Here is a 242652-nt window from a genome sequence, read left to right as displayed (position 1 = left end):
GTCTGAGTTCAGGCCAGAAGAAGGAAATTATGGACATAGGAGAAACTTTGTTGTGAAACCTCTCTGGTAGGTAATGCCAATGGATGTGACACAGGCTTTCCTGTGACAGAACTGAGCCAAAATCCCCCCATGTGTCAGAACCACTCTGACTCACCCCAGAGCCCTGGGTGATTAAGGCCCCTCTCCAACAAGATCAACAAGAGCTTCAAAAATTGGGGAGGGGTGTAAACTCCAAGTCTTAAAGGCTCTTGTTGATAGGTATGGGTCAGGCATCCTCTGAGAGTATTTCTGTATTGGACCAAGCAGGAAAAAGGGGCAGAGGACTGCTCTTTCTGAGAAATCTCACTGAACTCGGGTCTGAGCCATGCCACTTACCTGCTCTGGCATCATGGGATTCAGCTGGCCCCACACAGAACCAGCACAGTGAGGGGCTGGGGAATCTTTGCCAGCACAAATTAAAATATCAAGGCAGAAATGACTGTACTTAATATAACATAAAAAAATAGCAATGCCAGTGACTCATCAAAAAAAAAAATATTGGCTCTCATGGGAAAACCCCTCTTTTTTAATGATAAAAATAGCTGCCATTTGTGGAAGATGAGAATTATATGTAAGTAATAATATTATTCTGCCATAAATTATGTGGTTGGAAGTCTTTTGATTGGAGTTGAAATTTTATGAAAGCAGCCTCTAAGAATGTTGGCTGACGGCAAAATGCATTGGAAACACCTGTTCTTAATCCTCCAGGCAGAAATAATAGCCTCTATAATGTCCAGTACTACTATGCCTGAGAGAATGACTGGTAAAAATTACTTGAGCTTAAAACTGAGGTGTTTTTTTTTTGTTGTTTTTTTTGTTTTTTTAAATAAATACTCATCAGGTCTTTGATTAATAATTTCTACTAACAAAGGGTGATTACTAAAGCATTTGTAGAACACAAACAAAAAGAAATAGTTGAGACCACCATAAAATAATGTACTTGTTTCAAATACCTTCATCTTTTTCAGAGAGTCACTTATTAGGACAACATGAGCCTGATATTTTTGTACTTTTTAGAAAGGCCTTTGAAAAAAATAGAAAAACAATATAGAACAGATTGATAAACAAGCAATAGCTTGTAAAATAAGGCTATTCTTTGGTAGCATAAGATTCTAATCCTATTTCTTACTCTGATTTACTGTATCTGCCTGCAAGAGCCTCTAGCTTTTATTTTACATGGGAAATAATAAAAAAAGTTCTTACCTGATACTTTTAGGCTAGCAGCACCATCCCTCATTGTTAGAGTAGCACATCTACTAGTTCATGGCACACAGCAGTTAGTTAGTTCTGGCAATAACCCCCTTTAGCTTAGGTGACTAGCAGAGCTCTTCCAAGGCTGTAGAGAACCATCACCTGCTTTCAGGCTTTATGATAAGAAAAGGTGTAGTCTAGGCTGGTGTAGAACAGATATTTGCGTTCCTCTTCCTTTAGAATATAACTTTAATTAATTTGTATTGGAAAATAGAAAAAAAAAACTACCATATACACAGTTGCATGAGAGCCATAGACAAACATGCAAAGAAGCTGCCAACACAGTAATAAGCCTGATATGATCAAAGAAATTTCTCATTCTGATGCACAGTTTCTTATTTACCTACTGCATACCAGCTGACAATCATATACTTCATTCCCCCACATTACTACAGCTCTTGCAAAAAAAAAAAAAAAAAAAAGGCGCTCTTACTCCTCCTCAGATAATTTCCCAGATTCTCAGCTCATACCAATAGCTTTAGGATTTCACTAACTTAGTGCTAGAACTTTGTCTTAGTATTTCCTTGGCATGTCACCTTTCCAATTAACTACAGGTGATCACTCAAAGCTGTGGCCCTTTCGCAAGGCAGCAGAGCTTTTCTTCTGCTGAACATGGACTCAGTGCCTGAGGAATATTTCAACATTTCCTTCCACATTCTTTATGGAAATTAGTTTAAAAAAAAAAAAAAAAAAAAAAAAAAGCATGACCACCACCAACCCAGCAAATCCTTCTCTGTTTCTAAAGGAGAAACTTTCGAATCTGGTTAGGCACTGATTTGAGCCTGTCCATAAACACTTGCGAGTCTCAGAGCCTATTCTTAAGCCTCTGGTTGCAGAAAGTAACTCAGAGAAAGAGCTGGCCATGGGAATTTTGACCTCATAAATGGTCTTCCCCAAACACACCTGGTCATGCTATGATTTGGCTGATAAAGCATAACTATTGAATTTCTCCCAGAAAGTTCATTTCCAGTGTTCCTCCTCAGCTGCACATAATGCACCTATTTTGGATATTGGTTATTTTTTTATGATTGTAACACAGCTTTACCCTAGTCACCAAATTAGTATAGCTTGTTATGGATAACATACCCATTTTGACCAAGACAGAAACAATAATTTGTTTAATTAATCTTTAGTCTTTAAAAAAAAATCTTTAATCTTTAAAAATGATGTCAACTTCTTGTCACCTTAAAAAGCACAGGAAAAAAGTTAGATCTGGCAGGCAATTATTTTTAAATTGAATATGCCTCTTTTCTGGTAAGTGCTAGTAATGGGGCACTTCCTGAACAAAGCTTAACTACAGAAATGTATGAAATAATAGTTTTATTACTATGTAGTTGCTTTATGTTGTTACTTTAACATCTGGTTACTTTAAAATGTTATCTCATGTCCTAGATTATACATTATTATGCTCTTAAAGACAATCCATAGAAACATAATTTAAAGCATTAGAAAAGATATTTTGGAGGAGGTTTTTGGATTTGGGAAGGGAGAGAGGAACTTACCGTGTTTCTGCCTCTTTACTGGGAGAAGGGAACACATCATTCACCCTACATTGTGGGATTGTTGTTCCAGGCTAAAGAAAGTGTGTTAGAGCAAACACCTGGTAGTCTCCTGTTCTTTGTCCTGTCACAGCTTCAGTCCAGAGGACATCTTTCTGCAGCATTGATTGCAATCCACATCATCATTGTTTCTTCCCCATGAGAGCATCACTCTGCTTGTGACCTCTCCTTCCAAGATGGCCCTTGGTTGTCCTCTTTTCTTTTGTTCTCTTTTGTTTGTCCTTCTTTTTGTCCTCTTTTTTCTAAGCAAAACTATGCTTGGCCAAAACTTCTCTCTTTATTACTGCCCGAGGAGGTTCATGAGATAGATAAACCGCAATGGCCTGTTTTCAGTGTATGGTTAGCCATGGACACCTCTGGATTAAGGGGCTTAAATGTGTTTTTTTAATTGCTGATTTTCAGATCCAGGTTCACATTCATTGAGAATACAGTTATTCAAAGAAGTTCACTTTTGGATACGCTGGAGATGCATTCCAGTTATGGTGGGTTTTTGTGCATGTTGCTATCACAACTCACATTTCAGCTTTACTATCTTTGTTTCAGGTACTCCAACATACCTGAAAAAGTCTACTTATGCTTCCTATCAGTTCAGTAGCATCTGCAAGGCAAAGATCATAGCTCTTACCTCCACTAGCAGTGTCCTTTCAAGGGTTTCAGCCACTCCTTTCAGAAAGTGGCTGAATTGCTATGGCAGCAGCAAATGCTTTTGGCTTAATCTGATTTTGGTGTAGAACCAGACAGCATGTTCCTTAGAGGACAGAGGTTCCTATATTACAAAACTGGCTCCTATAGTTGTCACAACTCTTATGTCAATGTTACATTTCTTTGTCATAGGAGCAAGATTGCTCCCTACCATACATGGAAAAATATTTTACAGATGTTGCTAGAACTGTAATAAAGTTTGTCTTGTTAGAACTGGTTGTTTTTGTATCAGATCTTTCACTCAGTTGACTAAGGCCAAAGCGCAGTTCTGTGATGCTTTGATAAACATGACCTTGCATGGTTTTCTGCACTAACACTCTTAACCAAGCTTGTAGAGGATGGACAGTAAAACCTCAGCTGAGGAACTAATTCTGCAATGGAAACATGTGATTGTGTATCATACTTCAACACTGAGAACACAATACATCATAATGGCTATGAATTATTACTGCTTAGAGGAACCTTAAACCAGAGCTGATAGCAAAGATGATTTCTTACCTCCAACAGCAAGGAAATAAAAAACATGAAAGAAATTAACACATGCGGGATGGCGAGAAAATTTACTTTTGTAGGATCTGGTTCAAAGTAGTGTTCCCTGATACCTTAGTACTTTTTCAGACCTTCTCTCAAAGAATGAGCACGTGCTCTAGGTGACCCTGCTTGAGCAGGGGGGGTTGGACTAGATGATCTCCAGAGGTCCCTTCCAATCTCAACCATTCTGTGATTCTGTGATGAGGAAACATATAATGCTAATAGCACAATAGGTAAATCAGCAATCAGTCTTTCTGAGTTTTTTCCTATGTTACGTAAAAGTATGAAGCATCAGAGTTGCATCCATCTGCTCAGATCCTTCCTCAACACTGCCACTGGCTCTGCTACAGTATGTTCTGTTTCTCATCTTTGACTTTTATTTCTGCTTAAATGTCTGCTTGACATTTATTTCTGCTTTTCCTTTTGCAATTGTTTTACTTTCTATCTTCCCGAAGGTCTTATTCTTTTTATAAATACAGCCTCTCTCAGTGAGACCAACTGCCTTGCAAGTATTAACGCTTCAGTGTAGTCTTCATTTCTGTCCAAAATTACAAATTTTATCTTCTGTAGATTATGAGTTACCTTTACATCTATTTCATATATATATTCACAGAAGTACTTTCCTACAATATACTTACCTGTTTGTGATGTTTTTCTCTTCAGATATTTTACTGTAGCTTCAGCTATTACATTAATTAACCCATCAATGTCGATGTTATGGGTTTTATCCAGTGAGTAATTTATTTCCTAAACACATCCCACAAATAAATTCTCTTAATCATTATTTTAAAACTTCTTGCAGATTTCTATTTCTATATGCAGAAGTTTGCTGAAGGCAACGTCTGTGCAGCAGGTTCTGCTGCCTCACAAATCCTAATGGCTTTTCATAAGCCTCAGGTAGTTTATTCTAAAAGTTTTTTACCCAGTTTTAGAACTGGTAATCCTCTCTAGAATCTGTCTAAAATTCCAAAAGTCTTCCAATGCTGCTTCGTTAAATAAACTGAATCAAATCCAATATTAAAGTTTCAAAAACTTTTCTCTTTCTAATTTCTCTTGCGGATCTTACTCTCTTCAGGCATGCCATTTCTCAGTGTGCAATACTCTTCTCATATCTTTAACGCAATCTGATAACAGCTTTGCTCAACCCTAGGCAGCTGCTGGAGATGAACAAAACCTAGAAGCCCTTACCCAGCAGTAATAAGAAAAATAATACTTTTTGTTCATACCCCATTTTTAGACTCTCTGCTTGCCTTCATACAGAAGAACTTCTCTACTTGTTTGCTATGCTCTGCAGACTTTGACTGTGTGGTGCTTTTAGCTGCTGTCCCACAATATTTTCTTTCTTACACTTCTGTGTTGCTTGATGTGTTCTTCTACTTCAATGTAGTACTCCAGGTGCCCTACATAATCCTTTTGGAATTAAGAGCTTAATTAGAGCTGAGTATTTATTAAAGCTACAAGGAAGCTAACAAACAGGTGAGGAAGGAGTTTGAGAAGGAGAGGCAATGAGATTTGAACTCATACACCCAGAGACAACAGAGTAACCACTGAACTAGAACGGAGCACCAAAATTTGAGAGAGAGGAAAAGATTTTTGTGGACAGAGTGTGGAAGAGGTGCATCTTAGGCTGTTCCAGCCTTTTAAAAGAGCAAAAGATTCAGCCCAAACCTAAACCTGTTTTCACAGTCACTTGGAAACTAAGGTGCATACGTCCAAAACTGTGATTCAAAAACTCTCTTGTTCAGGGAGGACTTAAATCCTTGATTCCTTGTTTGCCTCCCTTTAAGCACACAGAACTGCTCAATACAAAAAGCTCATGGATACAGCAGGCAGGTTGCAATCATATTTGACACACACACTCAGAGTTGGCTTCCTCAGGAAATACAGCAGGAGCAACAGCATTCTTTTTTTTTTTCTTTTCTTTTTTTTTCACAATATTAATATTACTTGCTTATATTTTAACAGTTATATTATTTATGTATCATATGTATAGCATATATGTATTTAAATTTATTATATTTAATTTACATTAATATAGAAAGTAATATTAATCTTGCCCAGTTAAGCCACTGGGCAAGTTAAATGATTTGCCCAGTAAACTATATCACTGAGACCACTTCTGTATTCAGTCACGTCTCCTACTGCTCAAAATAAATTAAGAGAAGCTGTCAGGCAGGAAAAAAAAAAAGGTCTTATTCTTAGAGAAGGCATAACTAAACTCCATTCAAAATATAGTGTAAAGGTCAAAGATTATTAAAACTAGTCAATAGCAAAACAATAGGCTCTGCAATATTTGAATCCCAATTTTTTGTTCATTGTGTTTGCAGAAGAACACACTTTTTCATCTCTGGGAATATTTATCACAACCTCCAAGGCCCACTGAGCATATTTGAGAGATCTGCTGCATTTTTTCATGCGTCAGTAAGAACAGATTCTTTTGAAGTTTTAAGTTGAAAGAAATCTAACAATAAAATACACTGTAAAAAGCTGTTTCTGTTAGGAGCCACTGCAGGAGAAAAGAAACCCAATATGGATTCTGCTGTCTAGCTGTATAAAATCTAAGCCCTGAAGGAGAAAAATCAGTGTTAAAAAAGCCCCAAACCCTACTGACCAAAGTTGCTGCTTTTCATACTTGGCTGATATTTTGTACTCAGAGAGATATTAAAAACGACAGGGTCTCCCACTGACATGGCCCCTCGCGCTAGGGAAGCTCTGCATGTTCCCAAACCTATAATCAGCTATGTAATTGCATACAGAGTCAAGGCTGATATTTTATATCTGTAGTTCAGTGACACAGAGATAAAATCATTGCAATGATGATACACATACCTTAAGAATCAACATTACAAATATAGATTATTTGGCTAAAATAAAATTATAAAAAAATCCAAATACACCTTTCTATACACTTCAAGATAAACTACCCAACCATCGTTAACCCCTCTGTGTATTGTCAACATACAATAAATACCAAATTATGAGTGGTGAATAACAGAATTTTAATTTCAACCTGAGATTTTACTGACTAGTTTTTATGGAGATGAAGTTGCAAAGAGAGAGACTTGAAAAGAAAAAAATATGTCCCTGATAATTAAACACTCTTCTTCAGCAACCTCACAAAACATTTATACTCATCATGGATTACGATATTCTGCTGATAAAAATCAGAGATTACAAATAACTTTCAAACGTGCATCTATACTCTAAATGTTCTTTATGCCCTTTGATAGATGTCCTACAGAGGTATGATCACAGCCACCTTTGCATGAATTTGTTTGAGCTTGCCGTTACACCTCAGATTATTAATATTATCCACCAGCTCTCAGGGATCCCACATGATATGGTTACTCATGAGTTGCATATTAATAGAAATCATTTCGTGCTAGTAAAAAAGAAATCACAGAGTTCCTGCTGGGGTCTGGAAAGCTTACGTCCGTATGAACTTGTCAACATCCCTGTTCACAGCCCATATACAAACATGCATACAGACATCCTGGACACTTGCAAAGTTTCCTTGAATACTTACCCTTTTAGAAGGATGAAACAAGCATAAATTCTTGCCTTCCTTTCTACAATGCAACTTTATGTCTGGTCCGGCAATTGTGTTCTATTAGAGACAATTTAAACTGACACTTGGAACTGAGGATCATGTTTTATTCGGTTTGGAATAAAAATCCTGATTCTCTGGAGTTTCGAACAACTCTAGTCAGGTAGCTTGACTAGGATTGCTGGTGATTACTCCACACAAATTGACACTGATCTTGTGAAAATTATCACAAAAAGGATATTATTCAAAATACTTTTATACTCCTATGTTTAAAATACTTCAGGTGAACACATCACAAATGAATTGTTTAAAATAGCAACAAAATAAAAAAAGGTTAAATACTTCTATTTTCACGTTCCTGGAAATTAACTGATATGGGACACACTGGAAGGAATTCTACAAAAAGGAAACCACTGACATAGCAAGAAGCATGTATTTAATTAAATGCTTTGCAAAGATACATGAATAAAGCTATGTGCATGACTTTCTTTAGGGATGGCCCCAGCTGTTTATTTTTTTTAAAGAAACAAACAAAAATGTGGAGAGCACAAATGCAGTAAAGAAACAAAAAACTAAGCAAGTTTGTACCTACATGCTTTACAAAGTAAAGCATGCTGGTGGTACAAAACATTCTATATACTGTATGACCAACAGATAAATGCACTGTAACATTGTTCTTTCACACACCATAAGCCTAACAGCTAAACTCTGAAAATGACATTGACAGTAGGCATCTTTATTTTATCAGCCTTCTATAGAGTCATTTAGCACCATCACTTTTTTTTTATTGTTATTATTTTTGCCCTGCCTATCTCCATTCTTGAAATAATAACAGAAGCATAGCACCTTTTAATATCTAAAATAAAAACAAGAATATTAAATGCATCCCAATTTCTAGAGATGAGGTAGCTCATGCTAAGAAATGATGGAACTTTCTTGCCTTGACAACTCAAGGCCATTAAGTCAAAAATTACTGGCGATGCATGTCTGGATGTCAGCTAAAAACAATGAATTTCTAAACTCTCTTTCTCTTTATTAGCAAATGGTCTGGTATACATGTGAATGACTTGCAACATACATAAATTGGCACCATATATAAGATACCTGTATAATTTGATATGTAAGGGCTTATTAGATGGACAAGTATTGGAAAATCAACAAGCATTGGGTTTAAGATGTATTTTGAAGATAAATGATAATTTAATGGAATTACATGGGTATATTGTGAGAAGTAAGAAGTCAGGCCTTAAAATTTATATGGGACAGTTCTACTGAAAACTCATATTTACCCCAGTAGTATTTTTACTTCATAAATTAATCATGGCTGTGGAATCCTCTTCTGAGCAGACTATTACATAGGAAAGTGCAGGAAAGGCAATGCCAAATTAAGATGGTCTTATTTGAAGAGATTTTATTCTATACAAGACAGATTTCTGTGAATGGCTATCCTACTGGCAACCACAGGAAGACATTCTGGGGTAGAGGGAGTAGACCTGATTCAAATACAACCAACAGTTCGCACAAGTGCTCTACTCTTCTGTTACTCAGTATGCATCCAAGCAAAAGAAATAATCCTTAGAGCTTTACATAGTTCCACATTAAAACTATCTATTTTGAATACATGTAAATTTTCAAATAATCTGAAGCAAAAGCAAGGAAAGATTCAGATTATTTTTAAAAGGTGATCATCGGTCCTCTTAAAATTGTACTGTTGTACTACAAAAGTTAATTTCAATCATTTAAAACAGAAGGTTTGTAAGTAAAATAAATATTCAAAAGGAGGCTGGGCATTTAAGAAGAACTGTATATACAATGCTGATCCAATATCAGCCATTACTTCAAGAGTCTCAGGATTAACTTCAGTCTAAGTTCATGTGTTTAATTGCTGCTGTTGCTGGGTAATGTGTAAATTTCCCCCCTTTCTCTTACACAAAGCAAACTGGCCCAATTTCAATTCCAAATTCCTGGTCGGTGCTGCCAATGTCCACCGGCGCAATATCTATGACAGGTAAGCGCGCCACATTCTGCGTTCTGTACTCAAAGACAGTCTTGCCCACATTCCCATTACGTTTCTGAAAAACAAAGAAAGGAAGCGTTAGGCCCGAGCTTGTGCGAGAAGCAGGCTGAATGCCAGCAGGTGAGCCAGGTGAGGTATTTCAGAAGGATCTCACTGTATCTCCACTGAACGACGCACCATCTTGTGCACTGCACCTTGATCATTTTAAAATGTATAATACTGCTTTTACAGTGATGAGCAGATCCTTTAGATTGACACATTAAGGCCTTCTCAAACTGGATTGATTTTTCTTCTTCTTATGAAGTTCTTCCCTGTGTGTTAATATGCTCCTGCACATGTATTCTTGGGCTACACTCCATTAATGCACACTCTAATTTATTTAAAGTCCAAAGCTAACTTTAAAAATATTTTGCCAATATCTTGATCTTGGCTGAGAATGTTATTGAACATGAAAAAAACTTATGCTACTTCTACCTGATCGTTTTGATTCCCACTGGGAATTTTTTTGTGGGACCATTCCTCCTTTCCAGCTAGGTCAGCCACAGCACCAACAAATTTGTTTTAGTGTATTGCTATTCATCTGGCAGACAAGTGCTTGAAGTTATTTGGTTTCTTTGTGGGATCCCCCACAGAGGTAAACAAGTATTGGGAGATGCAAGATGGTAAGATATATATCTCAGTATGCTCACTAATAACTAGTAATTTATAAATATCCTCTAAATAGTGCAGACTTCCATTAAGTGAACCCAGAACTGTATTAAAATATCAGTTTGACCTGTTACTTCTATAATTCATGTTGAAATTCTGCAGCATTTTAATTATCTTGTTCTATGAATTCTTGCTAAATTGAGGAAGAACTGACAATATTAGAAAAGTCCTTTTTCTCCATACCGAATGATAAAAAGACAGAACTTACAGAACAGCTGTCATGAAGAACAGTATATCTGAATCGGCTGTTTCCCTCTGCTTTGATCTCCAGGTCATTGGCGCCTTTCAGAATTACAGCTTTTTTCAGGTTCTTAGTCTGATCATCCATGTACCCAACACTGTTCTTACAATGGTAAGTGATATTCTGGGAAGCTTCCTTTGATAAAAGGCGCAGGAATGTCATTTGAGTGACAGCGGTATCCCCATACACAAACTGTGAAGATACGAAATAGATTAACATATATTACATGAAAATTCAAATAAAGTGTGTGAATTTTATACATATCTGCCATTCTCATAATCCTTTCCAGACATGACTAGCACAAGACCTATGACAGAAAATACAAGAATGATTTCATTTGTGATTTGCTGCAAGTTGAGGACCAAGAAATACAGACATCCTGTAGCAGGGATCATTTTGGAAAATTTTGATCGTAATGCAGAAACTTTGAAAGTGAACAACTGACCCTATTCTGGAAGGCAGTTGGGTGTCCACAGACATTTCAAGTTTTTGAATGAATACTGAATTCTTTCAAAAAATGGATTCAGTAAGAGCTAAACATTATGTATGAAATAGTAATTTATAGCAACCTCAAACTAGATAACAAACATCAATCACAGAAAACCCTTTTATATTCTACCTACTATATCACAACTTTAGGAGCTTGTTTTCTATAGAGTTTACATTTTATTTAGAAGCATCATCAACAGCAAAAGTTTGACTAAATAAAAATACCTATACATTTACATATGGACATTATAAAATTAACTTAGGCAGAAGTTTGAAAAATGCTTTTATATTTTTTCACTGTTTCTATAAGAAACTCCATCAATTTTTCTGTAAATAACAAAAATTCTAAAATAACTGAGATTTTTGCCATACCTGTGCAGTTTTCATTTTATTCATGCTTTGTGAATGATTGCAACATAGAAAACCACAGTTAGGAATGACTAAAAATGTGCACATTCCACTACACTTTGCCAAAAAAGAGAAAATCTTATTTATTGCTACTGTCATTATATACAAAATGTGTTATCTATGTTTATTGATATCAGAAATACATTTATTATTTAGAATATTTGAAGTGTTCATGCGACTATTACACAGATCATACTGGTAGTTATCAAGTCTGACAATGTTGTCAAAAATTATATGTTCTTTTATAGTTTTCCTTAAGATAATTTCTTCTGCCAAAGAGTATCTGACTTACAAAAACCCATTTTGTAGCTCTGCAGGCTGTTATATGTCAACTGTGACATTCTGGGTGATGGCAAGTTCTTCTGAATTTAGTAGGACGTAAAAGCACTGAGCATCTCAAAAATGCAACCAGTATCATATCTGCTCCCAATTGTTAAAGTTCTGAACTGTTATCAGGAATCTAGCTGATAATGGCACAGTTATTTTCACCCACCAAATACTCATTTTAAAGATGTTTAATTACTCCCTATGAAATAAAAACTGCAAATGCTTTCTATGTTTTTGATTCAATAAACTAGGAACAAAAAGGTACAAGCTGATGGAATAATTATATACTTTGCATATCATAAACTTATGTTATTTGGCAGCACCATTAAGCCTACTTTTAGCAGTTATCACAGAGGGAAAACCCCATGGAAAGCTAAGAGAGGGATTTTTGTCTGTCTAGACACTGATGTATTGGGTCCTGACACACATAATACAACAATCATGCTTTCTTTAAAACCAGCTTAGTTGAGAGAATTTATAAAGGAGGTTTTATATTTTTTAGGAGTAAAGAGTATTCTGAAAGAAAGAGTGGATTGCAATTAAAACAAAAGTTATTTAAATTATGCATTAGGATTTAAAGAAAAAGAAAACACTTTTTAAGGACAACAATAGAGAGTTACTAAAACAGATTGCTGGAAAAGTTGAAGTTTTTAGGATTAAGAAAAATAAACATCCACCAGCAGTGGTCTAGTCATAGCTGATCCTGCCTGAAATATACTTGCATAGTTTCTCCCAGACTCCCTTCCTATAACTGCTGTATGATAATAACAACAGATTGAATATCCACCAGTCAAACAATATTTATAAGGTTCTGACCACAGCAGACTCTGCTCAGTGCAGCAGATAAAATCCAAACCAGAAGGAACTAGAATAGAAGAGAATTCTTGAAATTAAACGTGTTTAGTTACCTGTGATCCCCTGTTCATATCAAGGCCATACCAAATAGGCTTCAGATCAGATGACCTGCTGGTCCACCATGTTTTGCGTGGTATAGTAGATGGGTTTGCAGAAATGCAGGTCTCTCCAGTTTCCATGTTGCAGTATACTTTTATAGCATCTTCAACACATCCCTGATTAGGATCAATCCAATATTCACCTACAAAGAAATGTGAACTCCACTGTATTATTAAGATTCCTGAAATAACTGGGGAGACAATACAAAAAGAAGAAAAACAGACATACACTTCATGTAACAATTTGGTTTGTATTTAAATGTGTGCTTTAGATATACATTATAATGTCGCTTTAAGATACAAGCTGATCAATATTTCAAATACTTCAAAATCAAGGAATTCAGACTTGGAAGTTGTTTAAGGTTATTAAGGTTGTTTAAATCCATTGCAAAGCTCCTAGAAACTCTCAGAACATAAAGACAACACAACAGTTAAAAGATGATTTTCCCTCCATATGAGAATCCGATGGCAGCTTCTCCAATTGTTGATGTTGGAGGCAAAGTTTCAGGACATGGGGAAAAGCTGGAAAGGCCTCCCATGGATCCTCTCTGCCTTCCAGTCTGTTCTCATTTATCACTGCTAACCAGTATACATTAGGCAAACTCCTAACTGGCATGTTAGCATATTACTACCTACGAATTGCCAATATGGAGAAGCAGCAGAAAATTCTGGATGGAAAGCACTCGCAGATTGTCAGCAATGGAATGCACTGGGCACCCACAGGCAACACTTCGAGCTGACAACAGTTAAGCAAATATTAACAAGTGAGGTACATGATTGCAGAGATAGGTTGGTAAGTGCTCTATGGTGATAACACTTCAAGAAGTAGCACTCCATGAAAGTATAAAATATTTCAGATGTAAAAATACATCTGAATAAATATTGAATAAACATGGGATACATCAGAAGATACACTTCATAGGTAAGAAGAAATAATACATTTGTGAGAAGTTTATGAGCTCCTAGTGTGAATGTCAGTTTAGACCATCAAAATCTGCATTATGTATTTTTTCAGTGACCCAAATATATTCTGGAATAAGTCAGAACAATATGGCACATACAGAAGATGGTGTGTTTATACGCACCACTCTTCTTGGAAGGGTGGCAAAGCTTCAGGTCATCACAAGTGCGTGCCGGGTGCTTCTTTGAACCATCAGGACTGCGCATAGTCTCGATCTGGCTGCTCAGTGACTTCAGTGTGGCATGGACTCCTGGATCTGTTTTATTGTGATCATCTGGGGCTGCTTCATCTTCAGTAAACTCTGGTAGTGGATCTGCCATAGCATCATCATAGTGTCCCATAATGTCACCAATGGCAGCAGTAAGGTGTCCTGGAGGGCCTGGGGGGCCTGGAGGGCCTGGATCACCTGGTGGACCCTAAAGTAAAAACAAACAAAAACAAAAAAGGCAATACAGGGACAGCTGAGTCAACTAGGCAAAATGATAGCGAAGGGAAGCCGGTCACTAATAAAGCAAAACTTCAGGGCCAGTCACCCTAGGATGCAGGCAACATTCAGATATGGATAACAAAATCACAGTCCCAGGAACAGAGGTAAGAGACTAGAACTGCATGTGAGGCATTCTCTCTGCTTCATGTCCTCACTGCCTGTCTTACTACCTTGCTCAATTTCTACTTATTCCCAGCTGTCGGACTAAACAGCTGGAAAAAGTCAGCAAGGAACGGCCTCTTGATTCCATTTTTTTAAGCCATTCCTCCCTCCTCCTTCAAATCCCTGCCTAATGAATTTATTTCTTAAAACTCCCAACAGCTGTAAGTGATTTTTTAGAACAAACTAAAATTCTTGTTTCTACTGAGTTGTCTTAGGCACACTTTGAATTAGTAAAGTCTGCAGGGAAAACTGGGCACCAGAAATATCTTTACATTTATTGTGCATAGTGCTGAGCTTTTTGGCCACAGGTCTCCAAACACGTGATACAGAATCCATTTCATCCTTGTTTGGCAGAATAGGTGTTTCCCTGAGTAAGGCTATTTTCCTGAACGAGGGGTTTTGAGGTCCTTCTGTCAACCTGGACTGTGATACTTGGGGAGGTAACTGAGTCTTGAGACAGAAAAGGTCTGTTGGTACACACTGTATCTCCACCTGCAGACTCTGCCAGCTCTTCCTTGGCAGCAGAAAGTCTGTAATATATCTTCATTGCAAGTTTGATACTCTGGTGCAACAGATGGTATATCTGGATGCAGCTTTTCCTTGGACATTAATTACCTCAGAATTTGCAATTAGTGCTCCAAATGTTTAATACAGAACACACACCCAAACTAACACATTCTGTGTCTGGCAAATGCAGCACTTTTATTTTATTTATAGACTATTCATTCAAGTTTTGGTGCCTCAGCAGAAGCAGAGATAATGAAAATTGGCAGAAAATTAAATGAAATAGGGTAAATATTAGCACATGATAAACACAGGAAACAACATGAATATTTGTGTTATGAGACAAAAGAACAGCAGAAACTGTTTCTCTCTGTGACTCATTATTTTAGGTACCCTTATTCCACATTTCCCATATCCACTCCAAAATAAGCAATGCAAATCTTTTAACTCTTCACACGATCGTTCATATCAGGCTGTTCTCAAATCCCTCTAATTTTTTATCTATACCCCTTGGGATGCTACAAATTATGTTTTATGACTTAGGAGAACACAGATTGGTAAATGTGGAATGTGTGGAGGGCATTTGGCCAAGTTTAGGACTTTTTTGAAAATGGTCAGACCACTTTTTCTTTGTTGCAAATTAGCTCATGGTGATGCCTGTAAACTTCAGATTAGGCTGAAGGTGAGCTGAGGTCAGTGTTAGATTTTGGGCTAGTAGTTTGGACTTAAGGATTTCCTTAATGCAAGGCATGATGGAGTATGCTGCTGGCAATCAGGGTCACCTGGCTGTTCCTAAGTCAGCATCACCTTTGTGGGACTGGAATTAATTTAATGGTAGGGCCAACATGAAAGCTGACTTTGCACTACTGCAGGCTCCAGAGGCACCCATTGAACCGTGCTTAGGCCTGAGGCTTTAGGGCACAAATTGCCAAATAGCCATGTTGAGCTGCAGATTCAGCACGGTCCAGCCAGCTAATTACAGAAGTAGCTTCAGGTTGGCCTAAGGATATCATAGGTGGATGAGACTAGGATACTCACAGGTCTGGAAGAAGTTAGTAAGAAAGTCCTTTTTAAACACAGTTACCCTAGCTATCTGTTGGAGAAACTATATCTAATCTTATGATTTGCTTTGGGCTCATGGATGTTTGAGAAATTGCTGCAATAGAGTGTAAAAAATTGCATTATTTGAAGGTAATCTCTTCCCTCTATGTTCCCATCAACTTACTTCAGGTCCAGCTTCTCCCACACTTCCTCTAACACCCGGAGGCCCAATTGGCCCAAGTGGTCCAGGACTTCCATCCTTGCCTGAAGGACCAACTGGACCTGGAGGGCCCTGGACAAAATGAGAGAAAGAAGGAATGTGTTTTAGCATTTAATAACAAAGTTATCGAAAACAGCCTTTTACAAGCATTATCTCTTCAGGAGGCAATACAATTACTTTTGTCCATTACCTGATTTTTAAAAATCACCCTTTTTCTTCTTCTCTAAAATTAAGAAGGTGGCAGTTTTAATGCTATTTTCTGAAGTCAATTGCCTGAGACAATACACCTTGGATCAGCTGTGTTTTTCCCAAACCATACAGGTGGGTTCAATTCTGAGTGCTACCCAAACTTTGGAGTAGCTGCTTTATGCCCACCTGTATATAGACCCAGAGATATCCTGTCACTTGGGAACACCCTAGGGAGCCATATCTTTCCGCTGCTTTTGGGTCAATGACATACATAGGGGGTATGAAAGGCAGAGCTGCAGTAAGCAGAGCTGCCACATGCATGGCTTCTTTGCATCAGCTGTAGCAAAAGTCTGTATAAAAAGACAGGAGCACCGTAGTGACTCAGAACTGGCCTTTTTATCTGGTTATAAGCTAGGCTTATGTTAAAGTTTTGTTATATCAAACAAGGTAACATCCCTCAGCAAAAGATAATACGGTTAATCACCACATGACACTGAAGTTGATAAATACCAGTAAACTAAAAATGAAACCCAAATAGAAATGTGAGAGTGGGGAAAATACCAAAACCTGAAACATGATACTCACCCGAGGACCAAAAGGGCCTGGAATGCCAGGACTTCCCTGTTCACCAATAGGACCCTAAATGGAAGAAATTATGGTATCATTGAGATATCTAAAGCATATTCCTTTAGCTTAAAAAAAACCCAGTGTGTGATATCTGCAAATATGCAGGCATAGGGTTATAATATGCATGAACAATGGGCAGTACATTTCGCTCTTATGATTAATTTTCATCCTATTGTTCTCTTCTGTCACAAAGACACAGTAACAACAGCCATCAAAATTTAGAAGAATAGAATTTTCTGGTGCTTGGCTATGTATAAAGTTGTTCCTGCAGAACAGCCTTGCTTTCATGACATTCAGAATCAGACTGGGTTACAAAAGAGTAACTGTCAGCACTATTCTGAAGTGGAAAGATGCTTTGCGGTTCTTTTTATTGACTCTCTTCCTGGATGTTGAAACTTTCAGCCCTTGCACAGGTCAGTGAACAAATGACAAAAATCAAGTTTTTCATGGCATTGCTAACCAATTGCCACTGCAATCAGGAAGTACTTGCAAATATTTTAGAGACATACTGTCACACTGGCAAAACGTCTTGTAAACTCTAATGTGCTGCTTTGAAACTATCAACTTTTGTAATCATCCTGTGCTGCCAAGTCATAGATTCTCAGTGACTGGCCCCTTTGGATTGGCACAAATGAAACGAGCAGAACGCAAATCTTGCAAAGCACAAGTGCAGACAGTCAGGCCACTGGCAAGCACCTATTGGGAAAAAATAGCTCTTGTATTTATTTATGTATTTTAAATAACTATGGTCCCAATATATGGTTCAACTAAAAAGAAAATAAAATTACAGTAAAACCAGAACAACTTACAGGAGGACCAGGAAGACCTTGAAGCCCAGTGAAACCCCTGTGTCCTTTCTGGCCCCTATCACCTCGATCTCCATTGTCACCTTTGTCACCACGAGGCCCTTGGGGACCCTGTAAGCATCAGTGATGAAATGTAAGATTCTGGACTGGAAAAAAATTCATTTTGCTTTAGACACTGCTCTCCGACCTCCTTCACTACTAAAGCTAGAAAGGTGGTGGTGCTGGGACAGCTCCAGGAATCTTAATTTTTACCAAAAAAAAGTAAAAATTACATAAGACAGTGTTGTGCTTAATTACATTTGCAGTAAATTTAGTCTGTTTAGCTCTATCATACAGTCAAAAAAACTGTGATAAAAATATTTAATAAGTTACATAGCAGAATTACTAATGTTGAGAAATATCTTTGTCATAGTACATATGGCAAATAATTGTTACAGACAAGATTAAAATATTATGAATCTTTACCGTAGGAATCATAAAAGCTACTTTCAGTATGACGTCCCCCATATTGCACCTTTACTTTTCACAGTTCCTTCATTATGATTAAAATGCAACTGAAGTTCCATTCCCTAACTACAGATAACAGTGTTCAGGTTCTCCAGAACAAATGGCTTGGTTCTATTAATGTTATAATTTCATTCTGGTATTTCTGACAGTTTCAAACTTCTCATATTGATTTAAAAAAAATCATTGGAAAAAACAGTTTCTGCTTTCAAATCTGTATTTGTCAGCCCAAATTTCAAGTTAAATCTCTCAATGCAAAATTCCAAATAGTTTATCAATGACATCATTATTGCTAACTATTTAATAAACTTTTCCTTTTTCTCCTATGACTTTTGCTTAGGGATAGGACAGCATTCTTTTGAATTTCCCAAGTTTGAGATTAAGTTTTTGTTCCAAGCTTGGATTGTAAATGAGTTATATAACAGAAAAAGATGAGTTTTGTTTGTTTTTCCATTTGGATTGAAGTCAGAATCTCGTGAGTTGAATAAGGCAGTTTCATGGAAACAGGTGATTTTGTTACATTTCTGCCATTTTGATCTAAAAATCTGTCTTTCTGTTCAGTATTCATTTCTTTCTTCTCCCAAAATTTGATTTGTCAAACACAGACTCTAGCCATTTTCAAGCTCAGGTCATACCCATCATCTGGACAGCATTGCCCTCCAAATAGAGACTTCAAAAGCATTTGTTATTTCTCTGAAACTATTTTTAAAGAAAGCATAGGAATACTAGTATATTAAAAAAGATCTGCGCAGCTTTACAGCTTGGAAGACATTCTACATTCATTTGCAGGCAGAACACTAGAAGTTCAATCGCAATTCAGCATTCTAAATTGGGCTCAATTTCCCTTACACTCCCTTGTAAAAAGTATCTCAGATTATCCACAGTGACTACGGAGAACTTACAGGCAAGCCTCTTTTTCCTGCACGACCTGGGGGACCCATCGGACCTCGAGAACCCTACAAAGATTGCATAGAGATGACATGTGAGGGAATACACAAAAGCATATACAATATATTTTTGATAGACAAAAATAAAATGCCTCACTTACAGTTTCACCTCTTTGACCTGCATCTCCTGGAGGGCCAACAGGACCTGGAGTTCCTGGACCCCCTGGGGAACCTGGTAAGCCTGCAGGTCCAGGTTCACCACGATCACCCTGAGAAACATAATTTCAACATTATTCATCTAAATAATACTTTAGCATTCCTATTCCATTTTCTAGCAGTTATGATTTACGAAGATATCCTTGCTGTAAGAACTCAAGTCTGAGTTTCTGGAGGCAAGTGTTCTTAGCCAGGTTTCCTCAGCTTTGACAGGTACTTCTTATTCAAAGCTGTAATATGTTTTTTTAGAAAAAGTCCTCCATTCAGGGAAACTGAATGAAGAGAAATAGCCTGCAGTAAATAAATAATAAAATGGAGATTTATAAAAGTGACTTAATAAAACAATATATTCTTACACGTTCTCCAACAGCTCCATCTCGTCCAGGAGTACCATCATTACCAGCAGGTCCCTAGAGTTAGAGAACCAAAAATAGGACTATTGATTTGCTCTGTAATCTTGCACTTGTATAAGAACAAAGAACTAGAAAGGTGTTCTCCATCTCTAACTTCAACTCTAGGAGAATAACTGCTAGACTAGTGCCTTTTTTTTCCATGGTATTACACTCCAATACTTACTTCTGGACCAGCTTCACCTACAGGTCCAGTGGCACCTGACTGGCCTATAGGTCCTGGAGGACCTTTATCACCTGGTGGCCCTGTGGGACCTTGTTTTCCTGGTGTACCCTAAAAAAGATGAGAAATATCACATCATAATTTAAATCATAAAATAAAGAAGACACAAGAAAATTGCTGCCTGTAAAACACTACTTATGAATCCATAATCCATAATCTGAAATACCATCAACATTTGTAACTTCCAAAAATTGAGAATTAATGAAAGCGTTTGTATAGATTTTTGATATATATTTGATATACTATGTATTTTTAAACAGTTTCATTGTGTTAGCTGCTTTTTATTAACAGCTGTTTGAATAGGCCTTTGACTAGGAGTTGCACTTCTAGTTAGTCTTTCTAGTAGTAACTCTAAGCACACACTCCCTTGATATGTCAATACGTCTGGTGGCATTATCCATGATGGACAAGAGCTTGCTAACTCTGGGAGACTAATCAGACTCTGGAAAAATGTAATGCAGCTTGAAATAACTAACATAATTTTTTTGTGTGTCTCAACACAAACACAGCTTCTGAGCCTGCAATAATCTCTGGTTCACTTTAGCTATAAATTGACTTTATGAATTCGGTGGTGTACAGTTGTCCTCTGCCCTTTTACTAATACTCTATTTAATGACTTGCTCTCCTGGATCATTAGGCTTTCTGAGAAATATCTGTAAATCCCATGTGAAAGCAAAGAAAGCCCAAATGGCAATTTTGAAGACTGCAGTTCACAATGACATTTATGAAATATTTACTCCCATTCAGGTGGCCTTTGGGTACCTAAATGAAGTGTGAGGTTGGTTTTTATTTTTTAAATACCTAATTTCCAGTCAAATTCTAACATGTTAACTAGAAGCCTTAACACTATTACCCATTTACTTTTAATTCAGGTTCAGATCCTGCATTATGGCAAAAATAAAATCTTCTACCTTATGCATTTGCATGAGGTTTAGTTATTCATTACTCTCTCTCTATTAAATCCTGTAATGGGGGTTTTCCAACTTTCTCCTCACTCACTGGACACTACACTCTCAGATCCACAAAGCTGATGAAGATGCTTAAGACTGGTATATTGACTAGGTTGTTACTTACTGCAGGACCTGGCAGCCCAGGCATGCCTCTTTCCCCTCGCTGTCCTGGCATACCAACAATACCTCTTTGACCAGTAGTTCCTGCTGGACCAGGGGGGCCGTCCGGGCCCTGAAATCCGCAAAGGATGAAACATTACTATCACTTCACTATCAATAACATAGGTAACAAGATCAAGCCTAGAGTTAGCTTAGAGAGAATTAATACCATCAACGAGAACGTACCGGCTGCCCGTCTTCCCCTGCGTCGCCCTTGTCTCCAGGACCTCCCGGGGGCCCAGCTGGCCCTCGATCTCCCACACGGCCATGAGAACCAGGATCACCGCGAAGACCTGGGGGACCTTCTTTTCCTGGCTCACCAATAGGCCCAGCAGGCCCTGGAGCTCCCTAATAAGATTAAAAGACCTTGTCACACTAGACTTTGCTCTTATCACGGCAATTAAACTCTAAGGACTGTGTTTTGATTAACTAATAAATACACATATGCTAAGAAAGGACCAATGCGTGATGACCCCAAGCTAGTACCACCTCATTTACAGTGGTGTTGGACTCCCAGGATTTTCAAATGATGTACAAGCTCTATCCCTCTTCCCCCCTTTCCCCCTGCCCCATTGCAATTCCAAACTTCCTCCTTTAAAGGACTTTTTTTTTTTTTTTTTTTAAATCTCAGACATGCAATTATGGCCAGAAAACTCACCCTCATTCATTCTTTCCAATATCATCAAGCTAAAAGTTCATATTTAAGCTTTCCATTCCCTTTGTCCCAATTAGTGTTTTCTTGTACCTTTGACCATTTACCAAAATTCTTTTGAAAGACTTCACATTTATATTATGTTTTAATACAGCTGCTTTAACTTCTCTTCACCTTTTGATAAACTCACAATGACTGTGAGTCATTTTTTTCATGAAAACATAAAAAGACACATGAAGACAGTGACACACAGAGAAATGGAGCTGAATTTTTACTTGTTGAGCCACAGCTATTTTTTTTATTTTTATTTCAGTGTTTCTGCAAATGTTTAGATGTAAGTGTTCTTTTGGTGCTATTTTTTTTTTTTAGTAGATTATATTAATAACTTCACAGGTGGGATAGCCTGGCAGGGGCCTGTTCCTTTTACAAAAACTCTCCTAACTTCAGATATCACTGAAGAAAAAACAGTAAGAAAAAAAAAAAAAAGGACAAGATGATACAAGATGTGGTTTCATTTCTGCAAGCAATTAATTCACCCAAGCAGTTTGAACAGCTCAAAGCCTAACCAAAGCCTACTTCACCCAGTGGAAAGTCTTGCACTAACTTGGACACACTGGATAAAGTCCAAGATTAACAAGCTTTATTTAATAAAGTAGGATGCAAACCTGCAGTCACAGAAGTCTGTGCTAACAAGCTGCTATAGCATCAGGCCACAAACACTGCTTCATCTTTCCTGTTTCAATTAGTCTTCAGGTTTTCGACTATCATTTTATAAAATGCACCTATTAGGAATATGTGAATTAACTTACAGTAGGTCCTGGAGGCCCAACTCTTCCAGCAGATCCTGGGAATCCAGTAGCACCCTAAAAAGCATGTTAATAACAACTTTACAGAAAGAATACAGCATTTTTTACCTGAAATGATCTTAGCTCAATTAATGAGCAACTGTTATAATTACAGTGTGTGAAATGCAAGCCGAGATGAAGAAAGATATGTGCATTTTTTCCTTTACACACATTTTATGTAAAATTGTATTATTAGATTATTTATAGACAAGTTGCAGAAAATAAAATCTACTTACAGGTGGACCCTGAGTTCCTCGACCACCTTTCAAACCGGGAACACCTGGAGGACCCTAAGAAGAAAGAGAGGTGTGATAGTGAAAACTCAGGACATTTTAAATAAGCAAGATCAGCCTATGCCACTGGTTCTCTGATAACGTTCTTTATACTTACTGGTGGACCAGGAGATCCAGCAAGGCCCTGTGGTCCTGGCGATCCAGCATCTCCTTTCTGTCCAGGTTCCCCAGGTTCACCTTTCACACCTGGCTGACCATCAGGGCCCTAAAAGAAATAATAAAGAGAAGAGAGATCAGGTCAGAAAATAGCAAATCCTTCCAGTCCGAGAAAGTCAATCTGTAGGGTATTTCTGGAAGGCAAAAAAATCCAGGAGAACAAATCAGCCCAGAAGACAGTAGTAGTGCATTTGCTCAATGAGACAGTTCAAGAGAATTGTAACTTTTCACCACAGTCTTTAGATGATCACAGGTAGGATTTTCTGAAAATTTTGTGAAGTCAATATTTGCATTAAAAATATTGTCAGATCTAGTTCATATTTTTCTTTTCTTTAGACCCCTTAGTATCTATATATTTCCTATTTTCCTTGGCAGCTATTACATATCTAAAAGTAAAAGGGATTCAGCAAACATTCTCTTTTCTAGATTTTTCCACCCCAAGAGAAGTAGATGCCTAACTATTTGTGAAAGGTCTGAAATGCACTATTGCCTGTGGGAAAGTTTGGGGTATTCACTGAAACACACAGACTTTCTACTTGTTCCTTTTATTCATTCTAACCTCAACTTCTCACGGGGTAAATCTTTGCTATGTTTCAGCAGATGACAATTTACAACTTTCCTCATTTTAATCTCAAAGGAAACAGCATATTCAGGAAGATGTGAAATCTGGTGAACAATTACATAATCTTATCAACAAAAACACTTTTCAACTGTCCAGAGTATTTATTGGCCCTTTTCTTTACATGATATAATAATGGGAAAAAGAAACAGCTCTTTTTGTAAAAAAAATGTGACTCATGTTCCAGAATTATACTCCAGAATTATTCATAATGTAAGAAATGAAACGTGTCAAAGCATGAGTAAAGGATTAGTGTTATACAACACGTACCGGAGGACCAGCAAAACCAACAGCACCAGTTGGGCCATTTTCACCTCGGGAACCCTGGTCAAAAAATGAAGAATTGTTTTTCACATAAAATTCTTTCTATATACAGTATAATTTGCAAGTAAGAAGAAAAGATATAAACTATTTACTATCATAAGTGTAATTATATTCTTGCTCTAGTTATCAGAATTAAATGATCACTTAATCACACAATAGTCACATTTAATGTGTCAATCTCACATTTAATCACACAATAAACACAGTGTTAACTATGATGTTAAGATCTAGCACAAGTTCAAGACTATATATAAACTTTCAAGAACTTTCAGAATTTAGAGAAGGAAAACATGTGCAAGGACTAAAACCACAATAGGAGAAACTCTGTTCACAACCACTTTCAGTCAGAGCAGGATTAGCTGAGAGCACACACTCTATGTAAACCTACCATTCCAATCAAACACACAGGGCAAAAAAAACAGTAGTTCAAACATCTACTTTACTGTGAGGTCAGAATGGGCTGTGAGCTGCTTCAGTTGAGCTTACCACAGAATGTTTCTTTGGAAAAGAAGCAGATGATTGCTACCAAGGCCCAGCACTCCCCAGAGGGGTGGAAGCTGTTCCAATTTATACTGGAAATAAGGTTGTTCTGATTTACGACAGAGTTAATCAATTCCAAGCAGTATCAAGGATCTAGAAGGGCTGAGCCCATAATTCCCTAATCATCAAAGTCAACCTTTAAAATCCTTAAAATCACAAATAGGCAGAAGATGACAAGTTAACATAATTAGATCAAGAGAGATGTATCTCTGTCCATTGTCCTTCTAAGTATTTATATGTGTAGAGTAGTATCTGGTATAGGCATGCTTTTAGAAAGATTGAAATAACTAAAAGTGGTGACACGCTTTCAGGAGTGAGGGTAAATAAGGGTAACTCTATGCAGAAATTGCCCTAACACCAGTACAGAACAAAATCTGACAATAGTTTTACAAGTGCACAGCACTGAGTCAGGCACTATAAATTTTGGCTAAAAAGGAAAGAGAAGAAAAAGAGGAAAACCTATCAACAAGTGAGAGAAATGCCTAGAGTTTGGATCAGTGTTAAATATTAGTCCCTTAGCAATATTTGTCAACTCATGCCAGGCAAAAACCAAACATGTTTACTCACAGGGTTTCCACGGGAGCCAGGAGGACCAACTAGACCGCGAGGACCTGGTTCACCCTTAAAATAAAATTAAAGGTTATTTCCCAAGTAACTTGGAGCAGTGAAATTGTTAATAAAGTGTGCTGCTATTAAGAAACTTCAGTAGGGAATGGCACAAAAATCTGGTTACCTTTTCACCAGTGGGACCTGCTGGACCCGTTGGGCCTACTGGACCAGGGAGACCCTGTTGAACAAATTAAGATAAAAGGAAGTTAGAAAAGAGAAGCTTCAAAACCATTCAGTTAAAACTTCTCTTATTTACCATTTTCATGTGCATTTTAGCTCCTTTAAATTCTTCTCCTTTACCTCTGCAAGTTTGTTGGGTCTTCTTTATCTAAAATTTACTCGCATTTTCTCTCCCAGAGACTGAAAACCTGTATCTCAAAAGCCCTGCTTTCCCTCATTCTCTCATTCTTCACTAACTTCGTCTTTTCCTTTTTGCAGTGTTTATGAAGACGACCAATGATCAAAAAGCTCTGGCTTTATTTTGCTCTCTCAGGAGGAAATGAGGTCCTTTTCTCTAACTTGCACAGAAGCTCTCTAGATCTTTTCTGCTAGTACTTCACTGTTTAAAATAACAAAAAAGGGTCTATCATTACCTTTGAAGGCTCATTTATTTATATCATGCAAACTCCTGAAAAGTGTCCTTTTTGTCCTCCTTGTGGCATTTAGGCATACCAGTTCCAATCTCTCCATCCAATCAACTGCACATAATGATCCTGCAGCACTAACCATATTACTTTCTTGAATACTTAGATACCCCAATTATAATTTGCTTTCACTAGAAGCAGAATATCACAGACTTTGTGCATCACATTTGTATTGAACAAAATTTCCCTCCCACAAAAAGGTGCCCTGGAAGCTGCTTCAAACTGTAGAGAAATACAAAAAAGAATGTGTTAACAAAAGGTACTGCATCGCTGTCATTGCTCTAGTGACAAGGAGCAGAAATATCTGCAGATACCTGATTTTAGAAGAGGGATCTACATTCAGCTGACCATGTACTTAATTTACTTATTCGTTACTGTAAACTATGAACTTGTCTTTTAACAACTAAGAACTGTTCTATATCTATGGAAACTATCTGACCTATATAACTAATTCCAGCTAACAGCTGATAATTCTGAGTTAAGGCTTCTGTATGCTACAATTTCTCCAAAACCCTTCTCTCCTCTAACTAGAAATTTAGTCCAGGTGGTACTTGAGAATCTTTCATATTTATCTCAGATTTCCAGATGTTTAGCAGCTAGTACTCCAACTGGTTTGCAAAGTTGAAGAATCTCAAATATATGGAATATATGTACAGAGTAATGCCAACACTTCTGGAAAGCAAAAAAGGTCAGTGCATACACAGCAAACCTAATGCACTTGGGGTTCTTGGACAGCTGGTCTTCACAGAAGAGTGAATGCAACATGTCTTGAACATATTAGGTTTACTGCATATGGGCCCATCTGCATTACTTACGCACAGGAGATTCAATGCTTTGCAGAAGTGTCAGTAACTCACTGCCCTTGTGCTGTACAGTACATTTACAGGCATTTTTGCCTGCAAAATTCAGGGCAGAGAGAGGGCAAATCAATTCAAATGAAAAGGAGGTATCCAACTTAGCTCAACAGTCAGAGCCAGTGGGTCTGCTTTTTGGCTACTGAACTCTGCCTGTCCCTTTTTCACCTTTTCACTCTTGTTCAGCTTAGGTAAATCCCAAATCAACATTTTGCTTCTGAGAATCTTTTCCACTGACACCTTAGCTCCCATTATCTATCACACAAAACATGGGCTTGAACACAAACATCCCAAAACACTGTGCATAGCAATCTTGAAAAAAATTTAGAGACCAAATTTGGAGGGTAAGTGGGATGAGATGATTGTCAACCCATGATATCTTCAAGTTGAAAATTGTTTATGAGCTGAGTACCGCTAACACAGTAAGCAATCTGCTATGTGGAGAGTGGGTCTAAAAAGAGTGATAGATTTACTTACCCTTGCCCCATCATTGCCAGCTGTACCTTCAGCACCTTTCTCACCTACACCGCCCTATGGAAAATACCAGAAAGTCAAAGTTGTGGCACCAAATCCTGAATAGTTCATATCCTGGAACAATTACAGTATTAAGAGACAGTTAATTCTATTCAGCAGAACAGAGATAAACAGACTTACCCTATCACCCTTGGGGCCAGGAGTTCCAGCAATCCCTCTTTCTCCAGGCATACCTTGAAGACCTGGTGGGCCTGGATCCCCAGGCGTCCCACTAGGGCCTGGACTTCCCTGAAATGAATAAAAAGTGAGTTTTTGTCCATGCATTTGAGAAGTATCTGTGTCTCTAGGCTGTGCCTGAGTTGCAGTCTCAGGGGTACAGTTGTAAGTCATAATTTTCTCTTAAATTTGGACCTAATTCATATCCAAATACTTTTCTTTTCCCATTGTATTACTCAGGAAGTCCAGCTGTAATACCGTAGTCTTTCCAAAATACATCAGTATGTACTCAATGCATCCTGGGGTGAGGACTGGCTAAAAGAAACTCTAGCCTCTTTCTACCTTGACAAAGCTTGGGATGCAAGATAGGTCCATTACACCAGATAGCAACAGGTAGAAATTGCCAGGAGCAGAGATGCTTTATTTATGCTTTGCTTCTTACAGTTATGTCCTTTCTGTATATTACAGATCCCATAGTACCACAGGAACTCACTTTTTGGGGTGATCTTTCCAGACCCAACTAAACCAAATGTAGGTGAAAGTAAGGGCTTGCAGTTTGGCTTGCAGTTTTCTGATTTTCTTTTAAACACTCAACTGTGCTTTGTCTCTTCATGTAAAGTGACATGGTTCTTAAAACAGGGCCAATGCTAATTAGTTTTCTGCAGTTTAGAAATGGCTTTGCTCTGTTCTACTGAGAAACACAAAAAATATTTTAAAATTTAGATCTATATAAATGAAAACAAAATGTGATTTCTCAACATTTTACTACCTTGCATTGCATTCATACTGTTATACTGGAATAACACATTCAATACTGCATGAAAACTCTCCTCCTAGAACCCTCATCTAAATAAGATAGCTTTCATAAAAAGATAACCATTTTACAATAACAAAGACCCCTCTTTCATGTTCTTCCAAACAAGCAGAATTATACACGACATCACTGCAGCAACATAAATCTCCATTCAGCTTACCTTTGGACCATCTGGACCATGACCTCCAGCCATACCCTTTTCACCCTGAAGTCCTGATGCACCTGGCTCTCCCCTTTCTCCTGGATTGCCACGTTCTCCCTACAGAACAGATAATTATAACATTTAGTAGGCAGGAAACAATTCTGGTAGGAAAAACGATAAATACACCCTTCATACAGTACTGCTATTTGAAGAAAGAGCCCAGGAGAACTTAACAAAAAAAAAAAAAGATTTATGCTTTTATCCTTAGAGTTGCATAATACAGTTTGTCACTCAACAAACTGATAACAGTGCCATTTTCACAGGCTGTAAACCAAATAATTTTGCAGTCTGTGTATCATCTGAAGAGCTCAAACTACTTAACACTATTAATACAGCTTCATGAGCTATGAAAAAATCATTGGTTTATATAACTAACACACCATCTTAAAATGTATGCATGTTTATAATCATTTTATTGGTGAAATAAAGACAAAATATTGACTGGAGGTGTTCAAGTCTGTATAGTATATCAACCTTCAACCTCAGAGCACTGTTATGAATGTTTAGTTCTGAAAAAAGATACGTACCCTAGGGCCCAAAGGACCAACAGCCCCAGGATCTCCGGGAACACCCTATGCAGAGGAGAAGTCACTATTAGAATGAAAGTATTATAGTTACGGAAATTAGAGATAAACTTTTTCATAGTTTTTATAGTACTGTGAATGTAGATGGCTAGTTAGGAAAAGTATCTGTTCATGACAAGAGGATGTCCAGTGTCTGAGAGCATGTCCAATCAAATCAAAGCAGATGGCTCAATTCTAGTAATTATTTTACCCCAAAGCAGTCTTCATAGACAGTTTGCAGACTGCAGACTACATCAGTACACACTTTGAAACACAGTGGGAAATTAAATTACAAAGAGAAGAAAAGGTAAAACTCCCTTATGAAGTGAATTCTCATTAAATTTTACAGAAATTACCTGATCACCTGGCTTTCCTCCCTCACCAGGAGGACCTGGTGGCCCAGGCAAGCCCTGTAAAAAAGTAAATAAAATGCTCGCTAATGTGATGAAATGTTATGTAAATTCAGATTTAATTAAGACACCAAGAATATGAGTTGTAGTATTATACACAGTAAATAAGATTATGCCCTCAATGATCCCCAAGCAAAACAGTTACATGAATATAGCATCTGTTTTCCTCTTCTCTAAAAAGAAATGACAGTCCTTATGTATTTTTAGTCTTGATATGCATATGTCTACAAGTGTTGAAGTCCTCTATAAACAGAGATTAATTTTATTACTGCTACTACTAGTTGTCTTCACTACTACTTCCTTATCAAAACAATTCATTTGCTCCATTTTTGGAGCAAATAAATTTGGAAAATCTCCAATTCAAAATTAAAAAACAACATAGGTTTTCTCAAGGGATATAGATTGGTACTTAAGACTTATGCCAGTTCAGTTGAACACACAGCTGGTGTTAGAACTAAGTATCACTAATTATTCTGAGCATCGTTGCCTTAATTCTGAAGTTTTCATTTTGTTAAGCATTACTTTGTTGAATTTCTCTAAGTTGATAAAGACATGACTGCTTATTTTTTCCTCTTAAAAAAAATGAGTACACATACCTGAAACCCTGTAGGACCCGGAGGACCTTGTTCTCCTCTTTCTCCTGCCAGTCCCTACACAAAAGAAAGTTAATAAGTGTACAGTAGAGAAATATAGGCAGGCTCCACATTCTTCTTCTGTCTGAATAGTGTAGGTATTTTCAATTATGTATTTGTTTATTATACATTTGTACTTATCTCAGGTCAACATATACCCTATCTAAAAGATATAGTAAGATATAGCAAGATATAGCTTATCTCCTTATTTCTTTAAGATCACAGAATAAATTTTGTGCTGATGGGAAAACATTCCATTCCACTGAAATCAAATAAGTCAAGGAAATGGACTATAAGAAAATTTTGCACCTTGCACTATTTTTTGTAAAGGTCAGTAAAAGAAATTGGAATATCAATATATACATGTTTCAGCACAAAGCTCACCATTTTTCTAGGAAAACTGTTTATTTAAATGTTTTTTTTCTTTGGTTTGGAATCAACAGCTGGCATGAAGACAGATAAAAACAGAGGCTGAAAAATTAATGAATGGATGGAAATACAAGCAGGCAGGCATGCAGTGTTGAAAAAGTTGACTTACTGGTGGGCCAACAGGACCGGAAGGACCAACTTCACCATCTTTACCAGGGGCTCCCTAAATTAAAATGACATAGGAAGAAGTCTTATATAGTGAGCATATACAACAGAAATGCATCATTTTCTATAATCACTGAAAACAGTAACAGTCACACTCACTCGCTGTCCTGGAACACCCGCATTGCCTGCTTCTCCAGGTTTTCCAGGATCACCCTAATTTCAAGAAATAAAAATAACCATTTTTAGCTACTATTTTCATCCATTAAAATATGTGTAAATGCTGAAAGTTAAGCAGATGCTGGGTACTAGGTGCCATACTCACACTGCTGCCCTTTGGTCCAGGAAGGCCCATGCTGCCTGGCTGACCTCTGATTCCTATTGAACCTGCCGGACCCGGACGTCCGTCTTCTCCTGGGGCACCCTATAGAGGTACAGCATTTTCCACACCAAATTAAAAACACTGTTTACTTGTATGAGCCTATTTACCCCTGGAACATGACTTCCAGTGATACTAGAGCCTAACCAGCATTATTGGAACTTGAGAACAGCCCTGAAGTAAATAGATACTTGTATTATTTCAGCAAAATAGATGCCTTTAAATAGCATTAATATATTGAATACATGTCTCAGAGCATAGTAATTGAACCCACACTGTTTCTCAGTAGTCTCAGATGAAAAAAGGTCAGCATGGAAGATAAATGGCTTTCCAACATAAAACAAACTTGCCTAATTCTTGTAATTAATTAACTTGTAATTAAAATAGGCATTTAAAGCTACAATTTTTCACTTTCAAGTTGGTGAATCTAGTAAATGCTAGTTAAAGCACTCATATTATTATATATGTATTGCATTAGTCTGGTTTTGGTGTTGTATTTATCAGTAAAAAATGTCTTTAAAGCAGACAGTGCTTTATGGAGTTATAGGCAGACTGCTACAGCTAACCAAATATTATGCAATTATTATCATGGAACCATTATGTACAAATAGTCTATTGTTTCCAAAAAGAGATAGTTAGGAAAGATATTCAGTTTGCAAAGATTTAAAAATCTTGCAGCAGCTGCTAAACAAGTGACAGATACAGATAAAACCAAAGGAACATTATTTGCACTAATTTAGAAGCTGGGAACCTAAAGTTAACACTTAGAGGAAAAGGTGAACCTCTAAAAATGAAGAAAACTCAGTTTAATAAAAATTTCAGTCAGTTGGGACTTTTGAATTGTTGTGGCATTAACTGAAAGGACTAATTGTTACGTCACTTACCAAGGGGCCAAGTTTTCCTTCAGGGCCTTGAACACCTGGATTTCCTGTCAAACCCTAAAAATGGGAATAACATTAGTGTAAAGTTGTGCACAGAATTCTAGAACAAGAGAAAAATGTAAATAACCCCCCAAAGATATGCTCAGTAATTAATATCATAAAAACGCTAAGATATTCTTTACGCAACATTTTCTTCGTTGCAGCTAAGGTCCTCATCCTCACTGTTAAATTACTTCACAGCTTCACGCCTCATTGTCTTTGATCTTCTCTTTTCCTATGTCCACTTTTATTGCTGTAACACATCTCTTCAGTGTCCCACAGGATCATCATCTTTACTTCTGCCACTGTTGCCCAGTGATCTATATTACATCTTTTTCTTGCTATACCCTTTCTCTCCTTTTGTGATGTTTCAAATTCTCCTCAAATATTTTTCCCGAAAAAATTTTCCACAACATGCATCACTCAACTATATAGGTTATCAATCACCAATTTAATGAAGGTTTGACTTTCAGTTAATGTTTTCTGTGATAACTATGTGCTTTACAAGCATACATCCTTCAGCTGCCAGTCTAATCAGGGCTATTTTTCCTTCTTTTGAAGATAAATGGGATCTTGCTTTTGACATCATGGGAAAAGAGTCAGATATTTTGACCTTTACTCTTTAAGTGGTCCCACTGAACAAAGTTACAAATAACATTTCACTTCAAAAGACAAAGGCAATTCAAAGGAATGAGGGAAGAAGTTTGTTCTTATACAACAGCTTTTTAATTCCGTGAAGTTCATTGTTGCCTTTTGAAAATGGAAAATGTCATGATTTATAGTGTTTTGATATTAGTTCCTTACCCTTGCACCTGGGAGGCCAGGTTCGCCAGGACGCCCAGGATCCCCCTGACCTCCTTTAGGACCAAAAGAACCTGCTGGACCACGCTCTCCTTGAGCACCCTAGAAAGATAACAAAGGGCTATTAGGTAATAGGTAGAACATCCACAGTTAGAAGAATTAAATAAAATAATATCTTGTATTAAGGCCATATTTTTGCAAACAGAGTTCCAAAGTATTTGAATCTTTATTATTACTTAAATGTGGTCCCTTCCATAAAACAAATTTATATTAGGAATTTAGAATCATTGTATTCTTATGAAGAGTTAAGAATCAGCAGAAAAGCTAGCCAAATGCATCTGTGAGTCACTGCCCTGGAAGTGCTATAGCAGTCAGGAAAGCCAAAGACAGATGAGCCCATCTGTTCCAAGGATAAGCCTAGAAAAACTATACCACACGCTATAGAGCAATGTATTCAGCAATACAGTAATAGAGACAGGTCAATGTCTTCCACCTATTCACATCTGAATATGAGAGAGCATTAAGTCGGGGACATACAAAGACAGCTGAACATCACAGGATTTAAAGTGTTTTTTCTCCATAACATTTTGGTTTCAAAACTTTCAGACACCTTTCTGGCATTTGTCAGTTCCTTTGACCCTACTCCTAGGGATTCTGAGGATCTACCTATTTGCCCAGAAACATATGCTTTTAATGGAATATGTTCTTTCCATATATCTGCATGTATGAGAACTTCAAAAATGTCCTGATGAAAGAGTGGACACTAATTTTATTTACCTTTGGTCCAGGCAAGCCATCAGAACCTGGAAAACCACGATTACCGGGAGCACCCTGTCAGAAGTGATGCAAACAAGATTATCATCTTAATTTTTACATAACTTATTGCAAACAAAGTAAAAGACTTGTGGTTTGGGAGTTCAGTTTATTTTTTTACAAATTCCTTACTTCAGTGCTTTAAACTTGTTTCTTTGGAGCGGTAAAAATATCTAAGTGTTTTATTCATGCATGCTGAACAGCTCTTTCTATGTGAACAGGCTCACTGAAAAGACGACTACCATTTGTACAAGGGTTAAGCAAAAAATATATTGATTCACTCATCAGACCTCCAGTGTTTCTGTTACTATGCTATCTGTGCACTGAATACGCTAACGAAAATTTTCAGTGTAAAAATGATGCACAGTATCACAGAACTCTTTTTCCCCCAAAACAGTAATCAGACGTAAGAACTATTTAGGATGCAAAAAGCATCAGGCTACATTTTTATATACTGATCATCACAGTATCATTTTCAAAAAATATATATTGTATCACAGGAGTACAGCATCCGAAAATTACTAATCTAATACATAAAATTTAGAGATATAAATTAACTACTATTAGGAAAACAAAGTTTGACTCCACCTGCAACCAAGCTGTAAGAAAATTCATGTTTAGGTCAAGATGAGAGGCTTTTCAGTCTGGCAGTCCGTGTCTAACAAGATATACTGTCCTTCTGGATTGCTTACCCTCTCTCCAATCGGACCTGGTGGACCTACTGACCCTGGATCGCCTCGAGGACCTCTTTTGCCTTCTTCACCTACAGGGCCAATGGGACCCTGGGGACCTTGTGGGCCCTATAGAAAATAAAAATTGTTTAAAAATTCTTTGATAAGCTCACTGTTTCTCAGGCGTATTGAAACAGATTACCTTCTAAACATCATCAACATTTTCCCAAATAAAGGAGAAAAATATTTTATAGTTATGTTTTGAATCAGTTACAAAATGCAGCTATCCAGGGTCAGCTTTTCCCTTTTTCAGTATTTATAAGCTGATTTTTCAGTAAGAAGTGCCATGGGAATAAACTGCAGTTCTACAGTTCAGCTCTGCTGCGTTTCTTGTAATCATCTATTTGCTCAGACAGAGTAATTTGTAATTACATTTATTCCAGTTGAACAGGAAACAAAGGACTCAAAATTCAATAACATTCTTGTAGAAATTCTCAAAGAAATGAGATCCAGTCAGTGGTAAAGAAACCATTACTTCATGTGTATAGTTTTATCAGCTATTATGTGATGACTAAACTAGTAAGAAGAAAAAAAAAAAAGTTGAACTGACTCCAACTCTGCAGAACCTTTTTTATTCTAAAATTCATATGTTACAGCATGGAATTAACAATGTCGCCAAATAATTTCTCACAGACATGAGCAATGGGCTAAACAGGTATTAACACCATCTAATATTTTTTGAAAAATAAAAAACATATTATACCTGTATAATTAAACATATTTTCTATATTAATATACATTATCCCTATATTTATAAATATTCACACTATTTTAGCATTTAAGCAAAAATATAATGAATATATATACATGCATAAGTATAAAATGTATTAAACATATTTTATTTAAAAAGAAAGGTTTTTTTTCCATTATGATCAGCATGCACCTGTTTGCTCTTAAATGTCCAGAAATACATGGTATCCATTTCTCAAGAGATGAAATTAGAATAAAGTCATTCTACAAGTGCTACAGAAATCTCAATAGATATATTAACCGGTTTCTCTGTCTTCCAGCCCTTTGAGGCCTATAAGGCCTAAACTGGCTAGGTGATTACATCCAAGGACCTACTTTACCATCCATTCTTAGTACTATCTAGGCAAGGTGACTGTGGTTTGTCTTCCACAATAATTACTTGATAAACACAAGTAATCATGAGAAGTAGCATTAAATATGTCTTGAAAACTGAAACAGCCTATTCAAAACATTCATACATGGCTTTGTGATTCCTTTTCATTTTACAAGCATGTAGAGACTTACAGGTTCACCTTTGGGTCCTGCTTCTCCCTTGAAACCTGGAACACCAGGGTCTCCCTGAAAACAAACACATGAGTAACACCCATAAAGGTAAAAATCTGCATAAAACATTCAAACGGTTTGGATTATTCTTGGTAATAAAAAAATGTTCCCTAGTTTAGGAACTAGATGTAGGTAATATAATCAGATGTTTACAGTGGTCTGTCTTTCCCCTAAGCATTATGTCATCATCAAGACAAAAACCCAAGTGAGACCTAATTTCAGAAGATAACCGTTAGTTTTTGTCCAATGTACACAGAGACTCACTGCTAATCATTGTTTTATTTTATTGAGTGACACATTTGAAAAATATCACTGAGAAAAAGACATTATTACCATCTGGCCTCGAATACCAGGTGGACCAGTACTGCCTTGTGGTCCTGGGGAACCCGGTGGACCTGATAAGCCAGGGGGGCCTCCAGTGCCTGGAGATCCCTACAAACAGAAATATCAGCACATCAAGGAGAAAAACAATTTAAAAAAGGAAATAGAATAAATTCACTTACAAAATTTCTTCAACAGATGATTTGATTACTTACTGTTGGGCCCTTAGCACCTGGGGAACCATCTGTCCCTTCAGTTCCCTAAAAATAACGTACCAATCACTAAAATGAATTTTTATGAGTTGGGTATCAACAGAATGAGACAATCATGTGATCTGCTTTACAAAAGCAGACAATAAAGGCTATTCAATAATATAGCAATATAAGATCTACCTGTGCAAATGCAGATATGAATAACAAAGTATGTAAGTTTACGTGACTTTTAATACGCTTAAGCTTTAAAGTACTTGTTGGATTCAGACTACATCAGGCTGTGTAATGTTTGGTTTTCCAAGATGTCTTAATTAAATAATGGAAAGTTATTTGCAACAAAATAAGTAGAAAAAATATGAATGATATCTTTCTGGGGAAAAAAAGCCATTTGGGCAAAATTCACTGTCTATCAAGTGGGGTATGAACAGACAATACACAAGGTGAGCACTGAGGAACCAAAGTTTAACGTACTTACAGGAAGCCCTTGTGATCCAGCTGGGCCTTGTGGCCCTGTTTCACCTCTTTGTCCTTGAGGACCTTCAGGACCACGAGGACCCGTTGGACCTGCTTCACCCTAAGATTTCACAGGAGAAAACAACTGGGGATTACTTTGCTCTAAAAAGCTGCATTCCAAAGTAACTAAGGAGGAATAATGAGTTTATAAGAGAAAGATAATTCAGGCTTTGAAATAGTTTATGATCCTTAAAATAGATTTTTACTTACCTAATTCTGCCTCCACTGCTTCTATATGAATGTAAAACTTTAAAACTACAGATAGAATTTTTTCTCAGTTTATATACAGTCATGGGAACTTTCTACAGAGAAGCAGCATTATATCTAGGGCAAGTGGCCCAAATCACACCATGATGTTACTTTGATCCTACTGTTACTTCTGTAAGATAAGACACCTCTATATAAAATCCCAGTATGTATTGGTAATTTGACAGCATTTTTTTCAGCTTCATTAGCAGCTGAGTCTTGAAATTTAGAAATAGTAAGACATTTGGAGATTTTTTGCACAGTATGGATCAACTCAATGTTGCAGCACTGTATTAAAGATTGCAAAAAAAGAAAAATAATTTGACACAGTAATCTGATTGTCACAAGTTGTGCTGGTCATAAGCAAGAAGGGCCAAACAGATGATCATTTCCAGAAAAGCCCAGTATGATTGGATTGGATGTTCCAATAAAACAATTCCTCATGGTATCTCCTTTGCATTTTACCTTTATATAGGCAAATCAGCTTTTGGAATTGATAATTAATGTTGTGTCTTCAGAACTTAAGCCCACATCTTCCACATGTAATCTGCTTAGCTTTTATGAGTTCAAAATAGCTATTTCAATTACATCATCTGATGATGAAACTTGAAGGTAGCTTCTCCTTTTCAAAAAACCTTTCTTGATTCTTCCCTTGACAACGTCTCCAAATATTTATTTAGATATTTAGCACTGTTTAGGCATACCAAAACATTTTATGACATGCATTAAAAGGATTATCATCTAACTGTATAAACTGTGTTAATACTCTTATCGAGGCTTGTTTCCAGAAAATTGTTTTGTAAATGTTGCCAGCTTCACAATAAAACAAAACATCTGCTGAACTTCACTACCTGGAATGGAAAAATAGTTTCTTCTTGTATAATTTTTTCCTATCATTTTTAGGAACATAAAGCAACAAAGAGGAACAAATGGGTGACGGGGGGAAAGAAGTATAAGGAAATTGCATGAGTCTTCTTTTCAGTCTTATTTGCAGACATATTCTCAAGGCTAGAAAAAAAATATGGAGTTGTTTTGTGAAAGCCAACAAAGGAAAGTCAAACATCGACCACACTGCAGCTAGTTTAAGTTTTTTCTTTTCAGCCCAATCACAGAGCCACAAAACATTTTAATCATCATTTGCAATGTTGTGATGAGTAGTGGTGCAAGCTCTGTTGTGGTTCAGGCATTCTTCTTATCAGTCTAGGTCATCACAGAAAGTGTATTAGGCTGAAAATGGTCACTGGAAGATGCTGCTTCTGTAGATTCCTGCATTATCAAGTCTTGGACTCAGCAACTCAACTTGCAGAATGTAATTCTTGTAATTCTTTTAATATACTGGACAATTTTTTTGGAGCACAGCATGATAGTTATCCTAAAACCATCCCTTTGCACAGGGAAAAGCAAAAAAAGTATCCTGGTTATGGTCAACTTTTATTACTTCATTTGGCTTCTGATTTATGGCTTCTGTCTCAAGGTCTTAAGTAAGATTGATATCAGCAGCTCTCAGGAATCTGTATACATGTCAGTCTGAACTTTGTGCAGTCTAGGATGTACTTTTTAATTCTGTGTTGTTAGACATACTAAAAAGGGTTTGTTTGTTTGTTTGTTCTTTTACCTTTACACCAGGAGCACCCGGAAAACCAGGAGAACCAGTTATGCCAAGCGGGCCCTACAAAATACAAAAGCAGAAAGCTATAATTCTACAGTTTGGATCACAGATTAGAATCTAATCACTGGGTAAACATCATTCTGTGTCTAAATATAATCTTACTCACAAAACATTTTTTCATAACAAAAAAACAAAGTAATTCTAAAACTATCATTTTTCTAAATGATACACATACACTTTATAGAATTGTGGTGTGGTGTTTTAATAGCGTATTTACTGACTGGCAAAGTTACAGCTCTTGATTAATCTATTAATGCCCAAATTGCAATGCATACAGTTTATAACTATTATAGTAATTGTTTTTCAATTTTAGTTTTTAATAAATAGCTTATTTCCTCTTATGTTTATGTTAGCATGGTAAGGTAATGAAAAGATATTTCTTGAACAATCGCTACTTGTCCTATAGAATGTAGCAGAGAAGGGGGTTGGTTCTTTTAAATTTAGAATACTAACCTACAAAAAAGAGAAATTGTAGCTAATTCTGCATTGAAACAAGTTACTAGACAAGATTTTTGAGGTGAACAATATGACAAGTGAAAATATGAATAAAGACTATAGAACTGCCCCTGCTTCCCACTCCTCTACCCTACTGAGATTCTCAAATTCACTGCCAAACTCATTTTCAAGCTTTTAAATGCAGATTTTGTTTCACCTTTTCAAGGTGGTACAGACAAAGTTATGTACAGCAGGGTTTCCTGCTTGGATGCTTGTTTGGAGATATGCAGACACCTCTGGAAAAGGAAGTGGGGGACAGGCTAGGCTATGGCGCACCACGCAACCAAATGATCTGCAGAGGCAACGTCTGGCTCCCAGCAGCAGCATTGTTCTTTCAGAAGAGCATTGTATCCAAGATAGTTAATGCTGTATCTGAGAAGGGCTGATAGCTTGAGCACAGCATAGTACTGATGTGACTGTACTGTTTACGGTTCTAGAGCCAAATTCTTGGTGCACTGCATAGCAGAGCATAGACCACACATTATGTGGCTGAAAGGACACTAAGTTTGGGCATAGATGCAATCAGCTGGAGTTACATTATATGGCTGACCGTCTAAGGTTGCTGGGAAGCAATCTTCGGGTGTACACACTTTAACATGCCTGTCTGGTTTGACCCTGTTTTGTTAAGCAGGAAGACCTCCAATTATGGGCCTTGGAGTAAAGTTTTAAGTTATTTTAAAATGTTTACATAATGCCCCCTGTGCTGAACAAAACATTCCATAGACCTTTTCTGCTGTACTATAAACTCTCTAGAAGGCGGCACACAGTGGTTGCAAGTATTCACTACAACTCCATGTTCCCAGATGATTTCTCTTTATCTTTTCCTGATTTTCTCCTTTTTTGTAAAATATGATGCATACTGTGAAAGAATGTTTTATGTAATGAAGTTCTGCTGACAAACCTAATAAGAACAATCTGTCCCAGTGAGTATTAATTAGAGACAACATTTCTGCCATGACCTTGCAATGGATTTCTACAGCACTGATGTAACAGCTCACTAAACATATTCTTGAAAAATCTATGTACCAGTTTATTGGATCACAAATATATATCTGCCAAATCTCTCTCTTTTTGCAAGGAGAATTCCAGAATTAGGATATACCACTCTGTACTAAGCCAAATAATCATGCATTTGAATAACAGTTCCTCCAATGAGAAAAATGTGCATTAAGTATCAGTATCTCCCTTGTGACACTACATGCCAAAAATGTTAGCCAACCAACCATCACGTCCAGTGAAGCTGAGCTCATGTTTTATGCCAAATAAAAATTTCAAACTTCATGTAGAATAACATCACTAGAGCTTTTTGTTCTGCTTTAGATTCTGTTTTCAATGCTGAAAAATCTTTTCACTGTTTCGGTTTCTTGTAATAGCTGTAGTTACCCTTCTTTTCATGACACACCAAATAATTGAGATTTGCAGCTTTTACACACTGACACTCATGTCTTGACTATCTGTTATAGTTAACTGTTTCTTAATGAAGTTTGCAATAAAACAGTCCGTTCATCAAGACGACATGGGAAAATGAATGTTTCTCAGGGCTAATATAACTATTAAACAAAGGGCATGCACAAAATGAAATTTTAGTTATGGGCAGGTCCATGGTTTTTTTTTTTCTTTAAGCTGAACATCACAAAGTGACAACGGTTCATGTTGCCTGCATCAACATGCAAAAACTTTGTCAACTGCATCCCAGAAGTAATGCCTTCAGAAAAAGCAAACAAACAGAATAACATGTTTTTAAGGTGAACGCTTGCTTCGTATGAATAGTATGAAATCATCATAAGCTTTGACTTGCCAAAAGCAACATATGCTTAGTACATACAACTTCCTAATACATTTGCTCATGTGACTTGATTCAAAGACATCTTGCAAATGCACACTGGGATTGAACAGTAGGATTGAGCACATCACCTTTTGTTACACTAACATCCGTGGTTTAATCTGCCACAATCACCTTCAGTTCTCCTGCAGCTGTGTGAGAACTTTTAGTCATGCATACCTGGCTTCCTCAGTGAGGCAATTATTAACTGGAAAGACATTTATGCATAGGCTTCTGGTTCGTTAGCTCACTCTGTGACTGTCTATAATTAAAACACTATCTTTTACACATTTTGTAATTGATCAATTTCAGGTAGCAAGTTCTGATACTGGTGATCAGCATTTCTTCTCACTGAGAATGGGTATAACTTCATTTGTCAACTTTGTATGTGAAGGAAGATAATAGGGAAGTATACATTGTTTTCTATTACAATGTATATCTTTAAGACACTTATCTCCCTACAACATGGATCCCACTGCATAAAAGCAGCAAAGCATTATCTCTCCAAGGAGGATCTTCAAGCCTACTCCCCTGCAAATTAAAACCTTCAGATGAAGCAAACTACAGACAGTATCAATTCTCAGAGGACAGCATTGAACTTACAGTGAGTAACTCAATGCCAGAACCAGGAATCATTCACGTATTCTAGGCACACTACTGTTACCAGCAACCGGCAACAGCTGTTTGTGCTTCTTTTGACAATGTCTAAAGGCAAGTGGCAAATACAAGGTGAAAAAAACAGATGATTAAGAAACTTACCATTGGCCCTGGCTTCCCAGGCATACCATGCTGGCCACGTCCACCCTAGATTTGAAAAGGGACAAGATGGAATGTTTATAAGAACACTTACTAAATTTTGTGTTTATTGTTAGCATTTGTGATGACAGTCACACAGACTAAAGCATTCAAAGAAATGCTGGCTTGAAGATCCCTTGGGACACCAGCACAGAAAACTTTTGGAAGAAATCATGGCACACCTTCAAGTAAATGGATATTTTGACAGTGTCATTGTATGGAGAGGTAAGGAATGCATACATAAACGTCATAAGGAGAAATGCCAGAAAAAACAACAATCTGAAAGTGGATGTAAGGCCACAGAAAGAAATTTCTACTCAAATATGATCTCATGTCAAGGCTGATCCCTCTTTTTGCTGAAAAGCAAGATAATTTTAACAAGCTTTTTTTTATTATCTTGAATTAAATTATAAGACTTTAAATTAAAAGATTAAATTTTCATTTTAAACTCTTTTTCCAGACAAAAAAATATATATTATTTTCAAATTGGCAATTTTGGGTTAAAATAGTCTTTCAAGAGTAATTTCAGAGAAAGAAAAACAAAGATGACAACCTTTTTGGATTACAGAACAAAATGCTGTGAGGATACTTGGCCTTGTGGGCAGCTCTAAGAAATTACTATGCTGCTAGCATTTTCCTTTTGCTTGGGATTTTTTAAATTTAGAGTAAAGATTTCATCCCACAAAACTCTGTTACGGCCTTAACTTTCTTAAGCTATAGCAGAACACACACAGAAGTGACTAACAGTCATGTGAATAAACATTTTCAGGCTCAAGGCTTTAAATTTAAGTAAAGCAAGGGAAGAATTACAAGGAGACAGAAGCAAGGCCCTACGTACAGGGGCACCTTGCGGTCCAATTCGACCTCTTTCTCCTGGCATTCCTCTAGGTCCCTTGAAGAGAAAACAGAAAAGCGCATTACTCAGGAGCTCATAATTGCAAAATAATGAAAAGTGGAAAATATAGTTCACTTGATTTCCCCCCTCCCCATAGTAGATGGACCCCTCTTTATTTTTCTTTTTACTTTTTTCTTTTTCTTCAAACATCCTTGACTTTTCCTTTGCTTCAAATAAGTTTTGTACTGCATTTCTGCTCAGTAATTAAGTCCTCTCTATTGGCTTTTAATCAGAGTTTGATTAGGTTCACTGAGACTATAAATATGATAAGGACAGCTCATGTGAATAGTTACAGAACCAAGCTAATTCTTTTTTTCCCCTCAGGTGTATTTTAGCCTGCTCCATAGCAGGAATAAAGCAGCAGTTTACCTAAGTCCTTGCAACCTCACAGGCTTGCCTAGTGGAAATTAAATAACTGTAATTTCTCTTCTCCTGTTCCAATAGTATTTCCAGCTGCAAACACGGCAGAATAAACTCTGAATATACTCACCAGGGTCAATAACTCAGTCTCATTTACTATGGCGCACTCACAGCTAGGCTGCACTTCAGGGATATTACATTCTGCATGACACAAGACAGCGTCTTGCAGAGAGATGTCATCTGCTATCACAAAAGTATTGCACTTACATCATCACTGCTGAAAGTGGATTTTGGGAATGTTATAATGCTCACTATTATACAGTTGTCCAAAACCATACCTGAATGAAAAATCCTCTGTGAAAACTCTTCTCTGTTTCATTTTCATGTCATGCATGCTTATCCTCAGCATTACCTCCAAAACCCTCTGTCCATGGTTTTCCATCTAATGTGTTTCTGACCTAAATTATTTCAGTTCTATCTCAAAGCAAGCTAATCTGATTTTTGTCATATGGAAATCACTCCATATGAGGCATCAGGATGTTAAAAAAGAGCATTTAATCACCCTAAATTTCCATGAGTCAGTAACCAATCACAAAACCTACATTCAAATATCTGTTAAGCTTTCTGATTTATTACAGTTTTTTTTATAGTGGTGACGAACTGCAAGGAATAACAGCTTACACTGGACAGTTTACTGTAATAGAAAACAAAACTTTAACTGCACTAGGAAAAAGTTTAACTTCAAGACAATGTCTCAAAAACATAAAATTCCTACGTGTACTATATTAGCAATAATGTGTGCAATATTACAGCCACTTCTGTAAGGTAAATGCAATGCATGTGACACTCACTAGAGGACCAGTTGCACCCATGGCACCTGTTGGGCCAGATTCTCCCTAGAAACACAAAAGAAACAATACGGTTAGAGGAAAAAGGTTAGAGGAAAACAGAGTTGCATTTTTCATCCCCTTTCTCTCAGCTTATGCTAAAGAGGCAGATTTGCATAGCAACATATGTGCATCACACATACTCAAGAGAAGGGTATCATTCTGCCTGCTAATGGGAAGGGCCACATTTATATGATCTCAATGAAGCAGAAATAACTCTTTTGGAGGAGATATCATGCATCATTCACAAATCTCTACATGTGATTGGGAGATACCTCCTTCATCTTCCCTCCCAGGATTTTCATGTCAGATTCACCAGTTAACCACAACGATGCTATTTTAGTACTGAGTATTGCCAGCACACTTATCTGAAAGACAATCTGACCAGCTTCTCATTGACTGGGTAGGAGGAAAGCAACAAAACAAGGGAGAACCAGTAGGATTTACAGGCAAGAAATGGACATATTCTCCTTCTGCTTGCTCTAGCTGACAGCACATGCTGCCTACTGCAGTGTTTCTACCTACTCTGATGCTTCTGCCGTTGCTGCCTCCACTGAAATCGATGGAAAATCCTAGCAAAGAAATCTTATCTTAGACAAACTGTCCTGGACTATTGATTTAACAATCGAAAAATCAATATTTAACATTTAAATTTAGATTTTGGAAAATTCACTTAGTTTACTACATTTTTAATCCCAAGGAAGAGTACTGTTTCACCTGTGATTACTGCCCTCAGCTGGCCAAAAAAGCTTCAGCAACAGCACTGAACAATGTAGAAAAGCCCAGAAAAGTTGTCCTATGCACTTTCAAAAAAAAGTTTTAATCTAATTTGAAAGTATTGACTGCAGCTGGCTATTCTGTATTTAAAGTGCTTTGAGTTAAAGCAATAAGGGTACGGCAGTACCAATAAGGGACAAAAGTTCTAAGAGAATGAAATTGTTAGGAGAGAAATAGTCTCATAAAATATATTCTCTCTCCCTACCAAGGCTGCTTCTTTCAAACTGATCTTGTTTAAAATTAATATGGTAACCTGAAAGAGGAAAGTCAGTTTATAGCTGAGCATTTTATGTTATTTTATAAAGAAAATGTTAGGAAAGCCTTTTGGTTTTCTCTCTGTTTTGAGATTTCAGTTTGGCTGCCCCAAGTTACAAGCCTGATCGGTGGGTTTCCAAGAGAATACTTAAAGCAGCAACACAATGGACTCCGTGTTGGTCAAACAAAACCAACAAGAACAGCAAAGTGGCCAAATGGCAAATTACAAGATGGGAACGGGCTCTATCTTAACACAATTTACTGCCTTCAGTAGGTGACACAAGCAGACACTAGTCAATTCATGCAGCGATTTATTATAGGCCTAAAACTGAGCCCCAGCTGTAATTGTGATTTGCACTGCTGAACTCAAATGCTTTTCCTGTACAAAAAGATTGCAGTTTTTAGCAGCTGATGTGGATTGAACGCACAGTAAAAATGGATAAGTGCATGTAGCCTCTTCCAGAAAATGTAATCATCACGCAACTAGCACTAACAGAGAGATACAGAGCTTTGTTCTAAAGATATACTATCTTTCACTATTTGGCATTACAGAAAGCATGCTTCAGCATTTAGTTCTTTGGGCCATGAAAATACCTTGGCTCCAGCTGCTCCAATTTCACCTTTTGGACCGTCAAGTCCTTTCAATCCCTGTAAGAGTTATAAAAATACAGAGAGATTATATTTATACATGTGTATGTATAAATGTGTATATACACATACAGAGAATTTCTACTGTTAAAGTAACCTGATACTAAAATGTTAAGAACAGATCTGAGAAAAAAACAAAAAAACAAAAAACCCCCACCCCAAAACCCAGATGGAAAACAGTTTTTAAACATTTCCTAAATGGAAAACATTTGTACAAGGTACATTTCCTTGGATTTGGGTTTTTTTGTTGAAAAAAAAAAATCCTAAAAGCAACAAGAAGGAGGCTCTGAGCCATAGGAAACCTATTTATTCCTCCCTGAAGTAAAGTTCTGGCCAGAAAACTTGGTAATTTGTAATCACTCTGTCTTGCAAACACATCCAGCTCCAGAGTTCCCCACCCTAATGCCAGACTTGCCAACAAAGTGAGAGAACTGTCAGGTTTATTCCTCCTGAAGTTTGGCAGTGCTCGTGCAAGCTCTTTCCAGATTCCCAGACCATTTGAAACTAGAGTGAAGAAAGCACTAAAGAATATAATACAGAGGTCAGCTGCACTTAAAGGGGACTAGCCTAGATTTTCTGCTAGCTCCTCTTCTTCTCTAATGCCAGCAATTCTGCTGTAACCAGCAGGACTAAGCGTATAGTAAAATTCACTACAAATATCAAAGAGGTTGAGCATCTTTGTATGGAAACTGTCTTGAAACATTATATATAAGGAGAGGAAAAACCTTATTTCTTACCCTGTGACCCTTGAGACCTGGAAGACCTGGAGCACCAGGAAAGCCTCGAGGCCCCTATGCAGGAATAAAAAAAAGCAAAAAACAAAAAACAAAACCCCACTGATTTCTATAGCGATACACTTAGTGATAATGCTGCTAACAAGGAAGAGGTTAGTGGCATTACTGCTAAAACTCCTAACACTCCTCCTTGGTGACATAATATAGCATGGCCTGATGTTTAGTGGGTGGTCACAGATGATGAACTTCACCTGATAAAGTTAAATAGTCTCAGCATTAAATAAGTTTTTGCTGATATTAAAAGCTTTATGGCTTAAACAGGTATATGATCAAACCTCAAATTTCAACAGAAGCCATGAAATAAGAACCAATGGTAGATCCAGTTTTGAAGCTTAAATGGAGAAACCCCAGTTAAGCAGGGATCAAAAACTAGAGCTATCATTTAACATAAAACAGAAACTGAGATCAAACTGTGAACTGTTATCTCAGAAAACATCAGTCAAATGGCATGATAAATAACTGCTATTAAAACACCTTTAGCAATTATGCCAAAACTGCCTTACACTTAGTTTTCTACCGATTTTAGCAGATTTCTTTTTCAGGAAAGGCTAAATAATGAAAGGGAGCTACATGCCCTGTGTTATAATATCGATTACATTAATTTATAATCAAAATCACATTAGCACCTTCGTACTCTTTGGCAACAGTTCAGCAAACTATTAAAACATACTCTTTCTTCCTCTACAGCACAAGGAATGGTTCACTTTAAGATCAGGTGGGCATTTCCACCTCAACAGTTCTCTGCTACTGGAAGGACCTACAACTCATCCCTCACTCATGTAGCAGTCCATAGGGCTTGCCTTGAGCCAAGACAATGTGCACTTCTCTAACAAGGCACTGTGTCATCAGCGCTGTTCTCTACAAAGCTATGCAATTGCAGCAAAATCTTAAAGGCATAAGAATTGCAATACTTCTTTTATTCATTGGTTTTAATGGGAACACACATTCCTATTTTTTACCAGTTTGTCATGCCATGTCTCAGAAAGCACTTGCTTTCTGAAAACATGCTCTCAGAAAGCACCTGTTAAATTGGATTTCTTACAAGCAAAGGGAGAAACATTTTCTGAAGCTACTGGCTAAAAATTCCTAGTCTATTAGTGTCCCCAGTCCATCAGGGCACTTCTTACCATATCGTGCCCTCCACAGTTTCCTAAAATCCTTTAGTCACACTTGCATATTGAAAATACATGAAAATAAATTTTATATACTTCTGTGATACAATCCCTGCTTCTCCTGCCCCTCATACTGACTATTTTAAATCTGAACAATACCACCCTAGCCTGCCACTACTTTACACTCTGAGCACTTATTGCAAATGACTGTAAATAACCATGTGACATACTGGGAAATGGCTTCATGAATCTTTATCTTTCATGTAAGTGTATTCACTTGTAGGATTCTTTAAACCACACATCAGCAAAGAAAAACGTTATTAACCAACCAATATAATAACAGTGTCCATTTCTATTAAATAAGCTTACTGGTGCAGTTATTTTATATTTAATATTTTTAGATTTTGGTATGCATTATCCAATCTGATGACCACGTACAAGATGATGTCTAAGTGGATGACACACAGAAATCCAACTTGTATATACTGTCATCTGTTTTATACATATTTCATCTTTGAAATAGCTGGAACATGCACCTGTGAAATGACTCTCAAGACTAACTCAAGGACATTTGAATCACCTGCTTGGTGCTTAGCTATCACCGTGCTTTAGATCATCAGAGTAAGCTGATACAAATACTTCAGAAACTGCATGGCAGAGCTTTGCAACTATTATTAAACCAGATATTGATGACATAATTATGCTTATTTTCATAAAATCTAAATAATCATGCTCTTACTGGAGATCCTGGAAATCCAGGCTCACCGGCTTGTCCTGGTCTACCAGGTTCACCCTAAAGAAAGAAAAAAAAGGAACACATGAAAACTAAGTTCTCTTATCACTCTTCCATGCAAACAAATGAGTGACATTCCAATGTCTGCATTCAGCATATCAGTTTTATAAATATTCTCTTTGCTGAAATGCTTCCAGTAATATAAATTAACCGCACACAGGACTAGCAATGTGTATTAGATTGCAATGATTCCATTAACTTAAACATTTCTTTTTAACAAAGAATTGTGGAAACTTTGATTGAGTCTAAACTGCATCTCAACATCACAAGATGGTGATGCAATGTAGTTTTGCTGTGAATTAATAATGAGGCAACCTTTTGTCATTGTTACATTGACAATCAAGTTATTTTAATTTTCCACAGGAATATTTTAATTTTCCATCTAAAACTGTTTGGGCTATAACTTGTTATTTCTCCTTCTGTTCAGATGTTTTAAAACTTGTATAATTTAATTCTCAATCAGTGAATATTTTCTGTGTGTTTTGATAGCAGAAAAAATGCAGTATGAACTAAATAAGCATATTTTAAAGATTATTCAAAGTCCTCCATAGTCACAACCAAGCATTCTTTTATGCATGAATTAGTTCAAATACATCCAGAACTCTTGACTGGCAGACTATGAAAGGCTTCAGAGAAATAGTTTCTGAATAGAGAAAAGATAAAACTCTTCATAAATGCAATTAAAGAAACTCTTTCAAGTACTGGAAATGGAGCAAGTTGTTTGAGTAATATCTTGACTTGGTTTCACTGCATTGAGGGTTAACCATTTCCTAAGATACTTACGACTGTAACTCTTTGTACAGTTTATTGGCAAAGCAACCATTGCATAAGTTATCGTAAATTTCATCCTAAAATATCTGGCATCTTCAGCTTTTAAGTAATTTCTCAGTTATAAATTACAATTCAGATGGATTTTGCATGCTTTGCAAACAAAGAATATATGTGTATTAGAAAATCCTTAAGCTAAGTGACTTCATAACTTCTGTTGTGCAGTTATGTGTATGAATATATGTTTAATAGATAAATACAATATGTAAGCATATGTATATGTACATACTCATGGGTATAGTCATAAATTCAGTTATGGGTATAATCAGTTACTACAAAACCAAAAATTTTTAACTAGCAAAGCTTTATTGTTCAAATACAGGTGTATATTATCATTACAATTCCCTTTCTCATCATGCACTCCCAAAGCTTTTGTTAGAGGAGATGCCTCCAATTGTCCCATCATAACTGTAGTACGTTATTATGTCTGGTTTCAAGAAAGACATCTCAATTGAAGGGCTAGCTGAAGCAAGAAATAATAAAGAGATGATGCTTTAACCTTAGGTATCATGGTGACATGCAAGGAAAAGAAAGGAGGGTTCTGAAAGAGAACACATCTTTTGCTAAGGATTATAGTTATCATACTGGACTTAATTAGAAGTATGGTTACAAAGAAAAGGAAACATAAAAGTTGTTAGAACACGCACATCTGCTGGTTAGTCACTGTGCCAGAGAAGCCAATATTTGTTTTATTAAAAATAAAACAAAATATGAAGAATAACAAACTTACATCTTCACCAGGTTTGCCTGGAGGTCCTTCTGGTCCACGAGAACCAACTGGACCCTAAGAAATAAATACATTTGTTGAGAATTCAGCCATCACTAACATCTGTGTGTTTCATTTGATAATCTTTGTTTATAAGAACAGATGTAGAAAAAAGTTGATTTTATGTCTAAGCATATCTTCCTACTTAATTTTGTAGTGCTCTTTCTAACCATCCTGCCTCTAAGAAACATGCATTAAGTTATATAAAAATATAGGAGAGATTCTTTAACAGGAAAAAAAAAAAAATAAGTTGCTGTTGTTCTAAAGTCATAGCAAGGACTGCAAAGAGGCACCTTTCAATGCTGTTTCAGCAATGTCCAGGGAGAGAGGGCTATCGTCTCATCAGGGTATAGCTAACAGTGGTGACAGCACTGTAGACTCAAAAGAACCTGGTCTATGCTCTTGTTTTTACCTTCTAGTCATTATATCACCTCCAGAAAACAAATATTCTTATCTTTCTTTGTCTGAGTTACCTGAGCATGTATGGGGTTACTAGTGCTCAGTTCTGTGGTGTAAAAGTAACAATGATTGTTTAGTACTATAATCACTATCATTCACATTCAAAACAATTAAAATTCACTGATCCAAGACAACATGGTTTGAACATCATAACTCTTGACTGAAATATTAGTTACTTAATAGCTTTTGTCAAAGCAACATAAAAAAAAATCTGTTGTAAAGTAAGGAAGTACAATAAATTGTATTCAGTTTTATTGTAGAAAGGTTTGTATTTATTTGGTCTTACCATAGGTCCTGGATCTCCAGGTTCACCGGGTGGGCCTGTGGGGCCAGCACCACCCTAAAATTAAGAAAAGATGAATACAGTTACAACTTCCAAAAAGTAAAAATATATGGATATAAATTAAAAACCATGATCAGGAAAATCACAGTCCATGAGACAGTCTAGATTCTGATTCAGCACCAGCTCACTTTGCAAAATGAGTGAAAGTCAGATACTAAAATCCCTCAAACTTTAGAGAAGTCCTGAGCCATACACAAATCCTACTGGAAGCTAACATCATACCAATACTGAAACTAGAACTGAACAGTCAGCATTTTCATTGGTGTTTCCTCATTAAAAATGTGTGTTAGGTTAAAGCCTTTTTACAGTTCTAATAAATTTTTCTCTTTGAGGTAACATGACTGTCTTTAGAAATCTGCCAGAAGCACCACTGCAATTTTAGGACACCGTAATTTCTAGCTTGCAGCAAACAACTCCAAAGAAAAATACTCTGCCACAAATCAAAAACTGAAAGAGACAGCCAGGAATCAATGGCACAGATCACTGCTGGACTGAAGTATTATACAGTGGAGATAAGAGTGATAAAATCTCGCCTATTTTGTTTTAAAAGCAAATAGGCTATACTAAACCCCTTTTCAAATGGAATTGCTGTATATAGAGTGCATGGGGAGCACCCTTGAAAGCAGCATATTTAGATTCACCTCTAGATGAGGATGGATTCAGCCATGCATGAGGATGGACATGTCTCTGAGTTAAGTTCTAGCTACGTACACCAGTTACTATGGACTTTGCCTTCTTTTTTGTCCATTTATCTTAGGTCCCATGAGACAAAGCACTTACTTGTTTTCCTTGGAGACCTTGAGGACCTCTTGGACCCACTGGACCCTATTAAAAACATAACGTATTACACCCTGAAAAATACACTTACTCAAATAACATTCATTCTGCAGAGACAGCTGAATGGCCTGATAGTGACCTCCAAGATAATATTTCCATAGTCAAAGCCTCTGAAAGGTTTTTTACTCGGGAGACAGATGTCATGAAATACAAACAAAATACGTAGAACTGAAATCTTCAAACTCAAAAAAACCCAAAGGGGCATAATTCATTAGCAGCTGAAAATACTGGCTTGCTTTCTTTCTAGAAGGTCACAGTCTCTGATATCAGTAATAAGAACCTGGATGCCTGCATAACTCCACTGCAAAAATGTAAGAATCGGTTGTGAAGAATGGACACACCTTGAATCGAATCTCATTACTTAGATTAATATAATAATAAAATCAATGACAAAATAAATTCATCCAGCTATTCTCAGCCATGAGCAGGAAGATGTACAGATGGAAGGAAGTATTTTCATGAATCATATAAAACATTACAACAGTTTCAAAATGGTTGAGTTTTGCTACAGGAAATTCAAAATTTCCCTTAAAATGTTTCAAGAGATTTTTTAGGAAAAATCTCATGCTTAATTGTAATTTGTACTATGAAGTAAAAATAATGTTCACTGACAATAATTCTTTTGCTTTGAGTAATACAAAGAAAAATACATCAGACATAACTTGTATTTTGACAGAGGCTCACAATTTCTCTCTTCAACACAAAATCCATTGATTTTTTTCCAATTTTTATATTGCATTTAATTTACTTTAATCCTTTTTGCAAAGCCAATGTAAAAGAGTTAGTAATAAGCCAGTTAAAAATTCTAATCAACAGTAAAAACAAAACAAAATCCAGTGGTTCAACTGAGTGATGGTCAGATATTGAGTCTACAAAGAAAGGAAAAACAGATATCCCAGAACATGATGAATCAATACAAAATGTATTAATGTCAGTAACTGAGTTCCAGTAGACTTTAGCAGACTTTGTGTAAGGCTGTAGAGAACCCTAGATTTTGAAAAATAAAGACCTTTAAAGACATATTAAAATGAATCATATTTGGGAATGGCAAAAGAAGAAGGGGCAGTACAAGAGGTGTGATGTCCAAGACACTGAGTGAAAGGAACAAGCAGAATTATGGTGGGCAGCAAAATAAGTAGGACAGACTTGTTATCATTATATGTAAGCAGAGCAAATTTGTAGACAAGAGACATTCATAAAAAAGAAAAGTTCTTTAAAGAAATCAATCTAAAAGTTAATCCTATGGGAGAACATCAGATTATCTTTAGAACCTTTTCTTCTAAATTGCATTGAAACTGAGTTCAAAGGTTACTGGTGGAGACTTAGAAGGAAAATGTTCAGACAGGCAAACGCACAGACAGTGCAATCACTTCCTTAAGGAAGCATGCTATAAATAACAACAAACAGGCTAACAATATCTACAAGCTATTACAATATGATAAACACGTGTAGTGAAAAAAGACAGCAATCAAAAATGACCCTAAGACTTCTAGCAGATACAGCTTAGGGTGGTGAAACAGGTTTTATAGATTGTAAAAAATGTCAGCATTACCACTAAGTCCCCAGTGTACTAGAAGTAAAGGGCATATCTAAACAGGGAGAGATGCTAATGATGAAACTGGAGCCACTGAAGAAATAGAACGTCTCTTTCAAATAATACCAATTACAAAGCTCAGCTTTCAGTTCACAGATGGTTTCAGAAACGTTTTAAAATGCTACTAAAAATAATCTTTGATGTCACAATGTGAAAAAGAAACTTTCAAAGTTACATAATTGTCTGTTCTGCAGTGCTTACTCTGCAGTGACTCAAGAAATGAGAAAAGCAGAAGTTGCTTTTTTTCTGTACCTTACTGATAATAGCTGCTGTATTTCACAAGGGGGGAAGAAGGACAGCAGGAGGGCTAGGGAGAGTGGAAAAAAAGCTTTCATTTTAACAGAAGAATATTTTTTCATTGTTTTCAAACACTGTGTAAAACTGCACTAAAACATTCTGCATATTCATGTTCAATAAGCATATGAAATTGAAGAGGATCCATTCCCCTTTTGGTTTTTGTGCAACATTCCACTTCACACCTGCTTTACAATACAAAGGTAATCTGGTCTTACCACTGCACCAGGCATCAGTCCCATCTGACTACCAAGTCCAGATTTCTCATCCAGTCCTGCCATCTGAGCTGAAAATGGCTGAAAAAAATAATATGTGTGATTTTAGCTGGCAGTCATGTTGATGATTCACAAGGCAAAAACGTATGCAACAGATTCTTCATTCCCTACATTGGCTTTGCAGTACTAACAACTAATTTCTTGTTTTGATCATTAAAATAGAACTGTTCTTTCCTACAAATTTAAGTTGGATGAAGGCTTCAAAGACCAGTTTAATGCATCATCCTATCTGCTTACTATTTTGACTCTACTCTCCTTTATCACTGAACAATGGGAAGAGGACATAAAAAGAGGAAGGCCTCCCATAAATTAATTAGATTTCTTTCACTGCCTTCAAATTTAAATCAGTCCTTAACTTCAAATGCAATATTTTTTCACGTCTTCTAAGACTTTGTTTTGTTTTCACTTACTGTGCTTCAAGTTCAGAAATATCTGAAGATAAATGGAAATGTAGCTGATTTTATCACTGTAAATTAGAATTTTGAGCTTGTTACCTTTAGTCAGCAAAGTTGAAAGGCCACTACTGATCATGTCAATCCACACAGACAAATGAGTTAGAGCAATGAATTGTCAGTGCCTTTCTCTTCTGCCTTTGTGCTTCTTGACATAGCTGAAGTCAACAGTTTTATTTTGCTTCTTTCAGGGCCAGATCTTCACACATGGCAGCTCAGAGCTTAGAATGGCTGAGAAGGACTAACAGCACGAATGTGTATTCAGCCTTTCTATAATTTAGGTCTTGTTTTGCATCAAATTGGTCCCCAAACACACTTTCAAAAAAGCTAGAGACTTCAGAGACAAGAATACAAACCAAAAATCACTTAAAGCTCTGACTACACCTATTCTTCTATATTTCCTAGGTAAATCTATGAAGAATGGGGGTCTAGCACCCATCCTGGTTCTTCTGTAATTCTAAAGGATTCCTCTGTGCTGGAGAAATTCCCTTGGGCTGTTTCTGCTGGATTTAGGACCATTTGGAAAGGTGTTTAAGTCCAGAAACACTGCCCAAAATTGCAGGCTGTTGGCCTGACTTCAGTATTTCAGCTTTTTGTAAATATAACTCCCTGGTTGTTTCAGGAACAATGGAGTGAAAAATCAAGACAGATATCCTCAAAACAGTAACAAACGTGTAACTGAATATACTTGAAAACCTCAAACACGTATTTCATTATCAACCATAATTAATCTTCCACATAATTTGTGAAAAAGATGTCTTGCAGAACACCTCATTTGTATCTAGGCTGGCTAGCATTGCTTTTCACAGATCATTATTGACTTAGTCATCTAACATTTGGCCTGAATAATTCCAGCAAGAAGTAATCCACCTTTTTGTTAAGAACTAGACCAAACCACATTTTAATTGCTTTTGCTGGTTATTAAAATCCCTCTGAAATTTTTCTTTTCTGTGTTCCTAATTTGGTCTTCTACTTTCTCTGTACTACTGCCCTGATCCCTTGGGTCTAAGTCAAGTGGAATTAACAGAACCCCACTGAGGGTTTTAGATTGGGCACCTTGGCTTTTCTAGATGCTAAAATACACTGTGAAAGGTGTGTCTTTTCAGAGTTTTCTCAAGTTCACCTTGTCCAAGTCATTAATCATCTCTGTTGGCAGAATCTGCACTGCTGCTAGCTGCATTCCATAATGACTGAAGGACAAGAACTGCTGGCACAACATTGCAAACCAAATGGCTATGGCCTAGGCCATGGAAGAGGTTATATGCTGTGCATCTGCAAAAGGCTGATTCTGTGAGATGCTGCATATTCACTGAAGCAAACAGAAGTTACTTTGTGTGTCATGTAGATCTGGTCCACCATTCACCTGACTTTCTACTAAACCAAGTGTAAAACTTACCCTGCTCAGTCCATCTGGTCCTTGGTGGGTAGGATGTCCTGGAGGACCAGGATCACCAGGCTGGCCAGGGATACCAGGTTCCCCATCAATTCCTTGAGGACCACGTGGACCCTAGAAAGAAAATAAGAAATGCAAACATTGCATGAAGGTTTTTATTAAAAGCATCAAGCCGAACAGTTGTCTGCCAGTTATGTGACAAACCTGTATTTCCACAAAAAGATCTTCAACCAAACAACATCCCTCAACACCTGTTCTCAGCTTCGGATCAGAAGCACTGGCTAAAAATCAGTCACACATCCAACACACAAGTAAATTGCAGTAATTTCTCTCGAGGCTCTTTTAGATGCCCAGGCTCCCTATCATTCCATCTTAGAGTATATTACTCCTGAAAAAAAATATTTGGCTTTGCACACAGTATAAGAATATCAAGAATTTATTTATAAAATACAGATAGCTCAGATGAGTATATGTACATATACATACATAGGAAATTCCAGTAAGGCTGGATGTTTGTAGCCTCCTGACATCATGAATGGTTTAGACAGCTCACACCATTGCTGAATTGTCAACACAGCTACACTACTGAAAATGCAGACTAGCTGCCCCAGTGCCAGTTTTACCTGTAACTAGCATTTGCAGAATAAGCTGGGAAGCCATCCCATTGCTCCCATTTTGATCACTCAGTTTTGATTTCTAATCTGCATCCTTCTTATCTTGTATCAGAACCAAAATTAAATATAGAAGCAGCTGGCAAAACATTGGTGATACAAAATCTATAGCAATAAGGCCAATACAGATAAACTTCAAAAATAAATAAGGACTTTAAAGTGCTTATTATTGTTGCCTCCTTCACGAGGAGAGAATGCTGGAGTAAAGTGAGCAAAAAGTTTATACTGTATAATAAGCTCATTTACTTTAAGGATCCTTAAACACAAAACTTCAGAAGCCTAGCTCAGTGAGCCGTCATTAAAAACACAACTACAATCAGATAGACTGTTTTTATTTCTAAGTGATGAGGGCTGTGTTTCCTTGCAGTCTGTGACACATTTCAGCGGAGTTTAGGGACTGAACTAGTATAGTTTGCATGTTAATGAAAAGGCATTCCCTTGGGAAAGGCTACAAAGACATTGGGATATTGACCACAGGATTCCCAGAAACTTCCAGTGAATGAGTTAATTTTTTCCTCTTAATTCTCAATGAATCTGCATGGTCTGAAAGTCTTATGAGCCTGGCAATCAGGGGAAAATCTTTTTTCTTGTCAGATGAGCATGCATACACACACACACACACACACACACGTACTCTGATACAGAATCTCTGTATTGAATAGATTGCAGAGAGAGTATTGAAACAGATAAGCAGATTCTTGCATGTTGGACAGAAACAGAAGGTTCTATCAAAAAACTTTATTATTTACCATTTTTTATAAACAGAAGCACACACTGCCAAACCTTAAAGTCCATGCTGTCTAAAGAGGAACAGTATAAGGTATTAACTTGAAATCTTTGTTTTTGAAAACAAAAAAAAGCAAAGCTAAGCATTAGGGAAAAACATGTTTGCCAATAAACAATTAAGCAAGCTTCTATAAAATGGCTACTGACTGTCAATATCTAGACCAAAGCACCTTAACAAAACCTGATTCAGAAAAAAGGGCAAAACCTCATCTCCCAGACAAATCAGTCTTGTTGTAAAATATCTCAAGCTAAGAATGCCAAAACTGAAACACCAAATAAGCAACTGTGTCTTTAAATGATGGCCATGATACGTATCTTTTCTCTCCAGATATTTTAACTATCCTACAGTCCCTAACTCCTTCTCAGTAAATAGAACTTAAGTCAAACAAAGTCCAAGCCTTATGCCAAAGGCACAAATACACTGCGGTGAAGGAAGACATAAGACTAAGTGTATTTTTTTTTTAATTACCAAAAATCAAACTGTTTCAAGCAACACAGTAAACTTTCTTCCCCAGAACCCCCTAAAACCCAGGAAAAAATGTTTGTATTTGTAGATGGTAACTATCCAGTGCTATATTGCCAATATTTACTGCTTTATTTTTATAGAATCTTGCTTATATGTATAATATAATGCTTATATGTATGCTTAAAAGTATAAAACATTTTCCTTCACCAGCTCAAGGTCAATGAAAAGGTTTTAAAAAAATCCCACGTGGGCCACAAGGGGGCATCCTTTAAACATGCACACAGTTGAGTGAAACTAATTATTCTGGACCATCACTGCAGCTACTCAGGAAACGCTATTACAGATTTTGCCTATGAGGGAATAATGAGAGGAAATGCAGTTTCCAGGAGAGCGCTTTCAGATGGCTCTATCTTACAGCTACTGCAACCACTATCTAGTGTAAAACCATACTGAAACAAAACATGTTGATGGTTCTCAGCATGCTTAATCTTACTTTCTGTCTTCCAAAAATCATTCGTAATCACATGAAATTGTGTCATGCTCCAAAACTCCCCTTCCCAAGATGCATTTTGTAAATCCATGTATGTTATTCCCTGGGTATTTATCTCTCATTGTAACACTAACAAAGAATTTGATGGCCACATTAGAAGTGAAAAACATGTATATATTCCTGATTTTACTTTTAAGTCCGAATGTCCTGCTTTGGTAAAATACAGAGAGATTCATAGCACAGGTGAGTGCCTACTGCTCACCAGTTAATAGGACCCAGTTAAAAGAAACAAAAAAGCACAAACAAACAAAAGGCTTCAAAACATGCTTAGAGGTTCTGTAGTATCACCAGTCAGGAATGCATTGGCTGAAATGAATTTTATAAAGGCATACCTGCTCAATGAGCTATTTAAAAAGACTTGCAAACAATTTGTGGAGAGCTTTTCATATTATAAATGGCAGGTGTGACTTAACAGTTTTTTTTTTTCCCCCTCAAGTGAAAAATGGATACCCAGCACTAGTAGGCATTCCACATCTAAAACACTGCTCTGTGCTCTCTGATCTGCACTCTGAGATTTAATTGTCTGACATACACATACAGCTCACCAAAACCTCTGACAGAACATTTTCAAAGGAGCTGACTGGTTCCTAACTCCCCTGAAAGCAGTATTAGTAATCTGTTTCAAAGGAACTCAAACTTGTCACAGGCTTCTGAAATCCTAAATGTTTCTAGCCACCACTCTAGAAAGAAATGCGAAATGTACGTATGGGACAGAGTTAGAAATTATTTAGTGTCTCATTGACAACATGGCACATTGACAAAGCACTTTAGATGTCTCTGTAAACTCACTCAAGATTCCTCTACACACTGCAAGATTTCACAATTACTCCACCAATTCTTTTATGCATCTTCATAGTTATTCATCATACAAACATCTTATGGTGATCTAGACAGCAGCAGTGGCTTGGCATCTTTCTCAAAGAGGCTACACACTCATTCCACTTCTTTACAAGTAGTGTCATGACCATCTATGGACAACAGTGATTCACTGGGGAAACAGTGGAAAGGAGTTAATTTAAGGCCTATGGCCTAAAACTCATGTCTGTTATTCAGGCAAAATATGTTAAGTATTGGCTTACACTCTACGCAGGGACAGGAAAATATCCAGATAGAAATTAAAATGATATAACTCCTTAAAACCTGTTAAAAGCGGCTTCTGCATTTTTACCTAGCTTTTTTAATAGGAACACGTCGTCTTCGGTATATTCAGCACTCCCTTTCGGCCTTTCTGTGGTTCTCCACATGCAGACGCTGAAATTCCCTTATGAAGTCTTTATTTCCACTGAGCAATCTTGATTATATTATTCATCAGCATACCAACATATGTGATCACATACTAACTCCTACTAACTTCCTGAGCTCTGTCTTCTATTCTGAAATACTCTGAGCCTTAGAGTTAATATTACTTCTGATACACAGTAGTCACCAGTAAAAAGTTAGCAAGTACTTAAACAGAGGAACGTGATGTTCCAGAGTTTTGCCCTTCTTTTTTTTCTAAATCCTGGAGAAAGTTGTACTCTCACACACTACTTTGGGTAACTGCTGAAAAATCAAGGATTTAGTGGAAATACTTCTAAGCCTAGGTCAGTTTTCTCCAAATATTCAGGTTTCAAGCTAATCAGAGAACAGTGAGATATAAACATTTTTATGTTTGTTCGCTGATTCTTGGGAGATACAAGGAAAGTACTTGGAACTCTAGAAGACAAGGAAACAGTTTAAAGCAATTTAACCTTTTGAGGTTAGTCCAGTACTTAATTTCTGAAAATATTTAATAACTTACAGGTCTTCCCTTAGGTCCTCGTTCTCCTCGGGGTCCTTGTGAACCTGGAGGTCCCTAGAAGAAAGATTAGAAATATTAATTACCTTTTTACCTAGCTAGTGATTTACAAAGCTCTGAAAATATAAAGTGCAATTCTTATCTGAAAATTTATTTGTGGCTCTTTTTTTCCACATGATCATAAATAAAAGGGTTACAGTCACGGAGTACTCACGATTTCTTCTCAATTGTATATTGCCTGAAGGGAGTAGAACCAGGATGCAAAGACCTACAAAATGATTTCATGTCTCGTGCTCTAGACCTCAATTTAGCAAAGGCTTTCTGAATGCTGGGGGATCCTAACATTGAGATGCACAATTTTGAGGCACCCTCTCTGCTAGTCCAGATCTGCTCTCCGCTTATCTGCACCCAGGCAGCATACTGCATCTCCTTTTACTAAAAGGATCCCTGCTAGAGAAACTCTCCTCAGCAACAGCCTTGCACTACAGGTCCTCAGACATGTATGTGCTACAAAACATACATCCATTCACTTATGGCATGGGGCTAACCTGGCACTAGTACAGAATCCTGTAATCTTGTTACCTCCTCAAGTCCAGCAGCTTTGCACACAGTACCCTCTAAAGTCATGAAACATTCCTCCTGCACATCATATTCGTGATACAAAACAGAAATGGCAGAAACTGGGAAATACTATCATCAGAGAAACAAGTTCAGAAATTACTCACGGCCGGTCCTGGGCGGCCTCGTATTCCTGAAACCTAAAGAAGGCAATATAAATGAAAATTACTGCATAGCATTAGGGATATATTTCTCATGACTATCCTGCATGAAACTAGTTACTGAAAAATAAATAGTGGCAGGGAAAATTAAGATACCTAGCAAGCTGTAAGGCTTTTTGAAAAAAAGAAATTTTTTTCTTGGTTCTCTCTTCTCAGTTTTGGAGCTTTTCTATAAGCAGCATGAGCAAAATCTTGGAAGTACCATAGTTATTTTGTATAAAAATGAAAATAACTAAAACTAAAGATTCTATAAACCCTTAGAAAAAAAGTTTAAATGAATAAGTGAATGACAATGATTTAGTCTCCATTTCTCTATTTTTTATTTATATCTTTCCATGATAGAAAGTGATAAAAATAAAGGTGGAAAGTGAGAATTTATTTACCAGTTTTCCCTAATATTTCTGCACTGTCCAAATACTAATTTACCATTACATCTCCACAAAATTCTAACTACAAAAAATAAATATTATGAGAGATTTAACTAACATTTTTTTCCTGAAATTCAATTGACAGGAATTTCCAATGTCACACATGTGAAACAGAGCAATTCATTTCATTGCTTTAATACCCCATACATTTTTATTTTCTTTTGTTAATTACTGCAATTCTGCTGTAAAGCACTGAAAATTTATGCTTTCAGAGAGTGCTGATAAGTGAAGAAAAATGGACTTACAGGTGGTACTATTCCAGGTTCTCCTTTTTGCCCCTGTAGAAAGATACAAAAACATATCGGATGGCATATAATTGATGACATATATTTAACAGTAATGGTTACAGCAATATGGTCACTGCCACGTGACAAATGGTGAGGCTCTTCTACTGTTATACAACTGAGACTAAACTGAAATACCTGCAATAGCTAATCCATATTTTTAATGAGTATGGACACTGTGTGGTTAAATGAAGGTTATAAACTAACAGAGTTTCTGCAACTGCATAACATACTGGCTGAAAGAAGAGTCAAACTAAAAAATTACCATGATTTTCTTAATTACTAAAAAGCATGTTGTAGTTCTGTTATTGCCCAATTTGATTCATAGGCAATGCGGAGCACACAGAACAAATCAAAAGCATTCAGATACCATTTCTTCAAGGTATTAAACTAGAACGCATCACATCATCAAAACCTATGGACATAAAAAACCTGCATGTCTGTCTGCACTGTAAGGACAGAACAGAATACATACTGTATAGCATAGCTATAGCTAACAGTGCCCAGACTAAACTTCCACGTGTGGCACTTTGACTCAGGCAGACCCACCTCCTGTACAGCCTTCTGTGGTAAGCGACACTCACACGGCCTTGGGCAAGAGTTGCCAATGTTTTACTTAGCATTGACTTAGCAAAGCCATGATGGTATGCAACCTGCACTGCCTGGCCTGAATTATTACCATAGTGAAATTAAAAAAGGTGCTGAAAAGATGTTTTGAGCATGATTTTATACACATAAATAGGGCTAAGGAGCATCTTTATGGTACTGTGTAATATTCCAGTGATTTATACCAAAATTCCATTTATTCATTGCCAAGTATATAAAATAATGAAATACAACAGCAAATGCAAGAAAAATTTCTTATTAAAAACATTATTTAGATCAAACAGCAGTGTAAAACTAGTACAAAAACTTGAATTACTAAGTTTAACTTTGTGCTGCAGTTCATCATATCAGTGCTTTGGGATACCAGCTAGAAGGTGGAACAGTTTCTGGGTATGTTTGCCAAGCAGTCAAAGGTGTCCTTTAAGCTCCTGTAAACACACCTGATCTCAGGTACCGATAAGCAGAGGGGCTGCAAAACCTGCCTACCGGTTGTGCATGATACCTAAGTGGTGACAATGGCCTGTGTGCAGTGTTACCACAACTGTGCTGTTACTGATACATGAATTAGGGAGTTTAAAGCTAACCTAAGGAAGCCTTGACAAGCTGCAGTAACAGCATGGACCACAGTACAGATGTACTGGCTGCGCAAAGTTTTAACAAATAGAGCAGGAATGTTTAAAGAAGGATTGCATTAGCTACTGCACATTAGGCAGCTAAGTCTCATCAAAAACCAAGTTGAAAGTCCTAACAGTCTGGATCCTAATGACCTAGTGGTCCCTTTCCTCATTCTGTGGTACTGCTAGAGATCAAACAACCAAACTACTTAAACTGGGATTTCTTTAAAGTAGACTGTAGGGATTTTCAGCCAAGGTATTCTCTATATTAAGACCTTTTTTTTTGCCTGAGTCCCGAGTCCCCAGATTTTTTTCCATTTGGGCTCCTATCTCCTAACCACTGAGGAAGGACAAGAGAAAAGACCACATGGATTTCATTAATAACCTGGTGTATTGTTTTCTGATATTTAATTGTGCGTATTAACATATATTAAGTGTTTTTACAAGAGCATATATATAATTTCTGTGAAGTGCTTCAAGGAGATGTGAAAGACTTTAATATTTGTAATACATTTTTTCAAAAATTTAAAACGAAATCTTACCTTTCTTCCTCTACCTACTAAAATGAACAAAAGAAAAAAAGAGAGGTAATTAATGTTTATACTCTGAGAGACAGAACATGAAAAGAATTGTATCAAGGTGTTACAACTAGAACCATCCACCATCTTGGATGCACAGAAGATGGAGCAGGAATAAGTTCACAGGAGTGCATACAGTCCCTGTTCAAGGGTGAGCAAGGTTTTGAATGTTGTTCCCTGATCCTCAGCCTTTTTCAGTGTTGCACAGAGTAAGACAAAGCACTTTAGGAAAGCAGAATATCTTGTGGGGAACTTTTAGAATCTTTTACCACTAGCCTAATGCTTGGCAATGAAGATGAAAGGAGTTTTATTACTGACTTGAACACAAGAAATGTCTAACAGGAACCTACAACATGACAGTAAGGAATCCTGGAATGTATCTATAATGCTCGTGTATCTGTTGGGTCTATTAGCATTGGCCTAATGCCTCCCAAAACACAGCAGGTTGCACCATCTGTTTATTAATGCTTGCCACATCTTGTTCCACTGCTCAATTATGCAAGTCCCTACTATGGTCTCTTTATCACTACTTCATTCTATATTAAGCTAATCAACAGCAATTATATCCCTTGTAAAAATTGCTTTAATTATTATATGTTGAATGTAGTTCAAATAATGTAATGCAATTAAAACTCATTAATATTGTGTAAGTTCAGAGATTTTTCGCTTAGGAAAATTTGGGGGTGACTGCCCGATCCAAGTATGTCCATGAATAAAAAATTGACTGGAAAAAACAAAATCTTTAAGGTATATTACAGAAAGTATACAAACAGGGTGTTCAGAATACTTCCTACAATTTTTGTTCTTATGTCTCAGAAGTGGTTTGCATTAACCTTGGCTAAATGTTAAAATGGCTTCAAGAATTGGGTATCCGTACTTCCACTTTGGGGAAACCTTACACTGAAACAATGTTTACATTTATTCATCTATAAAGTATGGAGGGGCCAGGAATTGAGCATTTTGCCAAACCATGCACTTATTTTCTTATATATCTTTAATATATTCATTTTTTTAGTTCCAGACGAACCAGAAGAGGAACACAGAATTCAACCTCCTTGAAATATCAAGATGGAATTCAGATCAACCTTTTAATTATAAAGCCTTTGGACTTGTATCAGATTGCTAGTCAGAAGAGAACATTCTCCAGAGCCAGCTCAGGTGCAACCTTAGATGAAAAATAACCGCCAAGTATTGATTTTCTGCAGATTTAAACCTTTACTATGGAAATACTATTAGAGTATCCCAAGGTTCCTACTTCTTTGGGTTGATTTTAGAGAACTTTACCTTCAGCACTAATCTTGCTGCATATTCAGACTTCAAACTGGGAGCAGATGTAGATTTAAACACCTTCTCCTTGACCCATTTTGAATCACAGCAGCAGAGCAAACATCTTTCAGAAGGCCAGCCTGGCTAGCTCTCCTTTCCAAAAAGCAAACTGAAAGCAATCTTACCAACGGTCGTGTCAAAATTATGCGTTGTATGGGGACACACAGGGCAGCACTCTCCTGAGGGCACCTGCGGGTTCTCACATTCTAGGACATCTTGACACTGGATTTCATCACACAGTATAGCTCCATTGTCACAGACACAGATCTGGCATGGTGAGGGCTTCCAAATATCCCTGTTCAGGTACATCTGGCCATTCTGAGTGCAGGCTATTTCTTCAACATCTTCTCCTAGGAAAGGACAGAGAATACAGAATGGATTTTCCAACTGTGAAACCAGAGGAGGAGTAGGTCTGGACAAGCAAAGAGCATGTTTAGAATTCAAAAGCAGCATCATATACATGAAAAGAAAAACCACCATCATTTCTGAGGTCACTGTTAGGGTCTTTAAAACATCGTTCATCTTAAATTTCTTTCCTATCTTACCACCATATTTCTTGATCAGGAAAAAAAAAAGTCATCTTAGAGTGCACAAAACCACCACAGTATATGGTCTCAAATGAATATTGTCTTATGAGTCTTTGAATGTCATTCTGCTCAGTGGGGTACTAACTTTGTGTTGAGGAATTCCTGCCATGTGCCAGCTCTTTGTAACTCTTGTGCACAGCATTAGAGAAGGCTGACGAGGAAAAAGAGCCTGTGATACTTTTTTAAGAAACTGCAAACATCAGCTACTTGCTGCAGCAGGTACTTTACACAGCCAGACTCATGGTAGTGTTGCACAGACACTCGTGGCACAGGGTTCATTAAAAAGTAAGAACTCATTTATTGGGATCTTGGCAGAGGGTAATATTGACATGGTGAATAGAGTCTCCCAAACATGTCAATTGCTGTCCACTTGCAATGGCAATCTCCATCGTAAGGGTCCTTGCAGTGGCACCCTTCAGCTGGATGAGGAGAGGCTCCTCGAACCACTGATTTTGCTCAGTTCCTGTAATCCAGCAGGTTGTGGTCCTACACAATCATCCCAGCACATACATAATTCAATACTATTAATATATCTCAACTATGTATGAATTATTTCTTAAATATCTCAACTATATATCAAAGACTGTCCTACACGACAATTTCTGCAGGAACAGCTTTTACTGACTATTCACAAATGTCCTACCTACGTACATATTTTCACATTTCTATAGAGGTCATCATATTTTATTAAAGTTACACATCTTTAAGAGACTTTTCTAGGTTGAATTTCTTTTTCTATCTCTTCTTTTTAATGTTCTGACAGAACTTAGAAATTTCAAAAACTTCCCATTTCACTGAGGGCAGGATACTAGTGGACACAACAGTCCCTGTACATACTGTTACATTCATAGCTAAGTCCATGCCTTTGTTTTCTTCCTCTTGTGTAGTCAAATACACCAAATACATGGATTTTTTTTTAACCACGAGGTGAGCATCTGTCAATATCCTCCCCTCCCCCCAAAATATGGTATGCCTGATAAAGAATTAAAAAATCAAGTAAAGTGAAAACTTTTCTTTGGGTGTCCAACATTTTAAAGAATGTCCTATTAGCAGAAAAGACATAGTTTTGCTTTGGCCCAATGAATATTTCATTCTCTGTACAAAGAAAACAAACTCCAACAAAAGGAATCAACTATCTCCAGACTGTCCCTAAGCATGGGTCACAAACCTGCAAACCAAGAACCTCAGTGGAAGATTCTCCCCGCCCATGTCATACACAGTAAAGCTTTCAAGCAGAGTCTCCTGCACCCCAAATGATTGTCCTAACCCCTAGGATACTGTGGAGAGGTTTAATCTTACCCTGGATGGAAATTCCATCTAACCACAGAAACCTTCTCATCAACAATGTCTTTGAAACTGGTACAATTCAGTTAAATCATTATCTGGTAAATTCCAACCGACTCTTAATTTCTAACTGAACTAAGCCTGGAAATAGGAGCAATTATACATACATAAATGAAACACATCCAAGTAGTCAAAGATCATAACCATTATTTTAGAAAAACTGTTACTAAGGTAAAAATTAACAGCCTTTAAGCACAATGTCAGTTTCACTCTTCTCTACATTATTGTCATAATTTAAACCAGATGTAAACAGAAAATCATGAAGTAATAAATATGAACAGATTTGGTATTGCAGCTTCATGACTTAAGTACAGTTATTCTGTCAATCTCAAAGCTAGGAGAAATGGAACAGATGTGGCATTAACTGTTGCCTGCCGTCATTAGTTTCTGAAGCTTTCAGACAGAAACTGAAAACCAAATATATGCCCAGTCAACTCCTCTCCTCAATTGGTTTATCACACAAACTGACAAAATGACTCTAAGGGGTGCTGCAGAAGCTCAGGAGGAAATGTTTTCAGTGTGAAGTAAAGACATCAACCAAGTTTGCTGTACAGTCCATTTATGACACTGTGGAATCATTTTCCAAACTACAGAATGTATTCTGGAAAGCATTCTTCTCACTTCTCCCTTGTGTGCATGACATAACACATTGTCTGACATATTTAGCCTTTTTCCCCAGATGTCTGGCATATGGTCTATGTCTTCCTTCACATATCACCAGTAGAATTCATTGTGCTGTTCAGAAGAGCAGCAGTTTGCATAAATGAAATTTTTAAGTTACTGAGTCCAAAGTCAGCATTCTGTCATAACTTCAAATAAACCACATAGCAACTGCTTTGGCAAACGAGAGTTGAGCCAGATGGTGACTAGCTTCTGCCTGAGTCCTGCTCAGTGACTCACTGAGAGAAGGAGAGAGACAGACGGAGAGAAAAAAGAGCACATACTAACTTCTGGAAATATATATAGTCTGTTTTCCTGTCAGATTGCAGGTATGCTGATAATAAAGAAGTTGCAATACTTCCAGAAAGTACATTTTTAATCCTACTATCCTTTGATCATGTTCCAGCTTCTAGTCTTCCTTTATTCTATGACTGCAATGTGCTGACAGAGTAACCTGGAAAAAGCAGCTGTTGCAATTCCAGCTCAACCCACAAGCACACTTTGACATTTTACTCTCAGGTCTAAACTATAGTCATGTTGCCAGTTATACCCAGAGTGGGAAAGGCAGCAAAGGAAATTGTTCTACTCTGTTTCTTCCCTAGTTTGGAAATCAACAAGGTTAAGTATAGTGAGTGTCATGCATTCTTCATGTTGCAAGTTCCTTTGACCTCAGGAGTCATAACACAAGATGCTGAATGACTTTAGAAGCAGATTTGGAAATTCTTTATGTGGCAAAATGATATACTAGCCAGTTAACCAATTCCTTTCTTCCCAACAAAGAAGTGCAGCTATAATTGATACTGGACTTGACCAGAGAATCTACAGGGTCATGAATCTATTTAGGTCAGTGAAAATGAGGCTCAAAACATTTTGCAAATGTAACAGGCGAGGTACAAAAAATATCATATGACATGTTTAAGGATTCATTCATGTGTTTGTAGGTAGGACCTTTGTGAAAGAGAATTTCTATGAAAAGCACGGTCAATACAAAGTGATTTTTTTTTTTTTTTTTTGCTATACACTGGCCTGTTGGAAAATCATTTTTGTGTTAAAGAACTATCCGACCAAAAGTCAAACAGTTGGCTATAGCTTATATAATAAAGCAACATATTCAGAGACTATGTATCAATGGTTTGGAAGCAAAGTCACATCATGCACTGACATACCCAGGTCCAATTTTGTGAAGTTTCTGAAACTGTACTAAGAATTACCAAAAAAAAAAAAAAAATCCCAGCCACTAGATGGCTGTCAAAGTCCATCACTCATCACAAGCAATAGCAGTAAAGAAATCTATGCACAGTGAAGGAGTTGCTTTTCCTTTCAAGTAAATTTCTCTCATGGTTCAGTTCCCCTTCTCAACAACTCAGCAATAGGACAAACATTTGAAAAGAGAGCATATGAAACCATTTAATTGTGGCACTACCAGTCATGCATTGTTGTGAAAGCAGCACCTGGAAATTCACTGCTGCTTACTCACTTCCATCACACATATATGGTGGGTTAGAAAAGCCTGAACACCAGGCTGCTTTTCTAATGGCTAAGGCAGGGGAAAGAAATGATGAGAGAGTAAAGTGGGAGAAAATATGCCCTGGTTTGCTGCTCAAATTTATTTCACATTATTGCAATCTTATTGCTTTCACTAACTTATGGCTCACATCTTACATGAGAAAAAGGAAAATAAGGCATGGAGCCAGAAAGGACAAAAGGAAAGAAAGAAGGAAAATGACACCTTAACAAGAGAAGGTGAAGAAAAAAAAGGTAGGAAAAAAAGTGTCTTGAGCAAAAATATTTTAAAAGAAAAGGGTAAAAGGAGGGAACAAAAAGATCACTCCACACATGTGGACGGGGAGACTTGCTGGTGTTGATGTTTGATTCCGAATTCCTTCCAGAAAAGTCCTCAAAGCCCCAAACTGTACTCTCCTCTTACTTTCCTGTTACTGGTCTCCTGTAAGGCTTATACCTCATGACCTAACTTGCAAGTCTTCAATCCCCACTAGCTCAGCAGAAGAGATGGCAAGTACACGATGGAGCGGATCGCTTCTCTGAATGTCATACTTTGGGCAGAGAAAGGCTTGAACAAGCCTGGCACTTATCTAGGTTGTCTGCAGACATTAACAGCTTTGATTCATAGCTGGTAAGGGAAAGAAAAGAGTTTGACAATAAAGCATCCATTTCCTTACATTCATAGCTGTCCTGCCAGTGCAAGAATTAAAGGAGCCTAAAGGCTGATAAACCCTACAACAGTAGCAAACACAGTCTAACAAAGCTAGAAAAGATGGTGACTGGTGCTTGAAGCACAGTCTGCCAGTTTTATGCTTTCTTCTAGCAACAGGGACTTCTTGATAGCATACTGTAACCAAAATCCAATGCTTTTAACACAAAAACGCATTTAACAAAGAGACTGAAACAGAAATGATACAATTATTTAATTTAAAAGGGTTAGAATTGAAACAGCTTCTGCAGGTAACTTTTCATTTTCTCTGTCATCCTGATGCTAGTTTATGAAAAGAAAATATAAAAATCATTAGAGTAAAATAAATACAATTTTTGTAAATTAAAAAAAAAATCATTACCCTTCAAGAAAACTCCAGAATCTGAAAGATTCAAGTTGTGAACTGCAAAAATTTAATCCTGCTGACTCACAAAGCATAGGTGCGGAAGGAAATCAAAGTGAAAGGTGATACGTGCTTACAACCATTTTGCGGATGAACTGTGCGTGCATCTGTACAGACTGCCAAGAGATGCACAAGAGGTGCTCAGTGTTAACAATATTTGATTGTCAGTCTGTCGCAACATCAGTGTAGGGCTTGATCCAGTTCTTATTAAAATCAACAGAAAAAACTCTCATTTACTCCAATAAGAATTAGATTACATGTTGAGCTTTTGCTTACTTAAGTTTTTCTGGCTGGTAAAAAACTAAGCATTATCCAAATCACTGTACCATGTAAACTCTCATATAAATACAGATTCTTTTGAAAATCAGATACTTTTCAGGAGTGCTGATAAGTATAAAGCCTATTTTGTATCTATTGCACACAAACGATTCATATTAATGACTAACACATACAGTTGAAAGAAGAAGTAATTTACAGGTACATCCAGAAGGATGAACCTGGAGTCTGTCACCAGTAAAAGTTGAATTGATTCAGAATTCACTTTATATGAAATATTTGATTGTCAAATCAAATTTGAACTCAGACATTTCCATTCAGCATACATTCTGTATCTCAGTGAAGTTCAGATAACATTTACAGTATGACTATGCACTTAAATCCAAGTAACTCAGCATTGTCTTGGAAACACTCATCACTAACAAGGTCTTTAACACATTGTTATTTATTAAGTGTTACAGAAGATGAATATTCTTTTGGTGACTTGAAATTCAGTTTCAGCTCCCCTCCATATTCAAGAGAATAAGTAAGGAATGGCACAGATTTATCAAGAGTATCACCAAGAGGATTTATTCATTACAGGAATGCCTACAAAAGGAATAAAAAATAATAACTAGCACAGTCATCCACTGATCTAAAATAAAATGACTTTCTCAAAGTTTGTGGCTCTGTGTTGCTTTAAGCCAGCTGAAGGTCTGGACGAACATTTCATTTGCATTTTCCCCAAGGTATCCTAAGGCAATTAGGCTTATGTGATCCTACTAGCTACACTGCGACATCAGTTTCCCCAAGCCCATTTGATTCCAGTGGTTAATTTCAGTCAAGTTTGACAGAGACCTTGCGAGAGATCAGGTCTCCAAGACACCGTGCCCCTGCAAGCTTCGTGAAAGTACACAGCTGGGAAGAGAAGGGAGTTCCAAAGCGGTGCAAAGCAGAGGTTATGTTTTTTAACCTATTCTGCAAAATTCCTGCTTAGAAACTCTACAGGATAATTTGTAAAGCTCACAAGATATACATAATATTTTAAAAAAATTTCATTGGATTAAGAATTTCAATGGTCTTAAATAATTCCAAATGACTTTTCAATATGATTGGTTGGTCAATCATCTAGATATGGAGCTGAAACCCATGTGCCTTGTTTCACAAGGATAAAAGTCCCCGGGTGTTCTCCTAAATGGTGTAGGTAATTTTAAAACATTCATTTTAGGACTGAGAAATTACAGAGATTCAACTGTTTTTCCCGCTGCACACTACCATAGCATTAAGTATCAATAAATACAGCTAAGTATCAAGATACAAGTAAGCTCCCAAGGAGCAAGGGGAGACTTAATTAACTGCAGAAATCACCATAGTAGTTAATCAAAGCTTTATTGAACAGATACACTTTGCAGCTGGCCAGCTGTTTCTGGCTGGTACTCTGGGTAGGGAGTTTGCTCTATGAAGTTTATCAACCAAGAAAATACAACCTCCAAGTTCTAAATGACGACAGTCCGGAAGCAGAAAGCAACAACAAAACAATATACCCTAACACAGGAGAAAAGGTAATCTTCCAGGTAAAGAGCTCTTAAAATGCGATCTAGGAGCTGCTTTTGTCTCTTCAAGAAAATTGTGCGAAAATAAATAATTCTGTTTTCTGCTCAGCAATGTAAGCGATTCCAGATTTGGCCAAATAGGGGATACTGAAAAGGAAAAACTATACTTAGGATACCATTAGATTCCTCTGAATGAATTTCTGTTTCACATCTTAAGTAGATAACTGAGTCTCCACTGTTTCCTTAACTGGAAGGAAAAGTTACTACCCAACATTTGGGCTGTCAATCAATATTTCTCCTAACTCACACATTGATGTGTCTATGTTTCAGTCACTGGAGAATAGGCATTTTGCTTGCCTTTTTAAGGATAATAATTTCCTACACAGAACAATAAAGAACAATATTTTTGCTATTAGATCAACACATGCCAGATACGATGGCAGAATATACTGGGATCTCTTCCAGTAGAAAGGATTTCTCTTGATGGTCCTACAGTATCATCCAGTGTTTATTATACTGACTGTTCAATTCACTAAGAGTATCTGATGATGTCATATATCAAGATTAACTTCATTATTCCTGAGCTAATGAGCAAGACTCAAACCTTCTAAACACCCCATCTCATGCTATGGACAAGGTAGTGAACTGTGCAGCAATGACACTGCTGAAAGATTTGTCAAGCTAGTCCTTTTCTATTGGTTACTCCAAAGTTTTGAATCAGTGTACTTTGAAAGACTTAATTTAACTATCCCACTAGAGTTATCCCATAAATAAGGATGGATGTGAACAAAGCTCTTGAATCTTAGTTTGGTTCACAAAACAAAATGGCTAGCAAGTTGCTTGGTGCCTGTATTAGAACAGAGGGAAGAAGTCAATATCAAGAGGCTGATCTGCCAGCAGTGCTTATATAAATGGTCTTGGATGACAGCAATCAAGCCTCAAGCATACAGTGGGAAATGAAATTATTTCCAAATGTCTAAGGCTAAACACAGATTGTAAGGGAAAGGCATGCAGGGCATTTCTTCAAAAACACTGTAGCAGATTTCAGCAGTCAGAGCAAATTGGTCAAAAGCTCACATCTGTATTGGGGAGGCTGGTCTCTGCTGGAGTCCACAATGCCAGAAATCCACTGCTTTGACTTTGTCACTCATGGTAGCTACAGGAAAGTCAGTTTAGCTATATCCACCTATATCACAGTTTACTTCCTCACTGCAGGGCAGACAAAGCCTGAAAGTGTGTTTATCATGAGGATTTTTATATTTTATTATTTCAGAATAGGCTTGAGGCAAAAGAGATCATCTGATTTTCTAAGCAAAGTGTTTGACCACATTCTTGAATCTGGTATAACTTTTTTAGTGGAATCACTTTCATTTGTATGAGGACATGCTGGTCCCACAGAAAGAGCAGATTCTTTTTGATGGTTAACTTACAAAGAGAGAGCAGAGGACATGCTGAAATAGTTTCATTCAGTGGAAGAAGAATGGGGCCAGGGCTGAGTATCCACAAGTTCTGAAATACAGAAATTGTCTTTAACATTAAAACAGAATTAAAAACTGCAATTAAAACTTTTCTTAAGATCTAAGAGGCTGAATCCTTCAGCTTCATTCTGGAAGCAAACACTCCCTGACATTGGGAATTTTGCCTGAGCTGATGTTGTTATAAGTTAAAGCAAATCTTATCAGGACATAAGGAACTCTGCCTAATATATTTTAACCTAAGTCTAAAATAGCAACAGTTTACAATGAAAATATAATATTCTTCTCCTGTCTACTTTGGCATACCATTCTGGAATCTGTGAATGTTTGATTTTGGTCTTTCCAAAGTCCAGTCTTAGACTACTATGCATCAGTAAAAAATGATGAATTTTGGCTGTGAAGAAAATTCTCTCAGCTGCTTCCTGTGCCAGTATCAGTCAGACAGTTTCTACTCACAGTCCATTTGGCTTCCTGTAGTAAATCTATCAGCAATTCACAAGTAGGTTGTCCAGTCAGCCAGAATCAGATTCCCCAAGCAACATGCTGTGAAACCGCATTGTGCCGTTCAGGTTCTGAAATTTTCAATTTTTATAACATCAAGGGAACTACATGTTACAGAGTTGTACAGATGGTTCAGGCTGCTTTATATTTTTATCTTATGAGACATGATAAAAAAATGCATTTTGATCTCTCAGTGTAGGCCACCCCTTCTACGAGTATATCCTTTTCTAAAACACTCCTAAGTAAAGAATCAGCCCCTCTACAGATTGGACTCACAGAAAAATGTAGGAGGGAAGAGACCTTCTCCCTGCTCAGAAGACAGGGCCCTGTCCAGTCAAGTTCCGACTGTCTCCAGGATTGGAGACTCCAGAACCCCTATGTCCAACTTGTCCCAGTGCTGAACCACTCTCACTGTGAAGACTTTTTTTCCCATATATCTGGTTGGAATTGCCTTTCTGCACCTAAAAACATTGTCTCTGGTACTTTCACTGCACATCTTTCAGAAGAATCTGGCTCCATCTTCTCTTTATTCCATCCCCCTGCCATTTAGGTGGTCAAAGACAGCAATTCGATTCTCCCTCTCAGCCCTCCCTCCTGCAGGAGGAACAAATCCAGATCTCTCAGCCTCTTTTCATATGTGCCCCAGCCCCCTAACTTCTTGGTGACCCTCCAATAGATTCATTCTAGTTTGTCAATATCTTTCTTGTTCTGAATGGCCCAAAACTGGACACAATGCTTCAGATACTCTCCAAAAGAGCTGAATAGTGGGGAATAATCACTTCTCTCAACCTACTGACTACACTCTCATTAATGCAGCTGCTGAAAGCATACACTGCTGAATCACATTCAGCTTGTTGTCTGTCAGGACCCTAGGTCCTTTTCTACAAAGGTACTCCCAGTCAGTCAGTCCCCAACCCACCCTGCTGCACTGGGTTATTCTGTTCCAGATTCAGGAGTTCACATTTGACTTTGTTGAGCTTGATGAGGTTTCTGTCAGCCCATTTCTGTCTAGATCGCTAAATGGCAGCACTGCCATCCAGCATATCAGCCACTCTTCCCAATCTGGTGTCATCTGCAAATTATTTAAGGGTGTGTTCTGAAAACAATAAATACTGTCAGCCCCAGTATTGACCCTTGAGGAACGTCATTACTAACTAGCCTCCAACTGGGCTTTGAACTGTCGATCACTACTCTTTGAGCTCAATAGTCCCACCAGTTTTTCACTCACCTTGTTGTTGACCCACCCAGTCCATGCTTTCTCAGTTTGGCTACGGGAGACTGCATCAAAAGTCTTGCTAAACTCAAGGTAAACAATATCCACTGTTCTCCCTTCATTCATCAAGCCAGTTATCTCATTGTAGAAGGCAATCAGATTTAACCAACTCAACAGCAAGGGGAAAATTTATGCAATAGCTAGCACCTAACTGCAGTCTGATCTTCTCTTCTCTGTACCCTTTCTATCTAAACTCTTACAAGTTTGAACTAATGACATTGAATGTCAATAAGCATCTCCAGAATCCTTCATTCCCTACAGAAGTGTAACACCCAGATGGAGAAGTTGACAATAAAGGTAAAATTCCAATCATTAAGTTGCATCAAACCACAGAGTTTGCAAAGGGGGAGAAGAATGTAGAGAAAAGAAAGAGATGATTTGCAGAATTTTCATCTGATTTGCTGGCTTATAATTGCAGCTGCCTGTGGCTGCTAATGGCTGTATTCATTGAACACTTCCGTTAATAAAAACTTGCCCTATATATAGACTTGTCCTTGTTATTTTCTTTTCCAATAATAATACGCCTAGTGTTAATTATCCAGCAACCTTCATGTAACAGAAAGTACGTGCTTCAGTGGATATGAAAAGTCTATAGCAAATTAACTGTCACAGCACGGTAAGTATATGTTAAATTAGTAAAGTAATGCTTATCAGTATCTATAAAGTACTTGCAGATAAAGCATTAAAAATGCACACAGTGTATAATAATATCAAATGAAAGAAATTAGGGCCTGCTATTCTGTACAATAGGTCATTCATCTCAGGATCTTAAATGGCTGAATTACTCAAAATGAATGCAACTTTTACCACTAGCTGAGACTATCAGGGATATAATTTAGATTTATAAAGTGACTGAAAGTATGTCTCTACCATCAGAAGAAGAGTGTTATGGATTTAGACTGACCACCCTCCATGCATATAAAGCACAACTATTTATATGCTATAACTAAAGTAAATTCTCCAAAAGGACAACAAAACTATTTTTACAGAACATCAGCTGGAGTAAATTGGATGTTGTTTCAGTGATTTCAAAATCTCTAAGCCAATTTATCAAACTAGTCAAAGATCCACTGTTCTGGTTTCATGTATTTAAGAAATATTCTTAAAAGTCTGACATAAAAATAACCACTTTGCACTGTAAAAGAACTGGTCTGCTTTTCTTATTTTATAGGATTTCACTGCTTTGAAGTCAGAGAATATTGGTATTTTTAAATCTAAGAGAAACACACTTGCTGCTGCCCAAGCATCCTCATTCTTTGCAGCTGCACACATCAAAGTACAATAGAAACCTATCATTAGATGCTGCCTTTTCCAGAAAGCTTTTCTACATCGTGGTTTGCAAAGTGGACACATGTAATCCCCTAAATGCACCCTCTGCTGACTCTTTTTAACTAAAAATAAAGATTTGTAATTAGTAAGAAAATTCAATTCCATAATTAAAAAACCTTACATACCAAGATGTTCAGCATTTCAAACTGAAGATAAAACCACCCAATGTTTGAGTGGAGTAGGAAGGTATTGCTGGAAAGCTATACTCATAATATGCTCTTTTTACAGCAAAGCTATTCATTTGCTGAAACCCTGGGCTTCTGAGAAATTAAAAAAGAATGCTAAACAAGAAAGTCTGCAAAAATTCCAGCAACAAAGCCTCTGCTTCTTTTCTATTACCATTACCTTTATCACACTTCAGATAGCTCAGTCAGTAACTTCTGGTTTCAAGGTGACATGGAACAGGCTTTGGCAGCCCTCAGGGTATCCTAGCTGTTTTCTGCACAGCATCAGGTATGAAGGTTATAAAGGAGCAGCATGTTTTTTAAAGTAGTCTACAGTCAATCATGCGAGTGCGCGCGCGCGTGTGTGTGTGATTTAGATGGATCTCACAACCAACAGGTTTTTCTATTACTTGAAGATATGTGGGAGGAATTTCAAGTTCTTTCTATAATTCTAAATGCCCTTGAAATAAAAATCAGAATAACAAACTTCAAAATGCATTAGGACCTTGATCCTGTAGAGACAGGATAGCCGTAATATGTTGCATATGAAGTGAAACAGGAACAAGTGGGTATTGCTTTCTTTTATTTTCAGTAATAACACTTCTGCTTGAGTGCCATGTTATTCCTCGCTAACAGCAAGGGTAAAAGGCCGTGAACCTAAGCTTTTGGTGGTCTGTGAACTGTCCAGTTGAACTGTTCAACACACAAGAAGATACTTAGACATTCTCAGAATCAGGCCCCAAAAAATAACACCGGTAACTCTCTCTCAGCATTAACAATTAGCAAACCAGTTTCTGCTATGACACAGGGGCATTTACAAGCATTTACCACTTCAAGGACTCTTACATTCTGCAGAAGTGAAACCTGTAATTCATTACTTACAGATATAGGAACCATAAGCAGTTTTCGTCTTTCAATGTCTAAGAATATTCAGAATTATAAGTAACAGAGAGCAGAGCCCAAATATTTTCAATAACATTTAGGACTGTGAAAACTTTGAGACTGAATGTAAGAGTGAGAGAACGAGCACTGGTCAGGAATTTTCCTACAAGATTTCTTGTTGGAAAGAGTTGAACTACTGAAATACCAAGGAAGGTGGTTTTATCAGACATATCTATTTGAAAACTTTTTCTTTTATTTTCAAGATTGTTGAAATTACCTATTTTAATCAAGAAAACATTTCTTTTGCATACTAAGACCTTTATATCAGAAAAGCCTTATAAAAAAAAGACATCTAAATCAAGTTGCGGAAAAATGTTTTCATTGACCTGACCTGATTCTATCTTTTCACCATTACTGATTCAAGAAAATTCTCAAGGTTCCCTTAATTCATCCAGACTGGATGGTGAAAACTTTCAGATTTACAAAGTGCTCTCTAGCACAGGCTGGCGTTTGCATACTGGAACTCCTAGGATATCTTCAAATAGAGTCTCACACTGGCAGACCAACGTAATTTAATTTAATTCCTAGAAGAACAATAACAAAACTAGGTCAGAGGAAGAATATCCTTACTCCACTTTCAGAGTGTTGTATAAGTTCATTAAACTTTAGGATGAAGTTTAAACAAATCTTATTTCGTCTTCATGCAACAGCTGGAAATGTAACATTAAATTACTCTTGTTTAAGTTTGCAAGTAGGCATTAGGAAAAATCTACTGTGAAAGCATAATTAGAGACATCTCTGTATATCTGGAGGCCTTCTGTGACTGTGTTCTGCATTTGAAAAAAGTCACATTTTTTTAATTTAAATTTCATTTTTAACTTGCGTCTGGTATTGTCCCAATGCTTGGTCCATGCAAACTAAAAAAGTACGATGAGCATACAAGAAAGATATTGACAGGGCAGATTGAATAATAAAAAGTCAGCAAAGAAGAAATTCTTTTAGATACATATGGCTGATAAAGGTTCTTTAAACAAAAAAACAAAAAAACCCATACCAGCCATTACTTTGCTCTCCTGCAGGATTATGATTTCTGGGACAGAGGAAATGAAAGACTTTTCTGCAGGCTATCTTGCTCTTATTCATTGAATATGCTTTCATACTTTAGGGATGAAGCATTATGAACTTTTGTCAGGCAAATAGTCCATACTAAAAAGATTTTGAATGAATTAAAATTCAAGTAAGGATGTATGGTTTAAAACAAACCAGCTGTCATCACCTCCAGCTACTGTCTGTTTTGAACTTCTATTTTCTATTTCCCTTAGTTTTTCCTTTAAAAACTACTTTATAATTTTCCTATCTTTTTAATTTTGCATAAAGTTGCATTGATTTGAGCCTTTAAAAGCCCAAGAAAGCAGTAAAGTCACAAGCCAAGCTCTACAAATACTGACACGTTTTTGCAGGAGTTAACTCTCTCAGTGGAGTTAAGCTGCAATCAGGTGCCTATAATGCATAAAACATACAAACACTTTATTTTTCCTTTTGTAAGAGAATGAAAATCTATGTGTGGTTGAGAGAAGCATTTAAGCTGAAGTGATATAACTTAGATATTTGGCTGCAAGTCTATGCTCCACATATATTTGAGATAACTTCTAAGGAACAAATCAAAGTATGTAGCTACTCTATAATTAGAGTATGATTATACCCCACTGCTAGTTTTAATACCTAGTCTTTCATTACACTCAGAAACCTGCAAGAACTATATAGGGAACTCTGGCGTACAGCGAGACCTGGTTTGTTCTTTGAAGTGGAAGTCATCAGCTGGAACCCAGGAATCCTGCACATTACCTTAGACTCATTTTAACAGTGAAAAGCTGTGTCTTGATTTACCTGCTTCCAAAATCAAATGATAGCAGCACATACCTGGCTAAAAAAAAAAGCAGTGTTTTTTTTGTTTGTTTGTTTTTAATTGCTTAGTCTTAGTCTATTAAGTGAAAGGCCTTTGGGGACTAAGCCACTAAAATCACTCAGGACACCCATTAATGTCAGTGGGCTTTAATCTCATGCAAAGCATTATCATGTTACATTTAGAGGCACTGAAATTTCATGATGAATCTGATTACTTCAGCTCCTTATAAACAACTTTCAGCACAAGTTTATCTCTTGGAATCTAATACAGTAGACTGTAAGAAGTGTCTATTAGCGGTGCATCAAATGTGTCACCAACCACATCTGTGACAGTATTTAGGACTGCAATATAAGCAACAAATAAGAACAGTCTAACCACTTTTTCCAACCTTACAGTTTAGGACTTTCCATAACGTTAGGGCTCTCCTCTGTTTGAAAAAGCTTCTGGGAATATAAACATGACATAAGTCAGTTCACTAGCTCTCTTTGCTAGTTTCAGATGACTCCCAGGAGAACCTCAAAGCATATTCTGCTTGGTTTACATGAACTCCAGCTTATCACAAGCTCACCTGAGCCTTTCCAAGGTCTTATATTTCTCAAAGAGCATCTCTACTTCCTATCCTTTTATGTATTTATGTCATTTCATTTTCTGAACCTCAAAACCCTTCCAGTTCACTGTCCTCCTCCAAAACCAACATTTCTCCTCTGAAACTTTTTTGTCTTTCCCTAAGAAAAGCTGTTTCTCTCCTTCACTTCAGGACCTTACATGCCTTTGAGTTACCATCAAGAGGATGCCTTAATTTTACTATTTCCCATTTGAGAACTTCTCAATAAAATTTTGCAATCACCAGTAACTCACTAGGCAAGAAACAACCCAAAATGCTTCAGCTTATTCTTAGCTTAGATAAAAGCATTAGCACACATCAATTTAGGACAACCATTTGCCATTTTTAACTATCAGTTTAGAAACAGACATTCATCTCAGCAAGGTACTAGATATGCTGGAACATGCTCTTCGTAACAATAGTGATGTCTGATGCTTGTTATGATCAAGGTGACAGAAGTTAAATCATTATCATGGTTCTTCAAAGCCTTTAAGATTTTTATGTTCAATTTCTTCAAGATGTGGCTTTACTGCTTGAGTCACTACTGCCATTACCATGCAAAATAAGACTGCGACTTCCACATGCAAATTAACTTATTTTGTTTTATCAGCCTACTGAAATCCTACTATCAGCCTACTAAAAGTTAAACAATTTGGCATGTTATACATCAATTTTACCATAGCTTTAGAACAACACTTATGTTTTACTAATGTTTTATCTCTTTCAGAATATTACGATCATCAAGAGCATCCCCAGTACTCATGTTTCTTATGCACTTGCAGAAAAAGGTTAGAAATTAAGGGCTGTATTCTTAGCTGATCCAGCGATTTACAGCTCTGAAGTCAGTAGCTGTCAGTAAATTGAATCTTCTCCAGTTTATACAAGTTGAAGATTTTGACTTTTACTCTCTCAATCAGCATCTGTTTTATATATATGTATCTATCAATCTGTTCTAAGAATGTTCCCAAAGGATTAGAAATAGCTGGCATCTATCCACAAAGCACACTAGAGGTTTGTGATAATTTCCAGAACACAGTGTCCTATTGCTAAATTTATTCACAGTAGTCAAGAAATTTAACATTGCCAGTGTCCTTCCTCATGAGCTCCTCCTTCTTCTCCACCAGTGGTCTGCGCTGTAATCCAAGCCTCATGCAGCTACTCCCAATATAATCTTCTGTGCAAATAAGGCCATATTGTCATAATATAATTAATCCTACAAGGTTAGCTGGCTCATACGTGGAATAAAATTCTTTAGTATAGTTAAAATGAATGAATTTTTCTAAAACAAAATGCACTATAGAAAATAAGGAGTGATTACTTCAGAAATTACAGATGCATACCAGTGCTGATTTAAGACATAGACAGCCCTCAAGAATCACTGTGCAATAGTGGAGCTGCACTGCATCATCCACACTGCTCATCTGCATACACACAGAGGCCTTGGCAATATATTAGCCATGAGCCAGACTCTGCATCATATGTGCAGGCTCTGTATCTCATGCTTCTGTATGTTACAGATATTGAAAGAGAGAGCAAAATATTTTCAGAGTGATAAGTTTGACAAGAAAAGATAATAACCACCTTATAGAAAACAGATGGTTTGCACTGCTCTGCTATAGATAAAGTTGTGTCAGCATTTCCATAAAAGGCCTCCCTGTTTCCAGCAGTTTTCAAGCTGGCAGACAAAATTCCTGTGTCAACTAAGAAGTTATAATCCTGGGAGTTATTTGGAAAAACTGGGGAAAAAACCATTCTTGAGCTAATATTGAAAAAGAGAGAAGGTAGGTTTTTGTAGACAAATTGCCAGAGGAAGTGATAGTATCCTAGCAGTACACTGACTTTTACCAGATGATTGTTCAGGTGGCAAGATCATATCTGATTCTGCTTCTGTTGATGTTCATGACATAACTGCCAGTGAATTCACTGATGCGGAATCAAAATGCGTATATAATCATATCCTATCTGTCTATATATGTACACATAAGCATATACAATATGTATTTTTAAGAATACTTGTAAACCAAGGATAAGACCAGTCAGAAAGTGAAAACAACACTGTTCAAACAGCTATTTGTGATAGAGCAAAAAGTTTAGGTCCTGAAAAAAAACCCTTTGTCTAATAAATGACATCACAGATTTCATTACAGCTGAAACAACCCCCAAATTAACATAAACAACATTCAGATACATTTCAGAGAACACAAGTTCAGCTTTGTCCTTGTCAAAAGCATTTAATCCTGAATACTGTTCTAAATATAGAAGTTAGGCTCAGTGTCTGCCCCTAGATACATAAGGGTATTTGTGCAAATATACCTTAGGGGGAATTTGATCTGGAATCTAAGATTATCTAAAATAATTTAACAGGTTTATACTAATCTATTGAAATAAACTGATTTTTCAAGATGTATAAATCAAGAGCAAAAATGACTCTGCTTCTCTTTCCATTCAGTTCTGTGAAGTTCAGCTCTGGATCCAACACAGAATTTCACATCACAGTTTAGGCCCCTCTGATTTAAGAGTTAGGAAAATATGTCCTCAAAATATTTTCCACTTCTGTGTCTTTACTTATGTTCAGTTTTATTTATGAACTTCATTAGAATTTGGTGTGGGCTCTTTGTACACTGATTCGATTAGCTTTGCATTGACTAGCACACTGTTCCTCTTGTGCTTTAAGCTTTTGGGTATTTGAATTTCCTGCTTTATGTGGACCACAAATAGTTTCTGGCAAGTAATTTCCTCACTGCTTAACAGGGGCTTTTTCTATTGCTGTTTTTTTTTTTTTTTTGGGGGGGGGGGTTGACTGTTGTAGATGGCACTGAAAATGACTAATAAATGAAACACTGCCGATGTGACAGGTGAAATCTGCATCAGATGCTCTGTGCTAAAATTTATCACAGTTATTCTCATATAAAACACAGGAATGTACAAAGTGCAACAAAGGATATACCTGCCCAAAGCCAGGTAATAGTGAGAAGATATTTTTATATAATTACATCAGTTAAGTGCCTGGGAAAACCCCCAGAGAGGCAGTTTTCAGAAACCTGAAGACTGTTGCTTTATTTTTGAATGAATGACTAACCAAGCTTAGCATTGAACTTGGTGGCATTTTGGCAGGGGTAAAACCTCCCATACAATTCTATACAAGAAAGTATGGATGCAAGAATCTCTGATATAAATTGTGTTTGCTTTCGGGCACAATGTAAACCTTCCCTATAGTTACACTGTAGGAGAAATGGGCAGAAGTCTACTTCCAAGATAAGATGCACCCCACTGTGCTCAGCTGATAGAAACTGCCAAATTTGCTATAATTTGATTTTAGTACAATACCAATTAATTTAGAAATCTATCAACTACTGTGGAAAATATTTTGCAGTATTTCTCTATGATTTAGTTTTATTCATACAATTAGCAAATGTACCAGGTAAAAATATGCTTTTCTTCAACATCAGGAATAAGACTGACTTTTTCTTTTGTACCCCACATATTTTCTGAAAGAAAAGTAATTTAGGTCCTAGGTGCTGCAACTCATTTGAGCAAGGTATCCACATACACAACAGGACTTACTGCTTCTGGGATCAGAGAGTTTTCTTGCGCCCTGTCATTCAGATATATCAGCTGCATTACAGGTTATGAGCGCGACCTACAACAGATATGCTCAGACAGTTCTGAAACACTTTCCCCTTCCAGTCACACTCATTTTCATTAGCAAAAAGGTATGTAAAAGGAGAGGGAGCAGGATGAGGTGAACCGTACTGCAGGATATTTAAGGACTGTTAAATATTCTGCAATAAAATTCAACTGGAGACAAGGGTGTTAGTTTTTTGACTGCTAGGAAAACCAGACGAAGCTAGCTAGATTGGATTATAGTATTGCTGTCACTTATCTACCACATAATATCATTCATTATAGTCTTCTCTTAGACTATTAACAAAAGAGAAGTCTGTTGGATAAAACTACATATATCCACATAAAAAGGAGAAAAAAACGAAAAGAAAGTTTAAATCTGACCTGCTCTTGCCAAGCTCTTCTGTAAGGCTAGACTACAAACCAGTACTTCTTTCAGTTTGCTTACTACTGTCCAATATTCATAGTCTGTTCACATACTCATATCTCTTAATATGTGATTTTATTGTTTTTGTCATGGCCATGTTCAAAAGCCAATGCCGTGTTTCTGCAACTAAGAAAAAAAACCGAATGTATGGAGCATATATTTCTTGTTACCTTCATGCAGTAAATGGTGCTAAACTATATTATGCCAAATTAGATACTATTCCTAGGCCGCTACAAAGAATAGCTTCATTTTATTAATTATCTAGCCGTACTTGGGAAGATAGTGATTCAATAAATGGGGATTTTGGGGATGCAAAATATTCTTTCAATATATTAAGAGAATAATTTAACTTATGTAGTACCAGGCCATCCACTGACCCACATAGCACTGTTCTGTGTCTTTGGCACCCTTTTGACAAACAGAAAGTTATAAATAAATGGTGTTCAGAAGCAAACCTCACTTTCAGGCATTCCATGGATGTCAACACTTGAAGAATATAAACAACCTGGTTGTTTCAGGGTCCCTTACACTCCTGATATTATGCAGAACTGTGTAGTTTACACTCAGTACTGCCTGTAATTCAAATATAACAAAAGGACATACCTCAGAGATCACTTTTTGTACCTTACAACATCTTTCCAATTAATAAGAAAGCCAGCTGCTGAGTGACATACAGCTACAGCATTAATAAAGGAGTAATAAAAAATAAGTAAGAGAAGGACCCTTATCTCATGCACTTGCAGAGTATCTGACCAAGAGAACTAGTTAAACCTTAATGTTTGGAAGTTATCTCTGTGTACGTGCAATTAGAGAGAAGAAACAAGTTACAAAATGATAGAAGGCAGGAGCAGAGGAATATTATTGGCAGTAGATTTCTTGTGCTAGAGACCTGCACATTTGTACCTTATCACAGTTTCGCAGCAGTTTCAGGACTCTTACACAGGCAGAGAAAGGTGTTTAGAACATAGCTGGTCTGTGTGCATGAAAGCAAAGAAAACCTAAAAATCAAGTCTGACCACCAGCATAGACACAGCCCCTTCCCCAGACCTGGCTAAATCTCAGTGAAGGACATCCACTGAATCTCAGTGAAATCAACTGGGATTCCTTCATCCTCTATAAAAGACATTGTGACCTTTTAAGTGCTCTGACCAATATTTTGTAATAACCAAAATATAGTCAGCCTTCAAGAAAACACTAAGCATTTCTACTACATGTGAATACTGGTATAATGAAACAATCTACAAATTCTGGGTAACAGAAATCACTATTTTGTTTTAATGCTTTTACTGAGGCACAACAGAACAGTAAAGATTGTCATAGTAGAAATGGAACCGTGGATAACAGACAGATGATAAAAATTTGTTTTGTTTTGTTTTTTTTAAAATCCCGAGGTTCCGTGACTTCCAACAACGTGCAGATGAACAAGACCCCACTGACATTATCAGGAAGCATAAATGACAGCCAAATATCCACATGAATCTCACTTGTGACCAGAGTTCATTTTCTAATTAGACAAATGAGGAAATATGGTTTGGTCAAACACATTACTGGGCTCAAGGGTAAAGTGGTGAAAATGAATGAAATGTGACATACAGAAGGCCAGAGACTAGCTGGTCTAACAGTTCTTTTCACCTTAGTCATATATACACACACACACACACACACTTGGATATCATGATATTCTTTTTATTAGATTTTATTTCATACTACAGAATTTTATAGGGACTTGCATCACTGCTATGGAATTTGAGTTATTCACTTAAAATGCTTTAGAAGAGTTATTCTTTAAATACTACAGAAAACTCCTAGGATGAAATTTAGCCCTTGTAGATGAACAATATATTGGTTTATTCACAGCGGTGAATTCTCTCTAAGACTGGCTGTTTAGGTTTAAAAGAGGTAAACACACAAGGACTCTTCCAACTGTTTGCGAGGAGATAGATTCCATTCAGTGTGTATGCCCTATATATTTATTGTCCTTTATAAAACAGGCCAAGATTTCCATGTTTGTCCTCTGATTTCACACTTGTTTCATCCTGGACTCAATGAATATAGCACGATCTTTGATATTAAGCAGTCATTCAAAGAGCAAGGGACTCACCCTTAAGATATCTATGTTACAATGTTACCTTTCAGTGGGAACTTTCCAGTCTACACCAAGGGGGAAATTAGTTTAATCCAGCTCCAGAGATTCCACCTCAGGTAATAACAGAAAAAAAATAACTTCATTAAATCACAATATATTATGAGAACACATCATCCAAGACTTGAAATCCAGGTAAGGTTTGGGGACATTACAGACTGCTATATGATTGAAGAAGAGCCATCAATTGTACTACTATGCATTTTGAAAAATTTTGATTTCTATGAATTTCTTAACATGAAGGGCACTATGGGAGACCTAACTTGAATCTAACGTTAAGATGGCTAGCAAAGCAGTCCTAAACTAAATATTTGCATTCCCTAATTAGTCAATGGAGAGTGGTAGATAAGGGTCTTTAAAAGCTTGCAGATGCAGGCTCTGCCTGTCTAGGCAGATGGCGTTTCTTTACGGGTATCTTTAAACACACCTTCACTACACGTCAGGAGTCCCTGAGCCAGAGGGCAGTTCAAGTGTGGGCCCTGTGAGAGGACCAGAACAGCACAGCTCATTCCTGGGTGAACCCGCTCTGGCCACCAGGAGCTGTTGCAGCCAGAAATCACTCTGGGACCTGGCTGGTTGCCTGCACCAGTGGAGCAGTTTGAAGAGTCAACTCACTAAGCTTGGTAAAGCAGCTAGTATTTAATGCCCAAATTAGACAGGCCGATTACATATATTTTTCCTGCTACAGATGCTTACTGCCACGTCAGTATGTAAAAGCTTCCTTATACATGAACCAGTTATTTTCAAGTAAAGCTGCACTTATTAGACTATAAGTCACCATATGCTTTCCAGGATATTTCTTCTCAAAAGAGTTAGTTAATCGAAACTCTGAATATCACAGAAATCTACTTAAAAAAAAACAAAAATCAAGAACTAACAAGAACTATTGCTAAGACCCATTAAAAACTTCAGATCTCATGAAGCAGTCTACAAAAAATTGACAGGAATAAGATACAGAAGACAAATATGACTCTTTCAATATAAAACAAAACCATATATTGTCCTCTAAGTTGCTCTACCATTGCTCAGCTGAAAAATTCACAGACAAGTCCACATTTCTAAACCAAACCCTATAATCTGGCTTAATTGTTCCCTTAATGATTCTCTCACACTTCAGGAAGATCTGTTTTCAAAGCTTTAAAAGCAAAAACAAAACTGAAAGCCTCTAATCAAGCATTTCTGAGAAATAACCAAGCTTACTTTAAAAAAAGCATAATTGTTTGTTATAAAGTAAGACTAGTTCAGTTTATCGTATGATTAGACTTTTGTTCAATTATTACAGATGTGTTTTGGCTCCAGAATCTCCCCTGCTTCAAAAGTCACTGTAGAGCTATTTTTTCATTCTTCCTTCAGTGAATGACTGTTAAAACTCTAATCAATACCTCCAATAAGCACTTTTGCATGACTTTCCATCCTTGCAGAAAGCCTTGCCAATCTCAAGAAACAAAAGAGCTTTTGTGTCACGTTTCATATCTATTTTTATATCATAGGAGCTCATTTTTCTAGGATATAAGTGGCAGCTTCCTGCCACATCTACCCTATCACATTGCAGCTTCTCATAGTGAACTCTTCAAAACACCAGAGTAGAAATTACAGTTTATTTTAACAAAGATCAAAGCTCTCAACCTATGAAAACTATTGATCTAACTTTTGTAATCTGAAGTTCTAGTACTCAGTGCATTTTCTTCAACATGAAGCTGTTCACATCAACATACATGAATATAGGCGTCTACAGATCATTACTGCTGCTCAGTCTTGCATTTTCTACATTCATGGTAATGGGCCCTCATACCTTCTTCAAGCGTTAAGTGTTTGAGCCGTATTGGAAAAAAATTTGAGAACTACTTATAATGGCATATGGTCAGGAGCTGCTGGTTAAGAAACAGAACTATTAACACTTTTATCCTCCATTTTACTTGCCCTGCCGATAGGTTTAGATTGCTTCAGTTGCCTCCTCACTAGGTATAATAAATACATCTAGTAAAATTCTCTCCAGTTACCAAAAGATTTGGAGAGAGTTAAGCTTAAGAATAGACTATACTAAGCAACACTCATCCATTTTGTATGAAAGAGGTTGAAAAACTCTGAAAAATTGATTTCTAAATGAAAAAAAAATCATGTCCAAAAAAAACCTGCGTAAAATTTGTAACAAAACTGTGGAAAAACTCAGGATTTGCTTCTTTTTGAGGTTTATACATCAGGGCACAAATTGTGTTTGCTTGCAAAATTACCCTCATCCTTTTCACCATCTTGCACATCCTTTTGTCTGATGGAATAGAATATGATGGAGATTTTCCATGCGGAAGGATTTTAGGATGTTGTTCAAAACAATGACTTGCAAGCTTTCCTCTTCCACAAATGGAAAAAATGCACAGAAATATTACAGACCAGATGAAGATTAAAGGACCTGAGGAAAAGTAGGTGTCATAGCTACTTCTCATTGCTTCTCCTACTTCAGATCACCCTACTTGTTTGGCTCTGATTCCAGACTAGCACCAAAAGTGATTGCACAACTGCTTGGAAACAAATACATAAACTAGCTTTTATAAGAAGCTTTCTTAAAAGATAAGGGAACATAGTGAAAAGTTGATCACAAACTTCCAGTGCTTAATAATTTATTTACAGTTTGTCCTATTGTTTCCCAGCATTCTTGCCTGTCATGTAATGTCATCCACCCTTCAGGAGTGACCAGAGTTCTGGGGTTGCATCACACCAACACAGATTCCTAGTCAAAAGAAACTTTGGATTGAACAAAAATTAGACTCCATAAACCCTTAACCTGATCCATAAGCAACTTTTATGTTAGGGAACCATTCCTCAAAATAACTCAGGAACTAGGTTCAGAAAGGAAGTTGCGTCCATCAACTTTTTTGTACCGCAAACAGGTGATCAGTTCTTAAAATTTATAGGTGTTCCTCAGAAATTTCCACCGACTACAGCACATAGTGTATTTTTGAAGGGTTTATTTCAATTTATTTGCAATCTTTACATGTCTTTTGGAAAGTATAGCAAATACATGCTGAGATGTCTAGAAACAACAAACCAAATCATCACTTGCCAGAACAACTTCAACGTGTTCACAGGCATAGCAAAAATTGAAACAATTCTGCAGACAGGTATCTTTCAGGCTTTTTTATTTACAACTTACTAGCAGCACTGTCTTTTAAGTGTTACCTCTTATATGGTAAGCAGAAATACCTCCTGCTGCTATTTACTGTCTTCTGGCACTGGCTGCTAATCACAGCCAGACCACAAGTTCTGTGATTTCACTTCCAGTCCTCAGGTCAGCCCCATGGGGAAGCTGACAAGCCCACCTCAGGCAACTGGAGACTGCAACCTCTAGCACTTCCTCTCCCTTATTGAAGGGCTCTGAAATTCTATGCAGCTGTGCAAGTCACACACTTATACTTAACAAGCACATTGTTCAAGGCATACTATCAGTTAGGGAGTTTTATTTTTCTCCTCTTTCTACTGCTTTTTAAAGACATTTTAATATTTTAGATATCTATCTTAAATGGCAAACAGCATAAAGTAATGCAAATTTTATTTTTTCTCTTCTTATTTTAAACTAAACTAAGTCAGTCTCCTCTCACAATTGTGAAGAAAATTCTGAAAATACCAATCTGAGCATTAATACCTTTTACAGTCAGACCTGCTGCACATACTTTGTCTCATCAGGAACAATAAAAAAAATCATTTTCCATTTTAGAAGAATCTTAAATTTGCTATGAAAACAAAAGATTTTGAAAGTCTTGAGAAAACGCCTGAATTTTTAAAGAACCTTGCCAAAACAGAAATAATATATGGCTGCGCATGGTAAGATTATCTTTCAGTTTATACCAGATGTCATGAAAGAGCATGCTATTCCTTTGTTCATCACTTACGAAAAAGCCACACTAGCATCTGCATTTATTATTTAATGGGCAAACAGATAGATATGAAATATTCATGAAATCCAGTTAGATAGCTCAACCAGACAAAGACAAGCATGTGCATCTGTAATACTGGCACCTTAAACAATATATATTTTGGTTTATGCCATGCTCCAGGAATCAGGTGTCCTAATCTTCCAGACCAGGATCCTGACCAGAGCACATCCAGCTCTCTTCTAAGCCATGCTCCAACATTTCTTTCTGATGAAAACCAAAGCACAGAAGAGAAATGGGGAATGAAGGACTGTGGGCATCTCACTCCAAATGAAGCTGGCATGTAGTTAGAATATGTACCTTGACCCCTTGGTTAAAAGGGAAAACAGACATGTCATTAATAGATTTAAATTGCTCTACAATGCTCTGCACTCCCCAAATTTTTAAGGGTCCACATATTAAGAAGGCTGAAAACCATTATTCCAGAGATCAGCTGTCTGAGGCAAACCTGTCTTATTTTCCTTTCCTGTAGTCATTTCACCCCTGCAGTAACCACATATTTTGTATCCTCCCCAATATCAATAAGAACTAGATATATATAATGAGAGGAGATCCAGAAGGTAAGGGTCCTTCCAGTGATAGTTACTAACCCAAGCATGGAGGAAAAATCTACGTTTCATGTGTCTTTATAATTGATTACATCCCACCTTAGTACTGAAGAACAAGAGCACATTTTCCAATATTTTAATACATATGGGAATCTGAGACATAGCCAAGAAGGCTATTTCATATGGAAATAGCTTCAGCCTTCCAGAGTTCAGAAAACTATTCCATTTCTTTATAAATGTCTCTCTAATCCCAAAGCAGAATAAATCCAAAAAATGTGGAATAAAAATCAGTCTGAAGGCCCAACTTAGCACAAAGCCTGATGAGATCAGCTTTCAAACCTCAGGCAGAGTTTATTTTCCTTCCCCTTTACACTCAACAAATCATTGCTTCTGCATTTTCTTTCTTTCTATTTCATGTTATTACTCTGCTTTTCAAATGGACCAGATCTTTCCGAAGAGCATTTTGCTGTACAAACAATTCTTTCTAGCGGAGAGGAAACAGCACAACCAAAAATCATAGCAGTTCCCTCCTCTTCTTGTTTCAGCTTATAACAATTAAAAATATTATATTTGGAACTAGAAACAAACAGTTTATAATTTACACCTTGTTTGCACTAACTCACAAAGCAATATATTTGTAAAAGTTATAAAAAGCAGATGAATTCACACAGTGTAAATATTACTGTGTCCTTACGCTCTTTTAGAGAATATTACTAAGATTTTACTGTGAAGACACATGAACAAACAGTAACAGAGTGCCTAAGAACCCCAGCACTACGACCTACAGCATGCAGACCATCACCTGGGTAAATTATCAGTCTTTTGGGGCAAATCAGTATTAATCTCCTATTCACATACGGGCTTAGTTTATACAGAGAGTATGGTCTGTTTTGCAAAATATTCTCAGAAATCACCATTCCAACGCTGCCTGTTCTATCCCTTCCTATTTACAGTAGAAGTACAAGAAAAGGTTATCTCATATTCTGCATCTCTATATAGTCTACTACATTTCCAAGCCCTGATGGCAGTTCTCAGAAATTACTACATTACCAAAAAGGAAAAGGCAGGCAAATTGTTTTAGCTATTATGGTCTGAGGGCATAAGCAAGAAATGGCTTGTAGGCAAAGATCTTTTATCTGATCTATGAGTATAGTCAGAAAGAGCAGACAAGCTGAAGCCTTAAATAGAAGCAGCATACCTTTTTCATACCTTGTTTCAGAGAAGGTTTCATACCAATTATTACCTATACCAGTTATTTAAAGCTCTTGAGCAATATTTCTTAGCTGCCATTTACCTGTGAAACCAGTCAATACCACATTTTCTTAAAGAAATAGTCTAACTGAATAGATTTTGAAATTTCTAAGTGCAATGGTGCAAAAACCTATTTAGAAAATGTATTACACCATTTTTTATTCAGTTTTAGTCTGACTGGCTGGGACTCTCAAGGAATATCAGGTATACATACTAGATGCTCTGTGTAATATCGATAGGACATCATCACAGTTCTCACAGATCTTTATGTTTAAATAACAGCTTACAGTGCACTAAACCCTTCTTGTTTTGAGTAAACATGTATCTTGTTCAATTCAAAACATCCAATAAAGTGCGTATACCCATCCAATATTGTGTGCATAATAATAATGAAGAGAAAAAATGCTCTTCAGTATAATAATAATATAATACAAAAGTTTTAAAAGCAGTATATAAAATCCAGTTGCACTTTGAACTAAAGTTTAATTTATATGGAGTTAATGAATGACTATATATTGACTAGTCTAACATTGCTGCTTTTCTCATGACCTAGGAAATTATCTATTTCTCATACTCCTCATGAGTAAAATACATTTATATCTGTAATCATAAAACTTCTTTCAAAGAATATTATTAAGCATCATTATTTTTCCATTATTAAATGGAAAATTAATATAAAGCATAACATGTCCTACTGCTATCTCAGATAGGATCCAAATATATCTGCATCTTTCAGTACCTTCACCAAGAATTAATGAGTAGAGAATGGATTACCCTATATATTCTCATGATTTCATGGTGAGTCTGAAGATATATGATATTTTTCTTAAAAGTATAGATTATGAATCGTATTATTTGTGAGGATTTAAGCCGTCATTAAAAAGAAGATACTTTTAATTCCCATGCTTGCAGAGGAAAGCTTTAAAATTTGAACTCCAAGTGTTAACAAAAATAAAAATAAAACCTAAAAACGTAAACAAACCCAGAAGGCAAATAAAAAACTAAGCTCGTGATTTTTTTAGTATAACTCATGATTTTGGAAGATTTTGGATTGGCAATACTGATATATCTCTGTTCCAGTAACTCCTTTATAAGTCTGTATAGACTGCATACCCTTTCTTATCAAATATCAGCAGCTTCTTCCATCTCTTGAATTTCAGTCCCATTCATCCCCTAAAATATTCCTTCATCATCCTCTAGAAATTCTTGATTGTCCTTTCAAAAAGAAAAGGATCGCCTCAAGCCCTGCCACTCTCTCCCTCTCTAACTAGACTACTAAGATTCAAACTAATCCTACCCTGTTCATGTTTTTTACCTAGTATGTTATAATTGCAGTTGGGGAGGCAATGAATATAAATTAAGACACAATTCTTACCACAAAACTCACAAATCTGGTTCATTTGATAGAAAAAGCTCTCTCTCTTTTTTTTTTTCAGTGGAAAAACTAACATTAGTTAACTCACTGTAAAATCCCAATGGATCAATCATCAGTGAGGTATATGGATCTCAAACACCTACCTTACATTAACATCCAGGAGGCTTTGTCTCCACTAGCATGTTACACAAAACACCTATTAATTATCTAGTGGTGAAAACACATCTCCTTGGCACTGAGGACAAAACCATCATTTTGTTCACTTTGGCACAAAAAGAAAATCAGTTTCCAAAATGATTTAATCTCATATTACTGAACCATTTTATAGGCTCATTTAGAATATGCAAACTATCATTTGATGGTTGACAATTTGAAAACACATTTGTGGTGTTAGTTTATTATTTAATTGTAAAACAGTTTAAAACTTCCTATATTGATCCACTGCCAACCACTAAAACATTACAGTTTTAAGCAATTGAAACTAATAGGCAAATGACACCTATAAAAATAGCCTCAATACACTTATACACAGGTTTATTCATGAATTTGCTGTTGTAGAACTTCATTTTACGCCAAAGACTAAATCAGAGATGAATATCAATCTAAAAATCAAGAAATTAAGGAAAGATAAAAGTGCAGTTGTAGACAAGCATACTCTTCTATCATAATTTCAATGGTGTCCCCCCAAATCTTAAGTCTACAAAAAGGTCAGCTCAATTGTAAAACTTTTAGGCTACACTTTACAGAAATGTCCTGCAAATTTCAAAATACTCTGCCAAGGAGTTCCTGAATTATATGCTGTTCTTTTCTAGAGGTGTGTCCTCAACTGTGTATTTCCTAGGTTTCTAACATTTGGGAAGATTCTTCTAATTTATCTTCTAGAACTGAAAAAAAATAGGACTTTCTTGGGCCTGATCCCAGCACTGTGCTTGCACTGGCATCATACAAATATTTTTGCTCTATTGATAAAATCATACAGTTGGAAAAGAATTCAAGGGATCTTCCCATCCCTCCGTTATTCCTGAAAGGTGCTCTTCTGGCCGGTCCTTAGACACCATCCATGACAGAATCTCCCCAGATATCCTCCCCAGGTTAACCTATTGCGCAGTGCATCAGTATCTTCCCTATGTGAAAGGATTTTTATCGTATCTACCTTGAATTTTCCTTGCTTCATTTTAAGCACTTTTACAGCTTTTAAGGCAGCAGTCACTGGATCACACCTTCCAACAAGATCTGAGCTGTGCTGAGAGTATGAAACCTACATCTGAAAAAGGCAAAATTTGGTCATCCTGTCTCAGCTGATCCAGTCTCCCTCCATAATTCACAGGGGAGGAGAAGCCAGATCACCAAGACTCCACTGATCTCCCATTGAGTTTTACTCACTAAAGGCATGATAAATTTGCAGTAATGCCATTGTATTTGTGAGTTTAGTGGGTACAGGATGACTCTTGACTTCTCTGGGAGGCCAGGTCTCACCTCCTTGAGTGACAGAGTTTGTTTGTCCCAGAAATTAGTAGGTACCACCATAGAGTAGCCATTCCCCTGCAGTGTGCCATCACTCAGCAGTAGCATCTTGCTGTAACTCCTGGGCCTGGCTGGACTACTTGAAAAGTCTGCAGGACTTTAGTGGAAATGATGGCTGTCACAAACTTCCTACAAGCATTCCTAAGAGAGTACCCAGTAAATCTTAAATGCCCTCTAAACCTTAAAAAGAAAAACAATAAAAAACAAATAGAAGTATGGCATCCTATTATACCTCCCTACTCCAGCCATGACAGGTATAGCAAAATCCACACAGGCAGGGTGCTGTACCATTTTCAGCATGCTGGAGAATACCAGTTAATCAAGTCTGCATATGTAAACAAGGCCTTGCAGAAATTTTTTTAGGATGGGCTTGTATATTTTCCCCCCGTAAAGTTGTACACACACCCATTTGTGCATGCTGACTCACTTGTCCACACAAACAGGACCAAATTTGTATAAACTCATGGAGCTGAGGAAAGGTCTCAGTTATATGCCCAAATACAGGTTTCACACACACAAGTGAGTGCTCAGTGCAACAACTGCCAGTTCATATAAGCTGCTCATCTTCCCTGCATATTAATACACGTAAACAGAAAACATCTCCTCCGTTTTGGCTGGATTTAATCTACTATTTCTAAGAGTTTACAGTCTTCTACAGATAAAACATGGACTTAATAATGGACATCTTTTGGCAACAAGTTTCCTATCCAGATCATGCTTTAGATTCGTAAAAGCTAACGTTGCATAAAAGTAAATGAGATCTTCATCAGCAACACAGCATTAACTGTATTTCAGTTCCATGACATCAGCCAAATCTACTGTTATCAACATCAGATTGTTCCTTCTTTATGTTTAGTTCTAGCTTTCCAATTCAAAATGTTCTCTTATTGGTAATCCAGCTTTAATTAATTGCATATGTATTTCCACAGTTACCAAGAAAAGACTAACAACATCAGCATTATATGTATCAGCAGCATGTAAACATTTTCCAAAACCTGTCTTTGCTCTGTCATCTTCCTCCCACGAAACATCTACATATGCACGCACATAAAAGCACCCCACAGCTAATAAATTCATATCCACTCAGCTTTAAGAGTACTCAGTATTCCTCATATTCATTGATGCAAAAACATCAAAGTGGACACTCCTTTTTTGTGTTAGCAAGCCATTTGAACTCATTTTACTTTCATAGATTGTAGAACATAACTCAATCATAAACAAAATGGAGTTCAAGTATTGTTGAAAAATTCATTCTAGGTCATGAGAACAGAAACATCTCAGTGATAAGGATTATGTCCTGGTCTGTAGCTGGTCACATGTTTACTGGCAGGCCTGCACTAGCCACAGCCAATTTTCCCCAAATTAAAAGCCTGATGTCTCAGATTGGGCCCAGCTATTTATATAAGAGAAGTCTACTTATTGGTTATACTTTCTACTTAATAGACCCCCTGGTACAGCCGGACTAAGGATTCCCGAGTCCTAGTTCCTGCTCCCTCTTCCTCGTTCCTATCTCAGCTTCTTGCTCTCCTGCTCTAGATGTCTGCTTGTGAGTCGGCCTCCGCCAAGTCTTGACATTGGCTGGCCATGACCACGTACGTGCCTCCTAGGCCCTTTGGACTGATACATTCTTGCTTCAATAACTGACCTTCACTAACAGAAACCACGGTACCTAACTCTGGCCTGCATTTCTAATGATAAATTATACAACCTTCCACATGTCTCTGAATATTGATTTAGTCCATGCAAGTATTAATGTGTCTGTTGTTTTTATTCTGTAGCTGAACCATTGTTATTAGTTTCTAATTTTCTAACTAACTGTTTCTAAACCCAAAATTTCAGGTGAAACACATGCTTCAGTCAAGAAATTTCTTGGCATTATAGGATTTGAAATATTGCACTAATTTCATTAGTAACTTAAGTGAGTCTGTAAATTGCCCTTCAAAAACGAATTAGAGGGCTGCACATGACAAAAACATAGCCTGAATATTACTGCAAGTGCAAGACAGCCACAAAAACAGTTATGAATAGTGCAGAATAGGAAATTACAATGGGCATGCATTTATCAAAAAATTGGTCTTGATTCAGTTGCCTAAATAAAGGCGGTCTTTAGATGCCATAGGGTATCCAAGACCTCTACATAAGACTGGCAGATACAACACAGGATATATGGGAGACCGATGTTCTTCTGGACCAGCAGCTGAAGGCTAGGCAGAATATACTAAGGCTTCTCAAATGGCACTAGATGCCTTTATTTAGGCAACTGTTATGTCCCAGATCCAGCATAACCCTTAAGTTAAGTATATACTTGAATATTTTGCTGGATGGAGTAAAAATAAGTAACTTGTGCTTACTAGGCAACCCCATTCAGAGCTCCTATGAGTTAGTCACTGGGAGTTATCCCTCCATGCAGGAACTTATGCCAGCATACATATTCCCAGCATGTCTAAAGTGCATAAAGACTTCATTTTATTTTACATACTTGTATTATTTATTTGCCCCAGTTTGACAGCTTATATTTGTTTTCTGCATCCACAAAATAATAAGCTGGTGACAATGAGACTTATTTGCCATTTATTATAAATCTATTGAATGGTTATAAAAGTCAAAAGAATTAAAATCAGGTAAAACCAATATAAGTGGATAACCATATTCTGTTTGCATAACCACTTTGACTGAGGTAAGAGAAACTGGAATTTACTTGAGGCTGTATTTAATTGACCCTGAATTTATTTGAGATATTTAGTGTTCTGTCTTGACTTACAGTAAATGTCTTTTCCAAAGGAGTGCAAATGCATGTCTAAATCAAACAAGGTGTCACGTGGTATCATTAACAGGTTCTGTCATGCTCTTGTATTCAGGATCACTGTTGGCACTAACTTGCAAACTACACATTACTTCTGAATAACCTACACATAGCATTTTTTTTTTTTTTAATAACCATAGGATAACTTGTGTTTTGGTTTGACTCAACTCTAGTTTCAGCTTGCACATGCCTGGCTTTGCAAAAAACCTGATGTCTGAATTCAAATAATTCAAATTAGGTATTCTTCTAGTAGCAAAACTATTCAGAGCCTTGAGTCACGCTTTGTCTTCTTTTACTCTATTACAAACATGAAAATAATTTACCAGGTGTTTAGTTTACATAAACAGTGTAAACCGTTTGCTAAAAACCTAATAAATTTGGAAATATTTTGCAGATATGTAGTGCCTTCAGGAGAAAGGGCTGAGGTTGCTAGCTGTTTCTAAGACACTTAAAACCTCTGATGAAGCATCACACATAATAGAATCAGCAACAAAATTTTATAACACCCTACCTAAAAAATACTAATGCTAATAATACTCAGATAATTCTTTTGAATTATCTTTTTTTTGCTATGGATTATTTTCTGTTCATTGAGTGACCTCAGAGAAGATGGATCGTGTACTAAATTTTCTATGCAATTTCTCCTAATGAGATTAGGATGCTTACCTTTGCTTTATATAAATTATAGTTATACATACATTATGTATAGATGCTAAAGTATTTCAAATGTGTAAATATAGTCTGACCAGGCTATGTTTTTAGGGTTATGATTAATATTCTGCAAGAAAGTTATTTGTGAAATTTGTAATTTAAGGAGATCTTTTTCCATTGTACTATGAAACAGTAATATTTTAAGATGGCATTACCTTTAGGGAAAATATTTTGAAGACATAATTAATTCCATCAAGGGATGTTAAGTGCTTTGAAGATTTTTAAAAAAACACAGGTTATATAATATTATTTTGTTCCTATTTTACAGTTGAGAAATGTGGAATATTTGAAAGTTGTCCCTTGTTTCTGGTGGCTCAGCTGGAAAGATTTCTTTTATTGTTGTTTTTTTAATGAAATGATGTACAACTACCACTCAACCTGAAGTAAAAAGAACATACAAATTGTTTCTCTCATATTCAGGCCCCAAATCTCTCAAGACAGAACACTGAAATCTTTACCCTTTTGAAATACTAGGCCTGCTCATCTTGCGATTTGAGCTTCTTTGAGGATAACTACTCAGCAAGCACATTCCCTCCCCCCCCCCTTTTTTTTTAGACACTTAAACATCCAGGTAGAGGTCACTTTTCAGAAACTTGACCTTAGTCTGCACTAAGTTAACAAAGATAAAATCCTCTCTAAATCTTTTTGGCTTCTCTAGCCAGATTCTGTTTAACACTTACATTTTGTAAATTAATACCTTTATAAAATTGGAGAGCATTTTTCATTATCAGTCTGAAATCTATTGTTTTGCTCAATTTCCTAACTTCATGATAGCAAAACTGTTTTTGGTGTTAATGATTATTTCAACATTTCTTGCCTAATCCCATGTTGTGAGAAGACACTCAGTTCTGCTCCATGTAAACAAATTTGTTCCCAAAATTTGCCACAGGCAATCTTGTATTTCATCAGTCTTCCTGTCTATGCCTTAAAAACCCTTATGAGAGAAGAAAAGCAAAAGGAAATGAGCACGTGCTTCTATTTTCTCATCTATCAACATCAGTGTTAACTTTATATTAACACTGCTACATGTAGTAGTTTTTACTTTTCCAAAATTCATTAGCATATTCATCCTAATGTGGATTCTCAATTTATTTACATTGCATAAACTGACTGGGAAAAGTGTGTGTTTTTGCAAACAGCATGTTTGCCAGTTGTTAGTGCTTCTCATCCTCCAGAAAGGGCATTGAGTAACCTAGAGAACTGTTTTTTTCAAACAATTTGAATTTTTATTCTTAAATTATACTCTCTACTTTGAATGCTGACGTTATTCACACCTCTATACACATATCAGGTATCATTTGGGAACAACTGTGGCACTGTAGGACAACAGCTATGGTTGAACACATATGGCAACAGTTAAGGGACAATCTCTTCCTATTTTTTCCCTTCTTGCTCTGTAATGCAGTCCTTCTTATTCGTACACAGGGTTGACTTTCCACTGATTTCAAAGTGAAATGTGTCTAAATGAAATAGCAAGCTGAACAGAGTCCACTTCTATGTCTCAGGAAAGCCTTCCCTACTCCATTGAAGAGGCAGGAAGCAAAGCAAAGGCACTGCAAATCTTACTAGAGGACCAAGCTTACTTTTTTAGGTTTCATAAAATTTGTAACTACAGAATCTGGCCATTTTATAATCTCCCATTTTAGTTCCAATTTAGGTCTCATAAATCTTGTGTCATATCACTGTTACTTAATAATTTATCTAATATATAAATAAGAAAATAATTTTTAAAATAGATTAATTGCCTATTAAAAAAATATTTACACTGCAGTGATAAACAACAGCAAGTTAGATTTTCTGAGTAAATTTTACCACCCACTTTTTAAAGTGTTTTAGAGATTTTTAAGTGAGATGTCTATCTATTAACTACAAATACAACTACATCACCAATAACATTAACATCATCAGTACTTTAAGAACTCAACACCAGCCACTTACCCTTTCACCCTCTAGAAAAAAAATCCACCAATTCTTATCCAAAATACTCCACATATATCTTTTTATTCCAGTGTTGTTAGAAAGAAAACAATACATGCTCTTTCCAGCCAAAAGTCTTTGTGACACACTGCATGTCATAGTTTGTCACGCTCAACAAATTAAAGCCTGAGATTGCCAGAAGACAGCTGCTAAGCAAATGCACTAGTTATTCTGATTTCTTCTCATGCCATTAGGTCCAAATAAAGATGCTAGGTACAAGTGTCTTGTACTTTGCCTTTCCTGAAAGTGGTTCTTCTATGGGGATACTTCATCCTCTGCCATGTTTGTTTCAGTTAACAAATAGCTTCTGACTGTCTCAAAGCTGCTTAGTTTTAGTCTTGGCTGAAACCACTGTTTTCATACTTGCACACATATATTCTGAACCTGGTTTTGTGTCTTAATATGCAAACTTTATGAACAGATTTTACTCTTAAATAATACATAGTAAGTTTTGTTTCTTTCTTCTACTCTATAAACCTTTGTCTGATCATCATTAGCCTCCCCCCACCAATAACCATAAGAAAAATGTGAATTCTCAATATTCAAGTTTTGTCAGCATAATCATGAAAAGTGAATCAACTGCTGCAAATACAGTTATTTACACTGCCTTGATCATAACCAGAAATGATCACTTATGATGGGAAAGCACTTTTATTTAGTTTTATTTTTGAAATTAAACATTTATCTTGACGGTCTGGCAATACAAGCCAGAACCTGTGGTCTTTTTACTAGTCATGAACAGGCCTAAATTCAGAAATGTTTGCAAATGGAGAGCTACGCTCTCTACATTCATTTTTAGAATTCTCCATTCTAAATTCTCAAAATTCTAGCACCTGAGTTCAAGGATGTCCTTCCAATTAGCACTAACAATAAATAAGTAGATAAACAAAAGCAACCACCCTCTTTCCCAACTTTTTACTTTGAATTCATTAAAAAGGATGCAGGAAGTGAAAGTCAACTTTTTTTTTTTTTTTTTTTTTTAAAGAAAATTGCCACTACATCCATGATAGAGAAATACTATCTTATTTAACACATTGGTGTAACTTCTTATCTCCTCAGTTAACTGATAGTGTGATAATATCTGGTTCCCTGGAAAAGAAAAAGCAGGGGCATAATATACAAAAAGGCAACAAAATACTGAACTTGGACGAAGTAATTCCATCTTTAGATTACTCATTTAACTTCTTCAGGATTGACATTTTTTAGAATGAATGTTGTACATCTTTCCTATCTCATGCAATTTTAAATGTAAATCATCATTCACATTTCACCTTAAAAATAATACATGCTACAAAATAAACCTTAATTACAATTAAGAAACATAGTCCATATTGATATCATTGAAACTGATGTGATACCAAGATATTAAGTATTATCAAATAGATGTCTTCCCAGCTTCAACATATCAGCCGTATGAGACTCTGCTTTAATCCATAATTATAAAAATAAACATCATAGATTAACACTGTTTCCTGCCTCTCCATACTGCCTACAAATTATTTGGATTACACTTATTTCCAAATCTAATGCAACCATACGAAATGCTTGTCCGAACTGAATTTTAGAAAGCTTATTTCAGTGTCCTACTTCTATCTTGCCAAACTACTCTAGCAACTACTCAATGCAGACTAAATACTACTGTTAAACTTGTCAATTGGGGAAAAAGAGAATGCTAAATGCACAATAAGATCTTGAAGTTTAGATGGACAATAAAATGAAATATATTCTAACAGTCTAAATCATGTACATTCATGAAGTAACTGAAGAGGGTTACTTAGAGACAAAATCATATCTCATCTCACTATGACAATCCGTTAACTGCAAAAGTAGGTCAGGCCATTAATAAACTGTATACATTTGTTTGGGTATTTTTTGTTTTGGAACACAAGATACATTATTAACTAATAACTAATACTAAACAACATTACTTAGCTTTGAGTAAACATTAAATCCCACAGAAAGTGAAAGTACTAAAACAAAATAAAAAACAATAAGCTTTTTTAGAAATGTGTGCTGATTATACAGCAAGGCTGAAGGAAGGGTATACTTCTGGGGGTTTTTTTGTTTTGTTTTGTTTTCTTTCCATTTCAGTGCTGGCCTATAATACTGCAAGGCAAAGAAAGAGTAGAACAGCAAATGCCTCCTCCCAACATGGGACTTACTTAACTCTTCCCTTGCTCCAGTTTCACTTGTGAATTCCTTGGCCCTGTGTCCCTTTTCTCCCATCTACATTAATTTTCAAATCAAGTCAACAGCACTGGAAACATCCATGCTAGTGCTCTAGTAAGGACGCTAATCTGCCTGGCTTTATGGGACAGCAGTTACAGAGTTTGTGGCAGGGTGGGTGGGTGCTTTTTTTATTGCTTTGAGAAATACTTTGACACGGAAATCGGTTAAGAATTTTCCCAGTGGTAAAAAGCCTGATGCCTAAATGCATTTTTGCTAGTAAATAAAGCTTGTTGAAATGACAAATTTTGTTTTTCAAAACAAATGAAGTTATTTTTATACCATCTTCTGCTTCTTGTTTGGAAATATAGCAATTTGACCACAACACAAAGAATTCTTTAAGCATAAATTATTCCTAAATGTTCCAATAAAAGCTAGGAAAGAAAAGAAATATCAACATCTCACTATTCCAACATTCACAAGTGTCCTGCATTTTTTTTTGAATTATACACCCTAATACTAATTCATCAACATAATAAGCCTTTCTTACTTTTGTCCCACATATGCATACACAAATTCCTTCATACATTCTTCACAGTTTCAGTGTTTCACCCACCCTATTCTGTTCAAACTCAGTATTTTTAAACCAACTACATACTGAAATTAAAAGGGTTTGGACAACATTTAAAGCAAATCTTCATTTTCTAAACAAGGATTACCCTTTAATTCTTTTCATGAATAAGCTTTAAAAGACAGAGGGAAATAGAATTAAAGAGGACAAAAAGACTGACAAAGTGCAGGAAAGAACTGTGTGGTTTTTTGCAGACATAGATCACTTGCTTAATTTTACCCATTTTACTAGAACATCAACTTGATGGCATCCCAATGCTTTATGTAAATAATAAAACCTTTAAAAATATTTCAGTCAGGAGGACACACACCAGCCTTCTAAAGATACTTTCAAATAGAAATTACCCTGTTGGTATTATTCTTGAATCTATTTTACAGCAACAGCTTGAGCCCCAGTGAGGACCTAACCCCTGAATGATCAAGCAAAAAGATCTGGTCCATTCTCAAAGAGTTTACAGTAGCATCAGTGGAAACAGTATGCAATCTGATACAAATTAGGCATTAGCACGGCGAGACCTGCTTGTTTCATTGCTCATAGTCTTTACCTCTGATGCAAACTTCATAACACTCTAAACCCAGCCGTTTTCATGTGTAACATTAAACATGAAGTCTGAAAGAGCATCAACTGAACACTGGCACAGGGTCAAAGCTGGGCCCAGTTTCTCACCCTAGAGAGAAAAACCAGTCTCGTTCATACTCAACAACTGGAACAGGAAGAACTGTGAAACTTGTCAATACCAACATCCCAACAACCGAGTGAGGCCCTAATCCAGGCTTTAATTCACATACTTCAGGGCTATGCTGGATCAGGGCTGAATAAGTAGCAGACAATGAATCGTTACACTTTTATTTGCTGTTTTTCCTGTTTAAAAGTGTGCATGTTGCGTGAGTTTCATGTACCACCAAATTACAGCCTGAAGGTTAGGGAATAAATCCAAATTTACTGGTGTACTTTGCACACAAGGTCAGCATTAGCAAGGATAATACACTGCATAATGGCTGAATATGATTAGCTTTAAAAATGCATACCAAAATGAACGGACCAGCACTACACTAGAAACCCTCCAGACTGTTTATACATACATTAAGATTTTACGGACAACAGGAAAAAAATCATGTGGCACACCTGATCTCTGGATAATGTTGCAGATCTTTGGCTATTGCAAGTTATTCCGCTGAAGTAATGGAACCACTGTAATTTACACCAGCTGAAGAGCTGTTCCAAGATCTGCTTCTTCCAAACAGAAATGTCATGAAATAATTCAAATTATCTGACTTAATAGAGAATTTTTTTCATATATCAGGTACCTGACTATGACATTGTAATCACAGGGAAAAAATACTGCAAAAATATTCAGTGTTGGCAAATAACCCCAAAACTCCACTATAAAAGTGATCGGTTTAATTACTGCTCAACCAAACTTTTCAGAAATGGGTTGGATGAAAGTTAGGCCTCAAACACAGCATCTTGAAAATCAGCAAACTCAGGCTTTCTTTTATTTATTTATTTATTTTTTAAAAGGCAATAAGCTCAGCAGACAGCTTTTCTCCACTGGAAGCATTTTGTTCTATTCTCCGTGATTAACATATGCAGAGTCCTGTTTTTATATTTCCATCAACCCTACCACACTAATAGCCACCAATCCCTGGGTTAATTTGCCAACAATAATGTTATGGTACTTTCTCTTAGCAAGGTCAAAAGAACAACACACTAGAAAGAACCAAGGATCCAGAACCAGGACTGGAAGTAGATAACACCACATTCTCCCTCCCAAATTAATAATCTATCATTCTTCCCAAATATAGCATCAATTTATATTATCACATTTAAAGTATGGCCTTTGGCAGAAATTTCATTACTTTTAAATTTCTATCATGGGAGAAAGGCAGAGGATGGAAGTTATAATTAAACATTTGTAAATAAACTGAGATAATTCTAAATTGCCAGTTCAATTCTGATCTCAAAAAGTTAAACGCAACCTATTCCCTTGTCCTTTGCATAGATAAATGAAAGCAGACCACACCATTTATTGAATTTTTAATGCTAGCTATGCTGAGAGAGGGGTTTTGTGCATGAGTCTCAGAGTGCATAGGGAAATGTTTGTAGCCTGCATTGATGATCTTTTGCAACTGAGTTCTGGTTTAGAAACAGAACTTTTCAAATGTTTCAGCGTGTTCAGTTCTGGGAGGTTGGTTCAGATCCAAAACTCATGGTTTGTTTAATAGTAAGATTGCGGGCAGTCCACAGCTGACCCTGGCTACTCACACTGAAGTTTCAACTTGCTGACGTGGAGGAGGAATACTGCCCTGGGGACTGAGTAGGACCAGATGCTTCTTCTCTCTTTAGAAAGGAAATTATAATCTATAGAAGAAGAGCTTGGCACAGCCAACTTTCTAAACTAGGAAATTTCATGAACTGTTGGAACATATTAATATGTACATTTTTAACTCCAGCAGACACACAGCCTGTTTCTGGAACAAATGTTTGATAGGGTCTAAGTTGCAGGGCCTAAGGGACTGTGAGGGGCTGGATGATTTCATTTTCCCTAAGCTAAGCAGCTGGCAAACGTGGGTATGGCTTGCTGCTTTTTTGCTTTTATCATTACGAATTGTGTGGATAATTGATGGCAGGTTGCCTAGAGCCTGGGATAGGCCTCTTTTTATGAAAGCTGAAGTAAATAAACGGTGAATTGCCGTTATTTCCCTGGTTTGGTGCTGAATTCAGAAAAAACAAAGACGCACTTGGCATTTAAAGGTACCAGCCTAAAAGAGCGGCACAAGCTAGTTACATACAGCAACTGCCTTGATGTAGCCTTTGGAAGAGAAACTGCTCCTGCATCTCAGCGCTGACTGCAGAAACAATCTCTTCAGGTGAAAGGGACTTCAATTTCCAAGCAATTTTCTCTAACACTATTCCCAAGCTCTGAACTTACATTATACACTGCAGACCACAGGAAAAATAAGTAAAATATGTGAGCCTCCTGAGAGTTGCATTAAGAAATAAGCATGTTTCAGTCCTCATTTTCACAGCCAAAATTTTTCTTGTGTAAACAAACCTGTTAATATTGCATTCAAATAAAATGCTTACCATCTCAGTTAAATAGTTAACTACAGCATCTGCACAAGTGTCTCTATCTCAAACTATTTCAGTCTCTACTACATGAAAAATATTTCCGCTATAGGTGAAGTATTTAAGTTTGGTAGGGCAGTGCCAAGTTGTACAAGAATCCTAGTTAAGTTTCCATTTCACAGTCAGCTTAGTTGTGAAAATAAAATCCCGCTGTTTGAAATATTCATTTGAAAATAACCACTTTGTTTCCGTTATGCTAATCTACTGAGGATGACAAGAAAAATTGAGATATTTTCTGAACTTTTCAAATGCAGAAATAAACTCAATCATAATAAGGGCTGTCAATAAATAATTGGTTTTCTAATTGTTTGTTCCACAAATGGTAATTGGTAAATATTAAATAAACCAGCTTTCCCTTTTTTCCCCTCAAAATAAGGAGAATGCCTAAAATAAAAAGAACTTTGGCATAAGTGAGAAATTAGGAACTTGGGAATTCCTAGTTTGGACCAGCGCCAGGAGGTGAGACCTAGAGACAGAGCTGAACACATGCTAGGCATGAGAAAGCAACCAGAACAGAGTGCTGGCTGGTTGCGTTGCTTTGAACATGGAAAATGGGCATATGGAATGAAGGAGGAAATCTAATATTCTTAGTTAAATAAAAGTGAAATCTCTGCCCAAAATGTGCTTCATGCCCTAAGAAAAAAGCAAATCTGCAGTGGAGATATCCAGTCAGAAGTGAATCCTGCTGCACTGTCCTAAATGTCAGCTTTCCAGAGTGAAGCTCCCTCCATCATCTCCTGCCCATACACTGCAGAGAAACTATCCCTTCTGAATCCACCTGCCCTTAATGGAGGCCTGAGTAATAGATTCAGATCTGAGTCTGGAGCTGGAGATTTTTTATAAATACAGAGCCATATGAATAGATGAATGTCTTGACTGGCTGAACTAAAAATATCAAAGAATAAATTTGTGCTAAAATTCCTGTTTGGGAAATGAACATTATTGTAAAGGTATCTAATTAGCAACATGAAGCCATTATTATTATCCAATAATATTGCAAATAATAAAATATTCAAATGGCCAACCTCACAGAAGTGCTCATTCAGATGATATGTCTCTCTCATGGCACAAAACTAGAGGAAGGCACAGCACAGGGTATAACAATTCCCACAAATAACTATGTAATTTCAATTTAACTGCAGTGCAAGCTTGTAAAATCCCTCTGTGAAGTAAATTTTCTATATGCACCTCATTGCTATGGTTGGCTGAATTTAAGTAATTATGTACTATTTATAGTCAATATGGAAAACAGGCCTAATTCATTACTGGCAGCTCTCTCCAAAAAGAATACTCCCTAGGGAAACATGTGATGAGGTACCAAGGCAGGCGAGCCAGCCAGTAAGGTACAAACAGTGCTATCACTTCATTCAGAACATAATTTTTCTTCAGAATATCTTAAGGGCAATAACTTAAATCCCAAATGCACATCTGGTAACAAACAATGAAAGCAAATAGCAAAATAGCATCCATCTTAATCATATCTGTTAACAAAAGCACCTTCTTCCAAGTAGGACAGCATACGAAGATCAATGCAATAGTCTTTTTCCAAGCAAGACATTCTTTAGCAACTGAGCTATACAATAAAAAATTCCTGGTGTAAAACAGGTGTCTAGGGCTCACTGTGAAACATCCTTATTCAAAAAGTGATTGTGTGAATAAACCTGTGAATGCAAGGCCTAGATAGCCAAGTGTTTGAGGTGAACATTCAGAATTAGCATACATTTGGAAATACATATCTAATCACCCTATGCTTCCATTTCCCTACCTATTAGCAGTGTAACATTCTTAAATGCACTAAACAACTCAGGTTTAACCCATTAGTGTACATAGACTGCTTTGGAAAGGGGATGATATTTTACTATGATGAGAAAGTTCAAAAGGATTATGACTCAGAATGAATACTCCTCAAGCAAAAAAACAAAGTATACTTTCTGTCGGCTTGTACTCCAGTCAGCCCACTTTGGCAGGGGAATCCTGGCATAGCAAACATCGTGCTGTAACATTTACAGAACATAGAGACACAAACACTTTTTTCAGCTCAGGAGTTCTCTTTGAACATATCTTGCCACCAGCCTCTTAAAATGTTGGCATTGTTCTATACAGATTCTTTGTAATTTCGAGCCAATTTGGATCAAAGGGAATTGTAATCTGTGTAGGTTTTTTTCTAAACTCTGTTCCGTCCTTCTTAATATTCTGATATAGCCCAAGTAATATACATACCAGCCTGTTTAAGATTTCACCAAATCTTTTCTTTTGACTAGATAACAAAAGGCAGGTGTTCATGTCCAGACCAAACAGTACATGTTAGCAACACTTCTTTCTGCAGACAGTTTCTCTGATTAAGAAGCGACTAAAGCACTGGCACAACACACAATTTCAGCTTTAATCGCACATGACACACCAGAAATTTCAAAGACTAAGAAAACCTGAATTTTGCAAGCATGTCAGGCTCTTCATAATACAACAGTGAACATATTACCACAGGTGCTGGAAAACTCATTACATATTTAGTTGGGTTGAAAGAAAAACATTGCCTTCAGGCACTTTGTGTGAAGACAATTCCATATTCAAAATCAGAGCTGTCTGGTAGCAGGCTTCTACACGTTTCCCACAGAAAGAAGAGGGAAAAAAAGAAAAACTAAGAAAATCATTGTAAGCTAGAACAGACGGAGGAAGCATTTTCAGGAAACATTTCATGTCCTTCAGACTATAGTACATGAATAGGTAAGGCTAAAGGCCATATCTGCAATTTCTCCCAGCTCCAAATCTATTACTGGGCTACAAAAATGTATAGAAGAGCTACAGATGAAGAATGGCAAACACCCCTACATCATCCTTAGAAAAACAGGATATATTTAGTTCATTAAGACTTGGGGGAAACCTTTCAGATGCCTGAAGAGATTGTGTCATATCACACAAAAAATATTAATGTAATTATTGTAATTGTGTATCACCTGCAATAACCCAAAGGTTACACAGCTGTTGCCTTTTTCCCTCCAACATCTCTACGTTTTCCTGAAAATTTGACTGCTATTCCTAATCAAACTGACAATACTAGCTCAGTTTTTTGGTTTAACAGAGGATACCAGCCTCATAAACAATTTCTTTTATTAAACTTACTTTAACTGTAGTTGTGTTATACTATTTGTTGTTGTCTTCTCAGATCAAGGTGAGAATCTTAGGCTAGGCTCATCGGTATTAGAGGCCTTGCCTTTATGGACACGTGAAGCGGCAAGACCAGCTTATCTTGCATTAGCTCAAAAATCTTTTGCCAAATCCCCATCATATTTATAGTAGATGACTGAGGAAAAAGAACCCCTTTACCTATTGAAAAAGAGTCCAAGAGAACCAGGCCTAAGCATGTTCTAAACTGCACAATCTGCTAGATATCAGAATGGCTTGGGATTATTAGCTATTTGCGTTGCCCGACTGTTGACATATGTCCTAAAGCTAGCTCTGCCATTTGGATAAACAGTTACAAGTCAATGCTATCCATGTACTTAGGAGCATCAGAGTCCCGGTATTTACATTACATTGTGAGCTGCATTAAACTGAATAAACAAATGACTTAGAAAATTATAAATCTTCCAAACTTCAAGAAGGAATTCCAGTCCTTAAGCCTCCACAAGCAAAAACATGAAAGAAAAGCAAGATCAAGATGAAGAATTAATTTAGCTGTCTTAAAAAGAAATGAAATCAAAATCAAGAAAAATCATTCTGATTTTTATTTTCTTTGTGACCAGAAGTATAAGCTGGTAGTTCTGACAAACAATCACTGGAAACTAGTTTTAGAAAAAAATGTACCATTTGGCTAAGACCCTCAAAAAACCCTAAAAACCCTCAGCTCCCAGCCCTATGGCTTCACAGTAAACAAAGAAGTGAAAGTCAGAACATGAACCACTCTGTTAACCCTAACCATTAGATTTAATTTTATCTTCTTATGGTAGAAGATAATAAGGATACAGTAAATCCATTCCTTTTTTCTTCTGCGAGGGTAGAAAGAAAAGAACAAACTGGAGAACAGACTTTACACACAGGCCCCAAATAGCCTGTATGTATATTGTAATTCATTGTAATAACTGTTGCACAGTGTTTCACAATTCTCTCAAAGAACAACGTTCTTAAGTTACCATTTGATGAGCCTATAAACTCCTGGAATTTAAGAGTTTGCTGGCTAATCTGAATATCAGCAAATGGTTAGTAAACCCGAATAACATACCATACAACAGCACGTGCTTTCACTGCAGCTCATCATCTTTCAGCCCACAGATACATTTTATCTCACAAATACACATAACCTTTTCAGACCAATAGTCTTCAGAAGTTTAAAATTTAACCTGTGGGATAAGCAGGCTTCAAATTAAAAAACAAACAAACAAACAAAAAAAACCTTTAGCCAAACAAAGAAGAAGCTTTTACTTCTTTACTGAACAGTACCTTACTTGCCAAGTGATTGTAATGAAGTAACTGAGGGTTTTAAAGCAGGGAAGTTTGATGCAGGCATGAATAAGAGCAGCAGAATCTTGCGCTCGTGTGGCTTTTACAGATTGTGCATCATAAATTGCTCAGTTGTGATTCCTGCCCCAATATGAGAGAGGCAGGGAACGATCACATCAGAAAGTTTTCTTCTCATTGGACTGAGGCAACGCTCTCTGACATTTATGGGACTTGGATTAAGTCACAGCTGTGGTCTGTGAGAAAGCAGGGCTGTGGGTAGCCTCCCCCTTCCAAGAGTAGTCAAGTTTTCTCCTAATATCATCACCCCAGTGTAGGTCTCCTGAAGCACATTCTTCCAGGCAGAGCTACGGATTATGATGTTACACACATCAAATATCAAATTACTATCCAGTTTAGGCATGCTTAATCCTACCTCAAACTTAAATCTTCACTGAACATTATGTGGCTTCACAAAAAATGTACCAGGAGTTTATCTATAATACTAAGTAAATAGCAGGTCTTTAGAAGCCTGAAAACCTTAATTTGCTTTTAGTTCTTAGGCACTGAGATTCTGTGATGACCTTTTTTGTAAGATTTGAGTAAAGAAACTCAGATCAAAGCCACAGAGATTCTCATGGTTTCTGCTGAAACCAGAAACTGGGCTGTGTTTGTTAATGGCTGTGTGTGTGAGCTGATGTTTACTCAGGACTGGTATCACCTTTAGTCAAAACCATGTGAATTTGGGCAGAAAGTACAAATAGCAAAATTCAGCGTTGCTTAATTTCAGTGTTGATTATGAAAAGTTTGCATAACTTTAATATTCCAGTGATACTACATTCAAACAACACTCCTTATGTGACAACAATCTCTATGTGCACTTAAAATTATTTCAATATAATTGATATAAGCTTTCTAAGACAATGAACTCTACTGTTTCATCACAACTTACCTACCGCTGCATCATTTTTCCTAATTAATTCTTAGGCCAAATGAATAGATCCTGATGTTTCTTGCCATCTTCCAAATGAAAAAAAAAATAAAAATATAGTCTTTATTCATTAAGGTAGTTAGGTAAACATAACTAGGTGCAAGTTATCTCATTACAAGAAATAAGGCCATTCATGTGGTTAAATTTAGGCTCACAAGTACTCTGCTGAACTGGAGTTTTAAATCGCCAAATATTTACATGTTCTGTTCATTACATTCAAACACATACAAAATAAATCGCCTATCTTGCACAGTGCGTGTAAAATAGAAAAAAAAAAAATCCATACCACAGGGGTTTCCTAGGAAACCAGGGCAGGCTCAAAGAAACTGAGAACAGCTGGGGCAGGGGGAAGAAGTGCTCCATATCCTCAGTTTTAAAGCCATTAGAAAGACACCACTAATAAAAATCAGAGCAATACAGTTCACAGTGGATAGCCCTGGCATTCTTCATGACAGCAAATGAGTAGCCTGAAGAGACCAAGCTACTGGCATTGCACCCTACTTTTCCTGCTGCCCACCCCCTCCCCACCAAATATCCCTAATACACAAGATTCACCTTGCTCAAGCTGTTCAGCATGAAAACCCATGCAATTTGACAAATATATTATTAGCATTATGTCTCGGTATGTATATTATAGTAGCACCCTAAAGTTTCATCTGAGATCAAGGATGCTTTGTGCTTGGCACTGAACAAACTCAAAGGAAGGTCCAGCCTTTAAAAATAACATAAAATCAAATCATGCCAAAACTACTCAATCTCAGTATCCAGGTTCAGATAAAATTTTTTAGCCCTACAGCAAAAGTTTCAACTGGAAAAATGAAAAACAGATAATGGACAATTTGTCAAACCTCTCACTCCCAATTTCGGAAGTAGACTCCTGGCACTCTGCCAGTCATTAATATAATTTTAATGTCCAGTGCTATCAGAGCAGCCATACTGCTTTGCTGGCTTTTCCTTCCCCACATGGCTTCATTTTCCATGTTCTGCTTTGCCTGTCGCCGAGCTTGATGTCTCTTACATCAGGTTCTTTACTTCCTTTCTTTCTTTGTTGCCAATGCATGTTCCAGTATTTTGCTATTCTTGCCAAAATAAGCATTTAAACATCTGGAAATCATCCTCCATCACCTTCACCAGTGAGATGCATTTGTCCTGCAATGGAGTTCCCATACAGTGGGAATGTCTGATGTCTTGAGACACCACACTAACTTTTATTAAAAAAAAAAAAAAAAAAAAAAAAAGGCAGCAGCTTTCCAAATATCCAAATACTCCCTGGCTATGTAATATTTAAGTCTTCTGACTGAGAGTTCAGGGGCTTCCCTCCAAATTAAAAGCATATTTCATTCCACTAATCTAAAATTTAACATGCAACAAGGTACAAACACTACTGAATTTCTATTAAAAAATTAATCATTTATACTGGTAGCTTGAGAGCCCAATATAAAGGGCATTCCCAATTTGAATGAGTACTAAATTAAAGATATTTAAAATAAATATGGAGCATTACATTCAGACTTTTTTTTTTCTAGTACATGTAATTTGAAATTAAAATACATTAGCTATTTATTACACTAAGATTTCTTGAAAACAAAGCCTTTAGTGGTCAAAATCACATTTCAGATGCAAAACTGGGAGTCTATGATCTGCCAATAACAATCACATAAAAGTACTATGATTCGAATACCTAGTCTACAAAAGTCTCAACCACATCTCCAGAAGTCGTTCCCATGTACATCCCCCTTCACTACTCAGATAATTCAAGCTGTGTTTTTAAAGGATCATTTTATAAAACACAAGATAGCTAACAAATCAGATGCCATGTGTCATGAGATGCACATAATGCTCCAATTCCAACTTGTAAGCCTCACCTCAAAAACATTATTTTAATATCTCACATTCCTAAAGAAACACTGCCAAGACTGATATGTAGCATGTGAAAAGCTAGCTATATCAGTTTGATCTGGCTGCTCTTCTATGTTCATTTTGAGTAAGAGTTAAAGAAAAAATATACTTTCAACTTTTGGAGTTCTTTAACTGCATCATCAAGTTAAGAGGCTGCTTAGAGCCTTCTCTTTAGGAATCCAATAGATTTTCAATGTATGTATTAATTTTGTTTTTTAATATCAGAAGTCTCCCCTTCAATGGAAAATGAATAAAGAGAAAAAAAGATACTACTTGTTGCCTGTGCCAGTGAAGGAGTGGAAAATGCAAACTATTTCCACTCCTTTTTGCAGAACCTGATAGCACAATAGGGCAATACTGTCTCAGTCACAGAGAGCCAAGGTCTCCTCAAAAGGTATCAGCTCCACCTCATACCCAAAACATCTCTGGGAAGTGCTTGTCTGTCTTGCTTCCTTTCAATTTTCTTTCTTGGATCTTTGGACACACTGAGGGTTATTTAGTCTGGCAGGTGTACACATGGCAAAAACCTTGAATAAAAAAATACAGTCATCTGAATATCTCCCCTATTCCAGCTGGCTGTGTCCCCTAAATTACCATGTATCATTTGGGCTGACAGGCTCTTAATCATTCAAGGATGAACAAAAGCCTCTTTTCCTATTCCACATCCTTTCCTCCTAATTTGGGTCACAAAAAATACATTTTTCTCTACTCGATCCTACTATGCGATAAAGAGACTAGCACTCTTAGTTTTACTCTCCTCTGATCGCACAGCATAATACAATCTCACATTTTCCTTGTTTTTACCCTCAAAGGCTATCTCTTCCTACACCTTTCATATACTTAACACTTAGGGTGGCAGGGCTACTGAATGACTCTAGATAACTTTTTTAAGATAACTCTCTTCTTTGTATTTCTTCCCCATATTTTTTGCACAAAGGGCAAATATTTCATTCCTCAATATCTTCTATAAATTTCATTAACATCCTGTTTCTTTCCTGTTCTAGATGATTATAGAAGACCACCTGTGAAACCATGAGATATCATGCACAATAGAGATATATTACTGATAATCATGTACCTTTAAGTAATTTCCCTCCCCCTCACTCACAACAGTAACATTCAATCCAACACTAACTTTGAGTCTAAGATTTCATGAGACAGTGGACCAAATGCTTTCCTAGCAGTCAAATACTTTTACATCAACACAGCATAAAGCCATCAAGCAACAGTCTTTTAAAACTATCTGAGAAAAGCAAGAAAATCTTTAATGTCTTTCCTCCACAACAACAGCAGTGTAAATTATGATTCTATAGTACACACCATGAATGAGGCTAAAGTCCTCCCTTAGGGGGCATAGAGGGTCTATAGTACAGTCTATGAATTTGACCTCTAAAATACCTTGGAAAGATCTGTTCACATCTCCAAAGACTTTAAATCTAACAGATTTTCAAATATGCTGATGAATAAATGAAGAATTTTCCAAAACTATAAGAAATTACCTTTGCTAGTACAGACTAAATGGGAAAGCCCAAGAAAAGAGAAAGTCTATATTCTATTAAAAAAGGCATACCCTTGCCAATTCCATTACTTGTTAATAATTCATAATTCAGGGTAGCCTCATTCTCTTAAAATAGCACTGACTCTTAAGATAGCTAAATTGTATTTATGCCTAATAATCTTAATCATATACCCCTGTCCACAAAAAGTTCCTCTAGCCTGTAAGATTTCAAATAATTATCTCAGCAATGTGCCACAGGATACTGTTACCCAGCCACTGAACATGTGACCTGCAGCATGTGGGAAACTTAAGGCACTGTAGCTGAAGGAAAGAACTACTTTAAGATAGGCAGAAAATTATACCAAAATAATTATCATAGGATAGTGATCATTATGTCATTACATTGCGTTTTCTTTACGTCAAAAGATTTGGTAGAAACCTGTAAATAAAGTGTTTGTGAAAAGCTGAATGGAAATGGGCAACCAAGTAAGAACAGCTTCTGTCTATTTCTTCTGCTTTAATTTTTACTCATCTATTTTTTCTTGGCCTGTTGGGATATTTAATAAGACAGGAGACATGAGAACTCAGATTGGAAAGTGAATTAAAAAAAAAAAATCAATCAAGGTATTCTATGATCTCTTGGTAGAGAGAGGATTTTTTTAAGCAAAACTCTCAAAATAAGCCTCTGAAGTTACCTGCAACACTATGACTACCCAGGGAAATGTGATAGAAGTTCTTCTAAAATAAGGAACAGTTTCTTCATGTCTTTTTTAGCCTGTATTTTCATTATCATTTTAGACTGCAATTTTAATCTTGGAGCAACTGGGCCAGGACACAGACTCATGATGATACTTTTGATCTCCCTTAGTCTCTTCCTACATTACATCATTATGCCTTTATTCTTTCACTTCAGATCTTCAGCCTGCTGAAGGCTCTGGCAAGCATTTTATGACCCAAGAGTATATGGAGAAGACATGGTACGGACTTTTTAAATCAGACATCTACTGCACAGCAGGGAACAGGTCTCAGAGACAGTTTACTCTTCTGTTCCTACTCTAAATGAATTTATGTCCAAAACTCTGAATTCCAGCCAGCAGTACCAGAGTCACTGCTTTTGCTTCTATTCAGCCACATTATCCAGAGAACAGAGGCCCAGAGATTAAAATGAATTCTTTAGCCCCCACATGCTACTGTTACTAGTCCAAAGCTATAAATGAAAACCAATGAAGACACAAAACACTGTGGAAGTCTTTCAGTATAAGAACACCTCTGTTAGATCAGTTTCCTACCTGTATTATTTTACCTGAAGCTGCAGAATAATACACATTCTCCAAAATATCTCCAATAAAGCTTCAATTGGCAGCAGCACGGCCAAAGAACAAGCTTAGAGAAGCTCTCCAAAGACAAGACCTATCTTCACCAGCTAATAAAAACAAAATCAAAAGATCTGCATAAAGAGAGGGTTCCTGCACGAGGGATCATCACACCACTGGCCCCCTGACAATCACTCTGAGTCTCCATGCTTATATAGCACATGACCTTTCAGCAGTAAGAGCAGGTGGGATAATGGAATAATGAACTTAACTCTTACTACAAGAATAAAAGACAGCGTAGCAGGCTATGGAAATTTTATATTGCTTAGTAAGAAAAGATAATTATATGCAAGAGTTTGGATATTTTATCTTAATTACCACAGTAACAATGGTTTATTGGCATCCAAAGCTTCTTGTACTTTATTATTTTCATAACCATAAATCAACCTACTATTGAAACAAGTATATGAAACAAGTATTCCTTATTAACAAATTCAATGACAGCCAAGCTCTCCCCACATCTGACACTGCATGTCAGAGTTTTCACTGAGGCTGAGTGCGCTACGTGGACCTTCCAGCGGAAGGGAATCTCACACAGAATGAAGTCTGAGGCGCCTTTCAGGATTTTAGAGGAAGTTCACATGCCTGGACTCACACTTAATCAAATTATAAAAGCTGAAAATAGAATTCAGTGGTAGGTCATAATGGATGAATATATAATTAATATGAGATCTTTAAGTGCACAAAATTACTATCATTTTTTCTAGGAACAAAAGAATAACAACTCCAGTTCCCAATCAGTGATACTAGAGCATTAAAGAAAGCCACAGTTAGAATATTCTGTATTAATATTTTCCAGTTAGAATAAGCCCCTAATATAGACACAGAATAAATTCAGAATCATCAACAGTTTTCTTGGTCTATTGTAAGGGTTTTCTATGTCATCGTGACATCAAAATTCCATATCACTGCACAAACTTAGGGGGAATTGTATTTCCCATTGTAAGTAACTATTTTCCCTCCTATCACATATACTAAAACTTTAAATATTCACTTGAAAATTATTCAAAATTAAAATATGCAATTTCATCATGAAAATAGTTTGGAAACAAGAGAGTCTAAGTGCCCTTGCTTACAAACCATAATAATGAAGTCCAAACATTTTGGCTTTTTAAATTGTTAACTTGGAAAACATCCAAAACCTACTGAACTGTCGATGAAAATGTTACAGCCTTGTCAGTTACACAACACACCAGGTATACAATATGCTTCCTCTTGCCAGCTCCAACAAATTTCTTACCTGAAATGGTATAAATGCAACATATGTGTTGCAGTAGGCAATTTCAAGTAATATTGGGCAACTTAGAAACAAAATTGCCTGTCACTTTCTCTTTGAAATTAATCTGCTAAGCCAGTCCAGCCTGATTCGTGCCCGTGTGGCTCACCTGCCGATGAGGGTCTACCAGGCACAGTCTGGCCCAGCATCCGCATTGTGGACACCCAAACACGCATTCCAATACCCCATTCTGCAGAGTTCCTGCGACTCCTGCAGGGTGAAGATGACACCCTCATATTGTGCCTTAGCACAACACCCCATGTTCTGCACAACCCATTAAGGCACACTTTAACTCAGTTCATAAGCCCATCCCAACTCAGACTCTTTTTAAGCAATACGAATGCTTTCAACATAAACCACAGCTGCAGAGCCTGCAACATGGACAGAAAATACATGGGTCACAACATCTACTGTGGTTTTTTTTAGTGTTCCCGAGGCCACACTTCAACAAGATGTCTATGGCCATAGCTACTGGAACTTTGCTGCAACCTTTAATCCTTCAAAAGTAGTCAGGAGACTCTCATTGGCTTAAAATTGCTTAACACTACAACTCAGTTAAGAAGTGGATAATAACAAATGACATGGACTGATAAGGCAGAGCCATGATCAGAAAACAGAGGAATTCATGATTTGGTGAAATTATTTAATGAATTAAGGAAAGTATTTCCTTTGCTGGATTAATTATGGCAAAAAAAGGTAGGTTTACAGCTAAAGTCGTCATCAAGAAGGTGTCCTTGAATCACCTCTGATTATAGTCAAGGTTGTGTTACTTCCTATAGATGGTATCACTGTTTTATCCTTTTTGGTAGCACAGCAACAGAACTAACTCTTTTAATTTCTCTCTGAATTTAAATCTGGGGTGACCCTCTCAAGTATAAGAGATTATAAAATTGTATCCATGTCTTTAAAACATAATATATGATAAAAATTGTGGAAACAAGATGTGATTTGTATACACATAATGTACTTACTACACCAAACGTAGTCAGTAAGCATGTCATCTCTAAAGTACCTCTCATCCTCAAAATGTTATGTGACATATATGCAATTTTACTGCAACTTGAAAGCACCTGATTTCTTAAATAACTGAAGAATAAATAAGGTATGATATTACTAAAAAAAAAACCAGTTTTCCTCATACCCTTCTTATTATATATTGAATTAATGCATCACACATTCCAAACAAGTTACACCTGACCTTCTGCACAAGACATTCTAGTCAGGGCTTTAAGACCTGCAGTTTAACAACGTGGTTCTGTTGCCATTTGAGGTATCACTCAGAGTGCAACAATCTTTCCTAGTGTTCTGAAGTTTCAAACTCCAAGAAGCCTTTGTTAAAAACTGAAATTCCAAGTTAATTTGATTAATTTATTCATTTTACACTGAAAAATACTTATTTTTACCTCATGCATTAGATTAAGAATAGGGTCTTTTGTCTATAGAATAAGGTATTAAAGTGCAAATACATTCTCTCTTCCCTGATCTAACTGAGCATCTATTCAATCAGCACTATCTGATTTATTCTTTCTAATCAATTGTTTCTCAGAAGTTCTTCTATCATCAGGACCTTACACACAAAAATGAGCAAGGCTACAAAGACATACAAGGGGGAAACAATCAGTGTACATATAAGGATAGATCACATGTCTCCAGCTGGAATTTCCACTATTTTTTGTTATTACTTTATTATATTTTGGCACTGAGATCATTGCCTTTCACTGTATACTGAAAAATAGTTGCACACAGGCCATGAACATCTGCTCAGTTCTTTTAAAGGATCATAATGTTGGATGAAGATCTGCCCTCAAAGTCACTGGTTCCCTACACATACACAAAAGAATCCTGCATTTCTTTTCTCACAAAACTGATTAGTCTGGTGAGTTGATCAGTTATAATTCTAATCACAGACAAATCATATAACTTCCTGTGACTCACTTAACCCAGACAGGAATCTGGTTAGACAGCAGATGATGTTTCTAAGCAGGGTTTTCACAGGTAAATTTACAATAAACTCAGAGGTTTGGCAGAGATTTATTTTTTTCTGAACAATTCTAAAAAGTTAACAAAGTTAAAAAAGTTAACATAAATTGAAAAAGGCTTAGTTTTATGTTAATAAACATTATTATTAAACAGGACTGATCTTGTAGTGTTTTACACAAACAAATCCTCCCCAAAAGAATAAAATATTAACATATTGAAATAAATCACAAAGTTAGATTTCACCAAGAAATGGACTGGGAGAATGCCAAAATATGAATGAGAGTGAGACTGAGAGGAGATTAAGAGGATGAAACGATCATTTAGTTTCTATGGCAATAATCTATACTTGTAAACATTGTGGCAAAAATTCCTGCACTAACAACCAAAGCACACAATTATTCTTCAAGCACAAAGTATCTACTAAAAAAAAAAAAAAAATCAAGTCGATGTGTACAGCTTCTGTGAACCTCAATTATGGACTCCATAGTTTTCAGCTAGAGCCTGCTCAGAGTAGAAAGAAATCTTCTTGAGGACTCTTCTTGTGGAAATTTCTGTGTAGAATCTCCTTCCCACATTTTTACAAGCTGGGGAGCCAACCACAAATATTTAAAAATCATGAGTCAGTCCCCAAAGAACGGCAACATTTTTTTTAAATGAGGGATTCTCATTTTCTGATTTTTTTAGAGCCATGGTCGCTTCGATTTTCAAGTCCTTTGGAATGATTAAACCCACAAGCATAAATACCTATACACACACACACACACACATTCAACTCTAAGCAAGCAGAGGTACGCATGTAAGCAAATGATCTTGGGATCTGGAACTTTGGGGGAAAACAAAAATTAATATTATGAGATCCTTGCTAAAATTGTGAGAGCTGGAAATGCTGAGGTTTTTTTCCCTGTCACATCAATCTCCTCAGAAGCTTTAAAGACTCTCTATAAGATTGGAAGAAAGGGAAAAAAAAAAAAAGAGAAAAACTAAAGGAGCATCTGGTGTGAATGCTCAAGAATTATCCTTCTTCCTCATAGCTACACCAAACTTTTCCTTGCCATTGTGTTCCCAGCACCTATCATGGAGAGGAGACTCTGCAGCTATCAACCTTTTTCCTCCCTAATGTCCCTAGTATCAATGAGGGGATAATGGACATATTTACTAGCCACAATCTCTACCAGCTCAGTTGTTTCTGTCTCCATTAAGGCCAGACCGTTTTCCTCTCTCCTTTGTATGTTTTCCAGACAAAGTGGAAGACCTCCAGAACTCAAAGAAAAGGACAGAGATGATCATGAATTCAGATGGTGTGACCCTTATTTATTATTGCTTAGTCACCCAGTGGAACAAGGGAAATTAGTCCAGCTATTTTTAAACCAACACCAGGTCTCTCATTGGTCTCAGCTGAAGTAGGGCTAATATTAAAAGAGTGGGATGGAGATGCATAAATTACTATGAAATATGCTGACAAGAGCATGTTGCAAAAACTGATGAGAGCCTAATGGCAAATATAGGATTGCAGTGAGAAACGTAGGAAATCATGGCAATAGATCATCACTGCCACACTTGGATGGAGTTCTCAGCAGACAAATCCTCCACAGGGAGACAATTCCCACAGCTCTGATCCAAGTGGATCAAGGGAGAGATCTTTCACTGAGTTCCTCAGAAGGTGTTCGAGTTTTTTTTAAAATAACTTTTTGAAGAAAGCAATCACATTTACATGGATGGGAAAGCAACTGCCTAGAAGCATGCACCAGTTCTGCTAGTAACTTCCTCTATACTGATTCCTAAGGGAAGAGGAAAGATGATACTGTGAGTGGAAACTCCTACACCAAGTGTTCAGGGCCTCCAAGTACTCAGTGCTTATGCAGCGCATGACTGCAGCTATCCTGTGGGCATCTTTTGGCCCTATTGCTCTTCTGAACCAGTTGGACCTCTACGAAGAACTGAATGTAAAACTAGGATCTTTCATTCTTTCTAGGCATTTGAAGTGCTCACTTTATTCCTAAATGACATTTAAAGGGACACACTTAAAACATGTAGGTTCAAAATGACCTACAGTTATTTTGCTGTGCTGTGTTTGAAAGCATCTACTTTTCACATTTTTGTGTGCATTTTAAGCATGTGTACTATACAGAACTACCGGCCAAGCATTCTTGAGAAAAACAGATCAATCTGCAATGGTTCCAAGAGAAAAAAATGAATATAGAAAATAGCAATAGTTAAAAGGGACTCAACACAGTAATGATAAGTGCCAAAAACAATTGTTAAGGAGTATGTTTGGTTTGAAGAAGCATTGGAGTTCTTGTATTAAACATTTCTGAAAATCATTTTACCTGCTTAATTATTTTCAATTTACCTATCAATACACAACCTGGCATAGATCTCATACTCATTGTGGTGATAAATTCTATAAGACACATTTGCAAAAGCTATTTCTTTCTTTCACTGTGGTTTCTGAGAACTAATATTTACTTCTCACTTTTTCAGTGTTGGCATGAAAAATGATGGGTAAAAGTGTTTTACATATTTTCTGAAAATCTGATGATCTTTCTAATTTAAGCTTTCTAAAGTGCCTTCCTTCCTTCTCCAGAGATCTCTGAAATTTGTTTACTATGGCATCTACACTCAAATAGCATATCTGACCAACTAAAGGGAAAAAAGTGCAAAAGCTGCAAAGTGTATAAAATTACCCACAGTACAGTACAACATACACTAATCTTAGACCTCTGCACAAGTTAGTACTAAACTCAAGGCAAAACTAAGGGGAAAAAAAAAAACCCAAAATACAACAAAAAAACATTCTGCAACCTTTGTGGGCCTGAATCAGGAACTAAATCAGAACTGAAAGAACCTTGTTTATACAGTTAAACCCGGTCTATGTGCAAGATATATTCCCTTCATCCTCATTGTGCACCTTCCCTCGCAACACTCCAATAGTTTTGGGGTTTGTTTTTTTTGTTTTGGGGTTGTTGTTTTTTTTTTAAATATGGAACATGGGAAAAGCAGCTCCCATGTATGGTAGACAAAAGCTACTACATTCTCAAACAGAAAAATCAATAAATGAAATAAGTGCAAACATATATCATTAATTTCTTACAGCATATTTTACTCTCTGGCAGATCATGTACCTCTCACAGTTTCCCCAGCCATCAGTGTATGGGAAGTACATCCCAGAAGGTGGTGTTACTGGCTCATCCCATAATTTCCATAATAGCAACAAACTAATAAATGACACGTAATAACTTAACCCCACAGAAATCTGTTTTTTTTAACAGCAAGAAAGCCATCTTCTTTTACTAAATGGATACTGAAAAAGGAAGTCAATACTTTCACAAGTGTTTTCTTTGATTGTATACATATCTGAAAAATATGTCTCTTCTATGGAAAGAGAGGGAGTTACACTTCCAAGATTATATCAAGTGGCCCCTCTGTGGGACTTCTTAAACAGCTGTGCACAGTCAGGATAATCTCATTTTTATTTGTATCTGTATTATCAGAACTATTGCACCACCTTATTCATCAGGATTTCAATCCTCCTCAGTTGTGCAATGCAGCATATTACAAGAGAAGTTCAGTTATAAGAAAAATAAAACTCCTGAAAATATACAATAAAATAATTGCAAACTGTATTATATCTTAATTTACTAGTCCCTTTGGCTTCTTTTCCAAATAATGTCTAACAATGTTTCACGAGAAGCCCCCAAAAATATGTTTAGGAGTGCAATAGCTACAGAATATCCTACAACCAGTCTTTTCACATTTCAGGAAACCAAAATATAGCAGGACATATAGATTGAAGAAAGAGTACAGCCACTACCAAATTCCCTTGACTATCAATCTCTCTTACAGGGATTGAAATGCTATTAAATAAAAAGGGATATAAAATGCCTAAGAAAGTTCGTGTTACACAAGTCAGGTACTCAGCTGGCCAGTCTTCCTGCCTTCAGACAGCTTGCTAAATCACTACTCAGAAGTGGTTTAGAAGAAGTCAGAAGGGTGGGAAAGTACCAAGCAAGAGAGCCTGTATTCCATCAAACTCTGTCCCTGGAGATTAAACAGCAAGAGCGAGAGAGTGGGAAGGAGAGGGAGAAGGAAAGAAAGGAGGAGGAAAAGGAAAACAAAAGAAAATGAAAAAGGAAAATAACATTTTTGTATTTCTCTAAAACAAAGAATGTAATAAACCAGATGTAGTTCAGTGCAAAAAGACTCCACCCTGCAAGGCTTCTGTGTTTACTTCTCTCAGCTCAGATTGTTCAGGCTCGTCTCCAACCCCAGAGCCTGCATTTAGTCTCATCTGAAGCGTTTTCTTTTGTTGCAAACTTTTCTGTCTCCACAGCCCCACATGTTGTTAATGCCAGGCAGCAGGGTTTATTCCTAAGAGCCCCACAGCAGCATTTTGCATTTAACTGTTCTTCCCCTGTTCTGTGTTCGCAGAACAGTGCACAGAGACACTTGGGAGCCCTGCAAAACTCCAGCTTTAAAAACCTCCCTGTGACTTCTGATTATATCCCCAAAGTGCGAACCTTGCAGCCCCCTTCTCAACATACAAAACCAAAAATCTTGTAACTCTTATATCTCAAAGGTTTTCCATTCCACTTATTATCCAAATCACGCAATAAGCACACTGCATACCAAGAGAAAGAAAAGAGAAACTCACCACCATCGTATTCTTCCTCTTCTTGTGCTTTTATGGTTACAAATAGCCCTAATAAAGCAGCAAGGATGAAAAAAGTTCTCGTTTGTACCAAGACTGCCATCATGCCTAGATATTAGACATGTATCCTCCCAGGCAGTGAAAAGTGCAAAAACATAAGGTTATTTTAGCAGCATGAAGCCAGCTGGGGAATCTTTTTGCCTTTCAGCATCAGTTCCAGGACAAAGTCTGCAAGCCCTTTTTTTCAGCACCAGCTCCAGCACAGTCTGCAAACTCTCTTTTCAGGGGATGCAGCTTTAAATAGGAAGAATGCTGCCTCCACTTCTCTTCCTGCCCCTTTTCAGCTTGTTCAGGCTCATAATCATCCACTCCCTGCCAAGCAACAGTCTGATTGATGGTAAACAACCGAATCAGAGCTAGCTTCACTCTTCCTCGAACTTTTCTCTTTACAAATACACTTTCAGGATATTTTGCTGCTGCTGAGCAGTACATATGCTGTGTCAGAACAAGTTATTAGGAGAACAAAACATAATTCAGTAAGAAGCCATCTGGAGGAGAAAGTTCTGCTTTTAAACCCCCTCTCCCCCCCCCTTCCCCCCAAACACACACACACTTCCTGGGAACGAGGATATAGCCCCATTTGGAGCTGATTCACTCTTTAGGAACTTGATCCCTTCCAGCTTGCTGAGAGGAGGATTTCCTCTTCTCTCTTGATAACTGCCCCCTGCCCTGCTGTAACTGTTTTATCAAACATGACTCTAATCCCTTGAGAGGGGCAACAGAGGTACCAGTGCAGCTTGCTGTCAGGATCTGGTACATCACCTCCTCCTTCCCCCCAAAAGGAGTCTGCATCATCTTTCCCCAAATGTTATTGTGATATACATTTACGGTCCTACCCACTAGGATGACTGGCAAATCTCTGGAAGATGATCTATATTTTTTACATCATAATGACAGTCCGAAATATCCAGTTATCTTCTTTTCTCCTAGTTTGCCTCTGTTCCCTAACAATTGGCAATCTACCTAACCCCCAAACTAGTATTTAGCCCTTAGCAATATACTTTAATTAACATTCTAGCCTAGCCACTAGTTAAGACTCTCTTCCGTGTACCACTTGCACCTGGGAGTAGAATGATACTTTTTTTTCTTCCTGGAGTTTTTATGGTCTATGAAAAATAAGCTCAGTCAGTAATCGCCTCACTTCCTAAGAATGGGATCACCTATACCTGCTGCATGGAAACACAGATCCAGCTAATATCATCTGCTGGAAGCTTTTCTGTCCCTAACAGCCATTTCAGAATCCTGAAGCCTGTGAAGTTTTCTTCTACCTTGGCAGAAGAACAGCATGCCAGAAGAGGAAAAGTAAGCCCAGGAAAAGACATGGTGTAGCACTGCAATTCTACATACAAACCTCCTCTACTATAAAGACCAGGGATTAACCTAAGAATGCAGCTGAAAACAAAATCAAAAAGACAAATTCTGTTCCCTGCTCTCCTGCATCAAGCAGTCTTGCCACAGCAGTCTTGAAACCCTTATGGAGTTTCACTGCAGAAACAGGATCCTTCAGTCCCTATGGATGAAGAAAAGTAACCATAAGAAAGGATGGAAAATTATTATTACAGATGTGCAAGCCATTGTAATTTTATTTTGAAATGCAGCCATAAGTATTGGCGAGTACTAGCTGAAAAACTCTGAAATGGGGGAAAAAAAGTTACCATTTGTTAATGTTTAGTCATAGGTAAAATGTTTTTGACCTGTTTTGACAGGTTCATGAGCACTTGCACTTGTTTGCTGATCTCAAGAGTGATATATCTTAGATGTCATACTTCAGCAGAACCCAAAAAATCTCCCTTGAAAAGTTGATGTTACGTGATGCTGGCTAGAAACATCAGCTGCTTTAGATATATCTAGTTTAGAATGAGATCTGAACTTTGTCATTTACATTGTTCAATACATGCATTACTAAGAGACAGCAGCCAAAAAGAAAATTTACAGTCATAATCCAGTACGTTGCCATTGCTAAATCATCACATGAAAATTACACAATGCAAAATCATCACATATATTACCAAAGGAATATATCACATTTTTAAAATCATACTATACAAAATTTCCCACAGATGGATGGTCAGTCCCATTGCAGGTAACCTGCCACCCATATGATTAAGAACAAGAATATTAATGTTATTAACACTAGGCTGAATATACGGCTAGGCTTTTGAATAACCCCTGTGCTCATGAATGAAAAAAACATTATGTCAGTAGCAATAGTTCAGAAACACTTACCTGTCTAACTGTAGAAGGTTTATGTAAAAATTCTTGTAATAATGCTGGCAACTGCTCAAAGAACTCACTGCTGAAAACCCTGGACACAACCTGAGGAAAGCTATGATAAAAACACAGGGAATTTGGACTGTACCGCAGAATCATAGAAAATGGCTACACAGAGGTAAAACCTTTGGTAATTTTGTCTTTGAAATTAGATAAAGAGCGCTCACACTTGTTTCCCCAAGTATTAAATCTGCAATGGAACAGGATGGAATTACAGTGATATTTCCTCCCCAACAGTTCATTGAGGAAAAAAATCAGAATGACACCTTTTGCCATTTTCAGTGGAACTTTCTTCTGAGGAGTCAGAGAGATTTTCAAAGGCGCCTTCAGCCATTTCAAGTCTAACCTTTACTTTGAAGATATTTCTACAGCAATATCTGGAAGTTGCCCTTCAAGTCTATTTGTGCCTTGAGCTCACTGCCAAGTTACACCACATAACTCAGAAAGATGAACCACAGAGAAAAGGATGCAAATTGCTTAGCAAAACAATCCCTTTAAGCCTCCTTATAAGCAGTTGCTTTCACCTTGGATGTACATTTAAATAGGTTTTCAATGTTATTACAAACATTGCAACTCTAGTCATTAAGTCTATTACTTTTCATTTAAACAAATTAAATTCTAGGCCTAAGCTATTTGATGGCATCACATTGGAGAGACATTCTTTAATCAGTATGATTGTAAACAGACTCAGACTAAGCAATTAAGAGTGGGCAGATAAATAATTCCAAGTATGTTCAGTGTCACCTCCTGCCATTCCTGCCTTCTTCTCTCAATAGGAGAGAAACTGACCTGCCATAAAATAACACTGTATATTTACGTAGCAACTTCTCTTCAACTATTTTTTACTTTTTCCATAGTTTTTAGGATTTTGTAAGAACAGAGGAATGTGGAATTTAGCAAACTAGCCTAAGGTCATACATTCAGTAAAGTAAAGCCAGATACAAACTTTTCGGAGCTCATTTCTCTTCTGTGCCAAGGAAAACTTGATACAAGGGCCCTGATTCTTGGAGCCTGTTCCATTCCTATACACCCTAAATCTATCCATTGTAACACATTAAGCTTAAAGTATTTAACAAACCCAAATTTAGTAGACAGCCATGGCAGGAGTGGTAGCACTGAGTACTTTCATCCTTCTCTTCCATCTCTGCAGAGCAATAGAGGTAAATATGCAAGACGCAAAACCAATTTCTTTCACCAGCAGGAGATTCTTTCTAATAGAGACAGTGTCTGCCAGCATACTGTGGCCAATTTCTGACCCCAAAGGACATGAAAAAGAGATACAGAATTGTTAAAGATCACTTTCTAATGCTTCATGCTTCACACAAGAGCAACCACATACTTTCAAATTCTAATGACTTTTATAGTAAATGAAGGGAAACAGCGAAAGAAAAAAAAGAGCAAAACTTCCACAAGAAAGCAGTGCACGCCTCCCTTTTTACATGCTGTAAAAAGTCTTCATGGACTGACAGTTGTGTCTGTAGCTAAGACACTCCTCAAAATTTAAAGATACGGTAATCTGAAAAAAGATATAACTAAATATTCCCTAATATCCAGGCTGTTGATTTCCACTCCTATGTTTTGGTCAATAAGCAGGAACACACTGTTATCTGAGCTAAAATCTTATGTTCTAAAAACCTTATGTAAAATTCAAGGGATTGGGAGGAATATAACAGATGAACATGACACTACTTTTAACTCAGATCTTTAAAGGGACTAGATTCCAAACTGATAGTTTCACCTCAAAATCTCAACCTTCATGCTCAAAAATTGAGCAATAAAACTTGTAACTAGTATCAGCTACACATTTAAACAATGCTATATTGGTAACTTTATTGCTCACTTATGGAAGAATTTTCCCAACAACTTTTAGACAGGAAAGTATAGGAAATGAGTTAAACTCCTTATGAAGGAGGGGAAGGAAAAGTTTCTTACTTGGTTACATTTAAACCTTGTAAAGCTGTTTCACAGTTTGAATTTGGAAAAGCAGGATGATACTTTGCTTTTAAATTGCTAGTGTGGGGTCTTGGATTATGTCAGTCATTGTAAATCTATTTTTGCTACAGGCTAGTCCAAATCTAATAAGCTCAGTAAAGTTATTAGTGCTGGCAGCCTGCCTTTCAGAATGCCTCAATTAAATTAAACTCAACATTACAAAAATATCAAGAATAATTAGGGGAAATCTTGCATGAAATCCTTCTGAAAATTATACTTATTCTTATCTATTACAGGAAAGGCAGCATCATTATTTCATTGTTTATTACAAATTCATTGTCAAGATAGTTTTCTTCTGCCTGAGAACTTAAACTGATTAAGTGAAAACATAAAAGGGTCACAGCAAGCAGCATACTTAAATGGCAAAGTCAAATGCTAATCTGTAATTCAAATATACCTCCCCTTCCTCCACTTGTTTTTTTTAAACATCATTTACCTTGGGATCCTTAACTAGTTCACTTTGTACTTTTACGTTGACTGAAGATCTGTGCAAACGTAGAGTTAAAGTCTCATCCAACAAGGAGATTCACATCTCCAATCATTTTTTCTTATCCGGGGACTCAGTGAACACAATGGGACTGTAAACAGGGGATTTGGCTGAAGGTTCATCTTTCAGTGCTCTTTTTCAGGAACAGGCTTGTTGTGAGCTGTGTTTGCACTCAGGGGTCCTTTCATAAGGGCACTTACCACAATCTCAACACTTGATCCATCATTTTAAAAGAATAGTACAGTATTTGTTTTATACTCATTTCACTGCCATTCCTTTGTTTACAACTCTGTATATAAGACTGTGCAGAACTATTTGGTATAGCCACAACTGATATCAAACAACTGAAATATGTTTTAAAATGTTTTGTGCTGCCCCAAACACAAAACTAGCACTTTCATAATTTATCTTCATTTCCTAGTATAGCAGATCATGTCTTTAAGAAACAAAATACTGTATCTGCTATTTAGAATATAAATTATTTTAACTAAAGAAATTATTTAAATTGTATTATTTATTTTATCCATTGTTGTTGTTGCAGATTTTTTTTATCTGTTTGCTGTTATTTAAATGGATACAATCACTGCTGGTTTCACATATTTAAAAATATTACAGCATTTATTCTCACAACACTTCAGGAGCATTAATGACTCCACTGAAAAGATAGGAAGATGATGTGCAGACTGATTAACCCCCCTCACAGCCAATGCCATTATCAAAAGCTGCAAGCAAGGGAAGCCCTACATTCATTAGAATTTCTTCACAAACTAACAACCTAAAAGTATTCTCCTCAGGTAACAGAAGCAAAATAGCCATATTATCACAACATGCTGCCTAGACCTATGCTCACCTAGCCTGGCGATTTCAGTTCTTTCAGTCTGGGTAGAGAAATAGTATGTGGTTACTAATTCTGGTCTCATGGATTAACATAAGATCAGATGCAAATATGACTGCATAATGTTTGACCAAAGCATTGTAAAATAAACTGGCCAATCATTTTCTTTTTACGATCATTACACCTTCTTTTTTAAGCCTTGATCTTCAGCCTTATAGTTAATTCTGTGGAATACCTACAGCTGACAGTCATTCACTTGATACTTAGGTCTGAGGATTAAAGCATTTGAGTCCACTGCGAAATTCTTACTGACCTTAACAAGAAGCAGCAGCTCAGGATGCAGTCTTACATACCATATCACTCCCAAGTTACATCTTACATCCTAGCAAAAAAAAAAAAAAAAAAAAAAAAAAAAAAAAAGCTGAAAAAGACTGTACACATTATGTGCCAATTAACAGTCTTGGCCTACAGACTTGAATTAAGAATGGTCAGAGATATAACAGTAATCCAGGAGGGATTTTAGAATTACCATATTACTCACAGTAAATGTATGTAAAAAATAATCTTAAAGGGAAAAATACATATAATGTTCCAAGGAAAGCTAGTTACTGATCAAGTTCTATGGATTATGTTGCCAAACAAGATAAAGCCCAAGGTAAGCAAATGTACTGAAATTTGTCTTTTAGCTTAAACATGATAATTTTTCTTCAGTTGTTCTCCAACTCCAGCCTGCTGGCTACCAGGGAGCTGTGGTGGAGCCATTCCGGGTGGTCTGGAGCATGAAGCATCTTGAGCAGACGGGGCACTGTGATGCCAGAAATGGAGATGGATCTGAGAAGAATTTCCCTTCTCAGAAAGGCAACACTGAGACAAAGGGCCACAGAACTCCTAAGAATTTTTATATATTAGATCTCTTGCAAAACCGTATTTATTACTGCTTAGAAACTATATACCTCCATGTGAAACAAAGTGCTTGTGACTTTACACACACTATAAAGTAGGACTGAAAGGATCCATTTACACAGGATATTGTTTCCCATGCAAAAACGCTTAGCAGATGTCTAATGAATGTTTTATATAGTATGTCATAATTAAATTTACATTTGCCAGAATATCTCCATTATTAGTCATATTTTTTTGGTTTTGATAGTCAAAGAGCATTTGCCTTTACTTACCCTGTAAAATTAGGAAAGGCCTCAGCTGCATTGACAATAGCAATTCAGCTTGCTCAGGGTACCTTACTAGAATTGTTCAGCTTTTTGTAAGATAAGGTTGTCAGTTGAGAAAGAAACAGCTAATAAATTGGGGGCAGGTATCCTCAAGATATATTAAAGCAAACAATAGAGCAGTGGACACCATGGTGAAACCCTGGTCCGGTTAAAATTAACAGTAGTTCTGCTACTGAATTCATATTTTCCTCTGGGATGCATGTTTCTAGTCCTCCTTAGCCATCTTATCACACCATCTGATTAACAAGGAGTTAATACATAATGGAGCATCCTTGGAGTTTTGAGCATAACACCCTTAATGCTAGTGGCAGAAGCAGAAGTCACATTCAATCTGTTTTTTCTAAAATAAACAAGCTATGGTTCAAACCTCAGCACAAGCACACATTCATACTACACTGGCTTTAAGAAAATAAACAGTGTTCCTGGTCATCTTTTATAGTACCTCTCCCTCACTCTTGAGCACTCAAGAGAATGAGAATCACTTAACTTTTTTGAGGCAATCAAGGAAAACAGACCAACAAACAAAAGAAACACATTAACCATACACACTACATACACCTCATCAGTGTATCAGCAGTCCTAGCAAACCAAGCCATGACTACTTCAGCTACTTCTAGGCTCTCCTCTTTCATATGCATCCCAATTTATTTTCTGTGAACAGTGTGGTCTTTCTGTCCATATGCAGACTCTGGAGCACTTCCCTTGAAACACCGGACCTGCTGCACATGGCCAGAGCAACAAACGGTGATGAGCAGCTGCACTCTGAGCTGGTACTTTCCCTACCATGGGAGGTCTTTAAGAACATCTTAGATAAACATCTGTCAGGAATAACACAGGTATAGCTCATCCTGCTTTAAAGGGTGGGAAGAGACTAGATAATCTTTCAGATTCTTTCCAGCCCTATTTTTCTAGCAGTATAAAATGTGATTTATTAGAATAATCATATTTTCTCTCAAAAGTGAATCCTCTTCTGGAAAATAGGATTCACTTCTATCAGACAAATAATAATAATAATAATAATAAAAGCAAATCTGGGGATGAATAAAACCCAATTTTAAAGGCACTTAAAGCAAACCCATGAAAAAGCAAAACTTTTCACATTTTTAGTATTTTCCATGTTGGCACCGATATTCCATTTCTCTTTTTTGAAAGCAGCAAGGAAAAGACTGTCAACAGTGACCACAGTAAGGATGATTAACAGAAGAATGAAAGGGAACAACAGCAAGACCAGAAGGAAGTAATAGAGAAAAGGAAGCAAGAAGGGAATCAGAATTTGTGAAGGTATAAGACTTGAATCTATGCATCACACTCGTACACAGCTAAAGCAAGCGTAATTCTGATGAATGGAGCTATAACTGTAGCACTGTGTGTACTGATATCATGATTAGAATTATAAGCCCAGGACAACATCATATCACTGTGAGTACAGCTGCCTGGTTACTTATGCTAGATTCAAATACGGGATGCAAAACAGATTCATTAAAGAGAAAAGTTCATTCTACTTCCTTTACTTTCCCATATCATTTCCATGCTGTCTTCTTTCCAATATTTTATAGTTTTTTATGAACTCTTTTGCATTATGATTTGAATACATGTGTGGAATACATTTCCTACTGCCTTTAAAGATTCGTGAAGTGCTAATTGAAAGCATAGTTTACTTGGAAACAATCCATCACATCTATATTTAATTTTTGCTGTGAAAAAGTGTTAAACAAGCCTTTTAAAAATTTTATGCAGGACCTATTCATGAGGTGGGCTTATTTTCAAAGCTATGGTCCATCAGCAAATGGATTTTCATCTGGTTAATGGGCTGGAACAGATTGTTCAGGGGAATACCTATCATCCATATTCACTGGAATTCTTTATTTTGCTTCAACTGAGTCCACGACACATTTCAGGAAACCAGCTTCATAGCCTTTTAAAAGAATGGTAGTTGAGTCTAAGATGTTTTTAAAAATATTGTTATTAATGCTTAAAGACCTTTTTACATTTCCTCAGTAGTGTATTTTTTTCATTCAAGATCTGTATACCCGAAACTTTCCATAGTAGGTAAAAACCAATAAAATGTCTTCTTATATCTCCTGTTAGCTATGTAATTTCTGACTGCAGCTGAAATACTTAAACCTAGTGGCACTGCAGCACATGAAAACAAACCTTACCTTGTAATCTGAGCCCCCTTGATTCAGTAATGGGTTGGTTTAAAACATAGTCTGAGATAAATAATATCCACAGTGGGTGACTGGATTTCTCCTTTCTCTGCATTTCTCAAGTAGCAACTGTTTGATATCAGGGAAAGATTTACAGTTCTTGTTAGAAAGCCAGAAGGTACACTATAAAGGGTTTATATTCAAATACTTTGAAGTACTACACCGTGTCACATAAGGGTCCTTCAAATCTCCCAGAACCTTTATTTACATCAACATCAGGTCAGCATGTAAATCAAGGCTGAATACTGTTACACAGAGCAAAGTCCACACAGACTTTGGTATGTGCAAAAACGTCCCAGACCAAGACATGGACAAAGTCTGCAGATCTCTTTCACTGTTTTTGATATTATGTCTGCCAATCAAAATATTGTCAAAAAAGCCACAACTGTTTCATTGTGCATATTTCCACCTTCATTTCAGATCCTGAACATGTTTGGCAACCAACACAGAGCTAGCCAGTCAGGCTTCTCTGCAGGTACATGATAGAAGCTCTAGAACTCATATTTTTAACACTATACCTGCTTTATACCCTATGTATTTCTTTGGGTTTATAGTTCTAATTGTCACAAATATGCAAACTTTATTTGACTAAACTTTATTCACTTAAGCCAAGCATAAACACATCCCCAAAGTTCTTGATGCATGATAAACTCCTTGGAGAGGAAAAGAAAGATGATAGAAGTGAAGCTGGGGGGCTATAAAAACAAAAAAGAAATATCAAAGCCGTAGTGAGGATTTGGATTTCCCAAGAATGCTTCCTTTACCACATTAGCAACCACTCCCAGAACTATGGTGAAAAAATAAATCACTTTAAATGTAAAGTCACTGAATCTAGATAGTATAAATATTCCTTAGATCTAATACTGCATATATATGTGATGCCTATATCACTGACACATATATGCAGATATGCAGCTTTTCATGTTTAGATTTTATATATCTCTCATATATGGCATACTGTTTTACATTTTCAAAAGAGAGATAGGTTATGGAATACTCCATAACACGTTCCTACTATTCAGTGGAACAGTGAAAAACAGTATCCTTTTCAGGAAGGCTTTTCCACTCCCACATTCTTAAAGTTATATAAAGCACAGCTGACTAAGGTAATTCCACACATTTTTCATATTATCTCCATAAATTAATGGCACTCATTTTTTCTCATATTTCTAACCAATGCAAAGTCCATCAAAGTCAATAAGAATCTTTCAACTAACTGATTTTACACTTTGGATCAATCCTTCACAGAGCTGATATGGTAACTGGCAACCATAGTTGAGACTTAGATAATTTACCTAATAAAATATATGAACAGGTTGCATCTGGAAGAAATGCAGAGAGAACTAATGGAGTTGCTTGCTCCTTTGGATCTTCATGGTTTTAAGCACTTGCTGTTTTACACATGAAACAAAAGCTAAGTATAGCTATGAGTTAATTGAAACCTTGTAATTGTGTCTGTTGGTTACCAAATTCTCTTATTATCATTTTTATTCTGGTATGCCTAACAAACTTTCATGTTATTTACAAAAGGAGTATTTGGCTTTGTTTATTAATGTGATCTCACACAATATAATCTCTTAAATATATTCCCAATCATATATTTGTAAAAATAGAGGCCCAAATAGAAAGTATTTATGTTTATGGATTTTAGGATACCAGCAATGAAATATTTGATGACTGACTATATTTTTAAGCTTATAATTAAACATCTCACATACTAGTTAGAAAACACAAGCAAAAATGCTGTTTTAACTTCTTTTATATATTTCCAACATTCAACAGTGCAATAATTCTCCTACTAAAAAGAGCAAAGCTTAATTTCCATGAACTATAATTTCAAACAGAATGGTTTGAAACATGCTCCTGCCTTCATGCTAATATGACAAACTTATCTAAACTTTTGCGCAACTGGAACAGAAGCTTCGGGTATTAATATTATTATTTCATATACACTTATAATACTAACCTTAGACATAAAGCAGTTCATATGCTCTTAGTGAAGGTGGATGAATTTTCCAGATTTTTCATCTCATTCTTACAATTATTTTCATAATTATATCTAAGAATGGGAGATTGGGGTGAAATCCTAGGCCTGTTCTACTGAGAATAAAGGAAATTTTTTAATATAATTATAAAATCTTAACCGATTTTACTTGAATTCAAGAAGTCTGTGATAGTGTCCCTCTGAAGAGAAAACAAAAACTGTTGTATATCAGAGGTAAAGTCCAGTCATGAACCAAAATTCAGCACAGCCTTATCTTGCAATGTGTTCTTAGAAATAGTTCTCAGAACTGTCACAGGCCCCTGACTACCGACTGAAGTCAGTAGAGCTTCATGCAGATGATGATTTAACATTGTGGAAAAGCTTTTAAAAGTCTTTTTTAAAAGAAAAGTTCTAAAAGCCTTTAAGCTTTTAAAACCAGCACTTAGTTAAATATTCATAGGGCTTGACCATTCTCCTGGCATTCCTTGGTTTAATTATTACATCTTCTCTGATTTTTTGTTTGCTTTTCTATCCTTTTCAAAATCTTAGATTCAAGCTTGTACACTAAAGCTGACTTGATTTTTTTTTAGGTAATGCTCTTTTTAAGTATCTTTAACAAGAAGGAGGAAGGGGGAAAAGGAGGGAAGGGGTTGGGGGGAACATTACTCCAAATCCCTATTCAGTACCACAAACTTTTAAGCAGACTGTTTATATCCAATAAGAGACTTTTTAGACCCCTGAAAAATCACCTTTTTTAAACTGTGTAATAAAGCACTTTCCAGTTAGAGTGGAACCTGCAAATCAGAGAGCACTGCCACTTAGATATCATAGTTCTGGAAGAAAAAAAATCAGTCCAATGATCAGGTAAAGCATACTCTTGAGAAGATCTTCCACCATGGAAGAAGGCACGGAATCAGTAGCAAGCCCATATTCAGTAGCGTAGGCTCCCCCTGTTTCAACAGTGAAATAAATAAATTCAGGTTCTATGGACAAAAAAATAAAACAGATGGAGCCTTTTACATTATAAACACAGACTGAGGTAATATAATAGACTATTATTATGATAGACTTGTAATGGCCTATTTGAATGCTTGCTACTAAACATAAATCAAAGAAATTACAAACCCACCATCTTACATTTAAATATAAGCTACAATAAACCATCAACAAGATCAAGCTGAACTTAACACACCCATGGTCTAGAGGAAGTGCTTAGTTAGGGTGGCACACAGATGAATATTTTCCTTGGCAGAGAATAAGTCTGTATAAACAGGAACACAGCTGAATTCTGCACTTTCTACGGTATCTGAAGCAGCTGAACTAGAAAAGAGAGGCTACCCCAAGTTATACTACGTAGGAAAGAACAGAACAGATGCAGAATTTAGAATGCTTCCTTTACTTTTATGAAGTTAGATCACTTTCAGCATTTTCAGCAGGATATTCCTTCTTGCACTGCTTATAGCAATGTTCTTGAAACTCTAGTTGTCATATCATACAGGTTGTACCCAAAGGAACATTTGTTTCCACAAGAGTGGAACTTTCAGTAAAATCCTACAGTCCATCTACAGACAGTTTGCAACCGCCTGTTGCCACGTTTTACTTAGTGTCACATTTTCCTGATCAATTTCAGTCTGGCCATAATGTCCCTTCATGAACACGGAGCTCAGAGTACTTCAGAAAAAAAACAAAGATGAGTGGCACTTTTCTTATGACAGTAGGAAAAAAATCAGACAAATGGCAAAAACAATTACTCTGATATTCAAACTTGAGTCCCTGTGCAGACCAGCCTTCATGGAAACCATTCTCCAATATCTGTAAGAAGGATATTCCAAAAACACTTCTGTCTGTTGGTCACTCACCTTTACGCAGGGGCTACTGGAAGGCTCCAGTTCTATTGTTTGGCTTGTCTGCAGCATCCCTCCCCAAGTACCCTGGTCGCCAATATTCATCTTGACAAATGATCTCTCAATATTTTGTCCTATTTTTATTTGAAAGTGAACTTGTCTGTATTAATGAGGACAGAGAATATCCAGAGTTTCATTTTCTCCCCTCTCTTTAGCAAGCATTCATGGTCTACTCCAGGCTTACAAAACTTTGTGCTTCTGCAAATTCTCTCTCCTGGTTTAGGAATTCTCAAAATTAAGCTATTTCCCCCCAATCTTGTAAGCAAAATTTAAGCAACAGTGGCATAAATTGCTTATGTTGCCAAGAACTGATCTCTCAGCCGCTTGACTAGAATAAGATTAAGCTATTAAATAAAATATATAGAACATATTGAAGTACTGTGCCAATTTTCTTCTGATGTGAATTGATGTGGATCCCATGAAGCCTCAGGCACTTCAATAAGTAGCCTTCTAGCAATCTGGCCCTAATTTCTCAGTGAAGAGCTTTTCATATTCTTGTAGTATTGTTGTAGTATACCTTTTGAAGTAAGAGCTAGCAAAGGATACCTGTAAATACTACTTTTGTCACATTTAAAATGATGAATGAAGAACTTTTATAAAATGTGATGGCATAATTATGTGTATACTTAGGAACTTAAGGACTAATTACAGAACTTGCTTGTGCAAATCAGGTAAACTTACATAGAAACAATTTTTTGTCTGTGCAATCCTCTGTTCTCATTGAGGAAATGGAGAAGCGTTTAAATAGTTAACTGAATATACATAATTTTTGTAAGAAAACCTGCTGTGCCTGGCTTGGAAAATTCAGTCACTAATGTTCAAACAAAACCATAAAAGATTTCAAAAGCCCAAGGTCATCAATGCACCTGTGTAGGACTCATTAAACTTAATAGACATTACATATATTCATTAAGGGCAAAATAAACTCTTGTACAGCTGCAGCTCTTCTTAAATGACTGCTTGTTTTCATGTCTTTTTATGACTGGTTAGATTATGTTTTAAATGGGCAAAATATTATAATATGTTTCAGCAGACTAATCAACGTTTTCTGGCTTCAGGCTTGTGTGAGCTTGAGGCACAGCCCCGGGTATGAGATATGGAGCACAGCACAGCTGCAGCTCAGGATGTTACAACTCCTCCAGTTGTCTCCACGCTGCTGGAGGGGAAGTGAGGACTCAGGCTGGTAATTTAATATGCACCAGTTTGAAGGAGAGTGTGTCTGAGTGGTTGGGCCCATGGTGCTCTGACCTTCTCTCCCACTTGCTCACAAAAATGAGATCTGGGCATGAACACAGCTGTTCTCCTGTCCGCACCTAGTGATGAAATCTAGGGAAGGCTCATACAACAGCATACAGGGTAGGACACAATCTAGCCCTTGTTTGGCAGATGTTTCTTAAGACTTATTTTTACCTTTCAGCAGGGTTTCAAATGTACCACTTTAAATTGCTGTGAAAGCTGCTATAACGAGGGTCAGGGCTAGGCCAAAGTCAAGCAGAGAACCAGGGGAACCATAACACATTTCTCTCAATAACTTCTCCCATCTTTGTCGCAGGCCGATCCCACGTACTGCAATGAATCTGTCCTGAGAGGTTCTGGAGTGAGATACCAAGAAATCAATAGTTCATTTCCTGCTCATCCACCCTGCTTTACCACCCTCTCTGATTGCACATGATATATTCCACATTCCACCACAATATTTCTATTCATATTCTTTTACCACTTCCCCCATCCCACAGTATTTGAACATTTGCCAGAAGGAGTGAGCTATATCATTATTTTGTAAAGGAAATAAGCTGCTGAATGTGTGGTATTGCTTTTTTATACTGTTTATTAACAGTAGAGTAAAATAACTGAATATAGTGCCAGGTCACCTTAAGTCAAGCCTAAGTTTTCTGTCATATTGTGATATGTTGACAAAGAGAATTATTTCTGTGAATGAGAGATGGTGTTCTACTTTATGAACTCTGCGGTTGATAGGATCTGCAGGGTTATGTAAGCATACGAACAGCTTACTAACTTTAATGTATAGCAATTAAAATTTGCATTTTCTTTAGTGAGTAATGCTGCATCATGGAATAACATCTTGAAAGTCATCACTTGAATAGAAAATGCAATTTTAGAACTTCCTGGCAATTTGTTATTTTTGCAAATGTACAATTGAATCCTAAGCCAGTTTTGGTGACAAGTCACAAGAGTCAGGTAAAGAGATGGTGTGTCTCTGGAAAGTACCTGTGATCCATAGTTGCCCTACACAAACCTTGTTTTCCACTGTGTATCTCATTTCCGCCATCCATTCTCCACCCATTCCTTTCCAACTGTATCAGCATTCTGGCTCACAGCAGTGGGGGCAGGTAAAAGAGAGGCAGAAGTGTCCTGTTTTTCTGCTATTTAGACACTAAAGAATATTTCAGTTGCCAAAGGATGCTGCCTTACAGAAAAATAACTTCTCCAGTTGGCCAGAGGGGACTTCTGAATTGCAGTTGTTTTTTTTCTACAACTAATGGTACACAAATGACTTCAAACTGTATCCTCTGTCAGATGTGGATACACAGTAAAAGGCCAGGGAAATAGCAGTACACGTGGTTAGTGTCCTGGCATAGGAGGGTACTGGCTCTGAGCAGAAGGCATGTGTAAGTGAACACATGTGAGTAAGAGTCTACCTTGGAGGCATACAGGAGCAGGGTTGAGGAGAAGACAGAGGATGGAAGCTAGTGTTTCCTTCATGTATACACCTGGCCTAGCACAGAGCCGAGACCAACTGCGGCAAGGGCTGGTCCCCAAGGCAAACTAAGTGGAATCTCCATCTTAGGACATTAAAAGGTCTGCAAGTTCCAAGGAAGTCAATTCCACCCAGATTAGGAGAGATGGCAAACATGCAGATGAAACAAATCATCCCACCTTCTTCAAGCAGTTTCCTGTTTTCACCAGAGAGCCAAGCATTCTCCCTTTCTTTCCTCTTCGGGCCATCCCTTAGCATCCTGCTGTCTCCTTTACATAGTCCTGCTTTGATGAATCCCTAACCAACTGCCTGTCACACTTCACAGTGGTGTCCCAGAAACAGTTTTTATTTCATAGCTTTATAATTCTCTCTACTAACATCTATTTGCTCCTCCTTCTCTCCCCTACCCCCTCCCCCCCCCAAAAAAAAAGCATTAAAAGACTGTTTTCCCAGCAAGGCTACTAAAATAAAGCAAACAAAGAGATTCTGAGCTGAGTCATTCTAGAATCAAAGAAATTAAAACTTCTTTTCAAAAACTAACTTCCTCTAAATTTCTTAAACATTGCAACATTAAAAATCTCTTTTTCCTTTCTCTTAACCAAGCTCCCCCCAAAATACCTGGGGAGGTTGGAAAACCAGAGTTACACTAAGCAGAATCTCACATTTCCCATAAACAATGAGGTTACTACAGCTGCATGGTCTTCAGCCAGGAATCCCTCTCCACGGACCATAAAGCAGCTGCCTCACTCGGAAATTCCACTCGGGATTTGTAAGTTCTAATACGAGGTTCATGTGACAGGCAGGAGTGAAGAACTGATTCAGGGAGGGCTCAAATTATTTAATGATAGCAGGACTGAAAGAAGTAATTCCTATGAAAACTTCTCCTCTCCATCCTTTTCAAGAATATTGAGATTCAATTTAGTTGAAACGTAATATCATCTTAGACTAGTTATAACTGTTCCCAGGTTTTGGCTAGAGAAAGTAAAAATGACATCAGCAAACCAATCCCTGACGAGCAGGATGAGTCACATTTCAGTCTGTTTTCACTTAATTAGGATTTTTTACATTTATGGAGTTAAAAAAAAACAACAACAACCCGCAGACAGCCACTCCGACTGGAAAATTATTAAAAGTCCAAATATGAGGTATTGACTCATTGGCGAGGTATTCTTGACTGCAAGAAAGCTCTGAGGAAATAATGGTACCCTTTGTAATCTGTAGAAGTAATGATACAAACCTTGTGAAAGGATATCCAATATATTTCTCAAATTCAACACGTGGTCTACTACTAGCTCAGAAAAGGAATCCTCCTTATTTTGCATTAACTGGGCAGTTATATCTTGTTATGTGTAAAGAAGAAAGAGTGAGAAAAAAAGAGAAAATGAGAGAAAAAAACAAATGAGAGAGAAAATTACAGCATGCTTGCTATTTTTGCAATTATTTTCTATAAGCACACAGTGAAAAGATGGTCCCAGAATAAAGCATTATGGTTTAGTTTAAGAATTAAAAAAAACATGGTATTGATAACAGCTAAAAATGAGACTTCAAAGGTTTTTTTTTCTTTGGGGGACAGAAGCAACATATCAATAATTTTTTTTTTTTTCCAGCAACTGTGAAGTAATTGCTTGTTCATGAATTTTTTTTTTTGCATCAGCTACATTTCCTTAAAATAGTTGGGCAAAGAAAAATATAGTCTGAACTTTCCCACAGACAGCAGAGTTTTCCTCTAAAAAGGAAAAGTAATCTTATTTCAAAAATCTTTAAATGTGTCCAGATGAATGTGTCACTCTGAAATGTATCACATCATCTCAAAGAATATGGAACAGTGATTGTTGGTGAACCAAAAGGTTTCCATGGGTGTTTCAAACGACCAAAGTCAACCAAAGTGACAAGAACATGTTGCCTGAACACAAGACTATGTAAGATTGCCACTATTAAGAGAAAACACAATTTAGGAGGACTCTCCTCAAGTTTGTTCACACCCCTTTAATGTCTATTTTAAAAGATGGTCTATCTCCCTCTAAATTCTGAGCAAGTTTGATAAAAATACTGAGTTTAAGGCACAGTTGATTTTTACCTACTCGAAATTAGTTTTGTAAATTGCTGGCATATCTGGGCCAATTCTATAAATTGCCTTTATAATACCACATGCTTTATCCCCTAATTTTCATGCTTTTGTGCTTGTTTCTTAGGTCAAGAATAAGAGTATGCTGGCTTCCCTCCCAACACTCACACATGGAAAAAAAATTGGTGGAACAGCCTAGTAAGTGGGCAAGGATTTTTTTTCTGCTCACAGCTGATAAGCCAATGCAGGCTAAGAACTCCACCTATCCAACTCCAACTCTTTTTCCTGGATTTTTATCCTGCCTTAATTCTGATCTCTGCACAGTGAACTGGTACTCATATTTACCTATACACGCAACCGCCACAGTTAAACAAGTTGATTAATACAAAGACAGGGTAAGAGACTGAAAAATAAAACTGCATTGCTCTGTTTTTAAAAAGGAAGGCAGATGCTCAAGAGATGAAATCCTGACAACAACTGAAACCAATAGCAACAGCTTTGTTGTGCCCATGGTTTCACCTAATGTTATTGCATATAGTAACAAAAAGAGCATGCAAGCATTTATCTTGCTAACCAGGATTTCCAATTTCTGCATGATTTATATTTCTAACCTGTACTGTTCTAATCTCTAATTGCCTCCTCCTCCTCTTTCCCCTCTCTACTGAATTTTCTCTCTCCAAAGAGAACAAAGGATTGAGATTGTCAATGCCAGGTTATTGTCTAGGTCACAATTTCCATAGAGAAGTGAGACTTTGCAGAGAAAGTCTCCCCAAAGACACTTCACTATGGAAATTATGGTGAAAGCAGAGCAAGCTTCAAACTTTGCCTCTGCTGCAATTATTTTTGTATGCATTTCAAAAAGGGAAGGGAGATGGGAAGGGGAGGGGGGGGGAAACAGCCTGTTTTGCATCTCCTCTCTCAGTGCTGCTCTCCAGAAATGAAAGTATTGCATCAGGACAGAAGACTGAAAAGATTTACTGATTTAAATAATATTTCATTATCTACATTTGTATTATGCCCAGAACAAGTTGCTTTACTTGTCTATGGCTTGATTTCCACATAAAAGCTTTGTTCCAGCAATTTCATAAATCCATGCATGTCTGAAAATCTCCAAAGCAGTGCTATGCTGTTATCAATCCCCATGGACTAATCAACCACTTACCTTGCACTAGGGAAACTCTAACATACATCAGAAAAGTCATGCGTCTCACTCCCCATGATCCTGATTCAGTTTTGTTAATATGGTTCAGTATTACAAGAAGCTCAGTTGAGCCCTTAATCTATGCATGATGCTCAGTGACAGTTTACTTTCATTCTCCTCTTTGTATCTGAGTTCTTAATTATCACCTCCACTACCATATAGATTAGGACAGTTATTACTATATCCTCAATTTTTTCTAGTGAAATCAAGCCAAAACACATGGAATTACTATTGGAATGGAACACATGGACTCTTTCTTCTCAAAAGCCAGAGTTCCTTTGGAATTAAGAGCTTTTCACGAAATAAAATCAGACATACAATCCATTGATCAATATCCACAATAAAGTTTTTACTTAGATATACTCAAAAGATTCACAGATTACAGCCAAAGATATCCATAACAATCCTCAACCTTTCAAAATTCATCTAGTTACAATGCAGAGATAGCCTCTATCATAACACAAATTACTTCTGAAAATCTGAAATGAACTGATTAGCAATCAACTGAAGAGAAAGCAAGCGATAGCTAAGGCCTGTAAATAAAAAGTCTCAGGCAATATATTTGATACCAGTGGAAAAGCCACTTAATGGGATGTCATGACAGATCACAGCAATCCAGGAGGAGTAGCTGCAATCTTTTGAATGCAGCTTGCCAATGCTGACAGATACGATAAGAATTTTTCCACCAGTTTAACCATGTATGAAAGCTTCAAATATGTAATTTGCATTGCATATGTTTGACAGTCCAGCGGTGAAGTCAAACCATCACACTCAAAAAACAGGTAACGCTTAAAACAAGGAGAAGCAGTAAACAAAATCAGAGCCAAGGCCATTCATTATATTAGTTACACTATCAATCCTGAATTTACATGCTCAAAATTTGTAAAAACAACGTTTTCAGATGACTAGCACTATTGTTTATATGATATCTTAAAAAAGAAATTAGAAACAGGCATACATTACAAAAGTATTCTTGTCCTTAATGCTCCTCAGGACTTTTATTTCAAGTGCTTTTATAATATAGAAGCAACTCACCTTTATTTGGGCTAAGAAAAGGACTTGGAGGCAGGAAATTCAACATGCTACCACCATTCCTGGTATTTGGCTGACGGTCACAGGCATGAAGGGAGACATCATGACTTGGATGCAAGTAAGAGAATAAGTATTAAAGAATGAACAATAAGAAGGAGGAAAGAAAAGACGGGGCAAATAAGAAGTTCCTTTGGGTGCCTAAAATCTGAATCTGACCATATAATACTCATACCCCCAGAGCAGGAGGGAATGACCAGAAGATTGATATCTCAGAACATATCAGTCCATATGGGGAAATGCTATGATTTGTTAGCTGTGTAGGATAGTTGCTAATTACAGCCTCTGAAAGAAGACTAAAATGTTCTTTCTAAGGTCCAGCATTTTAGTTGTGGAGGGATAAAGATGTATCAAAGTCCTACCAGCTCTGTGATTCAGAAATGAAATGAATTTTATATAACACCAGCAGGTAACTAGGAGCTATTTAGGCACTTTTCAGAAGCATTAAATAAAATTAAACTGCCTGAATAAACTTCTCAGGCATCACACACTTCTTCACACCACCTGGGAATACCTAATGGTGAAATATCTATCCTGCCTGACAGGAACATGTCCCATTCCTGCTCATGCCTCTGTAACGCAGGAGTGGGGAAGAGCAGTTGCAACACAGGGACATAAATAGGACACAGACTCTCTGACAAATCCGTGCTGCTATTGATCCTCTCCTGCTCCAAGAGCCCCTGTGCAAGATCCATCTAGCAAATGGGTGAAGAGTCAGAGAGCAACTACAGTACTGGGAACATGCAGGCTGCTGGCAACAAAGAGAACAGTCCAGTTTCATGCATGAGACTTTATAGGTTTACCTGAAGTACAAACACAGGTAGTAAAACCTTCTCACAAAAAAGCAATTCCCACATCAGTGGTGATACTTCTCATTTCCAGAAAAGCCCAGGCAAATATAAAATTACCCTTTATTAATGCAAAATGGAAACACACAGATTATGTTAGAAAAACCTGCTTGTTCAAGTTTTATTTGAAGACTGTATTTGATAGTTTTTACTGCTTCTCTCCAATCACAAATAGCTTTTAACTTCCAGTAGTGAATTCACTGACCCTGCAGTAATGACATATGTATCATTTCCTGCATTGCTGAGCTTCTGTGGATGCTCTCTGATGAGCAAAGAATCCACACAAGTTGAGAGGAACTGCAAAACAAGCAACTTTCTTCTTACTTGAAAAGTCTTTCCATATTCGTTTTCCTGTTATTTTAACTGTTTTCAGTCACCGTGGATCTAATTGATATTAAACAAGTCTTTTTCAGGCAGCCCTCAATTTTACCTCATTATACTTGATATCTTAATGAGGAAGGAGAAATATAATTTCATTATATCCTTGCTCTTTAAAAATTGTGATAAACAATTCTGCTCAATCACCACGATACAAAAGGATGCAATGCAGACTGCTCTTCCACCAGAATGCTTGATTTAGGTGCAGAATTTTTCTGTGGACGCTTTCTTCTCATGTCCTTGTGTTTGCTACGCCTTCCATCACAATGGTATGTACAAAGGAAGCAATTATATTAAAGGTGCTTCCAGGCAGAAAAATATCTGTCCATCGTGTAAATACAAAACATAGCAATTATGCAATGCTGTTTTGTACATTTTCATTTCATTGAATTTATGGCCTCTTCTATGGTTGTGTTACATGAAATCATTCTGTAAAAATGGACATAATTCCTGTTTCTTGCCATACATAAAGTAACAGAAATCTTTTTTTATATTATTTTCCAAACATTTTTCATTACATTAGGTCACCTTGTTCCCTGATACTATTATTAATTGTTCTTAAATAGATTATCACTTCAATTTGCCTTATTTTTGATCTGGAAAACCAGTTTGGCTTTTTTTAAAATAACTCCAATGGTTTTGATCTTAAAATGAAGATGGTTTACATCCATCACTAACAGACTATGTCATGAAACTAAGCTTCCAAGGAAAGATTGTCTGCAACATATATGGATGCAAGAAATTTGACTGTCTGATGGAATTTCATTCCACCTATGCTCATAGAAGAGGTGCCTCTTCAGATTTGCAGTCACACATAATAAAAGGAGACAGCTGCGTGGCATATAATAGAAGACTCAAAATGATCAAATATTTTGCTTCCATAGCAGACTGCAAGCTGATTCCTTGGAAGACTGTATTGGGGCAGTTGAAAAAGCATTTGTGGGACTTAAACCATGGGTTGGGGCCAATGCAAACCTGTCTGCTTTCATCCTCAGGAGTGGCAGCTATGTTTTTAGTTCCCAGAAAGAAGAAACTGCCTATTACAATTACTGATAGATGGGTTGCCAAAAATGTGATCATACAGCTATTGAGATGTGGAAAGCCACACAACTGGGGAGAAACAGAATCAGGGATGATTCATCTTTCTCTGTATGAAGCATTTTTAAACTCTTTAGCTTCAGCTGCACTTACTGATGCCTGCATGTTCAGCACTTTACTCCAACCAAGTTGGGGAAGGGAGAGTGGAGTCTGGTACATTTTCTATGGCCGTTCTCATAGGCTTTGGAATGCCCATACTACTCTAATTAAATTTGAGTATCTCTCAGATCACATTAGGACACCAAGAAAGACTGAGTTCAAAAGGTGAAAACCATTAGTTCCCATCACTTTTTCCCCAGGGACTAGCTATGAAAATTTGATCCAACTCACTAAATGTGGTAATAACTGGGAATTAAAGAAATAAGATAGAAATTCAAACCTCTTTTAGTTCAGTTATTGGTTATATTCAGTTATTACAGTGGAAGCATCCCTGTGTAATCACAGTACACAGGGAAGAGAACACTGTATTTGGTATCAGAACACTGAGATTTTATTCTGGGTTCACTAGATTTGGCAAGTCACTTGAACTTTATGTCTTAGTTTTCACAGGATAAAGTAACAATGATGCATTTTGTAAAGCACTGGTAGATCTTCTGAGGAATGATGCTTTTTAAATTCAACACATATTTTGCACAGAGCAGGATTCTCCAAGAGGAGTGAGAGAATTGAGCAGTGGCATCCCTCTAAAATATAATATATTGGGGCTTCTTAATCGCTGGTAACTTTGAGATTCTGAGCAATACTTTTCAAGCTAACATGGTGCAGACAGAAGGTCTTCAAGTTAATTTTCACCTTTCTTCAGCAAGTCACTACATCATGACTGTTAATAATTTCTTCAGTTACTTCCAAGCTACAACCTGTATGGATCACTATCATTCTGTTGATTTCTAAGAAGCATCCAACTTTAACTACTTCTTTCAACTTAGAGACATCTATTTGGTATTAGTTGTTAACATTTAAAGCTCAGGCACAAACTAGTTTAAAAGGGCATTCTCACCCAGAATTGTGAAGGTAATCTGACTTACATATGACTGAATCTGTTGCAGCACCAGAAGCTGTCTACTGCTCTCAAAAAATAATAACACAAGGTGAATTAATACAATTTCCTAAAAGAAAAATCAAAAATAAAGAAAACAAGTTGTCTGATACTTTAAGTTACAAACTATATATAGATTTTTTTTCCTTTAAGTACAAAAAGCTGGTTGAAAGTTTCTTCCAAGAAGTTTCAGATTTAGATTAAGCAATGAAAACTAGTATTTGAAAAGGAATTCACAACTCAGTCTGATCTCAAATGGTGTCATTCTCATGACATTAAGTATTTATTCTCCTCTGTTCCTTGGAACCAAAATAACCTTGCATACTTTTTTAATACTCTCTGAAATTTCAGCACAGCATTAACATAATCAGAGAATTAAGTAGGGCAAGGCATTGCTATTACATCAGAGAGTAATTTTGTGTCTTCAGTTTGTGCCCAGGTTTTCTTTCTTAGGATCAGAAGATAATTCAGGTTGGAAGGGGCTTTGAAGGTCTGTAGTCCAATCTCCAGCTCAAAGCAGGATCAGCAATGCAGTCAGATCAGGTTGCTTGGGGTTTTATCCAGTCTGGAGTTGAACAAACCTAAGGCAAAGGACAACTGAGCTGAAATGGTGGAACTTGACTGCTCCCATTAGTGACTGGAGTTTCATAAAGGCCTGTTTCAAAGCCCACAGAAGTCAGCAGGAAGCATTCCATGACTTCAGAGGCTTAGGATGAGGGCCCAGCTCCCCAAAACAGATCAAAGTGCAGTCATCCAAATTAAAAAGATCTAGGACAAATTTCTCCCCATTTTAAATCCAAAATAATCAATCAAATATAAATTCTTTATGATTCAAAACTTTGCTCATGTTTGCTGTGCGACCAGATCTAAAGAGAAATCCTGAAACCAGAATTTCAGTTCCCGATGAAAATATTCCCATAGTTGTTGATTAAAAAAAAAAAACACACACCAGGACTGTTCAAAGCAATCTCAACAATCAAATCAATATGTGTCCTTTAATTATCATTACTTAGAGAAAGAGAGAAAAAGGAGACAGAGACATATGCTGGAACTATAAATCAAACAGAAATACACCCTCCACTGCTGTAACTTGCTGGAATTAGACAGAAACTTCAATCCCTTGTACTCAGGCAAAGCAAAAATTAGAATTTCCAGATATTCTACAGGAAAAAAAAAAGAAAAGAGAACAGCTGAACTTTCACTTTGCAAAAAACAAAGACTCTTTATTTTAACCTTTTCTGAAGTTTATGAAGCTAACTGAACCACTGACAGCCTGTCAGGGACTCCCAAGCTGACAAAAAGTCCAGAGTCTTTAAACAGCAGCATAAAGTTTTGGTGGGTTATACAGTAGAATAGACTGAAGATATTCTGATCCTTACAGACAACATAAGACGACATATACAATAATGTGATTCAATTACATCCATATCAAGGGTGCACCCACTTGGGATTCAGCAAATGTTTCTAATTCAACTGCAAGACTTTGAAACTAACAGAGTAGGTATGCAAGGCTGCCACCAAATAGCCATTAAACAAATGAAAACAGACTGCAAAGGAGCTGGAAGGATCTGATGATGACGAAAAGTTGTGGAGTTGGTTGCAAAGCATCTTATGAAGTTTCCCAAAGCTATTAGTTGTGTTTAAAGACAAGGAAAAAACATCCAAGGAAAATTCAAGAACGATAAATTTAACCATTGAGCATTCTACATGGAACAAGCCATTTGAAAGGGTTTAAAAAAACCCCAACAACAACAAAAAAAGAAAAACCCCTATAAATAACTAATGTAATACCAGTTTGATCTATGTTTCTCTTACCGCTTAAAAAACATATCTAATATCCATCCAAGAGACTACTATCACGTCTGCTTTGCAATAGGGAGAAAAAGAAGATTATATATTCATTCACTAGTAAGGCAGTAAAAAAACGCCTGAAAGCTTAAAGTAGAATCCCACACTGTAAAGGCAACTGTGTAAAAACATATCATCATACAACGATCCTATTAGGTATTAGGCCTTCCAGTCTTAGTGTCTGTTTCTTTCTTACCTCTCCAAGTTCTACAGAGCAAATATGAATGGCGGAAAGGAAACTCGGGTTTTCCCCCCTATTTAATTGTTAAATAATTTTACAAATGTGCTTTTTAACTCATTTAACAAAATCAAATTCAAAAAGAGTCTTTTGAACTTTCCATGATACACTGAAAATCTACTAAGAAATATTCTCCATTTAATCCAAAACTCAAGTACTATCATATGAGGTTTTGAGGCTGGGTAGGGAGGGGGGGAAAAAAAAAAAAAAAAGCAGCAGCCAGGAATGAACTTATGCAAAATAAGTCATATGGAAATTCCGAGTAATTCACCAACATCTCAACATTTCTTTTTTAACAAAACAGTAGTTCTACATAGCAACTTTGGAATGGTAACTAGCACAGCTACTTTATATGTTGAAGTTTCCTATTCAATCAAACTAATTTACTTTCTCCAGTGCAGAGTCCAAAATTTTTTAATAATTAAATCATATAATGATGCTTCTTTGTTTTCATTTCAGAAAATTAGACCAAAACTAGTTCATCTGTGTCAAAGATTTTCTTTCCACCTCAGGAAACATTTTTCTAGTTTGACCATAGTTAATAAAGACCTCACAAATCGACTTCACAGTCCAGATTTAAGTGCTTTATTTTGGGGGTGCCATGGTTTCCTAGGAAGTCCGATTGCCCTGACTTCTGAGGATTAAGCTCAAAAGACAATTACAAGTGAAGAATCAGACATATTCATTTCAGTGTACAAAAATTCCATTATTGAGTAACATATGTTTTTGCAATGACATGGATTAGCAGTTTTCATTCCCCAAAATAGTTGTATCTGTCATCATTTATGCTCCTACCAAATAAGTCTGGTATTTCAGAGTGGTTATGCTTCTCCACAACTATGTCCAAGTGAAGGAAATGAAGAAGAAACAGATCAGGGATGAAGAACTATATTTTGAATATTTGAGAATGACCTCATGTATAAAAGCACAAAGCTTCCTATAGTCTTTGTTTTTCTTTTTCAGTTTTCTGAGGAACCAAGGCTCATTCACTTTGTCCAATCTTTTTTTTAATACATATTTTCACGAACCAATACAACTGGTACTTTTTACAATCTACTTTTCATTTGATGTCAATTCTTAAGAACTAGAAATCTAGTTTACAACTTAATATAAGCCAAAGCAAAGAAATTAGAATAGGCACTTTCACATGTTACTGGTCTTAAAAAGTGAATACAAAATTTTAAACCGGCTCTAGCAGTCATACTTCATAATAATAAAACATCTTTGCTAAGCAAACATGGACAACAAAAAATACAAATCTCAAATCTCTTTAACAAGCAAGTTAGATGGACATACAAAGCTATCAGAGACAGTTATTGCAATTATGCACCAGTTACAAGCTTAAAAATATCATTTACTCACATATTACAAATAAACATGAATCAAATCAAATCAATTTGAAATAAATGTGTATTTATTCTGCATTCCAAACTTTTGATTCACCTTCAAGGTCTGGATGCTCTTAGGTGTTCTCTAGAAGCATAACACTTGTTTAGGTCTTTTCTTTAATAACTCTGCTATTTAAGACCTTTATATATAGTCCATCTTTCAGTTTCTCTTCTCTTTGTTCCTTTAAACATTGTTTATAACTAAATTTCATCTCCGTGACAACATATAAAAATTAGCCTGCTGGAATAAGCGTGTACTCATTCACACTCCAACAGTGGTCTCATATTTTCTGCTCTACAGCAAGATACTACTAGGTGTAACTGCCTCTGCCTTTATCACAGTCCATGCTTTGTTAATAAGGATTTCTTTGCATCATTGGTATAAATTCTAAACTATGTGGCAGAAGTCTCAACATCACTGATAATAGCAATTACAAAAATAGTTTTAAAAATCAGTCAAGAGAGTGGAACCTGAATCACAAAGGAAACTTTACACTGTGACTAGAAGGAAATGTTTGGAATAAATATCCAGGCACCAAGACATTCTCCTGCAAAGCCGGAGAGAATTCTCTTGCAGGAAGGAGAGAAACAGTACACTGCCACCTCATGCCTTTCCAGTTAATATAGGCTGGACATGCCTTTCTTTGCTGAATGTTTCCCCTACACTCCTTTTGGAGTAGACTTTTCTGACTGATCAGCAAATTTGCTAAAATAAGGGAACATTCCTCTGCCTACAAGAAACGGTAAAATAATTTCCCATTAAAGTCCCTAAAATGACACTTATCACTCCCCTCTTTTTTCTTCAGAGGTTTACTTCTATCAGGAAGGATCTACCATGAACAACTCACCTAGCAGGCTACTTCAGCGTTAACATTTCCCATTTTTAATTCTCCCTTTGAACAAAATAATCACATTACATTGTTCTGTCATTATTTTCTTGTCTGTTAATAGCATTGTACTCCATGCAACAGAAAGTTAATTGAGATCTCAAGACAGTCTTGAAGCCATTCAGGTGTTTAACTAAAAATCATCTTACAAATCAAAATTTTTAATTTTTTGTCTACTTAATGATAGACACAAATTGTTAGCTCTGTCTCTTAAAAAAATCCAGCTGTCTCTTTGCAGAATACTATATATACACAAAAATATCTATTTTAATTCTATTTCTGTCTCTAAAATTCCTACAGAACCTCATGGTAGCTGTTGTGACTAATCACCAATGTCAATAAAATAAAACAACACTACAATTATTTGCCTCTCGAGCTCTCTTTTGATAGCACCCTTCTCTATTCAGCCATTAATGAACTCATACTATCTTGTCCAGCCATCATAAAGAGCTTAGTGCAGAAGATATGGACATCTTTGTCTAGAGTATATAACGAAAAACTCTTGTTCTTCCTGAATACATAGTTGTTGCATTTGGAAGACTGGATTTTACACCCCCTCTGAACATAACTGCTCTCCAGGATGAAACAGCACTAGTGCCACTGATATAAGCAGAGCTACCAATCTGCAAAATCAGCATGAGCAATGGAATGAGGTCTGTTATGGCCAAGTGTTTCACATTAAACATACAATTGCTGGCATAAAATCAAATTGCTCTCATGCTCTTTCCCTTAAAAAAGGAGTGGGATGTGACTCAACAGAATGCATCATAAGTCATTTACCACTGGAAGCACTTTATTTTTCTAGTCTGAGTCTAAAAAGCATTTGAAGAGTAGACTAAGTGCAGATTGTAATTAAAGCATTAATGATACCTCCCCAACAGTTTAATCAGTGGCAGCAAAATATTCAGATTTGGTCCACTGCAAATGCTCTACATTGCTGCTATTTTGTGGTGCTAAGAAAGAAATTTCCATTCATCAGAATGCTGAATTCTGTACAAGCACGTTTCACAGCCCAAACCTGCTGCAAGCCCTGTCTTTAGACTCTGATAAAAATAAGCCAAAATAGTTTGAGCGAGGCTATTTTCAAGTCCATAAGAATTCCTAAATATAGATCTTTCTAAATTTAGCCCAACATGAACATATCCAAAACTGCAACTCAAAGTTCCTTATGCAGTAATATAGCACACTGTAGTAAAATTATATGGCAAATATGACACAACAGCTCTCTTGTTTCTACAAAACAGAACTTACATACGAAGGAAAAATCCTGTCTGATTGAAACAGCAAAGGATCCATTGTCCTCCGTATAATCTTCAGGGAACTGCGTGCAAAGAGCCTTAAATGTGGAGACTGCCGCACTTCCTTCTTATGCAGTTCTGCTTAAGAGTAATTCAATAGCAGTGGCATAGAAAGATGGATTTGGGGGTCTAGGAAGGCAAACCATAGCAAATTTTTTTCTGTCCAACAGTTAGGTTTGGCTGCAAACACAGGAGAGGTTGCTGAGAGATATCAAAGTGGACACAGAACAACCTTAGGAATCCACAGAATTTTCTTCCCTGCTGCAAGCCTACTTGCCCCAGCTTTAAGCAAGGGAAGGACTTAATCAATAGGATACTCTATACATCAGACTTATGTTTATAAATATTACATATTTTCAGGATTTCCACTATTAAAAAAGTTCAAAGATTGTTTTCTGACAATCCACAGATTTTGAATTTCACATAATGCACTAGTTGCTATCAGGAGAAAAAGACAACTGTCATGCAGTTTACACAGTATCCACAAAGCACACTTCCATGGTGAGTAGGTGCAGTGTAATAACAGAGCTGTAGAATGGTTAGTAGCGCCATATAAATTAAATCAAGGGATACTGAAAAAAATCTGAGAATCATTTTCAGTATATAGCCTTTTTTTTTCTTTTTTTTTTTTTTATGGTGAGGCTTGAATTTTTTCTTTTTAGAAATACTGTAATTTTGACCTTGCCTTGAATAGTGGCTGCCATTCATGTGCATCTAACTAGCACTTATATCATTCCAGACAAGGCTAGTCATGGCTGGCCAGATGATTCATTGTCAACCATCAAGTTTTCCACTGTATAACATATAAACACAGTAACGATTCAAGAGGAGAGGAAGATGTAAATTTGCTTATTACAGTGTTAGGAGTAGCAGAAGTAACTAAGAATTGCAAATTTTAACAAAACTTTTTAGAGTTAACATACAAAGACTGTATGCTATCAAGACGTTCTGCATAACTGAGCTGATATTTTACACGATATGCTATTAAATTCATTTATTCTCCTTATTTTATAAAACCTATCCACTTTGTATGCACCAGCTTGGCTTTCTAGTTCTCATAACCCTGCACAAGATTACTTTACATAGATTTTCTATGTTATAGATATTATTTTCCTTAATTTTGTTAAAATAAAAGTGAGTTTAAGTACAGTGAGTTTATTTAAGTACTTAAATAAAGCAATTTGAGAGATCAGAGGATTCAGAAGTTTGATAATGAAATGTAAATACTTTGACCTGTAGGTTTCCAATTCAAATGTAATCCACTCCAGCAATGACTGAAAATTAAATTGCAGGATGACTACAGAGGTGATTTACTACAGAAGATGATTACAGAGGAAATACTAGAAAAGTATTTTCTAGTGGGCAAGTGTCATTAGTACATACACTATAACAACTATCCATCACAAGAGGCCCTGCCAGCTGAAACATGCTTTAAAGTCTGTCTGTATTAGGATGAGTAAATTAGCAGCTTGATCTACACCTGTCCATGCTGAGTCTGTCCTCAGAAAAGATAAATTTCATTTTCTGGTATTATCAATCTGACATATTTCACAAGCACTATATTTGATCAAAAAAAAAAAGAAAATCTGAGGGCTAACCATCTTGACAGCATCTCTTTAATCCCCAGTCATTTTGCTAATATACTGCCAAATCAGAACTCTCCATTCACAAAATTCATTCACTTCACATATGTACATTGCATATATAAAGTGAGTGAAGTATCAGGACAGTATACCCTAACAAGGAAACAGTTGCACCTTTCTGATCCCTTAACTGTTCCTAAGGCTATGACAGCTTTAGCAGCCACAAAATTCCACATCTATACCAAAGACCACAGCTGTGCTACTATTCAGGTAGGAGAAAAAATACCATTTTCAGAATTGCTCATGGCTAACCCTGTGATTTCTGAAATAAGAATTTGTAGTTGTTCAAGCCAAGGTCCTGCGCCTATAAGGAATCAAACAATCACCCAAATGAGGTAAGAAGACCTATCAAGCCATTTAATGCCATCATGTACCAAAATACTATAGTATCCAGCTCCCTAGACATACACTGTATGTCCCTCCATGTATTCACATCTAGTGTTAATTTTGTTGTTTCTGTTCAGACCCTAATCCACAGCCTGCTAGATCTTAAAAAGCCTGAAGATGTAACTGATATATTTTACCATTAATATTTTCTTCATACTTTTACCCTGTGACTATTGCTTAGAAGATAGGCCTCATATATCCTTTCCTTCTCTTCACCACAAAGTTTCAGAATGAAATTTCAGTTATTTCAGAATTCCCAGCTATTTTACTGAGCACTCAAAATGTAAACCTTTCATCCAGTCAGTTGGTTTTCTACTGCATTACACAACTGATAATTTCTCTAGGTTCACTGATGAAATATTGAAATATTTCATTTATCAGTGATATGATAAAAGACTGGAAAGAGCATTGATTCTCTTTTTCATTTTCCAAATTAAACAAACAGTCACTGTTTCTTAGAATTGCAAATTGCTTGCAAATACATTTCTCAGGAAAATTCCCTTTACTCACTTTCCTCCTGGAGTAGCTAAAGGTGTACAAATACAGGAGTGGCAAATTCCAGAGAAACTTCAAATAGATTATTCTATTTAATCATATTTACCATAATATGGTACTAATCCTTCCTTGAGGCCACATATTTTGAAGCTATATTTGGATACTCAAAAGTGCAGGCAGCTTGCAGGGAACACAAACTATCATTCTCCTGATTTTTAAATTAAAGTAATTTTGGAACTTGCCTGTTTCCATACACACTCAGATAGATTCTGACATAAGCCTGAAAAAATGACTTCTTATCCCCCCCCCCACAAAAAAAAAAATATATTTTTTTTGAAGCTTTCAGGCATGTCTTCAATGGGAACTGTCAGCATAATCCAAGAGTCAAATCCTGACACTAAGAAAGGCAAAAATCTTACTTCCATTCCAAATGCCCAGATTTCACTCCAGTCTCCATTCCACTGAGACCTAGCAACTGGCAAGAGTTAATAAATGACTCCATTTTGCAGAATTCTACCCCACATTTTCAAATATGAATCTGGGGTTAGGGTAGAAAGCAAAATACTGAATCATTATTTTATTATTAAGGAAATACTAAATCACCATCGATGATTTCTTACCCAATTTCACAACAAAATGAGAATATCAACATAAAGCTGCATCAGAAAAATATGTGCCCAGAAAGAGTGATTGCTTTTTTAAACCTTGGAAAAATGGGAAAGCAAAATCTAATAAAATTAGAGATCAAGAACTTTATTTTCTCTCACTTACACTGTACTCTGAAAAAAGCCTGTAGAAGAAGCAGCACAGTGCTAGTTCTAGAACTACTTTCTGCTCCAATGGGAATCTAAAAATATACATTTAAACAATAAACTTAAATATACTTTCAGCAGTCAAATAAAGATGACTGTTACTTATTTGAGTGCCAGAAAATGCATGCATATAGCGTATACATAACACTAAGATTTGGTTAACTGGGCTAAATTCTATGTTTTCTGTAGCAGATGGCAAAAAATTAAAGCTAATACAACTGTTGTTCCAGGATATCCAACATGCCAGACTAACATTGTTTTCTTTCAAATCAGGTGCCTGTTTTGCAGTACACCCTTTTTCTGTTTTTTTTTTTTTAATAAAATTTACATATAATTTATATATATAAAGTATATTGTTTATATATATATAAAATTATACATACAAAGAGAAAAGTCCCTTAGTTGCCCAAGCTCACCTGAGGCTAAACATAACCAACGGACTATGTAAACTATTCTACCAGCAGCTCCCCAAACCATACAAACCAGTAGGTAAACACACAGAGAAACAACCCATAAGGTTTTTTTCCTCACTTCGTTTATACTGCGAGCACTCATTTGGAGCACTACCTGATACTGCAAAGGAACAGGGAGAGCCAGACCTTCTAAGAGAAGTTGCTGCATAGTGCAAAGTTGGGTTAAGCGAGAATTCAAAGTGAGCGGCAATCCAGCCAGCCAGCCAGCCTGTTCTCAAAACCGCTAAAAGATTTAGAGAACAATGTTACTGTTGTTTTTTTTCCCCAATTTATAAACATTTCCTAGGGGACTGTTGTACAGTTTCATTCTTAATCTCCCATGTTCAAAGGAGCCATTTTAAGAGAAGAGAAGTAAAGATAAGATCCAGCACTGGAAAAGATGCCCAGCCACAGACTGCTAAAGACACACATCCTGATTCCTGTATGAGAATAAACAGTATAAAGATTTCATGTCAGTGAAATTATGAAGGCTGCTCTTTAAAGCATGTCTTCAAAAATCATAGTTTGCTGCAAAATATACTCCCTGACCCTAAATCCTGCTGCCGTAAGGAAAGAGAAGCTCCCCTCCTTCCAGTGCCCTCAGGCTTAGTCAGGCTCTTTCTTACCCACTTTCTCTTACAGAGATTGCCAGGTCATAAAAATAAAATATTGTATACTGCAGCTGATACTTTGAGACACTGTTACAGAAGAAATCTCTGCTGATTTCCCCCTCAGTGTTGAATGTGATAGCAAGTTCAAATTTTCTCCAAAGCCAAAATACCTGTTGACTTGTTATCCCTAAAATACACATATATTGTCAACTCCACATCAAGCTAAGAAGAACTCAGAGGCAGGGTTGGGGAGGAAATCAACATTTCAGAGAATGTAGTGGGGTCAAAACATCCATGTCATAATGAACTCTATAGCAATGGGAATCTGTCACAATATCTCAATACAGAGATGAAGTCAATAAACCTGTGCATACGGCATCTACTTAGGCCCAGGAGAAAGTCTTTACAGGAGGGAGGCTTTATTTAGGAAGCAGAACTAACCAGCTGTGATTGTAGGAGGACTTTAGCTGGATGGAGTTATGGAGCTCCTCAGAGGGAATTTGGCCAGAGCACTGCAATTATCAACCCTTCCCTTTTTAAAAGCAACAGCAGAACTTTGCACCTGACATGCTAAAGCTATTAAATGCCATTAAACAACTAGAAACTGATTTTCTTCTACTTTGTACTTTGCAGATTTATTTGTATTTGAAGATGTGTGTAAAACTCTTACCTTCCTAGGATGACAGCTTTGTATACCAGTTTTGTACAAGTATAAAGAACTATAAAGACACAAGACACTTGAGATTCTGATCTTTAGATTGGGGTACAGTAATAATCTTCTCACAACCATGCAGCAAGCCTTCAAAAAAAAAAAATCTACAGAGTGACTGTTTCTTTTTTTACAGTTTTAATTCTAAAACACCTAAACATCTAAACCTGTAAACATCTAAAATCCTTAGGTGATTAAAACAAAAAACAGAAAATACAAGCATAAACTCACAGTGATAAGAATGAAATATCATTTTGACAGATAAATTAAAATCCAATACAAAGAATGTCAGCTGCAGATGTTATGAGCTATCAATGGATAGGAAACTAATTTGAAATAAAACAACATTAAAAAGATTAAAAAGCAATAGTCGGATATTGGCAAACTTTTTTTCTAATTAAATATCATCCACCAACAAGTTCTAGGGGTATTGTAAATATGAAACAGGAGTAGTTAGTACATACAACGGGAAACATTTTGTAAAAGGAAAGCGCTTTGAAATTCATTCTTGGGCTTTGCTCTTGTAGGGTTACACACCCATCTCTAAGCAGGGAACACAGACACATGGGGACAATGGATTCTTCTTGTTATTCTGCCTTTTGATGTGTATTTTACTCAAGTGAAGGGATGTTCAAACTGCCTGCAGTGCACAGAGCACTTCACTGCAAAATTTACTTGTAACCAAGGTGTAGCATACACTGCTGCCATGCCCATTGCTCAGGCACATGTCTTGCTTCACAGAAAATTATTTGGAAAAGATGAGGATATTTGTAATAAGAGTAGTGAACTTATTTTTCATTCCTTGAATACTAAACACAAACCTTTTCTTTGAAACTCAACTTTGAAACTGTATGAAAATAATAGCTGTAATCATAAAGTTGAGTTATCCATTCAGCTCACATGAAAAACTGCCACAGAGTAAACAGTTCTTTCATGAGCTCCTCAAATTACAACAAAAAGCATGTAATGAGAGGCCATGTTAGCTCGGAGAAAGCCATTTTATCCCTTACCCACTAAGCAGTGATTATGGAACATATTAAGATACATTCCTTCGTAAGTACACGTTTTCCTGCTCGTATATGCTGAAACCCTCTGGCTTGCTCTGTTGCAAGGTAGAGTGTTTTCCTCCCCTCAGAGGAAGTCAGAGAAGTCGGTATGTCTGATCACAACAAACATCTTCACGGAGATAGATTTCCTCCTCAAAGCTGACTATTGCTATTCAGAACTGCAAAGAGCTTGTCGTCTGACACCCCCCTCCACCCCCGGCACGGCGAAGCTGTCAGGATGCTGCAGCTATGTGCAACTCCCCTCTTCCCCACAGCAGAAAGACTCTGTTTTCCTCAGCTTCCTCGAACTTATTGGGATGCCTGTAATTCTTTTTCTCAACAAAGTGGCAGTTCAGTTCTTGGTTTAAACACGGGAATAAGAAAAACAGAAATTGCAAATGTTGTACATTAAAATCCAAGATATACTCGAAAGCAGGGGTAGACCTAGGGTCACAGACTGAAGGGATGAATGACTGTCTGGGACAGCTGATGAGGCAGTGGCCCCAGCTGCTCAGCGGTCCCCACTGCATGGCAACTGAACCAATCTCCTCCTTAACTGGTACAATTCACACTACAGCATTTTAAAGCAATCCAAAATCTAAACAGCGTACTTTCCTTTAAACGCTACATTGGAAATTGAATGGATTCAAACTTGATTGAGGAACAGCTCAGACAACACATCATAATAATAATAATAATCTCATCAGCTATCCCAAAGATGGATCTTTTGCTTAAATTAAAAATGCTATTTAGCAACCAGAGCTTTAAAAAAAGCTTCTAGTTCTGTTATGAGAAGTAACATCCCTGTTCACAGAGGGAAAGAACTGGCCAAGCAGGGAATACAAAAGCAATTTTCTTCATCTCAGGTACGCGGCCTTTCCTGTGTTCTAAAATCCTGTAAAATCACCTGAGCTGATGAACTATGTCACTATGAGATACATCATTACTTCCCCAAAGGGTGCTATTATTGCTGCAGTGTACATTTAAATTCCAGAGGAAAAAACAAAGCAAAATATTTTGCACTTTTAATGAATCCACAAAATAGAAAATACTTTTTACACGAACTGTGGCATTCTTTTCCAGGTCAGGTTTCTTTTTCCAAAATGACAGTTAGTTCTATAACATTGCTTATGTGCACACAGTTGTGTATAAACGGCAAGGAATTTTCAGGTTATGTAAAAATGTATTTACTTAATTGCCCCTTAGTTTTCTCTAAAAACAATGTTTGCTAACGGCTTGAATACCAGTATTTTCTGGACTGCAAATCTAACTAATGTTCAGAAAAAAATGTATCTAAATTATGAAGCATACATGTATCTGAATGCTATGCACATATATAGATATACTATATATTTATATAATATTTAGCCAAAAGTGCTTTACATCAGGTCTTTTAATCTGCAATATGGTACTTAGATTTATAACTTATCCTCACATCCTCAGAACACCGACTTTGACTATCATTTCTTAACCCTATTTTGTACATGGAAATACATTGTTAGATCACATGACTGTATAATATTCTTAGTGTTACATGGCTACAGTTACCAAAGGGCCTGATGAAGTAGTAAATAGTTTCAAAATCAGAAAGTCTTTATGGTGTGCTGTACATGTGGCAAGGACTCTTCAAATTGCTTCCAGATAGTGCTATTTTTATAATTATACCACAGAAGCAAATCCTATTCTGTATGTTCTTTACTTAGATGCCGCTTTAGAGGAAAACTGCATGCCCCACAAATGACAAGACAACTGTTGCCCAAACTGCTTAAGGAAAATTTTAGTATAACAGGTTCAAATGTAGCATTAAGGAGCTCAGCATAAGAATTCTGAAAGTATAGTACTCACTTTTAAATTCCACTTTTAGTTTTGTGGGAACTGTGTATCTTTATTTCTGGCTGTTATTTTTTGATTTTTCCTGTCAATGGACTAATCAGACTTTGACAAGCAGTGAAGCAGTTAGACTAACACTGCCACTGAATGAAAATGAAAAGAAGTACTACCAGGTGCTCAGAAGGATAAGTGAAGAATAGCAAGAGGACAAGGCAGGTAAAAGCTGAGAAATTTTTTTTGTTGTTGTTCTAGTTAAGATTCCTTCATTATTATTTTACCTATGCCAAGATGATTGAATTTTCCTACTTTTTGCACAAAGCAATACTCCAGATCTGCCTGGTAGTCTTACCTTCCCCTCTACCACAAGTCACATGGAATACGTAAGCCTTGTAAGAATTCTAGCTGGTGTTACCACAAAGTGGTAACATGCAGCATTTCTGTACAACAGTAATCTGGAACTATCGCTGAGGACTGGCAGAAGAGGAATACCTACAACATTAATTTCCTTTCATATAGTTTCCACTACATAACACATAGAAATTTTTTTCTTTTTTTACCTTCCATACCAAAGTGATGCACCATGCAGCTTTTTACAGACTGAGGGAAAGGCAACGTTTTACTCAACTGTAGAGTATGTATGGAAATATCAGCTAGGACAAAGTGCCAGGCATCAGAAAAATCTGCAACTACTACCCATATGGGTTTTCAATATGTTACATCAAAGGCACATAATTTACAGTTTTTGACAATGTTGGGAAGCCACATTATCATTTCACTTCTACATTAAATCTAGGAAGGTAATGACATGAATTTGTTCTCATGTGTGGTGCACAGAAGCTTATTGCTGTCACTTTAAATTCCCTTCCCTAAAGGTCCTGAAACCAAACCTTGCTGAAGTTGATGAGAAACTTTCCTTAGATTTTAACAGTTTGGACCCAAAACAGTCAGTGACTTCAGGAGCTCCACATGTAAAAGAAAGTGGAGTCAGAAATAATAGATTCTTCATTTACGTCATCCCTTAATATTAAACCAAAGTTTGGGAAGTATCTTTGTATCTAATACTCACAAACAAATACAAAACTCTTCCCATCCTAGTGCATTTGTCTCACATTTTTAAAACCAATTATCAGGCTGCTACCCACCAAGAAATGCAATATTTATTAATTCTCATACAAACTGTTGTATGCACACAAGAGTACTATCCCTATTTCAAGCAAGCAAAAAAAGAAGAGAGGTTCATAGGGTTGAAATGATTCCCTGAAAATGCAAGTCTTTGGAAAAAGCCATGAAAATAAATGCCTTTGACTTCCACTCCCTTCTGCACGCTAATGATGAAGGAAGAGTAAAACTAATCTGACTGGGAATGGTCTTGCTAATCTACCTCACCTCATATCTCATGCATACAGTAATCGATAGTAAGCGCTTTACTGAAAGGGATACACTGATGTGGAATCACCTGCAGAATTCCTAAACTTTGCTCCTTTCTCCTCCCTGCCTATTACCACAGGTTAATATCAGAACCATATAAAATTAGTTCAGAAATAATTCACCTTTTTGATTCTAGGAAAACACAGGTAACACACTATCCCTTATGAAGGAGATAGTCACACATACATTTTCTTCTGATTTATTTGAAGCTATGTTTGCCACAACATTCCCTCCTGTGGTCTCCACATTTCAAATTTTCAGGTATGCAGTCTTCTCATATGAAGAGTGGAATATTTAGTAAATTTTTTCACCCCACAAATATATCCTATTTAAAAATGTATATTAAATCCCATTTTGCCATGGATGTTTAGAGAAATATATTGTTTATGGTTCTACCTACTGTGAAAACTGGAACCCTAAACACATGTAAAATTGTTGGTTCTTTAACTAAATCTTAAATAGAGCAATGGTACCTTAGACTCTTTCAAAAAGGAAATGTGTTTTGCTTGCCTATATATTTATGAAAGGTTCAGCATGGAGGAACACAAGATTTGGCCACTATGAACTTTCTGATTCATATTCAAAACAGTATAAGCTGGTTTTACAACATTATAGCATTTCAGAGTTATTTGTAGGATTTTTTTCTTACTTATTAAAACCCTTTAGAACAATGATGTTGGCATTACAGTTTCTTTTCTTTTTTTTAAAAAGAGCCTATACCTTCCCTAATAAGATCCATAGTACTCCTTCATCAGTGTGATTCTCTAGATAGTTTTAGATTCTTAACCACATTTTGTTACATATTTCAATGTCTAATGCTCTCAGAAGCCCCAAACAAAGCTGCATTCCTATTGCAGTAGTCACTGCACAAACACATGGAGTGATGGAGCCCTTTCCCAAACACTCAGAGGTACCGTGGGAAGTTTTCAAAGACAAAAAATGGGAGTTCAGTGTCCAACTACAGAGGAATTTGAATGGGAACACCTCACTATACAGCTGTGAAAATCTTCTTCATAATACCCAGTGAAATTCAGAAATGCTTTAGAAATTATATGGAAGACATCTGTTTCCAAAACACACAAATTTTTAGAACAAAATTTCTAAAATACAAACTGGATTTCTATCATATTTAATAGAACTTTTCCATAAAGTATTATGTCAGAGAATTGAAAAACCATGTTTATATCCTAAAGCAATATGATGCTAATGGTGAAGTGAAAAAAAAATTTTTTTAAAGACAGAGAAGTTGCTCTTGTCCTTCCCCATTTATTGATTGGTTTTAAACTCAAATTTCTTCCTTTTCACAAGCCTTTTCCCTTTTCTCCTCTGCTACAAAACTTAATGAAGAGTCCAAACTACCTGATGAGAATCACAGCTAAGAAAAACACATCTGCACACTGTGGAAAGACATCAGTCCCACAGTGTTTTACTGCAGTGCCTGTTAGTTAAAATCCAGATTGGAGGGTGGGAGGAGGGGGGCAATAAAAGCACATGAATTCAAACTTTATGACCATAAACTTTGGAATTTTCTATTCTGAATTTTCTGTTCTGGACAGAATAGAAGAAATACAGAACTCATTTATACTAGTCCAACCCTGCAAACTTTCTAGCAGGCAGAAGTTGCAAGCACTATATTACTACTAGTGATGCTAGAAACAAGACTCCTTCATTCTTATTAATTTAAAATTACAATTTCTGCAGATGCCATAAGGTCTGTATACCAAAACTTAGAATCGCTAAAGCAGCTGGGCTCAAGTGTGGTTGCTATCATTCTTTTATCATTCAAGATAGAAATCTTGTCACAAAGCCAAGAAGCCACAGCCCAATTAAAGACGTTAAGAAAACAGAGACTTCAAAAGTTAACGCAAACAATTTGTGCAAGATTTATTGCTTTCAGAATTAAGAACAGTAAAAACATTCCTAGACACTGGTCATATAAAATATCAAATTATGTCTTTGTAATTAAAAAAAACCCATATATAAACAGGCATGTCAATTAGATCCAGAATACTTCACTTGTAAAATTATTTATATTAGATAAATGTAGTTCAGTGATGTCAAAGACCTGCCTGTAAAAGCAGACATGTGGCTCAAAGGGCATTCTAGGTCACCAGTTCAAAAACTGGTCAGGGCCGGCAGACCTAAAAAAGCCCGACAACTGGTCACTGAATGCTTATTGTTTTTCCTGTTGATTACTTAGTGTTCTTTCAAAAGATTGTGAACGATTAACCAGCCTGGTGAATTTACCAGCCTGGTGAACTCACTTGTTGGGTTTCTTTGCTTAGGTTTTTGTATGTGTATGGGTGCACAAGATCACACCCCTGATTCACAAGCTTCAGGTGTGTCATCCTGCAAGTGCCTCTATTTCCAAAATCTTTAATAGAAGAAATAATTGATCAACCCCTCAAAGGATTATCCACAAAGTAAAGAAAGAGCCTGTCTAATCAAGTTCTTGTTGGATGTGTCCATGTTCTAAAAACACTATGTCAGGAGGCAGTAACTGATATCTCTGGTTACTATCAATACAGACTAAGGAAGGAGGCTTACATTTTTATCCCTATGGCTATTGTTTGTTACCTTTCATAATATTATAGCACAATAGTAGCTGGAATTATTATCTCTTGTATCAGAACTGACTACTATGAGGAAGTATTTAGGGATCTCTTTGAGATGAAAAAACATATTGTTATTTTGCCCACAACAAGAAAGCTTATTCTTTATGACTCCAGCAGAACCAAATTTTAAAAAATAAAGGCTCAATGGTAATTATGATCAGTGCATTTCCACAAACATCCCCATACATCCACTCATCTAGAGAAAGAACACAGTCAATGCTACAATTCAAGTTCTCATACTTCCTTTTTCCTTTCGGATACTTAACTTCCTAGAGTTTTACTTCTTGATTAAAAAGATAATTCACTTCATAAAAAAAAAAAATCTGAAACCATAGCTGGCATTTTCCCTAAACCTGCACTACTACTTTCCAAAAATAAGCTTCGAAGTCTGACAAACAAGAAACCTTAAGAACTGCCCTTTCTAAGCTTCTGTTGGTTCACAATAGCGACAGATGAGGCGAGAATACATATAACAGCTAGACCTTTTGCTAACAACACCGACATTCCTGTAAATTTTTGGAATCTATAGGATTTTGCAATTTTTACCAAAGACCCCTAGAATTTTTCAGAAAAGTTCTTTATTATTATTTCATTGGGATAACATGAAAAATTTTAGCAATTTCTGTTGACATTGTAGTTAACTTAATATCTATCAATATACACTTGTTTTTTTAGAAAAATATATACACAAAGTGTTTTGAAACAACAGATCCTCATTCCGTCACAAGTACACTCTGTATGAAAATAAATATCTCAAAGATTTGGTTAATGTATAGATGCTTGGGGAGCTTTTTTTTTTAAGGCAAGCAAAGCATGTAAGCAATAAAGCTAGCTTAATAGTTTCTCAGGCATAAAAAGAGAACAGCTCTACACAATAACTACTTCGCTCTGTTCTTTCTTTCCTTTAAGATTTTGTACATTTAGAAGTCCAGGTCAGAGATACCATTCAGGGATTATTTCCTTAAGCTCTACATGAAGGCCACAACTCACCACAATGAATCTCCAGCTGACAAGGCCACACACTACTTCAGAAGATGCCTCCTTCTAAGGAGTTGTCAGGGAGCTCCTGCAGAACCTACCACACCACTTTCCCAACCCCACCTAGTCCCAGCTGGTTTGGGAATTAACCTGTTAATAACATTGATGATTCATAGCTGTCACCAAGGTTTCTTTTTGCTTACAAGCAGGCACACTTTTTTTTTGGCAACTGCACAAAATAATTACGGAAATGCTGTAGCTGCAGGCATAAAGCCTGTTTTGAGTTAACATTAAAAGGCATTGTGCTGTAATGTGTTGCAATAGAATGCTGTATCCTTTTAAAGCTTTCTTTTCGTAGCAGTATTAGGTATACTCAAGAAGACAGAGCATTCAGCTGTAGATTTGCTAAGGAATTAAATTTGTACCACCTTTTTTTGAAAAAGCACTCTCTCAAGTAACAGCAATTTCTCTGGTGTTTAAAAATGAGCAAATTATAACAGGGTGGGGATTTAGTACAGAAAGCCTCATTTAATAATGGAACACAAAGGTCATTGCAGGACATGATAATGAAATGTAGCTTTTTATTGTTAACAATCTTTAATGTTCAGATATTTATTTTTAACCACCTTTAAGAGCTCTCCTTGTTTATCACTGCTCCAGATCAGTGCCTGTTCTCTTTCACCCACCTCATGGAAGTGAAAGATACAAAAATGCAGTGGGTACAGTAAACGCAGAAAGACATCCCTGCCTCGGATTCACTCATTCTGACTATATAGTACAATTTGTTAAATTGTTTAAAGTAATTAGCTTTAATTAGAAAAGGCAAACTATACCAAACTAATTTAACAAATCAGACAGGTAAGCCTCTAAAGAAATTGAGTTTTAGCCATTCCAGAAGCTGATGGTGTTAATCATCAGTAACTTGGCCTCTCTAACAGCATTTTATTACCCACTTTGATGGGGTCTTAAATGTTTAAAGAATAAAATAATTATTAAATATTTATTTTCACTACTTACTGCACATAACTTCTCCTTCAAAATAAAGACTCTATCAGATCCAGTCTTCATCACACATATAGTTCTTTCTCAAACAGCTGATCAAATCTATTCACAAAAATATAATTGCTGGTTACACTATTATACATTTTTTTAATTCTATGTTTTGTCTTCAAACAGCTGTGGCCTCCCTTCTATACCGACGGCTGCGTAGACAAGTTTATGCACAGAGAACAGCTTTCAGAATTTGGGCCTATACATCACAATTAATTATGCTTTTCAGATTCAGAAGACCTGCTGCATTCATATCACACAATAAACCCATCACTGTGACAGCTAAACCTTTAGAACAGCAGATGGAAGTTATGTCTTACATGAAATGCGATAATATTTTAAATCTGGTTCTGCTTGACAGGATTTTGCCTGCAATACGGGCAGTAGGGCCCAGCAACTAAGACCAGGCTGCGGCCAGAAACAGAAGAGGCAGCAGAGGTGGAATCCCAGCAAACAGGCAAAGCAGCCGCCTGCTTGCCTCTCAGATAAGGCGAGAGCAACATTCACCAATCCGCTTATCAGGTAACTCAAAACCTGCTGGGAAATGAAACTGTCACCAAGTACTCAGGTCCCGCATGACTGCCAACACAGAGCCTGACAAGTTGAATGAAAGACCAGGTGGCTGGCAAAACCTGAAGGACTCCACAGAGCCTGAAAACACTCATACCACATTCAAAAAATAAAAAACTGAAAAATTTGAGATTTTTCATATTATAAATTCTTTCAGAGGAAAAAAAAGGCATTCAGAAAACAGGATTTGGTTACATAAATGCCTTTAAGATCTGTCCTTGGGCACCTTACATGAATTTTAAAATCTATAAACACCTTGAAATTTTTGGATTTAACCATCCTATGTATCTAAATGTCAGCTAATGACCTTGCTTACTAAGGCCACAAAAAATAAAAAAAATAGAAAAATATAAATAAAATTTCATACATTATCAAATGCAACAAGGTTCATTTTCACTTTTACAAGAAATCCTGTTCTTTGTGAGAGTAACTTACAAGGTAGTTTAAACAGAAATACAGTTTATGGAAGCTCATTTCCTAAAGTATGATGATATAGGCCACTCCAGTAAATTTTTTAGTCTGGGACTGAAATGCAGATCAGTTCTTATTTACGTATGACTAAATTGGTGGCTCTTCTTATAAATACCCAGAGAGTCTGGAGTAGATGCAGCTGTGCTCCTGACCTCATATATATAGATAACAATTCAAATTTTACTTTAATCTTGCTTCTAGAAATGCAGGATTATGAGTTGCCTTGGGAGCTCAAATGTGGCCTTCATATAGAGATCATCTGTTGAGCAGAGAGGCCACGCATTTGGTCTGTTCTATAACTACAGAAATCTTAAACTTTATCACCATATATATGCAAGAAATCAGCTGAACAGAAACATGATACTGGAGGGAAAGGACAAAACTATCTTTTAAAAGGATATTACTGAAAACCATTACCTCCCCAAAATGTGGGAAGCCAATGCTGACACTATTGCTCTTTAGTTGGTGGGCTTCCCAAATGAGAACTACTATGCAAAAGCAGTGTATTTTCCAATGCGTTGTGGCGCTGGGCTTGGAGCTGGCATGTCTGTCATCTGTGCTTTGTGCAGGAGAGAAGTAAGACTCAGAAAGATTTCACAGAGGTTTATAAAAATCTGGTGGGGATGGCCACACTACCCCAAGGTAACAGCTGCCCCTGTGGGGAGCACAGCATTTTTAGCATTGAATTTTCATTTGTTTCAGTATCCAGTATCATAACTTTGGCTAGTCTTGTTATCTACACTGATGAAGCACACATATGAAACATTATTTCCTGTAACTGGTTTTCAATTGAGGATTACTCTTGAAAATGCCCTATGAGAACTAACTCTCAATCTTATACCCTTAGAGTTTTGATGGTATTTCTGTACCTTTAAAAACTTAATCTTACTTCTTGGCTCCATACTTTATTCAGACTTTTCTTTTTTGTGAACAGATCACTATCTGCCATCTGCGCAACACAGAGAAATTCTATGCCAAATAGTTCCACACATCAGGGTGGCCAAATTTCTTTTTCAAAACAAAATCTGTGCAAACTGGTAAATTAAATTAGGTTGAACATGGGAGCAACGTATCGAGTGCCACACAAAGGTCATACTGCATAGTCTGGCACGCAGATAGGTAAGTGATAGCCAGAAGATATTTAGCTCTGTTTGCTAGTTTCAAGCTCAGAGTGCTAACTTGCCAAACAGAATGTCATAATAAAAAAACTCTGTTAATTGCCACATGAAGAACACAGTAAGAAGCACATATTTAATAAACTTAATTAATTTATTCTAAATAGAATTCCTTGACGTTGTCACAGTTGAATTGTTGAAATATCACTGTTCTGCAACTTAAAGTGAATGGAAAACGTTAAGAAAGCCAGGATTGGACAAGACTTATGAGTCACTACAGAGCAATCCAAAGGGATACAGAGTTCATCCAGTCATTAGAATGTGGGCTGAAACATTCACTGGTTTATTTTCCAAGAATTCCAATAAGAGGCACTCTCGGGGGAGCACAAGACAAGAGACTTTGCCACAATTGTAGCTACAAAAATGACTACAGTAAGAAATTCTGGCAAATGTTAGTGGCTACAATAGCAAGGCAATCCTGTACTCAAAAACCTTTGAGAATTAGTATTCTCACTGATATAGAAGCAAGACACAATTACAGTAGCATACCCAGGATGTACTACATATCTATGTATCTATATATGTATGTCTGTGTGCATGTGCCTGTGTGTTTATATATACATGTATATTCATATGCATTCTTATTAAATAAAAGATCTTCTAGATGCAGTGTTTGGCACTCATGCTTTATGACTGAGATTTTCAAATTGAATGTTTTCAGGTAGCTATGGATATCTATAAATTACGGGATTAGTGGATATTCCTTGCTAGAAAGCAATATAGGTAGTGTTACCTTTATTGCTATACTCATAGAGTTCATTCACACCCCTCATTTCCCAGAAACAGTAAATTCAAATTACTGTTTTCAGACTAGCAAACAAGAAAGATGTGTGGAACTACCTGATGAGATTAACAAGGTAGAATATAAAATTAGATGACATTATAAACAGCCTTTCACCGTGAGTTGCTGGATCAGCCTAAACAAGGTTAAATGCAAGAGTTTATTATTTTATTTAGAATAATAAACCAATTGAATTATATCAATAAAACATCTAACTCTAAGGCTCTAGATGATCTAACTAAATTATACAATATAATAAAATACGATTAAACTAAAACATATTCCACAAAACCTTGGCCAGCTACTAATTTCCTCATCCATAATTTAAAAAGGAAAGTTTTTAATCTGTCTGACAGAGGCATGTTTTCTTTACCAATATTCCTGGAAGTCACCAGATTCACCTATTTCAAGTAAGTGGGGCAGGATTCCTGGTCTTTGAGACCTTGAGAGATGACTATGTCTGCAGCCCAGCCACTTTTAAAATAGGAAGATATAGCTCTGGCTGCTGTACTAATTATACCTGTAGCACATTGAACTATACATTAAAGAAACTCTGACATCAACTAGTTAGAACTAATCATATTGTTCAGATGTTCATAATATGTATGCTAACACTGTAATTCTGATAATGAACAAAGTGGACTTTGTAAAATTTCACTGTTCTCTGAACAACACATGGTGTCATAAGTCCCAGAAATAAAATGTCAAAGTGAAAGACTGAAGCAGTTAATGGTCTCACCAGAACTGTGAATTTGAACATGTAGAGAAAAAACAAAGAAGATATTACAGCTATTAAAGATAGATATTAAGAGATAGATAATAAAAGAGATTCACTGGTAAGCAATAAGTGTCAACAAATAAGACTAGTCAGAGAGCAATTTCATATGTGTTAGTAGCTTGTTTTGAATCACTGGGTGCACTATGAAATAACCTTACATACCATAAAAAAATCACTGGTCCCATACAAAATTAAATAAATAAGACATGCAATTTTAAATGAGGAGTTGAGAAAAGTGACAGAAACATCAGACATCCATTTTAAATGATTTATGAGTGATCTAAGGCTGAAGAAACAACCCTGCAATTTAGGAGATACGAACTAATGACTTAAAGAAGTTCAGAATTGAAAATGATTAAATTAGTACATCTTAAGAAGTTATCATCTGTCAGCTATGACACACTAACTGATTTTGTCACACGCCTGCATTCACCAACAAGTGTATTTGTTTCAAGCTCAAAATTCAGTATTTTGCAACATATAGGTAATTTATCTGTTTTATAATCCTTAAATAGAAAGAACAATAACCATGATTTGCTTTCACTGAGTTCTTCAGAACCCTTCTGATGTCAGTAGCGTTTTTGTAGCTGTTGCTAAAGGCTGGGCTTGGCCACAATAACTTTTGCTAAAGGTCACCAGAAAGTTCTGATTCAGAAGTTCCTAGATGCCTGGCCATTCTCATCCTCACTGTGACATCCAGTCACCTACCTACATTGCCTCACATATTGCTAGCTATGGAGCAGAACCAGTGAAAATCTTCAATTATCAGTTCTTCCTTCTTATCAGTAATTTTCTTCAGATGCCTTCCTTGTTATTGATTATTGCTTGATGAAGGTTCTGACTCAGATGTAAGCCAAAAATCAAAGGGTAGGCTAGAACTAGGCTCTCTGATCTCCCATGACTAAAGATTCATATTTAACCATTAAAGTAGAGGCGGCATTTTACAGCCAAAATCATTTTTCCTTATTATGATAACATATATGACCTCCTTTTAGCATTTTTAATGGTATATGTACTTTAAATGGGGAAAATAATCACAGAACTGTACAAAGTCACTCTGCCAGATGCTGATGTAGTAGAAGAGCCCAGGGATATAATATACTGGAAGCCACAATTCATCTAGGAAGCCAACCTGGAAAACCTGAGTAATGCTGTGGGTAAGGCTGGAGTTCAAATGTCTGTCTTTTTTCCAAAGAAAAAATCTGGAATTTTTAAGAGCTTCATATATCAACATGTGCTCTGAAAATGCTGTGAACTTTTATGTGGTACTTTCTGGTCTGTTTTTTAAGTAACCTCAGTTTGAGTGGAGACATGGCTCTTGATTTCTGTCTATAAAAGATGACTAATTTCATTTTAGTGAGAAATGTGCATTTTTGAGAAAATTATTCTGTGTGTTTTGCATCAACTGTCCACACAGAGATGGGAATTATTAATCATTATAGCACTCCGCTGCACACAAAAAGATTCATTTAACAGATGTAAGATTTAAGTAAAATTCTCCACTCATAATGAAAAGTTTGGAGCAAATCCAGTACAAGGAAAATAAAATTAATAGAAGGAATCAACACAGACCATATCAAAGGAAGAAACTGGAAGAAGTGTCCTAAACCTCCTTCTCGGTCTTCCCTTCCTAGGAGAACAGTGGGCAACCTTTGGGAAGAATGAATACTGTCTGCTTCCTGAGGGGGGAAAAAAAAAAAAAAAATAGACCAGGAAAGTGGTTAGCCCTCGCCTTTGGAAAGCTGACTCTAGCCAAACATTATTTGCACAGAACAACAAAAATGGAAATGAAAATCCTACACAGCATCACAATGCCTATAAAGGGTCATTCTTCTGTCTGGCTTCCACTAGTGATAAGATTTACAGTCTTAGAGATGAGAATTTCACTTGTGTAAAAGTTAAAAGCTTTTTATAACCTGATGCAAAATCTACTGAAACAACTAGAAAGTTCTTTAACTTCAACAGAAATTGGATCAGAACTTTGTTGACTTAGAGGATGAAAAACTAAATGTTGTGTACTACACTTTTTTCCTGGATAGAGCACACAAAAAAAACACACAAATGAGAGCTCTTCAACTTTTTAGTAAATGAAGATAAAAATCCCTACAGGAAGAAAATACCTTTAAATGATCAAAATATTACCTCATCTCTCAAAACGTTATTAAAATACCATTCCCATACTGTCAGTTGGTCATCTCACCACCAACTAGGAAAATATGAGTAAATGGAACATTTCATTTGCAGTCTCACTACACAGCTAAAAATACAGTAACAGGTTGTAATTCTTTAGAGATAATATATAGTTGTAATATATACTGAGGCTACTTTTTGGTTCTAACATATTTCTAAAATAGACTGTTTCCATTTTTAAACCAAGCTATTACAGTTTTAATATATTTTATGTTACTGATATCAGAATATGCTTACAGAACTGCTGACTTTATCTTATTTTGTGGAAGTGCTTAGAAGTCAAAGATTACGTCATAACAGCATTATGGTAAGAACAGGAAATTGAGATAGTGCCTGTCACAGATAACAGAGATTGCAAACAACAGATAGAGAACTGCAAAGTAATAATCAGATACGGTAATAAGCAATTTGAAGTCAGAGCTAATCCCTTGACTAACTATTGTTGCGTATGTGGAGAGATCACTGTACTACTGGTTTAAGGAGAGTTATAAAGATGGGCAGCAGGATTTTTTACAGGATGCTTCCATCAATGACAGAAGCTTAGGGGAAAGCAAAGAGCTTGCTGCAAACAAAGTGGTCAAGTTGTACATAACTGGTAGAGAAGAGATGTCAGAGAGCTAGAAATATATTAGTTAGCAAATAATATGCAAAAAGTTGGACCATCAGTCATATTAAAAGTGAAGATAGGATTTTATTAACAACAATGAATGTAGAGTTTAAAGCTTATTATAACTTTCCCTTGATAAGTAAAATTTAGCTGAGACAAAATTTCTGTTTGATGGAAACATCTGAACTACAAGTTAAGTAGGAAAATGAAAGAGCACTTTGTGCCTTCTATTTGAAAGTAAGCAGAAAATACCAGAAATATGAACTGGAAGAATGCAGTCTTGTAAATATTTAAAGGAATAGAAAATACTAGGTACTCTAGAACAACCTCAGAAATTAGATAACAGTAGTCAACTTTCACTGGAAACGTGTTTACCAAGTCATACATCTATTTCCACACTTGGGAAATTGGTGTGGAACATGCTTATTCCTTACAGAAACAGAAATGCTTTAGTTATTTTCTTAAAACAGATAAGATATTTTTTGCTGATACTTTTAAGAAAAAAAAAAAAAAAAGATATAATGCTTATCTAGCCAGAGCAAAGTTACCATTGCATTGCACACTAGGATTACAAATTTCCAGAAATGTCAGCAAACGTATGCATCTGAAGTAAAAGTAGAATTTTCATAATTTATTCATATAAATAAGATCCAATACATCACAGTGAGGTTTTATATTGTCACATACAATATGTTAATTCATATGCGTCATTGTCAGTTCAATAGAAGACACCAACTAAACTGGTACATTTTAATGCCCAGATGGGGCAATCGAGGGCTATTTATTACAGTTATTCCTTGGTTTGAGGATAAAATATTGTCTCAAGTCAACTTAACGGAATGAGATGGAAAAGAATCATGGGCTGAACTCTTAAGTTACTCCATTCTCTTTGTACACCAGTAGCAACTTTGCCAGAACGGGTCTCACCACGTCTTCAATGCTGTAATATTAATTACTTAATATAATTATTAAACAGTCATTACTTCCTCACCACTTAAGTAATGACAGTTTATGAAATATAACTGTCAAATGGACAATGCAAATACCTAGATCCTCTCTCATTCCTAGATTGCATATTCCAACCCTACAAACTCATTTGAAAAAAGGGAATGTCAGACAGAAAATATCTTCACTAAATAGAAATGGATTAAATTAATACTGTGACATGGACTACAAATGGGAGTAATTTGGAGAGAAACATTCCAGAAGTAATCTCTACAACTGACAAGACACTTTGCACTTTGCTTGCAGTAAAATAGGCTTTTGACTATAAGACATACTGTGCTGTCATTGAATTGAGTCTGCAAAATGTACACAACTATGTCTGTAACATGATATACACTCACTTCTTCTGGTGCAACTCATTTGTTTCTTCTTTTGTTAATTTTGTGGAGGACTTTTTTTAAAGTGGTGGTGGGGATCATGACGTTTGCCAAATAGCTCGAGTTTGCTGAAATTCCCATTTCTACAAACCAAATAGAAAACAGTGGATATAAACCATCATGTAAACTCATAAAAAAACTCCAAGTCCATAGCCAGTCACTAGCTCCTTTTAGAGAACGATGACATGAAGTTGAGATGCTGCTGATACTTCTATACCTTCTTGAGTCCCAGTGTTCCCATTCTAAGTCATGTTCTTCAGCCATGAGCTTTTGCTGTGTACTCAGATGCGGTAAGTGGGTGTGTTGCATACTCTAGTCTATTCTCAATTAGGGGAAAAGTAATTTTATGATAAAATTTTACATCACATTTTATATCACAGATAACGCGGATTGCATTTTCTTTAAAAAATAAAATACAAACCAGAAAAACACATGTACAGTAGGTCACACTGATCTCTTATTTCTACCATTCATTACCATGGTTTTCCAAATTACTCAGAGAAAAGAGGCAGGCAGAGGTCACAATGAAGGACCTTTCTTGCTAAGAACACAGTTTCATACTTCTATTACAGTTATAGCACAGGAGAATAATAAGAAGTTTCAGGTTCCTTCTATATCCTCTTAAAATTTAGTCTGTTTGACTCCGTGTTCTAGAAATGTTTCCATACTTCCATGGATTCTCTTGTTTTTTTTCCAGTTATTTCTTCTAATGGAAACATTAGTTTAGCATTCTATTCAATTAAAGCAATGTTTCAATTCTTTCACTGTTGGTATTTTTTCTTTCCAAAGAGATTTTTTTTCTCAATTCTACTAAGCTAAAGTCTGACTGTTTCACTTTTCTTCACATTCTCCCTTGTCTGAGGACTTAGTACAATTTTCATTTATGAACATAAATATTTTCACATCAGGGATCAATTAATATCATTTCAGTTTGATGGAAGATAGGTAATGTGGTGGGAAGGGGGTGAAATAGAGGTATTTAACATACTATTCAACTGTGTAGTTGCCATATGCTTGGAGATGAATGTGGCTAACAGAAAATTTGGGGAGTAACTACAGCAATTTTGAATTGGTTTATGTTTTGTTTTTATTATTATAACTGAGCACTGGAGCGTGTAAACACAAAAACATTTTCCCTGTTATAAAGGGCCTATGTACATAAAATTAAACTGACTAAAAGTAATTACCTCTGTACCAAAACCAGTTATGAAATAAGCTATGAAATTGTTGCTTCTAACTGTATCCATGTTCCTCAAAGCCTCCCTGGGCTTTCATTGGAAGAAAGTTATCTTCTTTCAATGAAAACAAAAATGACAGATGTGATATTTTGGCCAGGTCCTCTCCTTCAGTGCTGCTAATGCCAGCACTGATGTCTTCCTTTTCCTATTAAGGGTTGACATGGAGGACTTACCTATAACTTGTTCAAACTTTTCAGATGAGACTTTTGCTATTTACACTATGGCAAATTTATGCAGGTATTTTATTTTGTATTAAAGAATATGACAAATATATACCCTGAAAAAAATTCTATATAAAATACTGACTGAAAAAAGGAGAGTGATACAGTGTGGTAGAGAGATGGTAATTAGTTGTCTTGTTTTCTTTAAAATACAAGAACTAGGCGAAACTAAATTATCAAGGGATATGCTCAAAACTAAAGGAGAAACCTCTACACATAGCAGATTGTTAACTGTGGAACTCATTGCAGCAGGACACTTCAGATGCCAAAAGCTTGTGTGTTTTCAAAATGGGCTTTTATAAATTAATAGCAGAAAAATCCATCAAAATCTATTAAACAAAAAGATACTACCTTTGATCTCACATAGTTTTAAGCATTTAAATGAAACATTTAAACCAAGAGCTTGCTTTCTGTGTGCTCCTCTATGATCAACAGAGATAAACAGGAACCTCTAGAGCACAATTTGAACTGCAGGTAGGCTTTGGTTAGGTTACCTATAATAACTCCAAGTCAACATGTATAATCACCTCCAAATTGAGCATCCCAGTGAAGGAATTAACCCAGGGTCCCTAACCCTGAATTCTATTATATATCAAGGTTACCCTTGTAACAGTAGTACTGGCAGAACATGCTGGCATCATGCTTCACATCCCTGGGGCCATTAAAAGTAAAGCTAGCCACCCTTAGCTTCCACAACACAGAATAACATTTCCCTGGCAAAGTTATGCCAAAAGCTATTTGAGCCCATGGATCAAAAAGAGCCAAGAATTCTCTACAGTTCTCCCAAAGGTAAAACACAGAACCTTACTCAGAGATCAGTTTTGGTCACTGCCACAAAACATGTCCCTTCCTACTTTACCCAAACTCCTCTCTTTCATACGCACTTCAACAGGTTGAACTTTTATCATTTTTGTATTCATTACAGCAAGGACTTGATATCAAGTAATTTTACATACTAACAACTTACTTCCTTATGATATAAAGTATCTTGAAAAAGATAACACAAGACAGCAGACTGAAGTAATTTTAAGTAATTAGTGACTAGCCAAAATATTTTGCCTATGAATAATTAGCACAGCATAACTACAAAATCTGTTAAGATTCCCACAGGTTGCATTTCTATTATAGTTACAGCAGTCGTAAGTAGGATACTCTGAGAATTAGCTATATTGCAATAGTTTGCTTTAACTAAATATGCACAGTTTTACAGAAATGGCTGTTCTTTTGATAAAGCAATTTAGCAAATTACTATTTAACCAAATATTTTCTAAAAAAATCTTTTAAGTATTACAAAACTTGCTTTTTGATTAAGCCGTATCAAATCTTCTTTTGCATTTTGAAAAAAAAAAAATCACTACAGTCCTTCTGCAGCAATGTTAATTGGTTTCTACAGCTCACTTCTTATAAGTAACTTTTCAAAAACAAAGCAGGATAGACCCCTGTGAGACAAGCAACATATTACAAAAACAACTTGGTCTTTCACTATAATACATCCTTGTAGACGATAAAATTGGTAAACAGTCTTAGAATTATGAAAGATATTTATAGGGCTATTCAGTCTGACAGGAGCAGTCCAGAAATTAAAACCATGTAAAATGTAAAAGAGAATGATCTGTGGCATACGGCAAAGAGGACCGTCATCTTAAATTGCACCTATCTATCTATGTTTGCTAAAGATATTAAGATGGGGCACAAAGTACCACATGAATCAGCATGGAACAGCAAGCAAATCTGCACAGTTGAAATGGTCTCAGGAGTAAAGCAGAAGTCTCAAGGCTAAAGCAATTTGTGCCAGTGACAATCTGACATGATAGTCAGACTTTTTACAGAACAATCTTCATCTCAAACCTTTTTAACTGGCTGAAATATAAGCTCATCAGAAAAATGATTTGGACTACTGGGCACAAACACCTAAGCAAGGCCTAGTATTTTCAACAAAACAAATTATAACCAGTCAGAAAGACTCTAAATGAGGTAAATTGAAATAGCTGTCTCTTCTGTTTGCTTTAGATAAGAAAGGATTCAAATCACTTAATAGCTGGTCTGTTGATTTTTTTTAATTCACTTTAAAAGATTGAATTGCTTCATTTTTGCATTTTCAAACAATAAAGTGTCATAATTTTAGCAAAAACTTTTACTGTTGTTTTCCCATGCCAACTCTAAAGATTCAAACAGTGTTTTTATGTAAGCTGTCCTGTCTTTGCATGGCAAAAAGTTTCTCATCTCTGGTTTGTTCAGATCATGATGACAAATCAGCTGTCCAAATGTCCCTCATAAGTATTATGAGTCTGCTGGAAGCTAACATTTTGAAGAGATAAGTCTTATATTTAATAATATTGAACAGGTTGGATATTGTTACTGGAAGAAAAAAGTTTTAAATGGTAATATTAATAGTGTTTAAGCGCAATTACTATTTAGAAGGGGTGTCTACATTAAAGACTATTATAGGCCTGTGGAAACACATGGAAAGTTCTCCCTGTATTACAGAGTTTCTCTATTCTAGCATAATTTTACATAGCGGGTTAAAAATAAATTATATAACCACAGTTTTTAATATCTTTTTTTGACCAGTTGATCTAAACAAATCTAGACCTTAGTAGAAAAAATTTAGCACACATTTAAACTTATTTTGTTACTGGAATCAAAACTGTGAAGAATTAAGCAGAAGCCTGTAAGAGATCGAGGATAATTGTGCTCAGAGGAGCATAGAAAATGATCCATTTTCTCTTCATGTTCCCAGTGTTCTATGAAGCAAGATATCATTTTCTAACCAGAGTTTGGTTTCATAAATTCATTGTCATAATTACATTTAGACAGAATTTTCACCTACAGTTCATTTTTAGGTAAAGTCAGTTCACAAACAGGTGGTCACCATTTTGAACTGTTTTAGTCACTTGCTCAGTCTTTGGTACAGAAAGGGACACACAGATGCGCCATTTCAAGGTTGTTAGTACAGACCAACACTGACATCTGGTGCCAGCAAAACCATTTTACACTGGGGCAAAGATTCAACTTTAGAGCTCACTGAAAAGTTGCTCGTTTGATGCTAAGATATATCAGTACCTCCTATCCAGCACCAAGATACATCAGAGATTGACTATAGGGAAAAGAAATGAAACTAAAAATACCAAGGATATACTTAAAACCAGGAGAAGAAAGTGAGAGTACATTCACAGTATTTTTTTGCAATGCACTTTTTCCAAAGTAATAGTATTGGCTGTCATATCTCAAAATAATTTTAGCTGCTGCCAAAATAGGGAGATCACCATTTCTGTGAGAACAGTATTAACATGGTCTTTGCCAGATACAGGATGTGCAGAACTTGCATACCAGAAAAGCACAAGTTGTATTCTGACCATAACTGTTCAGACTGTGGCTGCCATGAGTTACTCTGGTTGTACTGCTACAATCGCTGTACGCCATATTCTGTAGGCTAGGGAATCACTCTGTGCCAGGACTTTTGGCTACTTGTCTAAGACAAATTGCCCCTAAGCAAAGGGGCATTCCATATCAATATGTCGAGCAAATTAGGATATGGGGCCTAGAAGTTTCATGTGCACAGCTAATATCCATTTTCTTGCAGGACATAGCCTATCACTACCAGGAAATCCAAAGACAGGCTAACAAACCAGAGAAGATAATCCCAATTGTAATTCAATGAGTTTCTTTCAACACTGTGAAGAATCAATTACAAAAGAGTAAAATGGCTCTTATCTAATATGGAACTAAAGCGATACTATACTTCCTTCTGCTAACAACTACTAGCTCAAACGTCTCTGTGAAAGATTCACAAACCTGCCACAGTTACAAGCCAACCTCACTTTTCTTTCAGGCAACTGGCCAACAGAGAACCGTTTCCAAAGCGTAACTGTTCTGTGCATCAAAACACTTTGCAACATGTTCTCATTCCCGTAAGGTACTCTGTAGCCAGCAGACTGTTGTAATAATATTATTTGCAAGAACAGACATGGAAAATAATTGCTTTTTATTATTGCATCTTTGTGCCAGTGCATACAGAGTCCTAACTCACCAGATGTTTCTTATTTCTCTTCCTCTAAACTGCACTGTGGCTTGTAGCATTTCTAGCACTTGGAGGTTTCAGACAAAGAGCCTTCTGTGTTACTCTAAGAAATCAAAAAAAAAAAAGTATTTAAGATTGTCTTGAAAAAACTTTGCTTATAAGAGTAAAGGTTGATTCTGAGCTCCTAACTGCACCAAGCCTCCATACAAAGTGAACAGTTTGGGTCACTCCCCAGCTCCTTAAAGAACATGGAAGCAGCAATAAGCTCTGGAAATTCCATGAATGGAAAAGCATCCACTATGTAAAGTTTTGAGGTTTTGGCTTTGTTCTGTTTTTTAATTAAAGCAGTGAAAAATATTGAAATCCTCAGACTACATAGGGCCATATATTTTGCACAGAAAAATACATTAAATTATACTGTTTTTTTTGGAGGGGGGTTGTGGGTTTTTTTTAGCATGTAGGGGGTGGGGTGCATGACAGCATGACACAACTAATACCTCACATTCCAGCTGAAATACTCTTTGTCTAGTCAGTGTAAAGTGTAACAGATCAGTTTTCATTTCATCTTAACTGAGAAGGCAAAATCTTTTTAAAGTACCACAGCTGCTTCAGAAGCAGATGTGTGACTGAAGTTTTTGATTTTCCTACCTGCAAGAGATGTCAGTACATTTCAGTTCTCTAATCCTTAACAAACAGCAGCTTCTGCTATAAGAAAATATGGGCCAATATAGAAGGTAAACAGTTTAAAGCAATTGATTTTACAGACTACTTTGGGAATTCAGTATGCAGCAATTACAAGAACAGTACTTGACTTATGGATGTTTTTTAAGCCTTATATTTGATGTTTACATCACTTTTGAAAATGAATCATAAATACTTCTAAATCTTTACCCAAGCCACTAATTCAAAGGATGCGAAACAACATAAAGACAGTGTAACTCTCATTCTTTGGATAATAGATAGGACAGAGTAAAATCACTAGAAGAGGGGAATGAAAGAAATCCAAGCACAGTAGCACACCACTGGGGCAAGAGGCAATGGCAAATGAAGAAACTCCCACAGCTATTGCAAAAGCTCATCATGCAGTTTACAATTTAAAATAATGCAACACGGCAGAAAGTACACAGAGATCTAAACCAATCCGTCCTCTTTGGTTTATTTGCTATCCTACTTCTGGATTTTCATCAAAGCAACAGATTATTACACCAGGATGGATCATTTGTTTTCTTACTGAATGACCTGCACTATAAGCAGGGAAACACAGCTGACTGCTTAAACACTTGTCTAACTACGAAATGTTCCAGTTGCATCCTCATTGCCAAAAAAACTCATATTTTTGAATTATGCCTTTACTCACAGACTGCTTATTGACTTTTATATCTTTACAACTACTACTAAGTATAAACAATGGGAAATAAACACGGGTAGCTGGGTTCCCATGATTCTCCAGCATAGTTAAACCTCCATAGGGGTTCAAAATATTGAACAATAAAATACTGAACTACAAATTCATACTTGTTTTTATATTCTTGCAATTTCATATGCATCTTTTCTGCCCATATGCACAGAAATTTAGGAACCACCATTGCACAATTTCTTCGAAGTAAACAGAATCATAGCCAATTTTAAGACTTTGATATAGTCACTCCTGACCATTTTTAGGTCTCATTGCTGCTGCCTTCTCTTTTTTCTCCTTTTCCTGCCCTCCCCTCAATTAGGAAAACTGCCCCCTCCCTTCCTTACACCCCAGCCTGTAATTTCTAAATACTTTAAAAAAAATGCCTCTTCATTTTACTGCTGCCAAGCTCCAACAAGTCTAATGCAAAGTCCCAGTTAGTAGGCCTGGAGCCTTATGTGCAATGGTGGAATGTTTCAGCAGTTAAAACTGTCTTTTTTAAAAGGCCAGGTTCTAAGTTTAAAAAGACTATATTTAGAAGAAGGCAAACTACGGCAGCATTTTTTTCAATTGCTTCCTAGTACAGAAGTGATGACCGGGGAAAATTTGTAGCGATCTCCTGTGCCCACAGATGAAGGTGAAGCTGACACTAAAAAGACTGAACACAGGAGGGTACAGAATTCAGGTACTGTTTCTGAAAGGCACGTGCAATTAAGAGTTCATACAAACGCTAAACCATAATGTGTAGCTGCTCATCCCACAGCCACATGGTCAACTTCTGTTGTGAGGGCAGGACTTGTGGAAATAAAAGCATCCAATGTCCTGATACCTACGTATAGCACCAGATGTCTATTTGCTAATTTCAGCCAGGTAATATTAAGAAAACGTTGAATTCTAGTTTTCTCATCAGTCCCTCAGAAATACAGTGCTTCTCTCATTCTTTATGGGTAAGAGGGGATTGTTAGTAGGTCCTTATAACCCCAGATCTCTTGAAAATGATTGTAAGAAGTGTGGGGGCTGCTTGTGTTATTCCACAGGCATTTCCAAAACATCTTAAGCCTCTGAGGACCTAATATTGAACTGTCTTCAGTTTTCAAATAAATTGACTAGAAAAAAATATAATATTGTCTGTAGCACAAAGGCTAAACTTTTTTAATGAATACAAAATTGACCTTGCGTGCATCTGTATCCTTGAAGAATTTCCACTCAAGAAAGTTGTCCAAGCTTGCTTCTTTTCCAAGTCTTTCTCACTGTGGTATCTGTACCAAACACAACTATTGTAATAAATGATACTTGTTAGTTGATCTTCCATCTCTTCAAATCTGCTGCAATAAAAAAGTTTTCTTAAGTTTTCTTACCAATGGTATTTGCTTTAAAATTTTCAGTTCTGCATGGCCATTCCTATCCAGTGCTGCTTGGAAACCACCTAATTTTCTTTGCAGGCTGAGCTGACAGTCTCGGATCCACACCATAAAGGCTACTCTCCCAAATGGCACTCTCACCGAGGGCTTCAGCAAAGGTAACAAGCAGGGGATGGCCCAAGCAGACCGAAATACTACCTGATATGGGTATGCTGCCATGGTAGAGGCAGGATGCCAGCGTGAAACTTTTACCACCACTATTAGTCAATGGCATGAAAGTGTTGCAAAGACAAGATTCAAGCTTCTGTTACCATCAGCCAGAATTTTTCATAGGCACTATAAAAGACAATTTATTGTTGTTCATTTTGTAACCTCTGTAGTGGGACAGTCAAGTTCTGAATAAAATTTTTTTAAACAAAATATACAAGTGGTGTCCAAAAGAATGCATAAGAACAATTATAAGCATCCTGAGACCAACTTCTGTCTACTGCACTTATTTTTTAACACAGTCTTATCAGTTTCAGTTAAACACGAACTCAATACAAACAGTAAAAATCTGTTCCCATTTATGGGTTTTCCATGAATCTCACTGGGACACGATTTTAGCCCTAAATGTAGCTCCCTAATATCAGCGGTTCCATGGAAATTCCAAAAAACACACACACACAATTTTCTAGCATTGTAGATGGACTTCTAGATGGGTTTTTAGGGTAGTATAGCTCAAGCTCCCTATACAACAGCTCACTCTACCTTGTATGCATTTATAGGAGTCTCTAGCTTGCTTAGAACTAAACCTGAAGTTTCGGCTCTAGAGATGTGGGAATTCTGTGCCAGTCCTCAAAGTCTGGGGTCCTGAAACTCCATGTGATGCTATGTGGATTGCAAATAATAGCAAACCTCAAACCCTGAGGAGGAGCATCTTCCAGTCATGCTATCTTCAAAAGTTAACCGTGTGCAAAGAAATTATTCCAGTATCTCTACCATATATATCACCTACCTTGCTCAACCTCATAAATAAGTTAGGTTCTCGGATTTGTTTCCAGAGCTCTGCTGATTCCTTACAGCCACTTACAAGCAGCTATTTTCTCTGAGTACTTACTCAAAACAGATCCTAAAAATGCAAAGATCATCTGCCTTCAAAACCTTCTATTAACAGACCCATACATTCCCTGACGCATAACCGTTCAGTGGTAGTTTCTTTTACAAGGGCATGTAAATCTATAAAAGATTACCAGGAAAACCAAGAGTTTGTTGCTCTTGCAAGCTTTGTACCCATAAGTTAGAGACATATAGCTCTCCAGTGTAAACTATTAAAAAAACCCCTTATACTTGTAGCAAAAAACAGGAGCGAAACAGTATTTACATATGTTCAAAAAAAATCCTTGAAAACTGATAAGAGTATATCTATCTAAACTGCTGAGTATTTTCCTGTTAATTTGCATGAAAACAGGAGGGCTGACTGTAGCAATGTACATGTCACCTCATTGCTGGTAGTAATGGAAACAATCATTTGCTATGCGAGAAGCTTATTGCATGGTAAACTGAATGGTGGGGATGAAAGTCTGGAGTGTTTGAAAAGTGAAGACATGCCCAGAAAACTTCATTGTACGTCCATGTACACACATTGACAAATAGAGATTAGCTAGGGTTGTCCTAGGTGTGACTTCCTAGATGGTTAGAGAAAGTATTTCTTTCCATCCCTCTTCACAGCTGTCCTTTCTAAAACAGAGTTCTAGCATGCTTCAAAAAATTAGACATACAATACTAGATTTTCTGCCATTACCATTCATTCATTCCTCCTGCTTTATTCCCTGACATGTGACACAACAGTCTGAAGAAAAAGGGGCTGTTTCATGTGGTATCTGTTGCAGGATATGAAAATTTAGTAAACAATGAATTTTTTTCCTTTATTTGAACCAGATGTGTTCTCCTCTGTAATATTTCACAGATGGTACTCTTCTTGTTACTTAGATGTAGCATCCACTACTGTAAAGGAGTTAGGTGTGTGTTTCATAAGGGAATGACATAATACCACAAATTCAAGCAAACTGACTTGAGAAGTAGCTTGTGAGTTTAGGGAAGCAAAAAGCTACCTGATATGGGCCTATACACAAAAGAGCCATTAAGTAAAACAGAACAAAACAAGGCTGGACAAGTTTGAGTGCTGGTTCTTTAGGAGCATAGTCACAAAATTTGTAAGTGTTCAGAGAAGCAGCTCCACTTTTATTCTCTCTATATATTATTAGGCTGTTGATGATTTCTGTTTGTTTTTAATTTAGAGCTTGGAAAATCCAGCATACTCTTCTAATGCCTGTAAAAATATTGCAATTAATGGATGCCTAGGAGAATGGGTCAGAAGAGAATATTTGAATACAGATAAAAGACATCTCCTTTGGCCATAACAGACTTTGACTTTTATTAGATACATATTTGAGGTCTTTTACTCAAATCCTGTGAAGAGTTTAAAAGACTTTAGACTGAAAAAACTGTTGACTGGATATTAGGGGATCTATATGGTTCCTCTGATGTAGAATTAAACAAATTCAGGTTGTAGATGTATTTCAGAGAGGTACTTTTTAGAAGCAGACTTGTTAAAAAACGGTTTTGATTTACAAGGATAAAAGGAAAGCTCTCTGAAAACTGGATTAAATTTCAGTGGCCAGGAAATATTAGAAAGCAATAAACATTGCACAAAAACCCTACCTATTACAACAGCAGTTCTAATTCTACAACTCTGTAATAAAACTAAGCCCCTGTCCATAATGAATAGCTAAAAGAATGAAACAGAATTACCACTGATGAGTGTCTTAAGGGAATATTTCAAGCATTGTATCTTTCTGTAAGTGATTTAAAATCCAACATGTAACTAAACAGGGCTTCAACAACAGCTACATCTAATTTTTATTCTTCACAAGGACTGAAAGGTATCAGTCCAAATCAAAAATGGGCACACTGATTTGGGAGAATCTAAACATACTTGTAAGCATAACTGCACTGTAATGTACAAGCACATAAATTTTGATAGTTTAAAGCAGGCACTGAAATTAACAGCACACATTAATGCACTCAAGTCACATTTTGATTTACTTCATTTTTAAAATCTAGACATATCTCTGCAAGCTTCACATTTTTACTTACCATTTTTCAAAGAAAGAATATTTGTTTTAGTGCCTGAAGAATGGTGAGAATTTTGAGACTTTGCTTCTTGATACTCTTCAGTCTACAGAGTTGAGACAAGTGGTGAACGAAGTCCAGCTGATAAATGATATCAGTAATTCTTCTCTTTGAATACACAACTACTTCATTTGTCTCCTAGGAACAAGGGGAAAATTTCAAATATGTGGATGAACTATGCCTTAGCAGGAAGCTAAAAAGAAAGTCATTAAGTTTGCTTTGATGTTGCAGTCCAGCCTGTGTGTGAAAAAAAGGGTAAATTGTATTACCTCATATTACAAGTGGATAATCCTACTTATTGGGCTTTCCCACATCTTACATATACTTTCTCATATGCATGTCAGAAAGCTGTCACTTAGTAAGTAACTAATATAGATTGAAACTAAGCTTTACCTCTGCATCATACTAAGCTGCCTTGAAAAGCAGAACAAGCTGAAATCTATAAATGATTTTTAACCAAACAATGTCAGAAGTGATTTGTCAGTCAGGAAAACAAGTCTGTTTCATAAAGTTCTAATATAAGCAAACCACTTAAAACTTACTTTACCACTACTAGACTCTGGTGAAGCAGCTTAGCTTTACTGAGAATTTAAAAAGAAATCCAAGTAAGATTAAGAAATATTCCTTTAACTAGCAAATACTATGGCTAAATAATGTTCCTATGGAAAAAAAAAAAAAACTTTAAAATGATTCAACATATGGCATGCAAATCAGAGTCTACAGCTTTGTAGTTAGGTTTTTTGATTTGCTTTGTTTTTAAGATACACAACTTGCACTTCAAATGCTGCATTTATTAATGGGCATAGACTTAACCGTCTGGTGTGTACGTACATTCTAATTTTTTAAGCCTTAATCCTAGTTCAGTTCAGTTCTAGTCCAGTTGATATGTTACCATTTTTTCAGTCATCAATTTATGAAGTTTTCTTCAAAATGACAATAATTCATGTTGTTAACCAAGGCTGAGATATGTGGTGAATTCACCAAACTGATTTTTGGAGAAAATCATCTGTAAAACAAGACAGTCATTTCTCTCAAAGAAGTTCAGCTATTTTTTTTAAGTGAAGTAGAGAAAAAAAAACTAAGTCCCCAAAGCCGGTCAATTGTTTCTATTCTTGTTATGCATGTGCAAACCTTGAGTAACAACTAAAAGGTCACAAGATCAATAGCTCTGCTCTCTAAAAAACGTAAAGAATTCTAGAGAACAAATTCTGCCTTTAGATATTCATATGAGTAGACTCATAGATGATGTAAGTTACCAATGCCCCATTTATTGCAGTAGGACTACAAGAGTTTACATGAGGTAAGCATATAATTTACCTTGTGTTATTCAGAATCAGCATGGATAGATCTTCAGTGGCAGATTTCACAGGTGACTAAAATTCAAGAAGTCTTTTTCATTTTTTTCTTTTTTATTCTATAGAATTTCATCTCCTCTCCATCACTTCCAGTGAATTAGTTGGGGGTAGATAAATTGACAACACATATATTTGTTTCAAGTAATATTCATCAGTCATTGTTTCTGGGGATTGGTGCAAAGTTTTACTGTACAAAAGAATTCATCATCTGACTGCATTTGTGGGTAAAATCTAGCATCCTTTACATCTCCAGAAACTAACTCCAAAGAGATGTTCAGGTGTCTGATACACTAAGATGCAACTATTACACCACTCATCTGATATCAAATATAATGGCTTCTCATACTGGAAAACCCCAACTTACATTTCAGAAAATATGTTTCCATATGATATTCTTGGCCCTTCCCCAGAGATATGCCCTATTAATTACTGGCTTTGTTGGAGCACCTCATGGCAAGACTTCCCAAAATTTAACTCCCACTAGATTTCAAAGTTCCGTATCATCTCGAGAGATGACTTCTCGTTCAGTTACATTTGTCTGAAATTGCCCATTTCTTATTAGAAACAGATAATAATTTCCAATCAAAAAAAATTATCATTGCAAATGTAACTAAGTAGGTTTTTTCACAGGCAAGTCTATCATAAAAAAGCTATGTGTTGTTACATTGCCAAAAAGTACCACAAGCATAACAAGATGGAGAGATCTGTTAAAGATCCCTTTTTAATTTTCTTTCTCTCAAAGGCATTTATTGGCAGTGGCAGTTTATTTTTGCAAGGAAATGGTCCTGCTATATATTTTTGCAAAATGCAGCATCAGGCATCAGCGCAACTCTGTTTTTATTGAAATCAATGCAAGGTTCATCATCAGCAAAGGTAAAATAATTATGTCAATACCAAGCATGCAATAAAACTATTTAGTCCTCATTTAAACTCAGAATTATAGTCAAAACATTACAGTACAGAAGGGAAACAGTACAGAAGGTGATGTGAGAAGAGATGGAAACACCTCTACTAAGCACAGGCTAGTACTGGCAAATTAAAGGAAGATTTGGGGCAAGACAGAGCTAAGATCAGTAAAATACTTTCCATTGTTTCAGATATGAGCTTTTAGAAATGTTTGAAATCAATGGGTAAATAAATAAGCTCTAATAGCTGCTTGTTGATTTAAAAAAGCAGTATAGCAGGTGCTTACAATGCTATACAACTTGTCTATGTAGTTCAAAGGAATATCAAGGAAGATCAGAGGGAAAGGTAGAACCTTCAGGGTATTTTTCTTTGACTGCAAAGAGCTTTAGATGGTTCTTGGATTTCTTTTTATGGGATCAAAACCAGTTGGACATGATCTCTGGAGTACCTACTAATGGTTATCCAATTTTACCCTCCTTCTACAGTTTTATAGCCACTATGATGAGAAAACTTTCCACTCCCTCATAATAAAGCTTTTCCAAATTCTGTCTTGCTATGCTTCAAATCTGTCCAAATGATTTGCAAAACAACTCTGAACCAGGGAGAAAATGTGCTTCAGCACTAAGTTATTGTTTCTCGCAATAAAGTAAATTAACTTAGTTTGAAAATAAACTCAAAACAGAGCCAAGAGATAGGGCTAGAATAGAATAGAAATAGAATAGAAAGAATAGAAAGGCTAAATGCTCTATAACCACCCACTAAAAAGAGGAACAAAAGCTTGTTTCACTTTAATGTCTTGAAAAGCTGCTAATATGCATCTAATTGAGTTTTTCTGGTATGAATATGATTGCAATTAACCTGATAGAGATTAAGCTTACATGAACACTTATAAAAGATTGTTGGTGGCTTAGAAACTTCATGTAAAGGGTCCATCAGGCTCTAAAAATATGTATTAAATGAGCACACCTGATTTATTGTATTTTTAAAAAAATCAGTTGAATAGTGAGAAAAATGAGAGCCAGAAACTACAGCACACAAGCTGAAGTCTGAACTTAAGATATTCACTCAAAAAGGTAATACAAGCTTTATGGTAAAGCATGTTTAAAGAAAAAAAATAAGGAATAAAGGCATCCCTCTGTTCAGAGATGTATGGAATGATCTGCAGACTGCTCCTGCAATTTTGCAATAAGTGAGTTGTTATGTGCTGAGTGTAGTGAGCTGTCTACATGGCATATATAAAAAAAGAATGCTTCATGGCAATTTCATTATTACGAGACCACCCTACATTTGTTTTTTTCAGTTTTCAGGGAAACAGTCAAATCATCATAAAAGTTTTCTGTTAGTTTATCTCAGTGCTGTTCTGGCAAAAAGTCACACAGAAATCTCAATTTGGCTCTGGCATAACAGAAAATAAATTTGAAAAATTCAAAGAATAACAACAAAGATTGGAAATTGTCTGAGTGAAGATTTACAGAGGAAAAATTAAAATACCTCTACAGTTTCCTGTAAAAGATATCAGGGAAACAAGCACAATATGACAATCCACAAAAATATGAAAGATGTAAACATTGCAGGAGAAACAGTAATCAAAAAATAGTAATTAGGACCACTGAGATAAAGTTCAGAGGCACACATATTTCCTAACAATGAAACTTAGGGATTTCATTGTCAGCTGATATAGCTCCTTCTGCCAGTAAAACTACTTAAAGTCTTGCTCTTTAACAAAAAGCAAAAAAACACTAACGTGGGCAAAACACAAGATGTGTTGTGGACTCTATAATCCTACACTTGCATGGGCTGTGATTTATGGGACATACCTCTCAGGTTTGACTTGAGAGAGATCTTTGGAGGCTGGTTTTGAAGGAAAGAAGAGTTCAATTATTAAATTAATGTTGTTTGCTCATGACTGATATTTTGCAAACCAATAGGCATTGTTCAGATTCATATTTGTATTAGGAGTTTTGCTGGAACCAAAAGCGGGATTACAAAACCAGAAAGTAGGATTTTTAGCTGTAATACTACATCTGTTGCCACTGAATATACTGTGGATGGAAACAGCTGTAATAAATATCAGAGAACATTCCAAAGGCTTGCAGAGATGAAAAATGTTCTTTTATCCTGTTTGGACTAGAGCTGTGTAAATACAGACAAAATGCGAGCAATTCATAGCTGATTCAGACATAAGTAGATTTCAATTCAAAACTGAAATTGAATGGGTTGTTGTTAAACGCTTCACCCACATTTACTCACAGTTGTAAGACAAAGGCAGCTTCCTTTCCCTAACTGAAGCAATAGGAACAGATCACAGTATGAAAGATAGTATACAGATCTAATACTGACTTTGAAAACTTTCACATAAAATACTTTACATTTTAGGGTTAGAGAAAATTTATTCAAAGACTTTGCAGAAGAGTTTTGAGAATTGGCTCACTCCATGCAGAGAGGTGGGGACTTGTTCCTGCGGAAGGGCCAGCTGTTCTGCACTAGCCCTTTTACAGAAATTTGCAGGAGGCCAAGTCTTCACTACTTTGAAGTTCCTACTTCTCCAGTTCTAGGACTCTGTCATTCCCGTTTTCATTACCTGATAGCATTCCCTGAGATGCCACAGATTTCCCAAGCCTCTTCAGTCTTCATTAACAATACATTTCCCACACTTGTTCACAAAGGCTTGGGCAGACTGACAATAAATAGTGCCCCATGCTGCAATAATAGCAAGATATATGTAACTCCGTTAGTGAGATAAAACTCAACTCTGTATTGCTGCCTCTGCTTTGCAGTTGTGTTTCTAAAGCAGAAACTATAACTAAAAGATTAGAGAAGTTAGGGGAAAACTGACCCTTATGTTGAAAAAGTCCGTAACTTATTTTAGAAGTGACTTAACTGGCAGTTACTACACTTGGCCTTTTCTCTGTTCCACAGCACAAACTCCAACAGTCTAACACTCTTTCTTTCTCTCAGTGCTGGCTAGTTCAAAGTGTGCATTTTCCAATGACTATGTAATTCTAATTTGGACTGATGTCATGGCTGCTACTCCACCAGAACCACTAAAAATGTAAAAGGATAAAACATACACTGCGAGGACTTGGGGCTGTTGTCCAAACCAGATACATGCAACTGAAGCAGCATTCTACAACACCTTATAAATAGATGCTGTTCTACAGGATCTGTTTATTGAGGAATGCCGTAGTGTCTTAATAACTAGAGCAAAGTACACAAGGTTTAAGAGCATTTAAACTCCAGAAAAATGACATCGTGAAGCCTTACAAAATAGCATTTTTTTCTCCAGATTTCCTCTGATTGCTACTGCAGCCATAAGAATATAATAAATTGATGCAACTGTATTACTTGGCAAAAGTACTGTTCTACTGACATTTCCCCATATGATTCTATTTTAACCCATTGTAACATGAGAAAAAAGAGTGACAAGGCTGCTGCTTGAAAATAGCATAATAAGACATCAGTCTGGAAGTAAAGCATAAAGGAAAACTCAGTGTTCCTTCAAAACATAATCTCTTAAGGAATGCTACAAAAAAGAGGGAGGAAAGATTAAAAACTTTTTAAAATGTGTTTGGTGATGCTGGTCAGAAGACAAGCTGCCAAAAATCCATTTTCATATATGAAACATTTATTTCATAGCACATCCATATTTGAGAAAAGATGGGAAAAAATAACTGAAGGATGCACCTTGACAAATGCTTAATGAATATGGCTTTCTATCCCGCTAACTTAGAAAACACAGCATAGACATGAGGCTTTCCACTTTATCACAGCAAGGTCAAGTAACAGATAAATACATAAGCATCAGTTTAGATTTATGAATCAGAAAATTAGTAGAATTTCTGAAAAAGGATATTGCATACATGGTACTAAAAAGTTTCAGCAACAAGCAACTGTTCAGAATTCTAGAAATAACATTGATTAAGGGTATTTCTGTCAACGGTCTTGCTCAAATATGCACAGGCCTACACGAGTTAGCTTTGAACTCAGGTGATGCTAGCTAATTAATGTAGCTGTAAGAGCAGAAAAGTCAGCAGGGTTAACTATTTATCTAGCTTTTCCCAGAATGTAGGAGATACCAGCCATAGCAAAAATAATTGCTAGGTTAAAGAAACTACTACTGATCCAGAGAAGAATTAACACATGCTGATGAAGAATTACAAATCCTCAAGTTTGACACTGAAAACCAGCCTGAGTCAAAGAGAGAAAACGCAGTTCTTCATTTCTGAACTGCTTATGGTTAGTTAAGTGGTAAAAACAATGTAAATCTTGAAAAGAAACAAAAAAAAAAAACCTTCACATTTTCACACAGAAATACTTCATGATCTCATTAGCTAAATTAACATATTGATGTTTGGGATAACTGGATATGGAACAACACAGGACAGCTAACAAGTCAAAACAGATCAGTGATGCAGTCCTTAGGCAGTTAGTTTGTTAAATATATTGATCAAGAAATTCTAATAAGCAACCAACAAGAATCTAGATCTTGGAAAAAATACATATTGACTCAGCCTTGCTTTTGTTTATTTAACTTTTAAATATTTGTTGTTGATTTGTATTGTATAAACAAATTGCTATCTGAGGATCAGCTTCCTGACAGAAGGTTTTTCAAAGGAGGTTCAAAATATGCTAGTACTAAATTATCTAAGAGCAGGAACTTGCCATATACTTTCCCTTCTCATCTATCTCAAACATGCTAGGTACAGAAATAGTTAGAAAAGAGTAGTGAAATTTTTTCTTTCACTACAATGACTTACGAAAACAATCCCTTTAATGCTGTATGCTACAGCTGTAGGGTAGTCAGAAGATATTCTAGACAGCAGAACTTAAGGTACTAGCAAGCACGGATGATTTGCTGTTTCTGGTAGTCTTAACCTTTAAGGAGAGATGAACTGTTCCTAAGATGTAACTTCTACTTGCGGTGCTAACTGTACACATTACATCCTTAATGATGTTTAAGACGACAAGATAGTAACAAATACAGCTCTTCTGATTACTCCAAGTCTCAGTAAAGCTCCGTAGAAACGAGATAATATTTGAAAAAGTATTGTTCTAGTATCGCTTGAAAAAGTGTTATTCAAAAGCTGTCTGGACACAGTCCTGGGCAACCTGCTCTAGGTGACCGTGTCTGAGAAGTGGGGTTGGGCTACATGATCCCTTGGACTACATGGTCCCTTACAACCTCAACTATTCGGTGATTCAGTGATTCTGTGTTCTCTGCAACAAGTGCTAAATATACACATCTTTCATATAGCATTAGGGAAGACATTCGGCCTGGCTGACAAGTCCTCACCATTAAATGGCACTGACATCCATAAGGGAGGGAGAAAAAAATTTGGATGCAGAGAACTGTTTAAATTATTGAGGTAACTTCTCTGTTACAGTGCACTTACAGTGCCAGTAAGCGCATTAAACTGTGATAACATTCCATAGTGCAAACTACACAGTGTGTTGCTTTGTTTTCCTGCTGTCTCCTATCTCCTTTTCACTCTCTTCTGCCTTCAAGAACAATTGGGTGACACTCACTAAAGCATGTTTAAGCTACTTAGGGTTAAGTCATTCATTTTCCATGCTTTGGTCACTTCCTGAAGAAAACCATACTAACAACCAGCAACACCAACATCGAATTTGTGTGACTTTTTGAGCAATACAATTTAAAGCAAGGATATACTAAAGCAGTGATGACTATGTTTACACTGTAGTTTATTTGGTCAGGTTGGTTGATTTAATTTTGTTTGTTTTAAAGAAACTTTCGCAGAGCAATTCCTAACTTACTAAATGTTCAAATATCACTGTATGATTCTCACTAGAATTCCTTCTGCTTTTTGTTTCGGCATGAATAATTAAACATCTGTAGTTCAGATATCATGGTGTCTTGGTGTTAAATTAGGGAGACATCTCTAAAAAGTTTCTTGATTAGTCTTCAATAAGTTATCTTAAGTTATCTCTGCACATTATGAAAAAAAAAAAAACAAAACTATGAAGAATCAATAAACTGATCAAGAGGAAACTTCAGCTTCCCAATTAAGAGGTTTACTACATGGCTGACAACAGCCAGTGACTAACAGACCACGTCACTGACTGATAATATTTCCTGATCTTCTCTGTAAGGGTAGTGCTGGAAGACTTAGTCTCATTTACATACTGATCTTGCTCATCTTCTTGTGTATCCTCTTCTATTTTTACTCTTACAAAAGAAAGAGCACACTCAAAGAGAGGCTCTACCAACAGTATCCACAACCCATTTTAAGCACTCCAACTAGCCAGTACTTTATGCATACACTCTTTTATTAGCTACTCCTGAAAACACAGAAAAAATTTATGTCATTTTTGCTCAGGATGTGTATTTTAGAAAGTCACAAGCTCACACATATCGTTTTGATTGCCGTGGAAGTAACATCTAAGACATATAAACATGCAATGCTTTAGTAATATGTATTTTACTTTGGATTTGGCATATTTAGTAGCTACCCTATTAATTATTATTTTTCTAGAGAATTTGCCTCGGAGTTGCAAGCCCTTTCACAAGGTAAGCCAGTTTAGGAAGATTTCTTTGCTTTGATGTTCCTGTTAACTTTGACCATGAAGCCTAGTGGGATATATAACTCTTTGGACATGTCCTTTGAAGTTTGTGTTCTTTGACATGGTTATAACTCAGATGTTGGTGCTGGCAACCCAATGTTACATCTGCCATATTCTGCTGCTGATGTTAATACTGAGAAGCCTGATCAATTTTAATAAACTTGGTGGTGTGAAATCTTTTGAAGTGGGGATTCTGGGTAACACAAAGTTAGGACATAGTTTGAGCTGAAATTTTAATGTGTAGTACATGACACATTCCGTCCTTAATGCTGTTAATCAGGGAACATCCAAGATTTTGAAGAATAGAAGGGAAAATGAGTGCTGATAGACACTTCTAGCAAAGCGTCAAATAACAAAAATGAGGGGAGATCACATGAGAAGATTCATGTTTATCTTGCCTTTCCCCTCTTGACAAATTCTGTTGTCAGTTCTAATGACTTTAGAGAAGTAGTAGATCCTCCAGCAATACCAGCCACCAAATAATACAGTAAAAACACTGCTGGACTGTTATCTTTAGTTGAGGGGCAAGTGCTGATCAGGCAGATTAGAGAGATTGAAAGTATTCTAAAGTATTCTAAAAACTTTAAGGATTGCAAAATTGCCCATTATATGCCATAAATAACAAGATGCTCAAAAAGAAAGAGAGAATACGTGCTTGGTTTACTAAAAACCAACATAAAACAAATACATAAACATTCTTTCACTTTGTTTTCCCATAAAAATCACAGATCACCATTTCCAGATGCAGGGAGCAGTGAAGAACTGGCTTCAAGGTCAGCTAGTTGTAAAATTTAGCTTCAGAACTTGCTTCATGGGTCTGTTAAAACTCACCAGTCTGATAACTTTCAGGTCAGGCTGCCCTTATTCCCTCCATTTTATGAAGAAATAGGAGCTGGCTAGTGCTGCTGAGACATATGGAAGCAGTGCTTTCAAATGGATAGAGTACAGTGATGACACTTGAGTTTTTCGTGGTTCTGCTAAGATATATCTAAGATATTCCACCCTACTGTCTCTCCATCTCCTACTCTAAAATGAGAATAATGACATTGATCTTCTTTATCAAACCCACTGAGGCTTGCTTACTAAAACAATTAAGACTAGTGACAATACCAAGAACTTCTGTTACATGTTACCTTATTGGAAGAATCCAAATAGGTAACAACAAAACCTGGCAAGTAAAAAAGCCTTTTCTAACCTAGCTTAAAAAGCACTCTTGCAATACACTACTTTAGAGAAAGACAGACAGACAGAAAATAACATAATGGGTGTTTCTATCTCAAAGGCATACCAGATTTTGCCAAAAAGATAATGAGAATGCACTTGAAATTTTAAAGAATACTTGGGACCACTAAAACAGAAAATGAAAGATATTAACACTGAATAACTTCCTTGCAGCAAACTTACAAAAGGATTCATCCAAACATATACAAGTAACAGAACTAAAGAAGTTTGTGTTTAATATCAAAGTTTATGTTTGTGTCTATGCAAGACAGATTCAAGGACTATGAAAAGGGACTAACACAGTTTATCTCAGTAATAATGTGAGAAACCTCAGTGAAATATATCCAGATTCTTAAGACAAAAAAATTGTATAAGTAATGAAATCCCCTCACACCTCATCAGCAATTTTATCTCAGCTCCAGAGAAAACCGCAGATACCTTAATGCCACGGAGTAAAAGGTCCCAAAAGTAGCAAGTCTCTCTTTTCCACTTGTTACTATTCATTTCAAATCATTGAACTACCCTAGCAAACTGCATTAATAGGCAAAAATTGTGCGAATTTCTTCACATGAAGCATGTAATCTGAAGGGATACACTTTATGTCATTTGCCCACATTCCACCAGACTCTACCTTAAGTGAACCCTGCTTCAGTTCTGGAAGATGGTATGAATTTATTAGAATGTATGAATTAGGATACATTACTCCTGGTATAACAAATCTTGCTTGGCAAAAATACACAGTGTTGGAATTTTTACTTTTCTACTACATAGCTATGTAACGACCACCAGGTTATGCATATTCAGCTGAGAACCATTTCCAACAGAATACTATACAATTATCTCTTGACACACAGTCTGGGAGTAGCTGGCTAAATTGAAATAATCATAATGAACACAGAATTGCTACTGGAGAGTCTTCAGCTTGTGATACAGCTTACTTATTTCTATATTATTTTTAACTTCATTTTTGAAAGCATAATAATGTCCATATCGGTCCAATTATCCTGTCACCAATAATGGCCAGTAGCAGGAGTCTAGGGAGAATCACAGGTACAGGACAAACCTATACTGATATTTTTCCTGAAGCTTCTACCACCATCTGGTAATCTGAGCTAGATCTGGTCTCTGTAGGTGACTTACTTTCACCCAACCTATGTATAAGGTGACTGCAAAATGACAAGCACTGCTACAGACGGCTATATTCTGAGAATTTAACTAAGGAAAATTTAAATGTCAACTAAAATGATCATTCTTAATGGCCAAATGAAGCAAGTCTATTTTCATTTACTTGAGCAAATATCTCAGGAATACATAAATAGTACTTCTGTTCTGTATCTAATACTTAAGTGTCCTTTAAAAAATGCTATATTTTCAGAAGACAGCATAGGGGATTAGGAGAAAATATCTCACTACTGACCAAGGTCACATGGAAACAAGAATGCAAAGTATTTGTACAAAGGGTCTTTTCCTGGAAGATCCCAAACCCCTCTACAAAAAGTAAGATGTTTGATGCTCATACATGGAGTCTGTCAACTGACATGGTTTTCTAAATAGTTTAATGAGGAGCACTGCAACTTGAAGAGAAGCAACATCATAAGGTAGGCTGTGCAATATACCATGTTGCTTCTCCTGAAAATTCTATTATTTATATCTTCTCTATATTTGCAAACAAGCATATCCTATGAAACTCTCTCTACATCTGATCTAGTCTAAAGTTTGCAATTTGCAAATTGCTGTGATCTTGTATTTGTCTCCAGCACTAAACTTATTCCCTCATTACCTATTTTGCAGGTACAAAGCCAGTTTAGGGGCTTAATAACCATCCCCAACTTTTATAGCATCATCTCCAGTATCAGGCCACAGTTCTACAAGACAATTTACATTGCTAATTGCTGCAAAGTGCAGTGAAGTCAGAAGAGCTACATATGGGGATCAGCAGTATGTACGAGTATCAAACTCCTATACCAAAGCTTTCAAGTAAATAGTGAAAAGTTGACATTTATATCCATATTTAGAATCTTAAATCAAAGTTCTAGAACCTCATTCTCTGAAGAGGTGGATGACATATATTTCCCAATGAAGAGAGAGTTGTGAGCAAACTCAGTACTGGGGAAAAAATGTCACTTGATATGGCATTACGTAAGTGCTTGAAAAATGTTGGCTTTGTCTTATTCAATACAGGAAGTTATTCTGCATGTGTCTGGATTATGCAAAATAAGCAGAAATATTTGTTTTCTAAAAACAATCCTACGTTTACACTGATTTTCAAATATGACCTCAGAAAAAGATAACACAATCCTAAAATTTCCCCCTACTGTTACCTGTCACTAATACAAATAACTATTTTGTGTTGTAGCTAAAGCATTGGGGCACCTTCCTTAGTAGTAATCTAACTCCTCTCTTTTTCCTACTGAAAAAAAAAAAAGAGATATATTATTTTGATTAATAATGTGTCAGAGATTTGCTTGGCTGGTCATTCCACATGATGGAATGCTTTTTCCGCTATGTAACTAAACAAGAAAAAATTATTCCTGTTCAGAAGATGAATTATGACTTTGCTTTCCTCTAAAGAATTTGTTTTGAAATGGGTTTAGGCATCACCTTAAAAATAGTGAAGGCTGGATACTTTTTATGCTCACTGGGACATTCAGTTCCATTAGTCAACGATCCCAGTAAACACTGGAAACAGAATTAGAATAATCAAAGCTAAAATGTTAATGAATAGTTTATGAGACTAATTTATATATGTGGAATACTGGTAAATTGCAAATTTCACTCAGAGAAAGTGGGATATATGACTGATGGATATATGAAATCTGTTTTATAGAATACATGGTGTTAAAGTATACACATTAAGCAATGTAGCTATAGGTTCCAGACATATGTTCATTTCAAAACTTTACCTGCAAATTAAAAAGAGCAAAGTTTGATGGATCTTTCCTCACCCACAGATTAGACATTCTCATTCACAAAATAACAAAAAGAATGCAAGATTCACAGCTAAAGAACTGGTAATGACTGAATACGTTCTTGTTAACAGTTACAGCAACTCTTTCACCTCAAAAGAGGTGAAAACATCTCTTTCAATGTAGAAAACATTCAGCATAATGCACCTACAAGCCTCTAGTTTATTTAGGATGACATACATTAGACTTTGCCCTTCTCCCTCGTAAACACCATCAACTTTAAATTTAGAGCATTTTGGCACTTAGACCTCAGCACAGAACAAGAAGTGATATACCTATACTTCTCCAAGTAAAATGTTTTGTTTTGATAAGTAATCTTTCTGAGTCTCTACTTAACTGTATTCCTCCTCAAGTCAGAGGGCAGACATGCATAATTCAGACTTCTCCATAGGTTTTGGTTGGAGGGTCAAACTTTTAGGATAATAATAATAATAATCTGAAGACTGCTGATTATAAAATGCCTATAGATACCTCTTGAATTTGCTAACCTTGAGAACACTGTTGTGCAGAGAGGACTAAAAGGAATTCATTCAGGTTTTATGGAAAACTGTTGTGAAGACCTCCTGCTCAAGCAGTTAATAAAGTTATTTTCTTGCATTTAAAATAATATGATGTCACTTTCTGGAAAGTAGATCCTGAATTTGTCAGAGGACAGGCTTATACAAGAAGTCTCTAGGCAAAGAGCAAATTATTACCAACTTTCACCTTACTTATGATAAAGTCTTATGGAACTAAATAACCCAAGTGTAAATGGGCTCAGGGACATTGTTATTTTCATGGAGAGACTGAGGGGGGGGGAACACTAAGTAGCTCATTCAAAACCCTATTACATTGATATTTATGTGTTGTTGCTTCAGAACAAAAATGCCACTATTTTGTTTTACATTAATTGATCAATATTCATCTTTCTTACCACACTGGGCTTCAGTCACTCCTCTTTCCTACGCCAAAGCGTCTTCCAGAGTGTGGGGAGGATGACTTGGAAGCTGACTCCTATTCCATAAGAGCTGTCCCTACAAGCCATTTTTGATCCTAAACGGAACACAAAGTAAAGTGAAGACGACAATACGATCCATGAATATCTTGCTGCTAACACAGAATACTCTCTTCCCTGGAATTAGGGCACATCAGCAAACAACAATGGTAATGCCCACAGTTTATTTTAACTTGTTAAATTTATTTTATTAGTTGCTATCCTCAACATTCACTGTTTGACTCTTGCTGAAATCCCTTAGATTTCACTTCATAGATGTAATTGTACATGAATTGTAATTGTACCATGAAAATCTTTGTGGTAAAGAATTAGCATTCTTATGGAGGGCTTTAAACTGAACAGACCAGCCATATTGCTCTCCAAATGATTAAATTCCCTAGTCTCTGAGAGTTGCAGAAATGTGAATTGCATTTTCAAGTCTGAAGACAGCCATATCTGTTGGGTTTTTTTCATTTTTCTTGAGATCCTATAACCAAAACATGTTTTTAATATCTGCCCATACAAATAAATCGTACAACAAACAATTTTTAAACCAAAGTTTCCAGTATACATTTATATTCATTAACCCAAAACAGGAAATATCCTAACTAAATATACTTTTCAGAAAACGACAATCCAGTAAGCTGGCTAAAAATCCAGTTACATTATTTCATATGGAGAATGAAGAGTGTGTAAATTAGATTCTTAGCTTAAGAAACTGTAAAGCATGCTTTGTCTTTCATCAACCTTCTAATTAAAGGATGTTTTTTCTTTTTTATATCTCCTAGGTCATAGCTCCAAGTCATGTGTGATTTAACTATGATTTTCAATTCTGAATGCAATAGATTTCCTTTTCTTTTCCCACATATGAAACTTCTTTGGTATTCAGCATATATTAAATACAATGCAAATATTGTACAGAGTGGAGCAAAAGCAGAGGGGCATGCTAGTTTGAAGCTCTAGAATTGGTCAGTGGTGGAAGGCACTGCAGTCGCAGTCAAGTGATAATAATTAGTTGGAGATGATGTATAGTAGATCCTTGATTAGTGCTTAGTATCAAGCTATAACCGTGCAAAGGTAACAGAGCTGATCATCACGTCTGAAGATTAATGAGTGAAATGGCCATGTAATAAGTACATGAACCAGAATCATGTGACTACGAAAGAGTGAATGGGATTCTCCTGAATCCAAAGCTCGGAGTTGGCACACAAAAAAAACCAGAGGGATGAATTTTGAAACCGCGGATATAAATAAAGATAAACTAATAAAAGTCAGGGAACAGTATGGTCTGATGCAGGTTTCCTAATACAGATCAAGCGTGTACTTTATCTAAAGCTCAAACACAGGGGGATGTCTTTTAGCACCTATGGTGGCTATTTATTGGGCCACTATCAATATCTGAACTGTGTATATTTAAGCATATATTCTGTTGCTGTATATAAATCTTTCCTGTCTCACACTCACATTCAGAGAGCTAATTTATTAAATGCCAATGTGTAACATAAGGTGCACAACAAGTTACCTAAGTGGAATAACTGATCGGATTGCTCCTCTGCCTGCTTCTCCATCAGCCCGCTGCCAGAGCTCTGGGCAGCTGCCAAGCAGGAGCATACAACTGCCATACACACTGATGGCACTGCAGAACTCGCATAACAATCATGGAAGATCTCTGTATGTCCTTATAATTATCAGAGAAAGCTGCAGGTGAGCAGAAACCAGGTCATACGCTCATACCTTAACTTGACAGTTTCAGAGCAGTAAAATTAGCTTCCATTCCACTGAAGTGTTCTGCTTTTGCAGGATTTTGAATAGGAACCAGAATTTCAAAGGCCAACCAAGACAAAACATAGAAAACTGCATGGAAATTATGTTACCTCCTTTCTCTCTACATTCATCTCTGGGCATTTGTCTTAGTCCTCCTAGCCAAAGGATATACAGCACCTTCCCTCCCTCCTCCTCTCTATCTCATTTAGGCTTTTATCAGATTTAGACAAGATGAGACTGTCTTTTGAGGCCTCATTCAAATACATATATTTTAGATATATTTCCAGGCTTTTCACAGGATCTTGGACTAAAGACCTCCTACCAGTTCCAAGCTGCTATTGTCTTTTCTCTTTAGGCTTTGGCTCTTGGTCAGTATCCAGCAGCTATCAATTTGTCATCTCATTTTTGTCTTTTAATTTTCTGCTTGTTTGCCTTGGCAAAAACACTGTTGCCAAGGTTCAAATTAGCAGGTCTATCTCTGTCAATATTAATCTAGACACTTACAGAATATGCCTTACCCAAATCATGGCCTACTTTAATTTTGGTTTAACACATTTTAACCTAACTGTATGATTTAAACAAGGTAACTTGAGAGGGAAATATGTTATTTAGGAAAATACAAATATTACTATGTCCTCTACAGACACATCCTAGGACGAGTTAGCTGTCTTAGCCACAACTCCACACTGCTGTTCATCATAGTCCCCTGATTATCCATCATGATCTCCAGCTCCTACAGTCACCATTTCCTAGACTGTTTTCATCCATCTGTACAAAGATGATTCTTTGTTTTTATTTACATGATATTTGCCCAGCTTGCAATGTATGTTGTAAGTAACCTGTTCTTTTCTTCATTAACATGGTGCCAGTCTCTGTACTATCTGCAAACTTTGGTAACATATGCTATAGGCATTATTAAACAACTTGTCTCCTGTCTCCTCTTTCCAGATCTATCTGCTGCGGGAGAATGCTTCAGTTCTGACCTTGTCTCAACTTCCCTGGTGCAGGGGTGGAGTAGAAATACAGCCACATTTATCAAGTCAGCATAGTGTGTTTCAGCACATATGAGAGTTATTCTCAAAGAATGGAAGGGCCTTAGTATCATATATAAAATGACACAGAAAATATATCTGTTAAGATAGATGCACCATGAGACAGTAACATTAGTCCCAGATATAAGCAAAAATAGGCTGTATCAATTCTAGGTAAAATCTCTGACTTGATTAAGGTGAAAATGAGTTTCACACAAAATCACTTAAGTTGAATAAGAGAGAATTAAAAATGCTCCTCACATGCCACTATTTCACATCTGAAATGAAGATACGATCGTCAAGTTCACTTATAGTCTTATCTTCACACTTTAAAATTTGTTTCACATGCTCAGTAGCCCATTTTTTATTTCATAAACTTCTCTGAATTATAAAGCCTTTTTACAGACAAAATACAACTGCTTAGACCACTGCTCTTTTTTCATTGCCTGATTCCCAGTCCTTCCATTTTTAATGGAATGACCAGAGAACAGACACTATTTATATTATCCTCAGAAAAAAAGGGTTGGTATCCTCCCAGTCTCCATGACAGAGCCAAAGGCAAGGTCCTTTCTTAAAAAGAATTATTACCAAGCCCTCTCTCAGGTAATTTCACTTTATTCTATGCAAGTTGCACTATCCACAGACAGTATAATGGGCATTATAAAAAGTCCAAACCTTCTGTTCTGTAAACCTTCTGTTCTCCTGTTCAGATTAAATAGTAATATATCACAAATAATTTGTCTAATTTAGTGGAATCACAGGATAACTATGGTTGTGCAAGTAATACATAAAGCAGATCTTCATAATTCATACTGTATTAAGATTGCTAGCAAAAAAACTTTGGGAGGGGAGACAGCAATTTGAATCAAATGTGGAGGTTTCACTGAGACAATATTTTAGATAAACAGTATTGAGAGCTTGGTTTCTCTTACTTAAACCACAGGAATCATGAGCAAAACTTCACACACTACTGGTACAAAGACCCTGCCATAATAAAGCCTGTCTTTGCTCCCTGGAACATGTTCACTTTATCTCTGAAAAATTAGGCTGGCAATTTCATTATAAAGTTCTTTTTTTCAGACTATATGCAACTTTATGGCTAGCGAAAAGTGACAGACAATGGTGAAGCTAGGACATCTGATTTTACCAAACCGGAATAGGCAGAGCAGTACTGGTAATAAACACTACAATTTCTCTTCAGCTGTCCCACAAATTGTCAAAGCCCTGTACTAGTTACCACACCTAAAAAGAAAGTAAAATCAAAGTAATTCTGTTTCATGCCCTTCTAGTTCTATGTACTTTCACTGATCCTTTACCCAAAGTACAAACTGCTTCTTAATGGGCTGATGACATTCCATAAGTATCTTCTCTACATCTTGATCTTAGTCTTCTCAGATCCTTTTACACAGGACATGCAAATAGAAAATATTCCTCATTGTCAAGTCTCTGAAAATCTCAATCCAAGCCCTGCCTTTTCAGACTGTAATTATAGTTTAGAACATTCAGCTTTGATCATTTGTCTTTCCATCTTTTCCAAAAGCCTCATCTTTTTTCCAAATGTACTGTTTTGCTCAGGATCTTCAAAGAATTTCTGGTGTTATTAAACAGTCAGAAAATTGTATCATCACATTAGCATTTGTTCCCTCACTTATCTTAAGCTAAATTCTATTATCTATTGCCTTTTCCATATTGTCAATAAAAAAAACCCTGTTGATATTTGTCACACTTCTCTGTCTTTATTCCTCCCCATATTTATATGCTGCTTCTTTCGCTGCTGACAAACTCAGTTGTCTTACTATCACTTTGAAAGCTAGAGAAATGTTTATCAGCTGTGTCAGAGAAAGCTAATTTATTCATCAAAAGATTTTCCTCCTGTCCTTGAGAAGAAGAGGTTCTTCTTTGTTCTCGTATATGCCACATTAACATGTATCTTAGGAATCTTAGCTGAAATATTAAATAAATTTGAATGAAATGCTTGACAGACACAAAAAGCTATTTTTCAGCTTGAAGTTCTGAAACAAAATTATTATTATTCCATATCCATCCACACAGAGTAAAAGAAATTAAAGGTTCAGTGAATCTTGTGAAGATTATTCCATTTTAGTTGCAGGTGACTATTTTTGACACCTGGACATCCCGGGTCAAAGCTGGCTCTGTGCGTGAAGCTGGTGTGGTCCAAAGTGTGACAAAGTAAGTATAAATCCTATTTATTTCCTTTGGACCTCCAAGGCACCAATGGCCTAGCTTGCAATTGAAATGTGCATAGTGAGTTTCAGAGATAAATAATTTTGTTTGATTTTAAACCATTTCAAATAGAGGGGTTTTGTTACTGAATTTTCATATTTATTCCATTTTATTTTGGTTTATCTTTCTGAATCTCACACACACCCCTATAGATCAAGCAGTACATTTGTGATGATAGACAGGTACTTCTCCTAAACACACTGATAACAAACTTCACCACCATGGGGTGTGGGGTAGAAGGTGAGAAATCTTCCTTATTGCATCAACGCATGTAGCCAAAAAGGGAATGAGAAGGAAAATTCACGAACTAACCAGTTAGTGCTGGCTGCTTGCCTACCAATCACAACTATCAAAAACAGCTAGTGTGACGGAAACTTAAATGCCTCTTGTTACATCATTACAAAAAAGAGACCACTCAGAAACTACCTTTCATCAGTTAACATGAAGTCAGCTTAAAGTAAGAGAAAATAGGAAGGACTTGCAACATTGCCCAGGGAAACATAATTTAGAAGTACAGTAGTACTACACTGCTTTTGCTTGTAGGCTCTTAGTAATAAGCAGTGTGGGGAACTAGCAGTAGCCAACTAATCTGTACGAAATTTCAATTGTCAAATCATTTAACATGGGACTCTCTCAAGCTATTTTCTTTTATTTTAATCTAAAACAAAAATTCATAATCCACAAAAGTAACAGTTGGTTACTTCCATCAGCCTGAAGTACACCCATTCAAACAAAATGCAGGCGTAAGCAAATTTTGGCATTTGCCATATGGCCAACTGAAGCCTGGGCTCCTAGGTTTATGTAAAAAAGCTTTGTATGTGGCAGCACTTCTCTTTTAAAGCTGTTTTTTGGTTTGTTTGGTGGGGTTTGGGTTTTTTTTTTTTCGGGGGGGGGGGGGAATACAAATATAATTGTTATCAGGACCCTGAGTGCACTAATAGGCCTTAGTTGCCATTACCAGGCTCACCCGGGGCCTCCACCTACACCCTCTGACCAAAGGCTCCAGTTAAGCTCAGGCTGGGGCATTCACCCCCTGCCTGAGCTATGTCTTAGGTATACCTGCCCCTGGCTCTGTTCCCGAAGTGCTGCTTGGAGTCCCTGGCTGGACCTGGCCGTCGCTGTCCTGCCTGACGATCGCTGAGCTGTTGTAGGGCCCGTTGCTCTCACCATGGGGCTCGCCTGCCTCTGCTACTGTGGGACTGTGCCCTGTCGCTGAAGTCGCTGCCCGCCTGTGCTGAGGCTGCCCTGACGGGCGAGTGAGGAGTTAACAGGACTGAAGTTTGTCAACTGATATGCAAAAGAACTGATAGCACAAGAACTGATGTGCGCAAAGCTGTTGAACAGAGGAGTTAACAGGACTAAAGAAGTCTGCCAACCGATATGCGCAAGAATTGACATGCGCAAGGCTGCAGAATGGCAGCATTAACAAGATGAAGAAGTGAAGTCTGCCACCTGGAATCTGCACGGACCCCCAAGGAGGGAAGAAGCAATACGGAGGTGCTGTGGTCTTGCCTTGCTAGCGGGGTCCTCCCGAGCAGGCAAACAAACAGTCCTGTGATTGTGAAACTCGCAAAAAGTCAGCAGTGTTTGCCCAGAGCCCCAGCCGTATAAAAAGAGACTTGGGAGCTAGGAGAGTTTGAGCAGGGACGGGAACATGACCTGACCATCCTCTCCGGCTGGACCGTGAGTATTCCCCCCCTCCCCTTTTCCTGGGACGCTGGGTTAAGGTAACTCCTCGAGGTTGAGAGCCCTCTCACTAGGAGAGTGAACAAGCTAGCTTTCAAGCAGGGATAAGCAGTGCTTCCAATTAATAGCGCAGTAATCGATGGTTTCGGGTATCCTTTCTAAATTAGTAAGTGATGGTTTTGTGTTATCCTTTCTAAATTAGTAATCGCATTATTTTAATGGATGTTACTAATCCAAGAACTTGTGTGAGGAAATAAACATTTCTTTACTATGATTATATTACTGTCTCAGTCGTTGCTATCGAACCTTCATAGCGTGACAGTGCGACATGCCCCCAGCCCTGGCTTGCCCTCCTTAGGGAACAGCCCTCCTGTTGCTGCTCCCTAACAACTGCCCAGTAGAGGAAGAATACTTATCAGAAAAATTCAGTTGCAGATACCTTAGCTATTTTAATTTGACAACTTGGATTATTTTGGGTATTTCGAAAGCTATGCATCTTCAAAGAGAACGTTATTTAACATTTCAAATTATCCTTTGGTCCTGCTCCTCTGACCTTATAGTTACTTAAAAGCACAGATTCCTCAGAATTCCTTTTTCACCCTCCACGCAGCAGTGACTGGAAGCACTGCAGTAACAGTATACCTAGCCCCTGGGGAAGGGAGGGCCTCAAACTGCTCAACAGCCAGTCTGCTGGCTGACTGAAAAAAAGGCTTTAATGGCTCTGGCAGGAGCTCTGCCTGACCTTTCACAGTCAGTAACATGAGTTCTCCTAAATGATGAAAGCTGCAAGGCTTAGGGAAGAGTGGGGGTAAACTAAGTATTCATAAATGCTATTCTCAAATATAATTTTATTTAATCATCTTAGAAATAGGAAATATTAGTTAAAAATATTCATAACATGTCAATACAGGCAAAACAGGACACATGATCCATTAGTTCATGGAATGCATTAGTGACTTTTTTTATTAAAAGACAGAGAAAATTGCTAGGGACTGTCAGTTTCTTTATCTCAGATATTGATCAAGAAACTACGCAAGAAGTTTGAAAGTAGAAAATAATTTTGGAAATGAAATGATAGAAGTTTAGTATTCTAAGCAAGAAGGGTGCAAGAGCAACACAGGCCATGGGCTTCAGAAAAAACATTTAACAGTTAACTGCAGATCTGCATTAGAGAAGTCTACAAGCAGAATAGCACTGAAGACAATGCAAAGCTTATTATGGATCTTAAGGTGAAACTACACAAAACTTATTACAAGAAGTTAGATGAATTACTTTCAAACTCAGGGTGGAATCAGAGCTGAAGTATTAAATTCCAACTAGTGTCTCCTGTGTAAACCACAATAGCTTGAGGATGTATTAATTTACCCAGAGCAAACCATGAATTAAATACATAATCAAGCTAGGAGAATGCACTGAAATTAAAGGAAAAAGAAATGGAATTGGCACAAATAAGCAAATAATTCCAATTTATAATTAAAAATTATGGAGAGAAAGGATTTAGAAGATCAGAGATCTCAGAAAGATTGCCTCTCGCAGGAATACCATGTATGATAGAAACAGGTAAGTCAGATTAACATTGATTTTACCACAATGACTAGAGAATTTTAACTGGCATAAACTGCCCCTAAATGTGCTCAAACAGTACAGTCTGCAGTGATTATTGATAGAAACTAGACATTTGTCTAACAGAGACAGAGTAAAACTGGACTCAGTATAATTTGGAACTGGAGGCTGACTTAGTGTTCGTTAACCTCAGGGTACTCTGAATAGCGTGCTTTCTTTCCACAACAGGGCTTGTCTTCTCTCACCTCCTTTTAATTTAATTATAAATTGTAACAAATACCTGGTAAATTTCACCAGCTTCTGCAACTCCCAATAGCAGGTTTCTTTTACAGTATTCCAGGGCAGATGAAGGGAAGCACAGCTTGTAGCAACGCCAGATTCTTCAAGACTGTCTTGAAATAAACCAGAAGTTCACGCAAGTACTCGTGCTGGGATCCTTCAGTTAGATCTGCCATCATTTGAAGACAGCACAGATGTTGCTAATTCTGTCTACAGAAATAAGACAATATCACATTAGTTCACTGAAACAATACCTTCCTTCTAAATCATGAAACCAGTTTGAGTTTGCTGCTATTAACTCTTACAATTCTGCCAGTGCTCTGCCGTACCTGGCGTGCTTCAGGAACCTGCTGTGCCAGTATGACATGCAATAAGGGCTTATAAACATATTGTGAAATGGCTGTAGTCATTAATTAACATCCTTTGCAGAAGATAACCACTTTCCAGAGCTTTACCAGGAGAGCTGCCTCTGTGAATATTCCTCGGAGACTGCAGCGCAAAGTCTAGTGGCTTAGTACAGAAGGCTGCAGCAGGCAGCCTGACTTGAGCCACGCGCCTCTTCTCTAAAGAGAGCTTGCAGGTACTGCTCTACCAGTGCTGGGGCTGGCAACCTCCAGAAAAAAACGGGTCAACAAAACCCAGAAAAAATCAGCATCTTAAACCATAGCAACTGTTGCTAATGGAACATGTACTTAAACCTAAAGACAATCTTTGCTCAATCAGTTACCAAATTTCAGTAAGCAATGTTTGGGAAAGGGTTATGCAAACTATATAATGGATTAATATGTGCATATCATTTTATAACATCATTTAGTTAGAATTAGTGCCTATGAATTAATATTGTGAAAAGAGTCAGGCATGCAGCTGTACAACTGAGCAACTATGTCTCGGTTAGGCAGGAGAGAATTTGGCAGGTATGATGCCTAAGCTACACTTTGTCCATTGTTCTAAACCTGGTTTTTTGCATATATGCTAGGAGATTTTCTTCTGTTAACTCATATTTGTCAGTACCATACAATTTAAAATATAAAGTTAGTCCATGATGATTTACTGTTATTTCTAATGTCTAAAAAGCCCCAATTCAGAATATGCAATGATTTCAGCTCTTCATGTTTTTTTTCTTACCATTTAAAGTAGTAGCATTTACTGAGGAAAAGAAAAACACTGTGCGCTACAAAACATCACACAACTCTGAAAAAAACCCAGCAACTTCAGACATACTGTGCTTTTTCTTCCCTCCCTAACATCTTCCCCTCAGAGGAGATCATGGTAACAACCACTTGGCAACAAAACAGTTTTCCCTGTTATGACACTCAGCCAGTACAGCGACTCAAAAAATCCACTCCTCAGCTGTTGCAAGGAAGAAAACAAAAACAAACAAATAAACACACCTTACCAATAAGCATCTAAAATTGACTTTTTGGAAATCATTTGGAAAATGAATTTTACTTCAACATGAATATACCTATAAACTAGAATTCTGTAGGCTTTGCTTATCTCAGAAGAGACATGTGGTTTGGAAAGGATAAATAGGCTTCAGACAGGCATCAGAATACATGTCATTGGACAAATGCCAAGACATAAAAAATTTATCAACATAAAATGGAGGAAGAAAGCAGATGATACTTTTCTCATGAGAAACAGATCTGCAGAAGGAAAAGTGGGTGAGTCTTACTTGTTGCGAAAACAGAAGAGGGGAAGTGGGTCACACCCTGACCCAGTATATAACAACCTGGGACAGAATATCCCACCAGTTCTGAAACTTAACTCCCACTCTTTCTGTCTATGGATCTTTGAGATCCCTCTCAGAGTTTTCTTTCCCACTCAAGATGACTGTCATCACCACCTCCCTTCAGAAAACTTGGGGAAAAAAAGGCATTAATGAAAATACTGAAAAAAAATAGAAGGTCTATGCTTGCTTTCTGAATTGCTATTCAAAAAAGCAGTGGAGAAAGTTAATTAATCCTAATAAATATGATTTTTCTCCAAGAGTTCCAACTTTGTTAAGGTCAGCCTTTTTATGAAGACGCTAAAAGCTGCCCCAAGACCACGATACCTTTGGCCTGCTTGCTCCCATTCACTGTGTACATAACCTCATTCTTGCTTACTTCAACATGAACAGGATGGGATTTAAAAAAAAAAAAAAAAGGTAAAAAAGTGATTATCCGTTACAGGACTCATAAGGAAGTAACACAAACCAGTCGGACTAAAAGAGAACAGTAAAGCTTAAGATCTGTTGCTTTGTGCTTGGAAATGCTAAGAACTGGGGAAGACTATTTACACGCAGTAATGTATAGCTACAGCTGGTTTGTATCAGAGAAAAGGCCAAGAACATTTGTTAGACTATAAGCACAGAGCTTCTAAAAGCCTGAGAGTTCATTTTCTTCATCCAGAATCTTACTGTAAACATTACAGTACTCACCTTCCGTAACTGGACAAAGCTTGGCGTCCTTCACTAGTGGTAAGAAAAAAATTTTCAAAGACATTATGGAACAGGATTGAGCAGCTGTGTAAGGTGAATATCCTCATGAGGCTCATTTGTTCCCCACTTCTCTCACACTGTAACTTGCTTACTAACAGCCACTATTCAAAGAGAACAAAACCCTGAAGCAAGATCTTCACATGAAGTGACATACTTCCAAAGTATGTCAGTCTCTTCTTGCAGCAGTCTCTGCACAGAACTGTTTTAATTCAAAAAGAACTAAAAGATGCAAGCTCAGTTTTCCTTACTTGAGTCCCTTTGGAATACTCAACATCCATTCAGAAAGTAAGAGTTGTTCTGTTTTCATTTTTGCGGAAGGGAAAAAACGTCCAGCAGTAGTCAATGCCTTATCAACATGAAAGCTTACAACCATTTACTGTCATAGTTGATTTGACTAAGAAGGACTTCTGTGATTGCGCTGGTATAACCATAAGGCAGGTATAGATGCACAAAATGCCAGTGATGCACAGCTGCTTATTAAAAAGCTGCCATATGGGACTCTCTCTATATATAGACAGAGTCCCATATGGCAGATATATATGTATATACACACACACACATATATATGGGGCCATATACATATACAGGGTAGAAGACTATTCACAACCTAGATACATAAACATGGCTGTACTTAGAAGTACATCTTTGGTACAGCACCTCTATAGAACATCCTTTTCAAATGGAAAGAGACCATCCAGGGAATGGAGGAAAGGTCTGGGATCAAGCACATCTGCACTATTATAAGGACAGCTTCTGCTGGCCTTTTATGTCACTTCTGTTTCTATTTCCATAAAGCGAAGAGATTATTAATTACTAGAACTGGCCAGAAAATGCAACCTATCCCCATTTTTTTTGTCTGTTTTTAAATACTCAGAAATCCATGAGATGGGAAGGAACTTCAGCAAATTCTACTTTGGCATATTCTAACAAGAATTCTCCATTTTGTTTACTTAGAACACTTCTCAAAATATCATTATCTCCCTAGTAGGTTGCTAATATTTTCTCATAAAATTTTGGTAACAAAAAATTCCCAGCTAGCTCTATTTACTAACTATGTTTCATAATTTGAAAACTTACTAGTTAATATTTCCAAAAATACTTACAGAACTTGTAAAGGCAAACTATTATGGGTTGACATTATAATCATGAACTCAGTAGTATTAAATATTTTTATAACCTCCATAAAAGAGAACAGTTTGTGCAACATTAAACTGAAAAAGGTTAAAAATTAAAAATAATTAAAAATTAAACTGTAAGCACACTAATTACCCCACTAATTTACCAGAGATCAAAGCATATAAAGAGATTAAATCATTTAAAGGGTCACTTTAAGAGTTATTATCATAATAAATTTGCACTTATAAAGCCTGCCTTCATTCCTTCTTGCCATATGCTAACTTAGTCCCTCAATTTAAAGATGTCTCAGAACAAAACTTCTTTGGAAAAATGGAAAATGATCAGTTTAAATGACATAATATATGAAATGTATATGCTTTAAATAAAAAAACTAGTTAAAATACTGTGGTATCAGTTATTATTACATCACAGCTCAGGTAATTTTCACTTTTGGGGGCTTTAAATATTCAGTTCTTAATATTACAGCCATTCTTTTAGCACCCCCTAGCGTCCACTGCAGCTACGAACCATTATTATAAGTAACGTGATCACATTATAATCCAAATCGCTCTATGAGGAGTTACTTTCCCCACTTGAAAAGAAAACTACTGATGTACATCACTGCAGAAGCTTCCCATAATAGCATTTCTCCATCACATACTCGATTGTAATCTGTGTCATTTTAAATTTTCTTTCAGTAAAGTAACGAGAGGCTAGTTTTCATGTACCACAGAAAGGGAAAAATCCTAACAATAAAATAATCGTTGAAGAACTCATTGTCTCTTCCAAATGTAACCTCTCTTCAAATAAATGTATTCCCCAAACTGGAAATTAATATGTGAATTCATTAGTTTTTGTTTTACCTGAATTTACACATGAAAGACTAATCAATTATTCAAGTCAGTTGCATCACCTTCTAAATGATGAAAATATAAAAATGAGCAGCCTTTCTTATCTCTCATTTCATTACAGAAGATTAGAAGGCATAAATTTGAAAACTGTCTTCCACTCTTTGAAAAATCCACAAACCAGTAGAAAAAAATGAAATGAAAAACATGTCACTATCAGCTATTTTTGCTTTTGATTTATGATGACAAAATTAAAAGACATCTGAGACTAACACTGGAGTTCACAAACAGCGGAACAAATTTTGAAATGTGCTAGATAGATTACCCTCATGCTGAACTTCAGCCAACTAGAATCTCAATGTTAAAGCAACACGCAGGGTGCAATAAAGGAGTTAATCATAACTCATGTCAGACAGTCTTCAAAACAAAAATATCTATCCTGAGATTCTAATAAGGTGCAAGTTTGAGATAAAATAAGTTTTCAGAAAATAAGAAATAGAGGAACATAAAATTAGCATTTTAGAGAAAGGGCAGCTTTTATCCTAAATTGTATTACTGGCTCAATGAATTACGGTCATATAACAGTGTATTGAACCCTGCCTTAAGGGACTGACATACTGTTCTCTTGAAGTCTGAGTTGTGTTTTTTTCCTGAACGTTTTTCCATTGTATTATTAATATCGGCTTTGGTTTTGATGTAACAGATGTTTTTGAAAGGTTAATCCATTTACAATCCAGACACAGTGTGTAAACCTAACCCAGAAAGAAGTGGCCTCATTGCTTGGAAGGATTTTCATCTGATCTTCATTGATGACATATTCAAAAGTAATTTCACTTCAATCTGCAAACATTTATTTTTAGAGTTTATCAGAACCACAAATGCATTCTCTTCAATTAGTTTATCTAGGATTACTTACACATTCATGCAATGAATTCTAAGTGCAAACTGCACCTTTTGGTATTTGGTAGACTAGGTATTTTGGTAGACTAGGTATTTGCTCGCTTCACTGCAATACATATAAAGCAGTTATAATAAAACGAAACCAACACTTACTATAATCAATTTTGAAACAGTCACAATGAATTCTTCCTAAATAACCAAGCTGCACCAGAATTCCTATCAAAACTAGAATATTACTTTGGAAGAAATAACAAACTTCTTTGAACTTGCACAGACATAAACACATGAAATTTATGTACTGGAAGTGTAAATTTAAACAAGGAAATTGAAAAACCATACAAAGTCCCCACTTCAACCAAATGAACAAATGAAAACAACAACTGAGATTTTCTCAGTGAGCTAGGATTTGTTTCGTTCCTTACTCACTTGAATACCATAAATCAGAAGGTTTAGGATCTTTGAGATAACTTGTCTGTTTCTTCTATTTCTTCGTAAACAGTTGTCTCTATTGGCCTGTCACACAGCAACGGGGAAAGAAAAAAAATGTAGTGTATTGTTAAATTACCAAACAATTTAAGATATTGATACAACATCTAGAACTAATTCAGACTCACTATTTTAAGCTGACAATTTCCAGCATATTTTGCTGCTTTGCCTGTACCTTGAATTTGATCTATTAAATTTAACAGAAACAGTTCTACAACAGACTTTGACCACAAGTGGGAGCAGAGGAGGAAAAAAGCCTATATAGCTCATTTAAAATCTACCAATATAGATACAACTCAACCTGACAGAGTCCTTGTGGAAATCCAGAAGTACATCTATGAATGCTGTGAAATAGAATGCACTCATTAATAGGGAAACATTCTCCCCCACATGCTCACTTCAATTTCCCTGACTATTACAAAGAAAAAATAAGCAGTGAGGTAGTCATTTGCCCTCCTCTTCAGGAAAAAAGCTCTCAAATTTTTCCAATGTCCAGTTCTCTGACTGGGTAAGGAAGGAAAAAGAATTCTTTCTATATCTAGCCTTTGCTTGAAAATATGGCATTCAATTCCAGTTACCGTAAGAGCTCTAGAAATAATTAATACTATTGTTTTCCCTTAAAAGGCCTGAAAGAGGCCCAAAAGAAAAGGGGTTTTTGTGGGTCTTTAGAGTAAGAAACTGTGTGCTGGCTGTATGAGGATACTGTCATCAATTTAAAAACTTGTTTGTAAAGTGTATCGTATTTTGTAGATACTAAGTTTCTCTCTAGTACAATGCTAACTATTAACACTGAAAAGACAAGCTGACAAGGCTGAAGGTTCTTCTCTTATTAGGCCTCTGTTTCCTTTGTGACCTTAGATACAACACACTTTACTCTTTCTATTTGATAAGCTGTTTGCCTGCATTTACCACTAGATCAGCTTTGCAGTTTAGAGCACTTAGATGGTCTATTGCATGGGATGGTCTATTCTAAATGATTTTCAGGGATGTGTAGTATCCCGGTACTTTCGCAGATGTGGTTTCCTGCCATTGGGAAAGATGTGTTCTATCATATCAAAACGTCACTAGAAAAATCTTTATGTAGTTCAAACCAGGCAAGTGTCTAGAGACAAAGAGAGCTCTGGGAAGAGCACTGCCTATGTGGTTTTGAAATTTATCCTTCAGAAAAAATATATAACCGATATAGGTTTGTTATAGCTAAAGTGCACTAAGCCATATTTTCCCAGCTTTAAAAGACCATTTATGACACTGAACTGAGTGACATGGATTTCCCCCAAAAATGGTTTTGTTACAGCACTAGTATTCAATTTTTGGCAATCATTATAACTTTGAACACACACCAAAAAAAAAAAAAACTTTTAGACTTTTTTTTTAAATGAAACTTTGGGAAAATACTATTAGCTGTTTCCTGAATTGAGACCTGACCGTAAGTTCTATGCAACCTTACACTCATTAAATATGAGACTGGGTTTTCAGGATCAAATTTCTTTTACTCGTACCATGGTCTGTAATAGACTGTGCAAAGTTTTTTTAAAGAAAGGAGACAGAAGTGGAAAAGGAACATATGGAATAGGGTAGGAGAAAAGATAGAAACATAAACCATATGCCACCAATGTCAGTGCAGAACACTGGTCCCCCAAAGCACAGTAACTTCTTCCAGCACTGGGTTGCTCTCCTTTGAGCAGCACAAGCTAATTCATATTTTCCTTCCCATATATCCAGTGCACAGCAGGTTTTATGAAGTAAGTGCCAAGCACTCCCTGTTTTACTAGGGAGGAGGCTAAAGCATGCAAGTGAAAACAAAGATTATGTATCAAGACTGCAGCAAAACAAAGATTTCTATCCAGAAATCTCAACTTTGAATCTGTCTTTCTAAAGCCTAGACTACATTTCCTTTCAAAAGCCAAAAACACATTCTAACAGTCTGGACATTTTTCTGCTCTAATCATGTTCCTTCCCAAACACAAGAAATTAACCCAGCTGTTCTGGCTTCATGACTATAAGCTCTAAATCACATGGTACCTATCATCCACGCACATGCCATGCCACCTCTTTCCCACTCAATTTGAGGAGCTGAACTCTCTGATCGGATGTGCTACTCCAGGATTCTTTGCTTAAGGAAGCTGACTTTCAACTGGAAAGTCATCAAGGAAAGTCCTTCTGAGTACCCACGACAGACACCAAATGGAGACAAGTGGGACAGCAGCACTCCCAGGTGCAGAAACAGTTTCTTAGTTTAAAAATTCACACCTACTGAGCACTGTATGGAGACATACCTTTAAGTCTCCTATTTTATTGCTGCCCCCTTCTCTTTCCTCCATCATATCTATCTTTTTATCTTTCTATCTTACCATTTGCTCCAGAAATTTTTTTCAGTGTCCAGGTGTTTGCCTTCCTAAAATGAAATGTTGTGGCTCAGCAACAATCAGTGAAATAAAATGTATCTTCATTCACCACTCTACGGACAGGGAAGCATCAGTTCTCTTCAGACATGCGTGCATCAGAAATTTTGATGATGAGACAGTCATAAAAAAAAAAAGAATCTGCCAGCAGAAAGTAGACCAAGATCTGAACACATGACAAGATAAATGATTCAAGTAATAAGCCACTTCATAGCTTTCTTTTTCCTTATCCCAGTAACATAAATTTCCTGCACACTGCCCCTTTAAGCATAATGAACATCTAGGCAGGGGCTCTGCCTTTTCCTGGAGCCCTTGCTTTTTTCCATGATAGAACTCAGTAGCTGTGGCTCAGAACTCAGCCATGTCATACTGTCCCACACAGGAAGAAAGTCAGACCATATCTTTGTCTTCACTATTGAAAATATTTACCAGAATAACACAGTTGTTAAGGCCAACAACTGTAATCAGGCAGAACTTCTAAATTCTAGTCGCGGCCCCAGAAAGTGCATACTGTTTAGCTGTTAGAGCAGTCGAGATTAGGAGTCAAGTTTCTAGATGTGTTATGCTCCCATACCCACATTCCCTATATCCACAGTACTCCAATGTGTGCTGCTCTGCCCTCATTTAACCTCCAAATTAGAACTAAGTCAGCAATCACAGAAAAGGACACAACTTGGATTACAGTGGGATAATCACTACTAGTCCTCCAGAATGCACTGGGTAGTTGTCTGCATCTGTTATGGTTATTTTAACTGGGACAAGAGTCAATTAAAAGCATGCCAGAGATCATTTCAATAGAGTAAACAGCACCCCAAATGCATAGCTGTGCAAGAATCATAACCACTACTCTAAAGCAGAATTCAAGGACCCAGACACAATAAATCACAGCTCATTTCAAACACTCAGATTGCTTCTGACCTGGATTCTCCTTTAGACATAAGGATATCTCAGCAAATGCACAATTCATCAAAGTCAGGGAATAATCAGCGGGTTTAACAAAGCCTGTTTCTTCTACTCAGCCTTTCAGCCTACTCAGACAAGAGAGGTATTTGTTTTCCCTCTACATTATTAAAACCACAAGATTACAAAATCTTAATCACAGGAATTTCCTTTGCAGTCACTAGGCAGCCTGTGTAATCCTTTGCGGCATCTGTTCAACAACTACATCCTGCAGACCAGAAAATGTGTTTGGGAGTCTTAAAGCAACCAGAAAGTACAGTGTATCTTTAGCTGTTGCAAGGGCTAGCAAGACTATGCTGATGAAATTCAGAAGTATCATTTCTTCCATATTCATAGATTTCTGCTCAAGTGCTCTTTCTGTTCCTGCAATGTAGAAACTAAAATAATAAGAACCAGAGAAGGATGTGAAAAAGTTTTTGTGGGATGACTGGGTTTGATAGTACACTCAGAAGACAGCTTACATGGGAGAAGAGAAAAACAGAATCCCTTTCAGCCATCGCCAGCAGAGGTAATGTCAAAGGAAGTTCAAATCACATTCACATTAGAAGCAGAACCTCTGCTATACCAGTACTGCAGTAAGATCTAGATGAAATAGCAAGTCTACAGCAGTACAAAGGACATACTTAGAATTCACATCCATTCTGGACTCAAATACCGAGCATATATCTGACCACAAATCCTCCCCCTCCCTGCAGCCAATGTTTGGAAAAGCCAGTTCTTCCCCCTGCACCTCTTACTGCTCCAGGGAACTTACCTCTTTAGCTCACAGATCATTCCCAACCAGTCCCAATAAAAAAGTATACTTGTATATCATTTTTCTGAAGAAGAAACTCTGCTGTTCTTCAGCTGTAGCTGAACACCTTACACCTCAGTTGACCCTCCCCCTTTTAACCAGTTCATATATTCCAAGTTCAGATGTCCACCCCCAATATATGCATCCCTCTTGACCCTTTTTCCCCACAGTATTCTTTAAGATGTATTTAAACATGCATGTTTCATCTTTATTTATCCACAATCCAGTTGTTGAAATGTCAGCTCGAATATTCCATTCAGAATTCACACTCACAACAAATTTTAACAAGGCCCTGTCCTGCCATCCAAAAATAACACATCCATTTTCCGTTAAGCAAAACTGGCATTACGAAGTATAAGTGAGACAGAATAAACATATCCCGGCCACTGCATGACATCATTTGTGCCACACACAGCAAAAATAAATAAATAAATAAATATATTTTAGTTTCTACATCTCAAAGAACCCCAGATGTTTCCATATTCCACCACCTAGTCCCTAGTCATTATTTTACTTAACATTAAAGGGACACAATAGTTTGTGGAAGAATCCCAGAATGTTGCAGCAGAAAAAGAAATATTGAAGAGAGCGCCAGTCATTTGAAAGTATGGCCATAAACCTAGGTATTCATAACCAAAGGACTGCATCACTCACAATGTTACACAGTCAGGGCAGTTTTTACTCTCCTTACCAAATTTACACTGCAGCAGTGTATTTGAGAGACCACCTGTATGTTATTTATCTTAAATGGCCTTCAGATAATAAACCCAGTTAGCAAGGGTATGCCTTTAAGTAACAGCAACAGTGAGAAAGCTAGTGAACATGACCTTGAATTATTAACCACACCTACATACAATGGAAAAAGATAAACTATAAGAGAACATCTACTCAATGTTCTCAAAGGACTGGTTTACAAACCACACTATGTACATCTATACACAGAAAGTTTAAATGCTCTTGTAATATGTGAAAAGCCTCACATTTTCCATTTATATTTTTAGTTCTAAAGAGGCACATTCTGGCTCTAGTTGAAGACCAGTCCGACAAATCTGTTTTTACAGCTTACTTGTTTTGGAAGCATATCATTTTAGATATTCTCCTAAATTAAAATCAGACATCCTCCCAATTAAAATTCTGAACAAGGTCTTTCCCTTGATTCCTGCATTCAGAGAGTTTGGGGGTTTTTTGTTGATTTTTTTTTAAAGAAGGCATGCAGATACAGAATATGCTAACACATAAGAATAACCTATAATATCTGCAAGAACATCTTTATTTTTACCCTAGATTTCATATTTTACAAGACTCTTGGAAAACAAACAAGATAAAAAATACAAGAGCTCAACAAAAATGTGTGATGAGCAAAGAAACTACACTAGAAGAAAGTCACTCTAGGGCCATAAAGCCAACTAGAGTTTCATAATATAGCATTCACTAGTTAAGAGATGACAGATTGTGGCTTCACAGCAGATTACAGTTCAGGCTGGAGTAGATAAGGACAATGTGGACAGGTTCCTCCATTATTCATTAAAGGATCTGCTTTTACTTAGAACCCCTAACTGAAAGTCTGTACAGAATTCAAAACACAACAGATATGGAATTGAAAACATTTATTTTATTTAATATCAAGTGCTAACTTTTGTAACAGATACCGAGTTAAGCATTGACACTTTCATAAACAAAAACACATACAAAAGTTGCTCGGATAATGCAAAAAGAGGGTAATACAACCATATCCCATTCTGACTCATAAGTTGCAGTTGTATGCAGCTGTATTATATCCTAAATTAACAAGAACAGCAAGCAGTCAAGGTTGGTTCCAAGTATTCGGATGCTGTTGCCACCAAGTCCATAGGCTCTCTTAGAGCTCTTCAGTCCTGGGTACAAGAAGCATCTAGTCCTAAAAGTTTTGCTGCATCCAAACCAACCCTGCAGAGGAACTGATGCATTTAAGTTCTTCCGAGTCATCCACTAGAGCCAAAATTGTTCTGTGATTTCAATTCTTCACCCACTAATATTTTTTTTCTAGCTCCAAAGTACAGACACTAGAACCTAAAACTATTGCTTTATTTTCTCAAACATTTTTCAAGTGCCAGTCTCAAAAGTTACAGGCCCCTGACAGAGCCTGTAAGGAGCAGGAGACAGTCAAATCATGATTTTAAGACCAACGAGGCACAGAGCCTTATTTATAAAGACTCAGTTTAGAAGTCATCTTTGCCCTCCGAGGTCTTAAAATTCAGTAGCATCCTTGGAACCCTCAGGCCTATAGGGAGAGCACCGTTTCTGCACAGGCATTGCTCAGAGCCCCCTTACCATCAAGTCCCCCTGGCTTGAAAAAAAAAAAAAAAACTTTTGAAAGAAGTACACAGGGCCCAGGCTCAGCTCTCCAGCAAGATCCGGGGACGGACCCCCGGAGGAGGCAGTTGTCCCCCAGCAACAGCCCGGCGCAGACCACCCTCCCGCGGTGAGGGCGCAGCCCCGGGGGCAGGGGGCTCGGCGCTGCCTGTCTATCAGGACAGGCCGGGCGACGCGGAAGGGCCTGTCACCGCGGGCACGGCCCGGGCAGGGCTCTCGAGAGGCGGCTTCCCGGGCTCCCTCACGAGCGGCCCCAGCCCCAGCGGCGCCCCTCAGGCTCCCCGCACTCACCACCTCCGAGGGCGGCGCCCGCCGCGGCCGTTAACGCTCAGCGCAACACCCGAGGCGCCGCACGGGCAGCCCGCCCCCACGCTCCGTCACCGCGAAGCAACCAACCGCAAGGGGCGGGGAGGTGCCGGGCCGCCATGCTGACTGAAGGCGGAAGTGCCCTGTAGCACGCGTTAACTTACCAGTGAGGCCGTTAACGGGGCCGCCACGAGACCGCCTAACCATCGAGTCGCCGGGCAAGGCAGGCCAAGAGCGGCGGTGTTCGCCGGGCCGGGGTGAAAGGTCGGAGGTTCTGCCGAGAGAAGATGGTGGCGCCGGCGGCGCTCCGCGTGGTGCGCTGCGGCGGCAGCAAGCTCCACGGCGCCAGGGCCGTCTTCTCCGCCGACGCCAGGCGAGCGGGCCCGCGGGCGCCAGGCGGGGCACGGGAGCGCCGCCGGGGAGGGGGCGGCCGGGGCTGCCCGCGCGGCCGGGCCGGGCCAGGCCGGGGTGGCGCGGCGGGGGGGGGGGTTTAGCTCGGCGCCGTAACGATTTTCCTCCCCGTCCAGGTACCTGCTGTGCACCTCTGGCGACTTCGTGAAGATGTACAGCGTAGGCACCGAGGAGACCGTCTGCATGCTGCAGGGTCACGCCGACCTGGTGACAGGGATCCAGCTCAATCCCCAGAACCACTTGCAGGTTGTCAAAGGATCCTGACGCTCAGTGGTGCTGGGTTTTCCCTGCCCGCGCAGCTTAGCCTCTGCGCCCCAGCACGGGCTGTCACGGGGGGTTGGGGGTTATTCAGAGTTTGAAAACAAGATGGAAGCAATTATTTCCTGAAAAAATTGCTAAGCTGGGACTTCTCCTAAATTTGTTTGGAAAAGTAAACTTCTTGTGCATCTACTACAACAAATGCATGCAACATCACATGAACTGCACTTGTTGAAAAGGATGACTTTCTAGCTGTAAAAGCTCCAAATTTTTACTGATTCCTTAAGGGAATCAGCAAAAAAGGAATTTGAAGAAATCAGCAGTATGTAGAGAAGTTGGCATTTCCCTCCAATTGCCAGTTCTGTACTAAGATATATGAGGCCCAGTTTCACCATGTGCTGGGGCTTTTCTTTGAGAACTGTAGATGTGAGGTAAGAAGAAAACATGGAGAAGCATAAAAACAGCTAAGGGGTGGAGACATGCTGGAGTGATGTCAAAAACAGGTGTAGATTTGACTAAGCCCCTGCTATTTCCCAGTCGCTCTTTGGCTACTGCCAGTCTTCCTTTCCTGTTCATTGCTGCTCCTGTTTTGGTTCTCATGTTTTCTGTTCTTGTTTATATATAAACAAAAATTACTTGTAGAGGCAGACTGCATCTGATGCGCAGATGATGCACATCACGTAAGCAAAATCTGAAACAAATGTAAATAAACATTCACATACTAGATATCTGTGCATACTCCATTAGTTTCAAGTGGTTAAACAGAAGTACCTATGGTTTCTTTCATATTTTTTGAAAATGTTTATTTCAAGCTAGAATAATAGCACTGTGTTTTCTTTACACCTTGTTAGGCAGTTTGGAGCCCTTCTGCGTCCTGTATTTTTGAAGTTTCAGCCATTCAGACTATCAGATCCATTGATCAATTCTTCAAATTTAAGTTCTGATTTTATGTAAAATTTGTCCTTGATGTATTGGTTTGTTTTAATTTCTGGGGTTTTTTTTCTTTCTCAGCTTTATTCTTCTTCTCTTGATGGCACCATTAAGCTATGGGACTTCACAGATGGGATTCTCATTAAAGTAAGTTACTCCTGTTGTGTACATTTCAAAATTATTCTTGACTCAGTGATATCAAAATAAGGATTTCTGCAGCTGTTAGTGCAAGTGGCCACAGATCAGTCTGAGAGCTGTTGTTCTACCATTAACACAGCCTGAAAACTCTGTTTTTATGGAACAATAAAAGCCTGCAACAATTGGTGTGTGCATCACTACAGAAATTTGTGGTAATGAAAAATCTTTTGGGAGAAGAGACGGGAGATATGTACTGCCATTTCAACTTTTAGCTTCTTGCTACAGTACAGAGTCCAATGTAGCTCTTGGGGAATATGCTGCAGTTTTGAGTAATGCCAATAGAAGCTGACATGATGGCTTGAAAATCTGAGCTGCTAACTGTATCCTGTTGTTCCTGTTCTCTGCTAGAGAGGCACTTAGCTATAGTCAACTCTTTTGCTTTAAGAGTAAAGTACCTTTAGATTTTTCACTAAATCTGATGTCTCATGTTTTGTTTATACTGTTAAACATCATTTGTATTAGTCCTTGATAGAATACGGCTCCTTTTCTTTGTCCTAGAGTTGAGAATTATAATTAATACAGCATGATTTATGTTTATAATAAAAAATGAATGTAAATGCTTCCCTAACTGTAAAAATATAGCATTACTGATTCTGTTGAAAACCATATGTTTGAATGTAATAATTGTTGGGTTTGCTTTTCTTTTTTTCCATCAGACTTTCATTGTAGGATACAAACTTCTAGCACTGTACGCACTTGCTAACTGTGAGGACTTAGTGTTTGCTGTAATTCCAAAGAGTGGTGAAAGAGGTACAGTACAATTATCTTTATAATTTAAATGTTTGTACATTTAAGCTACTGTCATTTCAGTGAACAGTATGCTGCAAGAAAATTCTTTAATATATTATCTTGAAAATACCCCTTAAATCTTATGACAAATGTTTGTATGCCTGCATTTTGTTTCTTGAGACTGTTTTCATCCTAAATGAGAAGGACTAGAAGAGTACTTAACTTCACTTTTGAAGCACCCACTGTATTTATCTGATGTTGTAGATGCAACAAATCTTTAAGCAGTGCTTACTATAATGTAGGGTGTATTGCAGTATTTGAGACTACTCTGCCATCTTAAGAGATATTAGCATAGACAGACTTGTCCAATTTAACTACATGCCTAGATTTTTTTCCTAGAATTTTGTCTGAGAGGAACATAAATATAACTAGACCTACTCCTGCTATATTTCCACTAGTGTCACTTCAGAGCAAGAGCAAATATTACATTATTTTGCTTGGTTTCTGCTTTACATTTGCACTGGAAAACCGCTATCTAGCCCTCAACCTTGAATATTCAAAGCATCTAAAACAATTGTTTTTCTGAAAGGTGTTATGAAGTTTTTCAATATGTATCAAGAATACTGAAAGATACAAACATACATTTTGTTTACATTAGAATGGGTGAAAATCTCATTTGTAAGAGGCATATGTAAACTTGATTTTAAAAGCCTTTTGGTAACGGGTTTTTCTTTGGTCAGATTCATTCCAACTGGTGTCAGTTAAGCTGACAAAAACAGCGGGCCAAGAAATGGAAGCCAAGGAATTGTCTGTGATTTTGGATGGTGTGGATGAGTCACCCAAGCATACTGCATTTGGAAGAGAAGTATATTCATGTTTTTAGTTGTTGGGTTTTTTTCGTCAAATGAACTAGATACTGTTTATTCTTTTATTCAAACACAGCAATATTCAGACTTGTTAAGTAAAACAAAACATTAAAATTATATGAACCTTTCTACCATAAGTCTAGTATGAATCCTGGCTTTTAACCAGCTTCTAAATTACTGATTTTAGAAAGGCTACCTTAACAGACTTAACTACAGTAGCACTTGGAAACAGCCATGATATTTGGTAGAACAATCCAATAGGACTATATTTATTGAAGCACCGAAGAAAACCTCATAGCATCTAGTAAACAGTATGGAAAAGTAGGAAGTGCCAGAAAATCAATCTATCTAGTAAAATATGCCTATTTCCCTTCGAAAGATAATCATAGCTTCTATGCAAGTCTTAAAATACCTTTTGATATTGAAGGTCTTAAATAAGTCTTGTGTGCTGTTAGGTAAATCAGACTTTAAAAGTACCTTTTTAACTTTGTTTTGCTCAAATTTCATATGACAGTGTTTCTTTGTTTACAGCAATTGATTCTGTCCTATTTAGAATAGCAAACGAGAAGGAAGGAAAGAAATTTTTAGTCTTTAGTTGCATACCTCTCCTTTTTCCAGTGAAAAAATGCATTTAAAATACAGGAATGGATGATAGTAGGGTTAAGGCTGAAAGTAAGTCTTAGTACTTCCTTTTGGAGTGTGTGTTTCTCTGTTGGTTTCTGCCCAAAATTCTTACACTACTGACTGACAAAAATGAAGTTAAATGAATCTGTATGCTAAAAGACCTATGCTTTAAAAATGAAGATTTGAAAGGAAACTGTTTATTTAACATCAATTTATATCTTAGATCTGTTAAATACTTTGTAGTAAAGCTTGCTTGATTTCTACCTGTGCCTTTTTCATAATAACACAATCTGTATGTCTTAAGCTGTTATTTTGCTATAACAGGGGGAATATGTGGCATCAGTAAAAGAGGTTAATCTCCAAGTCTATTTTTTTAAACGGAAACAGATGAACAGGTAAGGATGAACACATCAATTATTGCTTCAATATGATACATCATAAGTGTTTCTACTAACTGATGATGCATGCATGCGTTATTTTGTATTAGTCAGCAGTGTTTTGATTTTATGCTGAAGGGGATGGTTCCATTCTTCTGTCTGAGATCCTACCAAATAATGAGGAATAATTAAAACTAGCTTTACCTTTAATTTGCTCCCTCATTTGTTAGCAAGTTCTCTTTTAAGATCACACAGAATGCAGGCAGCTTTCTGCAGTCAGTATATAAGAAGCTTCCTTTAAATAGGCAGAAAGTGAGACAGTATGCATTGCAGTGGTATCGGTAGCTTATCCTTTTTGGTCAGGACCAAATCAGGACAGGGAAAAATGGGGAGGAGGGGGGAGACAGAGGGAGAGACAAAGATCCTGCAGCTTGACTGAAGGCAAAGATATAACAAAATAAGAGAGGAAAGGAAGTCTGACACCTATTTTTGGAGGGCATATGTAACTTAAGAACTTAGAAATATGAACTTGGAGCTTTATTTGGTTCTGCTAGTCAGAAGTATTTTTATGTGCATTTGTGCAACAGCTGTTATCTTTGAAGCTTTTTAAAAAGATCTTCATTCAGCTAATTAAAGTTACCTCCCTCAATTTTGAAGGTTTTCTTTAAGTGCAACAAACACAAAGGGTGGAAACAATCGCTTCACTTGTGTAGCATGCCATCCTAAGGAGGACTGTATTGCAACTGGCCACGGCGATGGAAAGATTCGTCTCTGGTATGCTCATTTTGGTTTAGTTGTGTACCCTATAAACAGACAGGACCATAAGAATTAAGTGAAATGTGAACAAAGCAGTCTGGTTAGTCCTTACCATTGCCACTGTCAGAAACCATTACAAGCAAAGACTGGCAAGCCCTGTGGGTTTGCAGTACTGAAGCTGACTTCAGGGTACAACTTCAGTTTAATGCCAAATGGGAAAACATTCCTGTTAAGCCATGCTCCACAAATCTAAACTGTACTTGGAAAAAGTAGCACAGGAGCAGTTAAAGTATCTCTTTTCCAGGTAAGTAGAGTCCTAGTGAGAGCATGCTAGCAGAATTGCACAGTTGAGAATCAGCTTGCCGAGCTGCTCTGCAGATGTACAGTGCAACTTAGAGCTAAGATGTACAGCGTGCATGAGGAAGACATACCATTCCTCCAGAAGGCTTCTAACATGTTGCCTTTGCTCCCTTTTGCATCACTTGAGCATATAAGAAATTGTAGTCTAGAAGTTACAGGAGAGGGTGATATACTTGATTCAATTTGGTATTCCCCTTTGCTCTGTTGTCAATGACCCTGTGCCTTTAAGTGCTGTTCTAAACTACATTCTCTCCCCCATAGGAGGAATTTCTGCCACAATAAAGAGTATACATTCTCCACGCTGCACTGGCATCATGATATAGTCATGGATCTAGCTTTTTCTGTAGAGGGTGAGTGCAAAAGTCTTTCAGAGCCAAAGAGCTGGAAAAACAAAACAATCAATAGAAGTTTGAGTTCATCCACTTATTTCTAGAATTTAAACATGTTCCAGAAGGATTTGAAATTAAGATGGAAACAGTCGTGGCTTTTTTGATACTATTTTGACTGGCAGGCATAACATCAAACATCTATCTTCTGTGGCAGAATGTAAAATCTAAACCTGCTCTCCCCCCTCCACCGGCACTTAGGAGTTCTTGCCAGAGTCTATTTGAATCCAAATAAAACAAGCCAGTCCTGCCTCAGCTGAAACCCAGTGGCAAAAATCCAGTTAACTTTTGTGTGAACTTATTCCTTATGATATTTCTTACTGTAAAATACTTATTTTTGGTAGAAGGAGAATAATTCAACTACGTTCTAACACAAATGATCAACTGACTCAGAATTAATGGGATTTATTACTCCCAAAGCAATGTTTAAATTTTACTGTAGGCACAAGCTTTTGTTATTTAATCTAATTTCTCCAGCAATTTAAGATGGGAAAATGAGAAACATAGAGATATAGCCCAGGCTAGATATGCGGAATAATAGTTTTGTTTATGATGTAGTTCAGGAAAACTTTTTAAAAATAAGTTACATGTCTGTCTTTCATTGTAACACATATGCTGATAATATTTTTATAATAATTCTAACTGCACGTTTATTGCCTGAAAAGGAACCAGCCTGCTGAGTGGAGGAATTGAATCTGTTCTAGTTCAGTGGCACAATGGATCAGATTGTAAGAAGGATTTCCTTCCTCGCTTGGGATCTGCTATTGAATACATCTCTGTTTCATCTGATGGCACTTCATATTGCACCTCACACACAGACAACAGTAAGCCCAAACATATTTAAGTAACACCTAATGCAAAATAGAGTATGAATCTGTATAAGCTCCATTTTGTTAATTTCAGTTGAATTAACTAGATATTATGTACAAATTCAATGTTGACCTGAAAGAACAGATGCTTGAAGCAATTTTTTGCTCTTTCATCAGTTCTGTGAATTAGCCCTGAGGACTGCTGTAATTTAGCTTTTTATCTCAGTTTAGGGGTGGGGTCTTACAGATTATGTAAGGGTGGAAATATGCAGTTGGCTTTTCTTGTTTTTTATATTTAGTGTGTATATTTGATTTGTATTTATAGTATTAAGGAGAGGTGGTTAAGATCCCTTTCTTCCCCCATGGGATGCAGTTGCATTGTGGAAGCCTTTATCTGGTCTTGTAAGACTATCTGTTTTTTCCCCTTCAGGAATTACAATAATAAACAGCAATCTAAGATTTTCCAAAAGTATTCAAGGACTAATTAAAGGTAAATGCAATAAAATTTCTCTTCCCACTTAATGGGCAGAATGTGTCACTTTCCATCTTAGGCCATTTGTCATCTCATTTTGTTTCCAGGTAGGGATGTCAAGACTGGTCTGGTGGTTGATCCTAGAACCAAAGCTTTGGTCCTGAATGGAGAGCCTGGCCACTTGCAGTTCTATTGTCTCCAAAGTGACAAACAGCTCTACAGTGTAAGTTGGATAGGCTGGTGCCAAAATTCTAACTTTTTCAGACAAATAACTTATGCAGCAGAATTTCTTTGAAGAATTATATGGCAAACAGGGGAAAAATGCCAGCATCTATACATTAGACGAATCCAAGCTGAGGTGTTTCCAGCTTTGTCAGACTTCTGTTGCTAGAAGCACAGCTAAATGTTGACAGTTGAATAAATCCTTAAAAACAGTGTCCTGTTTCTTTTACAAGTCAAATGTCAAAGTATCTCTAGGTAAAATCCCTCTTTTCCTTATTTTTTTCCATGCTTACCTTACTGTGGGATTTACAGGCCATAATTCAGCTTTCCCTGTGTTTCTTTATGTTCCAGCCCAATCAGTTCTCCTCAGTGCCTTCAGGATATCCTTTCTCCAATATTTTATGAATGATATACATCTCTACATCTATACTTGAATTTTGAAATTTATTTTTGGTCTTGTTATTTTGCAGTTGGATATTGTGCAACAAGAATACATCCATCAGGCAGGTCTAAACCAGCTTGACTTAGTAAAAGTTGCATTTAGTGCACAAGGCAAGTGGTTAGCAACAGTAGAAGAGAGAGAAGAAACTGACCTTGAATTACAGTTGAAGCTGTGGGTCTTTGATGAAGAAACACAAAGGTAATGATATAACTTTAGAGCTGGCCTCTAGATTTCAAAATCTATTTCTTAAATATTGTGCAAGTATCTGCATAAGCTTTGTCTTGCAAAGATAGTTTTTTTCCAAATCAACTAATAAAGTTGAGGGAAGACCCTCAGAGGAATTTACAATATGCACTATTTTTTCAGGTCTGAAACAAAACCCACAAATTTTAAATTAAATTCACAGCAATTGTTTCCAATCTGTATTCATTTCCTTATACTAAGCAGGCAGAGTATTTGAACATCATAGTTTGAATTCATATCTTTTATTTGATATTAAAAATCACAGGCTTGACAGAGTGGTTTTATAGCATGTTCAGTTTTCCCAGCTCTCTAACCCATTGCTAATCGATTAGTCTTTCTGGGGCACAGAAAATTACAACTTTATTGTTTCTTCTTTTGCTAACATATGCCTCTGTTGTGTCTAGCCACTGTTTTTCCTGATTTCTTGTTAACTCAAACAGGCTTTGACTAAGAGTTGTTATATTCTTAAAGAAGAAAAAGCAAAAAAAAATTGGTCAGTGCAATAGCTATGTGATCAGTTATCTAAATACTGAAAAGGTTGTCCAGAGTTCATGCTGAATATTTCTGAGTGATGCTTCTTTAGCAGTAGTCTTTTCTCAGTGCTGGGCTACAATCTCTCTTGATGTATGAAAGTGACATCATAAAACTGATCTGTAAATGAGATGCCATTTATCTAACTAGACAGAAATTTCTTTGATTCCTTCTGCCCCTTCCAGAATCATCCTAAACTGAAATCTTTCTCAAGTTCCAAAGAAATAAAATGGCAAACTTTTGTTTTCTTTCCCTGTAGCTTTAAGCTGAATACCAGAATAAACATGCCACATGAGGACCACATAACAGCCATGTGCTTCCGTGACAGGGATGAATTTGAAGATGACTCTCCAATGTTGGTAACAGCTGGCAAAGATTGTCTGTTTAAGGCCTGGGTGATAGTAGAAGACACTGATCCTGAGGGTAAGTGTGGTCAAAATATAGTTTGCTCTTACTTGCCACCTTTTAACATGCTATAGAAATTCCAACTCTTAATTTCATTCTTTCACAACTAGGCCTTCTAGTCCCATTTATATATTTCTGATGTTGCACAGAATAGTGCATTCTTCTGAGCATCCCTCATGATGAAGTTCTATCATAGTTTTGCATTACTTATGGATAGATACAGAGGGTTTTTAAACAGCAAAAACCTTCCTGAGCCTCTTACAGAAAAGAGTAGCAGCCTGTACTCATTGTTTAAAGGATTGTTTGTGATCATGACTTCTTCCATGCTGAGAAAATGCTTTTTTGTTGTTCCTGTAGGTATAGTCGTCTTATTCAGAACTGCTTAAGGGAGTAGGATGCAGGAAGATGATACTCTGGCATGTTTTTATTTACATCAAATCTCTCATTGTGCCTCTAGGTGGTGCCATTTTAAAGAAACAATGTTTCTCTTCTGGCTTTCATACAGTTAGTTCTTCTAATCATCATCCCATAGCTGTTATAAAGGGTAATGTAGCACAGGGTGATCTAATTTTTTCTTTCCTCCTCTGATTTCCATTTTTCAAAAGCATGGTGTACAAACTTATTTATACTGGAAAATGTATGTTATATGGTAAGAACATCCCTTTGCTCCTCATTATTTCTTGGTAATTACCAATAATGGGAAAGTTATTCCCGTTTAACATACTGGCAGGTTGATCAAGACACAAAAGCATGCTGTGACAGATCACTATGTGATCCTCAAATTTTACATACAGGAAACAAGTTCTGTTGGAATCAAGTGCAAAGTGAGTTTTTTGGAATACTCATGTTCTTGCTACAGTTTCAGAAGATCATTACATTTCAGAACAGTAAATGTTAAATCTACTTCAGAAGGGTTTGGGGGCATGGGGGGGGGCAGTTTGGTTGGTTTTGTTTGTTTTTAGTCTAACACCTGCTTTTGGACAGCACAGTTGCCATAGTTTGCAAATTAAACATGAATATTGTACCATGTCAATTTCAGGAGTCACTGTTCAAGTGCAAAACTAAGGATAAATGGAAAGCTTACTGCATATTTCTTGTAGTAAGATAGGACAGATTCTCTGTACTTCTCAGATACATAAGCTTCTCTTTTGAGCCTATTTTGCAGCTGGAAGACTTGAATTCTTGCTTTCTTCATATTTAGACTTGAACCAACTTAACTAGTTTGTTTATTCAATGCAGCACAGCAAAGTGTGAGTTGGAGCTGTGACTTTGTAGGCAGCTACCACAACTACCAAGCTACTAACTGCTGTTTCTCAGAAGATGGATCTTTGCTTGCTGTTAGCTTTGAAGAAACTATCACTGTATGGGACTCAGTTACATGGGATCTTAAGTGTACCTTTTGCCATCCACCTGGAAAAATAAGGTATATTTTTCCTCTGGCTTTTTTTTTACTTGAACTCTCAGAACTAAAAGTACTCAATTTATAGCACACTAAGATCTTGTGCATGTTCATACAAAAATACTGCATTTAACAGTTAAGTTCATATGCAGAAAAGACTTAATTATAGTGGCTTTTAGGTGGTTGATAATTTGCTCTTAAAAGTAAGTAAATCAGACTTGGCAGTTTCATTTTCTTACTTGCTCGTGAGTGCTGTACCTCCAGTACTCATATATACATCTTTGGGCACACAGTGATATGTTAATAGCCTTTACTTTCTTCCCCATTAATCTACAGACAAATGAAAGGACTGAAAACAAACAGAAGCAGCTCCTGCTTTACTCTTGTATGCATGCATTGAAATAGAAATAATATCACTAAGCCATAAAGCCATGTTGACATTATATACATATTTTACATTACAGAAAATATCTTGATCCTTGCTCACCTATGCCAGAAAATATATATTTGTCTGGCAGACTATCCCCGTATGTTTTATTGTGTGCTCTCATAAAAGACATCCTGAATATCTAGATGCTGTTTTGCTGTGTAAGGATAGCATGAGAGGAATGGCCTAGGTTAATGGTAGGAATAAAAAAAGACTCAAAGAATAGGACAGACTAAATATTGAGCTTCCTAGACAGATATAAAGCAGTTTCTAAACCATGGAAATTATTTTTCTTAGAATAATCTTAAATAGGTGATCTCACTTGTTCATCTAGTCAATCTCTGTGCCAATCTTTGTTTCTAAGTAACTCCTGAAAGAAGAAGATGCTACGAACCTATGGTAGCATTCTCTTTCAGCATTAAGTTTTGTTTTTTTTCCTTACTGCTTCTCAAAAACTTGCTTCTAAAAGTTGGTACTGCAGTAATGTTAGAGGTGCTTACTTTATATTAGAGTTTGCAGAAAACATCTAAAACCAAAAGCAAAACATCGTGTGGCCATCTTGAACTGATATGCAAACTTAGGTATGCCTTCCTTGTGTTATTTCAGAGTCTTTAAATAAAACAAAGGTACAGAGATTTGTTTCCTTATTTTTGTGCATATATGTGTAAGCTTTTCCTATGTGTAATCAGGTCCATTTTGCTTATATTGGTCTAAGACTACAAATTGAGAAAATTCTAAAATTGACATGCAGGACAATTGAGGGAGGCAGGTTAGCTACAGCTTTATTGTATCTATGGAGAAGACTTCTCTTAACAGTTTTGGTGCAGTAGCAAGCTTTTCCCAAGTCAGTTACTTACCTAGAATCCTTCACTGAATGCTGTATTAAAAGCATATAAACATTTCTAGGTCTACATTAAATTGCTATTATGTAACTTCAAAGGGCTACGTTTTAATGTAGAAATGCTGACCCTTATTAGCTTTTTGAAAACATTCTCCTGTAGCATTAGAAATCAAAAGGCTGCTTTATTTTTCTCAAGCAAGAAAATGAGAAATTAAAGTGAGTGAAAACAAGTCACACTTGCTTTTCTTCAGTCTGAGCTTCCTATAAGAATAAAAATACTATTTTACTATTCCTCTTTCTGTTGCTTAGAATAATCCATTTAAATACAATTTTTTTTCCTCAGTCCCTATGTATTTAATGCTCAATAGTAATTATAGGTTTGTTATTCATTTAAGAGCTTACAATCACTGCTTGAAATCAGAATGTCATAGGAACAATTTCAAATTACCTATAATTGTTACAAGTCTAGAAGAGTTGAAATTTTATATAAAACCCTCAGTGGGGGAGAGGGGTGAGAGGTTCCCTTCCACCCCAGGTGAATGCAAAGTACAAACTTTTCCTGACCTAATAGCAGAATTAAATCTTACCTGAATGTTTGTGATTTGCAAATCATTACTATATAGATAAACAAAGATAAAACCTGAAGGTTGTTCATTTGTTTTGATGTTTTACTTCTGTAGGAATATCTGCTTTGGGAGACTAACATGTTCCAAATACCTTATTGGTGCTACTGATCATGGCTTTCTGTGTTGCTGGAATCTGCTCAGTTGTGCATGTAAGATCAATTTAAGTCTCTGCTAGACAGTGATAATATTTAATACTCACATTTACTGTAGTACCTAAAATAATTCTAGTTTGATTCCCAGTGGACCCACTACAAAACACCCTGTGAAAGTATAATTTTTTCATGTTGGTTGCAACAGTATTCTGCCCAGTTTTCATGTGCTCAGTGTGCACATGCATAGTAAATTCTGAATAGATGATTGGTAATACAATATCTAGTATTTCCTGCATTTGTAGAGGAAGCTGATAATATTTGTATGTTCTGATTCTTCTGGGAATAAATGAAGTTGTGTGCCTCTTCCAAATAAAGGTGAAGCTCCATGTTTTCCCATTTGACATTTATTTAGCAAAGCACCTGGATAGAACTGAATGCCTTCATTTCATGTCTGGCTGTTGCTGTGTTTGCTTTCCAGTGGAATGGAGTGCCCAGCTCAATGTCTTAGTGCTGCAACCTGATCCCCTTTCAGAACACATTGCTGCTGTCTCATGGCTCTCCAAAGATTCCAGCTGTAAGTACAAAGGCTTCTTTGACAAGTAAAAGTTGGTGGAACTTATAATTGCGAAAGCATAATTTCTAGAAAAGGTGGTGTTTTTTTTAGAATTCAGCTCCCTAAAGGCCATAAGACAAACAAGAGCCTGTATTTTGCCCATCTGAAGAGCTGTACTGCATCAGACAGCAGCACTCAAGTAGAGCATGTTGGCTCCCCATCTCTTCTTCCAAAAGTTAGTCTCCAAGACCACATATAGCACAGAGTTAGTCATGTTCTGTGGGCGAGTGCCTTATGTGCTGTTGACCCTCTCCTATAACTGCAAAACTTTGGATGAACTATGTATCTATTTTTTGATGTTTTGATATAAATTAGTTACTTTTCCTAGAGCTACCATTATACAGAAAAGTTAATTTCCAAGTATATTCACTGGCTTGGAATACCATGAAATATACTTGCATTATTCAGTAATGGTTATCCAATTATAGTTACTGTAAGCTAGTGCTTAAAGGCAATCCTATCCAGCCTTATCGGCTATGATACATAGGGCTGTGACAACTATCCAGCAAGGTAAAAAGTTCATGCTTTAAAGACAAGACATTTGTTTTTGCAGTGTTCGTGTTTAAACCAAATAAGCCACGGCCAATCTGTATCCAGAGAAACCTTTGTAAGGAAAAGATCCAGTTTGCTGCCTTCGTTCCAAGAGACATCCCTGAAACAATTGTCTCAGAAAAATACCTTTGGCTAAGAAGATCCCAGCTATATTTTTTGACTAACACACAAGTAAGAAATAGCGACTGTCAGCAACAGTGGTTCCTGCAAAAAAATGTTTTCCTAGATGTAGATTGATAGAAATTCAGAGTTCTGCTGTTCAGTGTATAGTTTCCCTTTGTGATTTCAAAGTGGCATAAGCCACACTGATCTTTATTAAAGCTTTCAACTGCCAAAACAGCTTAAGTTCTAAATTGATTTTCTTACTGTTTTTTAAACAGCTTTTGTTGCCTCAGACAAGAAACTAGATAGTTTGGGGACTTTTTAAAGAAAATTGCGTGTTTAACTTAGTCAGACAACCATGTAGAAACTGTATTATTGCTAATTATGCAAGTGTTTCACAGCATGTTCAAGTTTCCTCTATTATTTTTCTCCTTCCTTCCACTCAAAGTCTAAAATTCAGGTCCATCAGAGTTTCTGTAGGCAATATACTGAAATCTGGAAAGCAGTTTTATGTACTGTCTTTGCTACATCATTCTGTATTTTAGGAGCTAATGACCTTTAGCACAAAGTCTCCAGAGGAAAGGCTTACACCATCAAGCAAACAGGTACTTTTTATACTGGTTCTGATAGAAGTGTATAGAATCAAGATTTGGTTAATGTTCAGCTTGTCAGATTAAGCTCCCTTTTGCCATGAAAATGCTCACCAGATCCTGACATGGAGTCAAGCATTTATGTGAAGGGGCAGTAGTGTATACTTGCTTACTTTTCAGCAGAATTGCGTTTTGCAGAAACCTTTAAAAGGTGAAGTAGTCATAAGCTATTCCCTCCTGTTCTCATCCCCTGAGCAAAAAGTGCTACTTTTCAAAAATGACTTATGCTACATGTATGAAGCAAAAATACTCTGTATTTGGATAAAATGTTTTATTATTTTAATTTCTTTAACTTTGGGAACCCTGAGTGTGACCTGAACTGAGCTTTCTGGTGAGGAAGAATAGTTGTCAGTCAATTTTAATTTATCAGTCAGAATGAATTTCAGAATTATATTTTAGTATGTACTTCTGTACAGAAGTAGTCTGGGAAATTCAGTCTCTTAGAGTGTTCTGCACTACTGAACAGAATGAAGTTGTAGCACTTGATTGATTTGGTTGTTGGATAAAATAGATCAGAATAGTAGCTAATATCTTTGCAATATAAAAATCAAATATGAATGTGTTTTAAGTAATTAAGTTGTCTTTCAGTTATGGAAAAAAAAGTAATTCAGTACACAGATTGAGGGATAGTGATATAAATTAAATTGATCTAGGAAAATGCTGCGATGAAAGTTGTTTTGCATCCAGTTACAGAACTGGATCACTCAATAGATGATGCTGGGGTACATGTTTTAGCCATAAACAGAATCTGAACACCATACTGAGCTTTTCTAGCTTGTGCACCAGGAAGCTCCATAAAAAGTAGTATAGCATATTTGGAAATCGGTACATTAGCCAACTAAAATCTGGATTTTTTTTTTCCCCTAGGAGCACAAAAATGCAGATTCAGATCATGGATTTTTTTGTTACCTTTGTGTAGGACTTTGCACTCATTCTGATACCCTTTTTAACAGGAGCCATGTCAAATGGCTCAGTTGAGTTAAATTCCAATGTAGTGTGTTGGTTCTCTTGTCACCTTAGTCTATTTTAAATTCTTCTAGATGAATTTGGTGACTCAAAATGAGACATGTAGATTTTTGATACTAAAGTTCTATTTAAAACTTTCTCCTTTTTCAATTATGGACTGTGTTTTGGTTTTTTTATTCAAGCTGGCAGTAGAAGAAAGTCTCCCTATGACCCCCTTTAGCTTGCTATTGGGAAAGCACAGACATCAACAATCACAAGAGGATGTAGACCTTGGAAAAGTAGTAATTCATAATCACCACAACCAAGATTCACCTGCTGTCAAAGAGGTAGGGGTAATTATAGTAAGTGTACAAACAAAACTGTGACAAACAAGCTTTCATAAAGCTTCTGTCTTATCTCTTCAGCTTCTGCACACTCCAGCACATGTTTTGCCATCTGCTTCCTTCCTGTGTCCTATATTTATTAATTCATTGCTGACCTCCAAAGAGAGCAAAAGGTAAGAAAAATAGCAAAGAACTATCCTTAGTTATTTAAATTATTTTAAATTAAGTACATCTTTGTTTTAAAGTGTAAAAACAGTTTTCCAACACTCTTTTCTTCTATTAGCATAGGTTGGTTAGAACACTAGTTTGGCAACATGTTAATGACCTCTTAAGGTTTAAAAAAATTTCAGCTTTTAGGAGATGTATACAGACTGGCCGTTCAGTCTGTGTGCCTACTTTAATTTTGTTGTCATTTGGCCACATGTGATCATAAGCAAAATGTTGTCTTTAGTACTCAAATGTTCTTGATATATTTGCTTTTAGCCTTGATTGCAGGGATTGAATATTTTTGTGGTATTTTTGAATAAATATCAGATTATCAAACTTACTTGATATTATGATTTCCCTGCTACTTTTTAATGTACTTCTTGCTTTAGGATTCTTGATATATCAAGGACTAGATCCATTACATTTAATCCTAAGAGTTTAGTTCTTAGGACTTGAGGTTCATTCCTAATGAAGCTACAACATACTATTCTATGCTACAAAGTTAGCTAAACTTGCTCTACAGTGCATTAATCCTAGTTTTATGGAACAGTTTGATAGGTACTTAAGATGTAAGATAGTTTGCTCCTCTGAGATCACATACATTTCTAGAAAATTAATGCAGGCACAGGGTTTATATCTGAATCTTATATTAAGATTAATACATTGTCACTTATACTCAAGCTGATTAAATGCCCCCCCCCTTTTTTTTTAAAGGGTCTATTCTTTGAAGTATTTCTCACATCTCTACCCAGCCAAAGGTGAAAATGTGTCATTGGTATCAGCTGCCCTAATGAATCTGCAGACTAATAAAAGGATGGTTTACACTCACAGGAGTTACCCAAAAAGAAACACTAGTTGGAGTAGTGTTTTTGCATGTGTATTACTTTCTTCTGCTACAACAGAAGTATACTTGATTGTATTACATTGTGTTAGCTGGTGCTGCTAGTTTTCTTACTGGACTATAGAAGTAAAAGCCTTTTTGTCACATCAGCAAAACATTGGCAAAAGCCTAATACAAGGAATATATAGAAGCTTGCATGTAGTCTCAGTACTGAAGAATTTAGGAATTTAGCGGCTTGACTGTTTAAATATTTGCACAGGTAGAGCTTGTACTTTAACAGCAGTAATTAGTAAGGCTGTGCATTTAAAATTACATATAAAGGGCTGTAGGATTGGACTCTTTAAAGAGAGCCAAGCGTATACCACTGTGAAGATTCATTTTCTTATTAATGTTAAATCCTTGTCAGTATTTGTGTTTTATATCTTCAGTTTACATTAAGTGATATACAGTCCTTATTAAAATAAAGGATTTTTAGGAGACTCATCATGCAGGTCATTCCTAATGAGATCCAAAAAAATTTCTATAACAGACATTTGTATGTATAGCATGGAATTACCACATTTTAAATGGTATCTGTTGTATATTGTTCTTCTGAAGTATGCTTTGTACTTCAATACAAGTTTAACAGTTGGAGATGGAAGTTAGCAGCCACTAAGGGGTGTGTGTGTGTGTGTTTTTTTTTTAAAGCAGCTAAGTGTTCTTTTTTTCCTAGGAACACTCCAGGTATTATGGGGATTTTTAAGACCAAGTGACATTTTCAGGTCTGAAAGAAGAGAATGGCCTTCTTGAAATTCTCATCTGCCACTATAGTCTGTTTCTAATCCTATAGCATGAGACTACCTTTTCACATAGTGCTGATCTGCCTGTTCTGACACTGTGCTTTTGTATTTGGAGAAAATACGTTGTTTGGCAAGTTTATTTAAAACAGAAAAGACACCTGTTTGAAAATGGTTTGAATTTGAGATGCCAAGAGAAGTGTACTAGCTTTTAAGTAGCCTGAGATTGGGGGAGGGAGGAACCCTAACATTTATTTGAAGTAACTTACATGACAATTTACCTCTGTACCATAGTATGTGATCAAAACTACTTAGTATTTTCAGTAATTGGGTTGTTTCCCATCATCTTCCTCTTAACAGTGCTGAAGAAATTGCTGATGAAGTAGAAATGGAAAGTGAAGAAGCAGAAGATGATTCAGATGAGGAAAGAGATATTATTGAAATGGAACAAGATGACCTAAGACCTATGGATTTTTGGGGGGAAACAACATGCAGACTGTCTAAATCTCAGGAAAAAGAGCTACGAAAAATAAGAAAAATGGACTACAGTTGGATATCCAGTTTCTAATCAGAGACTTTTTTGTTTTTTATATTTTAAACTGAAGCCTCATGGATTAAACATTCTTCTTCAAAGAACTTGAAGGATTTTTAGGCTATAAACTTTAGCAACTTTTATTTCCATAAGAAAAGCAAATTGCAGGGGGAGGGATCAAAGTTTTGAAAATCTAGTTCTGTTCCTTCCTTTATTATGGATTCCATGCAATTTCAGAAAGTTTAAGCTGTAGTTTTTCCCTCACAAGTGCGCTTAAAAGGCTAGTAGCAGAACTGAGTTCATTATCTAACTCATGACCAGTTACCAAAGTCAAAGGCAAGCCCCTGAAAGTCTCCCCAGCTGAGGTTCAGCTATAGAAGGCCAAAGCAACAGCAGCTAACAGCTTTGCTTTATAGAGCCCTTACTTCAAGATCTGGGGAGGGGGTGATCACAGTATTTCTGAATAGTGCTGTATACAGGTAAGTAACAACCCTCCTCCTCAGTACTTGCTCTCTGGCTGTTGACACACACAAATGATTTAACACATCTGATTCTAGAATTCAGCTACTGAACGTTTCATGAAATTCACATTTGCTGGTATTTGCAGCTTGCAGAGGTTAAGCATAGGGTACTTCAGAGATGTTAAGGGCCATAATGAAACATTTAAATTCCAATAATCAAGTAAACAGCACTATGTGGAAGGAGATACAGCATTTATTTTCTGACAGATGCATTAATGGGCACCTCATATAGAAGCTGTGATTTTATGCACATCACTTAAACTAGGTACTCCAAGGTGTGAGGTTAGTAACAAAATTGGAATTGGCCTAAAAGTGAATAATTGCTCTTTGGTGTTGCAATATGAAGACAAGCTGATTGAGGTCAAGTAGGTCACTGAAAGCTCAGCTACAGGCTCTGAGGAAACAGTATTCTACTAAAAATTACTCAGATTAACAAAGTTTGAATCTGGAATGACACACTTAAATATTCTATTATTTGCCAGTGAAAACCACACCCTCCCTACTTTGCTACTGCCTTGAGTAAAACTGCCTAACAAGAGTGATTGGCATGTTTTTAAGAAATAATCCTAGAAGTAGATAAAAGGCCTCTGGATTTTCTTTCCCCTTTTACCGACCCATCCCCTGGAACACTGTTTGCCCTTCTGTTATCCTCCTCTTACAAGCTGCTCATTGCTTAGGAGTCCAGTTCTGCTGCACAGAGGTAAATAGTAAATTGGAGGAGCCTGTCTTTGTTCTAGCAGCCCATATATTGCCATGGAAGGCGACTGACGGTAACTCCCCTTTTTTTAGTATCCTACTAAATGCAAAATCTGTCACTTTCACACATGTATAGAAGATATCAAAAGTCTTCCTTAAGCATTAAGGATCTTGGAGCTATTTTGCTGGAAGGCTTACTTTCCGCATTTTAACAGAAATGCAACTGTTTTATAGTAAATATTGTTGACCTTTGAAATATTGACAAGTAGGCCATCATTCACCTCTGCTTTAAGCAGTTCAAAGATTAAAAGCCAGAGATGAATGTTTTAGCATTATCTAGAGTGTGGAGTGTGACACAGCAGTGACTTCATCTGTAAATTTAGCAATGATGTACTTTGTATTTTAGAACTACCAGGGCAGGGGGAGGGCAGCTGAGTACTCTGCAGTACTAAACTTCTCAGTTCTATCAAGAGGACAAACAGATTTTAAAAGCAGCTTTTTAGCATGCTGGTAATTAAGTTTTACTATAATGATGAATGTTGATTGAAAAAGTGATTGCACAGAAAAGCTAGCAAAATAGCTCACAAAAGTCAAGATGGCCTGCTCTAGTATATTCATGATTTCACTACCTTTATATTTGTTATGACAGAAACCCAGCCTTCCAGCACCTCACAAACCACAGCCAGTTTTCCCATAGCGGAGTGCCCTGTTCTGCCCTTCCTATAGGCCATCAGCCCCAAGACAGAGCAGGCAGGAGGGTGTTGTGGTGCCAGCAGCCCCCCCTTTGCAGGCAGCAGGCTGCCCCAGGCTGGTGCTCGCACCCTTCATCAGGGTGAGAAATGGAGAGGTTCTCACAGGCAGTACGCTTCCAGCTGAGTTACTGTTTTGTTCTTATAAAAGGAGAATTTGTGTACAAGAGAGCACAAAGTCAGCATAACCAGCAATGGGGAAGGCTGGCCTGCTCTTTGTGCTTGCTGAAGCACAACAGAAGTCACTCAGTTACTTTCCTTCTTTTACCACCTGGTTAAATAACACGCAATGCCCCGTTCAGCACCCCTGCAGTCTCCTCTGCCAGCAAAACCAGCACAGCAGCTGTGCTGGCACCAGTCTCCTGCTCAGGGCTGGGACAGGGGGAGGAAGGAGCCTCTGCAGAGGGGCTGCAAATTCAGTGACGCAGGAGGTACCCCCGGTGCTTCCAATTCCCACTCGCAAGAGCTGGCTCGCCAGGCTGGCTCCTTCCCTCATGAGTGAGCTGGTGCCTCCAGGCCAGCCAGTTCTTGCCCTGCCCAGATGGAAACGGGGACAGGCTTCCCCTGCCCAGGCTCTGGCATCGGACCAGGAGCGTCCCCTGCACCATGGGGCACCACGCTCACTGCACCTTGCCCCAGGGGAGGGCAGCGGCTGGAGCGAGGCCACACCGTCTCGGGTGCACTTGTCACAGGGAAGATTTCAGAAATGAAATGCCTTACATGCATATGTACACGCAGTAAATGAAACTAACTCCTAACAAAAATAAACAAATACACTCAACTACAGATACCAGGCCCATTGCAAAGCAGACTGAGACAAAACCCACAAACTCTAGACTAGGGCAATCGCTGTTTGAAAACACCTGCCACACTAGAAAGCCCTATTAAAAATAAGTCTACCAGTAAGTCTGCGAGCACTGACCGAATCCAGCTAAGCCAAAAATTACTTTAAAACTCATTATTGTAGAAAAGTGGGATAACTAATACATTTGTCCTTCAAGTTTACAATCATACAGATGTCAAAACAGACAAACACAGGGATAAGCCACACTACTATATCTGGCTTTGCAGAAAGAACATTTAGAATTTGTTTCACATAACTTTCATATGTGGAGTGAACTGTCCAATAATAGTGCATTACAGACAACTTATATTTCTTTCTAATCAGACATTAATGTGACAAATACATAATGTATTATTGTTGTTTCAGACAACTGGTTAGGGTTAACTTCATTACTTATCAGCAAAGGGCTTCTGCAGCTTCTCTCGTACAAAGTTACATCCCACAGCTCCTTGTACTATTTATTCGTTATGCTTGTAAGGGAGAAGAGAGAAAGTATGTTCTTCCATCTTAGATGATTTACAGTGGGACTAACATTACTGTGAATTTTAATCTAATATTAAGGA

The 242652-nt window shown here is 36.8% G+C and overlaps 2 protein-coding genes and 1 long non-coding RNA gene across 5 annotated transcripts; 1 reads left to right on the top strand and 2 right to left on the bottom strand.

The window, feature by feature from the left end:
* Positions 1 to 8048: 8048 nt before the first annotated feature.
* Positions 8049 to 123893, bottom strand: COL5A2 (collagen type V alpha 2 chain). Its single transcript, XM_013960576.2, has 54 exons — positions 123619 to 123893; positions 64259 to 64483; positions 62772 to 62788; positions 60971 to 61003; positions 60244 to 60276; positions 59522 to 59575; positions 55272 to 55382; positions 53367 to 53444; positions 51204 to 51248; positions 50367 to 50420; positions 49586 to 49639; positions 47974 to 48027; positions 46066 to 46119; positions 45275 to 45328; positions 43613 to 43657; positions 42345 to 42398; positions 41471 to 41515; positions 38341 to 38394; positions 36442 to 36540; positions 35970 to 36014; positions 35767 to 35865; positions 35395 to 35448; positions 34102 to 34209; positions 33374 to 33427; positions 32600 to 32698; positions 31760 to 31813; positions 30822 to 30920; positions 30659 to 30712; positions 30504 to 30557; positions 29930 to 29983; positions 29280 to 29333; positions 28888 to 28932; positions 28319 to 28417; positions 27309 to 27416; positions 27132 to 27185; positions 25281 to 25334; positions 25115 to 25168; positions 23954 to 24007; positions 23006 to 23113; positions 22852 to 22905; positions 22580 to 22633; positions 21305 to 21466; positions 21084 to 21191; positions 19953 to 20060; positions 19733 to 19786; positions 19322 to 19429; positions 19176 to 19229; positions 17773 to 17880; positions 16922 to 16975; positions 16112 to 16219; positions 13858 to 14149; positions 12728 to 12915; positions 10563 to 10787; positions 8049 to 9701 (listed from the first exon to the last, which is right to left on the bottom strand). Exons 1-54 carry the CDS (start codon positions 123719 to 123721, stop codon positions 9555 to 9557), a joined length of 4494 nt encoding a protein of 1497 aa, XP_013816030.1. The 5' UTR covers positions 123722 to 123893; the 3' UTR covers positions 8049 to 9554.
* A 50889-nt stretch (positions 123894 to 174782) lies between these two features.
* Positions 174783 to 221426, bottom strand: LOC106499312 (uncharacterized). 3 transcript variants are annotated; one of them, XR_001295151.2, is made up of 6 exons: positions 221299 to 221426; positions 208670 to 208878; positions 200042 to 200160; positions 186063 to 186236; positions 182736 to 182837; positions 174783 to 175004 (listed from the first exon to the last, which is right to left on the bottom strand). It is a non-coding gene; the product is annotated as an uncharacterized lncRNA (long non-coding RNA). The 3 variants fall into 3 exon arrangements; XR_010884548.1 differs by lacking the exon at positions 221299 to 221426 and adding an exon at positions 208998 to 209012; XR_001295154.2 differs by lacking the exon at positions 221299 to 221426 and having other exon boundaries at positions 182736 to 182822; positions 208670 to 208752.
* Positions 221427 to 221476: 50 nt separating this feature from the next.
* On the top strand, positions 221477 to 240461 carry WDR75 (WD repeat domain 75). Its single transcript, XM_013960751.2, has 21 exons — positions 221477 to 221686; positions 221841 to 221970; positions 222994 to 223059; positions 223767 to 223860; positions 224580 to 224704; positions 225654 to 225724; positions 226364 to 226480; positions 227084 to 227172; positions 227874 to 228032; positions 228448 to 228507; positions 228597 to 228712; positions 229182 to 229351; positions 230187 to 230350; positions 231572 to 231755; positions 233680 to 233774; positions 234196 to 234291; positions 234884 to 235053; positions 235530 to 235589; positions 236783 to 236926; positions 237005 to 237096; positions 239108 to 240461. Exons 1-21 carry the CDS (start codon positions 221601 to 221603, stop codon positions 239313 to 239315), a joined length of 2496 nt encoding a protein of 831 aa, XP_013816205.1. The 5' UTR covers positions 221477 to 221600; the 3' UTR covers positions 239316 to 240461.
* The last annotated feature ends 2191 nt before the right edge of the window (positions 240462 to 242652 follow it).

The sequence above is a fragment of the Apteryx mantelli genome, chromosome 6 (genome assembly GCF_036417845.1).
Source record: "Apteryx mantelli isolate bAptMan1 chromosome 6, bAptMan1.hap1, whole genome shotgun sequence".
NCBI lineage: Eukaryota > Metazoa > Chordata > Aves > Apterygiformes > Apterygidae > Apteryx > Apteryx mantelli.
Note: the sequence above shows the minus strand (reverse complement) of the source record. Positions and strands in the feature narration are given on the sequence as shown.

Excerpts from the sequence above, each read along its gene's own strand:
- COL5A2 (XM_013960576.2), bottom strand. The coding sequence starts at position 123,721 with ATGATGGCAGTCTTGGTACAAACGAGAACTTTTTTCATCCTTGCTGCT. Across the intron at positions 34,210-35,394 it reads CAGGACCCAAAGGTGAACCT|GGCCCACAAGGTCCCCAGGG; the intron begins GTAAGTCTCTAC and ends TATTTTCTATAG. Across the intron at positions 19,430-19,732 it reads ATGGAGCTGTTGGAGAACGT|GGTGATCGTGGTGAACCTGG; the intron begins GTAAGAATATAT and ends TATGTTTCTCAG.
- WDR75 (XM_013960751.2), top strand. The coding sequence starts at position 221,601 with ATGGTGGCGCCGGCGGCGCTCCGCGTGGTGCGCTGCGGCGGCAGCAAG. Across the intron at positions 225,725-226,363 it reads AAACGGAAACAGATGAACAG|GTTTTCTTTAAGTGCAACAA; the intron begins GTAAGGATGAAC and ends TCAATTTTGAAG. Across the intron at positions 236,927-237,004 it reads ATTCACCTGCTGTCAAAGAG|CTTCTGCACACTCCAGCACA; the intron begins GTAGGGGTAATT and ends TTATCTCTTCAG.